The 235778-nt window shown below is 45.1% G+C and overlaps 1 protein-coding gene and 1 long non-coding RNA gene across 5 annotated transcripts; one reads left to right on the top strand and one right to left on the bottom strand.

The window, feature by feature from the left end:
* Window positions 1–50337: 50337 nt before the first annotated feature.
* Window positions 50338–56341, top strand: LOC121824172 (uncharacterized). The gene is made up of 3 exons (XR_006065998.2): window positions 50338–50425; window positions 51909–51975; window positions 56153–56341. It is a non-coding gene; the product is annotated as an uncharacterized LOC121824172 (long non-coding RNA).
* Window positions 56342–71371: 15030 nt separating this feature from the next.
* Window positions 71372–221829, bottom strand: Mapre2 (microtubule associated protein RP/EB family member 2). 4 transcript variants are annotated; one of them, XM_006980114.4, is made up of 8 exons: window positions 221588–221829; window positions 199944–200005; window positions 139258–139385; window positions 112972–113117; window positions 107883–108096; window positions 87793–87932; window positions 81722–81880; window positions 71372–74492 (listed from the first exon to the last, which is right to left on the bottom strand). In XM_006980114.4, the coding sequence occupies exons 3-8, from the start codon at window positions 139376–139378 to the stop codon at window positions 74418–74420; spliced, it is 855 nt and encodes a 284-aa protein (XP_006980176.1). In that variant the 5' UTR covers window positions 139379–139385; window positions 199944–200005; window positions 221588–221829; the 3' UTR covers window positions 71372–74417. The 4 variants fall into 4 exon arrangements, with proteins under 4 accessions (XP_006980176.1, XP_076410948.1, XP_076410947.1 ...); XM_076554833.1 differs by having other exon boundaries at window positions 221579–221675; XM_076554832.1 differs by lacking the exon at window positions 221588–221829 and adding an exon at window positions 220116–220274.
* Between the last annotated feature and the right edge of the window lie 13949 nt (window positions 221830–235778).

Here is a 235778-nt window from a genome sequence, read left to right as displayed (position 1 = left end):
TTAAAATATTTACCTTTATTATTTGTGTGTGTGTGTGTGTTTGTTTATATGGCATGCGTGTGCAGTGCCCACGGAGATCAGAAGAGGGTGTTGGGTCCCTTGAAACTGGAGTTACAGGTAATGTGAGCCCCCATGTGGGCGCTGGGAATGGATCGTGGTTCTCTGGAAGAATAGTAAATGTTCTTAACAGGTCCATTTCTCCAGTCCCAGCTTGTCTCTTTTTAAAGTTAAAGTACTTTACTTTGTGAAATATCTTGTATTTGTTAAGGACGTCAGATATTTTTCACAAATAGTTTTCCATTTATTTGTAACTTTTTAAAAAATGTTAATTAAAAAAAGTGTAACAAGGGTGATAACAGAAATAAATTCTCTTTTGTGAACTAGCACTTAAATCAGATATTTGGAAACAATGTCCATTAGGCTCTAGATCTATTAATAACTCAATAATCATAGATATTGTGAAATAATAGCAATTTTAAAATAGCAAATAGGTAAGTTTGAGCAAAACTTCCCAGAAAGAAGCTATACCTTACATTAACCTTTGCAAGGCTGATTAACTAGAACTTAAGTGACTTGGAGATTTTGGGATGTTGCAAGTCCAGAGCCAAATTATCTAGGCCATCTTTAGCCCTCTTAACAGCCATTTATTACTTCCCTGTGTATCTGACCTAATAGCTCTGTGACCTTAGGTAAATCATTTGGAATGTATTAGTTGTCTATTGAAAAGTATTATTAACTGTTATCAGACAGCATCTGAAGCCTATTGCTGAGATTTCTCCACTGGGCTATCACCTGATTCTGAGGTCTCCACCAATGTATTTAAATTAAAAAGTGTCTTGATGTTCACGACTTTTTTTTTTTTTTTTTTTTTTTTTTTTTTGGTTTTTCGAGACAGGGTTTCTCCGTGTAGCTTTGTGCCTTTCCTGGAACTCTCTTTGTAGACCAGGCTGGCCTCGAACTCACAGAGATCTGCCTGGCTCTGCCTCCCGAGTGCTGGGATTAAAGGCGTACGCCACCACTGCCCGGCCAATGTTCACGACTTTCTTTGTTCTGTTGCTATAAGGATTTCATGAAACTGCTTGCACATTGTGACATCTAATTTGGGATGGCCTAAATCTGTGTTCCCTGGCCGTGACTACTCATATTTGACTCCCAAATAAACTCTTATCCCCTTTGTGTTTTTCTGTCAAAATAATACTCCTTGGTGTTTGTTGTCTATTGTTGGATAACAGACCACTCTAAAGGCTTAGACATTACAGCAAATGTTTTGTTGCTCACAATTCCATGGCAAGGAATTCAACAATGTTTAGCCGAGATTGCCAGGCCTTGCCTTATGAGACGCCAGCTCTGGTGCTTGAGCCAGGGTTGGAAGTTCGAAGTGGCTTCACTTACACTCCTGGTCTTGATGCTTGCTACCTTTCTGCTAGTGCAACCTGCTGTTCCCACTCAGGAATCTCACCACGTATTTAGTCTCATCCATCATTTAGATGGTCAGCATGAACGTTCTTCCACAGTAGCTGGCTTCCATAGAGTGAAAGAGAAAGAAAAACCTAGACTTGGAACCAGCGTTATATCACCTCTGCTGAACTTTGTTGATAGAGAGATACATTCATGGGATGGTTACCAGATTCCTCCTCTGACTTGGAGCAGCAGCTTGAGCATAAGAGGAATGTTTGCCAGTTATTTTTGCTTCAAACTTATTGCGTATTCTTCTACTGAGAAGCTGTTTAGGAATGGAAACAGCTGAAAGGCAAGGCTATGTTATCAGCTGTAAGGCTTTCAGTTGCTGTAATGGAACCTTACTAAGTGTCCTTATGTTAAGTCCCCTCTACGCTTGGCCTAGATAGCTATGTACATGAAGCCATTCCCCAGGGTTGATGGATTTCGTGTCCTGACAATGTCAATAAGTCTCGAGATGTCTGCCTGTTTAAGGTCTGCCATCTATGGACTGGGATGTTCTCTGGCCAGGTTTCCTTTTCTGACCCCCAAGTGGTGCTCACAGGTCCAGGTGACAGATGGTGTCTGAAGCAGGAAAAGGGCACACTGCTTTCTTCTGTTTCAAGGCCAAGGAAACCCTCTCATCAAGCAGATTTTTCTCCTTGTGTCTCATTAAATAAAATTGCTGTAATTGCTTATGCTTAGGCAATGGGTGTAGGGAAGGCCTCTGTGATAGGTTTAAGCCAGTTAAGATTTATACCCCAGCACTGAGGAGGGAGCTGGCCTCTTCTGAAGAACACAGATCTCCTGATAAGGGTCCGTGAAATTCAGATTATGTGTGAAAAGTAGAGGCGTGGGATAAATAGATGGATGTTGTACGGGCAACAGTAACATTCATTTCAATGGGCATCAGATTCCTGAGTATATAAGATGAAACACTAGGAAAAATGTCAGGCTCATATCAAGATGGTACCCAGCCCATCTGTTTCTTGCCCTCTATGTTGTAGGCTCCTCTGCCACGCCTTCCCCACCATGGTGGATTGAACTCTTTGAAACCTGCTCTATTTCTGAGGAGATTCCTGATTCGAAGTATGGAATGTGCTGGAAAACCACAGAAGAGAGCAGTGGCTAAAGTTGCCACTGAACTGGATGTTCTGATGTTCAAGTTGAAGACCCTTTGAATCACTGGCGTGTCCTGCTGGAGTTCAGTGGCGCAAGAGGGAAACTCTTCACACTGTAGGCCCAGGACACAAGAAGGTACCTGGAAAAGAGCAACACAACAAAACTCTGACTCTTTCCCATGGAAATGTCTTCCTGGATTTTCTGACCATTCAACATCCCTTCCAAAGAAAAGTTCCAACTTTCTCTTTTCTACGTCTTTCCCCTTGTGTAGGTCACAAGCATTGTTTGTGAGGTATTATATTCAACTGGGATGAACATCATGTAATAAGAGAAAAAGGCAATGGGTCACATATCTTAAAAATACACAACAATTATTTAGTTGCAAAAGATATAGACTAGTTATTCAGAACCAACATCCAGATTTGGGGTATCAGCTAAATTGACACATGAAGCCTTTTTCAAAAAATTCTCCTTTATATCAACCTCATTTAGTGTTTACTGTTCTCAATTATGCTAGTGCCTTCAAAGGTCCTTCCCCACATCATCTTCCATACACAGGGACTTCGTCAATATGAAATCTTTATCTCATAAACTATTGAACACAGGGTGGGGAATAAAATATAATTCTTTTGGTTTCCAGTATCAGTTACTCTTGTGTCATTGTGACCAAAAACACATGCAGAGACAAGTTAAAGAGGAATTTGTTTGGGCTCATAGCTGTGATGGTTTCCGTCTGCTGTAGTGGGAAAGGCGTGGGGGAGCGGCTTCGTCTGTGGTCATGGTAAGAGCAAGGCGGCGGCAGCTGTTGACATCGCTGTGGGTCAGGAAGCAGAGAATGGCGGGAACTGGGGTCTGGGTTAATAACCTCCAGGGGTCTCCACCCACTGAGTCAGCTCAGCAGCCCACAAGATGACTCCTACTATCAGGTAGTTTGGGAACTGGGATGTGATAGCTAGGGTCGAGACCTCGGGGCCACATGTTTTTACTCGGAAGTTTTCTCTGTTCTCTAGGCAGTGCTGTCTAGATTGTTTAAGTGTTAGGCATAATAGCAGGAACTAAACCTGAAAAAAACCTCTCTCTCCCCCCTTGTCTTCACAGACCTTATCATCTGTTGTAATTCCCACTCTGAATTTCTAGGCATTGAAGCCATGGGCCAGTGCATCGTTCGGGGAGTGGGGGGGTGGGGGTGGGCGCGGGACCAGCCAGGAAGAACCTGTTATTTCCATTGAGTAAAGAATTCAGCACTGGGAAAAATGGCGACTTGGTTGGTGACTTGATGGTGGCAGAGACATTATGTGTGTGGTTCTACATTTCAGTGAGAAATTAAACCCCGTGACCACTCAAAAGCAGCCAGATCTTCTTAAGTTTGGAACATCTGTATTTATTGTCCCATGACTGTTGTCAGGTTTCCTAGGTTGATTTAACATATGCTGTCCAAGTCCCCTTGGAAAGGGAGGATGCTAGAGCATGACATTGAATTTTAGCTTCCTGTGCCCTCCCCCATGACTGAACCCAGGAATATTTCAACTTTCTCATGGCTTTTTTAAAAAGCCAAAAGTACCATTGGAAAATAATTTGTTTCTCTGATGTCACTGGATACCGATAGTATTTGACTGCTGTTTGAACTAAGTTGAAAATGACAGGTGTCATTGACTTCTTAGGTCAAAGCAGGAACTATAACTCATCAGTGTTGTTTGATTTTTGGTAATGAATTAAAGAACACGGGTTTTTATGGTTGATAGAAGAATGCAGTTTAACCTAGTACTTTAAAAGAGATATTAAAACACTGTACTTGTTTTTGGTTTTTTTTTTGAATCAGTGTCTTGCCGTGTCTCCAGATGCCTTACCACTCACTGTATAGTCCAAGCTGGCCTTAAACTTTCTCATGGAAAATTGAACCCATTGGCCAAAGAAAGCTGACCAGATTCCGTTTCCTTCGGACCTTAGCTGGCAGCACAGTCTGCTTGGCACCTTCTCCCTGTCTTTGATTCAGGTGCACAGGCTGGCAGGGAGACCTGGGACTTCTGATCATCTCCTCTCTGCCTTCTGAGCACTGGGGTGACATGTGTGCCTCACCACACCATTCATGTGGTGCTGGTGGCCGAACCCATGGCTTTGTGCATGCCCTCTGCCAACCGAGTGCAGCTTTGCCCCGAGGCTTTAAGTGGCATTTTATCCAGTGCTTATTACCTCTTTAGAAGCCAAAATGACCACATCTTCGCTCCTTCTAAATGTGCTGCACATTTAAAGTCTTTTGAAAAAGAGTGCATTGATGTATTGGATTCCTTTAAGGCTGTGGTTTCACTCCAAAGTATGATTTTTGGAAATGATGGAAGCATGGGGATCAAAATACCTACTTATTTTGCTGTTAGCTTGATGCAGTTCTGTCTCTTCTTCCCTGAACTGAGCACTTGAACACAATGAGTTTTCAATATCGACCTGCCCACTCTGGCATTTCCCCCTAGTGACAGCCATTTGAGGTTCCACGGCACTAGTTTTCTCCACCATGTCCTCTACCCTCTTGCCTCCAGCTAGCTGATCTGTATAGCCTTTTATCTAGGCTTCTGCCAAGTCTGGCTTCAGAATTCTTTTCTCTCCCCATTCCTTCTCTGAAGGAATAACTTTGCTCTTTTACTGATAAATAAATCTCAAATTCATATTTTATCTCTGACTTGTCTACCATGCTACAAATATTTTTGACCTTTTAAATATTTTGTGTGTGTCAGAGTATGTGTGTGTGTGTGTGTGTGTGTGTGTGTGTGTGTGTGTGTGTGTGTGTGTGTGTGCAAGGCAGCCAGGAGAGGGTGCTGGATCCCTTGGAGCTGGAGTTACAGGTGTTTGTGAGTGATATGGGTGCAGGGACCTGAACTTGGGTCCTTAGGACAGAGTAGCAAGTGCCCTTAACTGCTGGCTTTCTCTCCAGTCCTCCAATTTAAAAAAATGTTTTTATTAGCATATATTAATTATATATAATAATGGGATTCATTATGACATTTTCAGAGTAGGTGTAAACTGTTGAGATCACATTTGCCGCCTTCTCCACCTCTCTGCCAACACTTGACTTACATCTGTTTCCCCAGGACCTTCTAAAGCACTTAGAAGAAAGTACTTAGAAACTACTTATGACTTCTAAAAAGCTTTCCTCAAAGGCAAACCTAAATTAAAGGGCGACCTGTGGTTCAGTTAATCACCCCACCCCCCTGGCATTCACATGTCTCTGCAGAGTCCTGCAGGACAGTCTAATAGTGAGAAGGAAACTGCCTTTAGGTACACTTTTGGGGGAAGTATGTTCATGAGGTCGCTCTGAGCTCTTGTGACTTCTACAGCTCTATATAAGGCCCGACACTTGCAGGAACCCTGCTTTAGATACACACAGCTGTAAACCAAAGTTGATTTCTTTTCTCAGGAAAAGAAACTGGGAGGCCATGTGAATCTGTGCACAGTCATTGCTCCTTTGTTCCTGGGCCTCCTAGTTTTAACTTCTGCTGTGCTGGCTGCGGCAGGTTTTAGCAATTATCCTTAAGGGATCATTTTTATTACCATTTCAGTCCCGTTCTTTGGTAAATTTCCTTTGTTCAGCTTATTTGTGCACCAAGTCCATATCTTCCGTCCCATCCTTACATTTACCAAATCTCTAGAGCACACAGAGTACAGAAAGCTTGGCCGAGCAGTTCATCCCTCAATAACTTAGTCAGCTGTGTACTAGTCGGGGAGTGATGCTAAGTGGCTGTGCGTCTGTGGCTGGGTCACTATAGGGCACTGGCTGGGCCTGTGGACAGGGGTATTTCACCAAGGCTTCAGGTTTCGTGTGAGATACCAAACCCAAACCTGGCTTATACTCTATTTATTGCCTGACACATTTCTAAACTTAGGGATCACTACCTTATATTCTCAAATAAGTATCAATAAACTTTCAGCAATTTAGTAACAGAATTGATACGTGATATATTGTTTTCTGTTGATAATAGCCTTGAAGAAAGAAAAATACTAATTTTCTGCATGCAACTACACCCATTAACATAAATACCACTAACTACACTGCAATTCAACAGGTAACGGAGATCTTTGGTCCGTTAATTTCTTCATTCTTTGCTTATTTCACTCTACCCATCCCTTTGCCTTCACTCTGGAGACTGTCTCTAAACCCAGATTGTATTTATTTATTAATTTTTAATGTTTGTATCTCCATGTATATGTGCCATGTGTTCAGGAAACCCTTGAAGGCCAAGAGAGGCATCAGGTCCCCTGGGGCTGGAGTTACAGGTGGTTGAGAGTTGCCTGGTGTGGGTGCTGGGCACTGAACAAATGTCCTCTGGAAGAGCAGTAGGTGCTCTGCACAGTGAGCTGTCCCTCCAGCCCCAAGATGGTCTTTAATAACCTCCCTGCTCTTCCTTACTGAAGACAAGACTAAGCTGACAAGTCATCAGTTTACTTTTGTGTTTTCAATAGTAACTGGTCATTCCGTTTCCTGGGAAGCTGTACAGGAAAGTAAGCACTCAAATGAAAATGGTTTGGAAAGCATGCCAGGAACTCTCGAAGGTTTAATTCAAGGGTGCTGTTACCTAATGGTTTGTAGGTAAGCATGTCAGCCTGGAAGAATAAAACCAATTAGGGAGGTATACATATTAGTACATTTTGCTACTGACCAAACCAAATCCAACCAAATAGACAACTAATTGTATGTCTGTTTTAAAATCTAGTTACCTAAAATTATAGTTTCATTATTCTGAGAAAAGATTACATGTCAGTAGCATAGGTGTGATGCATGGTGTGAGGATATTGTCAGTCTGAACAGAAGGGCCCTTCCCAGGGATGAATTCTTTGGCAAAAATGGAGGATTTACATGTCCACAGGATCAGTAAGTTAACCAACTTAAAATCCCCACTAGTTTTTGTAGCTGTATGATTTCATTACAATCAGTAGTTATCTGTGTTAGCAGGTAACGGGCTAGCCTTGAAAATGGTACAAATACACCAAATGTTAATCATGTGTATTGGCTTGAAAGTTCATGAAGTATGCAGATAATGAGGTTCTAGATTCCTTGAACTTTCTCCTTCCCTCCCGCCCTCCCTTTGTCCCTCCTTCCTTCCTTTTTTCCCTGAGGTCTTCTTCCCTGTTAGCAAAGAGGCGATAATTAGTAACAGTGGATCCAGTTGTCTATTGGTTGAACCCACCCCACGATCCCTGCTGCTTTGAAAACAGTCAGCGGGAGCCAGAAGCTCTTTGTTTACGTACTTTTCAGAGGAGGGAGTTAATGGGGGCGGTTCTGAAAACCGAGAAGGCGGCGCACAGCAATCTGGTGACATTTCGCCGGAGCATGCTGCCACCTCCTGGCCACACAAGGCAGGGCCTCTTCATAAGATGGCAGGTAGCGCCTACAGTGTATGTAGTGTCTCATTTCCACGACATAACATCTTCTGGACACAGAAATTTAGATTTCTTTTGTGTGTCAGATGTCACACAATATTCAAATTAAAAGGGAAAAAGCATATCTCATTCGAAGGCACCAACTCATCTGCAATAATTTCTATACCTTGAACACAGAGATGATGGAAAAAAGTTGACTTTCAAACAAAAACAAAACTAGCCTTGGAGAGCTTCACTATGATGTTACAGTGACACTCTTCTTAAAAATTTTATTGAAAATAAAACCGGGCGGTGATGGCGCACGCCTTTAATCTCAGCACTCGGGAGGCAGAGCCAGGAGGATCTCTGTGAGTTCAAGGCCAGCCTGGTCTACAGAGTAAGATCCAGGACAGGCACCAAGACTACATAGGGAAACCCTCTCTTGAAAACCCCTCCCCCCCCCAAAATAAATCTTGAAAATAGATCCCCCCACGCCAATATATATTCTAACTATGGTTTTCTCTCCCCTTCCCCATTTCTGTCTCTTGTTGGAAAACAAACAGCTGGGGCCCTGGAGAATGGCTCAGCGGTTAATTAAGAACACTGGTAAGAGTACTGGCTGCTCTTTGAGAGGACCCAGGTTCAATTCCCAGCACCCCCACATGGCAGCTCACACCTGTTCCAACACCCTCACACACATACATGTAGGCAAAACACTAATTCACATATAAATAAATAAATAGATGGGTAAATAAATAAAAACCAAACAGCTACCCAAGGGAAAATAATAAAAGGAAATAAAATAAGATAAAACAAAACAAACCGATCAGAATAGTACCAAAGGGGTACGGAAAGGGGCCAAGAAAAAGTAGAAGAAACACATGGCGTTTGCATCCACAGGCGTTCCATTAAACACAAAACCAGAAGCCACAATATATATGCTAAGGACTACAGGGATGCCCTTCCCATTCAGTTTTTCTTACTAGCTTCGTAAACTGACCATTTTTTCCTTCTCTGAGACAGGGTTTCTCTGGGTAGTCCTGACTCCTGGAACTCGATATATGGATCAGGCTGGCCTCGAACTCACAGAGATCCTTCTGCTTCTGCCTCCTGAGTGCTGGCATTAAAGGCGTGCAACACCAGGCCCAGCTTATAAACTGACATTTACTTGACAGAATATACAAAAACAAAATAAATTCAGGCTAAATGAAGCTGTTGGATATCTGAAGAGTCACTGATACATGAAATATGTGCTGTAACTTTTGATTTTTCGGTACTTTATTAAGTTAAAAAAATGTACTCAGCACCAGTGAGCCAGACACACTACTCAGTTCTGTGACATCAGAGTAAATAAAAGACACGGAGCTCTGTCCAGAAAGCCATTAGCAGGTGAGACAGAAGCAGCAACAGAATTCCAATGCACAGGAGAAGGTGCAGTTCCAATGCACAGGAGAAGGTGCAGTTCCAATGCACAGGAGAAGGTGCAGTTCCAATGCACAGGAGAAGGTGCAGTTCCAATGCACAGGAGAAGGTGCAGTTCCAATGCACAGGAGAAGGTGCAGTTCCAATGCACAGGAGAAGGTGCAGTTCCAGTGCACAGGAGAAGGTGCAGTTCCAGTGCACAGGAGAAGGTGCAGTTCCAGTGCACAGGAGAAGGTGCAGTATACAGAGCACTGGGGGACATGAATGAGACACTCGCAACCTGAGATGGGATTATGGAGAATGAAACAGACTGGCCTCTAGCAGACAGAGACTTAAATTTATATATTCTACATATCTGTTATAAAGCTTCCCTCCTTCATCTCTTGAGGAAAAAAAAATCCTCAAATTTAAAGCTGTCTGTGGCTTCTCCCCACATTTCCAATGTTTCAATGTCAGTAGTTTACTATGGAAGCTTAGACAGACGTCAGGAGGTCAGGAGTGGCTCTGAAAACCCCCCTGAAATCAACATTCAGCAAGCATCTTAGCAATGATCACTTTTGATTTTCATAACGGCTCATTATAATCACCCCATTCCTAATCTTATAATTTAGGTTAATGTTCTGTAAAAATAATTGCCTCCTCAAATTGATTTTCATTTTCATGGGCCTATCAAGTTTGGAGAATATAATTCCCTTCTGCCCTTAAATATTTAATCTAAAATGAGAGCCCAAGTTTGCAGCCTGTAAAGAATAAATAAATAAAGGAATGAGCAAATGGGCCAGCACAGCACTCATACAGTACACGTAGGCGCAAGCTGCTGGGATATTTGTGCCGCTGCAGCAACCGGCAGACCCTTGGTCTGTTTTGGTAGGCATCTGTCTCCTGCGGAAGCCACTTGCTCTCCCCTGCCAGCCTTCCACGTCCATTTTCTTAGATCTTGTGTCCCTGTCGTATCGTGGCATTGGCAAGCCTCAGAGTCCCATTGTTCTGGCTGTTCGCAGTCACTCAGTGAGGGGTGATTGAAGCACCTTCTTGTCCTCCTCTGACTCACCTTGGTAGATGTTGACGTTGACGGTCTGCTGGTTGGTCATGAGCTCCTGCCAGCCTTTCCAGTCACAGTGCCCTTGAGGTTGTTGCTGCTCTTAGGCCTCACAGGGTCTGATAGCTGCTTATCATCCAACAATCTTTGTTTTCACAGTCACATGACCGGCTCTCACCTCTTTGGCAGAGAGCTGACCCTATCCCAGCTACCCACACGTCTCTGAAATCTTTGATGGTTACCTCATCGCTAGGGCTTTGTCTGTGGGGTGACAGAGGGGTCTCCTTTCTTGTTAAAACCCACCTTTACCGTGAAGTCTGATACAATGAGCTGCATTAGAAGTAAGAGTAAAGGAAAGGGCCGCAGTGCCCGAGTCATGATTCTCAAGGCAGGGTGGCTTGGGTAGCCGGTCAGCCTGGCCCCCTGCCCTCTTACGCAGTCTACTTGGCTGTCTTGTCCCAGGAGTAAGTCTCTGCTTCTCATCCTCACAGCTTCAACGCTGACATTTCTTCTTATCCCTCATAACCCTTCACACTGTATCATCATGAGCGGATCAATCCAGTTAGGGATTAGTAGCTTAGTGGGTTTCGTGGAGGGGGGACTTGGTTATATATAAGATTGAACTGGCTTTCTTTCTGTTTTCTGGCTTCCATGGCCTGAACAGCCCTCTTCGGCATGCATAGCTGTCATGTTTGTGCCCCCTCTCTGTATGCCTAGGGCAGTATGAACGAGTGACTGTGGACCCTGATCTCTAGAATCATGAACTCAAATGATCGTTCTTCCTCCTCCTCAGGTGTTTGGTCACAGTGATGGAGAGCTAAGTTACCCAGTGAGTATAAAATTTACCGTCACCACCCCATGACTATCCAATTTGTTCTGTACCACTTATCAAATAGTTCATCTTTCCTCTAGTAATTTCAGGTGATACCCTATCCATATACTGCATCCGCGTACACTTGTGTTATTTATTTGTATTTATTTATGCTGGTAGTATTGAGGATTGAGCTTTGGGCCTTATGCATGCTGGGCAAGCACTCTGCTCCTGGGCCATGTCCCCAGCCCTGTGTCCTTTGTTTCTTGGCTTTCTATTCTGTTCTACTCCTTTGGTTTTGCCCAGTTATACACATGCAAACACATGCAAGGCTTCTTAACAGGCATTTTGATTATTAAATATTAATGTGATTTTTTTTTTGTCTGTCTGATGAATAGCAAGGTTGTAAACACCTTGTGCTTTGGAAGTAATATTTTGATTCTCAAGGTAAGGTCAGATTAAAGTGAGATGCCAGGGCTGCCTCTGTCTACCTTGAATATGTTCCATGTCTGTTCTTTTGTGTTCATACTGCAGTCTAGAGTTTTCTTATGTAAGCTTAAAATGTCTTATCAGCTATGTATGCTTGGTCTAGACCACAGAAAGCTACAGATAAAGGTAGGCAGGTGAACATGTGATCCTCCTGCCCCAGTCTCCTGAGTACTTAAAACAGCAACAACAACAAAACCCCTCAAACCAACCAACCAACCAACCAAACAAACAAACAAAAACAACCCTCCCCCCAACCCAAAACAACAACAAAAAACTCTGCCAATATAGTTGATTTTCTTCTCCTCCCCCTTTATTTATTTACTTTTGTTTGGGTTTATGATACTTCTGAGTTGATTCCTTCTTTTCTCCAAGTCTGGTATTTATGGATACACACACACACACACACACACACACACACACACACACACTCACGATTTTAGTTTACTTTGCAGGAAGAATTTGTTTACCTCACCTTGTTCTGAGACCAGAAACTCATGGAGTAGCTTTAATTATGTCATGATGTTTGTGTTCAGATTTAGAAAACAGGGCCTCTAGGAGCTGCCAACTTACAGTGACTTTTTTTTCTTTTCTTTCAAGTGTTCTACAGTTACCACTAGTGGTATTATAATTTTATGTCCTGAAGTCACAAGAAAATGTCAAGGACAAAGATTAAGATATCAGATGCAAAATGTAAATGTATTTCTGGGGAATATAAAGCAACTCCTTTACTCAAAGAGAAAAATAAAAGAGAACATAACAATAAATAGCCTGTAAGTAAGACCAGCTAAGGCCAGTCAGGGCGGTTCACACCTGTAATCAAGGGCACCGGGGAAACCGAAGCAGAAAGATCAGGAGTTCAAGGCCAGCCTGGGCTACATAGAGACCACCCACTGTAGCCACTCTAGGACTGATTCATTTCTGGGAGCTTAATAATAAAATATCCCTTTGTGAAAGGAACAGACCTCACAGTCCATTGGATTGGAGCTTTATTCCAAATTTACACATGCAGAGTTTCAGGGAGACATGCACTCATGGTTCTATCCAAGTTCCATCATGTGTTTTAGTGCGGGCATGACAGCCTGAGTTACAGACTGAGTTACAGCCCGAGCTACGGCTGCCTTTGTTAGTGGGTAAGCAAGTGCCAGACTCCAGCTGTCTCAGAGCTGGCAGAGTGGCAAGGAGACCAAATACAACTAGATTCCTTAAAGAAGGAAGACAAGACATCCCAGCCTGAGCTGTTTTCTGTAAGTTTTAAGCTTCAGTTTAATCCAGGCCAGCCAAAATGATTCTACCCAAGAGTTATGATCACATTCCTCCTTTGGAGAGCAACCGCTACGGGACTGTTGGCATTCACATCAAATCCTCCAGAAAAAAAAAAAAAAAAAAAAAAAAAAAAAAAAAAAAAAAAAAAAAAAAAAACCTTCTTGTGGCCTCCTGCCTCCTAACTCTGACTTCTTTTTCTTGTTGACATATTTATAACATTATTTGGAAAAAGGAGACTAAGTTTTCATTTCTAAATCTCCAATTTAGAATTATTTTTCAGTAAAGATAATGAATCTGAGAAAAGTCATATTTGGTAAAGCCGGAATTTTAGGAGGTTCATCATGGGGAACCATATATATATATTTTAAGCCAGAGAAAGAAAATACAAAACAAAAACAAACCCAATAGATGATGGTAGTACTCTTAGACTGACTTTAAAAACCACCATTTTCTCAGCAAATTGAGGCCAGCCTGAGCTGTACTGGGAGGTCCAGGGCAGTTTGGGTTATATAGTGAGACCGTCTCTCTCAAACAAACAAGCCCAACCCCAAACCAAACAATTCCCAACAACTTTCTATTTATTTAAATAGCTCTTGGGTTGTAACTTCATGAAAAACAGATACATTGAGTAACGCCTTCCCTTTCCACGTGTTTCTCTGTCTAGTTTCCATAGATGTTATGTGAAAGAGACAATATTTAAAGATGTATTTATTCTATCTCATCTGCCTTGTTAGAAACAGCTATTTCTTTTACATCTCTTCCTATTTTATATGCTGGTCTCTTACAACTTAATAAACACTTTGTACAACACTCACATTTAGTATGTGCCTGAATGCTTGGTGTGTGTGTGTGTGTGTGTGTGTGTGTGTGTGTGTGTGTGTGTGTGTGTGTGTGTGTATGCACGCGGTGTGCTTGTGAATGTCAGAGGACAACTTGTCGGAGTCACCAGACAGTTGTCAGTCTTGGCAGCGCTCTGATTTGTGAAGTTTTCTAGAAAGGCTCTCAAAGCTGATTAGGGCAGCGCACGCTGTAAATTGGGAACTACATGAAAAGAACCTCCCATTAGTGCCGGGTGCCCACCTCTGGGTCTGCCCTGAATCTCACATCTGTGGCCATTTAACTTCGACACATTTTTATGAATATTGATTTAAGTCACTCATTGAGAATGATCAAATGAGGAACAGTTGCTTCTGATTTTTTTTTTTCTTTCTTTCTTTTTGATGTGACCTGTGGAAGATGGAAGGGGCTTTTCCTCTTCTGTTCTGCTTTTCTGAGTCCGGAAATAGAGTAAGTTAGCATGCCATCTGAAGGAGTGTGGCTGGCTGCTCTGTGCTTGCCTGCTGTAAACACGAGGCCTTATGAATTATGGAGGCCACTTCTGGTAGGAGGAAAACTTGACTCTGAACAAAATCACTGGGGTCCAGCCATCCAGAGTTCTCTAGGGAACAGCTTAAACTAAAGACCTTCTCTGCTCCGGTCATCAATCTAAATAAAAAACTGTCTGTTCATTAAACAGCAAGGGGCCATCTGCCTGCTGAATCACGTGTCTTTTGCCTTTCGGCTGGTTATCACTGTCTAGACACCTCTTTACTAATTAGAATAAACTTGAATAAATAAAGGTTGGTTAAATAAAGGCTAATTTTATCTGGAGTCGAGTATGGGTTATTCCATTTGGTTAAACAATCTGAGAGGAAATAAGCCAAATTTAGCATTATTTTAAAGTTTACGGGCTATTTAGAATCTGGATTGACATTTGACTTTTGCTGAGAACCTTTGAGCACTCCCAAATGAATTGTTTTATGTTCTTGGCTTGGCTTGGCAGAGGGGATGGGTGTATTCACAATTCACTGTTTAATTTTAGAGTCTGCCAGTATTGCTTCTTTATTAAGGAATATGTGTATGTTGTAAGGGATCCAGCTAGAAGACAGGCTGATGGTTAGGTACCAATGTTAACACTGTTGTACGTGACCAAGTGTGCAGTGGCCTCAAGATTGAAAGGGGACAAAGGCAGCTATAGGAGGATGTGGTGCGACAGGGCGCAGGGACGGGCTGATCTCAAGACAAAACCAGGGGTGCATCACTGTCTGCTTCCCTGGGTCCTGGTAGGACAGACGAAGCAAAGCCAGCCTGCTCCCACCTCCCTCCTTCACAGCGTCAGTTTGTCCTCAAGGCTTAAACTTTAAATTTGGCAAATCAAAATTTTTGACAGCAGAGGTGCAGAAGTAAGGCTACGTATGATTTGGAAGAGGCTTTTTTTTTTCTTTTTTTCTATTTGTTTCTTCTAGTTTTAGGCAGTGGTTCCACCCAGGGAGCTCTATGGAGCCTGAGAATAGGAAGCTGGGTATCATGGCAACCATTCCAACATCTGGGGAGCCTGGAGTGGGACAGTATAAATGGAGGCCTGGGACTGTTCCAAGGTTTAGTCCTCTCAGGCAAGGACCATGTGTGTATCCTGTGGGGACCAAGTCTGCAATCCTTCCATGCTGCCCTATGTGCCCTGACACCCAGGGGGGAGACCGTCTGTGTCCAGAACAGGGCTTAGGCTCACACAGAGAATTCTAAGACCACTGGGACCGGAGCATGTTCTAGGGTGGAGGTGCCTCTCACCCTGAAGAGAACACCTTCACAGTGACAGGAGGAACAGATACAGGGCCCTAGGAAGGCCTCTGCATTTGGTATAGAAACGGGTAATTGGGAAGACTTAACCCAACAGAAGAGAGACTGAGCATGTCCCTTGGATAAGTCATAATTAATGCCTCCACCTGGGAGGCTATAAAGTGGTTTTCAGCCTTCCTAATGCTGGACCCTTTAATACAGTTCTTCATGTTGTGGTGACCCCAACAATAAAATTATTTTCATTACTACTTTATGACTGTAATTTTACTACTGTTATGAATTGTAATGTAAATATCTGTGTTTTCTGATGATCTTAGGTGACCCCTGTGAAGGGTCTTTCTACCCCCAGTTTGAGAACCACTGCTCTAAAGCAATATGGAAATGTTTACTGTGTGCAGCATCTGCCATGAAATAACCAGGCTGCTAAACTGAACAGAAATTTAGGATCCGTGCCAAGGACTTTATCTGCTAATGTTCTGGCATATCTGCACTGAAATGTAACTTCTAGAATGTTGCTGCAGCTTTGTTTACCACAGTAAAAATTATTTGGTATTCTGTAGGGACTGAGTAAATAAATTATAGTATGTTCATGTGTGGAGATACCGCATGCTTGACAGGATGTAATGATACCAGTGCGAGATCCTCCATGAGAAGTACTTTAAGTGAAAAAGAGAAATTTGTATACAATGTATGTCTACTGGATTAAAAAAAATTAAGAACTTTGTAGACACGGAAAACTAAGACTCCCAAGATGGCAAATACTGTAGGACTGCTGCCCACTTCTCACAGCGACACTTCTGAAGTGCCAAGTGTCTGCTCAGATCAGCGTGCCTGTTGACTCCTGTTCTTTTACTTGGATTCTAATACTTTATTTCTTCGGTTTCTTGCTTATAATCACACAGATAAGTTACTACCACAGATGAAAAGGAAATGATCCTAGATTGATTACATTTCACTCCGGGTACAGGCAAGTTGTTTAAATTGTAGCCTCATTAATTAGCATCTAAACTCACTTTTAACTGTGGCTTAACTCCTGAAAATACGATTCACTGAAATTGGAGAAATTCCCTTGATTTATGCGTAGCATTTTCATATGCCCTTTGCAATGCCTTATTCAAATGAGTAAGTAATCAAATTGCCAAGTTATGTTTATATAACTTGGAGTTCTAATTAGTTTAGGATGTAGCTCATTTATGTGACGCTGCATTACAAGCCAAAAGGAGTGTTGTAATTTTTAATTAAATGGTTCAGATCGTAGAGCTACTGAATTTTTTTTACCTTTTTTTTTTTTTTAAATTTGAAATCTCCCTGTTTACTCTAGAGGACCAGATTCTGTACGTCTGTTCCTTGAACTTTGCTATTCCCCCGCCAGCGTTATCTGACTGAAGATGGTGGAAGTTGGATGTGTGTGGAGGAGGGGGGTGGATATTTTGTAGGCAGAGCTCTTGACGGATTTGAAAATTGTTTATCTTTCTCTGTAAAGTTTGGCAAGCTGCAGAGTAGGGTATGAACAACCTGGGCTTTGACGTTAGGCCAGGATTAGAATCTTGATGCACTAATTAGTTACTTTATGTGACTCACTAGGTGTGTCTATTGGAAATTAAACTTTCTAACATGCAGTTGGCTCACCTGTAGAGTAGGGAAACAATAAGAGCAAATACCTCAAGGATTTGGACACTATCTGGCATTGATGTTTTTCCAGTTTGGCCTTTAATGTGGGACTTTACATTGAGTACCCAACACTGTCTGTCACAGTATCATTCAAAAAAATCACATTTCCTAGATAACTTCTTTTCATTATTTGTTGTTGTTTGATACGAGGTCATGCAGCCAAGGCTGGCCTTGAACTTGCTATGTAGCTGAGGATGACTTTAAAGTTCATATCCTCTTGCCTCCACCTCCCTGATGCTGGGATGGCAGGCATGAGCCACCACACCTGGCTCTAGATGACTTCTTAATAACGCGTTCGTGGCCCTGGGGGAAGTGGTGGTAGTTATGATTAATATGCATTGTATCCACGTGTCCTGGCTAGTTTTATGTTAATTTGACATAAGATAGAATCATCTGAAAGGAAGGAGCCTCAACTGAGAAAATGACTCCATAAGAGCCAGCTGTGGGGCATTTTCTGTGGTGCCATTCCTGGGTTGGTGGTCCTGGGTTCTAGAAGAAAGCAAGCTGAAGAAGCCATGAAGAGCAAACCAGTGAGCAGCACCCCTCCATGGTCTCTACTCTGCTCCATCCTCCAGGATCCTGCCCTTTTTGAGTACCTGTCCTGACTTCCTTCAATGATGGACTACAATGTGAAAGTTAACCCTTTCCTCCCCCAACTTGCTTTTGGTTATGATGTTTCATCACAGCAATAGAAATCGTAACTAAGGCAGCATGTATGAAACTTTCAATAAATAAATAAATACATTATAAAATTAAAAGCATAGGTCACAAAATAGTTGACTATAGTAAAGAATATTTTATGATTTGACACTTTCTCTTACTCTACATATCTTTGTCTTAGGGTTTCTATCGCTGTGAAGAGACACCATGGCCATTTCAACTCTTTTTTTTTTTTTTTTTTTTTTTGAGACAGGGTTTCTCTGTGTGGCTTTGCGCCTTTCCTGGAACTCGCTTGGTAGGCCAGGCTGGCCTCAAACTCACAGAGATCCGCCTGCCTCTGCTTCCCGAGTGCTGGGATTAAAGGCATGTGCCACCACTGCCCGGCTCATGTCAAGTCTTATAAAGGACAACATTCAATTGTGGTGGCTCACTTATAGTTCAGATGTTCAGTCAATTATCATCATGGCAGCCTGCAGGCAGACATTGTGCTAGAGAAATAGTTGAGAGTACTACATCTTGCAGGCAACAGGAAGTGGTCTCAGATACTGGGTCGTATCTTGAGTATATGTGAGCCCTCAAAGTCCACCTCCACGGTGACACACTTCCTTCAACAAGGCCACACCTACTCCAAGGCCACACCTCCCAATAGTGCCACTCCCTTTGGGAGCCATTTTCTTTCAAACACCATAATCCATATGCCTACTGTATAGTAATGATGATGTATATTCACTAGTATATCCTAAGCACAAGGATCCTTACACATGATTAAACATAGTATAAGTCATACAATTTTAGCTTTAAGCATTATTATTACTAAAGGTCTTCATTGGTGATGATGATGATGATGATGATGATGATGATGATGATGATGAGTCTGCTATGTGTGGGGATGCACACATGCCATGCCATGGGTGTGGAGGTCAGGGGATGGCTTGGTGCCGCTGGTCCTCCTCTCCCACCTTTACTTGGGTTCAGGAATGGAGCTCAGGTTGTGACGCTTACATGACAAATGCTTTGCCTGCTGAACTGTCTGGCCCAGGATTGTTAGAACTGCTTAAAAGTCAGAAATCCAAAATCACAATAAAAATCTGAAATCCAATTGGTTGGGTTTCCTTCTGGGAACAGGCAAAAGATCTATAGTTTAATCTTTAATCCACCTTCTGGGGGACTCTTCCTTTTGGTGAGGACTTAGCTTAGCTTTCTCCTGCTAACCCTCTCAGCCTTCTCTTCTGACCTATCTCCATTTCTTTCCCAAATCCAATCCCCAGAAACACTTTCCACCAGGGCCCCCAGTGTCACCCTAGGCTGGGACTCAGGGCTCAGTGATCTGTGTGGAAGACAGGCAGAGAGATCGGAAGAGCCAGAGGTGACGGCTGACCCCAAGGAAACGGCGGCTTCCAGACACGACAGGATTGGTGCACATGTGGAGTTACAGAGACCAGCAGCATACACAGGACCTGCACAGCCAAGTCCGACGGGTCCAGAGCTGAGAGGGTGAACTGGACATGAGCTCCTACCCTAACCAAGGCGCTATCTACCACTGACACCTACTTGCAAATCTCCAGGGAAGTCTCACTGGGTATGTATATTAGCCACACTTCAGGGCAGGCCCCATGTTCAGGAGTAGTGAATTGAACTCAGTGGTATTCTTGTAGACTTTTTGTCTCATATTGCTTTGTTTGGACATTTTTTTTTCTCTTATTGGTCTTCTGCTTACATTTTTTGTGGCTGTGTGTGTGTGCGCGCGCGCGCGTGTGTTTTAAAGAGAGAGAAAGGGCATGGAGTTGGATGATTGGGGAGGATCTGGGAAGAGTTGGGGGAGGGGAAAACCATGACCAGAATATATTGTTAATTTTTTTTTCCCTCAGGATCCATCCCTGATGCATGAGCTGGCTTTTTGGAGCCCCCTACCTATGGGGGCACACCTTGCACAGCCTTGATGTAGGGGAGGGACTTGGACCTGCCTCAACTGAATGTACCAGGCTCTGCTGACTCCCCATGGGAGGCCTTACCTTGTTGGAGGAGGGAATGGAGGATGGGTTGTGGGAGGGGGAAAGGCTGGAGGGGTGGGAGGAGGGAAGAGAGGGGGATCTGTGATTGGTATGTAAAATGAAAAAAATTCCTTAATGAAAAAAATTAAAAAAATATTTTCTATAAAAAATCATCTTTAGGAACTGGAGAAATGGTTCAGCAGTTCAAAGGACTGACTGCTCCTCTAGAGGACCTGGGTTCAATTCCTAGAACCTATGTGGCAGCTCATAGCTGTCTGTAACTCCAATTCCAGGGACTCTGACACCCTCACACAGACATATATGTAAGCAAAACACCAATGCACATAAATAAAAATAAATCAGAAATATATATATATATAATTATATATATAATCTTTTAAAAAATCATCTGAAAAAAGAAAACAAAGCTTAGGTTCTTTACTGCCACCGTTTGAGGCTGCTATTCATACCTGGCTTCTTCTAAGTGTTCCCATTATGTCTTTTTGGTCAGCTCCTTTTCTGGAGTGTTTCTATGCTAGGAAAACTGACTGCGCCTTACATTATATAGACATCATGCACAGGTCAAGACTCTTTCAATGCGAGGGAAGTGTGGTGGCGGTAGAAAGGCAGCACCGTCTCTTTGAGGTTGATGGGGAAAGGCCCTCCCTCTCATCCTGACCATCATTGTGGAAGATGGGATCTATAGCATGAAAGTCCACCGTGAGTCATTCCACCACACCACGATGTTTCGTAACTGTCAAAAACACAAGCAAAGGATAAAAGAGGGCTTGTACTCATTTCTACAGAGCGATGGCTAGCAATATTAGTGCGTGGATGAAAAGGCATCCGATTGATCAGGAAAACACCATCTAAGCTGGCAGCATCTACAGTGTTAGACATGCGGCATGTGCATTTTATTTCTTGGTGGCGGGCCCATAGCATTTCATTCCCTGTGGCATCTGCAACCAAAATGATGTAAAGAACCAGTATATCTAAATTTAATATTATGAAAAAGTGATTTTCAAAAGAAGATAAGTTTAAAGAGACAGAGATAGCTTATGAGAATACATCTGTCATTTTGTGCTCAGCTGCTTCATCTTCATGGTGAAGAGCAGTTGACTCATGATCACCACCTTGTCCATTGGTAACTTAATGTCTATGGTTCCAATTCCACTTCTGTGCAGTGGGGATAACAACACAGCACTGCACAGGGTGGCTATGGGGATAATACTAGAAGAATGGAATTATTGGTGTAAAGCATAGATTATCTAAATAGAGCTAACAGTATTACACTTGATTCATGGGTGCTTCTGAGGGATGATAAAGCTTAGTTATGATTTGGATATGAAATACTTCCCTCATGCTTATGTGTTTGAACACTTGGTTCATAGGTGGCGGTGCTGTTTTTGGAGGTTGCAGTGCTGTTTTTGGAGGTTGCAGCACCTTCTGGGTACGAGGCAGGCTGGCAGATGTTGGGGCCAGAGGGTTATAGCTAGCCTTGGTTCCACAGAGTGTGAACAAGCGACCCCAGAACTGCCTCTGCTGTATCTTCCACCCACCATATCTTCTGTCCTACCAGGATCGATCGGATCCTCTCAGACAGAAATAAGTACTTCTCCCATTCAGTTGCTTCTTGTCAGGTAATTAGTCATAGAGATGGGGGGGGGAGGGGAAACTAACACAAGCTTCACATACCTTAAAACTTAAGATAGTGTTAGCTAGGCTGATATCGACAAAAGCAAGGCAATGCCACCGAGAAAACGACAACAAGGGGTAAGTTGGTTTTAAGTGAATTTGCATCAAGACACAAGGCGGAACTGTGAGTATCCAAAACAGCTCTGCAGGCCCGTGGAGGCTTGGTGGAGAAGTGGTGTGGAGGCTGCCCTCTAGGTCCACGGAGGCACAGTGGACCAGGGCTGAGGGACACCTGCAAGAAGTAGCCAGTTCTCCTGCAGAAGCTCTTCAGGAAAAGGAGTCAGATGCCCCCGTGTTTAATTCTCCAAATGACGTCTTCAGGGGCGTCCCTGCTGCTGGCAAAGCCACTTTTTACCATGCCTTACTTACCACAGTAACGAGCACACCTGTGCTGAAAATGCACGAACCTGTGAAGGGGAGGAGCAGGTGGGAAGGAGGGATAACCGAAAATGTTGCGGAGGTCCTGTTGCTCATATGGCAGTCACAGAGAGCACACACAGACGGAAGAGAGAGTCCTTGGCCTCTTTGAAATGAAGTTGTTAGTCAAAAGAAAGGAGGACTTCCCCACTCAAAGTTTTCCAAACAGAGACTACAATGAGAAAGCATTTCAAACAACAGTCTCGAGAACTTGGACCTAGAAATCAATATTAATGAATTAGCTATTTTCTTAGTGAAACAGCTATACTTCCAGCACAGAGCCAAGCACATAATAGGGCCCCCATGTTTCTCTTCTATCTTTTCATGTTTACTCATTCAATAAACACTTCAGAGCTTGCGGCTGGAGACACCACACACTGTGGTCACAACACACAGAGAAATCCGGTTGGTACCGACCAGGAAGCTTCCTCCTTGCTGGTGCTGTGTAGGCACTCTCTCCTCTGTGTGTGTGTGTGTGTGTGTGTGTGTGTGTGTGTGTGTGTGTGTGTTCAACAGTAGTATCTTGCTGTGGGATGGTCTGTATGTCAAATTTCTCTGATTGGTCAATAAATAAAACACTGATTGGCCAGTGGCCAGGCAGGAAGTAGGTGGGACAAGGAGAGAGGAGAATTCTGGGAAGTGGAAGGCTGAGGCAGAGAGACACTGCCAGCCGCCGCCATGACCAGCAGCATGTGAAGACGCCAGTAAGCCACCAGCCACGTGGCAAGGTATAGATTTGTGGAAATGGATTAATTTAAGCTATAAGAACAGTTAGCAAGAAGCCTGCCACGGCCATACAGTTTGTAAGCAATATAAGTCTCTGTGTTTACTTGGTTGGGTCTGAGCAGCTGTGGGACTGACGGGTGACAGAGATTTGTCCTGACTGTGGGCAAGGCAGGAAAACTCTAGCTACAGTATCTAGCTGTGTGAGCCCTGGGAGCTACAATAATGACCGATATGTAAAGATATGGAGTGTGAGTGCAATGGCGGCATGAGGTTATGGGGGCAACAAACCACTTTTACAAATTTGATTGAAGATCCGTATCACAAGAGGGAGTATTACTGTAAATCTGGCCCTAAACCCATGGACCGCTCACCGACCCCAAGGGTGAACCTCCTGCTGCTATTTTGCTGAAAGAGCATAGTACCAAACTGCTCTCTAAATTTGTATCGGTACTGACAGATTGATGCAGCTCTCAATCCTCATTAGGGAAGTTTTCGTTCGTTCGTTTGTTTGTTTTTGGTGCAGTGGATGGTGATTTATGGAGAACTCAAAACTAATCAAAGTCCAGAGAATAATTGTCATTGGTGTGCTCAACTGCAAATGGGACATTCATGTCATACCCTCCCCCCAAGAAGGCTCAGTGACCACTGCAGAAGTGCCAGAAATCAGGGAGGACTAGAGGGAAACAGTATTTTCTGGACATGACAGGGTTGCTGCAGTATGAACTCACATCAGCTGTGATTGCCTGCATAAGACCTACACACGATCGAGCATGGAATGGGAAGAGGCTCATGAGGCTCCACTCCTGAGGAGCTATTGATAGTTGATAACTTCAGGGGTAGGAGAGTAAGTTTTCTTTAAGGGTGTGGTGCTGTGGGATGTTCTGTATGACAAATGTGTTAATAAATAAAACACTGATTGGCCAATAGCCAGGCAAGAAGTATAGGCAGGACTAACAAAGAGGAGAATTGAGGAAACAGGAAAGGAAGGGAAAGACTGCCTGCAGCCACTGCCAGGACAAAGAAGATGTAAGGTACCAGTAAGCCATGAGCCACGTGGCAAAGTATAGATTAATAGAAATGGGCTAAATATAAGAGTAAGAGCTAGATAATGATAGGCCTGAGCTAATGGGTAAGCAGTTTAAATAAAATAAGTGTCTGTATGTTTATTTTATAAATGGGATAAGGGACAGCCAGGGCTTGGTGGGACCCTGAGAGAAAACTCCAGCTACAAATGGTGCCCAATGTGGGGCAAGAGTTTCCACCTAAAACCTAAAAAAAAAAAAAAAAAATTCTAAAACGGAACTAAAAACAGCTTCTTAGTTGTCTCTCTCATTAGCAGTAGCCTGTAGGTTTGAGCTACTATATGGCGGGTTCATGGCATGCGTGTTGTCTTAACCTACACTGTGTTACACAGAGGTGTCTCCAAGCTGCGCACTATGCTGTCTGTTGGATATAGTTTTTGCTAGTTAAAAAAAAAAAAAAAAAAAAAAAGAGGTTTCTGGGCTACATGCTGCTTTGATAGAACTGCTTCTGATCGTTGATGGTACACATTGCTCCAGACCCAGAGCTGGTGGTAAACTGTACTACCGCCATGTTGGGAAGCTGAGGTGGGTGGAGCCACCAGCCACAGTGGCCATTTTGGTCATACAAATGCTACAGTTTAAAACAATAGTTACACAATAAGACAGATTCAGATGAAATAGTTTACAATATATAAAAATGTACGTAGGCTTAAAAGGAAAAAAATATACATAGTTATATAAAAAAATACATAGTTTTTAAAAATAGTCTTTAGAGAAACAGTAAAGGTAGTATAAAAAAATTAGCCATGTAAAAATGGATATTACACAGAGAATCTGGATTGTGTTGTCTTTGAGATTTTTAACTACAAAAAAACATTTGATCATAAAAGCTGTTGAGTTAAACCAATATAGATATTTTAAAGGTACCTTGACTTCAAAATTTGGATGTAAGGATATGTTGCTTTGGAAAGGAGGCTCTGCTTTTGTTTCCACAGAAAGCCAGAGGCTATGGATTTGTTCCAAATTAAGATGCATCAGGTTTGACCACCAAGACCCCCTGAAAGGTCTACGATGACACTAAGGCCCAGATGACCCAACATCCAAAACTGTTTCAAGGCAACTGGCTCAGACAATACACCCTCACAGACTACTCCATAATCCTAAAATTTTCTTTATGTCCCCAGAAGATACAGTGCCCCCCTCCAACAAAAAGTAGTAAGAAAAACTATGCCCAAATTCTCAAGTATACCAAGAGAGGAAATTGACTCACTCCCCCTCTAAACCCAAACATATTGCTAAAAAAAAAAAAAAAGGTTAAGAGATTCTTATGTCCCAAATCAAAAGAGCCCTCTAGTGTGGGACAGAGAAAAACTAATATTTTTATTTAAAACAGGTTGATTATAAATACAATCTCTTTCTAAAAAAAAGGGATAGTTTAGATATGATAGGATAAAAAGATAGAGTAATAAACCTACTTTTAAAGAGTAACAACTTGTTTAAAAATGTTTTACATTGCTATGGATTTTAGTTTATTGATACAAATTTAAACTTAATTTTGTTGTTTTATATATATGTATTTCAATTCTTGTTTGAGGTATTATGTTTATGTAACTCATTTAGATTGTAATGAATAATTAAAAAATACAGATTAATAATTAGTCTTCTATGATAGTCAAACTTATAACATGTTAGTTAAGTTTTCTAGGTATACATAGATGTATTTCAGATAGACAGGTAATCTTCAAACACTTCAAAGGCCTACAAAATATGACATTTAAAATATTTTTAAAAATTTAGGACAGTAAGACATGTCTGGCAGCACCAATTTACTTCAGAGAGAAAGATGGGCATCAAAGACACTCGATATGGAGTTTATCTTCTTCTTGACAAAAATAGCCATTTGGGCAAGAAACTGTTCTTGCCTGGACTGCTTAATCGACTGGACATACAGGACCCACAAAAAGGTGACCACTAAACTTTGCTTGACAAAATGTTCCTTTAGGTTCCTGCTTCACAGAGGAAACTGCCAGACATTCTACAGGACACACACACAAAAAAAATGTGTGGTATTGTATTCCCCCAAATATCTGTGCATGCTAATAAACTTATCTGGAGTCAGAGACAGAACAGCCACAACATTAAACATAAAGGATAGGCAGTGGTAGCACACGCCTTTAACCCTAGCTTTCCAGAGGCAGAAATCCATGTGTTCAAGGATACAGCCAGGCATAGTGACACATGCCTTTAATCCCAGGGAATGAGTCTTTAATCCCAGAGAGTGATGGCAAAAACAGAAAGATATATAAGGCGTGGAGACCAGAAACTAGAAGCATTTTGGCCTGGTTAAGTGTTTGGCTGGTTAAGCTTTCAGGCTTTAGAGCAACACAGTTCAGCTGAGATTCATTCTGGATGAGGACTCAGAGGCTTCCAGTCTGAGGAAAACAGGACCAGCTGAGGAATTGGCAAGGTAAGATAGCTTTGGCTTGTTCTACATCTGATCTACCAGCATTCACCCCAATAACTGGCCTCAGGTTTTATTTTTTTAATAAGAACTTTTAAGATTCATGCTACAAAAATGACTGAAAAATTCTAGCCCTGTGGGCTAAAGACAGATGCCCCAACTTTACAAGAAAACTTTAGATGACTGTCCAGGCTGCCAGCTGTCTCTGTCTACTCTTGCAAGACTCCTGAAAGTTGCTTGCATCCTTCTCCCATTTCTCAGGTAGTATTATATCCTTCTGAGGTCTTTGATGTAGTTAAAGACTAGATAGTTATAATTTTCCTTAGTTATGATAAAAGATAAGTTATATATAAAACCTAAGACTCACAAACCTAAGATAGATAGGATATCTTCTTTAATTTTGCCAGATAAAGTAGTTATTATAAATACACTAGCTATTATAACTGTAATTCTTGCTTGACAATTGTTTTGTTATATGTAATTTTACTATGTAAAAGTTAAAACCTTCCTTTTTTTAAAAAAACAAAAAAGGAAAAATGCTGTGGGATGTTCTGTATGGCAAATGTGTTAATAAATAAAACACTGATTGGCCAATAGCCAGGCCAAAAATATAGGCAGGACTAACAGAGAGGAAAATTAAGAAAACAGAAAGGAAAGGGAAAGACTGCCTGCAGCTGTCGCCAAGACAAAAAAGATGTAAGGTACCAGTAAGCCACCAGCCACATGACAAAGTATAGATTAATAAAAATGGGCTAAATATAAGAGTAAGAGCTAGATAATGATAGGCCTGAGCTAAGGGCCAAACAGTTTAAATAATATAAGCGTCTGTGTGTTTATTTTATAAATGGGCTAAGGGACTGCCAGGGCTTGGCGGGACCCAGAGAAAAATCTCCAACTACAGTGTGGCCCCTGGTAGGTCAACCATGCTCCAGAGGATGGTCCCATATCCATGAGTATATGGACATCACACATTGGATGGGGTGGGTTATGACAAGAGAAGAGTACACCAAGTTAGTCGGGGTTGGGAGATATTAGGGAGGATCTGGAGGTGATAAGGAAAGGAGTGGGGACTAAATATCATCAAGGGACATCATATGAACAATGGATTAATAAAAGTATTATATTTAGACACACACACACACACACACACACACACACACACTAAAAAAAACCGAGTAAGAGAGATTCAAGATGGCGGAGACAAGCAGACGCAGGTAGGCCTGTGGCAGCGGCCCGCAGAGGTAGACGGGTCTGGCGGCAGTGGCCGACAGGGACATTTAGGCCCGGCGGCATCTGGCGGAGACATTCAGGCCCAGCAGCGGCCCACAGAGGTGGACAGGCCCTTCGGCGAAGATAAGCAGACAGAGGTGGACAGGACCGGCGGCGGCGGCGGCCGACAGAGACATTCAGGCCCAGCGATGGCCCACAGAAGTAGACAGGAAGACAGAAATAGAAGGAGACAGGCGGACACAGGTCGGCGACTCGTGGAGGTGGAAGGGCCCGGTGGCAGCGGCCAACAGGGACATACAGGCCCCGTGGCAGTTTGCAGAGGTGGATGGGCCGGACAGCAGTGACAAGCAGAGGGCCCAACTGCTGATCCTGTGAAACCCAACAACTTGGAGGTGTTGATGAGACTACCCTGCTCAGCTGAAACCTATCTGTGAGAGGATTCAGATGCCTACAGTTTGAAGTCTGAAGAAACAAGATCAGCTGAGGAGTTGACAAATGAACAAAACGTGACCTGGGAACACAGAAGAAGGCGCTACCCAGTCACCAAACCAGATCACCAGAATCATAAGTATATAATTCACCGACTGAAATCAGCTGTCCCTGAAGAAACAGCCCAATAGCACCAGTTTAACCAAGAACCCCTACTAAACCAAGACTAAAAATTAGAACAAGAGAGGCACTCTCAGACACAGACACCACCTGCACCGCACAGAGGAAAAGATGAGTAGATGCCAGTGCAAAAATACAGGCAACAACATAGAGACCTATATGGCAACATCAGAACCTAGTGATTCTACACCTGCAAGACCTAAACATACCATGACAGAAGAAACAGAAGAGATCAACCCTAAAAATGACTTTAAGAAGATGATAGAGGCCCTTAAAGAAGAAATAAAACATTCCCTCAATGAGGAAATAAAAACTTTCCTTAAAGAGGAAATGAAAAACTACCTTAAAGAGGAAATAAAAACTTTCCTTAAAGAGGAAATGAAAAACTCTCTTAAAGAGGAAATAAAAACTTTCCTTAAAGAGGAAATGAAAAACTCCATTAAAGAGGAAATAAAAACTCCCTTAAAGAAATGGAAGTAAAAACGAACAAAAAATGGGAAGAAATCAAATCAAGCCAAGAAAAAGCAATTAAACAGATGAAAGAAACATTCCAAGATCTGAAAAATGAATTTGAGACAATAAAGAAAACACATGCTGAGGGAATGCTGGAAATAGAAATCCTGACAAAAAGAACAGGAACTACAGAAACAAGCATAACCAACCGATTGCAAGAGATGGAACAGAGAATCTCTGACACTGAAGACACGATAGAGAAAATAGATTCGTCAGTCAAAGAAAACACTAAAGACAAAAAAGTCGTAACACAAAACATCCAGGAAATTTGGGACACCATGAAAAGACCAAACCTAAGAATAATAGGGATAAAAGGAGGAGAAGAATACCAACTCAAAGGCACAGAAAATATATTCAACAAAATCATAGAAGAAAACTTTCCTAACCTAAAGAAAGAAATACCTATGAAGATACAAGAAGCTTACAGAACACCGAATAGGCTGGATCCAAAAAAAAAGTCCCCTCGCCACATAATAATCAAAACACTAAACACACAGAACAAAGAAAAAATATTAAGAGCCACAAAGGAAAAAGACCAAGTAACATATAAAGGTAAACCCATCAGAATAACACCAGACTACTCAATAGAGACTATGAAAGCTAGAAGATCATGGACAAATCTCATGCAGACACTAAGAGACCATGGATGCCAACCCAGACTATTATACCCAGCAAAACTCTTAATCACCATAGGCAGAGTAAACAAAATATTCCAGGATAAAACCAGATTTAATCAATACCTGTCTACAAACCCAGCCCTACAGAAAGCACTAGAAGGGAAAATTCAACCCAAAGAAGCTAAACACATCCATGAAAAATCAAGCAATAGATAATCCCACACCAACATACACCACAGAAGAAACAAGCTGGTGTAGCTATCCTAATATCTAGAGAAAAAAGATGTTTCAAAAGAGAAGTCTTGTGGCAATGCCTCAGTGGTCCAGGTAACTACCAGAACTCGGAAAAGTTGGTTGAACTTGGGATTGACTGGGAGGCCAAAGATTTAAAAAGCAGAAGATTCTCTCAAGACACAAGTTGTGTGATAATAGTGTGTTTTGTGTGTGTGAATGAGAATTTGTAAATGTTGAATTCTAGGCTTCGACAATCATTGTCAGTGCAGATTAAGCTGCAAGTATTTATGCTTTAAAACTTAAATTATAAAGCTAGTTACATCTTTCTAACAACTAGTTTTAATGTTTATGAGCATATTTTACCTACATTACCTTTTCAGGATGTTGAGAAAGATGCATCACAAGCACAGGCTGGAGGCTGGGGGCTAGATGGTTTTGAGGAAGAGGTCTTGGTGGACTCTTTCATAGAGCAAAGGGAAGCAATGCCTTCTGGGAAATGAGCTAAGTTTTAATCTAGTCTTTAAGATTAGAAGTCAAAAACAAAAAATATTAAGGAAAGGAAAACCTAATTGATCTTTGAAGTATTGTTATGTGGAATTGAGTGGGACTTTTGAGGCCTTTCTTCCAGAAAACAAGGACTTGGTTGTCAGGCCTATATTAGGCCTAAACCTTGGTGCCATGTAGTTGTACTTAAATCATTTCAATGGAAAGTGTCTTAGTGATTGGAACTTCTAGTGCAGTTTGGAGTTCTTCCATTTGAAAAATGTGATATTTGCATGGGATTGTTTGAATCTTGTTTTCTAGTCCCTCCCCATCACCACCCTCATAGTCTGAAGGTAGATTTTTCTCTTGATAAAGGAACAAAAAAGGTGAACATCTTGTTTGTAAATAGGTATCTAGTAACTAGTGGTAAACTTGAAATGGTAGAATTCTTTAAAGCCTAATTCTAGATAGCCTTAAGAAAATGTATCTTAATTACTTTTGAACCTGTATTCACCTTGTTTTTTTCAAATATCTTAAGTTATATTTTCTTTTTCAGAGCTGCTTCTTATTTGGGGCTACTTTTTTTTTAATTGAGGCGTAATTCATAAAAGGGCATATTGTTTTGATGAGACTTTTTACAACTGTGGCTGGATGTCTTTCTTTAGTCTTCCAAGAAGGGCCATTTTACTTTTTTAGAGTTACTTTTAAAAATCATGAGGTCAACAACTTGGACTACTATGCATGTAAGTGCTAATGCAAATTAAAGCCCAAGTTGACCTCCAGCAGCAGTTCATTCTATGTTGACAGTGAGAGAACACTTTGCCTGTTAGGATACTGTTACTCGTGGACTGAAATGCTGAAGAAACCCCTCCCCCTATTTTGTTTTTTTTGCAAAAATCAAGGTATATTCTAGGGTTTCCTGGTTGACCTCAACAGATAAACTGAGATGATAGTCTTAGTTCAGAAATGATCTGAATGTAGATTTACAGTCTACGTGTACAGCTGGCTAAGTGAGATCGCTTTCACAGTTCTGCATGTATCCCATCGGCTCCCCATTAGTCACTGAACTCTTAAAACTGGTATTGTAACATTATCACAATGTTTTGCGCCAATTTTATAAACTTTACAGTGCAATATGTGTTCCTTTTCTGAGGCAAACCAAAGGTATATTTCTCAAGGTTCTGCTGCTATCAGCAGCGTTGATGGAGGATTTTTTATACATTTGTAATAGATAGAAATAAACCAGAAAAAAAGAAGAAAAAAAAGTGGTGGAGGAAAAGGTGAACACTGCAAGAATACTCAAAAGGGCTGAGAGTTGCAAACGCCAAGAATGGCTTCGCATAGTAAATGGAATAGAACAGCTCTGAACTATAGCTTACTTTTCCTGGTTTGGTCTGACAGAATGATTGAATGCTTTTGTACAAAAATCAGAGCCTTAAAAACAAGGATTTGGTGAGATTGTAAAATGGTGTGCCACTTTGGCAAAACAGTTTGGTGGTTGGTCAAAATGCAAAACATTGTTACTCTGTTACTCAACAATTCTACCCTTAGGAATATATCCTCAAACTACTGAAAATGTGCACCTATGAAACATGTACATGAATGTTTACAGCAGTGTGTTGCTAATAGTAAAAAAGTAAAACAACTCAAATAGCTATCAAATACTGGAGAGAAATAAAATGTGGCTTATTCATACAATAGAATATTATTAAGACATAAAAATGAATGAGAAACTGACAGATTAAATGACTTTGGTGAACCTTCATAAAAAAAATTTAAAAAAAAAGTATTATATTTAAAACCCCGTAATCTTCAGAGCTTCTTAGGAACTGAGGTCAAAATACCACTGTGTTGTTGATTTTTTTTCTAGTGAATGACAGAACATGTTTGCATAACACAATATGTTTTGAAATTATTTATTTTTATTTTATGTGTGTGTTTTGCCTGCATGTCTGTCTGTATGCACACTGCACAAGTGCCTGATGCTCATGGGGGAAAAGTGGATGCTGGATCCTCTGGAACTGGAGTTATGGATGGCTATGAGCCACCATGTGGGGGTTGAGAACCTAATGGGTCCTCTGCAGGGGCAGCAAGGGCTCTTAAATCATGAGCCATCTTTGCATCTCTGACAAAATATTTTTTAACCTTGAAGAACATGGTCTGTATAAGCTTTGTGGCATCTTTTAGGGTCAAGTATCCTCTGCTCTCACAGGACATGAAAGTTGAAGCATTCTAACCAATGGAAGACATGTTTTGTCGTTTTTCTTTTCCTGCAGTAAAGGCCACAGAAGAGCTTATGGATTTGCACTTAGGTTTTATGAATGGGATATGAGAACATCCACTTTTCTTTCCCAGAGACTCCCTTTTCCCCCTTTCTTTATTCTCTCATACAATACAACCCAACTGCAGGAAAATGCTCTTCCATTTCCCTTCAGAAAAGAGCAGGGCTTCCCAGAGATATCAACCGAACACGACATAACAAGATGCAATAAGACTAAGAATAAACCCTCATATCAAGGGGGCATGAGGCAACCCAGTAAGAAGAAAAGAGTCCCAAGAGCAGGCAAAAGAGACAGAGATGCCTCCACTTCCATTGCTAGGAGTCCCACAAAAACCCCAAGCTGAACAACCACAGCACGTATGCAGAGGACCTAGGGAAGATTCACGCAAGCTCTGTGATTGCCTCTTCACTCTCTAAAAACCCCTATTAGCCCTGCTTAGTTGATTCTGAGAACCTTGTTTTCCTGGTGTCCTCGACCCTCTGGCTCCTACAATCTTTCCTCCCCTTCTTCAGGGTTCCCGAAGCTCTGCCTAATATTTGGGTGTGGGTCTCTGTATCTGCTTCCATCAGCTGCTGTAGGATGCCTCTCTAATGACGATCGGGCTAGGTACCCATCTATGAGCATTAGGAATCATTTCATTTACTTTTTTTTTTTTTGTCAGTCATGTTTGATTTTACCCTAGGTCTCTGAGTCATCCAGCTTTTGGATCCTGGCCATCCAAGCAGTGTTGGGCATGGGCTCCTCTGTTGACCTGGGCTTCAAATTTCCCCAGGGCATCCTGCAGGAAGGATATGCTATGCATTGTAGGTTTTGTGGCTGGGTTGGTATCCCAGTCCCACCACTAGGAGTCTAGCCTGGTTACAGAAGATGGCTGGTTCAGGCTCCATATCCTCCATTACTGGGAGACCTTGCTAGGGTCACCTTCAATTGCCCCCTAAATGCCTACCTATTCCAGTCTTCTCTCCCAATACTCTTTCCCTCCATCCCTTCCTTCCTGACCTGATCCCTCCTGCTCCCATCCCCACCCACAAAATCTGGTCTATTTCTCCTTCCCAGGGAGTTCCATGGGTCCCTTTAGACCTCTCCTCTTTATCTAATTGTTCTTGGTCTGTGGATTGTACTGTGATTCTTCAGAGAATAATCTCTTTCAGGAAATCATGGAGTTGGTCTGGTCTAGCTGCCTTGAGAGGCATGGGTCATAGGTTTTTCAGGTTAGAGTCCGTGGCTCCATGGCACTGTGTGCCTTTCACAGTTCCTAAGAACCCGAGGCTCTCCCTCAGGCTGTGCAGCATTCCGGGTTCCCTAGAAGTCAGCGAAGCATATAGAAGCTTGACTGGACAATTAGTCTTAGACATTCACCTTGTGGACCCTGTATGGCTTGCACACATCATTGTATCCTGGCAACTATAATTCTATTCTTCCTGGCAATTGCCATGATATTCTGTTTCTGACAAGATATAAGAAGTCTGATTGCGGCCGGGCGGTGGTGGCGCACGCCTTTAATCCCAGCACTCGGGAGGCAGAGCCAGGCGGATCTCTGTGAGTTCGAGGCCAGCCTGGGCTACCAAGTGAGTTCCAGGAAAGGCGCAAAGCTACACAGAGAAGCCCTGTGTCAAAAAACCAAAAAAAAAAAAAAAACAAAAAAAAAAAACAAAAAAAAAGTCTGATTGCTTCCAATAAACTTGTCTCAGCTCAGTCTTGCTGAGATCCCTCCAACCTGGCTTTTGTTCCCACTGACCATCCCAGCAGACCCTGTTCTGGTAAGTAAGTGCTGACACTTACAACCTCTGTTGTAGTTTTACTTTTGTTTTGTCTTTGCACAAAGCTGGTAATTTGTAATCACAGATTTGACTGAATATATAATCTCAATATTCAAGCATTTCAAATTCTCTTTGGCAACTGTAGAAAATATCTTGTGTTTCCAAGGCGAACGATCAGTTTGCTTTCTCCTCTAATTACAAGGTGGCTTTAATCCTGCCAGAGGAGGTAAGTTTTGATCAAAACAAAACTCCAGATGGTATGATGGCATGCATAGCGAGAGAAGCTGAAACCATGCAGAATGTCGAGTGAGTGACAACTTACATACAATTCAACTCCTGCCCCTGGTGCCATGAGAACACCAGTGGTCAGAATGATGCCCTTCAATCTTGGACAAATCCCACAGCTCAGAATGTCCCCCATTCACGGTGGAGAGATCTCCTCTTCCAATCCCTGTGACTCATAATTTTGTAGTATAGAACTTTGGGGAGCTCTTGTGTTTCTTTTTTAGTTCTCAAATGATAAAAATTGTATTTAACAGTCTGGAAGGAAAGTTCAGGGTCAAGGTGGCTGCTGGTTTGGCGTCTGGTGGAGACCACTGTTTGGTTTACCCATGGTACCTAATATGGCTAATAGCCATGTCCTCACACAATGGAAGGTTCTTTATTTTTATCCCCATAGTCATTAATTTCATCCCAAATATAGACTTTCCTATTGTACTCTTGTTTTTAAAAAATAGCACATTTAAGTATCCGAGATACTTCTTTGGGAAAGGTATTGTTAAGATTGGCTGGCCATAGAGCGCTAGGGATCTACTTGTCTCCATGCCACAGCACTGGGGTCACAGGTGTGCACACAGCCAGGTCTGGCTTTTACATGCATGTTGGGGATTTGGGTTTTTTTTTTTTTTTTTTTTTTTTGGTTTTTCTAGACAGGGTTTCTCTGTGTCGCTTTGCTGGAACTCACTCTGTAGCCCAGGCTGGCCTTGAACTCACAGAGATTCACCTGGCTCTGCCTTGCCAGTGCTGGGATTAAAGGCGTGCACCACTACTACCTGGCGCATGTTGGGGATCTTAACTCAGGTTTCAGTGCTTGCACAGTAAGAACTTTACGCATGGAGCCATTGCCTTTGCCCCAGTAAGAATTATTATTTTGATACAGAGTCTCATGTAGCCTGCTGCCCTTGAACCAGCTACGTGACAAGCCTGTCTTGAATTCCTGATGTTCCCAGTTCCTGCCTTTACCTCCTGAGTACTGGGATCACAACCTTATACCACTACATCAGGAATTAAGCAATTTTTTAAGCCTAGAAAGGTCTGGTTTGTATTAGCCATGTGTATATACAAAAGCAGAGCATAGAGAAAGGGAGACCAACACAGTCCAGAGCAATTTGTTTGTTTATGTAGAGTGAATAGCCCACAGGCAAAATCTGGCTGGCCATCCATTTTATTTAAATAAAGTTTTATTAGAACACTGCCAGTGCCTGTCCATTTATGTATTATCTACAGTGATTTTTATGATACAACAGCAAAATTTAGTAGTTGCCCATAAACCTAGACTGTATGGCTTGGAAAATGTGAAATGTTTACTATTTGGTCCCACATAGAAAAGGTTTGCAGGCTCTGAAGTAGTGTTTTTAGCCTTTTACATTCATGGATTTCCTTTGTTCAACAGTGAATGCTTTCACTACAGATCCGGCAGAAGCGCTTCCAGCTATGCTCTCCCTCCCTGAACTCGTGAGAGTCCGTAGGTCGCAAAACTCCCATGAAGCGGCACATTGTACCACCAAGGAAGCCAAAGGGCTGCCCAGTGTCACAGAATGAATTGTGACTGCATCTTTTGTGGTGGCACTGTGGACCATTGAGAGGAACATGAAGATTACCTTCTGAGCATTTACGCAAGATAATTTAATTTTAGAGCTCATAAACAAGTCAGAGTTATGTGGTTTGACAAAAGGTCTCCTTATGTGTACAGACCCTTGCCAAAAGTGTGATGAAATCCTGAGGCACGAGAACCTTAATGTGCACTTCAGATTTACATGTGGTCTGCAGAATCCACTAGTGTGTGTTCATAAATACTGCTGCTGCTGTTAGGAGGCGCTTGGGAAACCCAGACAGTTCTGTTAGAGACAGAAGGACCTCCTCCCATTGTGGGGTCCACATCCTAACAAGTGCACTCATAAAGACCTGCAGGCTGTTTTTCTTTTTAAAAATGTATGTTCTAGAGCAAACATACTCATCTCCTCCCAACATCTCATCTATTTACTTGAACCTTGCTTTGTTCATTAAATGTGTCTGATAGCAGCTCCTGCTTCTGCTTGCTTTACAGCTTCTAAAATTGTGGTAGTGTGCGAAAACAGCGAGGTCTATCCTAATCAGAAACTAAAACATAAATTTGGCTTATTTGCCAAACTTTCCCAGAGACGCTTCAAATGAAAACCAACTGTTTCTTTCAGTGTACTTTGAAAATATCAGGTCAAATCATAGCGGATTTATCAACGGGAGGAAAATTAGTAGAAGAAAAAGTCTGTTCTGCAAGGCACAGATAGTTAGGGTTTGTACTACTAGTTCTGAAGACTGGTGGGATTGGCCACTGGCCAGTTTCACTCAGCGAGTACTTAGAACAGCCTTTTTGCAGAACATGCGTGTGGATCTGCTTCTTATTGGAACGGTACTGGAACCACGGTTCTATGCCTGCTTGTAAGCTTCAATAAAGATGCTGTTTTGGTTACTTTTCTCATAGCTACCTCGAAATGCCAGACAAAAACACCTTAAGGAAAGAGGGTTTATTTTGGCTCACAGTTTAAGGGTACAGTCCCTCCCGGAGGGCAAGGCATGGTGACAAGAGCTTGTGACAGTTGGTTGCAGTACATTCACAGTCTGGAAGCAGAGAGAGATGGATGCTGGCGAACAACTCTTTCTCTTTTTTTATTCACTCTGGGACTCCAGCCTATGGGACGATTCTACCCACAGTTGCGGTAGGTCTTCCCTACTGTCTGGAAACATTCTCACACACACATACAGAGGTTTTTCTCCTGAGAGTCTAGATCCTGTCACATTGGCAAGATTAACCATTATAGACACTTAAAGTTTTTTGACTCATTAATTTAATATCTAGAATGTGGGAATTTAATCACTATAACAAGAATGGCATCTTATTATAATGATACCGCCCATGTTCCACTTTACCTTATAGAACATACACAGTATAAACTTCACTGTGTATATTCTATAATATAGAATTAAAATAAGCAGATTGAAATAAGACAACTTAAGAGTGGCAGATGGGTGAGATGGACAGATTTGATGGCAGCCCATGTGCTGTGTGTGACGGGAAATGACAGCGCTCACTCACTGCTGGAGGAAGCCTCGATCACACAGAGATGTGGGGGACAATTTGACAATGTACATATGAATGCGTTCCTTTGACCCAGCAGTTCTCCGAGTTAATTCTACCAACATACCCAGACATGTACGAAAACGCACATACAGTAGTATTCATTGCAGTATTGTCGTAACAACAAAAAGCTGGAACAACGTAGTCTGTACTGCATCTACTATGGGTTCAACTGTGTCCTCTGAAAGCCACACGTTGACGTCCTCAGCGTATTTACTACGGGTTAGAAAATGCATTTGGAGGCAAGACCTGCAAAGGGGCAATTATGTTAAATAAAGTCATGGGTGTGGGGCCCTAACTCAATGTGGCTCCTGTTTATGATGAATTGGGAGAACAGGAAGAGCACAGGGCCCTGAATGGAGAGTCATGGTGTAAGCGAGTCATTTTCCAGTGAGGTCTCTTTGTTTTGCTTTTGTGACATTGTTGTGGCTTGTTGGATTCTTGATTTTGGAAGGAGGACACAAGGAGCCTTGAACTACATCTTGAATTAAAAGAGTCTACTGGCAAGATGGATGCTGAGTTTGAGCTGAAATTAGGTGGGGGCTGGCACATATGGGCATGCATACACACACGGGCATACACATGCACATGTGTGCCCCTACTGTGTGTCACAGGGAAATCACTTCTGTCCTCAGAATCAGTAGTATTTGGTTAACTAAAAACCTGAGTACAAGCTGGATCTCATCCAGCATGAGAGCACAGATGTGAGAAATCCACTCCAGAGGAGCAGGGGAGAGATTCCTTAACTTCATCGATGTTTTTTGATTGTTTGATGTTCTGTGGTCCAAATGGTCTCCAAATTGAGAACTGATTTTCTTCCAAAAGTCTACTTGTAAGTTAATTGTCAGAACTCAGAACTTATTTCTGTATAAACAATGCTATATTGCTAGTCTATTCCCAGGCTTGCTCTTAAATGCTTTTTTTTTTTTTAACTTAAGTGTACTGAGAAAAGTTGCTATAAACCAAGTTTACTAGTACTTGAAGGCTCTTCAGGGACCTTCAAGTTAGTAAAACCACTAGGCTGTGCAGTGGATCATGGAGGCTAAGTAACTTGGTTAGCGTTATCTAGCATAACCAGGGCTGGGTCTGCAATTCCTGACTTTTATAGGCCAGTCACTTCCTTTTTTTTTTTGAGACAGGGTTTCTCTGTGTAGCTTTGGATCCTGTTCTGGAACTTGCTCTGCTGGCTTCGAACTCACAGAGATCTATCTGCTTTCCTCTACCTCCCGAGTGTTGGATTAAAGACATGCGCTACCACCACCTGGCTCAGGCCAGTCAGTCACTTTCCCTGTATAATATAATTTATAAAATCAGACCACTTCTGACCATGGCATAGCTCTGAAAATGATCACTTCTGAATAAGTAAGTATCACTTTAGGCTTTGGGAAATGCCTTCTTATGTATTTTATGAAGCTCCAACACCTTCATAGCAATCCCATGAAGAGAACAGCAGAGCTCTGGGAGGTTCAGTAAAGTGCCTAGTGCTGCCTAGCAAGTGAGTGGAGAACCTGGGGTCAAAGCTCAGCCGGTCTTGGTTGGAGGCCAGTGGCTGTTCCTCCATGGACTTTGGCTAGGAATGGAGTCCGGAATCTCTGCCAGGGTATCCATGCAGGAAGCACGTAGCTGTGCAGGTGGGAGAAAGGCTGGCTCCATTGTGGAGATGGGTGGCATCTGCTGAGGAAGGCTGCAGTGTTGATTGACAGCCAAGGAGGAGCAGGCCTGGGAACGAGGACCAAGGGCTCTGTGGATTGTAGTTTAGACAGCCAGTGACATGGGGAGGCTGCACTTCTCAGTGACGGCAAGCAGTGGCCACGTGGGCGAGTTGTGCTTGCTGGGATTTTGCTCACAGCACTGCCTGTCCATAGAGTTGATTTTTACTTCAGTAGATTATCTACTGCATGGCTGATGTTTTTATTAGAATCTTGTGTAGTTCAGGTCGCAGGGCCTTGTTAAAAGCATGCCACTTGTTAAATATTTAGCCTGAATCCTTTAATAAAATACTTCTGGGTTTAATAAAATCCTTTAATAAAACACTTCTCTTAAAAACAAGAGCTGTAGGATGACTTTCCTGATTGCCTTTCTTCCTCCCTCCCTTCTTTTTTTCCTTCCCTTCTCATCCCCAGTACCCACCCCTTCTTTTTCCATGTTGAGAATCCAACCCTGTGCCCAAGCAAGCTAGACAAGTGCTTACCCTAAGCTTTAGCCTCAGGCCTACTTTTTTGTTTGTTTGTTTGTTTTCTTTCTGTTTTTAAATTTATCCCCATTTGAGGGACTAATATATTGGTTAAATTTCCCTCAGACATACATACACAGACACATACACACAGACACACAGACACACACACACACATACACACAGACACACACAGAGACACAGGCACACATGCACATGAGCTTTGTTTGTTTTTATGGTGCTGTTGGTTGGACCTGGGCATTAGGTACCCTCAGTAAACGTCTCTCACTCCAGCCATGACTTTGTGGTTCTCAATTTCTACCTTTGAAGAAAGAAATGTTTATCTTCAAAAAGGAGACGAATAAGTGTGGAAGAAGCTATTTCAACTGTAGGCATAGTAAGGGTCTGGCCACTGTGAGTGTGATTTATAAACTCCCTGAATCAGAGGGAGGAGAGTCTTCTGGAACAGCGTGTGGATGCTCATTGCTGTGGATGCTCATTGCTGCGGATGCTCATTGCTGTGGATGCTCATTGCTGTGGATGCTCATTGCTGTGGATGCTCATTGCTGTGGATACTCATTGCTGCGGATACTCATTGCTGTGGATGCATACGGTGGTTGAGCACACTGGTAGGGGTCTGCCTGTGCTCAGGGACGCTTTGCAGAGTTCTCCCTGATGACTCAGGAGCAAAGATGGAGGAAATTCCAATCTACAGCCTGCTGGATGGAGGACGGTAGAAATACACTCTGTAGCAGAGCCTGTGGTGGGGAAGCTCCCTTTGGAATGAAAATGATTTCAGAATGTGGCCCTGTTTCAATGTCGTGTGCCCCATTTTGAAGCATTATGTCATGTGTGAGTATAATTTGCATTCCTCGGAGCTTAATTTTCATTGTGAGGGTCTGTTTGCTCACTGATGCTTTCAATTTATTACGCCGCTATTGCAAAATGTATCACTCAAAGTTGCTGATCCTGTTAGTGTTAGGAAAGGGAGGGAAACCCCACATGGAAGGACATAGAGCTAAGTTGTGAAATGCCTGGAAGGCCTTGCCCGCCTCCTTTTCTGGCATTCAGCTCACCCCGCTAATTGTTTTTGTCTCTCTCTTTTCAGTGATTTTTCCCATCCTCTATTCCTTTTGCTCTCTGTAACACTTTTCTTTATTTCCAGAATCTACCCCATCTTGCTTATTTTTGTGCTTCTCTTCATATAATTAGTCCTGTCCCGACTTCTCCTCTTAGCCCTGTAGGCTTAGCATTCATTCTCTCACGTTCCTCTTCCAAGCTTGCTCAGCTGCCTCCTCCGGACTTTGTCTCTGTTTTCACTTGTTTTTCCATCTTTCCTCACAGTATTTGCTGTATTTGGTCTGTCTCTGTTTCTGTCTGTCTGTGTCTGTTTCTCTCTCTCTCTCTCTCTCTCTCTCTCTCTCTCTCTCTCTGTATATGCTCATGTGGATGTGTGTGGTTGTACATGCATGTGTATGCGTCTGGAGGCCAGAGGTCAGTATCGATGTCTTCCCCTACCTTGCATTTTGAGACAGGGTCTCTCACTGAACCTGGAGTTCACTGATTTGCTATACTACCCTGCCAGTGAGCCCCAAGGATCCCCATGTCTCTGCTTTCCCTGATGTGGTGGTTTGATGGTAATTGGCCCCCATAATCTCACAGGGAGTGGAACTATTAGGATGTGTGGCTTTGTTGGAGTAGGTATGGCCTTGCTGAAGGAAGTGTGTCACTGTAGGCACAGCCTTTGAGGTCTCTTTTGTTTAAGCTTAGTTATCAGTGTCACAGTTGACCACCTGTTGCCTAAAAGATGTGCAACTCTCAGCTACTTCTCCAGCACCATGCCTGCACGCTGCCATGCTCCCCATCATGATGATATGGACTGAACCTCTGAAACTGTAAGCGAGCCACCCCAATTAAGTATTTTCATTTATAAGAGTTGCCATGGTCATGATGTCTCTTTACAGCAATAAAAATTGTGGTGGTATTCTAATTGTACTGAAATGTGATTTTGATTGTATGTTAATAAATAAAGTTGCCCGGGGGTCAGAGCTATTAGAGCCATAGACAGAGTGTGGCGGTGGTGGCACACGCCTTTAATCCCATAGATCTCTGTGTGTTCAGGGATACAGCCAGCATTGGAGACATATGCCTTTAAGACCTAGGGGGCTGTACATTCAGACAATGACGAGGCAGTCACGTGTTTGGGTTTACAACCAATGAGAAGGCAGAACAATAATACTATAAAAAAGACGTACAGACAGGAAGTAGCCCTCTTTCGGGAAGCTGGGACACCATGGGCGGAAGGGTGAGATTTTAGCTCTAAGCTCTGACCTCTCGGGTTTCTCTTTTACATTGTTTCTGTGTTTCTTATTTAATAAGACGGTTGGTTACATCAATTAAAAATCCTAAGACACCTAACTTTTGACCTGGGTGCTGGGGTCTGAAGTCAGGTCTTTATGCTTGGCCAGCAGACACCTTACTTACCGAGTCATCTCCCCAGCCCCTTGGGTATACCGTATTTAACTTAAATTCCTCCTTGGGTTCTGAAAAAAGAGAGGCGCTTCTAAGCTTATAGACTGTATCCTAAAATGCTTCTTGGGAATCAGGGATAACTTTCACAGTAAATACAGACAGCTAAGGAATGCTGAGAACAGGAGAAACAGTCTCCCCTAGGGATGAGCTCCCTAATTGGTGACCAAGTGGTCAGCCCTGAAACCATGTGCAAACAAGTAACACCAAACTGGAGCAAGCAGTTTGTATGTACATATTTATGCATATATGTACACACATGTGTGTGACAATAACCATTAAAGAAACGAGGCCATGGATTTGAAAAGGAGTGAGGAGGGGCACAGCAGGGCTTGGTGGGAGTAAAGAGAAGGGGGGAATTGTACAGCTCTGTTTTAACTGGAAAAAAATTTAGGGAGAAGGTTGCCGGTGAGTCCAAAGTATTTGTCGCGTCGTATCGCTAGCACTGCTGGTGAGAGTCCATTCGGTGATGAGCTACACCTGGGGTGGGTCGTCTCCCTTGGTTACGGGCTCAGAAAGCATTCCCAAACTCTTCCTTTGAGGGAGGCAACGCAACACTGTGGGAAAAAACGTGAACTTTTCAGTCAAACAGATGGGAATACGGGCTGAGACTCTGACCCTAATTAGCACTGTGTTGCGGGGAGACTCTCACCACCAGCTAGCGACTTGTCTTTATTATTCAGTATCGCAGACTTACGGAGAACCACACTGGAACATCTGGTCACCTACTGTTTCTCATCATCAAGCTCACCATTCTGCCATATTGCTATCAGAGTTCTTTTGTTGTGTGAGTTAAAACGTTTTAGACATAATCACTCTGGTTAGGAATTCCTTTGGCTCTGAAATGGGTGTGGTTACACCTGCGTTTTAGGATTAAAACAAATGTAGTGTCTGCCATATGGGAAGTATGTATAAATGCTTTCCTTGCTTCTTTTTATTTTTTCCTTCTTCCGTGCGTGCGTGCGTGCGTGCGTGCGTGTGAGCGCGTGCGCACATGGGGGATTGAGATGGATTTCTGGAATCATCTACCATCGCTCTCACCTTCCTCCTTCTTCACTGAGTCAGGGTCTCTCAGTCAAACCCAGAGCTCACCGATGTGGCTAGTGTTGCTAGGCAGCTTGCTCGGGAGATCTTCTGCCTCTGCTTTCTGAGGTTGGAGTGACGAGACAGGCTGCCCCATCTGCCCTGCTTCTGGGGATCCCAGCACAGATCCTCATTCTTGAGAGGAAATCACTTCAAATGTGGGGCTATCTCCCGGGTCCCTCTTCCGTTCTTCAGCATGACATCATGACCGAATCATTTCAGTGGACTTGGAGAACTTCGATGAGATTTAAAAACCTCACGGAACATAATTTTGATAACTAAAAGATGCTTTTGTTGATTTAGGTAATAAATATGATTTCACACCTACTGTTTTAGTAATATAACCCCAAATTTAACAGTTCTTGAAACTAAATTTAACTAAACTAAATTTCTAGGTCTGAACTTCAAGTCCTAAGTGGTTCCCCTCTGGGTGTGTTTTAAAAATAACATCATCTAGTCACTAAATTTAAAAGGTTGTTTTTTTTCCTAGCACATAAGGTCTGAAATGCTCTCAAAGTGAGATTTCCAGAAGCTGAGATGGGAAGGGCTGCTTCTGGTAGCTACTGTAGCAGCTGCCCTAATACATTGTCCAGGCAACGAATAAAGAGTATCGTAGGTGTGTGTGTGTGTGTGTGTGTGTGTGTGTGTGTGTGTGTGTGTGTGTGTGTGTGTATTGGGGGACTTCAGGGATAGACTACTAGGGAACCCAAGAGAATTGGTGTTCGGATGTCTGGAGCCGTCTGAATCTAGCTAGCAGCTCCCCTTACGCCTGCTACGTCTTCCCTTCCTGTGGGAATCCCCAGCCTTTGAGTCTGGGGGGGGGGAGTGCAGCTTAGGCAAGCCAGCCCTGCTGCCAGTCAGAGTAAGCACCTCAGAACTGAGTTGTGGACAGTGAGACGCTCAGTGGATAGAAGCGTTCATCATCCGAGCCTGACCATTGGAGTTTGATCTCTGGAACACACAACTGAAAGAGAGAACTGACTTCCAGAAGTTGTCCTCTGACCTCCATATGTGTGCTTATATTCATGTGAACTCACACACATACCAACACACACACACACACACACACACACACACACACACACACACACACACATTTATTTTTAAAGTAATTGAATTGGAAAACTGATATTCTTAGTTGTAGATCATAGACCACTACACAGTTCAATAATTAGACCTTTGTTTTCCAATTTCTAAATCCTGTCTGAATCCCTTGTTCTAAACTATTTTATTTTTTTTTTATTTTTGAGACTAGCTCTTTGCTCTCTTTTTGATAGTTCAGGTCAATTCATTAATGCTCAGTTGCTAAGTCTCAGGCACTAGAGGCACCTTGTCAGATACATAGAATAAAATAATTTTTTTAAAAAAGACTAAAGCTCATTCCCTGCTCTGCAGAGTGTTAGTTTGGGAGAACTGGTCATACAGATATGCAGTGGTAGCTCTAGCTGAGCCGATACAATAAGGGCAAAAACCTTGTGTCTAGAGAAAACACAAGCTTGCCTAGTGTCTTAGATAGGGTTCTATTGCTGTGAAGAGATGCCATGACTATGTCAACTCTTAGAAAGGAAAACATTTCATTGGGGCCGGCTTATGGTTCAGAGGTTTAGTCCATTCATCATGGCGGGAAGCATGGCAGCATGCAGGCAGACATGGTGCTGGAGAAGTAGCTGAGAGTTCTACATCTGGATCAGCAGCAGGAACTAAGTGACACTGGGCCTGGCTTAACCTTCTGAAACCTCAAAGCCCACCCCCTATGACACACTTCCTCCAACAAGGCCACACTTCCTCCAACAAGGCCACACCTATTCCAACAAGGCCACACCTCCAATAATGCTACTTTTGTAGGTGTCTATTGGGGTCGTTTTCATTCAAATCATCGCATTTAGGAACAGGATACCAAAACTCAGCCCAGGCCTTACAGCCTCCTATGACAACCTACCGCGAAACTTCCATGCTGGTGGCTGCTGACCTGCCCTTTTCTAGTCTCCATTCTTTCTTGATACTGACCCATAAGTGCCTTTAAATATTGTATATGGAGTTTAGAGACTGTATTTTGTCTGTTGCTTGTACTGCTTTTTTGAAGCTAAATACTTGAATATATCTTTCTTCCATCTCTTTTCTTTTCTGTCCCCTTCAACCTCACTGGAATACACCAGATTCCTACCTGTATTTTGGGCGCAGAATATTAGTGGTCATAAACACAGACAGCTTCAAACATATACTAGAATTTGAAACTACAGTGTTTAGCTCCGGATGCAGAGCCCTTTCTGAGAGTTCCTGATACAGTCAGTCAAACATTTGGAAGGAATATAAGGAGTCAGCGTGAACCATAGTTGTAGTAACTGCCAATCCTGTCACATTCTTTTTTGATAAAGGTGAGTCTAAATCTTTTTGGTTTAGTGTGGGTCACCTATGGGTACTTGATTTTAGTGGTTGAGACTTAAAAGGTAACTTAGAAGATATGACAGAGCTCTTGTCTGGTTCTCTCTTGAGATGAGCCACCGTGTTGGGAGGAAGCCCAAGATGTGCAGAGAAGTCATGTGTAGTGGCCCTTGCCTCCCCACCTGCATCCTCCTCACCTGCATCCTCCCACCTGCATCCTCCCCGCCTGCATCCTCCTCACCTGCATCCCCCCTGCATCCTCCCCTTTGCATCCTCCCCTTTGCATCCTCCCCACCTGCATCCTCCTCACCTGCATCCTCCCCACCTGCACCCTCCTCACTTGCATCCTCCCTGCCTGCATCCTCCCTGCATCCTCCGCCCTGCATCCTCCCCTTTGCATCCTCCCCACCTGCATCCTCCTCACCTGCATCCTCCACACCTGCATCCTCCCCACCTGCATCCTCCCCACCTGTATCCTCTCCCCTTTCATCCTCCCTACCTGCATCCTCCTCACCTGCATCCTCCCCACCTGCATCCTCCTCACTTGCATCCTCCCCACCTGCATCCTCCCCTTTGCATCCTCCTCACCTGCATCCTCCCCATCTGCATCCTCCCCACCCGCATCCTCCCTACCTGCATCCTCCCCACCTGCATCCTCTCCCCCTTCATCCTCCCTACCTGCATCCTCCCCACCTGCATCCTCCCCACCTGCATCATCCCCACCTGCATCCTCCTCACCTGCATCCTCCCCACCTGCATCCTCCCCACCTGCATCCTCCCCTTTGCATCCTTCTCACCTGCATCCTCCCCATCTGCATCCTCCCCACCTGCATCCTCCTCACCTGCATCCTCCCCACCTGCATCCTCCTCACCTGCATCCTTCCCACCTGCATCCTCCTCACCTGCATCCTCCCCCCTGCATCCTCCCTATGCAGCAGCCTGCTGTCTAGTTTCTTCATTAGGGTTTACACATGATGCCTTTTGAACTTGTTCTTTTTTCCCTCTAATTTAAGGTAGGAGCTGAAGTTGTGAGATATTCCTTCTTTCTTTTATAGATTGTTGAAACTATACATTTCATTTTAAATATGACTTTAGTGGTCACTTGTAGTTGGGATGTAGCTCAGCTCCCTTCCCTGTACCATGGCCTGAAAATTCTTTCAAGCCAGTATGATGGGAACATCATGAGGTTCACCTCATTTGTTCCTCATTTATCAGGAATTATTGTTTGTCACCTGATATCCAGTGGTCCTCAAACCATGTTCCATGTATGTCATCTCCCCTACCCCCAGTCTTTCTGGTGTGCAGGTAAATATGGTTTTTATTAATCTATCATACTTGGGAGCAAAAGTTCATAGGCATTTTAAAATAAATAGTCCCATTTGTAGGCAATATTTTCATTATAGTGTGCTTATTATTTGGCATATTTATCCTAAAATGCCTCTTTTTTTCTAATTTTTCAGGCACCAGCCCTGGTATTCTATTCACCATGACTCAGTGTCATGTGGTATTTGGACACTCACTCTTCTCCACGGACTTTTAGTTTACCACCATCATTTACTTATTCATTGTGTTTGTTTGACTTCTGTTCGCTCTCCTCTCTATATGGAGAGCTTGACTGACAGCCAGTTTAGCCAAAATGGAAAGCTCCAGGTTCAGTGAGAGACCCTGCCTCAAAAGATAAGGTAGAGAAATGATTGAGGAAGACATCCTGATATCAACTTCTGGCCATCACATGCTCTCATGGGCTAGTGCACCTGCACACACATAACGTACGCATACACACGCGTGCGCGCACACACACACACACACATACACACACACAGACACACGTACACACACACACACACACACACACACGCACACGCACGCACGAGCATCCCCCCCACACACACATGCACATGCGCAAAGAAAGAAAAGCTAGGAAGCTATGTTTGTTCAGTGTTGCTACCCAGGAGCTGATCATTTTTTTTTTTTTCTTTTTAAGACAAGGTCTTTCACTGCCCTAAAAGTTGCTGATGAGGCTAGGCTGACGGCTGGCGAGCCCCAGTGATCCTCTTTTATGTACCCAGTGCTGGAATTACAAGAATGTATCAGTCACTCTTCTGTACTATGCTAAAACACCATGGCAAGGCAGCTTATGTAAGAAAGAGTTTTGGCTTGTGGTTCCATAGGGATGGGCAGCAGGGGCAGAAGCAGCATGCTCACATCTCAATTGTGAGCATGCCAGCAAGGTAGCTCGCCTGAACCTCTGTAGACAGCACCACTGACTGGAGACCAAGTGTTTAGATGGCTGAGCCTGTAGGGGGCAGTCGCGTTCAAACCGCCACACAGCCACCACGCTCAGCTCTTTACGTGGGGTCTAGCATCAAACCCAAGAGCCTTCAACGCTTGCGTGGCAAACACTCTGCTGACTGAGATATCTCTCCAGCCTCCATTTAGTCATCTTGAATTTCATTTCCCTCTAGTAAACTGCAAGATAACATCTTCCCTGCCTAGGTTTTATAACAATTAGAGATGATATATAGAAAACATCTGGCACTATAGTAGGGTGACCCAGGACCTGCTAGAATTATTGCTGTCATTTTCAGTATCAGTAACATATTTGCATACCTGAATATGTTAATTGTGATTCTTCATTTACTGCAAAGTGGTCACTATCTGACAGGTATGTTTAAGCTTTAATTACTCTTTTAAACCTGTGCATATTGGAGTAATGGGGAAAGTGAATTCTTGACATTTACCTCCAGGAAGAAATGAGGCTGGGTAGATGTCACGGGAACTGAAGGCTCAGCAGACAAGAAAAAAATCTGAAGTTCTTCATGCCTGAATGGAAATCTATTCTCATCCACACGTGTAGGAAAGATCCAGTAACCTGCCTATATCAGCCACCAAGAGAACTGTGCTAGGTTTACAAATAAAATATACATTTTAAAACACTAGCTTGCAGCCAGGCTGTGATGGTGCACGACTTTAATCCAACACTCAGAAGGCAGAGGCAGGCAAATAGATCTCTGTGAGTTTGAGGCCAGCCTGGTCTACAGAGCAAGTTCCAAGAAAGTCACGGTTACACAAAGAAATCTTGTCTCAAAAAAACCAAACCAAACAAACCAAACAAACAAAAAACAGTAACTTGCATTACCCTCCCCTTTTTAAGAACATGATTTGAATGGTGCAGTTGAAGCCAAAAACTCAATTGCTTATTAAATCAAAAAGTAAGGAACTTTAGACAGTTGATCCAGATAGCTCAGTTAAATCCTTCTGGAAACAGCCTCATTAATAGAACCAGATGTGTGCTTCCATAATGATTCTAAATATAGTTAAGCTGAAAATGAAGGTTAACCATTGTGGTATTTTGGATGAGAATGGTACCCCTAGAGTCATATGTTTGAATGCTTGGTCTCCAGTTGGTGGAACTCTTTGGGAAGGATTAGGAGGTGTGGCCTTGTTGGAGGAAGTATGTGACTAGGGGTAGGGTTTGAGGTTTCAAAAGCCCACACCATTCCCAGTCTGTTGCTCAAATCCTAATGGTCTTTGAATAAAAACCCAAAGTGAAAGCTGAAAGATCAGAGAGACAAAGGAACAAGCCACTAGAGAAACTTCTCAACCACTACTGAATCCTCAGGCTGAATGGAAGGTGAGATCCTATCTCTGTAAATACTAGACTGCAAGCCTCTGAGTCCTCAGCTGAAAAGGCTTTAGTTCCTGTCTCCTCAGGCCTTATATACCTTTTCTCCGCCCAGCCATATCACTTCCTTCCTAGTGCTGGGATTAAAGTCGTGTGATTCCTAAGTACTGGGATTGAAGGTTTGTGCCACCACTGCCTGGCTCTTGTTTCTTCCTAGACTGAATCAATCTCATGTAGTCCAGGGTGGCTTTTAACTCACAGAGATCCAGACAGATCTCTGCCTTCTGAGTGCTAGGATTAAAGGTGTGTGCTACCACTGCCTGGCATCTATGTTTAATCCAGTGGCTTGTTCTGTCCTCTGATCCTCAGGCAAGCTTTATTTGATACACAATATACCACCACATCAGTCTCTCTCTCTCTGCTTTGTGCTTTGTGGATCAGATGTAAGATCTCAGATATTGCTCAAGCTCCATGCCTTCCTGCCAGCCTTCTGCCATGGTCTCCACCATGATGTTTATGGACTCCATGAGCCCAAATTAAATGCTTTCTTTCTTTTTTTTTTTTTTTAAAGATTTATTTATTACATATACTGTGTTCTTCCTGCATGTATGTCTCCATGCCAGAAGAGGGCACCAGATCACATTATAGATGGTTGTGAGCCACCATGTGGTTGCTGGGAATGGAACTCAGGACCTCTGGAAGAGCAGCCAGTGCTCTTAACCTCTGAGCCATCTCTCCAACCCTAAATGCTTTCTTTTATAAGTTGCTTTGGTCATGGTGTCTCTTCACAGCAATAGAAAAGTATCTAAGACAACCATCCCACCAGTAAACACAACCACAATGAAATTACTGCCCTTGGAAAGCTTACCTTCGTGTGCATGTGTGCGTGTGTGTGTGCGCGCACACACACACGAGAGTATACATGCAACAGTAGCATGTTACAGAAGCATCCATATAATCAATTACACACAATAGGTTAGTATGACTTCCTTAAAGGCTCAACAAGGAAGAGGTTGTAGGCTTGCCACTGTAGACTCAAGAGCAGCTCCTTGAGTGCATTCTGGCCTTGTGCTTTTTAGTCTTTCCTGTGACAAACTGTTTTCTTTGCTGCTTTGGTCTGAGGGAGGCTTGGGCTTTTTTCTAGAAGCGTGTGTTATGAAAGTAAAGGCCAACTGACCCCCAAAAGAGACTGAAATGATATCTCTAGGGATCTAATTGCGTTGTGAGTATTTTCTGGAGAGGAAGATGTTGGAATTCAGGAACATCTTGGAGAAGGAGAATTGGAGGGGAGCTTCAGCATCTCCCGTGACACGCAGACTCCAGGTGTGTATCCTCTAATGTGGAGAGAGGCTGCTTGACCACAAAGCACAATACTTACCGGGTTTTGTTTGTGTGGCTCTTGGGTAATTGCTGACTGGGTACTTTAGAGAAATGGCTAAGTAGCTTTTGAATCTGGGGTTAAGGACGTTTTTTGGATCTCTTTTCTTTGTCGATTTTTGGATCTAGACTTCCAAGCTGTTTCAGAGCTCCAGCAGGAAATTTAGATTTAATCTCAAGAGTCAGTGTTTTGTCTGGTGTCTCTTCTAATGGAACGCAGATGTTAGGATGGCTTTGTTTGATTTGAACACTCCTTGACTCGGCTCTATTCCTCTCCTCTTTGTAATGGAAACAGTCTAACTCCAGTGCGCACTAAACTCAGAAAATACAAGTTGTAATCTTGAGTATGTACATGGGGAGGGGATAGATTTAGGCTATTTACATAGACGACAAACCCCTAAACTGTTGCAGTGTTCGAGGGAGAAACATCTCCTGGGGGTGGGGGAAGGGACACAGAAAATCAAACAGAAAAACGAAGTGTTCATTGGAAAATGCCCCTCCTAAGTGTCCTTGTTTTGAGTCGTGTCTGTTCATTACCTGGATGGCCTGTAGTGTGGCTGGGACACCACTTTCCAGCACATTCTGTGTTCACGCTGTCTGTACTTTCTCCTTCCAACTGCGCTGTTTGACAAGTTTGCACAGATCATCTCAGTGACCGTCCCAGCATATAACCCTTTCTCATCAGCTTCCCAGAGGAGATTAGCATGTGACCGGGGACTGTGATATACTGAACCCAGTCATATTCTCCTGTTGTTGCTTAAACAACTATCTGGGTTTTTATTTATTTATTTATTTTTATTTTTTTATTTTACAACTATCTGGGTTTTTATTTCAGCTTGGTGACAAGTTTATTTGGGAGGAAAAAGAACTCACTGTATAATGTGGACACAACTGTGAGCCTCTGTATGTGGTTTTTGTATTGTTTCTTTATTGGTCTAGTGACCTGATCTTCCAATAGTCTAAAAAATGCGTCATAAAGTATGCTCCCTTTAGATTTATGTGATCCCAGGCATTTTTGTTTATTTATGTTACTGAGGAAGATAAACACATACATATGTCCTCAAGCACTACAGATATTTTTGCTCTGGCAGTTAAGGCTAACTATGCCATAGTCAGAGCTGTCCAGAGATGGAATGGTGGCTTCTCCCGGGATGTAGTAGCTATTGGTCAAAGCAGCCAGGTGACTGGCATGTGTCCAGGTAACCTCATGTGTTGGGTGAACTTTTCCCGAGGACAAACCAATGTTCACTCACTCTAGGTAGGGCATCGATGACAAATGATCCTACCCAAGTGTAGCTTGGTGAACCAATAAGCCTAATTGGAGTTTGTCACAGGAGGAGCATGGGCAACTTGTGGGCAGGTATACTACTGAGGAAAAAAAACCATCTCTCTCTTCCTTAGCAACCCTTAACTGCCTATATCTCTTCAGGAAGACGTGGTACCTCTGGAGCTTCTCCCTACTAACAACTGTCTAGACATCCTCTGGGACTAGCAAGGTAGGTCTTGTGATCCCCTCCCCTACTCCATAGTGGGAAGTTAATGTGCCCAGACTTCTTCAGGTCTCCTACAAGTAATCACAGCTGCTGAGAGTTCAAGAGGGTAATGACCATGTTATGCACAGAAGACTGCATTCCATGACAGGGATCTAGCCAAGGCAGCTTGGATGGCTGGCTGGTCTATATGACTTCCATGACCCCTTGTAGCACTTAGCTCAGTACTCTCGGCACGTATCTGTGGAACTTGATTATTTAATCAGTTTGAAGAGCTGATCACATCTCCTCTGTTGTGTACCAGTGAACATGCCAATGTTACATGTGGTACGTAGCTGTGGTGTGTAGAATCAGCAATCTGTGCAAAGCAAAATTTAAAATCATTTATGGTTTTGGTGCTGACATTTTCTTTGAAATGTAAAGTTTCTATCATGCTCTTTAGAAATAGGAGGCATCTAGCTTTAAAAAGCTCAAACAACACATATCAGTTGGTACTTCTAAAATAATAAGAGACTATAGTAATGACAACATTTGTTGTGTTAGTGGTGCCACTGTCACTGAGGGCAGCTAATTAGTGTGTCTGGTAAGGAACTTTGTTATTTTAAAATAAGGCAATAGACTATTTCTATAAGTTTTACTTTGGTACAATTTGTAATTGCTTTCTCCCTGTCTCCTGCTTGTCATACACAAAGCTTCTGTGCATCCTTGCATTTAGGCTGGCTCTGCACAGATTTATACAGCAGGATATACCTAACAAGGTAAATAGTATGTATCGATGAGGAAAGGAAATGGCTATTGGTTGAGAACAGCTGGAACTAGAATGCCAGACATGAAACCCACTGGTTGTGCTGCGGCCAGTGAGTCTCCAGCTTTTTAGATTATTTGGAAAAACACTTTGGATCTCTAAAGTACTGCTTTCATAGTCCTCTGCCTTCAGAGGAACATCCCCCCTTTTCTCCATATATATATGGTTTCTCTCTCTGGTTTTTTGAGACAGGGTTTCTCTGTGTGTCCCTGACTGTCCCGGAACTCACTCTGTAGACCAGGCTGTCCTTGAACTCACAGAGATCCACCTGCCTTCTGAGTGCTGGGATAAAGGGGTGCGCCACCACCAGCTGGCTAGAAATATATTTTCTGAGAGGGATGGCTGCTCCCAGCTGGACTCAGGGCATTTGTGGAAAGAGGTGGGAAAGTGGGATAAAGGAAACACCAAATCTTTGGGCCCTCCTTTCTCACATGCACTATGACTTTCACCCTTGTCCAGTGGGTGATGGGATATCAGGGGTGGGAGAGGAAAGAGCAGCAATGCAGGGAGACCAGGATGTGCTCAACACACATGGTTTCCTAAGGTAGGATTTAGCTCAGAGACTTGTGTATCACACTTCTGAGAATTTGTAGGAAATCTGCTGTGTGTGTGTGTGTGTGTGTGTGTGTGTGTGTGTGTGTGTGTGTGTGTGTGTGTGTATGTGTGAGGCTGATCTAAAGAGGACCCTAAAGAGCTTGTATGAAGCTTTGCTCCCTTCAATGCCTCACACCTTCTTGTTTTCTCTCCTTACTGTCTCTGTGGCCTTTTCCCACATGACATGTAGGTCAGGCAACTCAGGGTGTATATTCATATCTGGAATGCTTTCTCTATTGTGAATAAAGGCCACAAGACTTCAGTAGGTCATATTTCTGACAAATGCTCTTCCAAAGTAGTGGTGTGAGTCTTTGAACCAAGATTGCTTGGATCAGCTTGGCCATCTTCAACACTGCATATTTCATAGCTGTCTGTTTTTGGCAACAGCAGGTCGTGCCTCACAGGGCTGGGTAGTTAATGTGTTGTGCTTTCTGGATCTTATTTAAACTTAAAGTTGTATGTATACAGAAGATTGTTATGGTTTCATTGTGAAGCATCCCCCACAGGATCATGTGTTTGCATATCTGGTCCCCAGCAGATGGCACCGTTTTGAGAGCTGAGGACTATTTATGATGGAGGTCCCCGCTGGCAAAAGGAAATCAGTAAGGGAGACCTTTGAGGTTTTTAGCTGGCCCTGCTTCTGGTCCCACTTTCTTCTTCCTGTGGCCACCATGATGTGGCCAGTCACCCTGTACTTCTGCCACATGAACTGAACTGTTCCTTCCAGCATGTTCTTTCTACAATGATGGACTAACATGCCATGAAACTGTGAGCCAAATTAAACCCTTCCTTTCTAAGGTTGCTTCTGTGAAGTCTTTTTGTCACAGTGATGAGAAAAATTTACTAATACAACTCATTACTGAAGTCTTTGGATCTATAGAACTCAAATTATCAGGTGTTTTGACGTTCATACCTGCTAATAATTATAAGGTGTCATGCAAATTTACTTATGGAGGACCTAGCAAAACTCATTCTGTAAAGGATGCCATCAATTAAATTATCCCAGTTTGGCTGACTTTGAGTTTAGTTTGCCTAATCCAAGAGAGGTGTATTTCAAGAGAGGTATATTTCAACCATAGTGTCAAGAGGACATCTGAGTGTGACATTCTTGTCAGGCACTCTGACACCACATGTAGATGTAGGGAAAATCTACTGTATGCCTGGAAGAGAGTAAGTGAACAAGGCAAACACTATCCTGGTATCATCATGAAGATGATTTTGATTCCAAGGACTCTGTGGAGGATTGCTTAAGGATGTCAAAGCTCCTGAGTTGCATTTTGAGAATGACTGGTGTAGAAGATTGCTATGTTTTTCTCACTTGGCCTTTTATTTTTCTTGTTCATGACCTTTGGGTTGTAGTCATGTGGTTTTATATAAGGAAAGTCTATTTAAAACACTACTGTGTAATATTTGTTGGTAGGCTTGATTCAGGTTCTAAGTTTTAGCCTATGATAAAGTGGTAGTTTTTAACAATTGTGATGCTTGCCTTCCATGCCCAGAGTTAGCCATTCTTCATTTCTTCCTCATCTTTCTCATGCAGACCTCTTAGACTGTCGTGTTCTCTAATGTAAATCATGTTTTGTTCTCAGTGTTAATGGATTTACAGCAAATCACACTGATGTGAAATTCGGCTGTGGCCCTTCTCACTTTCCTTTTTATTTAGTAAACCGAGTTTTGATAAATGCTTTATATTGCCAGAGGCTGGGGACATTAAATTTATGGATCAAATGATCTCATCTGAAAACAATACCCCAGTAGGAACAGCTTCAACAGCAGTGGTCACATGGTGGCCTAGCTGCTTCAGGTGAAGTCTGAGCAACATGGTGGGGTGATGCTCTCTTCTTTTTAATACTTTTTATGTTATTTTATTTATTGTTACACATATGTGCATGTGTGCATATGTGTGTGTGTGTGTGTGTGTGGTGTGTGTGATATGTATGATATGTATTAGTGCAGGTGTGGGTATGCCATGGTGCCATACCTGTGGCGATCAGAGGACAGCTTTGAGGAGTCACTTCTTCCACGGTGGGCTATAGTAGAATATTTGAAGGTGTGTTTATGTTGTTTTGTTTATGTTGCATTTGTTTAATTCTGTGAAGCTGTGTTACTGTGCCTGCATGAAACACCTGATGGTCTAATAAAGAACTGAACAGCCAATTACTAGGTGGGAGAAAGGATAGGTGGGGCTGGCAGGCAGAGAGTATATATAGAAGGAGAAAACTGAGAGGAGAGATCCAAGATCTAGCAGCCAGAAGAGGAGGACTCCAGGGTCCAGTCACTCAGCTACACAGCAAGCCATGGAGTAAGAGTAAGATTTACAGAAGTTAGAGAAAAGGAAAAGCCCAGAGACAAAAGATAGATGGGATCAATTAAGTTAAGGAAAGCTGGCTAGAAACTAAGACAAGCTAAAACTGGGCATTTATAATTAAGAATAAGCCTCTGAGCCGGGCGGTGGTGGTGCACGCCTTTAATCCCAGCACTCGGGAGGCAGAGGCAGGCGGATCTCTGTGAGTTCGAGGCCAGCCTGGGCTACCAAGTGAGCTCCAGGAAAGGCGCAAAGCTACACAGAGAAACCCTGTCTCGAAAAACCAAAAAAAAAAAAAAAAAAAAAAGAATAAGCCTCTGTGTGTGATTTATTTGGGAGCTGGGTGGTGGGTCCCCCCCAAAAAGAGTGAAACAAATAACAATAGTGGGCTGCAGAGTTTAAACTCAAATCCCCAGGCTTGTGTGGCAAGTGCTTTTACCTAATAACCCATCCCACCAGCTCCTTTTCTCTCTTCTCAGACAGTAGAAGGTGGTCAGTGATCTCCTGTCCCAGTTGTCTGGACTGGAAACCATTTAGGTAGGATTGAGGATCCAGAGATTCCCTTTGCTCAACACGAAGATCAAAGCTCACCTCTCTTCAGTGCGCCAAGGGAGTCTCTGTTCTTCTGGGAGCTCAGTGTAAGCCAGAAGAGGTGGAGTGTGTGGGAGGTAAGTCAGTGGTCAGGAGGGGTGGCAGTTAGAATAGAAAATGGTGGTGGGAGGGATCTTAAAGGGAGCAGTGGGGTAGGGACCGTCTCCGAATGGCACTCCTTGTCACACCACACTTACATTTAGCTATTGATGGGAGTGTCTTTTTGTAAGCTGTGAAAATATGTTGCTCTGATTGGTTGATAAGTAAAGCTGTTTGGCCAATGGTGAAGCAGAATAGGGTTAGGTGGGACATTCTAACTAGAGAGGAGGAAGCAGAAAGGCAGAACAGTAGACGCAAGCCGCCGCCAGGAGAAGCATGATGTAAAGATACCGGTAAACCACCAGCCACGTGGCCAGGTATAGATTTATAGAAATGGGTTAATTGAAGATGTAAGATCTAGTTAGCAAGAAGCCTGAGCCATTAGGCCATACAGTTTTAATTAATATAAGCCTCTGTGTGTTTATTTGGGTCTGAGTGGCTGTGGGCCCGAGCAGGACTGGAGAAAACAAGTTATGCATGGAGAGAACAGTACCAGTTCCCTATTGCCATCACTAGTTGGTCACAGCTGCTAGTGATCGACGTAGCAAGTACTCACTGCACTGTAAGTGCACTGCTAAACTCTGCAGCCGTTGTTTTATTAAGTTCTCATAACAACGTACACTTGGGTTCTTTTCATTCCCCAGGATTCTGTATTCCTTTATTGTGCCGTTTAACTGTGTGCTAGGTGACAGGGTTGAGATGCTAAGCCAAACAGATGCAGTCTAGATGGGCCTGGAGTTGGGAAGTCAAAAGTTTAATATAATAATTAGAGGTATAATCTCACTAAAAAAATGCACACAACTGTACACTGTGCCTTGAGGGTTTGTGTATATAACTTTTGTTTTTGCTTGTTTGGTTTTGAGATAGGGTCTCTTTGTGCAGCCCAGACTGGGCTGGAACACACTTGGTAGAACAGGCTGGCATGGAATTTACAGAGACTCTCCTACCTTTGCCTCTCAGATACTAGGATTAAAGGTGTGTGCTGCCACACCCAGCTCATGTATCTAACTTTTATGGAGCACTTATTATGAACCAGGCCTTGAGCACACATGAAGGATACTGTTATAATCTCTGTTTCAGATGAGGAGATGCATAAGTCTCAGTGAATAACATGATAAATGATCAGATTGTGGAGATACGGCCTTATCTACTGTACTACCTAAAGGGTCACTGAGAACTTGCAGGGAGTGTCTGAGAGAAAAGCACCCCTGTCTGAGCCTGTCTTTTGTTTTCAGACAACTGGGCATCTCACCAAATTTGGCCTCAGTTGAGAAGTGACCGAGACAGGGCATGTTGCAAAGAGCAGATATTTCTTTTCTTCTTAAAATTATGTGATTACAATGATTGCACATGGATTTTCAACATTCTGCAACCTCACAGGACCCTTATGATGTGTTTTATGTGGAGGTCAGAAGACAGCTTGCAGGAGTTGGTTACCTCTTTCCATGTGGGCCCCAGTGTTTAACTCAGCTTGCCAGGCTTAGCAATAAGCACCTTTACCGTCTCATGGGCCTGGATATTTATTTCTTCTAGCTCTGGAGGCTGGGAAGTCTAAGGATGAGGGAACTGCATCATCTCATGGTTAAAAGACAGTAAACTATTGCATGTACATCTTCAAAGCCTTTCACGGTGGGCATTAAATCACTCATGAAGATGGAGTGCTTAAGACCTCATCACCTCCCACCTGCCATCACTTTTGTGTTGGAGATTGATTTTCTAACACACACTTTTAGGGGACACACCGAACCCATAACAATCACCATATTCCCCACAGTACGTCGTCACAGGTGGCTAAAACAGTGTGCTGTGGGGTCTCACCAAGCTACCGAGGGCCATCAAACTGATGAATGAATCAATGGCTAGCTTCCCTTTCAAATGTGCATAAGTTGGGAGTACAGCGGGGAGCAGGGAGTATGATTTCTGTGTTAAAAGCCAACAGTGTGCCTGGTGAAATACGTGCTTTAAATGAGCCCAAAGCTGTTCCATTGTTTGTTTGTTTGTTTTACAAGACAGGGCTTTTCTGTGTAGCTCTGGCTGTCCCGGAACTCACTCTGTAGATCAGGCTGGCCTTGGACTCACAGAGATCTGCCTGCCTCTGCCTCCCTGAGTGCTGGGATTAAAGGCATACACCACCACCCAGCTCCAGAGCTGTTTTTTAAGTTACAACAAATGAAAGGCGTTTATTCCAAGGACACATTTCCTATTACCTCTTCACTGGACAGAGCCCAGCCCTCAATACAAGGAAGGAGTTTTCTGGAGGAAGCCTGGGGGAGACAGCAGAGCAGGAAGAGGAAGCATTTATAGACAAAGGAGACCTTTAATGAGATTTCTTTAGCCTCTGTGGCCTCCCTACCACTTTGACACATGGTGGCTTAATCATCTGTGCCGAGGGATGTTAGCCAGATGGGTTTGACATCAGAGTCCATCTCTGGTTCAGTTTTTTCCCCCTGGTTCTTCAGTCCTGTAAACCATCATGGAGCCACTGGAAAAGGTGGAGAAAATCAACCCAGAGCATCACTGCTCCAAAAATGGTGTCACAGCGTCGACAGAGTCTACATGGTAAACACGTTTGGTCTTTTCATGTATTTGGGGAGTGGAGGGAAAGGGGCGTGAACGTGTTGGACACAGGTGAGGCTGTCTTCAGGTGGAGGAGGGTACATGAGAGATGAGTGACAGGAAACAGTGACCTGCGGCTTCTGCCGGTGTGGCAGCGCTGGGAGGAAAAACAGGAGCCCCAGTCCTGTTCAGTGTGACCTTGTGTGGAAAACCCTGGGGATTGGGGCAAATGTGTACTGAGAAGAGTGAAGGAATTACACAGAGCTTTAGAGGTTAAAACAAAACTAAACAACTTCACATTGAAAACCCACTTTGGACCATTGGCCTGTGATTTCTATGCCTTCCCTCATTTGCATAGGGAGTGACCTCAGATCAAAGCACTGAGTGAGGAAAATGAATTAAACGATCCATGAAAGTGGACCTCTCAATTCAAACAGTAGTTTTTGAACCTACTACCTTTTGGGAAGCAGCCTACAAAAGTTTTACACACACACACACACACACACACACACACACACACTTCTAGGGAAGGAATACATATCCCAAGGCCATTCTTTTGGTGTATGGCTTATTAGGAATGAGAATTTCTTAGACCTCAGAGGTAACTCAAAGATCAGGTGGTTTAATTCTCTCATTTCACGTTTGTAGTCTGTGAAACCTACTAGCGTGATATGCTTGAGTCATATTTGGTATCTATTACAGCAAACACATTCCTTTTGCATGATGCCTGTACAAGCGTCAAAATAAAATCTGTCCTTCATAATTGCCATGCTCCCACAATTACCTATGGTTACCTAACAAGCCGCCCTAGTCATGACATTTTCTCATGGCCCCATGGCATAGTTAGGCAGTGCCCACTCAGGGTCCCTGCTGAGGATGCTGTCACATGACTGGGTGTTCAGACTCTATTGCAGGCTGGCAGGGGCTTGGCATGGAGCTGGCAGGTGAGCTGACTGCTAGCTAGCGGCTCGGGTGGACTTGGCAGTGGTCTTTCTGAAGGTCCCCCTTGATCCTGAAACTCAGACAAGTTACTCTCTCTCCAGATCTACCTCACCACAAGGTCCTAAGTGGCAAGGGAGAGAACGGCGATTAAGTTACCCCAGCCTCCAGCTCACACATACACACAGCCTCTGGAAAACAGACCGAGTGTTTTAGCTAAAATCCTCCTTGGTTCTTTCCTGAGGGTCTGCTCTTCTGGGTTGGCCATTTTCATCTTTCCATTTCAGAACAACTGTTTATGTTTAACTCCCGATCACCAGTCTTCTCGGGGGTCCCTGTCCTTCCAGCCTTTAGGCTCAAGCTCCCACCTTGAAGGTCCCCCACATCCAGTACACAGAGAGAGGTGAGCTGGAGAGCATCTGATGACTTAGCTCAGAGGGTCAAACCATGTGATTGCTGGGTTCCTGATACCGCTCGTAGGTGAGAGGTCCCTTCAGGATCATGTGACTTACACACATTACCAGAGGCTGTGCTGGCTGCAGGCTGGAACGGTGCTGAAATGTCTGGAACAAGGGTAATATACCGTTGTATATATCAATATATGTAATACATTAGCATCAACATTATATATTATGTCCCTCACAGGACTGTTATTAAAGCCAAGATTACTGAAGACAGCTACCATTTATTATTTACTCCATGAAAAGTATTCTATATCCATCATTTTAGATTATTTTCTAAAACAACTGTGTAAGATAGGTATAATATCTATATGTATATTTATACATATACATATGTGTGTATGTGTGTGTGTATTCAAATGAAGAGGGCCTACCAGATGGCTCAGTGGGTGAAGGTGCTTGCCATCAGGCACAAGGACCTGCCTTTGATCTGTAGGACTCACATGGTGGAAAGAGACAGCAGACTCTTGGGAAGTTGTCCTCTGACCTCTACATGCATACCGTGGCACGCACGCTCCTCCCAGATAAATGAATAAATAAGTGTAATAGAAATTAAAAATGACGAGAGGGAGAATGGGTGGCAATTTACTTAAAATGATACAGCTAGAAGCGGTATATCTGGGAAGAGTCCAGTTTAGACAGTTTTGAAGTCTTCTGCCTCCTCTGCAGGATTACCATGTGTGAAACCATTCTGCACGGTGGAGGGGTTTTCACAGATATGACACGAGTTGCTGTCTCCCTGTCTCCTTTCATATTTAGACTTGGGAAACACACCAGCTGTCAGAGGATTTTCTCCAAGATAGGCTTTTAGATTTAATTTCATTTAACTCTTTGGTGCTGAGGATAGCAATGTGAGAATTTGCACACGCTAAGAAAATGCTCTACCTCTCCAGCAAATTTTTAAAATTTCAAGGAGTAAAAATTAATTATTTTACAGTGAAAAAAAAAAACAAGCAGAAACAAACTCCCAGAAGTCTCACCCTTGCCATGTTTCTGGTAAGCTGTGTCCCTGTGGGACTACCCCTCCCTCGTCCCCAGGAGGGTGAGGTGGCCTGCCTGGCCAAGATCCTCAGCATCATCCTGAGAGCTGCTCCACCCTTAGTTTTGTTGACTGCTGGGAAAGACAGGTCCCTTAATCAGCATCCTTCAGCGTCTGCCCTCTAGTACTAATGGGGCCACGTAAGCCACACCCTGCTACTCAGTGTTTAGCTGAATTGACTGACAGTACAAGCAGGAGGGCTGGTCCTCTCACCCACCCTCGAACACTTCGCCCTTTGTCCTGGGATGCGAGCCAGTTCCCAGGGAGCTGCTACATGCCCAAGTTTGGTCCCTGATGGACCGCGTCCTACGGAACTGCATCTTGTCAGTGTGTCATCAGGTCTAGCTGGGACAGTCACTTTATGTGCTGAGAGACTTGATTTAAAGTCAGGCTCCCTAAGTCGTCTTAGGATGGCACCTAGCAGGAGCTTTGCAGAAATTCCTCAGGCCTAAGCCATCGGTGACCTTACTGATATAGTTTCCTCCCATGGATAATGTGTGTGTGTGTTGGGCGGGGGGCGTGTTGTGGACATTCCTGTAGGGGCCAGAGGACAACAACCTTGGGTGATGGTCCTCAGGAGTCAACCACTTTTCTTTTTGAGACATGGTTTCTCACTGGCCTGGTACTCAACAAATATGCTAGGATGGCTAGCTAGTGGGCTCCAGGGACCTGCCTGTCCCCACCTCCTTGAAATGACAAGCTCATGCCACTATGCCCAAACCTCACTTTGCCAACTGAGCTGTCTCCCCACCCCTGATGGACCCATTAAGTGATGATTTCATCCTTGACTTTGTTGACCGCTTGGAAACTCGAGGGACTGTGTTTCCTTCAGTCCTAGGAGAGTCCAGGAGATGTTAGGGTGGAAATAAAACTACAAACCTCACTTTGGGATTCATCCCTTCCCTCCTTCACCCCGCTCTCTCCCTCCTCTGTGCTTTATTTGTGTATAGCATGCCGCTTTAGAAAACGATGTAAATGCCTTCTTTTCTTTCCTACCTGAGGCAGGTAAGCTCAACTTGGTAAGTCCAGCATCCTCTTCCTGTAGGTACCACCAGGACACGGAGACCAGCAACATGGTTTGAAAAGAAAAGAATTGCTTCTGCCTGCTGGGCTTACTTCATAGTTGGTGCTCAGTTTTCAAGAACAAATTGGAAATCTAGGCATGGTTGCTTATGCTATAATTTCGTGGGCTGAGGCAGGAGGATTGTTGTGAATTCATGGCCAGCCTGGCCTACCTAGTGAGTTTCAGGGCAGCGTGGGTTACAATGTCAGTCTCAGCAAAGCAGAACCAAACAGAACTGAAGGTGGGATTTCCACTTCCTGTGTTTTCTTGGGGAGACTCCTAACCTGTCTCCCATGAGAGTTTAGTCAACACTCAAACTATATGTCTTTTTCCTCCAAGAATTGTGCCCACAAATGAACACTGTATCTGTGCAGCAGCCACCAACTTCTCCTTGGGTCTGTAGGACATAGGCTCTCCAGAGCAGTCACGTGACCAGTGACTGTCACGTGATGGGGAAGGAACTGTTTGCCTCTTTTGTGCAGATGGTGCAGTTCTTTGTGCGATGCTTCCAAGGCCTTCGCTCTCACCCTGGCTCTGTGAACCTTTAATTCCCATGCGGGACTTGGCTTCTCACCTTGCCTGCCCTATGAAGGCCGGCCCAGCCTCTGACTAAGCTCATTTTATGAGGGCTGTTCTTGTTGGGCCCAGTATGGGCCGATAGTAAAACCAGGTACAATGATGGAAGGCCACAGGAGGATTCCGAAAGTATTTTAGAAGAGGGGACTATCTCTTCTCCTGCTGTCACCTTTTCCATTCATTCTTTCAGAAGGTGGTGTGGTGGGGCTCCTGGCAAAGGCGAGTTGCTCCAGGGCACAGCAAATCTCAAGTGTAGCTAGAGTTTTCCTGCCTTGCCCACAGTCAGGACAAATCTTTGTCCCCCGCCAGTCCCACAGCCGCTCAGACCCAACCAAGTAAACACAGAGACTTATATTGCTTACAAACTGTATGGCCGTGGCAGGCTTCTTGCTAACTGTTCTTATAGCTTAAATTAATCCATTTCCATAAATCTATACCTTGCCACGTGGCTGGTGGCTTACCGGCATCTTCACATGCTGCTGGTCATGGCGGCGACTGCAGTGTCTCTCCGCCTCAGCCTTCTGCTTCCCAGAATTCTCCTCTCTCCTTGTCCCACCTACTTCCTGCCTGGCCACTGGCCAACCAGTGTTTTATTTATTGACCAATCAGAGCAATTTGACATATAGACCGTCCCACAGCACTCAAGGATACAGCTTTGAACCCTAGTATAGCTTTCACAAAGTCTGTAGCAAGGTTCATGTTACCAAACACCCTGGTTAGACTTGGGGCTGTTCCTATACATCCATTTACCTCCCCCACTTTTTTTTTTTTTTTTTTTGCTTTGTGGAATGTGACACAGAGGACAGCCACACAAGAATATGACAGGGGAGGCTTTCATAGCATCCTGTAAGCTAGGTGGAGAATACATGTGGTAGTTTGAATGTAATTGTTTCCCGAAATCTCATAGGGAGTGGCATTATTAGGAGGTGTGGCTTTGTTGGAGGAAGTGTGTCACTGTGAGGGCAGGCTTTGAGGTTTGCTCTGCTCAGGATACTGCCTAGTGTCTCATTCCACTTCCTGCTGCCTGCAAGATGTAGGACTCTCAGCTCCGGCACCGCATCTGCCTGCACACTGCCATGCTCACTGTCCTGATGATAATGGACTGAACCTCTGAAACTGTAAGGGAGCCACCCCAATTAAATGTTTTCTTTATAAGAGTTGCCATGGTCATGGCAATAGAAACTCTAAGACAGAAGTTGGTATCAGGGACTGGGCTTGACTATGTTTTGTTTGGAGTAATATGGACTTTGGGAGTTCAGGTTAGGAAAGCAGTGCTGCTTAATGGGCCAGACTGGTAAGAGCCTGCAAGACAGTGGTGCTGAATGTGATTTGAACTGTGGAGATCAAGAGGTTTCAGAGGAGAAGAATGTTAGTATGTGGCCTAGAGATGGGTCTTGTGATATTTTGGTGAAGAAAGAGTCTGTCTGAGGCTAAAGTGAAGAGTTTTGGATTACTTACATTGTCAGAAGAAATCTTAAAACAGCCTAGTATAGACTCTGCCATGTGGTTACTAGTGTTCATGCTTATAAAGCTTTATCATGAAAAGGAGCAAGCTGAGCAGGTTAAATTACAAAATGTAAATTTTGAGGAGTAAATATTACCATCAAGTGGAATGGAGCTAAATCCTGTGTTCAAGGTGATAAACAGTTTAAGAAATGGAATAAAGGAAGTGGTGACCTTAGACAAGCTCCCACCCAGCTAAGTTTCCAACTTGTGGAAAGAAACTAAAGAAAAGCTTAGATCTAGGTGTGGTGGGGCACACCTTTAATCCCAGCACTGGGAAGGCAGAAGCTGGCAGGTCTCTGAGTTTGAGATGAGCCTGGTCTACAGAGCAAGTTTCAGGACAGCCAAGCTTCGGCAGTAAAGGACAGAAAGCTGGTGAAGAAATTATTGAACAAGGGGGCCATGTTCCAGTAAGCATGTAGAACTTGGCAGCTTTGGTCTTATGGTTCTGGATTTAGAGTTAAGGATAGAAGAAACAGGTTATAGAATTTGCTTCTGTGCTTAAAGAAAGGTGTTGAGGCCAGGCATGTGCCAGTGTGTCCCTGAATGGAGGCCTAGTAGAGGAGCCATTGTGTGAAGCTATGAAGTTGAAGCCTGGATTGCCTCGGAGATCCCAAGATGTTAGAGATACCAGAGTCCTGGGATACATGCTGAGGAGAGCTGCTAACAGGGAATGTGAATAGCCCAAGAAAAAGAAGTGTGTTGCAGTCAACAAAGCTGAATGCAGTTGAAGATCTGAAGAATGTTTTGACATCAGACATGAAGATGTAGATTTGGAGTTTGCCCAGCTGGTTTTTGGTCTTGCTTTGGTCCAGTATTTCCTCACTATGCTCCATTCCCTATGTTTTGGAATGGTAATGTATATGCTGTGCCATTATACGTTGGAAGTATGTGATCTGTTTTTTGATTTTGCTTTTTACAGGTGATTGCAGTTAAGAGATTGCATCAGTCTCAGAAGAGACTTTGGACTTTAAAACATTGTTGAGACTGTAATAGACTATGGGACTTTTAAGTTGGACTAGGTACATTTTGTATTATGATATTGTTACAAGCCTTTGGGGGCCAAGGAGTGGAATATGGTAGTTTGAATGTAATTGCCCCCCCACAATCTCATAGGGAGTGACACTATTAGGAGGTGTGGCTTTGTTGGAGTGGGTATGGCCTTGTTGGAGGAAGTGTGTCACTGTGGGGGTGGGATTTGAGGTTTACTATGCTCAGGATACTGTCTAGTGTCTCAGTTGACTTCCTGCTGCCTGTAACATGTAGAACTCTGTTGTGGATAGAATATTTGTTTAGCTATGTAAAGATGTGTTACATTTGTCTATGCTTCATTTGTCTAACTATGTAAAGATGTGTTGCTGTTGGTTTTTTGTTTGTTTGTTTGTTTTGCTCATTGACTCTTTGGGGGACCCACCAATCAGTTCCCAAATAAATCATACATGGAGGCTTATTCTTAGTTATAAATGCCCAGCTTTAGTTTGGCTTGTTTCTTGTCAGTTTTTCTTAACTTTAAATTATCCCATTTATCTTTTGGTTCTGGACTTTTTCCTTTTCTTATTTCTGTATATTTTACTCTTACTTTGTGGCTGGCTGGGTGGCTGGGTGCCTGGGTGGCTGGGTCGCTGGGTGGCTGGGTCGCTGGGTGGCTGGGTCGCTGGGTGGCTGGGTGGCTGGGTGGCTGGGTGGCTGGGTGGCTGGGTGGCTGGGTGGCTGGCCCCTGGTGTCCTCCTCTCCCTGTTTTCTTGCTCCTTCTTTTCCTCCCAGATTTCTCCTTCTATTCATTCTCTCTGCCTGCCGGTCCTGCCTAGCCTTTCTCCTGTCTCTCTATTGGCTGTTCAGCTCTTTATTAGACCATCAGGTGTGTTAGACAGGCACAGTAACCCAGCTTCACAGAGTTAAACAAATGCAAAGTAAACAAAAGTAACATAACTTAAAATAATATTCCACAACAATGTGCTGCATTTGTTTCACCTTGCCTACCTAAGGCGCCTGATTTGTCTAATAAAAAGCTGAAGCTGCTAATAGGGAATGAAAATAGCCAATAGCTAGGCAGAGGAGGGACAGGCAGGGCTGGCAGGCAGAGAGAATAAGGAGGAGGAATCTAAGCTCAAGAGGAGAGAATGAGGGGAAAAAGAGAGGGACATGCTAGGGGCCAGCCACCCAGGCCTCCAGACAGACAGACGACAGGGAAGAAGCAGGCAAGTAGGACATACAGAAGGAAAGAAAGGTAAAAATGATAGGAATTCCCACCATGCCCCATGGTTGTGCACGCCCGGCAGGACACTTAGTCATCTCTGCCTAGCCATTTCCGGGTCATACGTCCTGCGCAACCCATGCCCCATGGTTAACGCGGTCCCGTAGTCGCGTGGACGTGATTGCGTGATCTCTGCGCATGGGCCTGTGTGTGCAGGTACGTCCTGGCCTTTATAAGGCGTCCCCATGTTTCTCTCTCTCTCTCTCTCTCTCTCTCTCTCTCTCTCTCTCTCTCTCTCTCTCTCTCTCTCTCCCTCCCTCCCTCCCTCCCTCCCTCCCTCCCTCCCTCCCTCTCTCTCTCTCTCTCTCTCTCTCTCTCTCTCTCTCTCTCTCTCTCTCGTCCTTCCACAGGCCTGATCACATCTCTCCCTTTCTCTTTGTCTTGATAAAAATCTTGTTAGTGGATTCTGTTGTGTGTTGTGACTTTTCCTTTGGGACTAGAGTGCCGCAAAACAAACAAACAAACAAACAAACAAACAAAACAGAAAACAAAAAACTTTCAAAAAAGTCCGGAGGCAAAACATAGATGAAAAGAAACAGGTCAATTTAAGTTAGAACCAGTCCTACGCTTGGGCTGAGCATCCATAACTAATAAGTGTCTGTGTCTTTATTTGGGAGCTGGGTGGTAGTCCAAAGAGAAAGCCTGCGATAGGACTCTCAGCTACTCCAGCAGCTCCATGCGGGCCAGCAATGCCCCCATGCTCCTCACCATGATGATGATGGACTGAGCCTCTGAACTGTAAGTGAACCCCCTCAGTTGAATGTTTTCCTTATAAGGGTTGCGGTGGACACACAGCAATAAAAACCCTAAGACAATTGCCACAGTGCTTGTTGGCATTCAGGCATGCCTGACGCGCCCCTTGGGGACCTGGCAGAATGCGCTCGCCAGTTCACAGGCAGTACTTTGGCCTGCTCAGGGTCCTGACATCATGTGCTCACTCTCACTGCTGCATAGACTCTGTACACGTGCACTGAGCCTCCTTTGAAAGGCGGGGCCCCCATCCCTCTTTCCCCTCTTCTCATCTCAGCTCTGTCGTCTGCCTTCCCTCGCTTCTTCTCTCCTAGGCTCCTGCCCGCTTTCTCTCTCTCTCTTCCCACTCTGCTTATAAATTATAACACTGCTAGCTTCTTGGCGGCCAATGATGTCATTTCATAATACCATCTGATAAGTGTACTATATAGCTTGTAGTTGAGGTACAATAGTTAAGCTAAACGTAAACTGGCTATAAAGTGACAAAAGTCACGTGTCTTAACTAGGAGTTGCCCGCACTGCAGTCTTTACTTAGTAAAAATCATGCTGCTAGACCACACTGCTTGATTTCCATCACGGTGTTGTCCAATGAGACAGAGCCCTTCAGATCTGCATGGGCTGGAAGCACTTAGCATGTCCTCAGAAGCAAAGCTCAGCCAAACCGAGGATGCTTGGCATCTCAGGTACAGCTGGGCAGCATCCTGTCTCACTTCTGAACTGCTTTCTCAAGAAAACTGAAAAAAAAATGTTCCCAGGACAAATTCCTATTCTCTTCCTCTTCCCCACTCTCTCTTGAGGCTAGTGTGCCTGGATAATGTCTATGACATCTACCTATCTCGACATCATTTAACCCCGAGAAACTAACCAGGAGGCTGGCGAGATGGCTCAGCAGATAAAGGTACTTGCTGGGCAAGCCTGATAGCCTGAATTTGACCCCCAGAACCCAAGGTGGAAAGAGAGAACCTGACTCTTGAGAATTGTCCTCTGGCCTCCACATGTGTGCTGTGATATACAAGCGCCCTGATGAAGAGGATGATATACAGGGCCAGACATGGTGGCAGCACTCAGAAAGCAGAGGCAGGTGGATTTTCATGAATTCAAGGACAGTCTGGTTTACATAGTGAGTTTCAGGCTAGCCAAGGCTACACAGTGAGATCCCGTTTCAATAATAGTAACAATAGCAGTAACAATAAATTTCAAAAAAATTGAAAGAAACTAATATAACTCACTTTCTCTGTTATTGTTTTTTTGTGGAGAGGGTGTCTTCCAAGCTCCTTAAAATTTTCCCATTACAGCCAGGTGGTGGCCATACACACCTTTAATCCCAGTACTCGGGAGGCAGAGGCAGGCGGATCTCTGTGAGTTCGAGGCCAGCCTGGTCTACAGAGTGAGTTCCAAGACAGCCAGGGCTACACAGAGAAACCCTGACTCAGAAAAAAAAAGTTTTCCATTAGTGGGAGGTCACAGTTCATCTAACAACGATACCACACCGGAAGAGAGCACACAAGAAGTAAGCTGTGCTTTTGGTCAAAGTGAAATTCTGCACATGCAAATGTCTAGTATTTTCTAATTCGTATAGGCTCACTCAACAACCTTTTACCAAGAGAAATCTGCTCCTGGGGATTGAATCTGGGTCCTCAGACATTCTAGGTAAATGTTCTAGAGTTGAACTGTCCACTCAGCCTTGGGAACCTACCTTTAAAACCTTTGGTTGTACAGATGACCTTCGAGACCTGAGGCAATGCTATGGTGTGAGGCTATGAGGTTACTTAGGGCTCAAGAGGAAGTGTGCGCTTAGCTTTTCATTCTCTGGAAGAATACACTGGGCTATAGGCTTGGTTCCTACGGCTACTTCATACATTTACAGGTAAATTACTGTGTTGTTACTTTTCAGAAACACAGAATTTACACCCAGGCTTGATAAAGGAGTCCAAAAATATTACAAGAAATGTGATTAAGAGATCAAAATTTGGCAAGCTGAACAGGCTTCACCCTTTCTTTTAGAAGAAATAAAAAGCCAGTCAGTCTGTTGACTTTACTGGGCTTGCCATGCTGCTTATAAGGGTGGGTCAGAGCCTGGGCTTGGGATGCCAGAAGGTCCTCAGGGCATCAGGAGTTTATCTTCCAGTTCAGCTTCCCTTCAGGCACACACTGCAATGCTCACACAACGAAACAGGAAGTAGAGGTCCAGAGAGGCTAGAAGTCAACCCCTGTGCCCTCTGGTGCAGCCTCGGCACCGGAAACAGCATTAGCAATGTTCACTAGTGGCAGCCTTCATGCTCAGAGTGAGGAAGCTGCCTAGAGAATGGTTTTCGTCAAGTTTCTCTGAGAAACAGCTCCGTTTCGCTGCACGCCACCAGAAGTCGTAGGTGTTCCCAGTCTCTGTCATTGGTTTCTCACGTATTCTGACTTTGAGGACTCAGGAACTCCCCTCCCTGCTGGGCCAATTTTCATAATTTCTTTTTCAGCCATTCCAATACCTTTAAGTTCTGTCTTCCACTAATAGCTTATGTTGCTAAATCACTGTTGAGACTCAGTAATCAATGTGACAGAAAACAGATTATACAAAGAACTTATTCCAGTTGGGTCCTTCTAGACAGCCCTCCCTTGAAGGTCAGTGTATCAGAGTTCTCTAGAGGAACAGAACTTACCGAACGAATCTCTCTCTATAGAAAGAGGGTTTATTAGAATGGCTTACAGGCTGTAGTCCAGCTAACCTAACAATGGCTGTCTATAAAGAAGGTCCAAGAATCCAGTAGTTGTTCAGTCCATGAGGCTGGATGTCTCTCTCAGCTTGTCTTCAGTATACTCCAGAATTCTGAAGAAGTAGGCTCTAATGCTAGTGAAGGAATGGACTTGCCTCGAGAGCCAGACCAAGCAGGCGAAAGGAGAGTGCTTCCTTCTTCCATGTTCTTTATATAGGCTGCCAGCAGGTGTGACCCAGATTAGAGGTGGATCTTCCTACCCCAAAGACCCAGATAAGAAGTGGGTCTTCCCACTCCAAATTACGTAGTTAAGAAAGACTCCCTCATACGTGTGCCCAGCCGTTTAGGTTTTAGTGCATCCCAGATGTGGTGAGGCTGACAACCAAGAATGGCCACCACAGTTGGCTTCACCCTGCAGCTCTTTTTCCAGCCCTGTCTTGTCCATGTGGGGCAGGGCTGGAACAGCAGGTGTCAGGCAAGCTATTACTTACAAGAGCAAAGCTTCTTAAGGGAGTATTTTTATCACACATGTACACACATATATTTGGTGTACTTGCTAAGTCGTATGCCAACGCGACACAAGTATTGCCGTCTTAGAAGAAGGAACATCAATTGAGAAAAATGCCTCCTGTAGGCAAGTGTTAGGGTGTTTTCTTATTTAGTGATTGGTGTGGGAGGGCCCCCAGCCCATTGTGGGTGGTACCACCTTGGGCTGGTAGTTCTGGGTTCTATAGCAAAGACTGAGCAAGCTGGTAAGCCACACTCCTCCGCATCAGCTCCTGCCTCCAGGTTCCTGCCTTGTTTGAGTTCCTGCCTTGGCTTTGTTTAAGGGACCGAGACTCAGGATCTGTAAGCCAAATAAACCCTTTCCTCTACAAGTTGCTTTTGGTCATAGTGTTTCATCATAGCAATAGTAACCTCAACTACGACACTTGGTAAAATTGTTTTCTAAGATATTACAGGTGCTACATTTGATTTCAAATAAGCCTGTACTTCCTGCTCCAACATTTATCCATCCACAAACACAAAGACCCCCTCCCCTCCCTGTGTAAGTCACTAACAGAGTGTGGATTGGTCTGTGAATCCACACAGACATCCTGTTACACAGACACATGCTCACTGGAAAGACAACTGTTAGCATAAGAATGTGAGAATCTGTAAGTCCAGGCAGATTTTAACATATATTTTTTTTATTAAATATGTAAAAAGATCAACGCAAGTCAAGTTATTCACAATTCAGAGACAAAAAGCTATCCTACCATGCGACAATAGGTGGGTAATGTAAAATGAATGTGATGCATCTGATAAGACCTCTTCATCTATTATGCCATTACTTATCGATATTTATAATTAACAATACATATGTTTACATTCCTTTCAGTTTACATTTAATATATAACAAAAGCTTTATGGTGTACTATTTAGTAAAAGTAATCTGAATGCATATTAAACCTTAACGGAATAATGGAGACACTCACCAGGGAAGGGAGGGAGTCTTGGTTCCCTTCTAGAGTTTCCTTCTCTCAGTTCAACAGGGTGTTTATCTAACCCCTTTTCCTGCTTTTCTTAGAATGAACATGAGTTTTCTCTTTGTCCCCTGCTTCGATCACTTCCAATCTGACCATGGTAAAGGAAGTGCTTATAATCAGACATCAGTGGGTGTGGGACGACCAAGAAAAAAAAATCAGACTTCCTGAGAGGGAGGAGCAGGGCACACATGCTGGGATGCCATGGACCCAATACGATGTCGTGTGACTGGGATGGGGCTTAGAGGAATGTGTGCCCTGAATGCCAAGATGAGAGAATGAATGTGTCCCACCACCCATCAGTGGTGGGTGCCCAGACACAGGGGCTCTAGCCTAAGAATAATTTGGAAATAGCTGTGAAGGATTTCCCCCCAAGCCTCCATGGCATCATCTGGGACATAGTACTTCAGAAGATATTTAAGATGGGCATGGGAAGAGGACAGACAGCTTTTCTCTAAATGGATGAATGGTCTGGCCTGAGCCCCTGGAAGGAGAACGAAGTATACCACCCGGGGAACATTTATTTCAGGTAAAACATGTGGCCAGTAGGTCTCCAGCTAAGTCGTCCAGGGAGGTGGAGAGGAAGAGTGATTCCAGCAAGAGGAATCGGGGGAGCTTTATGCAAGTTTAACAGCTTCCAGAGGCCTGGGAGAAGACAAGATCCTAACTCCCTGGTATCCATTCACAGGAGTGAATCACCCAGCCCTATGTATTACTGAGATCTCCTGGGCAGGTAAAGCAACCACTCAGATATCCATGAGTAGCTGTTTATTGTACCTCTTTATAATAGCTATTAAAAAAAAAACCCAAACAAAAACAAAGTGAGTGAATAAAACAGGTTCAGAAGAGCAAACAAACCAGTAAGCCTGATGCTGTGTGAAGCACAAGTCACTATCACCACCAGGCCTGGGAGGATGTCACTGCAAGGAGCAAGGCGTTCCAGCCTCAGAGAGATGAGCTGCTGCTGCAGGGCTGAGTGAGCAGGAGAGAGAAGGAAGGGGAACCAGACACCATGGAACATCTGTCCACTTCTGCACAGTGCGTTGTGATCAATTCAAGAATGCAAGCCATCTTCCCACAAAGACCTCAGTACGTACAACTGCTGCAAAGAGTTATTTCGGAAAGCCGCCTCTGGGTGCGAGGCTTCAATGCTAGAATTTAAAGTTAGCATTTCATCAATTAATAAAGAAATTTCAAGGCTTTATGATGCATAATTCAGAAATTTATTTTAAGATTTTTTTTAAGTGGAAGGTGGGGCGGGCACATTTGTTTCTCGTTTTTTTTTTTCTGCACTTGCTGGCCAAAGGACCAGCGACAGTAAACCTAAGGTTAAAACCAAATGAAGGGAGGGAGCTAGAAGGGGTACCATCTGTCAAAAGGGAAGACGGGCAACGGCCAGGAAAGACACTAAGAAAATGTGCAAATATTAGTTAAAAACGAGGAATGCTTTCAATTTATTAATGTTTCCTATTTATGAATTGCCGTGGCCTAGCAAATGTCAACGAGGGAGGGCCCCTGGGTTGCAGAGGTGGGGAGAGTCCTTACTCCGGAAGGGGACGGGAGTCACTGGTGTCCCTGGGTAGAGCCACACTTCTCCCTTGAAACCACGCTACCAATCAAGTCTTCACCCCCAACCTTGCAGCCGGCACCAACACGATGCCGAAGGCTGGCACGTTGGGTACACCCTCAGGCTACCCTTGAGTACGGGTCCCCTGACGGGAACCGCAGGACTTGGATTGAAACACTTCTGAGGAGGAAGAGGGAGGAGGCAGGAAGCGTCTCGCCTTCTGAGACCCCCCCCCCACCTTTGCAACTGCAGACTGCGAGTGACATCTTGCGGGGGAATGGACCCCCACCAAAAGAGGACCCTGAGAAAGAAAATTACGTGAGAACCTGGGGAGTGGGAGCGGGGGCGGGAGGGCGGGGGCGCAAAGCTGGGATGGCGTTGTCCGTGAGTGAAGGTCTGAAAACTAACAACTGTGTGGCTGTCTGTATGCTGCTCTATCAACACTGCTGGGCCCTGAAGTCCTAGTTTTGAATCCATTTTTGTTTTCCCTTTAGTGTTGTGAGTAGAGGGAGAAACTGTGTTTTCCCCACGACACAAGCTCTGTCATATGGCTTTCATATCAAGTATCTGTTTCCCTTTGTTCCAATTACTCATCTGACCAAATTAACGATAGGAGGTTAGACTCGCAAACATCAAAGCACCACGAATGCGTGTGACATCTAGTGACACTGGGTTGAGAAATGCCAATATAAATACCATATATCAAATTACCATTGTTTCACACCAGGATAAAAAGGGGTGGTGGTGGTGGTAGCGGTGGTGGTGATGGTGGTGGTGGTGGTGGTGGTGGTGGTGGTGGTGGGGTGGGAAAGAGTTGTTCTGGACAGAAGTAAGGGAAGAGTAGAACCAATTTCAAGCAGCCAAGTGGTGAAGTTGAAGGTATGTGACCCTATGACCTCGCAGGTAGGTGACGACCAGGACGGCCATCTGCTCATGCATCTTGGCAAAGGAAATGGAAACCAAGTGCAATGGCTGGCGGATGCGATATCGCTGTGGATGGTAACGGCAAAGTTGGGAACAGCTGCTTTCTACTGAGCTCCAGGCCACACACGTTCCAATTCTCCAGAAGAAAAGTCCCCACACACGATGGATGTGTCAAGAGCTGCTGAGATGGTTCAGTACTCTTCCTGCTGCTGGGGCTGTTGGTCATGGGCTTGCTCTTCCGCTTCTGGCTCTTCTGTTTGGCCCTCCTGTGGGGGAGGGGAGAAATTTCAGCCAAACTGATTTACTTTCGGGCCCCGTGAAGTGTCAGGCCTAATCACCATGAATCACCAAAACCCCAGGCTCTGGAGTACACCAGGCTCGGGACAACTCAGCACGCAGCAAATGTTCTTGGCTTCCAGGTGTCAGCCCTAGATACAGGGACACCTTCATGTCCTTGTGCCATCCAAGAAGGACCATTCTGCAAAGCGCAACTATCAAAAAGTGTTGAGGACCTGCCTTCTCTTACAACTGCTTTATAGGAGATCTTCACAGGACACGCCGTGTACTTTCCTACCCTCAGCAAGAGCTGGTCCGTCAGACACAGCGACTCAATAGCCCATAACTGCAAAGAAGCCTAAAACAAGACCCCAGGCCTCTGCAGATGTGTAGGATGGTTGCCCCTCCCTAAGGGCCCATGATGCATTGCTCCTGATCTACTTCCTGGTCCCTCTGATGCTGCCATTCTTCACGCCTGGTAGTATCTGCCTGAAGCAGTCCCTTTCTGTCACCTAATGCCAGGATGGCCAAAATGAGGTGGACTTGAGACACCAGAGAAGCAACTTGTGAGTTTCTGAGGGGAAGGAGAAGGGTGACAGTGGATTTCATGGGCAGCCATAGGCAGAGAGGCCCCTTTCATCACTGGGCTCAGCTCTGGCTCCAGGACCTTGTCACATGTCTTTGGGGTGTGTGAAGCCCTACCTGCTTACCTTCTGCTCACTGACTGGGAAGCAGAGAGCGGCAGCGCTCCTTTACTTGGCTCCACGTGTCCTATTTACTCAGTGAAGCGGATCACAGGCACCATCTCAGCCTCAGCTGCAAATCCTTCCTATTTTTCTTTCTTTTTTTCTTTTTTGATGTCACAAAGAATAATTAGTTCTTTATCATCGAAGCAGAAAGAGTGAAGCAAACTGATAGTAGCTAACTGCCCCTCAGGCATGGCACAGGACTTCAAGATGCAGTGTGGCATGCACATTGGCACATGCAGACACTTGACACACTGACTCCTGGTCTGCCAGGCTCGCACTCTTCCTGCCTGGCCCTGTTTCCTGTAGCTCGGGCACACCTGTCAAGACCCAATTCAGACAGGACTTCACCACCTTCCTGCTCTCTCCTGCATCTGTAAAACTCACTTGGGAATGAGGCTATGTGGTAGACGGCATGCTCAGTGTTCACAGGTTTGAGACCCAGAATTGCACAACAAAAATCAGCCATCTCCCTCAACTTCCCAAACGAAACTCACTTGGAATCTTGCTCATCTGGAGCCTTTTCTATTGGAGCCTGAGGTTCTTGAGATGGGTAGCCTTGTTCAAATGAATCCCATCTCGTTCACTATAGCATTCTACAAGTGCCACATCAAGAAGAAGAAATCAGATTCCAGAATGGATGACCAAGACAGATTACCAGCCAAAACTATATGGCATTTTCTCAGAGATCAAATAACATTACGGTCACGTGCACTGACCATGGAGTTCTCTGCAATTAGTGACCTGTGAGGCTTTGGGCTTACAGTGCAACTGCTGAGCTCGGTTTTCTCAACTGTATAATGGGCAGCAATAGGAATATTCAGGTAGTAGAGTTCATAGTGTTTCACCGATCAATTCAACAATGCACTCATTGTACCCAACAGAGAAACTGGTAGTTAAAACTGGTAACATGCCTTGTTGGATGTTTTTCATAGTCAGTATTTTAAGTGTGAGCTGTGATTATAATTTCTTAGTGAGAGAACACTTTGGAATATATTTCAGATGTGCAAACAATGAATAGAAAGTTGTCCTTTCTACAGCAGGCAGAGTGCAATGTGACATCAAACTGAAGACCCGAGACTAATTCTAGTACCTGTCCTCTACTGGCTCTGGGTCAATGGCCACATAATTCGGTAAAGGTGAGCTCTGACTATGCCTACAACCATCCTGTTTTCACCTCCTACAACCGTCCCATCTTTAGAAGGTGAAGGCAAATACCCTACTCTCTCTCCTCTTTTTCTGATCCCCACTCACACTCCGGGCCCCAGGCTTTGCCAGGGCTGCACTTTCGGCAGCATCCTCTGCCAGCCACTGCCCGCTGCTTGGCATGTATGGCGGTAGCGCTCTCAGCTTGCGGAATCAGGGCCCCAGCTGACCCTGGTACTGTCAGAGCGAACTGGCAATGCGAATACTCACAGATCAGGCAGCAGGTGTGGCCCTGGCCAGAACAGGTGGCTCTCTGCTCTAGGGGAAGGCGGGAGGGCACAGGGTCCACTCCCCACGGGAAAATATACTTCCGGAAGCCTTCCCTCTCTACCTCTACTCTCGTACTAACGGCTCCTCTGGCCAAGCCTCCATCTTTCATTTTCCCTTCTGTGTGTAGTCTACTGGGCAACGACCCAGCTTCCTCTGCAGCCAGGCTCGAGCCCCTGGGGGATGATGACTTACTAATTATCCTAAGTCCTCAGGCCGCTGTGCCGTTTTTTTCATACTGTAGCTAGCCTTCAGCTGCCCGAAGCACACACTAACATGATTGTTTCTGTGTGCCGTCTCAGACACGTGGGTTGTACTGTGCGTTTTTCAGACAGTCTCGTCACCATCGGGGGGTCAACTGTGCGCTAACAGTGTTATTCCAGGACTGGAAGCAGAAGGACTGGACTCCAGGAAGCACGGAGCAGGAAGAAGCTGCTGGTCCTGATTTCTGGCTACTGGAGTCCAGGCCCCCTCTCCTCAGGTCCAGGTCAAGCAAGGAGGTGGATCTACAGCCTATAGCTTGGAGAAGGCAGTTCCCCACATGCACCAGGCTGAAGTGCCAGCCACGGGGAAACTGCTGGTGATGCCACACACCCACAGGGACTGCCGATCTCCAGGACATGCTTATTGGGCAATGCTGGCATGAACAGCCAACATGCCCGTTTAGCTGCTTTGCTAATGCGTGGGCACGAGCTGATTCAGGACTCTCACCATGCTACCATCGGCTCCCTAGAGGTGGCTAGGCAAAAACCTATGCTGAACACGGAACTGATATACTGGTGATTCACCAGATGGATACTAACATTTCCATGGCAACCCATTGCACTTCTCCAAATGCTGAGCTGTGAGCGATGTTGCTATTCTTATTTTTTACTAGAACCCTCAGAAAGAGAAGCAGGTTGGGAGACAGTGTCAAAGGAGGGCCTTGGCCATGGTCGATGGAAAACAAGGTCAAAGGTCACCAGCGGCTGATGTTCCTACTCCCTAAATGGGAGACACTAAGCCTTATCCCCCACTGGGTGCCCGCCACGGTCGGTCGGCTGCTCTTTTCTCTTCCATCCTGGCTCCGTAACTGCTGATGTCCCTAGTCAGTTCAACCTCCAACACAAATGCCACCTTCACAGTGACGTCTGCTGGGTTCTCCAGGCTTATGTGTGCCCCACACAAGTTATTTATGTCTCTGTCATCACACTGATCACAATCTGCCCCATTTCCCAGTCAGCCTTGTCCCTGACTGTCTCCCTTCTCAGGGCTGTGAGTTCTAAGGTCGTGGCTGTGTCTATCTGTGGACACCTAGCATTTCAAGTCCAGTGGAGGGCACAGATTCCCCACTGACAGAAATACAGACTGTTTCTCAAAAGTGCCGAGGAGAAGGAAAGTCTCTAGTTCATTTTAACAGTGGTTCCCATGACAGTCAGTACCTCAGGAAATGAGCAACTCTTTATCAGCTGGTATACCTCTGCTGACAGGATCCACAAGGTAGCAGGCAGCCAACAGTTAAGCTAAGACACCTGTGGCCCAAGTTACACACGAGGGGAAACCATACTGAGAATGATAGAGAGGCACTGTATACCTGGCTGGCCATCTGTTCTGGAACCTTCCACTAGGCTGCTACACTTCAAAACTGAGTAACTTCCTGACTGCGCTGCTCTAGACTAGCATTTTGCCTCCTCTAAGCATCCTGTTCTGGGACTGCTTGACTCTCAAGAGACCAGTCACCAGCAAAAGAAGTTCTGAAGGAAGATCACTTATGGGAAGAGGCCACCCAACAAATTCTCGTCCTGGGAAGTCAGGCCATGTTCACACCGGTTAGCCGAAGAGCACTCAAAACCGTCCAGCCTTTGATTCCTCAGCCCATCTTCCATCTATCTCTGGGAAAGCCAGACAGCCAGACGCCTCTGCCATCTCGGGTGGTTATGTGTACTCATGTTGAGAGCCTCAAACGAAATACAGATGTTCCTTCCTGGGTTCCACACACATCAGACCCACATAGGAGCACACACCTGCTCACCTCTCAGTTGTGGGAATGGCCTGGAAACAGGCCACAGCATCAGGGCAAGCACAGTGTAGGACAAGGAGGATGGGAAGGTTGAGGGTGGTACTGTACCACGACACGGAGGCCACTGAGCGTGTGTTTCCAAGGTGATGCTCTTCAAGGGCAGGCAGCCTCTTCTACCCAGTCCTCTCTAATGCTGGCTGTGCTTCAGGGAGGCCGCCACAGAAGCCTGAGGAGACCCATGCCCCTCAGAGAGGAGGGCGGGCGCCCGAGGTTTCTTGGAAGACTCCTTGAGCTTCTAACAAGGAAGCAGGACAGTGAGCCAGGACAGAGCTGTGCATTGTGTGTGTGTGTGTGTGTGTGTGTGTGTGTGTGTGTGTGTGTGTGTGTGTGCGCACAGCATGGGAGAGACCCACCCAGCATGGTGTGTGCACATAATCTTTCCTGTTCTTACTATAGAAAATGGTCTCGGGTCTTGCCACACTCTAAGCAAGGATTCCTGGTATGCCGTGGATCAAATGCCTTATTCCCGGTGGGAATCTCACTGCAGCCTGATGCCTGTTGGGAATTTTCTGGACACAGAGTTGCAATGTAATGTATCCTGAACTGGATACACTAACCCAGGAACTGCATGTGTAGAAGCCGCTGTAGCAACACACAGGGCTGAAGTCATTTCCCTTCTGGATAATGTCTGCTTCCTCTAACTCTCTTCCTGGCTGTGGGATATGGTTAAGCGGGCATGCTTTTCCTTATCACATTTCTCTTCACTTGATGATAACTCAAGGCTAAGGTGCTGCTCAGTGGTAGAGCACATGCCTGGCATGCACAAGACCGAGTTTACCACACAGTACCAAAGGCCCCCCCCCCCCTCAACACAGAAGGGAGAGCATGGGCTCAGGATTCAGATTCTAGTTGCTTACAAAGTACTGAAGCTTTTTGCTGCCTCAGTTTCTCCCCATCCATGAAACAGGACAGTATGATGAGATGCTCAAGAGAAGTAAAGGTTCTGATAACCTACTGTACATAAAGCACAAGGCCCCACTCCAGTTGTCTGAGAAGGGTCTAGTGACCCCATTCAGCCTCACTCAGTGAAGGAGCTTGAGCGTGAGTGCTCTGTAACCAGGTCCACAGCACGAGACTTGTTCTGTGGTTCTAGGGGGCGGCGGGGTACACCAGGGTCTGGGGGGGGGGACTGGAATGGCAGAATGAACCCGAGTGTGCACATCCAGGCCGGACCTCCTCAAACCACGCCCTGGAGTTCTGGCCTCAGCCAGGAATCCAGTGGTGTCACACAATTCACCAGGTCCTACTCCAGCACCAGGTCTGCCTCTTGGGACCAGTTCTGGCTTCAAAAATAAGGTTTTCCTTCCTGCTCCCAGGGCACAGATGGGAAGATCCAAGCATGCATGCTGGCCTGGCTCCTGCTAGCACCCACGGCCACAGATGGCAGCCCCATGCACTCGGCCTTCCAGGATTTGGAGTGCTCATCTGATGTCATCTCAAGCAAGCTTCAGAGGCAGCCACTGTAACTGACGTGCGCCGGCCAGACCACATTATGTACACCTTCCATGGTCACAGGCACGCTATGAAACCAGCCTCCATGCTGAGAGCCACATTCTGAGACATCATCATGGCCTCGGGGACTTAACTAGATAGAGTCCCAAGGCTGCAAAATCCACTCTTTGAGTTACTAGTCCACAAGAAAGAAGTTACAAAAAAAAAAAAAAAAAAAAAAAAAGAAAGCGGTGGCGGGGAGTTCCCAAACCTGGCACAGTTCCCTGTAGCCGGTGGAAGTTTCAGCGCTCGGATTTTAAACCATATGTGGAGGAAACATCTGCCTCTGGCTGGAAAAGGACAAAATACGCTTCCTGGTGGCTCGCTACGGTCTGTGGAGACACTAACACATGTGACCTCCACCCCAGTTCTCCCTGAGCACCCACAGGCCTCCAGGTCAGAGAGCCAAACTCTTCGCCATTGTTGGCCTAGCCCGGCCCTGGCCTCCTGCCTCCCGCAGCTCAGCTCTGTAGAAGGGGGAAGCTCCGACTTCTGCCTCCGGGCCAAGCTTTGCCCTCTTGGCACACACAGGACTGCGCTGACTCACCACGGTCTCTGTAGTTTATCCTGCCTGTCAACTGCCTGGTCCGTAACGTCCTTCCCTACCCCCAGTGTCCAGGCTCCCCCGCATCAATTCTTTTCTTTTTTGGAGGCAGGGTCTCACTATGTAGCCCTGGCTGGTCTGGAACTTGCTGTGTAGACAAGGCTGGCCTCAAACTCACAAAGATCCACTGGTCTTAGGCTTTTAAGTGCTGGGATTAAAGGCATGTGCCACAATGCCTGGCTCCCATTTTTTTTTTTTTTAAATAGGATATCACGTAGCCCAGGATAGCCCTGGAATCACTGTGTATTCCTGATGCTCCTGCCTCCACCTCCCAAACGACAGGTGTGCTCCACACACCCAGCACATCTCACTACCTTCACAAAGCCACATCCCGGGTCTCCCCTGCACTCTTGCTCAGTGGCAGGTCCTCCCTACAATGAAGTGTTTTCAGTAAAGTCTGTCCCCCAGTCTGGTCTGTCCTGGCAACGAGTCACAAAGGCAGCCAGCTGTGTCATCACGAGAGACAGCAGCGGGGCGCAAAGGGACAGGGAAAAGTTATTTTCTCACTTGACAATTCCCAGACAGCAGACCTTCTTCGTACAACTCTTTCCTGTCGGTTGGCTCAAAGCTGAAAACCTCCTGGGGTCTGGCTGTGTGTTTCAGTTCAAGTCCCCACCTCTACCTGACTCCCCCCAAATTAACTTACGGATGGATGCATGTCCCACAGGCGTGGGGGACAGAGATCTTGGCGACAAGCATACTTACTTCTCTGGGACCATCGAGGCCGCCAGTAAGCTAAGTTGTAACCTCACCAAGACCCCAGGGAAGTATTTAAATGCATGGCCGTGTTGTACTTTGAACGAGTGTCGTTTTAGAACCCAGGGGCTGGCAGCTTCGCACACCCACCTGCTCGTCTGAAGCGTAGAGCACTTCCATGAGTCGCTGCACGAGGTCATCGTTTTCCTGCCCATGTTCTTGGCACAGCAGTTCAATCTCTCTCAACTTCCCGAAGTAGAAATCCCTCTCCTTCTCCACGCCTTCCAGGGCAAGTTTCAATGAATGTACCTGCAGAAGAGCGGGTGAGAAGAAAACCATGAACCAGAGTAAGAAACGTGACCTGCTACGTGACCTGCTATGTCTGTGCACAACGGTGAAAACCACACGGAGCCAGACACGGAAATGAATGGAAGCCCCAGTGTAAGGGAGAAGCCACAGGCCGGGAGACCAATCTCGGGAGCATGCTGCTGTCCGGAATTAATTAACCAGTTAGGATGCTCCATTCACTTGCACAGCTGTGTCTGAGCTTACACAGCCTTCCTTTTCTTGGTAACATGGGCCAGACTACATCTTCTTGCTGTGATCTAGGATGTCTGTGTCTCCCCCGATTCTTATGCTGGAACCCTACAACATGATGGTATCAGGAAGCAGGGCCTTTAGGAGGGGAACAAGATTTGTGTATGAAGCCTAAGGGATCCTTCCGCCTTCTTAACATGAGAAGACCAAGAAGAACCAGTCTTGGCTAAACAACTGATCTGCTGACATCTTGGTATCGGACCTCTCAGGCTCCAGAATGGTAAGAAATAAAATTCTGTTGTTCACAAGCCACCCAGAACAAGCCACCCAGCGTAAGGTGTTTTGTTACAACGTCCCAAACAGACTCAGAACACTCGTTTGTAATCTACTGGGAAGGGAAGTGGGAGAGCTGTGTGTTTTAAATGACCCTTGCTTCAGATCACGGGTGTTAAAAGCCCTCCTCAGATGCCGAGTCAGAGCAGACAAATGCTGTCCTTTGAGGGGGCAGATCCTGGTGCGCACACACAGAACACAGTGTAGGGTGGAAGGCTGGCTGTGCCGATCTGCCTCCATTTGCCCAGTTCTGGCTTTGTGTTCGTTCCTCTCTGGAAGGGCAGGGCGGCCGTGGAGCTGCAGGCAAACATGGCCCCCATCTCCCCCACCCTCCCGGAGGTGGGTTTAGGGAGCTTCTAGAGTCAGAGTGAAGTCTCTAACTTCTAGGTCAGTGCAAGTCATGGGCTGGAGCTAACAACCACGGCAGGACTGTAACACTGACATTCAGGTGTTGTCAGTACTGAAGAGGAGGCCTGCTGACTTTTAAATCTTAGGATACAATTCTCCGACGTGTATAACAACCACACACAGGTCCCGGAGAATTCTCTTTTGTAATACTTCATTTATATTTATGTAGAGCAAGGATTCTAAATGGTAGGTCATGACCCCCCCCCCCACTGGGTTGTGTAACTGAATGTAAGGGGGGAAACAGTAGACATTTGTGGTGTTCAAGAATTAAAGATTAATTAGAAATCAAATGCGCACTGGGCTTGAGGTGTTTGTGGCAGAGCTTTCCTGTGCTGCATCCTGTGACTCCACTGCAGCCTTGGTTCAGAACACCTGACACTTTACATCATGCATGCTGTCATGCCACACACTGCCGACACGGGCTGCCTGAGGCGCCTCAACTCAGCCGGGAGCTTTTCAGTCTTGAATTGTAGTGTTTTCACTGCCCACATTGTTCTTAGAGAAACTGACAGTCTAATTACAGAAAACAAACACTAATGCTTTCCACTATCTCTCCTTAGCAAGCAAGTAGCAAATTAGTTTGCTTGTATGGTACTGTTAGACAAAGACACACCACTTCATTAGTATGCAAATTTGTTTTTTGTTTTGTTTTGTTTTTGAGATGGTCCTATCTGGCCTGGAACCACTGAGATTAACCTATCTGCCTTCTGAGTCCTGAGATTAAAGGTATGTGCCACCATGATGGCTCCAAAAAACTATTTTAAAATAAAATTTCTTTATGATTTATGGCCAGTTCATTTGTTTTGTTTCCCCTTTTTTTTTGTAGTGATATTTATAATCTAAGAAATAAAACTTGCCTGAAGATCAGAGAATAGAGCCAGCCACAGAATTAAACATAGAAGTCAGGTAGTGGTGGCATATACCTTTAATCCTAGCACTCAGAAGGCAGAGATCTGTCTGGATCTCTGTGAGTTCAAAGCCACCCTGGACTACTTGAGATTAATCCAGTTTAAAAGAGACACAGCCAGGTAGCGGTGGCACACACCTTTAATTCCAGCACTTGGGATCACACACCTTTAATCCCAGCACTAGGAAGGTTGAGACAGGAAGTGATATGGCTGGGCGGAGAAAGGAATATAAGGCGGGAGGAGACAGGAACTCAGGCCCTTTCAGCTGAGGACTCAGGGGCATTCAGTCTGAGGATTCGTGGAGACAGGATCTTCCCCTTTCAGCTGGGGAGTTGGTGAGGTGAGAAGTGGCTGTGGCTTGTTTTCTCTGATCTTTCAGCATTTACCCCAATATCTGGCTCCGGGTTTTTATTATAAGACCATTTAGGATTCGTGCAACACCTTTTATAGTCCTATAAACCTGGGGTCACATGAAATTTCTGGAGTAAGAAGAGGATGTGGGTGCAGAAGGCTGAAGAAACCCGGGCACAGCAAACACTGGGGAATAAAAAGTCTTATGGTTTCTTTATGTGAAGTTTGCTTTTCAGTATATTAAAAAAAAAAAGTCCTATACATTATTTTTAGTAATTACTTTTTAGGTATAAAATCTCCTCTTCTTTTTTTTCTTTTTCTTTTCTTTTTTTTTTTTTTTAAATAAGTTGGACCTTTGTTACACGATGCCTGGAATTACCGACATTCAAACCCATACTGGTCCACGTAGCCATTCCTTTACCCCACATCTGACAAACAGATCTATGCTGGGATGGAGCCCTTAGTGCTGATCTCACGGATGCCCTCATGTAAGCACTCGAAAGGTGCGTGTGTGGGCTCAGTTAGCTAACCCTGCATGTTCATTCCTGAGAAGGCTACACATTTGCAAAAACACAAGGCCACCAGCTTCCCTGATCCTGGATCCCAAATCTGAACTCAACCATAGACTCCCTCCCAGCAGGCAGAAGGATCACAACCTGCGGCTTCCCCAAACCAAGCAGGGGCAATACTTTAGCTCCTTCCCACAGATGCGACTCAAGGGAGGGGTTGTGACCCACAGTTCGGGGGTCAGAGGTCACGGTGGCGTGGATGGCATTGCAGAGGGCATGGACCGTGGCACCAGGAGCCAGTAGCAGCTGCTTGTTACATGGTACTGGCCAGGAAGCAGCGACCCAGATGAGAAGCGGATTGAGCTATACACTTCAAGGCCCACCACATTCAGCACCCCACTTCTTCCAGCGAGGCCTCGACTTCTAGTTTCCACAACCTCCCCTAACAGCACTGCGGGCCGGGCTGGGAACCGCGTGTTAAAACACGGGATGGGAGGTGGGGGTGGTATTCAAACCACAGCAGACACAGTTAACCTACACAATCCAGGTTGTGTGCCTATGGATAGTGGTCTAGTCTGCACAGCACACTGAGGCTTTTGTGGAAATACTCTGTCTCAGCTGGGCCAGGCTGGCGTTCCTGACCTGTTAAGAGAAGGGGAATGGGCCTCTCAACACCCGGCCCCCTAAAAACTGACAGCATCTGGGCACGGTGGTATACACCTGTAATTCTGATACTCAAAAGACTGAGGCAGGAGAGTCACTGTAAGCTCAAAACCAGTTTGGGCTACAAAGAAAAAAAAAAAAAAAAAGAATCCTGGCAGTAGCTACTTTAAATGACCCAAGATCAGCTGGCAAACACCATTCCATTCCAGTGGTGCCTCTAAGAGACCAATGGCCAGCCTCATTCCTCACAGGTCACTGCAGACGCCCAAGTGATGGAGGTTGAGAAAGTCAGGCCCCACGGGGAACTTGGCCTTCATAACTTCCCAGCAGTGTCCACAGCCTATGGTCCTCCCAGAGGCTCTGTGACAGCAGTGACTCCAATCCACTTCCTGCTGGCTAACCCGGCGTCCAGAAAGCCTCTAACCATTTCACTAGGCCGTTTCCTCCCTTCACTTCTGATTCATTGCGATCACTGGGACTGTGTGGCGCAGTGTATCATGGGAGACGGCCGGAATAAAGGATCGGGGCCAAGTAAATGAAAATCCTCTAAGTTTATGGTGGCTGCCACTTTCTCTATTACCACCATAATTCACGCTTCTGCCTCTGCATTTCCTCGTGGCTTCTCCTTGTCCCTGTGTTCTCAATTCCAACACGGGGACACTTGTGTGGCCACCCATTAGCCTCGGGGTCTTCCTCCTGGACTCAGGTCACCAGGGAACTGGACTTGGATGAGAGCTTGGTAAACATCTGTGCGGTTTAGGCTGTGCCTCAACTGTCTTCTGAAGGACAGAGAGGAGGCAGGTATGTCCCTCTCAGCGTCAAGGTGGGGAGCAAGGCCTCTCTCGGAAGCCCTTTAGCGAGGATAGCAGGTAGACTATTCCCTCCCCCGCCCATCTGCCCTCTCTTGAGTGGCATTAAGGATCACCAAGCCATTGTGGAACCAGACCCCTCTGCACGTGATTTGAGAACTGAAGGAAACCCAGAACCAGCCTCCTGAAAGGAGGCAGCCGACTAGAGGAGGCCGGAGGCCATGAAAGACTGGGACAGCTGAGGAACTGGGGCTTCCCACGTGGCCAGAATTTGGGCTGCTGGGTTGGAAACTATGTTGGGGTGGAAGGAAAAGGTGGGTGGGGTGGGAGTGGGTGGGTATTGGGGGGGAGGGGGGTGGACAGGATACCTGAGTTGCTAATGATAAAGAAGAAAGTTCGAGCTGCTTTGAGGAAGGGGTATAAATCTCGAGTATGATGAACTCAGGCTTGATTTCACCAGATCCACTCAGGCTGATGTGAACCCTTAAGCTGGTGGCTCGAGGTTCATGGTTGCTGCTTTTTTTTTTTTTTTTTTTTTTTTTTTAAATCTGAGCAGAAGTCATTACTGAAAACCTCCAACAGAAGACCAGCAGGTAACTAGAACATTCCATGATTACCCAATCAGAATCCTGAGAGGGCTTAAGATTTACCTGAAGTGCTAATGGGACCAACTACAAGCCTGTCTGACTCTGTACTGGATTCCTGACTGAAAAGGCACAATTATTTAAGAGAAAACCCTGTTTTCAGACTCTTGCCTTATCAGCAGAACATTAACGACCAGGTCAGGCTCAGCGAGTAGCCGGGCACTGCCTAAGACTCTGCAGTCACAGGCTCCTTCACAGTGGCAGGACCCTGGTGTGGGAAGCAGGTGGCTTCTGCAGTGGGCACCATGCTGTCCAGTGTTTTATTAATCTCATGATGTATTACTGCAGGCAAAGTTAGAGTGAGAAAACACACCTATGCTTTTCATCAAACCCAGGGCCTCCTGCATGCCAGACTGGTGTTCTCCCACAGAGCCACACCCCACCCCATACTTAAGCTTTCCCGTTGGAAATGTCAAGTTGATGTAGCAAGGTTTACCATAATTGTGAGAGGGCTGATAAGTCAGGGGAAATTTTCTATTTATAACACAGCTGTTGCCTTTCAGGGCTCCCATGTAACCTCACTTCTGCCCCTGAGGAGGGGGCTGTTTTTTGGTTTGCTTAGTTTAGTTTTAGTACTGAGTTCTGATGTGCAGCTGCGGTCAACTGGATGTGAGTTGAGGGGACAGCGTCATCCATCCTGCTTTCATTACGGCCCCCAGAATTAAGTAAGCACAGTGTCTGTCACGCAAAACAGGCCCAACCACTAGCTGCTGAGAAAGAAGGGATGGAGAGGGAGCCAGCTGAACCCCAATACAGCCCTAACACTTTTTCGGCTGGCCAGACAACGCCTGGGGTTCAGGGTGGGCACCGAGGAATGGGGAGCTGGGAGGGTGGCCGGCATCCTGGGTCGTCCGCCACATCCTCACGCTTCTCATCAAGCTCCGTGACGACACTGCTCATCATCAGCTGCTGAGTTCTTCTTCCTGAGCAGGTCCTCCTTGTCTCTGGCTGCCTCCTGTCTCGCCTTCTCTCCCTTCCCCCAGGCCTGTGGGTGTGACCTCCTCACCCCTCACACACATCACCGTTCCCAGAGACATGGGTGGAGACAACAGGCGTTACCTGCTCGTTGAGCTGTATGACCTGCGTTTCTAAGTCTTTGTCAGATCTGGATGCGGAGCCGCTGGACGAAGCCCTTTTGGCAGATGAGGGACGGGAAGGTGTGGATCCCGGCTTGGCTGCTGGGCTTGATTTAGCCGCACCTAGAGGCAAGCAGAATGAATATACTGTGGGTACAGCCGACATTAAAAAAGATTGCCAGGTAGGTAGCAAATGCATGATAGAAAACGAGCTTCCTAAAAGCGACAATCCATGTGCTAATCCCTCCTTGACACAGTCAGAACAAACAGAGGCACACCACCAAGCCACACAAAACAACCACAGAACCTCTCCAGAACAGCGGCTCCTCACGTGGAGGAGGTTAACCCCTTTCCCTCCGGGCCTAACATCACAGCTCCAGGGAACCTGAGTAAGAGGAAAGGCTGGGGGCTGGGGAGAAGGCTCGGTGAGTCAGTGCTTACCATACAGGCCTGAGGAGTTCAGATCCTTAGAGCCCGTGAAGCCAGACATGCTAGGCCAGGGCTCCTGCTGGGCCATGGGAGACAAGCATCAAGAGCACTGTCTCAAACAAGGGGGAAGGCAAGGACCGATGCCAAGCTGTACTCTGTCCTCCACCACAGGCATGCATGTATGTCCACACGTGAACATGTGTACACACATCACATGCACATGAATGATTGAAAAGAAATGACAGGAAATGTGCTTCAATCATCACACGTCATCACGGCACGTGCGTTTGTCAGAGCAAAGGCCCCATGACAGGTTCGTAGTTCAGAAGAAACACTGGCATAAGGTAAGTGCTTCCTCTCTCAGTTCACTCTGTAGCCACAGACAGGAGGAACAGGAAGGGAGATAGCTCCACGGCAGTGAGCATCCTGATGTCCCATCTCGGTTTCTAAACGTCCCTCTTCAACAGAAGCGCCTCTGGAGAGGCTGCCGATGCCAGGGACGGCGCGGAACTGGACCGGTAAGCTCACCACAGCTTGTGGCAAGAAGCAGAGACGCACTCAAGGCAAGGGGCACGAGGACCAGCCTGGAAGGGGGGGGGGCAGTCTGCCAGCACTAAGAAGAATGGCCGTGACTTGGGAAATGCCTTGGGTGCATCTCAGTCCATGATGAGGGGAGGGTGTATCAACTGAGCATCAGGGAATGCTGAGGAAACGCTAGAGGAAGCACAGATATGCAGTGCCCCTAATGAAGAGCGGACTCCTTAATGGGTGCGGAGGCATCAGACGGGAGATATGACATGTAAAGGGAAAAGCCTTCATAGTGGGGAGTTCGGGGATCAGCACCGTCACCACAGGATTACCGAGTTTCTAATCATGGCACACTGTTATTTCAGGTAAGCCCTCACCCAGCTGGCACTCAACCCACCGTGGATTTACTGTCTAGAACACAGCACAGACACGAGAATTGCTTCTGGAGCCAAAACAGAAGCGACTAGGTATATCCAGACAAGTTCGTCTGCTTCTGAGTAAGAGCTGGGCCGCTCCTGGGACCCACCCCTTCGCTATTGTTTGGAACACAATCCCAGACAGGCAGGAGTTCCGGTGTCCCTGTCTGCACGCGTCTCCCGTGTGTTCCCTCCACCCAATTAAAATTTCCGCCATAATCTTCCATCCTTCTGGAAGGTTCTTAGAGGGCAAGGAACAGTCTTATTCACGCCAGCCACCCCAGTGCCTTGTAAAATGTCAGGCTAAATAGGTTTGGTAAAGGAACAACTTTAGATAAATAGATAAACAGGCAATTAAAACTTGGCAATGTGCTTTCCAACTTCAGTTTTCCTGACAGAGGCAAGGGATTATAAAGACAGGCATGTAACAGCTGCTGCAGGTTTCAACCAACACCCTAATTACCATGTAGTCATCAGGAAAGGCTGTAAAATTTATATGGTGTGTCTTCAGGTGCCTGGAGACACTGGTTACAGATGGGACGCACCTCTGAGAAGTCTTGCCTTTAAATGACATGCCCCTTTGTTACAACAGGGGAAAAAGAACCTTCTTTAAAAGCACAGGAGAAGGGGGAAGAGACTTGAAATGGTTAGACTGTGAATGACTTAAACCGGTCCGTGTTGGGAAACTCGGTAGCCCCGAAACCTCACTATGCACAGCGCGAACTGGGGGATGCCAGGGAGCTGTGGTTTGCTCGGAATGGGCAAACTGCTGTAAGGACCTTCCTCTCGGTTGAAGACCACACAGAACTCTCCTGGAACCTGACTTCTCAGTTCTACCGCACAGCTTCTTTGGCTGTAAACAGACTATGAAGGAGCAGGCAGGGAACACAAGGACCTTCTTCAGACAGCCACCAGCCTAGTAGCAGGGGAGGCCATCTTGGCAACCATTGAGCCCTTTCTGATTTTTTTTTTTTAAAAAAAGACTGACATTTTAATCGATAGGAAGTCTAGTGGAAAGAACACAAGGAGCAGAGCTTCTTATCTCAAAACCCGCACTGTGTCCACCAGGGCTGGAACAGGGGCTGCTGAAGTGATAAAGACGCAGTCTCTCTCAGACTGACAGTCACCTAAGACTGCCCAGACATGGTACCCTCTTGCCCTTCCTGGGAACAGGCCAGTGTCTGGGATGCCGGGCCTGCCAAGAGTGTATGAGGGGCCATATTTCCTCTGTATGCAGCATTCTCCTCTCCTCTTTGGCCAACCCTGTTTCCTTTTGGTAACTAGGACTTCTAGCCTTCAGGTCTCAGCTTGTGCTGTTGTATCCCCTGGGGGCTGCCGCGCCCTGAGCATTTCCCCAGAGGCTGTACCAAATACATGGGTGATGACACGGGATGCTTCCTCTTGCACTGGACTTAACTTCAGGATGCTGGAGTTGCATTTATTTTGTTTGCCACTGATAAGTGCGGCAAGTACAGCATCTGACCTGGAGGCATTCTGTGCACCCTCAGAAGTAGCTAAGCACCCGGCAGAGGCAGTGATTCAGTGATGACACCCAGGGAAGTCTGAGGCGCCGGTGCCAATGTCAAAGTCACTGGCTGCAAGAGCCAACACGAAAGAAACCATCTGGGTGTCGGCCTCCCAGCTGGGCCCTTCCTGTGTTCCCTTTCCAGCTCCCCTTTGTAGATTATGATGTGGGGCTCCTTCCATGTGGATTCTGGCCAATCCACCGAGGGAGGGAGTGCACTCAGCTGACGTCTGAATGGGTTAAGAGCCAGGTGGTTGGTGCTGGGCTGGGCACATCTCTGCCACTGGCCTCTCCTCACAGAAAGAGGACCACAGAAAGGCCTTCCTAAGAGAGTGCATACACACTCCCCATGCCAGGCAGTTCTTCCTAAGTAGGCCATCAAAAGACGTGGCTGGTGACAGTAACTAAGCTCAGGCCACCAGGCAGTCATGGCCTCACATTCTGACATCAGTTCAAAAGGAAAGGCACACAGGAGAGGCAGAAGGTTGCTGGAGCTTGTCAACACAGAGCTACCGCTCATTATGGCTGCAGGATATTATCCAATGCAATTTCAAACCAATTGAACTGTTAGTAAAAGGGAGAGGGGGCATGGAAAGCCGGTCTGCAGGGGCGTGGAGGCTGAGGTGACATGCTTTACATGGGTCATGAGAGAGAGGCCAGAGCTAGTGGCAGTGTGGCTGCAGCCACTCAGCCTCTCAGCAAAACTGTCTTTTCCTCGTGGAAACGTATCTTTGCTGTGGACGGAGCTCAGCAGACCTCTCTGAGGGTCTGATTCTCCAAGCCCATGGTCTCAGCCTTAAAACAACATTGGTTTCTTGGGTCCTGTAAAGGTCAGTTGGGACCCAGGAACCAGGTCCTTTGTGATGGCCGACATGAGCATCCCTCAGGGATCCCTGACATGAGAAAGAGGAAAGCATGAGAATCAGACGCGCGCGCGCGCGCACACACACACACACACACACACACACACACACACACACACACACACACAGAGGAATAACGGATCAAAAGTACTTTGCCTTTAATGTTTCCAATGTGGGAGGTTTTGCAGTTCTGATTAGGTTGTTTGGAGAGAAGCAGAGAGAGAGAAATCAAAGACAAGTGAGGATGTAGCATCGAAGGAATAAACAGGGAGAAAGTCAAGAATGAGGACATCTTAATCTTAGCGTCTTCCCACACACGTCAGAGCACCACACTGAAAGGTCCTCCTCAGAAGGACGCGGAGTGAGTGCATTAAAGCCGTGGTTGACAGGGACAGGCTGACCCTCACACAAACCACACACCCAGAGAGACGCAGCAGGTAAAGGAAGTGCACAGCAACCTTTGGCTTCCACATTCACCGACATCATTCTTTCTGTTCAGAGGACGGACAGTGGGTAGTCTCTCCAAGCCCTGCACATCCCTAGTCAGCTCAAAATAGTTTCTGTTTATTAGACATGTTTTTTTTTTTCTTTCTTTTTCTTCTTGCTTCAATCAACTACACTCTAAAGTGTATCTAGCTTCTAGGGCCAGGTATTTTTTTTTTTTTTCTCATTTACTGGGACCAAACATCCTAAGGATGTTATCAAGACAATGTAGCTATCAATATCTGTAAAGTTAGTGTTGGCATAATATCTTTATATAAACTACTATTTATTTTCCCATCTTCTCTGGTGACCCAGGTCATGTCTGCAGTCCAATCCTGGCTTTAGAGACGAAGGCCCTCAACGGCTGCCTTCTTAACAGCCCAAGCGCTCACCTCCACCTGTGACTCTGTTTCTGTGTCTTCCCAGATCTCATGCTTCAAGGATATACACATGGAAAGCATTGGCATCATGGCCTTTAAAGGCAATGCACTCACTCTGGCTACAATTCCGACTGAGACTTTTTTCTTAGCGCTACCAAACACTTCCATTTCTTTCAAGCTGCGTGTGATGATGTCCTGAGACCCTAATTAGCAGTAGCCCTCTTTTATACGCAATTGTTCTGCCCTGGAGCTTGTCTCCTCCCCCTTAATTTTCCCTTTCAAAATAAAAAGAGGTTTCAGAAGTAGAGGAAAAGGGACATAAACTCTGCCCAAGTCCCTGTAATTCTCAGAAATTTCCCCACTGGAGATGGACATGATTCACAATGCCTGTCTTTGAGCGGTCCCATCTTAATTAATGCTTTTAGGGTTTGGGGCATAAATATGATTCTAAGATAGTTTAACCATAGTTGTAAAAAGGAGTGAGTGGTCTGATTCAGTGTTTCGGTGAAGTCAGAGCATCACTGGGTCTAATGTCTATAATTAGCAGCTTGCTTGATGTGTATGGAAAATGCTGCATTTTGGAGAGAGGAGGCTGAATAGGTTCAGAGGGGAGAAGCAAATGAAAGCCGTGTAGTCACCTCTGCCCTTCCCAGCCACGACTCTGTGAGACTCTAGAAACTTCTCATAGTTCACTGTACTCCTTCTGCCAAAATCATAAACAGAGGGGAGCTAACTACACAACATCAGTACTCTTGATGAGGACCATGTCCACGTTAACACCCCCACCCCACACCCCATCCCCGCCCCACGCACAAAGCTACGTCTTCCTCACTTGGAGAGACTGGTTCTTTCCTGTTCCACTCCCACAACCCTCATTCATTAATACCACACAGGACAGGGGAAACATGATGGGCAGACAACACACCACTAATGCAATGATCAGTCATTCCTGGATGAATTTGACATCACTTCCTTATCCCCTTTTAATTGTGAGATGAACTTGTTTTAAAATTAAACAAAAGGTCACAGCTGGTGAAAGCAGCTGGGCTGGACTGATGAGGAGCCCCATGGGGGCAAGAAGGCCTTCCTCTGTGATTGACTGACACTAGAGCCATCAACTGCAAGGAGATGGGCCACTGCTGGACAAGGAGCTGGACCACTGCTGGACAAGGAGACAGACCACTGCTGGACAAGGAGACGGACCACTGCTGGACAAGGAGATGGACCACTGCTGGACAAGGAGATGGACCACTGCTGGACAAGGAGATGGGCCACTGCTGGACAAGGAGACGGGCCACTGCTGGACAAGGAGATGGACCACTGCTGGACAAGGAGATGGACCACTGCTGGACAAGGAGATGGATCACTGCTGGACAAGGAGATGGATCACTGCTGGACAAGGAGATGGATCACTGCTGGACAAGGAGACGGATCACTGCTGGACAAGGAGGTGGACCACTGCTGGACAAGGAGACGGACCGCTATTGTATGATACTCATTTCTACAAATTCAAGCAGTGAAGACTTTGCCTTTCCCTTCAAAAAATGGTGCCATCCCTTCACTTTGTAGACTGCCATAATTCTACTCTGAGAGGAGAAAAATCTCAGCACCTCAGTGGTGGCCAGGGTTCAGTCCCAAGGGAACTTTAACGGGGTTCCGGGGCCCTGGCTCACAAGCCCCATTGACAGGCTGGCTCTTTATTTTGCAAGCAGCAATTCAGAACCCTTCTGGCTCTGTCCTCATCAACACAGCCTGTGGCGAAGCCTGACTGCTGTTCCTTACAACTCAATACCAGCCTGCAACAGGGGCAGCATCTCTTGGAGCAGCTCACGGAGCGTGAACCACACGGATCCCGTGGGAACATAGACTGGCACGGCACTGGGCACCCTCAGTCATATTGGGGTGACAGCAGGATGTGGCACTTGCTAGCAGAGCCCTGTGGCCCCAAGGGTTCAAGGAACCCTGGACCTGCTGCTTGCTAACTGGGTGACTCGCCGCCACCTTACCTGTGTTAAGTTCAAGACAGGAAGAGCAGTGACTTTCCCGAGTTGGGAGGAGGACCCGAGAGAAACACAGACCGCCTGGGGATGGAGAGAGCTGGCTCAGCGGTTAGGAGTGCTTGCTGCTCTTGCAGAGGACCAGGCTCCCAGCACTTACACCAAGAGGCTCATGTCCCAGAGGGAGATGATGTCCTCTTTTGGTCCCCAAAGGCACCTGTACGCATGTGGTGTGCTTAAACCCATGCAAACACACAAACAAACATATCTTTAAAATTTGGATTTTTTTTTTTCTTTTCAAGATAGGGCTTCTCTGTGTAGCCCTGGCTGTCCTGAAACTCACTTTGTAGACCAGGCTAGCCTAGAAATCATAGAGTCACCTGTCTCTGCCTCTTAGGTGCTGGGATTAAAGGTGTGTGCCACTACACCTGGCTTAAAACACGGCAAACTCTGACTCCAAAGGCTAGCACACAATGCTCACTCTGTTAGTACTGCCGTTTCTCAGAAAACGAGATCTGACTCGACAGAGCATTCAAAGTAATGGACTCCTATTCCAGACACTAGCGAAACAAAACTGCGGTGCTGAGAAGAGAGAGGCTCCCTTCCATCCACACCTCCACAACCCCCCAGTGAATCCGCGGCACAGGATGCCCCTCCTCTATGTAGTCTCTAACAATACGGAAAACCAGGGGGCTACAGTGCCAGCCTGTCCTTGAACTATCCCCATTCATTCATTCATTCATTCATTCATTCATTCACTCACCCATTCATTCATGTAACCAGTATTTACTGAACCCCTACCATGTAGCTGGCAAGCTAAATAGATACTGGCATCGAATAGTGCAGGGAACACAAAGGATGCCTGTCCGTGTGGAGGTTACGTTCCATCCAGGAGCACGGCAGTGAACAGGAACACAATAAGCTGAGAAGTAACACAACCAACGAGAACATCACTGTTCGGGAAGAAAGCAGAGCAGGGTGGACGAGGCGGCCAGGGCAGGAGTGAGGAGGGTTGGACTGGGTGGCTAAGTGGTGTCACATAGGCCCTTGGTTCGAACTTGGTCGTCTTCAGTTCCAACTCTTCTCTTAGACCTGCAGGATTTCCACAGGCCAGCAGCGCTGAGTCTGCTCAGGACACCTGGTACTCAAGAACTCTGTGCACAAGCAGGGAAGCAAAGGCCATCAGCCGTGTGTGTGTGTGTGTGTGTGTGTGTGTGTGTGTGTGTGTATGTGTGTGTGTGTGCGCGCCAGCGCGCACATGTGTGCGCACTGGGAAAGGCGGGCAGTCACCCTGTGTTAAAAGTTTCACTCCTATGAGGGGATGCGCCTAGTCTTACTGCTTCTTGTTAAGCCATGTTCAGTTGGTATCATACCCTTTATCGAAGGGAAACGGAGGAGTAGATCTGGGGGAGGGGAGGAGTGGGGAGGGTGGGAGGAGTGGAGGGAGAGGAAACTGCAGTCAGGATATAACGTATGAGAGAAGAATTAAAAAAAAAAAGTTTCGCCCCTCACAGAGGCTAATGGCTCTGAGAACTTTCAATTCACAGCATCCGGGACCCCTGCAGAGGACACACAAGAAATGGGAGCCACCCTGTTGTCCTCAAGACCTCAACAAGAGGGTGAGATTTAAACCAAGAGGCGATGGAAGCAAGATGTGGCCATCTGAGCAGGCGGGGAGGGAACGGGCTGGGTGCGGACCTAACGCGGGTGAGTTCTGCCTCACCAGCTCAGGGGCCAGATTAGGATGTTGTGGTAGAGAAGGCACAGGGTAGACAGAGAGACACACTGGAGGGCGGCTGCCCAGTCCTCCCAGGCTTCTGTCAGGATCCAGGACCCTGGGCAGAGGGGCATGTCCTCATGCTGGCTTTCAAAGGTCACCTTTCTGCTCTCAGAACAGACTATGAGGGCAGACCCACAAAGGCCAGTGAGGAGGCCACTGCAGTCGTTTCTCTGGGTCCACGCACCACGGATTTTGTTTTGTTTGGGGTCGTGTTTGAGATGCTGTAGTTTAAAAACCGTATTCTACACCATTTACCACAGCCACCAGACGCCCATTTTATACAATCTGTATTTTGTGTAATGTTAATGTTAACAGGAAAAAAAAAAAGGAAACATTCTTAGATGGATAGCACGTGCTATTGATTCCAAGGGGAGAGCCGAAGGGAAGCTAGGCCGAGGCAGAGCTGGGGTCGGCCGCTCCCAGTCACTGCTCTGGGGACATTCTACAACATGACAAATGGCCCTGCCCTGGCAGAACCAACCAGGGCAGCTCCCCGCAAGGGAGGCATCCTCACTGCTGCCAGGATGCTGCCATGGAAGAGTAAGCAGTGGCTGAGGACCCCTCAGGAACCCCCTCCCCCGGCTGGCCAGTCTGCACAAAGGCAGCCCCTGGGGTGCAGGGAGGGCTGAGCTCACGGAGCATGCCCAAGTGGGAACATTTACATACGGTTACTGCGGCCCTGCTCACGGTCCCTGCTGGCGATGGTGTGCTTTATTTTTAGGCATCATGTGATTCTCCAGTATTTTCCGGGCTCTGCTTGAGTCACTTTGGTTTGAGAGAATTTCTCATAAGAGGAAAAAAAAAAAAGCAAGAAAGTGCTTCATGTCTTGAAAGGGCTTGGGTTTTCAAAATCATAACTTTTAAATAGCTGTTTCAATGTGGAATGTGTATTTTGCAATGAACTGCTGACTTTCCATGCTTCTCACACCTTGGTAGGAGACGAATCCAGCTTTCAAACATATTACATGCCAAATCCAATCACCATCTTAGTTTAAATTTGTTATTTTTCAATTGCCCTCAGAGAAATAAAAACAGTGGGGATCTTTTTACCCCAATAAATGGTCCCCACATCCCATCCCAACACGAATTGACAGCAGCAGCCCTTGCCTGTTTTCCACAGTACCAGGGAAGGGAGTGGCTGATGGAGCCAGCAGACTGAGCCAGCCCACAGAGAATAAAGACACACAGGCGTTGCCATGGCGACACCATCGTGGGCGCCGCTGTACTTCTGGCACGCAGGACTCATTTAAGAAGGAGGCTTACTTATGAAGTAAGCTGGCCGTTTCTGGGGTACCTCCGTCCTTAGTTACTTTAGATATGCTGCCCTTTAGTTTCAGCCCGAGTCCCTTTTGACATAAACCGTCCCTTTTCTGATGGTGGCAAGCCTGTTGGGTTCCAGTAACACAATCTTATCGGGACTTCCCAGAAAAGAGTCAGAGCTCAGGAAGCGAGACCACGGGCAGAGCACACTCCAGCTACCTAGTCGCCTTTATTTATTATTGCATCTGGCTTCTGTACCAGGGTTTGCTGCTCCTACCAACCAACTTCCAAGCCAATCACCCGTGTGCATTAACGGTTAGTTGCCCACACTTCCTTCTCCCTTCACTTCCCATATCCCACTAATCACTGTACTGTGTTGACTACATCTCCCTGAAGTATCGATAGCAAACAGTGCAACCATCTTCTTAGGCTGCTGTTTCCTCTTCTCCACAGTTAGCTAGCGTTGAGGTTGTAAGCTACATGTAAGCATGCCCCTTCTATATATGCTCTCGTATGGCAGAGCAAATACTGCATTAGCCTTCCCATGGCTCCCAACAGACCACATTATAAATTGTGAGCTCTGTAAACCTCTGTGACAAACAGTCTTGAACAGGACACCCATTCAATGATCTCCGTCTGCTGGTGCTTACACATTTGCATAATATTCATCCTAGAACATGGTGGGGGGCGTGGCCAAGAGACTACGGCAAAGGTGATGGGAAGGCATTCCCACCATTCCGTCACTATATTTAGGACTCTTGGTAGCAGACGCACTGGGCAGACTTTCCTCCTGCTCATGGAGAAGTAGCAGCCGCAGAGTAAGCATTTTGTTGGAAAGGCCCACACGGAAGTGGTTCCAGTGACTTCCAACCAAGAGTGGCCTAGGAAGAAGCCAGAGAGACTCAGCCCTATAGATGAAGAAACAATTACAAGTGTCTCTTTTGCCCAGGGAGCCTCCGATGAGATCTTAGCCCCCTGGATACTGGGTTGCTGCCCGTGGGCTCCACATCAGAGAATCCAGCTGAGCTGTGCTGCACTGTAAGACAACACACACGCTGTTTTCAGCTGCCAACTTTGTCATTTCCTTTCCTTTTTTTTTTAAAATAGTAACAGGGGACCTGCTTACCTCTGCAGCCTCATGGCTCAAGACATCCAAACAAAACGACCTGTGCTTCACTGAACCGAACATACTTTCTTGGGACCTCAACATTCTATTCTGTCTGGAATGTTCTTGGCCATGCCTCTCATCTGGCTAACCTTTAAACTCATCCTTAAATCTCAGCTGAGGCTTTCGCTTCCCAGAAAACCTTTGTGGAGGCTGCAAAGCCAGTGCTGGGGGGGGGGGGGGGCGGCTTCCTCCGAACACTCCCTGAGCACACTCTCCTCGTACGTCCATCGGCAGGTTTCCTCAGAAACTCCTCCAAAAACATGGGTCTTGCTCGGATCACTGTGTACCCTCAGAATCCCTTACCGTGCCTCAGCAGTACCTTGGGACCGCATGAACGAATATGATTCAAGCAGGGCTGTCACAAAAAACCGCAGGGGACCAAAGCAATAGGAACTGTTTGTGTTCTAGTATTTTCTGAGCCGCTGTGCAGGCAATGTGCTGTCTTCCAAGCTGCAGTGGGGTAGGTGGCTGCAGGCGATGGAAGCAGCTGGACAGACACCAAAACGTGCCGCGTCTTCCTTGAGCTCAACCAATACTGCGGTGACTCAAGCTGAGCAGACAGATAAGCCTCTCTGTGTCAGCTAGTGGGCAAACAATGACTAAAAGGCAGAAGCGGCTTGTCGTTCAGGCTGTTCCTTCCAAAGAGACGATATAAAGTGCTACACGCTGCTTTTAGGGGCCAGCAAGCCGGGTCAGTGGGTAAAGGCGCTGGCCGCATGAGCCTGATGACCCTAACTGATGATAAGCCGCGGGAAGAGCCAGGTGCAGTGTGTGCATCCGTAACCCAGCATTCCTGCAGAGAGACGGACAAAGAGAGCTGCCTGGAAGCTCACGGGGCAGCTAGGCTGGAGTAGAGGGGCAGACACAGTAAGACCCTGCCTCAAACAAGGTGGAAAGTGAGAGCCCCTAAAAGGTGCACTCTCACCTCTTTATAATGCTGTGGCACACATGTGTACACACAATATATAGATGTTACACACACACACACACACACACACACACACACACACACACACACCGCTTTTTACTTGGCCCATCATACCAAATGACTGAGAAAGACACTTAGAATAAAAACAGGCTCACAGGCACAAGAGTAACTCCAGGAGTGACTGTGACACCATTCTCTTTGAGAACTGATGAGGTTTACTGTCAAGCTGAAGAGCAAAATCCCACCTTACAGTACATGCCTATAGAGACAAGGGCGAGCCCGTGAAGAGGAACACACATTTCACCATATCCAGGGAGTGTCCCTGTGAGAACAACCCACACTGGTTATAAGGGGACCTGATGCTTTGTTAACAGCCAAGACGGCTGCCGGAGGGGCCACCACCAGCCTCTTGGACAGAACTCTATGCCAGTTTTGTTTATGGGGCTTATTCTTTACTTCACTACTCCTCACACCATTTGTTCAGAGATGTATTTGGATGGAAAAAAATCTGGAAATCAGAGATAAACATCCAGGAACTTAACATTTCCTGTATTTATTAATGTGGTACAATACCGTGCCTCTTCCCAACTCAAAACGACTGCAGAGATAAAAAGGGATGCTTTAGAGAGCCACCCCAACAGAGTGAAGCCCAGGGGAGGGCACAGAGCCCAAGGCTGTGTCTGTGAATCCCAGAGAGGAGGTCCAGGGAGGAGCAAGGTTCTGGAATCAGGTCACACCTCAGCTCTCATGTCCGTCACTTAGCCTAAGTGATGCTGGCAAGTTACTGCACCTCTGGTTCCAGTCTCCTAGATGCCATAATGAGGCTTATATTAACACCCATCTGTTAGGGCTGTTGTGACGCTCCACTGAATGGAAGGCTGAGGGCAGGGGTGCTTATTGCGCACTGCGCACATGCCCATGGATATGCATGCTCCTTCTATATTTTAAATACTTCCCTAAAGCTCAAGGAAAAGTTCAATTCATGGTAAACTGAGATTTGAAGAGTTACAGGACAACAGCGCAGGGTTTCCAAAAATCTGGTTTTAAAGAAAACGATGTACACAACTTTGGTCCAAGAAAGCCAGATAATTAAAAAAAAAAAAATAAGTAAATTGAACTCATATCTATCAAAAATGCCATCCTAGCAAACAAACTCGCATAGAAAAGCCAGACGCGCGCGAGGCTCCTGTCTGATACTCCCGAGTCCCTGCCTCTTTGCTTCTTAGGTCTGATAGTCTAAACTCGCGGATATCCTCAGAGTGTGGGCCGGCGGAGTTTTTTGTGACCATTGTATAGGCGCCGTGTTGTAAAACCTTGTTACTCATCCCCACACCCTCGTATGTTTAAACTCACCCTCGATACGACAGTCCTAAGAGCTGAGGCCGCTCAGAGGTGAAGTCATGAGGGCAGAGACCAAAGGAACGGCAGCAGCATTCACAGAAGGAAGGCTCAAGTGAGTTTGCCTTGAGAAGTTCTGCCTCACCTCGGGACGCAGTGCACAGTGGGGGGAATCGTCTATGAAGAATGCTTGTGGGAGGCAGGTCCTTATGGGACACCCAACCTCCTAGCACTCTGCTTTTGGACTTGCTGGCCCTCCTGTTTGCGAGGAATACATTTCTGTTGTTTGTAAGCCAAGTGTACGCCACCTAACTATAGAAACGAACACAGACGGTAGAAAACTACAGGCTTGACTGGTTTTTAAGAAAAGAATCCCGATGCCTGGTGGCATCGCTTATTCATCTCTGACGTGACATTTGTATAATGGAAAGCACACTGCTGATATCCCTTTCTTAACAGAGAGTAGGAATTTAATTAGCTGAGCTGTTAGAGGGCTTCTTTCCATTTTTCTCCAGGCCTTTCCATAGCTAAGGAACAACCACATGCAGCTTAGCGATGTAACAATGTAATACAATGTAACAGTGTCTTCCTAGGAGCAGGCCAGTGGAGCAGAAAGATGGTGAGGGGCGGGAGGGAGCGGAGGGACACACCAACGCTGCTCTATACACAAGGAGCACTGGTAACAGCTATTTGACAAGATGGTTAGGGCGCTTTCGTTGCTTAGAGAGTCAGGAAAGGTGAGGAACTAAAATTCCAGTAGAACCACGGTCAGGCATCACACTTAAAACAAAACCAAAGATAAGGAGAAGAGCCTGGGCACAGGGAGTCACGCACTCCTGTTTAGAGGCCACAGCATCTTTAAAGTACTCGAAGGCATGCTTTGTCTAGTGAAAATACTAGGAATGAATGCACAGTAAAGACCTTTCCAGAAAAAGGAAAGCTAAACAGTATTTTACCACACAGCCTGTCACTATAAGAAGTGTTAAATGTTCTTGAGTTTAAAGACTGTGTGGAACTCAAATGTTCAGAAATGAAAAAAATTGAATATGGTAAAATAAAAAAATAAACTTTTTAGTAACAGGGAAAAACAGGAAACTAATAATAATTTGGTAGCTCTAAATCAAGAAGCCGTTAGTTACACTAAATACAAACGGGTTGGTCACTCTTAAAGACAGAGATTACCAAAATGAGGCAAAAGGCAGGGCCCAATCATACAGTGGTTAAAGGCACACTTTCCATATAAAGACACTGATAGGTGGGTAAAAAGAAAGATACAGCATTCAAACCACCAATATAAGAAAGCAGTGGTGGCTATTTTAAGACAAAGAGTAGTTCCAAAAATGTAAGTCCAGTCAATCGGATGGTTTAATCATACACATGTATACCAGGAAAAGAGCCTTCCAAAACAGAAATCAAAGCCAGAAACAATTAAAGGGGAACAGGCAATCTCCCAATCAATGTAGAAAGACTAAAAATCACTTTGCAACAATTATTTGAGACAGACAAGGCCCCTCCCCTTAAATCACAGATGATCTGAAGCACACTGTCAAACACCTTGGCTTTACGTGTATGCAAAGCACTGTTCAGATGAAGAGTGCACGTTCTTTTCAAAGGCATGTGACACTTTAACCAAAAGGGATACCACGACTGTTGTACTTCACTACCTTTCTTAAGAAACAAACCTAACATAAAACACAGTGAAGGAAAGGCAGCTTTTCTTTCCCCCAAGGTGAGAAGTGGTGTCTATCTAGATTTTAGATGCTCAGCCAATGCTCACACATTGCTAAGGAAATAAGTGGAGAAATACAGTCACATTTTAAGATTGCACCGACAGCCTGGAGTGTTCAATGTTCAACACAGTTTTCAAAAAATACTTTTAGGATTTGCTAAAATCTACATCTATGGATTTAATGAAGATTATTCAGGCACCTCATTGACTCTGCCTAGGTACCTTCTGTTTTGAAATCACTTTTCTAGCATTTCTCCTAACCCGATTTTAAGGCTGAAACACTGGTCTCTAAGGAAGAGAGAAAGCTCAATTCCCATAGCAACTCTAAATCTATCACACTATATTTATATTTGGGAGTCTGATTTAAATATATTAGCGTATGTGAATCTGCAATGTGTCTGAGTTGCTATAGAAACCACAATGTTGAATTTCCTTTTAAGTTTTCTTAAGTCTTCACATATAAAGCCTGCCTCCTCAGACTGCTATTGAATTGCAGGTAGGATCAGGGCAATTGCACTTGGGAACATCATGTTTCAGGATGATTGCACACACTTAACAGACAGCTATGACTATGACATGTGCATTTAAACACATGGCTGTGGGTGGTAGGCCAAAATCTATTGACAACACAATTCCTCAAAATGTAGTCAGAGTGGATATTACCTGGCAGCTATTCACCCTTATATGAAACCTGTTTATATTAAAGTTGATTACAGTAGAGGTAAGTTGCCCAGTTATACAGATACCAACCAAATTTATACTTCTTTGAGTCCTTAGGAGAAAAGTTTTTTATCTGCATTGAAATGGTAGAGAAATCTAGTATGCTCTCAGAAAAAATGCACCAAATGTGTGGGAAGCATCTGTTTAATACAGGAAATACAGGTGCACAGCTACATAGAGCATGGATGCTGTAAAAGCAGGACTTTCTTTCCTTGCTAGCATAGACAGTGTCCTCTCAATTACCATTACGTGGACATTCCACAGCATTTTCCCCCACTCTAATCTGCTTGCTCCCTTTGTCATACAAGATGCATTGAAGCTGCCAGTTAAAGCAGCCTAAGGCATATCTGTGAGGAGACACCCATGCACTGCAAAATAAGTCAAGTATTCCAAAGTGCCGGCCCCCAGCTGTTTCCAACTATACAAGCCATTACTTATTTCCCAGGATAGAGGTGCTTAGGAAGAGATCACGGTTTCAATATGAGATCAGAATAATGTCTGCATGCTACTGATCCAGCACCAGACAGGCCACCACTCACTTCCTCAAGCGCTTCAACTCACCCCGAGTCTGGAACGGGAAAGTCAGACTCGTGGTCCTGGGTGAAGGGCAGCTCCTATCATATGCACTGAGATCACATCACAGAGATTATGGGTCGGTGTTCTGAATGGAGAATTCTAAGAGAACCCTGAAACCCACTACATCACACTCACCCATACACGTGGGACTCGTGTAATAGCCCGATATGAAACACATATCCAGGCTACCACACTCCAGTAAACTTCCCAACTTAAGACTCGGAGCTTTCCCTGCGGTTTGCACTGTGTATCTTGTCCTGGTAGGTCACGTGCTGGGAACTGATATCCTCGTGTTCTACCATATGTACGCCACGATGAAGAGGGCACAGACTCTGGAAAAGTCCCTAGAAACCTTGACCAAAGTGTATGAATTCTATAAATAACCCTTCCAGCACTTCCCTGACTTTCTGGAAACATTTGGCTTGTTTTTTTGGCTATGTTCCCAATATCTGGATGCAGGACTTCAAGAAAGTCAGAGTCTTCTAGGGGTCTTTCTCCCGTGTGGTCTTTAAAAACTATATCCCGCATGTAATGTATGTCTTATGATAATTCTTCTCCAGTAAAATTTTACTGCCCCTCAATGTCTAATATTCAGGACACATTTGATCAAAGAGGAATGATGAATTTTGCCTCCTGAAAAATACCTTTCCTCCCTAAACAAGACCAACAAAATAAACACCATCAAGGCATGGGAGCAGTATCAGAAATCACCGCCTTCTGGAACATCAAAAGAAAATCAAATTTATGAACTGTTGACTTTCATATATTTCCCAGGTTCTGTCACCTGAGAGGCTAAGCTCTGGAAAACACAGATTTCTCATTCGGGCTCACAGCATTCTATCAAAACCCGCACGAGCTCCTCTGTGGCTTTTGTGAGAGGGCTGGCCAGTGTAGCCTCATTCTGGGTGGAAGAGTAGACATGTTAGAAGGTTAAAAAAAAAAAAAAAAAGATAAAATGCATTATGATTGTGGAAGGAAAGTATTCTGAGGTTTATTATCAGAATTCCAAAAAATGCAGTTGGGTTTCAAAGCCAATCTGTTCACCAGTAACAACTACAAAAAATGACACTAAGAAGGGAAACAGCAGCGTGCCCTGGGTTCTCACCCGAGTCCTGTCACTTCACATGCTTCCCAATTCCCAGACCTGCAGACACGCCCATCAACATCAGCCCTACTTCAAACTAAGGCAGTTAGAGGCAGGTGGGAAATCCAAGCAGATACACGGAGAGAAGAAAGGAGAGGAGGGAGAGACACCAGCCACTGCTGAAGGAGCAGCAAGATGCCAGCAGACCGGTAATGCCACGGCCACGTGGCAACATACAGATTATAGAAATGGCTTAAGTTATAAGAGCTGGCTAGCAAGAAGCCTGCCATACGCCATGAAATTGGTTATTAATATTAAGTTATTCAACGATTATTTTATAAGCTGATGAGGGACCATGGGGCCGGCAGGACCAGAGGAACTCGGGACTGCGGGCTGGGTGGGACCTGAGAAAACTGAGGGCGGGCTACATAATTTTGCATTGTCTTCAAAGCAAACACCGAAGAGTGCCATTCTCCTATCACTCTTCAAGCTTCTCTCTCCCTAACAACAACCACATGCTTATTATTTTCCTCAGCTGTATCCTTGACAAAGTTGTTAAGGGTTGGATCTTCCCCACTTCCATACCCTACCTGGCCTTGTTCAATTCCTGTAATCCAGACTCCAGGGCTCAGCATCTCAGGGGACCACTTCTCCAAAGGATTATTAATCACGCCCTAGGAGTCAGCTTCAAGTTTCACTGTACATTATATTTCCACAATTAATATTCATGACCCTCTTTCTAGAAACTTCCTACTGTTTGTTCTGTGAGACACAGATGAGGGAATTCTTAGAAAATGAGGACAAGGCAACATACTGCAGTTCTGTTTGGAAGAGAAGTGTTAGAGCTGAGGCCAAAAAAATTAAGGTCACAGCATGATTGTGGAAGAAAGAAAAATATTCTAGGTCTACGCAGTTTCATACTACTAATGATTTGAGTTCTCTTGACTTTCTTGTCTGTGGTCATCCTTTTAAAAAGGCTCCTTCCCTTCACGTGTGCCTAACTCCCAAAGATCTGTGCTCGGTGCTCTCATCTGCGCGGCTCATTCATTCCAAACCTGGACTTGGACAGTCACTCAGAGTCTTTTATCCAACTCGTTCCTTAATCCACTCCTTGTCTCATCATCCCATGAATGATTTTCAAGCTGAGCAATCCAACAAACGCTTCAGGCTTCATTTGCCTCGACTCCCCGCAGAGGTAGACGCTGGATCATTCTATCTCCCTCCCTGAAGGCCACTCCTTAGTTTCTTCCTGTTTTTCTGGCATCTTCTCTGCATTCCAGGAAAGTTTCTTCTCCTCTACTCAGCCATAACTGTTAGGAATTCCTGAAGGCACCCTCTCCTTATCATTCTGTGTTCACTTTCAGCTTCAGTGTATGGAACACTCACACATGTCTATTTATCCCCTGTCCACACTTTTGAACCCCCCCACCCCCACCCCCACACACGTTATTTAGATTGTCTTTTGGATGTTGCAAAGAAACCCGAAACTCAGTATGTTAAAATAAATACAATTTCTTCTCAAATCCAGCCCTCTCAGGACTTCCTGGATGATAGCCTCACCCTTCCATGGGTGGGAGCCGAGAAGTCACACTCGGCAGCTCGCTCGCTCACTCCAGGATCCACCCGTTACCAAAACCCAATCCTGTTGTTTCCTAAATAGTTCCTAGAGGTATGTATTCTTTTTCTTCTACTATGTTATTCCACATGAAGAAGACCTCCTCTAAAAGACTGGTAAGTATAATGCTGATCTTATTATCTCTAACAATCATTTATTTATTTATTTGGTTTTTCGAGACAGGGTTTTTTGTCTAGCGTTGGAGCTGTCCTGGAACTTACTCTGTAGACCAGGCTGGCCTTGAAACCACAGAGATCCGCCTGCCTCTGTCTCCCAAGTGCTGGGATTAAAGGCGTGCGCCACCACCGCCAGGCCATTTAAAACAAACAAACAAATATTTCAAAAATCTTTGGAAGATGTCAGATTTCCAAGGGATACAGATTGCCTGGGATATAGCTATGAATTCAAAGAGAAAAGATGGAAAATGTTTGTAAGTAGTGAGGAAAAGTATGATCATAAAGCTACCTGTGTCTAGTATTAATCATGCCTAATCCATACTGACTAGAGTAGGCTGGGCAGAAATAAAAACATCTGAAATGATTTGAGCAATGGGCTCGCCTTTGGGATGGAAGAAAGTTTCTGAGAGTTTCACTGCTAATGAACGGTCTAGCACACAACTGGCATTTATAACAGTGACCCCATTTCACAAGAGCATACGTTATCTGGTAAAGTTGGCTGTTTACGGCAAGGATATTCCTAAGATATTTTAGAGAGGTTTTTTTTAATCTACAAAAGTTAAAAAACTCCTAAAAGTTCCAGGCAAACATCCTCAATGGTTTCCTAACATCCTCAATGGTTTCCCTTTTTAGGACAAGGCTGCGTAATAAATGAAGGGCCCATAGTAACATATAAAAATGATCACTAATTTCCTTTGCGTGCCTATTGAAAATGATCCACATGTAACAGCACAAGTCAGTTCATATTATGGTCTGTCTTGCCAGCTATTAGGCAGTAAAAACATTTTAATCAAAATCTAAATAGGCTGCTTAAAAATTTTCAGAAAAATTAGAGAGAAAAAAAAAAAAAAACCTATCTCCAGGGTATTATCTTAACATCCGGAGACACAGCATGTGAGGCTCTGGCTATTTAATATCTGAACTCAAGACTCATGACAAATGGGTCACGGAAAGATCAGCGCGTACACAGACAATACTGAAAACCATGCAAAGGCATGAAAACACCGTCAATTCACGAGCGCAGACTTAAAGCCCAGGAGGGCTGGAACCAATCCCTGCCTGGAGAGCGACGACCTACCTGCCGTGGGGGAGTTCGCGTGGTGAGACTTCTTGGGCAGGTTGAAGATCTGTTCCCCGGGGTCAGGGGGAGGGATGGCATCTTGCCCTTGCCGAGCCTCCACGGGATCATACTCCTTCCCGTCATAGTTAGCGTCGTAGAACTTCTTAAACCACTGGATAAAATCCAGGTTGTCTTGGAAACGCCCTTTCACCAGCTTCTCCACCGGAATTACCTGCAACATCAGGTCACTACATGAGTCACAAAGCCCAGGTTTCTTTAGCGTGTTACACGGTTATATCCCAAGGATTGCGTGCCTGCAGTCCTCTAGTGAACAAAATTTTAAAAACGTATTTATGTGCATGTGTGTGTGCCTGCTTGTCTGTGTGGGCACCGCCACGTGTTTATGGTGCCTGCTGAGGCCAGAAGAGGTCGCTGGATCCCCTGAGAGTGGAGCTGCAGATGGCTGTGAGTCACCGGGTGTCGGGGACCAAAACTGAACCAGAGTCCTCTCTCTGTGGGAGCAGCAGGTGCTCTTGACCACTGAGCCGTCTCTTGGGCCCCACGGCTACAGTTCTTGACCACATGCTTATTATTCTCATGGTCTCAGCGTCTCAGGGGACCACTTCTCCAAAGGATTACTAATCACGCACGCCCTGGGAGTCAGCTTTCCACATATTATTTCCAAGTTTGGGTCTCTTTGGCCCCGGGGCTACAGTTCTTGACCACTGGCTTCTTTCCATACCTGTCTTCTCAGTCGTGTTCTAGAATTAACACAATTTTAACTATTTAAAGAACTGATTAAAAAAAAAAAACAAAAATCAGAGTGAATTGTCCTAGAGAATGTAATACTTCCTGAATGACTAAAAAGGAATATTCTTAGCTGTGAAGAGGGTGTGATCTGCCAGGTCTGGTAGCAGCAAGAGCCTGTGATCCCAGCCCTTGAGAGACCAAGGCAGGATTATGAATTTGAGACCAAACTGAGCTATGCAGTGAGGCCTCGTCTCAGAAAAGCCCACAAACAAAACCAGAAAACAAAATTGGGGACTTCTCTCGTGGACAGGATATTTATAGTTTAACAGTCTCCCCACAAAATATCCAGGCCTGGGATGATGATGTGCTCTTTCAAAGTTGAAGCACTTTCCTGTCTCTCTGTAAACCCTTGGCCCAGCTGTAGTGAGATAAACCCTTATAAGGTTTATGGCTACCAGACAAAGCACACGGCCAGGGGCAGATCAGTGACAACGGGTACTGAGTTCACGGGTCACACGGAGCCGAGCTCATTAAAATGTCGAGCGACAAGCACCCCAGCTAACAAGGTGCAGGGCCCAGGAGCTGAGGCTCTACGAGAGTGCAGAGCAGAGAGAGGGAGTGCTGTGGATATCACTCTATATAAATAAAACACCGATGGCCAGTGACCAGGCAGGAAGTAGGTTGCCAGGCAGGAAGTAGGTGGGACAAGGAGAGAGGAGAATGCTGGGAAGCGGAAGGCTGAGGGGGGAGACACTGCAGCCACCGCCAGGACAAGCAGCATGTAAAGACGCCGGTAAGCCACCAGCCACGTGGCAAGGTATAGATTTATAAAAATGGGTTAATTTAAGATATAAGAACAGTTAGCAAGAAGCCTGCCACGGCCATACAGTTTATAAGTGATATAAGCGTCTGAGTGATTATTTTGTAAGTGGATTGTGGGACTGCGGGGCTTGGGGAACCTGGAGAGAAGCCCTCCAGCAACAAGAGAGAGGCTCCTTAAGGGGGTCATGGGAGCACACAAAGGCGGCTCAGGACATGCACATCAGCTTTAGAGATGCGAAGCTCAGCTTTTCCAGAATAACCTTCCCACTACAACTCAGAGTCAGCCAGGATTCCCTGCTTATTCTCACAGGAACCTTTGGAACTATGACAAAGGAAAAAAGGGGGGGTGGGTGACTTGATTATTTAGCTTATTCAGTGGGCCACTATTTTTTTTTCCATAGGAAAATGGAATTGTATCATCATGCTTCCCACATAGCAGCACAATTACTAGATTTCACTTCTTCAATCACTGGGGACAACTGAATGGGAACTATGAGAGAGCGAGAGAACTAAGTCGTGAGTCAGAATGCGTATGTGTATGCGCAGGATTCAGAGAGGAGGCTAGTGTCCAGGGAACACAGCTCTTAGCTTGACAGCATGAATGGAAACTGAAGGGACTGTCCTGCAGCAAAGCTCTGCCACCTTGGAAACGATATGCCATCGATGGTCATAAGAGCCAACAGGGACACTTTAAAAAGCAAATGGTGGTTGTCGGTTCTTCTCACGATCACTGACTTCACTAGCTCTGAGTAGTCAGTGAGGTTTCCTGCACGAGGCATGATGTTCCTATCGTTGAAAGGGTCTTAAGTCCAATGAGAGAGCTGTTGGCTATCTCCAAAGTATTCGTGCCTCTAGTGCGCTCTCAGGGTCACCAGCCATTCTGGTGTTGGTCGCCTCCCTCCTTTGGTAACTTGCATGGCACTTTCTGGTACAAGGAACAACAGTTACTGGTAAAAAGAAGCCATGAATTTGAAAGAGAACAAGGAAGGGTGAGCACAGGAAGGTTTAGAGGGAAGAAAGGGAAGGGGGAATTGATATACTCTAATCTCAAAAGTCAATGAAACCATTGAAAAAAAGAACAGAAAGCCCTTCAGTATCAACTTCTTCTTGAGAAGAAAAAGTGAGGGGAACACATGGGGCTACGTGTTCAGCTAAGTCATCAGTGACATATTTTCTAAAAACGTTTACATGCAGCTGCAACAGAAACCGATACAGGTGCAGAACAAAATAAAGAGAAGTTTCTGGAAGGGACATTTTTCATCGATCTGCTGCTGGTCCTGGAGGCTCGGGGGCTGCCATGTCTCTCCTCTCACTTCCCCTGAACTCTCGCTGAAAGAATTCCTGCCCCGTTCGAGCTTCATTGACTTGGCTGGATACTTTATTCTGGTTAATGTCTTCTGAGTTTTACTGTTTGCCTTCAGAGAGACTGACTGGTAACTGCTATGTGACTTGGACCACAAGGTCCTTCATGAACAACCGAGCCAACCTGTCTGCTGTGTGAGGAGTTTGCAGGATGGTGGTACAGGCAGCTCTTACTTCTGTTGACTTAATTTGCATTCCTGGTTCCAGGAGTGTGGCTTCAAGTGAGCCCTCTAACACACTGGGAATGACAGATGGGATGGGTACATGACACTGTGTCTCCAAGGGATTTGGGCCATTACGGCATCTTGATGCTCCTGGGGCTGGTAGGCTGGTGAGGCCAAGGCCAGTCTCCTGCCATTCCAAACTTATTTTTCAACATCCTTAGCTCTGCCATTTTCTGTGTGTTCACGTACAGAGTGCTGCACAAAGCTCTCTGACTGATCCGCAGCAAGTTCCAGCCAGAAACCTATGGACAGGTGTTTCATCTCTCTAATGCACAAGCGTGGATTTAAAAGTGGAAGAAAAAAGACTCTCGAACTTTTAAAAGTAAGGAGAGCCTGCCCAGCTGGGTGCCGGGAAAGAGCTACCCAGAGATTAGCCACAGCAAAAGGAATAAAAGTGAAGATTTCTTAGAGAAACACTTTTGAAAAGGGGTCCTCCATGTGTTGTCCAGGATGTTCTTAAACTTCAGGCTTGAGCAATCCTCCTGCCTCAGCCTCAGAAGTAGCTGGGACTATCAAGTGTGCACTGCCACGCCTGGCCAAGACTATACAATAAACATTCCTAGAAAAGGAGAAGCCAGATTTTCTCAACATTCTGGTATGAATGCTTCTTACTCGGGGAAGCATGAACTGTGCTGATTTACTAGACTTTTCTTTCACCTTTATCTCTTATAACCTAGTATCTATTTTTATCCTGTGGCCTATTTATTCTTTTTATTAATACTGTTTTAAGAGTTGTTTCTAGCCTTGGTGCAGTGGGAAGGGGCTTGGACCTGCCTAGGCTCAGTGTGCTGGGCTTTGCTGACTCCCCATGGGAGACCTCGATTTGGGGGATGTGGGGATGCGGGGTGGCTTGGGAAAGAGGGCTGGGGTGGGAGAAGGGAGGGGGGGGTCTGTGGATAGCATGTGGAGTGAGTAGAAAATTTCTTAATAAAGAAAAATGAAAAAAAAAATAGTTGTTTCTCCTCTGCTGGTTTATCTCTCTCCCTCTTGTTTGAAATTCATGTCTTGTCATGCTTACTCATTCTAAGAGACACGGCCAGTCATACTCACTCTAAGATAAATCCCTAAATAATGAACACATATTAGCAAGTGAACATTTGAATAGCAGTCAACATTCATAGAGAGAGACCAGTGATTCTCAGCCCCTTAGTCCCTTACTGGGAGGAAAAAGGATGTGAGGGCCAACATTTCCATTTGTAACACCCTAGATACTTCAAAGGAGAAAGCAGCATTCACAGATGTTGGAATCTGAGGATTGCACCATGCTGGACACTTTTATAGGCACCTCCTCATGGCTGTGTCATAACCATGAGGAAAAGGAGGACCCTAGTCCTCTTTCACAAAGGAGCCAGTTTAGACACCTAGAAAACATGACTTGCTTCAGTTGTGGGACTGAGACTCAAAGCCAGGATGGTTTCCCCTGTTAACAAGTTGTTTTTCCAAAGAACAAAATACCCAAAGAACCCCAGAGGCAACTGGTAAACATAAGCTCCTCATTTGCTACATGGAAAAGCTAACAACCCACCACTGTGACATTCGGGACTCCTGCTAAGAGGTTTCTGTCTAATGGCTACTGGGTTAAGGATTTCTTAAAACTAAAACCTCACAGGCCAATGGGGGAAGTCAGGGCTCTTGTTTATGTATGTACAGACCCCACATGGTGAGATATCTAAGTATATCCCTCATGGATACGTTCTCAGACTTTACTGTAAGTATGCTGGAGATCTGGCTAAGATGTACGCAGTGCTCTTCCCGAGGACCGGAGTTCAATTCCCAGCACCCACACTGGGTAGCTCTCAGTCGCCTGTAACTGGCCCCTGAGGAATCCAATGCCCTCTTACCATGGCCTTTGCAGGCACTGCACTTATGTGTACAAACCCACATGCACGTAATTTAAAAACAATGAAATACTGAAAGCAATTCTGAAGAAAAGAGTACATCTGACTTACCTTATCAACATTCATCCGTTTAAATGATGCTTGCAGAAGTTTAAAATTGTGAATATACTCATGTTCCAACTTTGCCTGGAATTTTACTTTCTTCAAACTAATACAGCCTGGGAAAAGCATGTCCATGAACTGGCAATAGGCTGCTCCTAAAAAAAAAAGACAATGAGAGGCAAGGATGAGTCCAGCTGCACCCAGATGTGATGGAGGTCATGATTGCAGGCACCATGATACACAGCAGAGCCTCCGGCACACACGTCCCTTTTACCCTTGCACTTCCATCTCCTCAGCAGCAGGGGCTGGGTACCAGAAGGAAGAGACCATGCCTCAGCAGTACAGCACCTGTCAGGGCCACTGTGTACCCAGTTCTCAGTACCAACTTGTGGAATCCTCCACTGATGCCAAAGAAGCCATGGTAAGAATCTTGCTGCTTCAGCTGGTTGGTGGTGGCTCACGCCTTTAATCCCAGCACTTTGGAGGCAGAGGCAGGTGGATCTCTGTGAGTTCAAGGCCAGCCTGGTCTACAGAGCGAGTTCCAGGACAGGTACCAAAGCTACACAGAGAAACGTTATCTCGAAAAACAAAACAAAAACCCCAGAATCTTGCTATTTCTATGAGAGGAAAGGGACACATTCTTTCTCCTCTATCTAGCTACTGTCCTGCTTCCTGTCATCAAAGTCAATTTAAGAAGAAAAAGCACAGAACATATAACTATGAGAGCGGTACACAGGTTCTCATGGGATGTGTGGCCCAAAGACATATGCTCATGCTGTTTTATAGCCATCTTGTGAAGTGACTGGGCTGGAAACTGTTATCACTACGCCTTCTAATACCAGAAGCAGCTGTGTGCCTATTCCATTCCAGTCCAAGAGCAACAGACTTCCCTCTTTAGCATAAAGGAGGAAGCCAGGGGTCACCCAAAAAGCATAGGTGCTCAGAGTCATGCTGTTTACAAGCGAGAGAAAAATATGCAGAAATGTCCACTAGGACTCCCCTTGGACAGGAGAGACTGTCTTAGCAAAAAGGTTTTCACTTTTAAACACGAAGAAAGAACTATTGAAACATGCTAATCTCAGCTAGAAAAACCCCAGCAAGATGGCATTTCCTTGGCTCTTATCTGAATGGTAAAGATTAAGGACTTTTAACTCGAGAAACTGTCATGATGAGTCCTGACTCAGAAGAAGAGCAACTGAGTGCCAAGAACGGGAACAAGTGGCCTGACGCTTGCAAACTTTCTTCATTCTCTCCAGATAGCTCGCTCTCTTTCCATGACATGCTATTGATTAGCCTTTCTGGTCCCTGAAGAGCCTCCCTCATCCTTTATCACCGAGGCTTCTGGGAGGCCTTGTCTTTCAAGTGGGAGACTCCCCTTTGGCTTGGACACTGATGTGTCTCATGCCAAATCCTCTACTGAGATGGAGTCCCAGAGAAGGGGACACACAATGCTGGGAAGCTAAAGGCCTTGGAACTGGAAGTGCTGCGCAAACTCATTCTTTGTAGGTAAGGCAGCGAAAGATGAGGCAGAGGCATCTGGCTTCCCTTTAGATGCCAACAGTGTGAATTAGGAGTTTCTTCCTACGCAGATGGCTTCTTTTAAAAGCAAGACAAGGCATAGCAAACCCAAACCCCCAACACTGGGGAGGTAAGAGAAAACATCAGGATTGTGTGTGTGTGTGTGTGTGTGTGTGTGTGTGTGTGTGTGTGTGTGTGTGTGTGTTTGTGTGGTGGGGGCAGTCAATTATCCAGTCCTTTTAAAAGTGTCACCAGATGCAGCAAACTCCAATCCCCTGCAACATAATCACACAGGTGGGCATGTGGAAGCGCTGCCCCCAACCCATTCTGCAAAGCTAGCCTCATTTTTCCAGAGTTTAGCATTGAATTTGCCTCGGAAGACCCAGATGTTACATTCTCATGAACTAACCATCCAAATGTTCTACTTTTCAAATTTAAAAATAAAAACACTTTGGCTGGGGGGCGGGGGTGGGGTCAGTACAGTGAGGAAAGTTAGAAAAAAATCTCTAGTATCTGTCACCCAAGTGGTAGCTAACTCCTGCTTGAATTGTGGCATATACCATCTGCTCTTTTTGGGGTGGGGTTATATACATTTACTTATTTTTACCCAAATGTGACAATACTTTTTAAATGCAATTATTTCTATTTTTATGTACACTTGTTTCGGTGGTGCTGGGAATCAAACCCAGGGCCTTATAAATGCTATTCGAGCAATCTACCACACCTCAGGTCCTTTGGGTCATTTAATATTCTCTCTCAGTGTTTTGATGGCATTCTGGTATTGACATGATGCTTAGCAACTTCCCTCCACCAAGATCATAAATATTCATGCATAGTTTCTGTGAGTGCTTTTATGCTCTCCGTTTTACATTCGAATTCTGGATCCATGTGGAATTTATTTTGGTTTCTGATAGAAAGTATGGTTCTAATTTTAGGCATTCCAAATGTTAGTGGAAATCTGTCATTTTTGACTCCTCTCATTTGGGTGCCTTCTTACTGAGAGGGATGCTACAGGGTCCCACCTCATACTCCAAGAATACAGGTGAGCCTCCTCTTCCTGCCTCCCCACTAAGGAGGCAGGCCCATGACTGAGCTTCACTATGGACATTTCTGTCTCCTTCAAATGGAGGGAATGAGAGAGAGAGAGACAGAGACAGTCTGCCATTGTGACAGCAATGTGTCTGAGGCTCTGTGAAGTGACAGAAGAGTCAGTTCTGTTTGTCACAACATGCAAGATACAAGAAATCTGGGAAAGTCTCATCGCTGTTAATATTAATACTTTTTGTTTAAACACTAAAAATAAGAGTGAATGTTTGACATATCTACATTTTCTTATATATGTGTATTCATACTTGTATTATCATATTGTTAAATGTGTAATTTTTAGATTGTGAATTGTGTCTTTAGATCTGATCCTGTGATAGTCCTATCTTCTTAGTTATCTAAACTCTGTGTTCTGTATTAATAGATCCCATGTTTTACAACTTCTCCTCTTTCGCCAGTGGGTGGTGGTTGTTGTTGTTGTTGTTGTTGTTGTTGTTGTTGTTGTTGTTGGTGGTGGTGGTGGTGGTGCACACCCTTAATCCCAGCTCTTGGGAGGAAGAGGTAGGTGGATCTCTGAGTTTGAGGCCAACCTGGTCTACAGAGCAAGTTCCAGGATTGCCTGTTCTACACAGAGAGACCCTGTCTCAAAAAAACAAAAACCAAGCAACCAAATGAACAATAATTTCCCTTCTCTCAAAGATTAAAAAAATAACTATCATTCATTTACCTTTCTGGCGTAGTTTTGAATTTAAAAGGCATACAGAAAATGGCCTTTAAAAAACATTCAAATGTAACTCATATACGCAGCCTTTTAAAGTGTGATTCAGTCCGTGGGTTTCAATATATTCACAGGACTGTAAATCCAATACTAGGTATCTGATTCTAGAAGATTTTGATCACCACACACAGATTTCACAGGCACTGGCAGCCACTGCTCTCCGTCTCCTCTGCGCTGGCAACTGTTCCTCTTCTGACTTTCTGTCCATCTGCATTTCCCCAGATTTCACATAAAGGGGATCATTCTTTCTGACCATTAAGCTTCGTTCTTTTACTCAGAAAAACCTTTCAAGGTTCACTGGCACTCCGATCCTTTTTAAAGATAATATTCCATTATATAAATACACCATATTTTATCAATCCATCCATCAGTCAGTGGGCATCTGGGCCATTGGGGGACTACTGAGTAAAGCTGCAAGAACATTTGTAAGTTCTTGGGCGACGTATGTTTCATTGGCTGTGAGGTGGGAATCTGGGCTGAGTCATGGGCGGTCTCCACGATAAACATCTTGAAGAATAGTCCATCTGTATTCCAAAGCAGGCACACCATCTTATTCTCCCCCAGCAATGTTCTTCACTCTTGTGTGTTAGTCTGAGCCCAGCTGTGCCCGTGGGTGCAGTGGGTGCCTCATGGGTTTAGGTGGATCTCACTAATCACTAATGGCACCGAGTATCTTCGTAAAGTACTCTTGGGCCAGTTGTATACTGTCTCTGGAGGAATCTCTGCAAATCCTTTGCCTGTTTTTAAACTGAGCTACACTTCTGTTAAATTATAGGAATTCTATGTTCTAGACACAGTTCCCTTATCAGACACGTGATACGCAAATACTCCCCACTCCCCTTGTTCTGTAGATTCTTTCTGACGGGATCACCAGAAGTACATGCTTTAAACTGTGAAATAATCCAATTTAACCTTAAATTGCTCCTGTTGTCACAATTAAGAAACCAGTGATTGCTCCAAGGTGGTGGAGATCCACACCCACACTGTCTAACCCAAGGTCATGGAGATCCACACCCACACTGTCTAACCCAAGACTGTGGAGATCCACACCCACACTGTCTAACCCAAGGTGGTGGAGATCCACACCCACACTGTCTAACCCAAGGTGGTGGAGATCCACACCCACACTGTCTAACCCAAGGTGGTGGAGATCCACACCCACACTGTCTAACCCAAGGTCATGGAGATCCACACCCACACTGTCTAACCCAAGGTGGTGGAGATCCACACCCACACTGTCTAACCCAAGGTGGTGGAGATCCACACCCACACTGTCTAACCCAAGACTGTGGAGATCCACACCCACACTGTTTAACCCAAGGTGATGGAGATCCACACCCACACTGTCTAACCCAAGGTGGTGGAGATCCACACCCACACTGTCTAACCCAAGGTCATGGAGATCCACACCCACACTGTCTAACCCAAGGTGATGGAGATCCACACCCACACTGCCTAACCCAAGACGGTGGAGATCCACATCCACACTGTCTAACCCAAGGTGATGGAGATCCACACCCACACTGCCTAACCCAAGACGGTGGAGATCCACATCCACACTGTCTAACCCAAGGTGATGGAGATCCACACCCACACTGTCTAACCCAAGGTGGTGGAGATCCACACCCACACTGTCTAACCCAAGGTCATGGAGATCCACACCCACACTGTCTAACCCAAGGTGGTGGAGATCCACACCCACACTGTCTAACCCAAGGTCATGGAGATCCACACCCACACTGTCTAACCCAAGGTCATGGAGATCCACACCCACACTGTCTAACCCAAGGTGATGGAGATCCACACCCACACTGTCTAACCCAAGGTGGTGGAGATCCACACCCACACTGTCTAACCCAAGGTGGTGGAGATCCACACCCACACTGTCTAACCCAAGGTGGTGGAGATCCACACCCACACTGTCTAACCCAAGGTCATGGAGATCCACACCCACACTGTCTAACTCAAGGTGGTGGAGATCCACACCCACACTGTCTAACCCAAGGTGGTGGAGATCCACACCCACACTCTCTAACCCAAGGTGGTGGAGATCCACACCCACACTGTCTAACCCAAGACTGTGGAGATCCACACCCACACTGTCTAACCCAAGGTGGTGGAGATCCACACCCACACTGTCTAACCCAAGGTGATGGAGATCCACACCCACACTGTCTAACCCAAGGTGATGGAGATCCACACCCACACTGTCTAACTCAAGGTGGTGGAGATCCACACCCACACTGTCTAACCCAAGACTGTGGAGATCCACACCCACACTGTCTAACCCAAGGTGATGGAGATCCACACCCACACTGTCTAACCCAAGGTGGTGGAGATCCACACCCACACTGAAATGGAGAGCCAGCCACCTTAGGACAGTCAGTGACACCCATTTGATTTCTAGTTCCAATTCCCTGTATGTCCTTCATCACTCTAATCTCAAGGTTGTTTTTCTGTGATGGTGAGGTGCATTTCTTAGAGGGAATAGATGGATCCTGTTCTTAGTTGACTGCTAGTCTGTATGCTGACTGGAGACCATTAACATCAGTTATCTTAAAGGTGTGTATTAATTTCTGCTATCTGATTGGTGCTCCCATAGTCCTCATTTGCTTAGCCACTATTTTAACATGGTCTGTTCTTTCCTGTAACCTCCTAGGTGTGTTCTTTTTCTCTTCAGTGTGTAGGGGATGTTCTGTAGTGCTGAGTCAGCAGCCCAATCAGTTAGTGGGCTAGTGAAATAAGCAGCCAGCTCTCACAAATAAAGTACAAATGGCCAATAAATGTATGAAAAATGTTCAACTTCAATAGCTATCTGAGAAATGCAAATTAAACCACTCTGAGATTCCATCTCATCCCAGTCGGAATATAATCATTAAGTAAACAAATCCTAACAAATGCAGATAAGGGTACCCAGAAGAGAACCTTTATACACTTCTGGTGGGAACGTAACCTTGCAACTCAATCAGAATATACTGTGTCCTACTCAGGTAGTGGTTGCGCATGCCTTTAATCCCAGCACTCAGGAGGCAGAGGCAGGCAGATCTCTGAGTTGAGGTGAGCCTGGTCTATAGAGTGAGTCCCAGAACAGCCAGCTCTACACAGAAAAACCCTATCTCAAGTAAACCAATATCACACACACACACACACACACACACACACACACACACACACACATGTATATATATATATATGTATGTATATATGTATGTATGTATGTATGTATGTATGTATGTATGTATATATAAATGTACTATGTTCTTCCCCCAAGTCTGTTACTGGCCACAGATGTTTAATACTAAGGAAATACTCTTAAATTTTCCTAGTAATTAAGTTCCACTGAATTTTACCAACTACTATTTTTATAAAGAGATAAAAATCTTTTTCCCTTAATTTGCTATGACTAATCATATCCATTGATTTTTCTAGTTCTGAATTCTTTGCATTTCTGGAATAATTCCCCACTTGCTGAGCCTCCCTGCAGTCTGGCTTACATTCACAAACACTCAGGATCTGATGTGCGTATTTACAAGTGAGCTGTCTACAGCCTTGTGTATTACCTTCTTACCACGGTTCCTTTACCCTGGCAAGATAAGTTGAGAAGCATTTCATATTTTGAAAAGCTTGAGACCGAGGCTAAAAAGAAATGGTTCGGGTGGAATCCTGGGTAATTTTACTGCCTGTGCGGCCCGAGCTTTTCACGCCTTCCAATGCACTTCAGCACCACGGGAGCGTCGGGCAGAGGGGTAACTGCTCTGTAGGGACTGATGTCACAGGGGCATGTCACCTGAGCACCTTCGTGCTGCCTGGAAGCTTCGGTGTCACGACACATGTCAGCTTTTCTGAGTCGGAGGAGATCCCAGGCTGGCTTGGGGAGCCGCGCGGAAGTCATGTTGCTATCACAGCTGGGTGTGTACACCTGGTCACCTTCAGGTCTCCGTTCCCCACGTCTTTTAAGGGGCATACCGATAATACATCATGAAAAGGATATCTTGAAGTCAGCTGAGGCCACCAAGAGCAGCATGGAGACAGGAACTTTTACCACGGCATAAGCCAAACAAGGTTCCTCTCAAATGGTAATCTGATCACAAACTTGTGCTCTGGGTCACACCTCATCTTGCCTTCTCACTGAGTGACTCCTGTGACAACCCTCATCCTCTCTTGTCATGAAAAGTCTCCTCTATAAGAGAGCAAGCCTTCAGAAAAATGTAACTATAAGATCAAAGCAATCCTTTGGGAGGGTGCGGGGTCCACACAGAGGCTGGCTAAAAGGTGCTGTCCTGAGAACCCATCGGCTCAAAGTGTTCCTAGAGTTAGGAGAGTCATGAGTCTGGAAATCACTAGAAATAAAGGGAACAACCCTGCTTTTCCCATAGTGCTAGGCTACATCCAAACCTGAAGCCCTCAGAATGGTCTCAGCCGCTACCATCAAAAGTGACATGGGACCGACGGGTTTGGGGACACAAATTTAAAATGGACAGTCATATGCACAAGAGCTGGGAACTTATGATTGGCACTGTTCATCTGTGAGATGACAAGACACATGGCAGCCTCCTGGTCACCAGATCCTGGACTTCAGGAGCAGAACAAGCACCAGAACAAACAGGCACTTTTAGATGGAAATTTTCAGACAAGAGAAAGCAGCATTTAAGAACACAGCTACAGGGCAGATTATACCAGAGACACGAGATACGACACCCGCACTTATATAAAATCTGTTAGTGACTGCACGCGGACTTCCACCACCCTAAAACCTCACAGGACCCTTATGATGGGTTTTTATGATTACGCCATCTTATCAACTTCGGGACAAGCTCAGGGTATTACCAGCTAATCAGCAAAGCAAAAATTAAACTCTGACCTGACCTGTAGGGGTTTTTTGTTTGTTTGTTATAAGTCTTATTTACTTATTTATTTGCTTGTGTGCGTGTGTGCGTGTGTGCGTGTGTGTGTGTGTGTGTGTGTGTGTGTGTGTGTGTGTGTGTGTATGTGACTTCTTAGAAATATCATTTTCAAGTGAAAACTCAAAGATTCAAAGAACTTGGAAGTTTTTCTACATTATGATTCTAAGAGTAATTACAACGGAATACAAAAGAACACACAAACTGCTTTTCTTTAAGACAAGGTCTTGCCATGTAGGCCAGGCTAGCTGAATACCAATCCTCCTGCCTCAGTGTCCACATGCTGAGATTATAGAGGCATGGCACGACATCCAGCAGAGCCTTTCAAGCTGCCGACGGGATGTCAGTTATATGTCTGTGCTGGTTAGTTTTCTGTCAACCTGACACAAGCTGGAATCGTCTGAGAGGAGAGACCCTCGATTGAGAAAATGTCCATAGAAGATTGCCGTAGGCAAGACTATGGGGGCATTTTCTTAATTGATGATGGATGTGAAAGGGCCTGGCCAATTTTGAGTGGTACCACCCTTGCCAGGTGGTCCTGGGGTGTCTAAGAAAGCAGACTGACCAAGCCATAGGGAGCAGGCCAGTAAGAAGCATTCCTCTCCCCCTATTTTGTTTTTTGCAAAAATCAAGGTATATTCTAGGGTTTCCTGGTTGACCTCAACAGATAAACTGAGATGATAGTCTTAGTTCAGAAATGATCTGAATGTAGATTTACAGTCTACGTGTACAGCTGGCTAAGTGAGATCGCTTTCACAGTTCTGCATGTATCCCATCGGCTCCCCATTAGTCACTGAGCTCTTTTTTTTTGTTTGTTTGTTTGTTTTTTTTGTTTTTTTCGAGATAGGGTTTCTCTGTGTAGCTTTGCGCCTTTCCTGGGACTCACTTGGTAGCCCAGGCTGGCCTCGAACTCACAGAGATCCGCCTGCCTCTGCCTCCCAAGTGCTGGGATTAAAGGCGTGCGCCACCACCGCCCGGCTATAGTCACTGAACTCTTAAAACTGGTATTGTAACATTATCACAATGTTTTGCGCCAATTTTATAAGCTTTACAGTGCAATATGTGTTCCTTTTCTGAGGCAAACCAAAGGTATATTTCTCAAGGTTCTGCTGCTATCAGCAGTGTTGATGGAGGATTTTTTATACATTTGTAATAGATAGAAATAAACCAGAAAAAAAAAAAAGAAAAAAAAAGTGGTGGAGGAAAAGGTGAACACTGCAAGAATACTCAAAAGGGCTGAGAGTTGCAAACGCCAAGAATGGCTTTGCATAGTAAATGGAATAGAACAGCTCTGAACTATAGCTTACTTTTCCTGGTTTGGTCTGACAGAATGATTGAATGCTTTTGTACAAAAATCAGAGCCTTAAAAACAAGGATTTGGTGCGATTGTAAAATGGTGTGCCACTTTGGCAAAACAGTTTGGTGGTTGGTCAAAATGCAAAACATTGTTACTCTGTTACTCAACAATTTTACCCTTAGGAATATATCCTCAAACTACTGAAAATGTGCACCTATGAAACATGTACATGAAGGTTTACAGCAGTGTGTTGCTAATAGTAAAAAAGTTAAAACAACTCAAATAGCTATCAAATACTGGAGAGAAATAAAATGTGGCTTATTCATACAATAGAATATTATTAAGACATAAAAATGAATGAGAAACTGACAGATTAAATGACTTTGGTGAACCTTCATAATTTCATTTGTAGATCTTTCCATTTCTAATTTATAAATACATTTGGGGTTATAAATTATAAATGTACTGCCTCCTGTCAACATTGTATACTTCTATTTGATGATTTCTGTGTCAAACATTATATGGAAATGTTTCCAAGTATTTTCTGTATTAACTGTGAATGAATAGAACAAAATAAATTGCCTGTGATGGAAAAAAAAAAAAAAGAAGCATTCCTCCACCATGGTCTCTTCTTGGGAACGTGGACCTGTCTCCAGGTTCCCGATTGAGTTCCTGCCCTGGCTTCCTCAATGATTGACTGTGACGTGGAAATGTAAGCCAAATAAACTCTTTCCTCTCCAAGTTGCTTTTGAGCCTGGTTTTTATCACAGCAATAGAAAGCAAACTAAAGCACCTGCTTCTTATACAGCAGAAGATTAGACTGGACATACTGTAAATCTACTTCAATGTTATAGACTTATAAGCATTCCATCTTAAGTATACATAGTGTGTATATAAGATAAATATCTCATCTCTATATATTCCTATTGTCCTCATATCTTTACTTCTCTTCCCTCACATCTACTGCTGAAAGCAAACCTCACAGCGTATTTCCCGAAATGCAACATGATCTGTAGAGACAACATCAAGCCACAAGCAGCTACCCAAATTGTCCATCCAACTTTCCCAGAGGCCAAGGGACTATTAGGCAGAGGTGCCTAGTCACTGAGGGATTGAGCTACAGCTTTCCCTTAATCTTACTGACGAGGGGAAAAGAATTACAGCCTTTATTAAATGGACATACTGAAGTGATCGCATCTCTCCTTACAGTAATCTTAACAGGTAAACGGACTGTTAAAACAACAACATGTTTTCTTAGGCTTCTATCGGCAAGGATGTAGGCAAGGAGGAGAAGTGGAGAGCTGGCCCTTGGCTCCGAAGCCCTTACCATCCTCAATAGGTTGGGGCATGTCATCATACATGTCTGAGCCAACAATATTCTTATCTGCAAACCGTCAGGGTTGGACAGAGCACTCGGCTCTAAAATTAGATGATTATCTAATTCTCAGGCTGTCATCGACTTCTCTTTTAAAGGCTACTTGAAGTTTCTGCTAATTAGAAGACAGTGACATTTCACCTTCCCATGTCTCAGACACTTGCCAACGCTCTTGCCTCTGGTCTGCCCATCTTTTGTTGTAGTTGATGTCAGAGGGGCCCTCGAGTGCTGCATGCTCCCAGGGGCACTGGCTCCTCTCATCTCTGGTGACTTATTTTCTCACACTGCTCTTTGAGCTCCTGACATTTCATACTTAATGATTCAACTGTTTTCTGTCATCTCAACAGCCACATATTGACAATTAAAATACCTTTCATAATAAAGCATGATCGATTCCGAGACTGTCTGTAGACTACAATCACAGAGGCCTGCTATCTTTTTTGCATTTGGCCTGGTCACTCTCGGAACTGATGCTCCTACAGGATTGCATCTGCCACCAAAGTCCAAATGTCCTACTGGAGGAAGTGTCCCCGTGGGAAATCAGGGCTCACTAAAGAGGAAAGTGATACTGCAAAACACAGGGTTCAGTTTCCAGCAGGTCAGCAGCAACCTCTCCATAGACACAAACCTAAGGTTTAAAAGTTCAGTGACGAGGCTGGGGAGACAGCTCAGTTGGGAAAGTGCCAATCACAAGGCCCAGAGTCTAAACCCATGTGAAAAACAGAATACTGTGGCATGAGATTGTAATCCCAGTGCTGGGGTATGGGAGTCTGTAGGAGACCAGCTCTGACCTCCTCCCACCTATCAAAGGGTTCTTGGAGGACAGAGGAATGAGGAAATATTAGGTAGAAAGATAGAAAGAGGCGATAAGAAAGACAGAGACATAGGATAGCTTCAGGAGGACCCTGGGTCAATATCCAGCTGCCCAGAGCTTTATTCAAAAGGGCTTTTTATAATACGGGAGAGGCAAAAGACCTCCCCCATCAAGATCAAAACACACCATACAGCCAAGTGTGGACCCTTCCAAACACTTGGTACCCACGCCCGTGGTCAAATCATCCCATTATGTAGCCCTGCTGGGTAAAGCAAGCTCAGATTCTTGGACCCTGAGTAAGGTCTCACTAGGAAGCCTCTGTGGGCCACTATACTGGGGAGGCAGTGAGAGGTAGATCTCTGGGCCTCACTGGCCAGCCAGCCTAGCTGAATTGGTTAGTTCCAGTCCCAGTGAGAGACCCTATCTCAAAAAGGGAAGTGGATGGAGCTCATTGGCCAGCCAGCCTAGCCAATCAGTGAGTTCCACGTTCACTAAGAGACCCTGCCTCAACAAGTATCATCAGGAACAAATAGAGAAAGACATTCACTGCTGACCTCTGACCTGCACATGCACATACACAGGAGCGTGCATCCCTGTGTATGCTTGCACACGTCCACACAAACACATACCTACATGCATGCCCACCCCTTCTTCCCTAACACAAAGAGACTTGGGGAGCATCACCAAGAGTGAGCCCAGCTACGGAGTCTGATGGCATGGGAGAATCAGTGAGAGTTCTGAGTGGATTAAAGTGCTGCCCGTGTCATGGAAGACAGAACACATGGTCAGTCTTCCACATGGGAATTTCAGGGCAATAGAAATCAAACTCCTGCCGGGCGGTGGTGGCGCACGCCTCTAATCCCAGCACTCGGGAGGCAGAGCCAGGCGGATCTCTGTGAGTTCGAGGCCAGCCTGGTCTACAAAGTGAGTTCCAGGAAAGGCGCAAAGCTACACAGAGAAACCCTGTCTAGGAAAAAAAAAAAAGAAAAAAAAGAAAAAAAGAAATCAAACTCCTTGTCTGAGATGCAGGATAAATATTTTTATTACCAGGTAAACCACAGACAAACACCTAGAGAGCACAACAGCTGGAGGCTTACAGTTCGGCCAAGGGCTACTGTTTAAGTGTTACTTAGAAAACAACTTCCACAGAGACTCCCCGTTTAAAAAGCGCACTGAAAGCCGGAGCATGCACATCAGACACCCTAGTCCTAGCCTTGGTTTCACTATGTGCAGTGGTTTATCCAACTTCCATAATATCCCACAACTCCTGTGTTTAAACTTGTGTCTTAATATTTTAGGAAAAAATACAGAGCTTCAAGCTTGTCTAATGACACAGAAAAAGATTCTGACAGCTGAAGGGACAAGGACATGGCGGCTGAGGAGCAGGCCTGTTGGTCTGAACATTAGCAGAATTTTTACCTGCTAAGGAGTGAACCCGTCCTAGGTGTCAGTGTCCCGCCATTCCCAACACGCGGTTTCCGTCCAGACAACACTGCTCGTCAAGTCCCACCAGACCATCCTGCCTCATGCAGTGACACTTGGCGTCTACAGTCCAGAAAGGGGGAGGGGCGGGGCTCCGCACACCATGTCACTGGCTTCCACAGAACTCGGCAGCGACGCTGGAAGCCGAGGTCTGAGTCTGAGACCAGAGCTAAAGTTAGAACTGAACATTCTAGACAGAGGGGGAAGGGGAACTTAAAACAAGTCTTTATCACAAATAAAAAACAAGTTAGGAAGGTATACAGGAACCCACTGGGAAGAGATTCAGTTTTCTTATTAGGGTCACGAAGAAAGAAGGTTCTAGGAAGCTATAACGTCAGGGGTACTGTTTGCCCACACGCATTAGGAAGATTTCTTACACACTTGTTTCTGGTATTGCTTCTATACTTTTATAGACAAAGTTTTGTTCTATTGGCCTATTTTTATTTGTTTGTTTGCTTTTAGACTATATAAGTTAGACTGAAATGAAGATAAGCCTGACTTACAGGCAAAAATCTGAAGACAGAAGTGTCCATATCTAACTTTTGTGGTGACAGGTTGCCTCTAAACAAACGCCTGTCTCTATAGGTGGCACTTGGGATTGTCCTTTTGCTTTTTGGTGAATGATAAACTCTAAACTGCTGGGTGTGGTGGTGCACGTCTTTAATCCCAGCACTTGGGAGGCAGAAGCAGGTGGACTTGTGTGAGTTCAAGGCCAGCCTGGTCTACACAATGAGTTCCAGGACAGCCAGGAAAGTGACCTCATTTAAAGGGCCAAGTAACTGAGTCTTAAAAGACTAGAAAAATACTGACATACAAAATTCAGAAAAACACAACAGGAAACCCGGCAGAAACACAGGCCACTCCAATGTAAAATAAACGCAGGGACACAGACACACTAAGGGAGTCAAGGCAAAAGTCTAGCGAGAAATCGTCCATTGGTCAAGTTAAACTCACAGTGTCGCCCTTCAGTCATCAGGGATCTTTGCTGGAGCAAAGGAAGGGAGGAGGAAGGGGGCGTGTGGGAGCCCTCAAAGGACATTTCGAGAGAAGCCAGGGAACAGAGCGAAGGGTGTGCATGGACAGGTGTCAGTCAGAGGCAGGTAAGCAGCAGGCTTTAAATGCCACAAAGTGTCAGTGTGAGTTAATGAGGAAGGCCGCAGAGAATCAATGCTGATTTCTGGCTCTAAGCATCCTCCCAGAAGGGGGCCTAAAAGATGCCATTTTAAAGCTTTGATTTTTCAGAATTAAATATTTTCTAGAGCACATTAAATGAAGGGTAAGAACTCCATTTTCTCACACAATTTCTCCTGAAACAGCCAACACCGTTCTTGGGACAACATGAAGCCAGGTGTGGTGATCCATGGAGAGGCTTTGAACCCATGCAAGATGGAGTGATGTGAATGAACCAGCACAAGGCTGCAGTTCACTTCCGCAGAGCGCACCCTTGCAAGTGGCTCTTCCGGTGACAGAGGTTCCTGTCCCTGGGACTAGGTGCCCTGTCATCCCTCTTCAGATGGAAACGATTTTGCCCTGTGCTCTCAGGTCAGAGCTTCTCACCCTTGCCATTCCTCCCAGTCAAGCTCACCAGCTGTCACACACACCAACAGTGTCCTTAGCAGCCACCTTCGGCAGAAGGATATGCCTTCCCCCACAGCTCCCCAAGAGGGGGCCTAGAGGCTGGAGACAGTTCAGCAGACCCAGTCTGGCATGGAAAGTCACCAGCAGCCACAGAGAACTCCAGAGCAGCTACCCTAGAGTGCCCATGCACACTGTGCTGCGAACAGAAGACTGCTGTATCACGAGCAGATTTATTGCCATTTCCCAGGTTCGTCCCAGGACACTTCCTTATCTAAGCACAATTCCAGGATTAGAAGGAACTCCAGTTAATGTGAAGACTGCACAGTATTTTACTTTAGGGATTTAGTCAGATGACCAAAACAGAAACGAGGGGGGTGGAGCAGGGAGGAGGCAGGAAACTACTTCTTTTTTTTTGTAATGGTGGATCCTAACATATTTACAGTTGACACATGTACTTTCTGTAGAACTTGGATCATTTATTTTTCTAAAGTTCTTCCATGAATTGCCATAACATGTCATCTAGAAGAGACTGAAGTAGAGGCCAACCCTCCTGGCAGTGACTAAAGGGAGACCAGGAAACTCTGCTGGAGCTAATATCCAATCTATGTGCTCCTCACGGCCACAGCACATGGCCAGTATAACTTACGTCGGTTAAAACCCAAGGAAGAACCACACCCCTAGAAAGGAGGCAACGGAGAGAGGTCACATGCTGTCTGTCACAATTACGTAATCGTTTCAGGGTGGGAAGAAACTCTGTCCTGAAGAGCAATGGTTGTTTTAAGCGATTCAACTATTCTGTTCCCAGTATGCAATCCTAAAATGCCCAAACATTTGCATCTCTTTTCTTTTTCTTCTATCACACCTGAAAAACTGTAAATTAAAAATACAATCCGGAGAAAATGAATTGAGGAAATACATTAGTCTAAGAGCAGTGGGATGTGCAGCATTACAACATGCAGAAACTACTGGAGGCAGACCAGCACTTCAGATGTCACCAGGCACGCCCTGCTCTCAGAGCCGGGAACCTTCCGAAGATAAGAAAGGCTAGGCACCTCGTGTCGGCCAGGACCTCGCTCTCCCTCTGCTTCGTTTGTGGATGAGCTGACAAAATGGACTTGAGAGCTCTGGACAGAAATGTGACAGACGAAGTGAAGCGACAGGTCCTAGCTTGGTATGATCTGTGTTGGTTTTGCTGGGTCCTCAGATGCTGGCCACACTGGAAGTACTCCGTCAACCCCTGCTGGCTCCAGGAATAAACAAGAGTGTGGAGAACTGAGAAACGGAACCTCTACTGAAGCCACTGGCTTCCTTTCCTCAGCTTGACCCCTGCCCATGTTCGCAGCAGTCTCATCTGAACAGAAGGAGTTCAATTCCACTTTGTAATATCTACCTCCCAGTCACCAAACCTGCATGGCCACTTGGCCAAGGACCCAAACAAGGCGAAGACACATCTTTCTTTTCCTTGAATACATGGTGCCTGCTACCTGAAGCACAACTGTGCATGTTGCCTCAAGTCCTAATACACTTCCCAGAGATCTCATGTGCACACGTAACCACACTCACTCCCTACACCTTCAACTTTTTTAATCCAAAATATTCCTTTGTAACACTTAGACACAGACACTTCTCATTCTTCAAAGATTAGTGTTGCACGAATCCTAAATGGTCTTATAGTAAAAAAAACCCACAGCCAGATAGTGGGGTAAATGCTGAAATCTCTGAAAGATCAGAGAGACAAAGGAACAAGCCACTAGAGAAACTTCTCCCCACTACCGACTCCTCAGGCCGAGTGGAAGGTGAAATCCTATCTCCACAAACCCTCTGACTGAAAGCCTCTGAGTCCTCAGCCGAAAACGCTTTAGTTCTTGTCTCCCATGCCTTATGTAACTTTCTCCGCCCAGCCATTTCATTTCCCCTCTAGTGCTGGGATTAAAGGCTTGTGACTCCCAAGTACTAGGATTAAAGGTATGTGCCACCACTGCCTGGCTCAGTTTCTCTCCTAGACTGAATCAATCTCATGTAGTCCAGACTGGCTTTGAACTCACAGAGATCCAGATGGATCTCTGCCTCCCCAGTGATAGGATTAAAGGTATGTGCCACCACTGCCTGACTTCTGTCTAATCTAGTGGCTTGTTCTGTTCTCTGATCTTCAGGCAAGTTGTTTTTTTTTGATATACAATTTTTTTACAATATATTTTTTTGATATACAATATATTTTTTTGATATATAATATATTACTACACATTAGTCCAATATCACCTTTCTAGGAAGCTTTTTGTTGTTGTTGTTGCTTTCAATATAAGACTCCCACTGGACTGGCCAAGGGCCCAATGGCAGACTGTTGTGCAGGCTGACTAGTCACTGTGCCTGGATGACATGGGAACAGTTTGTAAGACTGATGCTATCAATTGGAACTGTCCCTTAACAAGGCTCAGTTTCCACGGCAGTGCTGTGGGGAGGTAGCAGAACCTTGGGAAGTGGGTCCTTATAGGAGGTCCTCTGGACACCAGGGACATATCTCTGGTGGGATTATGGGACCCTGGGCCTTTCCTTTTCCTCTCTTTGGCTTCTTGGCTATGAGCTGAATGTATCTGCTGCATCATATACTCTGCCCGTACTATGTTATCTCACCACAGGTCCATAGAAACGAGCCAATCAATTACACACTGGAGTCATCAAAACTGTGAGCCAAAATAATCCTTTTTTAAAAAAACAAGCTGATTATTTCATGTACTCTGGTACAGCGGTGGGAAGCTGATTAACACAACTGGGGATGATGTCTGATTCACTGTTTGGCCATGCCAGCAATGGCTGCATCTCTGGGGCCCCTCTATGGAAGTGGTTTAGATCCTGCAGCCTGATGGAGCTTGTAAGCATTTGGAAATGAAATGGTATCATTTGGACCTTGGATGGCAATCTCTTAAAACACTGAACCAACAGGTTCTTTTATACACAACCAACTTTTCATGTTCAAGAAGGGGCCATAGAGGAACTGAAGGAGCCTCGGCGCAGCCACTCAATATGGGTGGGTGCAGTGGACTGGATCAAACACAAGGAGACAGACATGCCCCAGTGAATAAGTCCTATGTGTGTATGTGTGTGAATTGTGTATCCATGTGTATGTGTGCACATGTGTATGCATGTGTGGGAATGCAGTGTACATGTGTGTATATGTGTCAATGTGCATGTGTGTACATATGTCTTGGGTAAATGCAGGGTATACATGTATATTGTATATGTGTATGTGAATATGTTAAAATGAGGATGTGAAATCCTCTTAGGAATAACTTATTCAACTAGCCAGTGTGGTGATATATTGTGTATTAAATAAAGCTTGCCTGAGGATCAGAGGACAGAGCCAGCCACTAGATTAGACATAGAGGTCAGACAGTGGTAACACACACCTTTAATCTTAGCACTCAGGAGGCAGAGATCCATCTGGATCTCTGAGTTCAAAGCCATCCTAGACTACAAAAAAATCAATCCAGTCTAAAAGAGAAACAGCCAGGCAGTGGTGGCCCACACCTTTAACTCCAGCACTTGGGATCACACACCTTTAATCCCAGCACTAGGAAGGTTGAGACAGGAAGTGATATGGCTGGGCAGAGAAAAGACTATAAGGCGGGAGGAGACAGGAGCTCAGTCTCTTCCAGGCTGAGGAGTTGGTGAGGTGAGAGGTGGTGGCCGTGGCTGCTCTGCTTCGCTGATCTTTCAGCTTTCACCCTGATCTCTGGCTCTGGGTTTTTATTATAAGACCAATTAGGATTCGTGCAACAAGGCAGAGGTGAGGAAAGGACCACAGGCTGGGGTGCAAGTGCATGTGTGTGCACACGTGTGTGCACGTGTGTGCACGTGTGATCTCTGAGAGGGCAGTGTTCTGGTGGTTTTCCCCTGGACTAGAGCTGTTCTGAGAGACTAAAGGGTGTCCTGCAGGAGGCAGGAAATGTCAGTCTTAGCTGGGGAAGAGTTAAGAACAGCAGAGGTTAAGGGAAGTCATGGCAAGGAAGAACCCCAGAGCTGGGGACAAGCGTCTGCCTTCCTGCTCATGGCCTCTTCTTTAGGTGAGAAGGTCTTTCTTTTCTTTATTGTTATTATTTTTAATTTTCTTTTTTGACAGCTCTATTGGGGTATGTGGTCTAGGTATTAGGATAATTACTATCAAGTGTGTATCATTTCTTTGATTAGAACTGAAAGAGAGGATTCTGACTTCTCTTCTGTACATTCCTGGGGAGATGTGTAGGAGACTCACAATAAAGGGACTTGGAACACCCTCACATGGGCACACACATGTGCACGGGCTGTAAGTACAGCCTGTAAGTGCACAGGGAGATCACGTGGAAACACTGGTTTCTTTGAGCTCTTCCCCTCGTGTATAAAAGAGGAACAATGTGGCCGTAAGAATGAAAAGAAGTAGCGCCTCTCCAAGACACACCGAGAGTGGTAGAGAGAGACAAAAGCTGCGGGATATGACGTCATTGTGTCCCTGAGGATGAAAGCCTGTGTTGTCAACCTGGTTACAACACGCAGAGCTCTAAAAATGAATGTGCTTGAGCTGGACTAGTTCAGGCATGGAATATGAAAATGAGTGTCAGATTCAAATGACAGAGTGAGATCTGTGGCTTCTGTCAGGCACAGAACGGGTGTGCACAGGCTTCTGGGTGTGCACAGGCTTCTGGGTGTGCACAGAATGGGTGTGCACACATTCCTAAGACACTGGTTCGCCTGCTGGGAAACATCTCCAGCCTTTAGAAAAACACACAGGTGCTTACACCATAGTAAACACTCTCATAAAAAGAACTGTCTTTCTCCCCAAATCTACATTCTCCAGGTAAGTCTTCAGAGGTTTTAAACCGAGAGGAGAGAAGGAAAAGAAAAAAATGGAAACACGAATTCAAAATAATGTTTCATAAGGAACATATCCATCACATCACATAACTGACACCTTGAGAAAAGGTCCCAAATAACTTCCAGGATGTTGGAACATACTCTTTTCTTGTAAGGATATTGGTTTTAATAGACCCTGGTGAATGATTTCAGAATAGGCAATATCTTCACATGCCTCGGAGGCAAGCACTGCATGCCAAGCTTAGGAGGCAGGCAAGGATGAGAGGATTGAAAGTTCAAGGCCAGCCTGGCCTAGCGAGTGAGATCAGTCTCAACAACACAACAACAAACCACAAACAAACAAACAAACAAGCCAACAAGGCAAAACCCAAACTAGGAAGACAAGACAAAAATAGTACTTTGGGTCATGTGTGGTGATGTACGACCGTAATCGAAGTATCTGGGAGATGACTAAATCCTAATCACTAGATCACCAGGGACACACTTGGAAAGATGAGGCAGGGGGATTGAAAGTTTGAGGCCAGCCTAAGCTAAATAGGGAGGCAGCCTCAAAACAAAATGCAATCAAGTAAAAGTAAGCATGTTACAAAACAGACCAAGTTTGTTTTATAGGGGAGGACTAAGGGTGGCCCTGGTTACGATTACCATCGGGATTATGTGCTCAGCAAGTCTTAAAACCCACAGGTCCTTGGCTCCACCAAGCCTTCTCACACCACTTAAGAAGCTGCCTGGGCCCTGGAGTCAGAGCCCCAGGCCCAAAAGTGAATGGAGTTTATGCCGGGGCTCCCATTAGCTCCAGAACCCACATGGCTCTTTTGATAAGTACACCCTCTTCTCCAAGCATGCTCATACAGTTAGTGGCTTAGGAACAGGGAGGGGGGGGGAGAGGGGGGTGGGGGGGTGGGGGGAGCCTGTCATGGATACAGGACAGTTGTGAATCTGTAAGACAGTCAACCAGAATCATGAAGATTATACACTGAGCACATGTAGCAATTTCCCCATATCAAGAAGTACGGAGATCAAAGTCCAGGGTGCAACCAAGGACACTGCTTTGTATAAATTGCTCAAGCTATTTTTCTGATCTTATTAGTAGTTCACAGTTTATTAGTTTAAGTTTTTAATAATGCCATCATTTTTTATTTATTCCTGTTAGCCATGTGATGTGATTAAGTTCAACATGAATGTGTGTCCTTTGACTTTTCATGATATAAATATATGTATACACCACAGAGAGAGAGAGAGAGAGAGAGAGAGAGAGAGAGAGAGAGAGAGAGAGAGAGAGAGAGAGAACTTTCAATAAAACACACACATGCATCTCAGGCCATCAATTTCACTTAGCTGTTTGTTTTTAATTTGTCTTTATTTATGGAGTCCCATCATGCTGAAGGGATGCCAGCAGAGGCCAAAAATGGGATAGAGGGACAGATGTCAATCAAATAAGAGTCATCTGACACCTGCCCAGTTTTCTGGAACTTCGATGGGTCTGCTTTGTTCCTCCCAAAGAAGTTAGCCCCTCTATGGTTCCCTGAACTATCTCATACATGCACAGTGGCTTCAAACCTGTGCTCACACACTCCTTACTTCATGAATCCAAGGACTGAGCATGATACTGTGCATCCCTGAAGGCCTGGGCACAGGCTGCCCTGGTTTGGGGAGGCTGTCCACTGAGGAAACTCAGCATCCTACACGGGCTCCTACACAACAGTCACCCCACCTGACTCTAGGAGGAGGACAACCCCTCTGGGGCGTTTCTTCAACATCCGCCACTCGGTCACTCGGGAGCACCTGCCACACCCACACAGTCTGAGTGTCTTTTCGGCTGACTCTCTCAGTCCTCATCTCCCTTTATTTAACACTCTCCTTTGTCCACTTCCATCTCCCTTCAGCTACACTCACGGTCAGAACAAGCACAGGGTGAAGATGTGGCGACTGTTTGCAGGATCAAACATGCGAATGTGGGGGAAAAAAATCAGAAATTCCTAGTAGCGGTTTGGTACATCAAGGTGAATGTACACTTCATCCTGCACTGGTATCTGGCATGGCAAAGGCAGGCAAGCATAGTCACAAAAATTCCAGGGCAAAACCCCAAACCAAACCAAACCAACACCCTCCAATCCTACCAATGTATGTTTATCTTCAATAACAAAATATCAAGATAATGGAAATATACAAAATTATAAGGGAGGAAACCCCCTGTTATATTTTATATTCTCTGCTCAAAAGAATGAGCTGTATTTAGCCCGTGCATTGGTGGAGACTCGAGGATGTTACCCACTGCAGCAATTCACCCTCCGGCTGGACCACACCCAGACGTGGTCCACACCACTTGTTACCCCTCTCTTCTCAATTACTTGTTATACTTGAAACCAAGTAAATGGATTTTGAAATTAGCTGGTCAAGTAAAATTAGGGGGGAAAAATATCTAGCCTAGACAAAATCTCTACACAATGCCTCTAAGCACGGATAATATTCCATGAGCACACAATGACCTGACCACAGTCACATTCTGCACGGGCTCACTTTCTCGGAGAAAACAATAAACCTCTGATTTTATAAAGCTCAGTAAACTCCGGGGCCTGCAGACACTGATGGAATATCCTTACTTGGTTCCAATACGAGAGACTCAGTAAGATCAGCCCTACTAAATTTAGCCTCTGAGCTGATTTCATCACTAACCCGTCTTCTCTGCTGACAGAGAGAGAAGGCACAGGGGACCCAGTGCTAGGCTGGAACCAACCTATTTAACAAGCGCAGATCTGTAGCCAAAAATGGTCACAAAGCACTGCTACCTTGCCCAGGAAGGACTACCATGAGGGTAGAGCACAGAGGACTCACCCTCCATGTCCCAAGCTGCCTGATGGCCACACCTGCGAGAAGCCCAGTGCATACTACAAATCATGTTCCTTCTACCAGTTCAGACACCGACATTTGTAAATGCAACCACAATTTCATCAGCCAAATTCAGGAGCTTTCCCAGAATAAGAAACAAACAAAAACCAGAAACTTCATCCAACATAAAGCTTGAACCAATCTGAAGAAACACATAGTAAGTCAAACTTTGATCTTTTTTTTTCCTACCTTTAAAAAAAGTCAATCAAAAAAAATATTTAAAAATTTTCAAAAATGCCTTCATTTAAATGACGTTTTATTTAAATACTCAGATGCTCAGGAAAATAACTGAGCCTTCCACCAGCCAGAGTGCCAGGACGGGGCTGTGTGGCGAAGCTGGCAGCGGTCCCCTCAGTGTGGAATGCCTGCTGTCATCTGCTGTCCGTGCTTCCTGTCCTGTGAGGGGGTGGGAAGGAGACGGGGCCATGCACAGACTTTAGAAAGAGGCCAGCTGGGAAAGCTGGCTTTGCACTTACACCCAGCCTAGGAGAGACGATCCAGACATAGCCACAATGGCGTTGAGGGGCGTAAGGTTAAGTTTCAAAGGAGGCACGGGGCAGCAGGGCCGGGTGAAAGGTAGGGGAGAGATGCAATCCTCTGTCTGATGTCCAGCTTCCTTCCTGTTTCTTTTCCCTCCTCCTTTCCGCACACTTTTTCTTTTCTGTCACCCTCAATAAAGTATCTCGAGCTGAGGAAGCTGACTTAGGAACGTTCAGCACCATACTGACCAACCCTCTCTTCATAACCTTGGAAAACATCTACTAAACTGGTTTGAACTGGAACTCAAACAAAAAAAAAAAAAAAATAGGACATCATCCCCTGACCGCCCCCCCTTAAAAGCCCTCTACATGTCACAAAGCAAATGAATGAAAACAGAAAGATATTTCTAGGCCGGACCAGTGTGACAGCGCTCCTGAACCAGCCTCCCATTCCACGAGGGGAATCAACATGATTAGATTCCAAAGCAGATTTAGGTGGCCAGAAGTACAAAATGGAACAGCCCTCTGCTTTCCTTGAAACAGATTGCTTTTTGCAAGAAATAAATGCAATTTGAATATGCATACAGATCCATGACCCAGATTTAATGTTCAAAGAAGGTGGTCATAAAGTTACATCCTTGGATACGATAATAAGAAATAAGAGCGAATAATTTGCATTATTTTGAAATGTATTACAAGGTATTTCATGTGACTTAACTTTTTATTTACTTATTCTGGTGCTGGGAATTGAATCCAGAGCCTTGTACACATCATGAGACCAATGCTCTCTCACTGGGCTATGACCACCCCGGCCCACTACTCTTATGTTAGAGAGCATTTAAAAATGTTTATGGGGCAGAAAGAGATGTCAGATAAAGGCAGAAAGCTCAGAGCAAATACAACACCAAAGTTGTGTTTCAGCTTTTTGCAAACTAAACAAAAGTTGATGTTCATTTTCTCCACCTTGCTTTATATATCTAAAAAAATTATTAAAACTTATTGTAGCCGGGCGGTGGTGGCGCACGCCTCTAATCCCAGCACTCGGGAGGCAGAGCCAGGCTGATCTCTGTGAGTTCGAGGCCAGCCTGGGCTACCAAGTGAGTCCCAGGAAAGGCGCAAAGCTACACAGAGAAACCCTGTCTCGAAAAACCAAAAAACAAAAACAAAAACAAAACAAAAAAAAACTTATTGTAAAGAGCTTCCAAATAAATACAGACAGACACACGCACACGCACACACACGTCCCACAAGTAACCAGCCCAAAAGTCTATACATCTCAATGAACTTCTGCACACTTAGAATCCCATACATTCTCATTGATGTTTGTTTTAACACTGGCTTTGAGGGGATCTGTTAGCTGGAACTAAAGGAGAGAGTGATACCACAGTGGAGAAAGGCAGAAGGGGACTGCCAGGTGTGGGGTGTAAGTCTTCATGGGGGTGCAGGTGGTGTCAGGAAGGTGCAGAAACATGTGATCTTCGAGTGTCTTCCCAGAGCACATCACTAAAATCAAATACCACAGAAGCTACAAGAAACCAAAATAAATACCCAAGATACATTACACTCCATGAATCAGAGCATCCCTAAGCATGATAAGGACAAATCACTGAGGTCATCGACATTCGGATTTGTTCTTATCCAAGAGACACTGTCCTACCTGCTTCAAAGTCTTCTAGAATGAGACTAGAGAAATGAATTCATAAACAAGTAGAAAGACCACTTCCTCCTGCCAAATGCCATCGCTGAAGACAAACTAAACTAAGAAGATGGAATTGGTGCCGGACAGGTTTGGGAGAACCTACACTTCACTGTTAGTGGTTTGAGGTTTCTCACACAAGCATTGCAAGCTGCAGAGAGAACCCATGCCTGTCTGGGACTCACAGTTTTCCAGTCAGAAATGTGTCTTGAAGCAGAAAGGAAACATTAATCTACTATTGGGAACTTTGCAAATTCTGATGGTACTGCATCAAGTCTTTTTTGCATATGACCTGCTGGAAAGATCGGCCACAGTCCAATACCAACGAATCAGCTGAAACTCAGAACTCTTCCACATCTAAATGCCTTCGCACAAACACACTTCAGTAATGCTATATTCCCTAATACCGTGTTCATGTTAGGGCCACAGGCAAAGAAGACATCTCTTTGTCTATTCGTTTACAAGAAAACATTTACTTGGCAAAGGAGAATACTTTATTTCAATTCACACTCAAAGCTAAAGGCAGAAGATGACTTCAACACACTTGGACTTTATTTTTGGAATTGCATCTTTTTTCAAACAGGTTTAACCCAATATGCATTCCTACAGAACTACTCAGTATCAGGTACAGTGGAGCGTTGGGCATTAGACAACAGTAAACTACAGACCTGTTCTTAAGAACCCCGGTGCCTCCTGGGATTGGGAGTCCGAGGTTATACACAGCATGACAGGTGTTATCCTGGACGGGGGCGGGCGGGGCTCAGGGAACAGTACCAAGCCTGGGAAGTCTTCCCAGAGCTGACAGTAGGTGAGGCAGATTAAACTGTGAACAGGATGTTACCATATACACAAAGAAGAGGAAAGCCTTGGAAGCGTGAGGAAAACTAGGGGGTGGTGCCACAGGGAAGGAGTCTGCAGAGAGCCCAGGGTCTTGTGGAGCTAAGGTTCCAGGAAGAGAGCTCTGCACAATTGAACTGGGAAGGGCAGTATGAAGCCCTGAAGACCCACTGTGGGTTTTGTTGTTTGTCTGTCTGTTCCTACAGACAAGCGCTCTCATCTCTACTTTTAGATGCTTTTATTTTGGAACAAGGTCCCACCAGGTTACCCAGGCTGACCTTGAACGGACTGTGTGGTCCAGGCCGGCCCTGTTCCTGTGACACCCTGGTTCAGCCTCCTGCGCAGCTGGGATTTGCTCCCTGCCTCACCGGGCCAAGCTCTACTGTGCTTGAAGCCACATGCCTGGTGACATGACAACAGGACTATGGAAGGGAGGCTAAGAGCCAGCATTACAGAGGGGCGTGGCCGACAGCAAGCCAGAAGCAGCTCACACCCCCATCTGGATGGCTGTGTGCTTAGATGTTCTCAGACATTTCACCCCCCCCCATGTGTTCTCCAGCTACAGCCAAGTTTCCCCTTTTAATTATGTAGCTATACACACACACACACACACACACACACACATACACACACACACACATATATATATATGTGTATATGTATGTTTTTGTCTTACTCCAAATACGTCACGTGTGGTTCATAAAAATCATATTCAATTGCCAGTAAGCACATCGGGTAAATACTCAAAAGACAATCTCTTACCTGAACAGAGCTGTTCCACTTTTGTGTAGTTCAGAGACACGATGTCATTAACCCATGCAATGATGTCATGCCTGCTCATAGTCTCCTGGGTTATCGAGGTAGAATACACGTTGACCGCCATTCCCCAACTAGGACAAAACAAATGAAAATACGTGTATTTACTCACAAGAAAATAAATTACCTTGGAAATACAAAAGACCCATGATCAAGGAGGACATTCATGGTGCAGCTTTACAACAAAGCTTCTTCACGTGGGTCCTCCTGACCCCACACGGGTGGTCAGGTGGCCCAGGGAGGTGGTGGAAAAATCAGGCAACGGTAAACGGTTTCTGAGCGTGCACTACTACCCAACCATTAGTTCATAATCAGATGTGTTCTGGCTCCACGGTGTTCCTGGCAGTGCTTGACCATGCTGCATCAGGAGTCTTCACTGCAGCCGCAACTCTGAACGCATGCATACCACGTGCACTTGCCCCTGCATGCCGTGACACCTCGACATGCCACTGAGCACTGCCTGAAACCCCCGGCTCAGATCGGAGACTACTGTGTTTTGCTAAGTGCAGTTACTTTTGATGTACATATAGAGCTTGCTGCTCTTACAGGAACATGCTGGCTTAATTATAGAAAACAAGACTTTTAATACTTTCCTGCTGTCAGTCCGGAGCACGTAAGTATCACAACAATGCATTTTTGGACTGTACTGTGCTAAGACCAACAAGCACATCCATCTCTAGTACGCAAATTTGCTTTCATCTCTTTTTTTCTTTCTGTCTTCTTATTTTTTGAGAGAGGGTCTCACTCTGTCTCTGGCTGGCCTGGAACTCGCTATGTGAACCAGGCTGGCCTTGAACTTGCAGTGAACTTCTGCCTGTTTCCCATTGCTAAGATCGCAGGTGTGAGCCGCTGGGCCCAGCTTCGTGGTAAAGTCACACCCATATCAATGGACCGTTTTACAGTTCTTCACGATTGACTGTCATAAATGTCTGATTCGTGTATCTATTTTCCTCACCCACCTAGCTGAGCTCAGGTAAAGATTGCCCCGGTGAAGAGGGGTTTGGAGGAGGAAGTTTCAACAGCCATGCTCTAGAGAGACCAGCAGGCCAAACCTATCCACGGCCCTTTCTCCCCTTAGTTCCCTGTAACTGTTTCTTTGGACCACATTTCATGTAATTTTTTCCTGTGGTACCACTTCACGTTTCTCCCATCTAGACTCTAAAGTTCTTCAGGCTCTGGGATTCTTAATTTATAACAAAATTAAGTCTCACTTTTGACCTTACATGTATGTGGGACATTAAGTTACCAGGCTTACAACACTGTGCACCACAGCAATCTTGTTTCTTTTTAAAAAGATTTTGCAGGGCGATGGTGGTGTACACCTTTAATCCCCGCACTCGGGAGGAAGAGGCAGGTGGATCTCTGTGGGTTCAAGGCTAACCTGGTCTACAGAGTGAGTTCTAGGACATCAAAGGCCATACAGAGAAACCCTGTCTCAAAAAAACAAAACTAAGATTTATTTTTAATCATGTGTATGCATATGTAAGTGTAGTAGCCATGGAGGACAGAAAAGGATGCTGGATTCCCTGGAGCAGGAGTTACAGGTGGTTGTGAGCAGCTCAATGGGGGTGTTGGGAACTAGACTGGATCCCCTGTAAGAGCAGCCAGTGCCCCTAACCACTGAGCATTCCCCTCAGCTGGGCAGTCTTGTAGCTTTACACATTATCTCACAGAACCGTTATTACAAGTACTTGAAGTGCCAGTGTCGGGGGAAGGGGGGGTGTTGAGGGGGGTGCCCCTGCTGACAGCTGTATAGCAGTAAAGGATTCTTTGTAACATTTGGTAAAAAACTTTGCAATTCTATGAATTTCATAGAATGTTTATATAGGGAGATAGACATATTAAATTTTATTTCAGCAACAAATATATGCAAAAAAGAAATGAAACAGAGTAACAAACCAGTTGTGTCTATGTGGTGGTTTGAAAGAAAATGGCTCCCGAAGGGAGGGGCACTAATGGGAGGTGTGGCCTTGTCGGAGTAGGTGCGGCCTTATTGGAGTAGGTGTGGCCTTGTTGGAGTAGGTGTGGCCTTGTCGGAGTAGGTGTGGCCTTGTTGGAGCAGGTGTGGCCTTGTTGGAGGAAGTGGGTCACTGTGGAGGCAGGCTTTGAGGTCTCAAGCATGCTAAAGTGAGACAGTGCCCTTCCCTGTTGCCTTTGGATCAAGATGTAGGATTCTCCAGCACCATGCCCGCCTGCACACTGCCATACTCTTAGCTGCCACACTTCCCACCCTAACTAAAACCGTCTACTTCTTGGATTCATCAATTCTTGACCAAGCTTGTTTTACTTATAGTTCCATCAACTGCCCTTGGCCAATTCCATCTCTGGCCCCACAGGCCATATTATTCTACAGTAAATGCCAAGTATTGAGTCATTTCACTTACAGATATCTCGGTGTGTTTTGGAAAGACAGAGACATTAGAAAACACTAAGCAACAAATACAGCAGTGTTACCACACTGAAATGACCGCTGTTTTTAATATGGAAGTGTTTGGAAGGCTGGTCATTTTGTCTTAATCTGAATAGGAATTCATGTACTGGGCAGACACTGGACTTCCTTGGTGGGCTTGTTCCTTTTCTATTAACTGCAGGCAGTCTTCATTTCTAGTCTTTCACGTAGACTTTGTAATTGCTATTGGAAGAAATACGTTCTTTGGCTGAGTTTCCAAATCTGGATGGGTCCACTCCACCACGCTGGTGTGGTTTGATGTTGCCCTGGTCTTCGCTTTCCTACACCCTGTGATTTGATCTACAGGCTTTGTCTGGTTCAGGCCCTAATCTGGAGAGTGGGGTGAAGAGTCCTTCATGCAGTGTCTGAAATTTCACTAGAAATCCAAGACTGTCTGACTGCTGTTAGGCACTGTGACATTTGCCTAGATCCAACAATGTATTAGTGACTTCACAGTTATTGTCTGTTGGTCATTTCTAACTTATCTGTGATGATCCTACAAAGGGGACTCCCGTTCTGAGACAGCCTGAGGTCAGATCATGGAGACAGCACAGAGCACGTCCTGATTGTTTCTGTACTCTACACTACCACGTAATGGGGTGTCCTGAATATTCTCTGGCCAAGATGATTTTTATTTTTATTTATGCAGTATAACCTTCCTTGTTTTCTATTGTGACAAACTGCTCTAGGCTCAACTGGTAACTTTGCTTCTTCTGACCTGAAACCAGTCATTTCTCCCAGGGCTCCGAACCCCTTTCTGCAACCGACAGTATTTGGTGATACAGAAGTAAATGTTTTAAACACGACTGGACGAAATACCAAAATCTAAAGTTTACAGGCCCTATATGAATGCTCTGTATGTTTACTAAACAATTGTGCTTAGAGTCATTTACTTTCCTGAAATGATGCCAGTCTGCTTCCTGCTTCACGGTATTAAATGGGAGTTTATAGACATGAGAACAGCATCCATACATCCTCTAAATTCTCTTTCCCTGGAGACCTGGGAACAATCTGCCAGCATTGAACCCCAGACAATGTGACCGTGAATATGACTTTTCTACACTTCCACTAAAGGTCCTCTTGGTTTTCAGTGTCTTTCACTGTATTCTTTAATAACCCCTTACTAAGAGAAACCATCTACTTTTACAACGTGATCACCTTTCACCACCTTTAATAAATTACAGAAAACCTTAGGAAGGATAAATAATTCACAATCTAAAGTATTTGGGACTGTGTGATGTGATTTTTATATACTGACATAACTTTTGGCAGTCAGCGTACTTTCCTAATGATTTTTTCATGTGGTAATAAAAAGCCTTCCCATTTCCCAGCAACGGACAGATGGGAGGTGAAGTGTCAAGGCCCGGAACTAGGTGGCATCCAACCCAAGGGAGATGGAAATTCTGCTGCAGGTGATTTAAAATCAAAACTAAACCCAAAGCAGGGGAGGTACAAACAGATCTGTGTTTGACAACATATCCCTCTGAGTAAGAATGGTCTGTAGTTCCATAAGATGAAGAATACCAAATACAATGGGTAGATGAGATTTAAAAAAAAAAAAATGCATGAGAACAACAGAGTGGGCCGCTGCAGCCCAGCCATGAATTACTTCCCTCCAGATCTGAGGTGACAACATTCTCCCAAGGACAACTGTCTTTTCATAACCCACCCCTCATTCCGCCCCAAGTGAGGCACTACATGCGGTCGCAGACTCATGAAGACAATGGGTTGTGCTTTAGAAACCTCTGGGTAACTAGTTGTCAGTCCCACCCTAACTTAATCAACACAGCTGGAAACACTGCTGTGGCGGGCCTGATGAAGTACATTTAGGTTGGCTCCATTTTCTTGCCATGAGTAGAGCAGTGATAAACATGATGAACAAATAAATGTCTCTGTGGTAGGATGTAGAAGCCTTTCCGATTTGAATTCTTTGAGAACTCCCCACACTAATTTTCACGTTTGTGCTAGTTTATACTGGGACCACTAGTGAACGCTGCCTCCCCAATGTTTGCTAACGTTCTCTGTCATCCATCTTCTTGGGGCAGGCATTCTGGCTAGGGTAAAATGGAATCTCAGAGTCTCTGTCAGCAAGACACCTCTGTGTTCACTTCACTTGGTGGTGTCTTTTGTTGGCTGCCCAGTCATGCACGCCAGCTTTCTGCTTTGAGGCCTGACAGCTTTGGCGTGGCTTGCCCTCTGCCCTGAGGGGACGTGCCCTTCTGAACTTTCAGCAAGTCCCAGTGTCTGTGCCCCTCCCCCGTGTGTGTGCATGCCCCTCACTGTGTGCCCGTGTGTGTGTGTGTGTGTGTGTGCGCGCGCGCGCCTCAAGTATGAACGAGTCTACTTCCACACTGATGCCATCTTTTCTCTCCCCAGTCCCATTTTTTTTCTACAGACACAATTTTAATATATTCAATCCGAAATTATCCAGGTGACTAGAAACAGAAAATTTCCCATACTTTTCTAAACACTAGCCTCGGATGAGAATTAAAATAGTCTATACTTTCCACAGATACATTCTGAAATTCATTATAATTTCTTGCTTCTTCACCTCCATGGTAATTTGAAGGTGAAAGCGCCTGTCCCTGCCTGGCAGGAGTGCTGTGTGGTTAGCACAGGGGAGTTTGACATCATCTTAGAGATAAAGCCATTTCAAGCTGCTCCTGGGAGGAAAGCAGGGCAGGCGTCACCGTCCTTCCTCACAAATGACAATGCTACATGCCATTTGAAGCGTCACTGTACCAGCTCACCAGGAGACACAGATTTCAGGACAGTGTGCCTGCCTTTGGACCATCATGGGACACACAAACATTCCAATGGAGAGAGAAAGTACAAGAATTCAAAACGTCGATTTTGTTTTTAATTTTTTTTATTAGTCTTATTCAGTGTGTGTGTGTGTGTGTGTGTGTGTGTGTGTGTGTGTGTGTGTGTGTGTGTGTGTGTGTGTTTGTCTGCAGGAATGTATGTGAACCAGGTGCATGTTTGATGCCCTCAAAGGTCAGAAGAAAATCCTGGAGCCCCTGGAACCAGGGTTCGGAATGTTTGGGAACCTCCATGTGGATGCTGGGAATTGAACCTGGGCCCTCTGTGAGAACCACGGATGCTCGTAACTGCTGAGCCGTCTCTTCAACCCCAAGATACCACTTTTTAACTGAGGAACTGCTGAGATTCTTATCCAGTTAAAAGTCAAACTGTGAGAAGCAAGGTCACATGCGTGCATGGAACAAAGAGCCAATGGCAGCAGAGGGCGGGCGCTCAGAGGGCGGAAGATCCAGAGGTTTGGATCTTCCTCGGGTCTTTCAGATAGAAATGTCAGTTGATTATCAGATGGCCTACCATGTGGCCTCTGGGACAAAATTACTCCCTTTGCCGACCTCACAAACAAATGGTCAAAGCACTACAGACCTGGTTAAATCCAACAGTCTAGAGAGCAGATAAGGGAGGCTGGGGAGATGGCGTGGTTGGTACATGCTTGCCACACAAACATGAGGACCAAATTAGATTCCCAAGACCCACATAAAAAACCAGGTACCGTGACATGCCATGTAAGCCCAGCAGCACGGAGGAGGTGAGGACAGGTATCTACTGACCAGGGATTTATATATTGCTTTTATAAATGTTCTTCTAGGAAGGTGGCAATTTAAAGGAAAACTCCCACAAAAACCAGAAATCCCTTTCTAGTCTCAGAAAGCAAAGTTGCAAGTCTGGCCTCTCTTTGGACAGTGACTTCAGAGAAAGGACAGCCCCAGCCTGAGGCCGAGTGTCCTGCTGATTTATTCTGTTCCCCTTGCGGCTGACATTTGGAGGTTGGGCTGGGTGCAGAGACACAAGCAGCTTATGCTTTGCAGCAATTATTGAACCACATAAAATTAGTCATTGCGTTTCTGCTTACTAAAACAAATGGAATTTTCTGTGAGTCGATGAAACAAACTAGCTTGAATTAGGGCTTGGCAAGCCCCAAACATGGGGAAGAAAAATCAAAATATGAATTCTACCACCTTACTAATCATGGGCCCCCAGACTCAATTATAAAATAATCTGTAGGTTTGTCCAAGAATCAATTTTACAAGGTTTATGAATTATTTTGGGGCATTCTTCAAAATTACACAAATATATAAAATGTCGGTGACAGTACTGTATGCTAAACTGAAATGGTTTCTTAGGTCATTCGGTCTCTTTGCCCTGCCCAATCCCACCAAATGGACCACCACAGCCACACCGTCCCATTTTCTCCTTCACACTCATAGTCAACCCTCTGTCAGGACACCCTATTGTTTCACACACCCCCACTTTGTGGGGTTCATGATAGATCAGGTGTTCCAGGATCCTAGTCTGGTCTTGCCTTGGGATTGTCCACATAAGAAGGGTTTGAGAAATTAATTGGAGGAATGAGGCATGAGGAATCTACTTTGATTCTTTTTTAACAACTAACATCTGAGTTCACAAGTCTTCCCAAGTTTAGACGAGGCCATCTGTAGAAGAACATCCCTCTGTATGCAGCAGACTCTCCTCGGCTGCTCTGCGTGGAGGTCCTGTTCAGCTTACACTCGCCCCAAGCCCACACTGAAGCTAGAACTTTAAAAGTCTTAGGAGGGCTGGAAAGATGGTTCATTGGTTAAGAGTGTTCACCACTGTTGCAGAGGATTCACAACCCCCTCTAACTCCAGTTCCAGGGGATCGGATGTCCTCTTCCTGCACCTGCACGCACATGGTGCACATAAACTCACACGGGCACACGTGTACATGTAGAAACAAACAAATCTTGTTAAACGGCACAAGATTCAATTACCTTCTTAGGCCATTTCCTTAAGGAGTCTATACTCAACTGGAATCTTCTGTTTGCTATAAAAGGTTCAGAAATTTTAGCCAGCCACGCCAACATATTCCATTCACTTATTTTGTGCTGGCAGTATCTGTACCTGTGACTATTTTTCTTCTCTCAAAGCAATCTCTCTTTTTAGCAAGTTTCTCATCACCAGGAGAAGTAATCTACCATCACGAGCCTAAGAAAAATACATTTCTCTCCATTTTACATAAATGAAATGAAGAACAGACTGGAAAAGATATATAAGGGAATGTTATTTGTCTTTCAATGTGAACAACGTATATATTTGAGTTTATGTACAGAATGATTTGTAAGGGCCTTATAAAGGTCTACCAGAATAGCTCAACTACGGTTTGAAAATACCAGTGCTTCACTGATTTAAGTCTAATGGGGGAGACGAGGTGTTAGAACCTACTTGAATGTGACGAGGGAGAGAAGCCCCCGTGGTCCCTGGGCACACCTTTTCTGCTCAACCACTGGACTCACACCCGGCTCACTTAAAGGCCACACTGTCAGATCCCACGCCACAGGCTGTTCTTTGGTTAAAGTTTTTAGGACTGTCAAAGTTAGAACACTCCACAAATGAGGTAAGGAGTGGGGCTGTGTTCCAAATCTGCACCAGAACTCTTTACCCAGAAAGATCTTTAGGGATATCCTAATAAAAGAAGCTCTTTTATGAACACTATTGGTATCCACAAATATGTTTAAAAAGGATTTATCAAGTTGATGACATAATAATGACCCTATGCTTACCAGTTATCGTTTCTAGAATCATGTTAAACATAAATATTTTAAAGGGGAAAAAAGTACATCTATGCCCACAGATTAAGATACTTAGTCATCTGGGCATGGTGGCATACTCCTTTAAGCTCAGCACTTGGAAGCCGAGGTAGGTGGATCTATTGAGTTCTAGGAAAGCCAGGCCAATCAGGGCCTGTCTCAAACAAACAAACAAACAAGCAAGCAAAACAACAAAACAAAACAAAAACCCTCAAACAACAAAAACAAAAAGAGAATGAGGCAAGGGAAGAACCCCCACACTGCACTCGGGAATGAGTCCTACCTTATAGTCTATCATCTGAAGGTGGCGGACGGGAAGCCCTGTGACAGCACACACAGGCCCAGCTCCCCCAGAACAACCCCCTCCCCAGAACATCTCTCATGATGAACTGGGGTTTCCATAGGGAATAAGGGTGTGCATGTGTGCCCTGAACCAGAAATTCCCCAGCTTTTCATCTGTGTATAATGCATGCCCCAAATGAGGAGCTGTGAGAGGCAGGACTGAGGCACTTCACCAGGGAAAGAATACCTCTAGACCATGCCCCATTCATCATTCATTCATTCATTGCTTTCTCTTCATTCATTAATTCATTAATTACTTTCTCTTCATTCATTCATCAGTTTTTCTTCATTCATTCATCATTTTCTATTCATTCATTAATTCATTCATCACTTTCGCTTCATCTATTCATGACCCACATGGCAGGGGAGGAAGGATTTACCCAAGACAGAGATCAGGATTAAGCAGAGGGTCATAAAAGAAAAACCTTGACAAGACATACTCATCCCCAAGAGGGGTTACAAAAACTGGGAAGTTTCATTGAAGACGGTGTATTAAAGTTTCTGCATGCCTTCTGATGTATGATGAGGGAGGAAATTAAAGACATCACATTGTCTCCATGTAGTAATTACACAGCTGTGGGCAGATTCACGCATTTTACTTTCCTGGGTTTTATGGTCCTGTGATGGGATGGGAGAGATGAGGCAAGTCAAACTCCTTGGGAAGAAGGGGAGGCCTCTGGGGTGGCAGAGGTCTGAGTTCACACAAGGATGGAAGTGTCGGGCACAACGCACAATACTAGACCATAGACACTGAAACACAACATTTCCCTCCGTAACTAGACAACTGTGGTTCAAAACCAGCAAAGAAAATCAGTGAAAGGGCTTCCGATGAAGGTGCTTTGAGGACAAACGTTAGAAAGAAACTGAGTTTCAGAAGAGGGCTGGGGTGCCTGCCACACTCCAGGCTTTTCTAGGCGGTTGTGTTATTCTCTGCTGTGTGAGGCTATCAATGCAAGCACAAAGTGATGTTTAGCTTGGCCATCATAACTTGTAACTCCTGCTAGTAAGTGCTACTTCCTGGAGAGAGTGAATAGAAACATAACTGAAGGACGACTGCCCCGTTGATAATTTATCATTACTTTTAACTTGTGTGTGTGTGTGTATGTGTGTGTGTGTGTGTGTGTGTGTGTGTGTGTGTGTGTGTGTGCACTGTATGAACATGTGTGTGTGCCCACAAGCATGTGAAAGCCAAAGGACAGCAGGGACCCTGCTCTACATTTATTACCTTGACACCAGGTCTCTCTCTCATTGGACATGGATCAGCTGGCAGCCAGGAAGTCCCAGTGATGCTCCTGCCTCCATCCCCTACGAAGTCTGGCTTTTTACACAGGTGTTCAGGATTTGAACTCAGGCAGGTCTCTGTGCTTGGGCAGAGAGCACTTTTACCTGCTGAGACCCTTCTCCAGCCCTGCCGCTTTAAAACCGAATAATTTCTGCCACCGTCTGCAAAGCGAGGCCCCCTGGCTTGCCTTGAATAGGCCCCTCTACCTTGGGCAGCTTGCCGCTCCCTGCAGCTTTCTATCGGGTGTCTCCTGTACATGTCCTCTGTTTGGTTCCTGACCAAGAAGAACGAAACCTTCCGATGCCAAATGCTTGTAGGTATTTCTGTTGTTTTGATTTTTAACTCCGATTTACGTTGACATCTATGACCCTGAAATGAACTGAAAACTTGACTCTTACTCAAGAAATAAGAAAATTTTAGAATTCTACAAAAGCTTTTTGTCCAGGGATATGAATGGAAGTCGACGTCACACAGTGAGAAAGTAGCTAAGGTCTCTCTCTCTCTCTCTCTCTCTCTCTCTCTCTCTCTCTCTCTCTCTCTCTCTCTCTCACACACACACACACACACACACACACACACACACACACACACTGTGCACACATCCGGGCACGCACAGCGGACACATGTCTCTTCATATGGTCAGAAATGCAGCTGATTATATTTGCCTAAATATCCATCTGTTCCAAGCAGTGGGTGGCTCTGTCCATGTTCCGAAAATAATTCCAATAACCCAGGGCTTGTTCCCATGCCACAAGACTTGGCTGGTCTCCTCAGGGTACCAACTTTTGCCCGGCGGCCCCGCCTACCCCTCTTGGCTCCCTCCACATCCACTTCTTCTCCTCCATATGCCTTCTGTTTACTTTCCCAGCCCTGCTTGGCCTTGTTCCCTGTCACTCTGACCTTTGCTCTCTCCCAGGATCCCAAGTCATTTTAAGTCAGGGCCCAAGTCGCCCCCACCCAGTGTGGCCCCTGGTCAACCTTTCAGGATGGGCACACTGGGTACCACTGGGTGGTCATGGTCAGCTGTTCACCCACACTGTGTAAAATCAAATGCCTAAGACACGGCAGAAGAGGGTGTGGCCACCGAACGGGGCTCAGGTGTTGCTGCATCTCTGTGTCAGCATCTTTAGTCTGCCTTCTCCAAACCTTCTCCTGATGAGAAACAAGTGATGGACGGCAGCTCCCGGCTAATCCTTCGGGATGACCGGGGCACGGGCTTAGGCCAAGGCAGGGGAGCTCTTTCCAGAACCTGGCACCAACGCCTGCACCTCATGCTTCAGGGCCAGCTTCAACGTCAACTCCTCAGCAAGCCCTCCCGCCCACCCGCTGAAGGGGCCTCCCCAGTTAATCTCCCTTCTGCCCTCCACTCTTGGACATTACGCAATCTGTGATTAGCTCGCTTGTTTATTACCTTCTCACCACCCGCTGCCTCCCAGTGCACGCTCTATGATGGCAGGAACTTCAGAGTGTATGTCTTACTTACTGCCCTATCTCCAGGGTGTGCACAAAACTTCAAGTCCATGCTAAATGAATGAGTGTCTGGGAGAGTTCTGTGGGGAAAAGAAAGTCACAGGATGCTCAAAATCAAACCGCGCAGGCGACTGTTTTGACGTACCCGTGTTATGAGGCAGCTTGCGGGAACAAATGAGGTTGAGCGGACTAATGGACTTTATCTTTCATTGAAAGGAAGGAAGGGAGGAAGGGAGGGAGGGAGGGAGGGAGGGAGAGAGGAAGGGAGAGAGGAAGGAAGGAAGGAAGGAAGGAAGGAAGGAAGGAAGGAAGGAAGGAAGGAAGGAAGGAAGAGAAAAAGCGAGTAATGTGCATTCTTCATGCCATCTATGAAATGTTCACTAGGTGATCTGCAGATTCAGGAGAGCTCTGACCTAGAAGCCGAAGGCACCAGCTTCTAGCCCCCAGAGCTCCCACCAACTGGTGGGTAACCTTGGCCAGCCACCTTCATGCCTCCACAAGAGACTCCCTTTTATTCCCTGGAGAAGCAAGGGGACTGGAAGGGATCATATAGACAGTACTTAGCAACCATCCATGCCTTCTGTTAAGAGTACATCATCAACAGGATTTTGTGCTCCCAACAATGCCTTACAGCTGCTTTTATGCCCTGATGCAGGAAAAGTTACAGTTCTGTGAGGTCACAGCCATCCAGCAGCAGAGCTGGGGTGTAGAGCGGTGGGGTGGGGGGTGGGGGGTGGGGGTGGCTGCTCTCAATGGAAGCCCAGCCCCCACCCCCATCTTAAAGAGTCCAGGACAGTGAGGGAAGACAAGTGAAGATCCAGCTGTGGCCTGTACTGAAGCTGCTGTGGAATTCCATCAGATCCCCATCTTGTACAGGGGATCACACCCAGGGCCTGGGGCACACCAGGCAAGTGCTCTACGTCACCGAGTTCTATCCCCAGCCTTCTCATTTTAACCTGGGACCGGGGCTCAGCTAAATTCCCCAGGACAGCCTTGAACTCCTTCTGTAGCCCAGGCAGGCACTACACCCGGTTTCTCATTCTGGACTTAAACCCCACTGATTTTTAAACATATGTTTCCATGAAGAAAGGCCTGAACAGTGGAGCTCTGGGTGAGATTTCCTCAGTTTATTGCTGGGAACGCTTTCTGGCGAGAGCACCTGGCAGCTGGAACACATAAGCCACGCTAGTATTTTAGGAACTGCCACATTTTACATTTCTAGTTACTATGTATTTTGGAGCCAAGGCTCTCAATTTACTTTTTGTGGTAGATTAGTAAAAAATGGACATTACTGCTTACAATTTTTTTCAAAGCTAATAAAAGACTTTAGATTGGCATCTTGACTATGTGTTTAGAATAACATACCCTTAAAAATATAACCTTGATATCTCCCTCCCAAAGACTAGTGCCTATCCACATGTCTGCACCTCTGCTGTGGTAAAAATGACTTTTAAACACGTGAGGACATTTGGAAATGGAAATGGAAATGAAGTAGCAATAAAGCGGAGACTATTAATGAGATGGTAAAGTGCAGGCTAACATTTAAAGACATTCTAGCAAATTTAAGTCCAAATTGGGTAACAGACGCTCATCCCTGGAGTCCTTCCTGTACCCATTCTCTCTTAATTCTTTCCAAAGTAGGCTGAATCAAAAATGGGAAACTTCAAACCAAGGAACAGAATACTATTAACTCCTCCCTGGAGTGAGAAAGCTTCCCCTTGGCTTCTCTGAGTCACCCTGTCATCTACAGAGTTTAAGATAGACACAAGTGTGCAACCGAGTTACCAAAAGGGGCAGGGGGAAGTTTGAAAAAATAATCCCGTAATATTTTAAGTAAGATTGAAATTTTGCATGGAGCTACATTCTAGCTGCCCCGGGCCATGAGTCACCAGCAGGCAGCAGGCTGAACATCCCTGCGTGATAGTCTACATCAAACCCACCCCACAACCCCGGAGACCACAGTCCACACTGCATACAGGAAAGAAAGAGATCTCTCCTGAACATGCCAACAAGTGGAAATCCGAGTCACTGAGGTAGCTGAGCTGAAGTAAGTGATTTCAGCCAAAGTGCTGTAGCCGTGGGGATGAGAACTCAAGCCAGGGGTGCTACCTCACTGCCTGCCGGTCCACCACAGCCTCTTTCCCCAAGCCACGCTTCCTTTCAGCAGAGGTCTGCTGTGGAGGCTGCAGTCCAGAAGCAGCTGTGCAGGAATGAATACTGGCGCTCAGCTGGCTCTCTGGCGCTCAGCTGGCTCTGTGGCGATCAGCTGGCTCTGTGGCACTCAGCTGGCTCTGTGGCGATCAGCTGGCTCTGTGGCGCTCAGCTGGCTCCGTGGCGCTCAGCTGGCTCCGTGGCGATCAGCTGGCTCCGTGGCGCTCAGCTGGCTCTGTGGCCCTCAGCTGGCTCTGTGGCATTCAGCTGGCTCTGTGGCCCTCAGCTGGCTCCGTGGCACTCAGCGGGCTCTGTGGCGCTCAGCTGGCTCCGCCCTTCCCTTTTAATGCAGTCTGGGGGCCCTGGGATGCTTCTGTCCACATTCAGGATAGGTCTTCCCCCCTCTTCAGACAAACTCTTCTGGGAACACCCCCGCTGATTTCCCCAGAGGTGTGGTTCCTCGGTAATCCTAACTAGTCAAGTTGACAATGAAGAGGAAAGCCACAGAAAATAGTTCTGAGACTCGAACCTAAGGCCTTGTGCATGCCAGACAAGTGCTCTACCACTCAGCTACATCTCAGGCCAGCTTCTTAGTATTCTTGTGTGGGACATCAAATACCATTTTGTATTTCAGAAAAGTTTTTTCTTTTAAGTCAAACTCATTTACCATTACTAGAGCAAAGAGACTAACACTCTTTCTATACCAGAATCGTCTAGGGAACACCAGTTCACCCACACCAGAGGCCAGGAAGGGAGGAAGGGAGGGAGGGAGGGAGAGATTGGCGGTATTTCTTTACTCTCTTCCTTTCAGTCTTGTTACAGGTCAAAATTTACACGTTCTTGCACAAGTAACACACACACACACACACACACACACACACACCCCTTGCGGTATTTCTTGGCTCTCCTCTCTCTTGCTTAACTAGAGGTCGGAATTACAACATTCCCAGCAAGGGGGTATTAGCATTAAAATGCTCAAAAGGAAGGGCTAAAACTGAGCACTGGAGTGCTAGCCACGTTCAAACTGGATCGGGTACAAAAATAATAGACACATGCTAAGACCCTCGGCTTGGGGAAGAGGGAAGGAGGGGAGCTTGAACAAAATAGTCTAACAGAGGCTCCAGTTCAACGTGGACAGTTCATGGTCTCCACTGAACTTAAGTGTGTCTTACTAGACACACGCAGAGCTACACCTGGTGTTTTTACAAGGGGACAGGGGATTCGAACTTGGGTCCCTTACACAAGTGCTCTTACCCACCACACCATCCCTACAGCTCCAAGACGTGGGACTCTTAAAGCCAGAATAACAATTGGTTATTTACTGACTGGCCTGCCCAAAGAATGGTGGTGAGGATAAACTCGGGGTCTAGGGTGTGGCTATGTGTGCTAACTATTGCTCAACCTAGGAGTCAACATGGACTGATAAAATACACCAATCTGGAAGTATTCACATCCTGCCTCCATAGCTAGTTTCTAGATTCCCAGGATTCATCTGGCTTGGAAATCTTAAAATATGCTTTGGAAATTAGTTTTTGAAATTCAACCATTACCTAATAAACTTAACTTTCTTTTGACTTTCAAATTTGAGCCAAAGACCTCATGTCACAGAGGTAGCAGCAAGGTCTCAATGACTATGTTATTTTATATTATTCCACCCTTAGGTACTGTTACAGTCAATATAATATGAAGCACAATAAATACCCAATTCATTAAAACACCAATAAATGTATTCATGTGTTTATGTGTGCACATATTCGCTAAGAAGACTTATTAAATATGTTCAAATAGTTAATCATTTAATAAAGCAAAGGACAAATGACTTTTTAAAACGTCAAAGTGTTTTTTCTTTAATAAAAGATTTTTACGTCAGGCCGGGCGGTGGTGGCGCACGCCTTTAATCCCAGCACTCGGGAGGCAGAGCCAGGTGGATCTCTGTGAGTTCGAGGCCAGCCTGGGCTACCAAGTGAGTCCCAGGAAAGGCGCAAAGCTACACAGAGAAACCCTGTCTCGAAAAACCAAAAAAAAAAAAAAAAAAAAAAAAAAAGATTTTTACGTTAAAAAAAATTGTACATTATTGCACCTTTCCTGGAACTCGCTTTGGAGAACAGGCTGGCTTCAAACTCACAGAGATCCATCTGCCTCTGCCTCCCGAGTGCTGGGATTAAAGGCGTGCGCCGCCACCACCGCCTGGCTTTTTTAGATTTAAAAATTTTTAATATCCATTATTCAGGCTGGGGATTAGCTCAGCATCTACCACATACAAGGTCGAAAGTTTAATTTGCAATATGAAAAAAGAGCCATCATTTCCTGGCTTAGTCATAACCCTTATCTTCCTAAGTTTCTCTTAAGTAGCCAGGCAGGGTGATGCAAACCAGCAGTCCCAGTTCTTGGGAGGCAGAATCAGGATGATCAGGAGTTCAAGGCCACCTCTGACTACATTGTCAATTCACAGTGAACCTGGGCAATAGGAGACTTTGTCTCAAAAACCAAAAAACAATTTTTTGTATGTATAGCAGAACATATGTATGCATTTTCACGTACACACACTTCAAAATGGCTTCACACATAATCAATGCGTACATATAGTCTGCTCACACAGTGGTGAAGACTGTCCCTTCTTCTAAAGTCTCCTAGATCTGTACCCTCAGGATGTGATCTTATTTGCAAATAGGGTCTCTACAAATGAACCAGTTAAGAGGAAAATGGTGGATTAGGGTGGGCCTAATGACTGGTACTTTTATTTATTTACTTCTTATTTATTTATTTTCTTATTCTTTTAGTTTTTTTTTCCAGACAGGGTTTCTCTGTGTAGTTTTGGTTCCTGTTCTGGATCTCACCCTGTAAACCAAGCTGGCCTCGAACTCACAAAGATCCGCTTGACTCTGCCTCCGGAGTGCTGGGATTAAAGGCATGCGCCATCACTGCCCGGCAACTGGTACTTTTAAAAGGTGGCCAAGAAAAACACACAGCTGAAGGAGGCAGGATAATGAAGAGGCAGAGACCGGGTGTTGACACTACACCACAGAACCTGTGGGGCCACCAGAATGGGAAGGGACAGGAAAGACTCCTTCCTGAGGAGCCTGTAATGGCTTGCCTGCAGATCCAGCCTCCCAGCGGGACAGGATAAAGGTCAGAGCAGCCTGTTGTGGAAGCCTTCAGAACCTGAGAAGGCACGGGACACCCAGCCTGGCCCTGTTACCACCTCGTGACCATGTTTCAGACCCTCACAGGTCTACACTATACTCAAGTCTGTAGGGATCTAGACCTACACTATGGAGTCACTAGACCCAATTCCGGAACTCTATATTCATGTTCAATTTAAGGAACTTCTCTGTTTCCCATGCTGTTCAGTTAATTATCCCAAGGCAACAGAAATGGAGGATGGTTAAATCATCACTAGTTCATGTAAAAAGCCACAATGTTTTCTATCTGTGAGTCCAGCGGTGAGCATCTGGGGGGCGTTGTTTGTTGGAGACTCAAAGTGAAAGAGAAATCACCACCCCGGGCTCCCTATTTAACACAGAAGGAAGGAAACGAGACCATCCTAGCATTTAAGTAAAAAGCCTGCCCGCACCATCGTAAACCAGGGGACCACAGGATGTCCTGTCTGATAGCATGCAGCTTCCTCTCACAGAACAGCCCCAATTACAGCAAACGGTGACCCACCTCTCCACTCACCGTTCAGTGGCTGGGGCCCGCTCAGTCCCCACTCCAACAAAGAGAACCTCCTTCTGCACCCTGGGGAGTGAGAGACTGCTGTCCTCAAGGAAGACTGCTGAAATTCAGCCTTAAAGGTTTGGCAGCAAAATGAAAAAGGACTGAGAATATCAGTTATGATCACAAAATCTACTTAGTAGGCCTCGGGCATCAGCGAAGTCACGGTGAACTTCCGGGTTATCGTGGCTTTGGACTTGGGAACAGATTTAGGTATGTAAGTGGGTGTGCGCAGATTCTGAGGTGAAGCATGCTCACCCTCAAGACAGCACCTGCAGATAACCTCTCTGCTTTGTCTCCAGCGGCAACCAGAGGGAGGTTCCCCAGGGGCTTAGGGCTAAACTGAGAGCCGAACAGGCAGCAAAGCTGCCGAATTAAGCCAGACCTGGCGGTGGCACAGGCCTAGAGTTGGAACTACTCAAGAGCCTGATGCAGGAAAGTCCCAAGTTCAAGGCCAGCCTGGGCAACTTTAGTGAGCTCTGGTCTCAAAAACTAAGAACATCAAGCCCGAGTATTTACTCTAAGGACTCTGAGTCGACACATCCCAGGGAGAAATGCACACCAGTGAATCAGCAGCACGGTTCACAACGGCTAAGTGATGGAACCAACCTCGGCGTCCAGCAACAAAAGAACGGATAAAGGAAACGGCTACACACACAGTGGAATTATCTCCAGCCGTAGAGAAGAATGAAGTTACGACGTTTGCAAGAAAATGGATGTATCCACAGACAATCATGTTAAGCGAATTAAGCTGGTCTCAGACAAAAATCGCACGTGCACAGATGATATGACGATAAAGGTCAAACTGTCTAGGGGAAGGGAGACTCCTGGGAAGGGGAGGGAAGGAGGGAAGGGCAGCAGGGGATGGATGGAGGGGACGTGTTTCACGAACATTGTGAATGTGCATGGAAACGGCTCCAACCCGAGCACCACAAAAACAAGCAATCCTTGTCAAATTAGATAGCCTGGGAACGGAGGAAGGGGTGGGTGTCTGCTACAGAATTTTAAATGAGGGGGTGTCCACTGTTTAATACTCCAGGCAAGATTTCGAAAACAGGCAAGTGTTCCTAGTTGGCTGTAAAGAAAATAGAAATGGTTTCCACACACATTTTATTATTAATCTTAATAGCAGAACCTTGATCTAGCACAGGAGGACCCACAACACAAAGAAAAGATTATCTACATAATTACAGTGTTCTCTACAGAAATAAAAGAGCACTTCATGTCTATCAAGACAGTAAAGAAAACCCAGCTCCCAAACTTAACACCTTCACATGACATTTCAAAAGTGGATTTAGTAGTTTTTTTCCACACTATCATAATTATTCTGTTACAGTACCATTTGATGTGCACAGGCTGAGCATCCCTAATCCCTAAATCTGAAATCCAAAATGCTTCAGAATCTGACATTTGGGGAGACTGACAGGATGTCAGAGTCTCAGACTAGGGATGCTCTTAGCAGTGCGCTCTGAAGGCACCCCCAGGTCTGAACACACTGGAAACAGGAAACAGTTCTGCTTTTATGCATTCTGCATAAGGGCATTTTAACCTGCACTTAAAAATGACTACTACGAGCATTACTGCTGTAGACCTGTGGACAGAGGTCTGCAGAAGCATCTTTTTCTCTTGAAGGATTTATGTGCACATTGGACACAGAAGACCCATACACATTAAAATCTAAATTGAGACTATATTAAACCATTTAGAATATACTTTTTACTTTGTTTTGTTTTCAAGACAGGGTTTCTCTGTGTAGCCCTGGCTGTCTTAGAACTCCCTCGGTAGACCGGGGTGGTCTTAAACTCTCCTGAGTGCTGGGATTTAAGGTGGGCGCTACCACCACTCAGCCTAGAATATACTCTTAATGACCCTCTTGTATTAATAACTTTTAAAAATGGGCTAAAGAGTTGGGCATGTCATTAAGAATGTATTTAGTCAATATGCACATGGAAATATTCTCAACTCTAATTTGCAAGCTTAACAAGACACCTCTATACACCTATAAAGGATGTCCAAAATCTGAGAGATGAACAGTACACATTTTTAGGGCTCTGATGAGCAGATGATTTCAAGAGCAGGAGACGGTATAACCACTCTGATGAACTGCTTTCAGGTTCTTCCAAGTTAAACACTGGGGGCTGGGGACTCATTTGGTAAAAAGATTTTGCTGTGCAAGAATGAGCACCAGCGTTCTCAACACCCACACAGAGGGCTAGGCAAGGTGGTATGGCACATGCCTCTAATCCTGGAGAAGCAGAGACAGGTAGATCCCTTGGGCTCACTGGTCAGACTCTGTCTTTAAAAAAAAAAAAAAAAAAAAAAAAAAAAAAAAAAAAAAAAACAAGGTTTGGAAAATACCCCAAGAACACTTGAGGTTGTTCTCGGGTACACACTCTCTCTTCCTCCTCTACCCCACCCCCACAGCACACAGTTACACACAATCATTTCACCCCCAGGCATTTACCCCAGAGAAATGCAAACACGTCCCCACAAAGATTTGCACATGAATATTCACAGATGCTTTATTCTTAACTGCCCCAGACTGGAAATGCTAATGTTTAGCAACTGGTGAGTGGATAAACAAAATATGGCATGCCATATGATGGAATACTACTCAGTGGTTAAGAGTGGGATAGAAAACCATACAACTGTGGATACGGCCAATGTGGATGGATCTGAGACTCACGACACACCGATCAAAACAGCCAGCTGCCGAACAGGGCATTCCATCTGATCCCACTTCAAACGAACTGCTGTGACAGAAAGGGACTCCTGGGGCTCTGGGCAGAGGAAATGCGAGCTGTAAAGGGCACAGGGAGTGTGGGGGCAGGGGTGGAAATGCTCAGGGCCGATCCTACCCAAACCCATTCAAGTGTACACTTAAAATAGATTCAGTTGATCGTTTCTCAATGAATCCTTCATGAAGTCGACAAAGGGATTTTTAAAGAGCATCTGCTATGAGTCACATGTACTGTGCCAGGTATTTAGGACACAAAGATCACAGATGATAAAGGCAGGTAAAAAGTCACAGGAGCTAGCACTCTCTACATGACTTTTATGCCCCAGGCAACAGTGCATGTTCTTCATGCTCCTAGCCCATTCAGAGCACAGAACAACCCTGTGGGGTTGGTGCTTAGGTACAGGAGGAAAATGATGCTCAGAGAGGCAGAAAGCATCTGCCCTGGATCACAAGGTTGGAGTGAGGCTAAGGGAGAGAATGTATGTCTTATGCCAGAACCAAGCTTTGCCCACGGGAGCCCAAGGAGCTCTCTGGCTGGGCATTCTGAACATCCCACCAGACCTCAATGTGCGGTGGGAAGGAGGTGAGAGATCTGGACGGAAAATATACAGGGACGGAGGAAGTAGAAGCGGTCAGTGCTGCTGATGGGGGCATCCTGAAGTCACTGCAGTGGGAATGCTTCGTGCCTTTCAGAAATCCCAGGGAGAGGGATCCAGTCCCCAAAGGCCAGGTACTTGCAGATTTATCGTGAGTTCCAAGCCCCAGTAAGAGATCTGGACGAGGCCCATCTGGTCCCCACTGCCTGGGGCCACACCCAGCCTAGTGCTCACCATTCGCTACTCTAGGATTGCTGGAGGAGTAGATTTACTCTGCCCAGAGTGAAAGACAGACAGACAGAGGTGAGGGAAGCCGGACACACTGACCCCAGACACCCTCATCCTTCTCCACACTTCCCACACATCTGCCTCTGAGAACCCTGCCCTCCTGGGACCCCTGCTTCTGCTTCCTCCTTTGCTAGCAGAGTCCTTCCAGTTACACGCCCCAAGGTCTGTTTATTTCAAGGCTATCGACCGTGGGCAGGTCCATGGTGAGGTTACTGCACGCAAAGCTGTCCTTTGTTTCTTCCTAACTGGCAGTGTCCCTCGGGTGCTCTCAGACTTCATCCAGCCTGCTGGGTGAGGAGGCTGTCTAAGGGAAGCATGCTCCATGTGGATGGCTGGCTGCCTGGCCAGCATCACGGGATCCAGGGGTGACTTTAAGGGCAGATACCGATATTCTCAGTTTCAGTCTCGCTCTGTCTCTCTGTCTCTCTCTCCCTCTCTCTATCTTTCTGTCTCTCTGTCTCTGTCTCTGTCTCTGTCTCTGTCTCTCTGTGTGTGTGTGTGTGTGTGTGTGTGTGTGTGTGTGTGTGTGTGTGTGTGTGTTTAACTGCCCTGAAGTGTGAGGTTTGTTGGGTCACAGGTGAGGGGACTGTGGTCAGAGTGACTGAAAAAACGGCAGTTCCTTGTCTTCCTACAATGTTAGGACCCCCCACCCCACCCCCGCACAGCACCTGACAAACAGCAGGTGCTCAATAAACAGGAAGAAAATGAATCTGCCAAGAGGAGATTGAAAAATAATCCTCGCCGAGGATTACCGTGCAGTTAGGCTAAGATCCACTGAGCATACTAAGCAGGCTGGACACACCACCCAAAGCAGCACAGCGTGCGCTGGAGGAAGCCAAACAAAGTGCGGAGTGTGGGTGGCCCCGAGTGTGAAACCTCACTGCGGATGCTAGAGGAGCACTGCTCCTCTGTGACTTGGGGTGCTCCCAGAACAGTGCTTACAGAGCTGGTGGGAGGGCTCACTTGGGGAAGCGCTTGCTGTGCAAAACCTGGCGGCCTAAGTTCAAGCCCTGGAGCCGGTGTAATGGGGGAAGGAGAGAAGAGGCTATACAAAATTGTCCTCTGACGTCCACAAGTGTGCATGCGTGCGCGTGCGCGCGCACACGCACGCACGCACACACACACACACACACACACACAGAACACATAATGACAAATACAATGTTAGCTGGGCAGTGGTGGCACATGCCTTTAATGCCAGCACTTGGGAGGCAGAGGCAGGCGGATCTCTGGGTTCAAGGCCAGCCTGGTCTACACAGTGAGTTCCAGGACAGTCAAGGCTACACAGAGAAACCCTGTCTCGAAAAACCAAAATCAAAACAAACAAACAAAGGAACAAAAACATTTAAAGTAGTACTTGTAGCTGGTCCTGAACGGAACATGCTTGTATCTCCAGTACTTAGGAAACAGAAGGACAAGGAATTCAAGACCAGCCTTGGATGTATGGCAAATTTCAGGCCAGCCTGGGCTACATAAGACCCTGCTTCAAAATGGGGGAGAGGGAGAGGCAGATACAGCTCTGTTGGTAAAGTGCTTGTCCCGTAGGATAAACACCTGAGTTTAATCCCCAGCACCCACAAAAAGCAGGGTGTGGCAGTGTGTGCCTACACTTTCAGGGCTGAGCACATGGAGACAAGGAGACCCCTGGGGCTTGCTGGCCAGGTCTGGTTGAATCTGGTGAGCCAGTGTCAGCCATACCCAGAATAAAACAGAGAGGTCTGGGGCCACGTGGGGCATCTCCCTGACCAGGACTCTCTCCTTGCCGCTGCCTAGGCTTCTGGCCTCTCTTTCAGTGAGGTGCTGCTGGCATTATTTACCCTTGTATTCCAAGGGCCCCACAAGCAGGGTGGCAATAGACGGAAGCTTGTTTTCTAGAGGGAAAACTGGGCTTCGATATTAACATAATGGCAACTGTGTAAAGCTTGATGATGACAACTTAAAATATCTCACTATTCCCCGGCCGCAAACACGTCTGAGGCACCCTGGAATGACAAGAATGACAGGGCACACAGCAGTGCGGGAGCCCATTTCTGTAGTTGTCTCTTTATTGTGATTAGTGCGGGCTCTTAAGTAAAGGATGCTACCGCTCATATTCAGAGCATCAAGTAAAGGATGCTACCGCTCACGTTCAGAGAATCAAGTAAAGGATGCTACCGCTCATACTCAAGAGTGAGCAGTGAGTCTGCCATGGCTGACGAATTACCTCTCAGAGCTTTGCCAGGGCAGGCTGGCACTAAATAAAGGACAAGGAATTAATGTCTTTAAAGTGAAGCAAAGCAAAGTAAGAGGTGTTTCAGGCGTCCAAGGTGCCTCTCAGGAGATGAACTGTCACCTGGGCTCATACAACAGGAAGCCTTGGCTGGAAGCCTCAAGTCAACTCTGTGCATAATTTTTTTTTTTTTAAAGTTAAGTTCTTGCAATGTTGCCCAGGTTGGCCTCGATTTCAAGATCCTCCTTTCTCAGCATCCCTAGTGCCAAGATTACAGGGTCCACTTCCACACAAGGCTCCCTGTGCACAATCAAAATTCCGATTTCCACAAGTTCTATCCCAAAGAATGTTACAGATGCCAAAATGACTTCAGAAACATTGGTGTTGGTACTGAGCATGCAGACTTTCGCCAATGTGCATGTGCACATATGTGCAGCTCTATGTCCATATGCGTGTGCATACAAATTATTTTCCTCCTTAAATCCCTCACCTGCATCCTTTTCTGTTCCAAAGTCATGGCCAAAATCAGATTTTTGTGGCACAGTCATTTAATCTGATGGAACCAAGCTAGATGTAGACACATTAGGAAGACTGAGTATGAAACCCATTTTCTTAACTAGCTAAGCACTGAAGGGCACTACCACTAAAAGCTGCCACTAACCCCTCCTGCTTCAGAAAGAAGAAAAGGCTTTTTAAGGACATCTGTCCTGGTCCAAGTGAGTAAAATCCTAATTAACATGGGGTGATTTGATATGGAAAATAAATACTGTCTCTGTTTTTAATAATTTATTAAGAAACCATTTTGCATAGGTCTATAAAAGTCTGCTCAGCCTTACCTTACTGATTGTTTTCCTTAAAATAAGCAGTCCATCTTCGGAGATACAACTAACAAAAATTTTGATTCATTAAGCAAAAGTGGCATAACTTTGATTTATTCATAGCATATGTGAAGGGGGGGGGTTCCTATTTGGGAAGAATTCTCTCCAAATAGTAATAAATACCAGGGGCCAAAGACACTAAGATAAAGAGACTCTTCAGATGAGGTGGGAAGTAGGCTCAGAGACCACCGGTGGGAGCTGCATGCACCCGAACAGAGCATTCAATACTGGTTGAACAGAATACAGCCAGTGCACAGTATTAGTATTGCATAATCACATAGCTAAAAGATCACCCGAAACCACTGTCTTCTTTTTCTATGTTGACATAGGGGCTCTCAGAGCACAGGCCAGCCTTTAACTCCTCATCCTCCTGTTCCAGTACTGCGATTCCAGGCATGTGCTGCCACGATATCCAGCTTCTGAAAGTATTCCAACATAATTCATCATGGAAAATACTATCTCTTGAAAATAAAAGGGCTGCAAATCTATTTGTCCTTGAAAGTGAAGTCAACAAAATTTAAGACATGATCCGATGACCCATGGTAAACTTTCGGGTCACTTCTGGGACCTCCATCAAGGTGACGACTCTGGGACTGTTCTAAGTACCTTCCTGGGCCACATCTATCCTACGGTACCCCTGACACACTGACAGACCAGGTACCCTGTTCTGAGCACTGAGGGTCGAGACAGTCCAGGGCTCTACACCAGCCCCTGAATCCGGCTGCTAGCTAGGAAGGTGACCACCGTGCCTGGCCCTTTATGAGGTAAGCTGCATTCACAGCTCCTCCCCTAGGAGATGCCCTGAGCCAGGCAACGGCCATCTCCCTGGTCCTGATCTCTACTGATTATGCGTCTTGAGTTTTCTCATGGTAAACTGAAGGTATCTTTTCTCACGTTGAGTCACTGTGGGCTCAGGAAATGCAAACCACTACTGTTAGCCGACTAAGTGAGATACTGTCAGCCATGAAAATCTGTTACAGGATGAGCTGTTTCTCCCCGTGACTTTGTTAGCACTCAAGATCCTGAAGAGAACGCTGGCCAGAGAAGACCAATCAAATATTTATTGAATTTCCCCATCCAAATGGAATATTTATATCCCTCCCAGTGGTTGCCTCTCCTTGAATCTGAGAGAGTATTCCTTTCACTGACGCACGGTCCCTAAGAACAGAAAAGACGCTGCATCCGGAAAGCAATCCTGAATCCGGAGGGTGAGCTCACACTGCTGCTCCGCTGAGATGCTCTACCACAAATGGACACCACCACAGAGCAGGCCAGCCTCTCCCCAAAGTCACAAGCATCCACCCCCCTTTCATAGAGGCTCTGAGGAAGGTCCTCAAAACAAAAAAAAAAAAGTCTCAAAGTTGAGCGCCTAGCACAGCATTAAGTAACCTCCGGGGTTTTATGAGCCCTAAGTCAAATTCTAAATACAAAACCAGTATTGGTAAAACTCCTTTGACACAATTCCAGATAGATAATGGAGACAGTCGAGGCTAGACCTTTGGTGTGTGTAACTACTATTCTCACGGGGGCGTCATCTGAAATCTACACCCTGAGGGTTGGGAATTTAGCTCAGTGGTAGAGCGCTTGCCTCGCAAGTGCAAGGCCCTGGGTTCGATCCTCAGCTCAAAAAAAAAAAAAAAAAAAGAAAAGAAAAGAAAAGAAAGAAAGAAAAGAAAAGAAATCTACACCCTGGTAATAGTTACTACTGACATGTCACAATCCTCTATTTTCTAGATCTACACATAGGATATTTTTCTATGCTCCTACAAAACAGTTCATTTAAAAACAAAACACAACCGGCAAAAGCTGGATGTTCTAGGTGAGTATTTTGGACTTAGTACTTCGCTTTTGCTTTTCTTTGAAGCTCATTTCCTGGGGCCAAGTCATTTTTTTTCTTACAGTATTCAGACACACGAGCGACTGTAGTTGCATGCTGGAATACCCATTCTGAGACAGTCCTCTCTATATGCTCATTCTCAAGAGCCCGGAGCATGCAAACCAAGATGCCGTGGGCAGAAGGCCAGTTAATAAATCTCATTTCCGACCGGCATCTGTGCAGAGCAGAGCTGTAGGGAGTAACCTCTCCAGGGAGGTCCAGGCCACGACTCATTCGCTCTTTGAATTAAAGAGTGTCACCTCGGATGGCCCTCACCACATTTATTTTGTAAACAGCTCTTAAATGTATATGGATCCCTAACTGCAGTGAGGAAGGTGGGGCTGGAGGCGCTCTCCCGTGCAGTGGGTGTGGAAACGCGTGCAAGTGGTTTAACTGGGCCATTTTGATACGTGACTGCTTCAAGTGCAATTTCCAACACAGAGGTGATTTTTTTTTTTTTAAAGGGAAGCTTGCTGTTCTAATCAAAGTGCACAGGGCTTTTGATAATGATTTGTTACCTGTTCGACTGCAGGCCGTAAAAGTGGACCCTGTTTACAAGCACTGATATCGACTGATGATGTCTAGGCCAGGACCACATCTCATTTTTACTGTGAACAATCTGGTACTTGGCCCAGGGGATGGCTCAGCAGGTAAAGGTGCTAGCCTCCAAGCCCAGTGACCTGAGTGTGATCCCTAGAAGCCACATGGAGGAAGGAGAGCACACACACTCACGCAAGTTTCATCTGTGGCATGTGCACCCACCCACCCTCAATAAATAACAGCATTAGCTAAAAGACAACTGAGTGACTGCTTGCACCTTCGAGGTCCTTGAGGAATGCGCTCATCCTTTCTAGGTGTTCCTGCCTTCTCTTGCCTGCAAGGCCAGCAAGGTAAGGGATACTCCAGGCTAAGGCCCTGGAAGCTCCCTCTTTGGTAACAAAGCATTCTCCCTGTTTACATACCTGCACACCTGCATGTATGCTCTGCTGGGGGTGGAACCCCGTGCCTGATGAGCTAACCTCACATCTCTTTAAGAGTAGAAATATAGGGACTAAAAAGAGACATCTCAGTGGTTAAGAGCACTACTGGCTGCTCTTATAGAGGACCTGGGTTCAGTTCCCTGAACCCACATGGTGCCTCATAACTGTCTACAACTCCAGTTGCAGGGAATATAACACCCTCATCTGGCCTTGGGGGGCACTATATGAATGTGGCTCATAGACATACAGGCAAAACAGACATAAAATGGAAGGCGGAAAACCAAAAAACAAACCCAAAACCCGAAACAAAAAGACAAGGATTACATATCTTTGATTGTAAGAAGCAATGTCAGGAAATAAAACCTGACATAAAGGCTGCTGAACTCTACCTAGGAATCCATGAAACAGTCAGGAACAGAATTGCTTCTGGTGTTGCCAGGGCCCTCAGGACATTCAGGCTCCCTCAGGGGCTGCACAGAAAACTTCCGGGCCTATCTCATTGTTGAAAGTTACCTCGAGCCTACAGCCAAGGTCAAACTTCTACTTGGTTAAATCTCTATTGTGGCTTTCAAATTGCCTTCCAAGTTTCCTCAGCAATCAGATGGCTACATTATTCCAGACTTAGGATGCCAAAAGAAGGATGGAATGCTTCCTGGATTGAAAAATGTGTCACATTTCTTCCCTTCTCTTAGGTCTCTCCAAAACATATGCAGTAGTTATACAGTGTTGCTCATTCCCTTTGAAAGAAAGCAGACCAAGGGGAGCATCCAGTGTGTCTGTTTCCAAATGTGTCCTGCACATCATACAGCATAAAATGGGACCGTGAAGGCAGTTTTCTTCACTGGACCAATGGCATCTCTCACCACAACACCCAGCAGTCCTACTCTATAAAATACAAACACAATGATGTTTCCAGGGAGGCCACTGGTTTACTCAGACCTTTACCAAAATTCAGGTTTCTCTTTTTTTTAATTTCATATAATTTAAGGCGCCAACCTTAAGACATCAAAAAGCAAAACCGAAATCATTTAGTAACTGGAAGGAATAATGAATTAAAAGCACAAATACAATTTCATTCGAAATAAATACTCCCCCCCCCCCAAAAAAGGGCCTATTTGACCTTTGTGTCAAACTGTTTTTCATTACCACTTTGAGCTGGTTCACATGAGTAATAAAACCCAACTAGGCAGCTTCCTCTGGCCCACATGGTCAAATGTGTACTCCATCCCAGAGCAGCAGCTACTGACATGGCAGGGATTAAATCACTTAGGAAATAAGGACTTCAAATGTACTGCCTACAAGAACGGTTCACATAAGTGAGCTTTCAAAGCAACTTGATTTTGTTCATTTTTAAATTCTCCTTTTTAGGCTCACAGAGGAGAAAGGTAGGAAAGAGACTTTCAATCAGAAGGATCCCCAAAAGACAAGTCCTAGAAGTGGAGGATCAACTGTGGCTCACATGAAGAGAGTAACGATCACTTGAAATCTGTAAGGATGCTGTGCCAATTCTATTCATTGGAACCATAAGACATGAGACTTGGTGACCTCATGGGTACAGCCAAAATTAACTTCAAGTATTTATGTAACTGCCAGAGACGTAACAGGGCAAAGGGCTGCTTTTAACCCCCACTCCCCCACCCCCACTCCTTTTGAGGCAACAAATGGTGTCTCTGCTCTAAGAGAAAGGAAGTGGGGTGTCTTGGAGTCTACTTTCCGATGTGCGCATAGAATCTGAACACAGACTATTCTGCCCATAACACAATCTGAGCATTCAGATGGCAGGCTTACTTTTTTAAAAAGAGTTATTTCCTGTTGCTCACTGGCTGAGAGGATACATCCTACAGGTATGTGTGCTCTATTTTAAAGCAGAAAGCATCGTTGGTGGTTATGAAGGTTACATGTAAAAATAACCACCTCAGTACAAAAGAACTTCAGAGGAAATACAACCTAAGCCATCCGTCTCCCTGTGTAAGCCTGGCCTTGGGCTGCCTAAGATCCAAGCTACATTCTGCATCACATTGTTATCCTTATCAAACAATGCAAACAATTTTAATGAGCTTATCTATGGGAACATATTGCCAGATATGTTAATGCAAAAAGGATGCCAACCACACAGGCAACTCATTAATCAAAATGCTCACAATACAACGACCGATAGCATTCTCATCCTCAAATTAGATCTCAGCAAAATATAAGGAATCACCTTTCTATTGTAAATAAGAAGGAAGGCTCCTCCACCCATGCAGAGGCCATAAAACTCTTTAGAAAACGCGTAGGGGCGCCGGGTTTGGGTGGGTTTTTTTGTTGTTGTTTTTTGGGGGCTTCTTTTTAACCCCTAGGTCTGAAACAGTCCACTCTCTTTCTAATCAGCCTAGGCTTCCATGGAGAGATTTTGGTGAATGTCTGACACTGTGACCTCTGCTGTCAATCCTTGCACCAATCAGCGTGCAGAATTCTTACAAAGCTCCATCAATCTGGCGGTTTAACATCACACACTGCAGCTTCATCTAGAGGATTCCATCTTTTCCTGCATGCTCCCCAGGTTAAGCGCAAGCGCGCTCCTCGCCATCCTCCCTTTCTCGCCATTCTCCCGTTTGTTTGCTCCTTTAGTGCCCGCCACCTAATGGTTCCTTTAAATGCTAAAAGGGAAGGGGGAGAGGAAGTGCAGAGCCTGTGTCCCTTCGGGGATGTGGGAAGATGGCATGCAGGGAAGAGATGGAGGGAGACCTCTGGCAGGCAACAAACCTATTCACCCGCAGAAGCCTCCATGCTCACCCCCACCGACACAGGACCCTGCAACCAAGCAATCCCGGCCTCCGCGTTACGTAACGGGACGGACCGTCCGCAGCCACCCGTGCCAGTACCTGTAGGACCGCTCCCCGCGCACTGTGTGCTTCCGGAAAGGAATGATGGTCCCGTTATCCTGGATGATGTCGTTGTTGTTCTCGCCATTTGGGGACAAGGTTTGGGTCGGCCCGGGCATTGGCGCTCTCCCGACAGAGGGAACACACGCGGAGGCTGGCTGGGGCGTAGGGCTGTGTCTCCCCACTGCTTGCTGCTCACTCTGCAGCCGCGCTCTGCTCCTGCTCCGCGCCCGGCCCCGCCCTCCAAAAGCCACGCCCTCAAAGGCCACGCCCTCCACGTCAGGGCGCCTGCAACAGCGGCAGCGGCTGGTCACGTACCCACGGTCGCCATAGCAACCCGCTAACTCGTCGACTAGCCTAGGTTCACGCAGAGCGGCGCAGCGTGAGCGCCCCGGGCTGCAGGCTGCAGAGCAAGGGGCTGGCCGGCATCTGGCATGGACCCGCCCAGAGCCCGACTGAGAACCGGCTCTTCCTCTAGCCGCTTCCTCTCGGACCAAGCTGCCCTTGCAGCTGTACACACAAAAGGATTCATGCCCAGGCCTGGGGTAGCTCCAAGGCCCGGGACAGGAAACGTGGTCAGGCTGCAGGACAAACCCACAAAGACCTGGAGGCTAGCTTCTAGAAAAGGTGGGGGACTAAAAGGGTTAAGCTTTCCCGCGTCCCCTATTCTCCAAAGCAGCCGCCTCCTGCTTCAAAGAAGCAGAAAAATAAAACCTGTGGGGAAGCTACATCTTCCGAGACCATACTGTGAGGACGACCGTTGCAAATTAAATGACTCTGTGCAGAATAATTACCCAAGAGGGATTTTTAAAAAAAAAATAATTTATGTAACCACCAATTTACAATATCACCATTAGAGAAGCCTTTTTTTCCTCTTTCCTTTTTAAAAGCAGGCTCCTGTTAGGTTCAGAGTGGTCTTGAACTTATGATCACCCTGTTCAAATTCCAAAATTCTAGGATTATATATGCCACAAAGCTCAGCTGTCGTCTAATTCTTTACTCTGATTGGTATCACTGATTCTCTGTCCTTTATTAACATGTGTATTAAATAAGTGACCACCTCATTTAATGTTTGGAAGCTCAACGCTCAGGCTGTTTTAGCAGTGCAATTCTTGCTTGCAAATAATTTGCCTGTAAGTCAGGAACCATTATCCCCAATTTAAAAATGAGTAAGCTAGAAGATCACACCGGAAGTGGTGGAGCCGGACTTGCAAATGACACATTTTTACCAGTGTGACCACCCACTAGTGATCTGTGATATTACAAACCTAGGTAAGAAGTGAGTATTTCAAGTACATGTCCAAAATATTATGAAAAGATGGCTGTTTACAGAATTGCAAGTACTATGCAAAGCCTGAGGATCCGCTAATAGACTCTAAACAGCCCCCACATGGGGCGGGTGCTTTCTCTTCCAGAGAGAAGAGGATCTAGATTCTCTACTCATTAGGAGCTCTCTCTGAACATCCGTAGGGTGGAAGAGGAAGCAAATTTGGGGGTGTAAAAGGCACCACGTGAATGAGGATATGGGGCAAAAGTCCTTGGCTACAGCCTTGACTCCACCACTGGCCACTCTGTGGCCTATCATCTTCCCCATTTTGTGATACAGATATTAATAACAAAAATTCTGTCATTCCTGAAAATTCAACAGCATGTGTCCCCAGTTATAAGTTATTTCTGTGTCAAGCTTCTGGGATTGGAATCAAATGTTCCACAGCACAGATGGTAATGATAATCTCAAGCAAGCCCCTCCCCATTTCCTTTCTATTTTATACTCTACTTTGGGCCAGTCATTTTAATAATTTCATTTTTCTGCTTATTCAGTTAGTTCCATGGGACAAAAACTGGTTCCTCCATGTGAATCCATTTTATGATATTTTTCTCATACAATCAGGATCCAATGCTGACATAAGACTTACTAAGGAAAACGAAGAGATGTTTAAGTGTAAGAGGTATACCAGGTTTCATTCCCACCCAGCAGCTAGCTAAAGGGGCCTGGGCCTGGGACCGTGATGCGGCGATTTGATTCACACTTCCTCTTACTGTTTCTGTTACTCGACCCACTTGTTCATTTCTCTGCTGACTTCTTTCCTGTAGTCAGTCTAAGCTTTAAAGATCAAATCCTCTGTTTTCCCACTGTGCCCTCTCAATGGGGATTCTTTCACAGAGCTCATTCTGGCATGATTTCGTATTTAAATATGTTAGACATAATTGGTATTATGGTGAAGATTAATTTGGTCAGAACGTGAATGTACAGTTCATTACAACTTGCAGAGTCAACATTCCGACCCATCCACCCTGTCCAGTTGCTCAAGAGGGTGGGGACAATGGCCAACAATTTAGTTGGTAGGCTGAAAAGGGACGGACACACACACACACACACACACACACACACACACACACACACACACACACACACACACACACACGGACTCTTGTAAATCTTCCTCTATGACCGCTCTGAGCCATGCTACTATTAAGGGACTCGGAGAGCTCCTGAGAGCAACCATTACCCTCTAAGATGCAGGGGTAACAGGGGTAATAATTTGAAAACATTAAACAGATGCCTTTTCATTCCTCTCGCATAAATCAGGTTCCCTGGCAGCCATTCTCCAAGTTAGCCTTGGGGGAAAGAGGAAGGCAAATTCCACTTTGTGGAGAAGATGATACATCATTGGGAACTACAGAAAGGGTGGAAAGAGGCAGAGAGAGCCCATCTTTTCAAGGCCCAATGTAGGTAGGAATGAAGGCTAAAACAAACAGCAACTGGTCTCCCAGGTTGTCTCCTAGAAGAGACATCCAGGAGGCTGAAGGTACAGCCAAAATCTAGGGGGACTTTCTTTTGTCTCATTTCACATTGAAAAACCAGGAAATAGCTCTCCTTGAAAGAATGTCTCACTAATGCTTTCCTTCCCCAAGGGAGGCGCAGCTTCTCCCAGTGAAGACCTCCTTGCTTGACAAGGTCCAGCCCTGCACCACAGTGAAGACCTCTTTCTCTAACAAGCTAGCCCCCATCACAATGAGGACCCCTTTCCTAACAAGGTGTGGCCCATCACAGCTCCCACCACCGTGCAGTCTGATCAGTTGCTTGAGACAAAAGGTCGAGGAGTTTCTGCCTGCCCTCTAGGAAATAAGCTGGAGGTCGGTGGAGGTCCACACTTCAGGGAGCTGAGATTAAGGCAAGGGTGTTATCACAGCAGGTGCAGAGGGGCCTTAAAAGTTCCCAGGAACTCAAATAGCAGAGAGAGCCAGCTGGGAGAAAAGGGACACAGTGCCAGAGCCACCACATCTGTGGGTGCTCCTAAAGAGTTCAGCATAGAACACCAACAGAATGCCTGTGGGTGGCACCAGACCAGAACACCTCAGCAGGACTAGACATTGCAAATCCAAGGACTGGCATGGTGCCAGGAGTCCCACCCCACACACCTTCTGGCTTTCTAAAAGTCCTTCACGTCCGTTCAGTCCCTAGACCGAGGGAAAGGGTAGAGGCTCTTAGAAATTGACTATTTGTCCAAGAGATGGAGCTCAGAGGTACCTCAACTGGAAGACGCTGTAATACGGTGAGCTGGCAAGTTTAAAACTTTCTGGTTCGCCTGGCGGTGGTGGCGCACGCCTTTGATCCCAGCACTCGGGAGGCAGAGCCAGGCAGATCTCTGTGAGTTCAAGGCCAGCCTGGTCTACAGAGCGAGATCCAGGACAGGCACCAAAACTACACAGAGAAACCTTGTCTGGAAACAAACAAACGAAAACAAAACAACAACAACAAAAACCAACAAAACCAAAAAACTTTCTGGCTCCCTAGTTCCCAGCAGGCTAAGGAAAGTCATACAGGTGAAAGGGGGAAACAAATTAACTAAAGTGTCTATGTGTATCTGACCGCGGATAACAGATGTGTTGTGTACCCAGAGGGCTACCTAAAACTGTGTACAGACTACAGTCCTATGGCTCCAGGTGCCCACAGGGGCAAAACACTCCTCTCGCCAAGCAGTTGGGGACTCTGGCGACCGTGGGGGCGGGGCTTGTCTTGGCCACTCACTGCCATGTAATTTTGACAACTCGTTTCACATCTTTAAGATCTTGTTCCCTGGTCTATAAAGCAGCTGTAATAATGCTGGTTTCACAGTGTTGCTGCAGGGTTAAATTACAGAACCCACTGAAAGCATCTGATGGGGAGACAGGCAAAAAAAAAAAAAAAAACAACTCAGGCTCTGCCCTCAAGACACTTCCAGGGCTGAGGGTAATGAGCAGGTACAACGTAGTTACAGTACAAGGGCTAAGATCAGCACCAAACTCCCCGTGGGACTGGGAGGGAGGGTCTGAATTCTCTGGGCAGCTGTCTACCATGCGTGATAACAATATTAACCTGTTTTGATCACTTCCCACGCTACACTTCCCTTAGGGAAGGTCCCTCCACTGCCGCGTTCACTGTGCTGCTAGAGCGGAGCCTGGCAGGCAGTAGGCACTAATTGAACATAATCATTCATTTGTTCAATGAATGTTTTAGGGGAAGAACAATTTGTTAGCGATTGGATAGCCGAGTTTCTTGCCCATCAGCCGAGATGCTTATCCAGGAGACAGTGCTGGCATTAGAAGAGGATTGGAGGGGGAGGAAGGCCGGAGTAGAAAGGTCTTTGACAGAGGCAGGAAAGGGTGCACTCTCTGCAGGACACTGCTGACTGCTTTGTACGAAAGGAAAGCCCAGTGCACAGTGATGGGGCCAACAGGAAGAGAATCTTAGGGCCCTGCTGAAGAGCTTGGCTTGAATCTGAAGTGATCTGCAAGCAGGAAGTGCAGTAAGGATGAAATTTGCGTACCAAATTGTGATGATGATAGCAGTATGCTGCTGTATTGAAGAAGATTAAAACCAGCCCCCAAACCTAAACCAAACAAAACCAAAACAATAAAGATTTAAACCAACAGATCAAAGGACTATAGAAGCAAGCACGCATTTGAAAATTCAAAGAATATAAATGTTGGATTTGGTAGATAACTGGATATGGGCCAGGTGATGGGAATGAGTCGAAGGTAGGAGGTAGTGAAGGAAACAGAAACATCTCAGATAGGTCCCAAGTTTGTGGCTTGGTGACTAAGATAATAATATCATCCAGCAAGCTTAGGAATACAGGTTAAATTGTTCTTTTGGGAGAAAGTCATAGAGAAACCCCTATAGGATATGCTATTAGCAGTCAGTTCGTGCTCTCCGCCTTCAATATTTGTTGAATGTGTGTGGGTCTCGATCTTATCAGCTGCATTTGATGTGGATACCCACTAATTTGTGGATAATTGTCTCCAAAGTCATTGCTGAAGCTGCAGCCCTCTCACGATGCAGCAAGATAAGACCCTTTGGAATTCTTTAAAGGCTGAGTGATAAAAAGAGAAAGGTGCAAAAGGAAGGAGTTTGCCTAGGGCTGCACATCCTAGGAGAGTGCCTCGTGGACTTCACATGCAGGGAGAGGTCTCTAGGGCCAAATGTCACAGAAAGTTTGCATAAGATAAGAACTGAGACAGAAGTATTTACTCCATTCGATAAGCTGTTCTCAAGATATTTTTAAAGGGTAGATTTCAGGCCAGACCCATCAATGATTGCTGAAGAAAAGAAAGACATCTTTCAAGAAGGAGGGAAAGCTGCAATTCTTGCAGAAAACATGAGTTTTCCAATTAAACCAAGAAATTAAGGGAAAGAAAAGGATATTATGTACATAAACTCAGGAGCAGCTAATGGGACTCAGTAAGCATTTGCCTTAAAATGTCCCTTGCAATCTTGGAAGGGACCAATGTAGTAATTAATCAGTATGCCTTATATGCCACACACAGGTAGACTGATACTCCTCCCAAACTCTAATGGAGTCAGTCTCCACACACACACACAAAGCTAAAACAACAAACAAAAATTGAGGTATTTAAAATGTATGTTTGGCAAGCAGGGCTTCTCAGGCAGACCCGGAGGCCAGAGAGGCAGAGGCAGGATAATAATAGCCAAAGGGGAAAAACACCATCAGGTTTCGGCAACCAGACCCACGCAAACATGACTGGATAGGACACCAAGCTAGGAGTTCTCCTAGGACAGGAACATCAGCAACTGCACATTAGCAGAAACATTCTCTCCTCTTCTGGCCTCTCTCTGCATCGCCTTAGATTTGAGAAACAACAACAATAACAACAAAAATCCAAAATATAACATAACCTGACGGATGAACCAGGACTGGATATGAACCTGATTCACCTTCTCGTCATCAAGCCTTTTCTAGTCTGTGTTTATGAATGCTGCTCTTCATCACTGTCAAAGGCATTCACAGCTGTTGACCACCTCTGGTGGGGGCTTATTGGCATCATTATTAACCTCCAAATCCAGATGAGAGATTCCATTTGACAGTCACCTCTGCTGCCCTGAGAAGGCCATTTCTCACATGCATGTATGCTATTATATTTTTAAATGGGAAATGAGAGGTTCTGTTTACCAATGACTTCAAATATGCTACGTACCCCACATTACATCAGTGAATAAGTAAGTGTATTGTCTGTTGGCTAGCAGCGCTGTCCCAGAAATCACATCGGTGATATAGAAGTGAATTTAGATTTGATTAGTGTTTTTCCTGGGCCTGATAAGAATTTTGTGATACATGCATGCCTCCTGGCTTTAGATAATATAATTTATTTAATAAAAGTTGGTAAATGTTTTCTCCCAGGTTTAGAAAGACCTCTTCAGAGCCAGCCTACATGAGTTTGTTCCACCAGAACTGGCATTGTTTGTTTGTTTGTTTGTTTGTTTGTTTTAGACAAATTCTCACTATGTAGCTCTGGCTGTCCTGGAACTCACTATGTAGATCAGGCTGGCCTTGAACTCACAGAGATCTGCCTGCCTCAGCCTCACAAGTGCTGGAGTGCCTTTTTAAAAGACCAAAACAAATTACTAACCTCTTTCTCTGACCAAACTCATGTCCTCTGGAAGAACAGCAAGAACTCTTAACTGCAGAGTAATCTCTTCAGCCCCCAGTACCGACTTTTGAGATTATTGGTCTTTGCATGTAATTTATTAGCCAAGCTGATAGCTTAGAGGATGTATCCAGAAGGCAGGGTTTTGCAGGTCTCCTTCCAGTGTGCCAGCAAAATAGCAAGATTTGCATGATGTTAAAATATAAATTATTCCATCATATTCAGTAAGAGTTCTGTGTTGAGCCTTATCTAATTTACTCTTTCTTAAATTTTTACAAGCTTAGGTTTAGGTTTTTTTTTGGAATAACTTCCAGAACATGATGTGGATACAATTTTCAAACGCTTGCAGAACATTACGATTTTTGCAGTCATTCAATCAAATCTGCAATGTCAGTTTCCAGTCCATTAAATAAAATGCGTTTTTGAACTATAGCATCTGGTTAAATCTCAGAGTGTTAAACACATTTTCCAGAGAAATACAGAGTAATAAACATAGTGAAAATTTTTTTATCACATGAATAGAGAAAACCAAGCAACCTCACTTGCAGAAACCAAGGAAGGCCCACGGTGATGGCAGTGTTTGTCTTAGGGCTTAACCTCTCTTTGGTGAGTGTTTATTGAGGACTTACTATGTGCGAGGCTAACTTAAGCATTGGAGAAACAAATATACAGACAAAATCCCTTGCCCTCATGAACCTACACCTACGTAGAAGAGTGTGCATTTGGTGGGGTAAATAGAGATAATAAACAAGTGTGTCAGATGGTGGTAAATGCTACAGAAAAAAAAAAAATAAAGCCAAGAGAGAGGGTACAGAAAAAAAAAAGATGCTATGGTGATACATTGTGTACCCTAACAAATTTGACTGAAGATCAGAGGACACTGCCAGGCAGTGGTGGCACACACCTTTAATCCTCGCACTCAGGAGACAGAGATCCATCTGGATCTCTGTGAGTTCAAAGCCACCCTGGACTACATGAGATTGATTCAGTGTAGGAGAGAAACAGAGCCAGGCAGTGGTGGTACACACCTTTAATCCCAGCACTGGGAAAGCTGAGACAGGAAATGATATGGGTGGGCAGAGAACGGTATATAAGGCGTGAGGAGACAGAAACTAAAGTATTTTGACTGAGGAAAGCTTTTCAGGCTGAGGAGTCCTAGAGGTAAGAGGTGGCTTGTTCCTTTGTCTCTCTGATCTTTCAGCATTCACCCCAATACCAGGCTCCAGGGTTTTTCGTTTTTTATAAAAAGACCATTTAGCATTTCGTGTTCCAGGAAGCTATAATTTTAAACGGACTGGTCAGGGCAGGCGTTGCTGTATGATGATACTTATCCTGTGATTCGGAAGTGAGGAAGATAGTGCAGACCACAGCTAGTGCAAAGGCCCTGAGGTGGGGGATGACTTAAGGGGCAGGGGGAGGATCAGGTGTGCCTGTAGCAGAGGGGGTGGGCCTGCATGTGTGTTGCAGAGAGCAGGGAGGCAGCTGCTGGAAATGAGGTCAGGAAGACCACAGAGAGGCCAGAATGTGCAGGGCTTTGGCTGAAAGCCAATGTTAGAGACCGCTCATGTGTCGTTGCGTTAGCCATGTGGGCACACACGTGGAATGCTCCCTAATTACAGTCGGAACAGCACCTAATATTTCAGGGCTTTTTATGGCCCCAATGTTAGGCTTTACAATGTGTCAGTATTTTCATCCTCAAAGAAATGTCAAAGAAAGGAACTATTTTATGTCCCATTTGTCAAGGAGGTAACCAGCTAGATGACTTGGCAAGATCAACCGCCAGGATGTGGCAGAGCTGGGCATGAACGTGCCTGTCATACGTCAAAGAGTCATCCTTGGCTTGCTCAGCTCACCTTTCCCTGGGGTCTGCTTAATCTGAGAAGAGGAATGCAGAATGCAGAATCCAGGTCAGCGGGGTGGGGTGGGGGGCGGTTTGGGGAGTTGGGGGGAGTGAAGGGGGATGGAGGGGTGGGGCGTGGAGGCAGGGGGGGGGGGGATGCCTGCAGAAGGTCAGAGACAGCTTAGTAGCAAAGGAACGCAGAAAGCAAGGAATGTAAAGTGAGGGCCAGGTCGAGAGGTAGAGAGACCTGAGGTCAGAGGCTGAGCAGGAGACCAACGTTCACGGGAATGAGGGATTGGCAGAAAGAAGGACAGAAATGAGTTATGGCTGAGAGAAAAGGGGCTAAGGGGTAAGGAGAAGAAGTACTAGGATTTGGGGTTACCAGTCTCTATGACTGAGAGAGAAACAGAAAGAATTTTCTACCCTGATTTACTGCGATCAATGACTTTATTTCTGTGTAAGCCTCAACTAGCAGTGTCCATTTCTTGGATGCCTTCTGGAAGGAGAGGAGACCGCAGGCACTTTTTGGTATTTGTATTCAAAGCTAAAATCTGTTTTCATTTTCACTATGCCAAGATGCTGTAATTCACCCATCCAGCTCTAGACATGGCTATTTGAATGCGTTCCCTAAAATGTGCCTGTGTCTGAATTTATGAAATTCCTTTATTTCCTCCTTATTTCCATGTTAAAACAGGAACATATCTCCATGAAGTGACTGGACAGTACATCGTAAAAGTGGTAGGAGGCATGTAGGGCTCAGTCCAATAGGGAGAGAAATGAAGAGACTCCAAGTACCACTAACAAATCAATAACCTTCCAGAAGATTCCAAGGCTTTCAAGAGAAGATTTCCTCAGGGGTTCTCAAATGTCAGCCAACCCATTGAGCTTTATTTGCTGAATCTGATCCTGCAAAATTGAAACCAAGCAAAGAGACTCCTTAATGCAATCACAAAGCCGGGAGACGTGGGGAACAGCCGCTCTATCAGGTACCAGTCTCTAGACTTCCAGAGCCACTCAGAGCCCAGGGCATGAGACCAGAGGCAGGAGGAGGGAAGGGCTTCGTGAGCCTGGGGCTCCACTGCCAAGCCTGGCATGCACCATGGCAGAGCTCTGACGTCAGGGGTGCCTCCCTTAGAGTGTGTCAAGGGAACAAGGGGCTGGCAGCTGGAATCCCAAGTAATGGGAGAGGAATCCCCCAGTTTCTGACCTCATCCACATAAAATCTGTAAAAAGAAAATTAAAGCATCTTACTTCATTATGGGGGGGAAAAAAAAGGAATGTAACTGGAAATTATGAAGTAAGACTAAATTTCTACCAGAAGTGTTTTAATTAGTGTTCATAGCTTGTTTCATCAGAAATGGCTTTAATTAGATCTTAGAGTACTCGGTGTCTTCATGCTTTCATCTGCATTGACTCAGCATCTACAGAATACAAACATGAATTGTAAGCATGGATGTGAGGGGTCTAATCACAGAGAGTAGCACACAAAAGCAGCCGGCCACCTTCAAGAAGCTTCCATCTAATTTCTATCTAAAGGAATCAGACCTAGAATCCTGAAGGAATCTCAGGACTTTAATTAAAAAAGAATTGTTTTCTTCTGTGTTTGGTCTGTATGTGTGTCTGCACATCATCTGCAGGCCTGGTACCCGAGCAGGTCAAAGAGGGTGCCAGATTCCCTGGAACTGGAGTTACAGATGGTTGTGAGCTGCCAGGTGGGTGCTGGGAACAGAGCCCAGGTCCTCTGGAAGAGCAGCCAGTGCTCTTTACCACTGAGCCATCTCTCCAGCCCAGAATCTCAGGCTTACTCAGTCTTAACCACTTACAGGGAGACACAGTGAATCATCAGTCAGCTGACAGATCTACAATCAGTTCTCGGGATTAACTCTGTTACTCAGCCATCTTCTCAATGCCCTCCAGGCCAAATTCCAGCCTGTTCCAAGTCCTCCCATCAGTGTTCAAGGGCACGAAAGAGTCATCACCAATGGGAAACGGGCCTGGGTGCAGAGAGCACCAACAGTGAATATGATTGTTCCACACTTCTGTGGAATAAATAGCTCTTCAAATCTGCTTGTAGCAGGCTTTCTCTTTGGGCCACCAGCCCCCAAATCATGACACAGAGACTTATTAGTAATGAATGCTTGGCCTTAGTTTAAACTTGTCTCTGGCTAGCTTTTTAAACATAAGTTAACCTGTTTCTTTTCATCTGTGTTTTGCCTCAGGGCTTTTTACCTTTCTTTCATTCTGTATGCCCTACTTTCTGCTTCTTCTGTGTCTGGCTGGCCCCTGGGCATCTCTCTCTCTCTCTCTCTCTCTCTCTCTCTCTCTCTCTCTCTCTCTCTCTCTCTCTCTCTCTCTCTCACACACACACACACACACACACACACACATTCTCTTTGGCGCCTAGATTCCCCCCTCCTACTTATTCTCTCTGCCCTCCAGCCCCACCTCTCTCTCTACTGCCTAGTTATTGGCTGGTCAGCTTTTCAGTAGACCAATCCGGTGTCTTAGGCAGGCAAAGCAACACATCTTTACATTGTTAAACAAATGCAGCATAAAGAAATGTAACACATCTTTGCCTAGTTCAAGTAATATACCACAACATCTGGTAGTTTAGCAGAGCTTGGCTATCAAGGTGGGTTAAGTGATAGACCTATGGCCCAACATATATAGAGCTACATTTTGTGTGTGTGTGTGTGTGTGTGTGTTATTCCTTACTAAAGACAGCACTGTAGAATTAAGAAAATAGTGTAAATGATATCTCTCATATTTCTGATAGAAAGAATAGTGAAGTAAAGAAAATTTATGCTTGGCTTTCAGATTTGCATTTGAATCAAGGTGCTGGTGCTTACAAGTTACACAACCCTGGCCAAACTATTTAACTTCTCTTAGCTTTAGCTTCTTCATTCATAAAATAAGATTTCTAATGAGGCGACATATTGACATATAAGCTTAGGCTCTACTTTGTCCCCTGTGGTCATAATTATTTTTTTTTGCCACTCATCTCCTCAAAAAATTGGACTTATTTCTCATCTCCTTGAGTCTGGGAGGACCTTACACAATTTTGATTAACAGAGTTTTGAGATATAGTTCCAACCTATACTTGGTTTAGACCAAGACCTGGTGGTAGCTTTGTCTTCGGTGTCCTGAAGACATGGAGAAAGGAAGGGGGAGTACCAGGGATCCAAAGATGTGACTGAAAAAGCTCATCTTCAAGGCTAATCTACAGGGACACATGGCTCAGAGACACTCACCTAGCTGTGACCTTCATTAATATCTGATTCGTGAACCACGAGAATAACAAAATGGTTATTTCAAGTCAGCAAGTCTTGAGGTGTTCTCTTATGCAGCACTATCCTGCTGGTTCTCTACTGTAGGACAACTAATCAGCCATGCTTCTACTGGTCCAAGAGAGAACCAGCATTTTGTTGTTGCCCTAAATCTTGATGTGGCCTGGGCTTAGTCAGGAGGTTGTCATGGTTCCTCACAGAGGAATTTTTGTAGTCAAAAGATAACTGACTTCTGAAGCCAGCTAAGGTTTCCTCAGTCTTGTGACTGGTGAGGAGGGATGTCTTTTTGTTAGGAATTTAGCTGTAGTCATGGTTAGAACACCTAGACAAGGCCTTTCTACAAGGTGTGGACTTCCTCACAGCGCAGCAGCTGAGGTCCAAGTGATAAAGAACAGGCAGAACAGCACTCTAGACATCACAGCACATCATTTCGACGAGCTGCTCCGGGCAGCCAGAAAGGTGCACTTGGATCTAAGAGGAAGGTCCTAGACACCCTCAGTTCTCAGGAGGAATGCCATTCGCACACCGTAAGAAAAGCCTGTGTTGAAGGAGACTCTTGTGGCCATCTACGGAAAGAGCATTCTGCTATCCCCCACACACACTGACTTTTAAAGCAGAAATATCAAAGGAGAAAAGAAATCAGCCCTCGAGGGGGGATTGAGTTCTGAGTCTGATGGATAAGCTCAAACCAGACAGAATAACACGCAGAAGACAACGCTGTCAGCCTCAAGAGTCCAACTTTCAAGCATGCAAAGCTTAAAATCGTTAACATTCTTAGACCTGAAATTTCCCAGCGCGAGCCACAGGGCTCCGTGACTGGCTGGAGACTGCCAAGCGTGGTATGTGTCACCGAGGAAGAAGCCTGCTCTGCCTCTCCCTCTCTCCAGCCACACCTCACAGCTTTGGAATCCAAGAGCAGAGAGAAACTGTTTTCTGCTTACATCTGAATGCCAGAGACCTGGGAGGTTGCTGAGTCACCTCAGCATGGGGGTGGTGGTGGGGACACTGGACAGGACGGGACACAAGAGGGCCCAGGTTCAGGTGAAGGGCTGCTGCGGGCAACACCAGCTTTTCTACAGCGTTGCCAAACACTCCGGTGGCAGGGACTGGAAAGTCAGTAGAAGACAGGCCTCTGCTGGCTGTGTGCATTGTCCGAGGGAGGAGCCCGTCACAACAGCACCGGGAAAGTCACGGCTCCCTCTGGCTTCGCAGAGGCACCTTGTAGAAAACATGGACCCATGCTCCAGCAGCTGTGCTCCTAACCATCTCCTCCCACTGACGAAGACAGGGGAGAAGCATGAATTAGCTCAGCAACACTGGTCCCCCCCCCCCCCCCCCCCCCCCCCCCCCCCCCCCCCCCGGCACTGAACAAGGATGCTTCTCCCCTTGGCCATTTCCAGGCTACTCCGCACCCCCTCCTCCTGCAGCTCGTGAGTCCTCCTACCTCACCTCTACCTTCCTTCCCTCCTTCTTAAGAACTCTCCAGGGATCTCCTGTCACTTCAAGATAAACTTTCCAAGTCTTACCTCAGTACTTTTGGCCCTAAGCAACCTATCTTAGAATTTACTCCTCATGCCCAACTACATCAGATGAGAGTGACATCACGTTTGGTGGCCTTTGAATGGGAAGCACTGGATCTCCTTCCGGGTATCAGCACTAGCAAAGGCTCCTGTATTTGAATCTTTCATGACTGCTTGGGTAGAAATTGTTCTTCATTTCTCTAGTGGGCCCTGTCTGCTGAGTACCATTTGGAAAGAACTTTAGCTGCTTTCTGAAGAAGCAAGGGAGACGACACAGGAAATTAGTCAAATGAATTAGAATGATGTGTGCGTCATCATGGTGGCGCACGCCTTTAATGCCAGCAGTCAGGAGGCAGAGGCAGGCAGATCTCTGTGAGTTTGAGGCCAGTCTGGTCTACAGAGTTAGTTCAAGGACAGCCAGGGCTATTACACAGAGAAACCCTGTATCTAAAAACAAAACAAAACAAAACAAAACAAAACAAAACAAAACAAAACAAAACAAAACAAATGATGTACCCACAACAGTATAGCAGTAATTTCCTCCTGAGAGAGGAAGAAAGAGCCGGGACAGTTCAGCCACCACAGCCTCATCTTTACAACTACTTTGTCTGTAACCAGATTACATCATTAAAGGCAGACTCACAATGTTTCCAGCAGCCTAAAACAGCTTTAAAATGCACAGGGAACTATTGGTTGGGAGACACCAGGACTCAAAACATTGCTATTTCCTGCTGATGGCTAGACCACTTAAAGTTCCACAGAGAGCAAACGCCAGGGCTAGATGACAAGTTAAACCAAACCAAACAAAGCAACCAAGTTCTTTGGCTGATGACTTTGGGCAGAAGCAGCGGCACTCAGCGGCCTCACATTCCACATGCAGAGCGCTCCACTCCGGAGAAGCAAGCCCCTGCAGAGCAGGCTCCTCCCACAGTCACATCCCTGGAAAACCGTCCCTGAAGTTTGGACAAGGTGCTGTGGAGGGCAGCCAACTGACTTCACAGCGGTTATGAAACAGCTGCAGATCTGTACTTAAGTCATGCCCTGTGCAAATACCCCACAAAGGACACATTCCTATCAAGAGAAGGAACACGACTTGGCTAGCAGCACCAAGGTGTGAAGCCGAGTGAGCTAATAAGATAGAAAGGCAATTTCCTGGTGTCCCTAACACTCACCACTTTTCTTTTGATTTTTCCCTTCTCTTCTTACAAGCAAAGGAACCATTTATTTCCATCCTTTAATTTTATCCCACAGTCATTTATAACATGAAAAAAAAGACCTAACAAGGAACCAAGCCCAAGAATCAGTCATGGCCAAGGTTGGAAGCACACCTCTGTGATCTCAGGGAAGCCGAAGAAGAGAGCTCTCCTAAGTTCTAGGCTAGCCTGTGCTACAGGGAGACAGGGTCCTGTCCCAAATCACAAGTCAAATCAATGAAAAGTATGTGACTGAGTGCTAGATGCTGCCAGCCTAAAGCACCAAAGCTTTGTTATTTGAAGATTTGGACCAAACAGGATGCTTTAGCAGGGCATGGCAGTACTCTCCTGTAATCCTAGCATTCCAAAGAGTTAGGCAGGTGAGATGTGAATTCAAGGCCAGCCTGGGCTACATAATGAGACTGTCTCCAAAAGAAAAATACATTATTTAACCTAATCTTTTTTATGGCCTACAGTGGATCTTTGGTATGATATGACTAGTATGATATGTAGTAGTGTAATATGTAACACAAGTAAGACACACTTGGGTTATCATAGTTCTATAACAAATATTTAACCATGTTACAAATATTACCTAACAAAATCACTATTGTTTCTATTTTTATTACACATGTATGTGTGTGGAAGGGGGCGTGCACAGGTGTGCACATGTATATGTTGTATATTGTGTGTCTGCTTTATTGTATGCGCACTGTGTGAGTCCAGCACCCAGGAAGGCTAGAGAGGGCATCAGATTTCATGGAACTGAAGTTGTAGGCAGTTATCTGCGACCTGACGTAGGTTGTAGGAACTGAATTCCAGTCCTCTGCCAGAGCAGCGAGTGTTCTTAATCCTCAGGCTTCTCCCCAGCCCTGGGCTCTTCTTATTTCCCTGTAACCTAGGAGCCTTCCATTTTCTGGAACTTTGTCACTTTCTGGTCCCCATCCAGGTTTCCAAAACTATGATGGATGTGCTCCCGCTTCTACTTGATGATTTTGTTGTTGTTTTTTTGAGACAGAGTTTTGGTATGTAGCTATTCTCAAACTCACAATCCTTGTGTCTGTGTCCTTATAACTGGTGTACAACATGATACCCAGTCTCATTATTTTTCAGTAATTGCCTTAATCTTATTAACCTGTACTAGCTGTAACTACTAATATGGTTCAGTGTGGCATTTTCACACATACACACAGTAGTGTGACCAAATCAAACCCAGTGGAAGAGCTACAGAAGGTGGAAGCAAAACCATATTCGAATGGAACGTCTGTGGTTTTGTCTTTCCTTTGGTCTAAGACAGGATCTTACTGTAGATCAGGCCGATTTCAGACTCCCGGGGCTTGGCCTGCTGCTGCACCCCTGAGCCACCATACCTGGTTAGACTGAAGCCAGTTTGACTAGGCGTCTTAGTTAGGGTTTCTATTGCTGTGAAGAGACACCATGACCACAGCAACTCTTATAAAGGAAAACATTTCATTGAGGATGACTCACTTACAGTTCAGGGGTTCAGTCCATTATCATCATGGGGAGTGTGGCAGCATGCAGGCAGACATGGTACTAGAGGAGTAGCTGAGAGTCCTATATCTTGCAGGCAACAGGAAGTCAACTGAGACACTAGGCAGTATCCTAAGCATAGGAAACCTCAAAGCCCGCCCCCACAGTGACACACTTCCTCCAACAAGGCCACACCCACTCCAACAAAGCCACACCTCCTAATAGTGCCACTCCCTGTGAGATTATGGGGGCCGATTACATTCAAACTACCACACTAGGGTACTTGCATTTTGTTTGATATTTACTCCATGTCCTAAAATACAAACTTTAAAACAGTCTGGTGTTTGAGACTCTATACGATTAGACTTGGCCTAGCTTCTCCTTATCTCTCAATCCTGCATGATTGACATGCTTTCCCAACCCCTTTAGATGACTTATGTCTAGACTGTCACTTCTCCCTGTTGTCTGTTAATTTACAAAGGCAGCCAGGGCTCAAAGGCCATTCTCCAGGACCATAATAAAGTAACCCCGATTCCCTAACAGTTAAAAGCATGGTGAAACAGCAGTGAGGCAAGTGATTCCATTGGTGCTAGCAACACCAGTTTTTCCGACCACAATTCTCTTCTCTCCCTTGATAACAGTATAATCCAAAGTAATTTTTCTTAAATAGGTGTAAAATTCAAAAATAATGCTGTAAGTTTTGATATCTTAATACACAATGAAAATATCAGCTTTTGAGGTCATTCTTTTAAATAAATAAGTGTCACTAATTCCAGTAAGTTTTATTTAATAATGTGGGGACTATGTTGCCCTAAGCAGGTTGGATGGTCTTTTCCAAGACACCATGAGCGATATCTATGCTTCCTTGCTGGAAGTAACAATGTCGTAAGCACTCAATTCATATTTTATGGAAACCAAGGGAAGCTTTTCTCCAGACCAAGTGTGGAAAAGGCTGCTAACAGTCCAGTCTAATTTAGAAACCAAAGCAATGAATGCTACATGAGCCTGAGACACACCACTCCCCAGAAGCAAAACTAACACCAGAGACACCAGAATTCCATGAGAGCAATGCTGTCAAGTACATACAGAGTCATAACAGAACAATAAGCCAGCACTCAAAACAGGGCTTTAGAATCCAGCTGCCTGATAGGAAGTCCCGATGACCTAGAATCTAGTCTTTCCGGGAGGCACTCACAGGCTTTTTTTTTAACCTTTACTGTGTAAGTCCTCTAGAGCAGCTGGCTCTTAACCTGACAGTCTGAGACTCTTGTGAAGTACTGTCTTAATACTGAGGCACAGATAATGTCAGAACATAGACAAACGTGTGAATGTGCTCACTTGAAGCTGAGTGATATCTGAGGTTAGGGATGCTGACAGCCCATGTCATCTACAGTACAAGACTCTACAGACCTCAGAAAGCACATACCAAATGCCCAATGTCTGCAGAGTAATTAGGATGTGTCATCTATTGCTGTGGAGAATATTATATTTGCAAAGTAAAAAGAAGGCGTGTGAAGAGTCTTTAAAATCAGAGGTAATATCCAATCAGGAAGTTCATAGTATAATAAAAACTGAGTTCACGGGGGATGTGAGGACGAACAGATCTGAGCCTACTTGGGAGTATTATGTAACTATTTACAACCTATGTTTATAATACATAAAAGTTAACTTTGAAATGGACTCCATGCAGCAAACAGTGTTAGGCTAGTTAAGTGATGGTTTGTGATGCTATAAACTGTGTCTCAGACACTAAAACTACAGTTGTCCATGTTCATAGCAGCACACAGAATCACTCACGGTACAACAGGAAACAACCAGCAAAGTACTAGAATGTGCACAAGGTCTGACAACAGCCGAATGGAATGTGAGTGAGGACTGGAATGAAAAGACAAACATAAAATGAAGGCTGCGAAGTAGATGACACAGGGCGTGGATGGCTGGAGAGATGTGATGTACAACAGTAGCAGACATGGGATGGATGGCCCCAGAGATGTGATGTACAACAGGAGTCCATGGATACAACTGTACGGTGTAGGAGGTCATGCTAACTGACTTTCATGGATATTTTGACAGAGCAATAGATGGCCAATTCTGAGATGATGGACTTGTTCTTTTTTTTTTTTTTAAATCTATTATCATTATTTTATGTATGAGTGAGTGTTTTCCTTGTATATATTTTAATGCATCACATCCATGCCTGGTGTTCCTGGAAGCAAGAAGAGGCTGTCAGATCCTCTGGAACTAGAGTTACAAACAGTTGTGAGCTGCCGTGTGGGTCCTGGGAATAGAACCCAGGTCTTCTGGAAGAGCAACCAGTGCTTTCAACCTCTCAGCCATTTCTTCAGTCCTCCTTTTCTATATTATTATTATTATTATTAATGACTTGTTTATTTTTATTTCATATACATTGGTGTTCTGCTTGCATGTATCTGTGTGAGGGTATCAGATCCCCTAGAACTGGAATTATAGACAGTTGTGAGCTGCCATGTGGGTGCTGGGAATTGAACCTGAGTCCTTTGGAAGAGCAAGTGGTGCTTTTAACCAATGAGTCTTCTCTCCAGCCCTTCAAATTATTTCTATTATGAAAAATTTGAAAACACTATACAAGCAGAAGAAAAAATCTCCTATGTAAGAGACATTGAGAAGGTGTGCAGGAACCAGCAGGTCCTTTGTGACGCTTAATTAAATGGTTACAGATGATTCTATATATTTATTGTAATACATAAGTACATGTAAGCACCTATATATAAACTAAGGTGATGTAGTATGACTTTGTTTCTTGAGTAGTCTTAATAAAACAACCAAATTGTACATCTTCTATACCAACAAGGAAGAGCTAACACATAACAACAAAAGTGGTAAAGAAAGAAGGAAGAGCAGGAGACAGAGAGGAGATGGAGGGAGAGGAGGAGGAAGAGCAGGAGACAGAGAGAGATGGAGGGAGAGGAGGAAGAAGAGAGGGTAGTGAGATTTTCTGTATTACATCTCCCCTACTCTGCTTCAGTCCTAGGCTCGAGATCACATGTCTAAGCATGAGCATCTAGCTGAGGACACCGCCTGCTGGCACCATGTGATACTGAGGTGTGGGTTTGTCTTTGCTTGGGTTCTAATCTTGGTTCTGAATAGGACTTACTATTCAAATGACAAGTCTTGAGCAGCAAAGTCACTAACCCATTTGAAACTCCATTTCCCTAGTTAAAAGGCATTAAAGATTTTTATATAAGATACATAGAGTTAATGAAACAATGGGGCAGCCTACATCCATCTGCTAACGGAATGCTAGGACACAGTAGGCATAAAATAAAATTTGTTCTCCCACACTTAGCCCTTTGTACACAGGACTCTGGCATTCAGGCAGAAAGGAAGGCAAGCCCACCGTGGGGCTACTGCTTCTCAGATCTGTCTCTCTCCCTGACATACACTTTTACACGGAGAGGATCTCCTTGCTCCCACTGTTTTTACTGATGGCAGGACCTGTGTGGCCATCAGTCTGGGGTGAGCTTTCTGGGTTGGCACTATTCACAATCCACATTCAAAATTCCACTTTCTATTTAAGCTTGTTTCTGTGGTTGGGGAGGAAGCTTGGTCAGCAAGTGTCTTACTCTAGAAGTATAAGGACCCGAGTTTGATCCCCAGAACCTATTCAAGCCAGGATGGTAGTGCATGGTTAGGATTTCAGTTCTTAGAGACAGGTGGATCCCTGGGCACTGACCAGCTAGTTTAGCCTATTCAGATAGGCTGAGATAATACCTAAAAAACAAAGAGAAATCTCACACACACACACACACACACACACACACACACACACACACACACACACACACACGCTTCTATAGCTCTGTCTAAAATAGGAGCCACTGGTCACATGTGGATCGCACTGAATCAATCATCATATAATAAAGTCTAAAATGTGATTCCTGGGTTTCACAGCTGCATTGGGCATCCTCAGTGGCCACGCGTGGCTTGTGGCCATCCAGTGGGATAACACAGACTTAGAACATGTTCGCTGTCATGGCAGGCCAGCTCAGCTGCCCCGCTTTGAATTTCCAGGGCATCAGTGGGGAAGACCAACATCACACGGTCAGTGTTTATCATATTTGCTCCTTGCTTCATTTGTTTTTAACCTACTCTTAAACCAGGACAGTAAAATCAGAACACGAGGTAAGATAAAAGGAGACAATTTGTGGCTGGGGCTTTTACAGATGCAGCCACCCGGGCACCAGCTGGTGAGAACCAGTGGCATTCTCTCGGCTACTGCAGCTCCCTAGGGAGGAGAACCCGGATATAAGATACCAATGGCGGTGACTTCAGACTGCTGCTTACCTGGATCCCGGTTCTGCACACAAAGAAAATCTATAGAGGCACATGTGATGTTGAAAGTTTGCTGAGCAGCCGACAGGTTTATTTCTATTTGCAACACAGCAGGTGCCTTTGGGGCCGTCAGTACCCAGCACAGACAGACTTGTGAATGGAGGGCATAGTACCAAACTACTCAGTAAATTATTAAGAAATTGGTTGTAAACCAGGAGGCGGTGGCTCATGCCTTTAATCCCAGCACTTGGGAGGCAGAGGCAGGTGGATCTCTGCAAGTTTGAGGCCAGCCTGTTCTACAAAGAGAGTTCCAGAACAGCCAGTGTTACATAGAGAAACCCTGTCTCAAAAAAAGAAAAAAAAGAAAGAAAGAAAGAAAGAAGTTGCTATTTTGTTTTGCAGTGGTAAGAGTTAAACTCAGGGCCTTGTTCATGCTAGGCATATACTCTACCACTGAGCTACATCACCAGCCCTTGTTTTTAATTTTTTGTGTGTCTCTGTGTGTGCACATTGCACATGTGTGTAGGTACCCAAGAAAGCCAGAAAAGGACATCAGATCTCCTGGAGCTGGAGTTACAGGCAGTTGTGAGCCACCCACGCGAGTGTTGGGCATTAAACTTGGGTCCTTTGCCAAAGCATCAAGCGCTCCTAAACCCTGAGCCATTTCTCCAGGCCCAGTCCTTGGATGTGATGAAATGGGGTGCTATGTGGCTAAGGCTGGCTTCATGGCCCTAATCTTCCTGCCTCGGTTTCTGAGGGCGGGGGTTACACTCATTAGCACGCCTGACTTCAAAGACATGTGAGGATAGTTTTCAATCATCTCTATAGTCAACACAGGACTCAGGTGAATTAGTTCTAATCCCTATTATTAATCTCATCGTAGTCCAAATAATTAGCAACTCTTTAACCCATTAGTTTGCACTTACAAAGTTTTAAAGGAAAAAATAATGAAGTATGAAGCTGCTTTAAATTACATGCATGATCGGAATCCATGTCTCTTCAAGAGGAGCATTTATAAAGTCTGCATCTGCTAGGTGTGTGTATCTCAAGGGTACTGCTGAGCCCAGCTGGATGGAGAAGCACCTGTCCAGAACTGCACAACTGACCTCATGGACTCCAAAGCTTGTGCCTCAGCGCACTGTGTCTCTAGTCAGGGTCCTGTCACTCATCAACCAGACATTTCAGTGTGTTTGAATCTCCTGTCCTTCTCCCTGTACCCAGCTTCTCCCTGTACCCACTTTCTCCTTGTATCCAGCTTCTCCCTGTACCTACCCTCTCCCTGTATCCACCTTCTCCCTGTACCCACATTCTCCCTGTGCCCACCTTGTCCCTGTACCCACCTTGTCCCTGTGCCCACCTTGTCCCTGTACCCACCTTCTCCTTGTATCCAGCTTCTCTCTGTACCCACCTTCTTCCTGTACCCACCCTCTCCTCAGCACATGGCCTTCCTCTGACTTCACAGAGGCTACTCAAGGTACTAGGCCAGCCTGAAGTTTCCAGAAACCTCATTAAGCAACTGTAACACAGGAAGGGCAGCCTTCTTACTGTTTTTTGCTCTTTGTAACAATGACACATTCTCTCATTCATTGCCTCTTGCTCTTGAAGACCCGGTCTGTAACTTTTCAAATGTCTCTTCTACTGACTTTCTGTCATACTTGATTAGCCCAGATCTCTTCCATTTTAAACTGGCTCCTCTCTAAGTGCCCCTCACCATCCTCATCTTTATAATCAAACATCTTAAAGGGTATCTTATGTTGCAGGATATTTTATCACACTGTGTGAAGATGTGTTGCTGTTTTACCTTGCCTGCCTAATGCACCTGATTGGTTTAATAAAAAGCTGAATGGCCAATAACTAGGCAGGAGAGATAGGCGGGGCTTCCAGGGAGAGAGAGGGACTCGGGGTGAATCTAGGTGTGTGGGAGACACCAGTGAGACACTGGGAAGTCAGATGTAAATTGTGGAGGATAGCGAACAAGCCACATGGCAAATGTAGATTAATATAAATGGGTTAATTTAAGTTATAAGAGCTAGTTGGGGACAAGCCCAAGCTAAGGCCGAGCTTTCATACTTAGTAGTAAGTCTCCATGTCATGATTTGGGAGCTGGCAGTCCCAATAAGAAAGATTGACTATAATCTTAACCTACCTTCAGTCACAGTGGTTCTCAACTTGGGGGCTGAATGACCCTTTCACAGGGGTCACCTAAAACCATTGGAAAACACAGAGATTTACAATTCATAACCATAGCAAAATTACAGTTATGATATAGCAACGAAAATAATTTTATGGTTGGGGATCACCACAACATGGAGGAACTGTATTAAAGGGTTGCAGCATTAGGAAGGCTGGGAAGGCTGGGAACCCCTTCTCTCTCTCTCTCTCTCTCTCTCTCTCTCTCTCTCTCTCTCTCTCTCTTAAAGATTTATTTATTATGTATACAGTACTCTGCATGTATCCCTGCAGACCAGAAGAGGGCACAAGATCTCTTTACAGATGGTTGTGAGCCACCATGTGGTTGCTGGGATTTGAACTCAGGACCTCTGGGGAAGAACAGCCAGTGCTTCTAACCTCTGAGCCATATCTCCAGCCCTCTCTCTCTCTTTTTTTTTTAATGAAAAGTTTTTTCATACACTATATTCTGATCCTGACTTCCTCTTCCTCCACTCCTCCTACATACCTCCTGCCTCCCCAGGCATCCAACTCAACACCCTTTCTTTCTCTCTCTCTTTAGAAAGCAAACAAGCAAACAAAAACCAAACAAACCAGGATTAAAAAAGAAAGAAAGAAAGAAAGAAAGAAAGAAAGAAAGAAAGAAAGAAAGAACGAAAGAAAGAAAGAAAACCCCAAAACTCAAGAAACACATACACATCCCATAAAAACACAAGATCTGAGACTATGATACACAGGCAAAAGGCCAGTAAGACAAAATATGCCCAAACAAAGAAATATGAAACAAAAAAATCTACAAAAATATCATTGAATTCATTTGTGTTGGTCATCTACTGCTGGGCAGGGAGCCTGCCCCTAAGTGTCGTTAATGTACTCAGTGAGATTCCATTGGAGAAAAGTACTTCTTCCTTTGCAAGTGGGTGTCAATTAGAGATAGTTTATTGGTTGGGGTGGGAGCCTGTGTCCACTTCTCCATCTCAGGGCTGGGACCTCATATGGCTTGAACTTGGGCAAGGTCCTGTGTGTCAGTCTGTGAGATCACATGTGCATCGATCCTGTTGTGTCTGGAAGATGCTTTCCTTGGTGTCCTCCATCTCCTCTGGCTCTTACAATCTTTCTGCCTCCTCTTGCACAGAATCCTCTGAGTCCTGGGGCCTCTGTATCTTGCTTTCTCCCCTGCTTCTCAATTTCCTGCATCTGGTTTCCACTCTGATCATGGCATTGAAATCACACTTAGCAAAATCTCTTTGTCGCTAAACCAACAAGCGCTTTTAGTCATCACCTTATTTAGCCTCCGAGTACCATTTGGACTTACCCACCCTTTGCTCATTGTTGCAAAATTGCTTTTCCTTGGCTTTTATGATCCAAATTAGGCTCTGGTCTTTCTCTGTTTACAGCTAATATTCATCTGTCAGTCTTTCTTCCTGCCTTATTCTGTCTTTCTCTAAAACTATGTGTATGTGTGTGTACACAGGTGTGTGTGTGTGTGTGTGTGTGTGTGTGTTTATCATAAATCTTTACCATGTTAACCATCGATTAGATAGACAGTTTTGTAATGTTAGGTATACTCACATTGTACAACCATTGTCACCAGGCATCTTTCAAACTTTTTCCTTTGCTGGGCCAGTGAGATGGCTCAGCAGGTAAACACACTTGCAACCAAGACTGATGGCCTGAGTTTGGTCCTTAGAACCCAGAGGGTGGAAGGGATCCAATACCCACAAGTTCTCTGATTTCCACATGGGTGCCATGGTGTGGCCCACACCACTAAACTACATAAATGTAAACCCTTTTTAATTGAAAGAAAATCCATTTGCTGACCATGCAAATGAATCCTTGACTTCTTCCTCGCATAATCCTATTTCGCATCCATTTCCTTCACTCCAGGCAGCCACCGTAGCCAGAGGCTCATTAACTTTTCCCTGGATTTCCGTGTCTATTCTTGTGTTGCTCCATGATCCAGTTTGCTGCAGAGCTGCCCGAGGCGCAGATCTGAGATGGAGAGCGGGCTTCTTAGCTTTCTGTCCCTGCTCTGTCTTCTCAGCTCTGCCCTGCCCACCCCTTCCCACTGCAGCCAGGCTTCATAGTTCTCTTGTTTTCTCCACAGATCCTCTGCTGCTGCTGCTTTTTCTACCAACGTTCCCTTTCTCCAGATGCTCCCCCCCCCCCCCCCCACACACACCTGGATACCTGTCTTTTTCTTTTGGACTGAGGTTAGTTGGATGTCACTGAGTTTGGAAGCCTTGCCAGACCTTCCCATACAGGCTGGGGCTTAGCTGCCTCTGTGCTGAAGATAGGGAGTGTGGGGCTTGGTAAAGGGAACCGTTTTCCAGAGCCCTAGGCATAACTAGCAAATGTAAGAATGTGTCCCAACTTTCTCTTGTTTCCCACAACTCATCTGTTTATTACTCTTTACAGATTTAAATAAAAGCAGGGCAATGGTGGTGGTGCACGCCTTTAATCCCAGCACTCGGAGGCAGAGGCAGGCAGATCTCTGTGAGTTCAAGGCCAACCTGGTCTACAGAGCAAGATCCATGGATCCATGACAGCCAGAGCCACACTGAGAAACCCTGTCTTGAAAAACAACAACAACAAAAAAAAAAAAAAAAAAAAGAAAGAAAAGAAAGAAAGAAAGAAGGAAAGAAAAGAAAAGAGAAACTGAAATAAAATCATTGCTGTTGTAGAAGATGGGAAAAGCATGCATTGATTGCTCAGGTTTATTCTCCTGTAGTTCTACAGATGAGGCAGAGGAATGTTAAAGCTGTGAGTACAGATCAATGAGAATCCAAACCAGCAGGTGCCAACCCTCAGACTCTAGGCAAGTTACTTGAGGGCCATGATCGTAGACATTGCTGGCCCTATGTCTACCTGTGCATTCTTATTAAGGATCTCACTGTCGCCCATGTCAGCTGACTCCAAAGAGTCACAGAGTCCTCATTCCAAAGACCCTCCCCGCCCTTACCCAATCCCACTCATCTTCTACAATACAAGCTAGCCAGCTTCATATGCTTATAGGCTCGCTCACTCTCTGTATGTGTGTGTGAATGTGTGTATGTGTGTGGTGTATGTTTGTGTGGTATGTGTGTCTGGTGTGTGAGTGTAGACTAGAAGACAGTCTTGGAAATAAGGTTTCTCACTGAGCAGAAACAACTCATCAGTTGGGCAGGTTGGCTGGCTGGTACGCCCTAAGAACCCATCTGTCTTCCCGTCTCGAGCAGCGGTTTTAAGTGTGCACTACATGTCCACCTTTTTATGTGGGTGCTGGGGATCAAACTCACGTCCTCACGCTTGCAAGGCAAGTGTTTTATCAACTGAGCTATCTCCCCAGCCCCAGGGTTTTGTTTGTTTGTTTAAGATTCTCTGCTCCACTAAATAGCATGTGCTAAAGTTCTGTTGTTTACCTGTCAGCCCCAGCTGTTCCCACAGAACTTGGAAAACAGCTGGCATCAGTACAGGTTTATGGAATGAATGGGAACAAGCATCATTATCCCTGTGTGTCCAAAACCAACTAATTTAATGGTTCAGTCTGGTCGCCCTTATGCCCTCTCACATGTCCATAGTACTTTAACTAGGTTTCTCCTGTAGTGAGTCTCATTTTCTACATTTTATTATAGTCATTTATGTGTATATTTTTTAGCTTTAGTAAAACTTTAAGACAGAAGCTCCCCCATTTTTGCTAATGATTAAAACTATAATATGTCATTCACATTAGGCACATGAACAATAAGGACATTGCTCACTCATATGTAAATTTTATATATGTTAAAATAGTATTACTAATACATTACTTACTCTTTCTTATAAGACTGCTTTTATAATTTCACATTTTAAAAATGTGAAAATATTAGCCTCTCATTGTGTATGTTTGAAAACTATTCCTTGTGATAAAAATGTAGTAAACTAGATTCAAAATGACAGAAATGGTCAGACTTGGGAATTCCAATGCTAGAATTTTGTCCTTGAGAAATAGATAAAGCTGACAGATAAGACCCAACCTAGGACCTCAAGATGTAGACAAGGACTTTCTGATTGGCATTCTGGTTGCTCAGGAAAGAAGGTTGGAAAATTGACCAATGGGAAATTATGAAATTAGAAAGCTTCTCTGCTACAGGGAAACCCTTAATGGAGTAGAGACAGCTTACAGAGTGGGAAAAAAATCTTCGCCAGTTACATGGATTTTCATTTTCACTTATGTGTGTGGACTTATGTGTGTATATGACTGTATGTGCCTGTATGTGTGTGACTGGAGGCCACAGGTCAACATCAAGGCTTTTCCTCTATTCCTCTCCACCTTAGTTTTCGAGACAGTCTCCCAATGAACCTGGAGCTCCTCACTGATTGGCTAGCCTGGTTGCTCTTGAACCTTGAAACCTAGCATGCGCCTGTCTGCCCACCAACCCAGGATGACAGGTGTGTACTATCATGCCAGCTTTTTATGTGGATACTGGAGATCTGAACCCAGGTCCTCATAGTGTAAGCAAGTACTTTGCCCACTTTCCAGCCCCGCCGTGGGGGGGGGGGGGGCGTCAGCTGCTGGAACATACAAAGAACAGAAAAACTAAACAACAAGAAAGCAAATAACACAATCAATAATGAATTAATAAAATAAGCAGACAGTTGCTATATGATGAAATACAAGTAGCCGATAAACATATGAAAAACTTACTAGCCATCAGAGAAATGCAAATGTAAGTACATCCAGAGTCCATCTCACCCCAGTCGGAATGGAATGGTCACTAACAACACAGATAACAAGTGCTGGTGTGACGCAGCAGTAGTGAACCCTTAGCACACGGCTGGTTGGGTTGTAAACAAATCCACCACTATAGGAGCTTCTCACAACTTAAATCTGCCATTTGACGGAGCTGTTCTTACTCCTGGGCATGTACCGGAAGGACTCAAGTCCACAGACCACAGAGATATTGCCCATTGGTGCTCACTGCCACCGCATCCACAACAGCTGAGCTACGGAACCAAACCAGTCGCTCACTAACAGAGGAACAGATGAAGGAGACGAGGTTCACATACACAGTGGAATTCTTTTAGCCGTAAAGAAAGACAGAGCGGGACCGCACTACAGCTTCCACGCTGAGATTTTTCTTATTTGTTTGTTTGGTTTTTTTTGGCTTGATTTTTACAATTTTGTTTTGGGGGCAGGTTGCAAGGGTACGGGGCAGAACGGAGAAGATGGGGAGGTGAGCAGGCTTGGGATGCATGATGTGAAATCCATAAATAATTGATAAAAAATTTAAAAAAAAAAGAGAAACACAAAGCTATGTAGTTTGCAGGAAAATGGAAGTGACTGGAAGTAATCATATTAAACAAATGAAGTCTGCCTCACAAAAACAAATACCAGGTGTTTCTAACATGGGTGTGCCTTATACTGATACATGAAATAATTTGTGTGCGTATGACATGAAAGCAGAAACAAAACTGTCTAAGGGAAGAAGAATAGCAACAGGAGGGGCCGGAGAGACCAGGGTGCAGGAGAGTGTGCGTGTGTGTGCATGTCGCCTGCATGTGGCGGTCATAGGCCAGCCTTGGATGTTATTCCTCAGAAGCTAAGCGTCTTTGAGACAGGGTCTCTCATTGGCCTAGAGCTGACTGGCTAATGAGTCCTAGGGATCATCTTGTCCATGCCTCCTCAGTGCCGAGCTGACAAGTGTGCACCGCTACACTTGGATTTTTTTTTAAAGGTCAATGAGTTTTTTTTTTTTTTTAATTTTAAAAGCATTTATTTATTTTATGTATGAGTATTTTGCCTGCATGTATGTCTGTGCACCATATATGTGGCTGGTGTCCATGGTCCGTGGGGTTCCAGTGGGGCATTGGATCCCTCGGAACTGGAGTTAGGGATGGTTGTGAGCCACCATGTGGATGCTGGGAACCGACCCTGGATCCTCTGCAAGAACAAGCGCTCTTAGTGCTGAGTCATCACTCCAGTCCACGGCTGGTTGTTTACTTGGGTACTAGGACTCAAGTACTTTCCTGAACGAGCCATCCCACTTGTATGAAAATTAAAGTAGAATTTAAAAAGTATTCGTCCCATAGCTCCAGAGAGAAGATTTATAAAGAGATAGAGCCTAGACAATGGCTCACCTTTTTCTATGACTTCTTCACGCACGCCAGTTGGGATGCAGGGTGATGACGTGATTTACCATCCATGGAGACATCTGAGGGCAGATAGGGGTGCTAGCGGGTCCATACTCAGGGCACTGGAAGTTAATCAGGACTATCCCAGGCGCACCATACAGATCCACCAGTGTGGCCACGATTCACTTCCACAAGTCCCCCGGAACCTTCCCAGGCCAGCTCCCGATGGGTACAGGAAGTTCAGGCAGCTTCTCTTCTCTTCTTGGTCCTTCCTTGTTCTGTTGCTCTGAGCTACCTTTCTACTCTCCGACCCCACTCTCCTCTAAAGCCAGCTGGGGCTGGGACCCTTGGGGTCCAGATATCTGCTTGACCAGGGTGAAAGAGAAAGGCTGAGCTCTGGGAGTCCAGTCGAAGAGAGCGCGGAGGGGCTATATGAGCAAGGAAGGTCAAGGTCACGAAGGGGAAACCTACAGAGACAGCTGACCTGAGCTAGTGGGAGCTCACAGACTCTAGACTGACAGCTAGGGGGCCTGCATGGGACCCACCTAAGCCCTTGCATGTGGGTGACAATTGTATAGCTTGGTCTGTTTGTGACCCCTAGCAGTGGGACCAAAATCTGTTCCTGGCACGAGAGCTGGCATTTTGGAACCTATTCCCTATGGTGATATGCCTCGCTCAGCCTTAATGCAGGGTGGGAGGAGCTTGGTTCTGCCTCAACTTGGTATGCCATGCTTTGTTGAATCCTGTGGGAGGCCTGACCCTGTCTGAGGGGGGGGTGGGGGTGGGAGGTGGGGTAGAAAGGAGGTGGGGAGAGGAAACAGGAGGAGATGAGGGAGGGGAAACTGTGGTTGGTATGGAAAATAAATTATAAAAGATAGAAGAGAAAGGCTTCCTCATTCCCTCTGGTGACCCTTAATCGTCCCAATCCAACACAAATGACAGTTCTGTACGTACATGCACATTTCTCTTGGTTTAATATCAAGGAGACTTCCTAATAAATAACCTGAGTGGGAGGGGGTGGGGCATCGGGTTTCTTTCCTCAAATGAGCCTCTTAACAATGTCCGTCTCCCCTAGAACATTTCTCACAATGGGGCATGAAAGCAAATGTACCATCCTCACAGATTTGAGACTTGAATGTGTACCAATGCCTGCTGGAGAATTATTCACAGACTTGAGCCTTTAACATATACCTTCTAGAGAACTATTTGAAGACAAGGTTTCTAATTTTAGCATTCCAAAAGTGAAAACAACACATACAATCCCATACACATCCTTCTACATCTCTACACTTTTTTTTATTTGCATATTATTGAGGGGAAAAAAAAAACACTTTTGATGAAATCTAGGTAGAACCTGATGCCTGAGACCAGTCACCACACGAACAATTACGACGCACAGCTTTGAAATCTCTCCGAATGGCTTTCCAAATATTGCCATCTGGTGGAGTTTTAGTTAATTGTTCCTTTGTTCTGGAGAGCCCCCGGAGGTGACCATTGAAGGCGTTATCAGGCAGAGGTTTAGGGCACCAGCGGCAAACATCTGAAGATGGAAATGATCCAGTCTCAGGCAAACCAGAAACTGAAGACTTCCTGGGGCTTCCAGGGGCTTCCTGGGGCTCTGCCACTGTGGCGATGTGTGTTTATCACATGATCCCTCCCTCCCTCCCTCCCTCCCCGTTCCTTTCTTCCCCTTCCGTTCATCCCTTCCCTCTTCCCACCCCGGCCTCCCTTCTTCACCCTGCCCTCACTCCTCACAGAGGTTCACCTTATATTCTTAATAATAACAAATACAACTATATTTACTTAAAAATAACTCGAGGAGGTGGAGAGATGGTTCAGAGGTTAAGAGCACTAGCTGCTCTTCCAGAGGACCTGAGTTCATTTCCCAGCACCCCCATGGCAGCTCAAGACTGTCTGTAACTCCAGTTCCACGTGGTCCTACACCCTCACACAGACATACGTGCAAGCAAAACACCAATCCGCATAAAATAAAAATAAATAAATAGAATGAAACCCACCACTTTCCTCTATTAAAAATAACTTTCTAGTTAGAAATGTCCCAAGATTATTGTGACCATATTTTGATATGTCTCCCTCCAATGGCCACTCATAAGGTCTCCCAAATTAAACATTAACTGGCTTGACCATGTTTCAGAGGACTTTCTGTTAGCAGTCTCTAGCTCTTAGCACACCGGGGAAGGGTATCATTTGGAGAGCAGCACTTTGAAGAGTGCATTTATTCAGACACTGTCAGCGGAATTTTAAAACCAGCCGGTCATTCAGCAGTAGCAGCAGGAACCTCAATTTCATTCAGAGACAAGGAATCTACAAGACAGATCATATTGAAACCTTACTTTGAACATCCAGGCACTCTCCCTGGCTGTTGAGATGAATGGTTCCTCTGGGAAACAGGACCCTGGAAGAGGAAAAAAAAATAAGAGAGAAAGTAAGGTCTTGAAAAAAGAATTTAAAGAAAAAACACCCCCCAAATATCTAAAACCAACTGATTTTACTTTGAAAACTTGAACTTTTAGTATAATTGCAGATTTAGAAAAGAATTATTTTTATTTCCCAATCTCCCTAGCATGGTGTGATATGATAAAAGTCCTGCACTACCAGATAGCCCAGAAGCAAGGCCTCTACTGGGGTGTCACGTGCCAACATCAGTTAGAGTTTGGACTTGCTCAAACTCAGCCTAATTTGCAGGGCTTTTTGTTGTTGTTGTTTTTTGTGGGGTTTTTTGTTTTGTTTTGTTTTTTAAATCTAGTATCAATATGGGCTTAATCTAACTAATTTCTAACTAATTTCTTAATCTAACTAATTTCTGACTAATTTAAATAACATAAAAATTATAAACAATGTCAAGCCAGACTTGAAAAGATACATACAACAAACAGAAATGTATTTGCATTCTATGAGTTCACTATTCCCTCCAAAATACTATCTGGCTGAATCATACAATTGACAAAAGATAGACCCAATTCTGGAGGCTGAGAGATGTGGGAGGTCCTGGCTTTGAGGCCCACCATGGGGGCTATAAGGAGACTGCTAATGGTCCCACCAGATATTGCTAAGCGTGACCTGACATGCATGTGTGCACAATCTTACCTGCCTTTCCCATCATCCCCAGCCACAAGTGAGAGATGACCTCTCCCACTTTCCACCTGGATTCTCTCCCTGAACATTCATGTGCTATGTTTTCTGTCTATGACCAACCCCTGAGACAGGGTCTCTCTGTGTAGCCCTGGCTGTCCTAGAACTCACTCTGTAGACCAGGCTGGCCTCGAACTCACAGAGATCTGCCTGCCTCTGCCTTCAGAGTGCTGGGATAAAAGGTGTGTGCCACCACCACCCACCTCTGCTTTGGGTCCTTATCTAGAACCAACCACACACCAAGAATAACACATGTGCAGCAAATCTAACATGATGAACTTCATTCCGGACAAGGCTCTAAAGGTGCTACTGCTGATTTTGAAAAGGTGGGAATAGGGTGAAATTTTACAGTTTTTATGTAAGGGTAGTGAAAAAAGAAAAGAATGAAATGATAAATGCTGAATAAATAGAAGCTCGGCGACAGCTGAATTGTTAATGTTACACATGGGCACATCCCCCAGTCTAGGGGTCTGAAACCCAAAAGTCTCCCAAATCTGAACATCCTTGAATGACAACATGGTGGCACACATGGAGGAAGGATGTCACATTTCGAAAAGGTTTCATGCGCACAACCATTTAAAATATATAAAATGACCTTGGGGCTACATGACCAAGTGTATATGAAGCACAATGAATTTTGTGTTAGTTCTGGGCCCCATCCTTAAGATAATTCATTATGTATATGTAAATATTTAAAAACATCAAACAGTTGAAATTTCATATCTGGTGCCAAGCATTTCAGTTAAGGGAAACTCACCAACAGTGTTCAGAGTTCAGATGAAACTTACATTTCCTAGCTTATTTAAAAGTCAGAAGATTTCTTATTAATGATTTTAAGAATTGAATTCAGGTAAACACTATAATTATATATATTTAATTTTATATTGAACAGATAGAATGAATGCCCTTATTTGTTTTATAACAGAATTTACTTCTGTGGGGGTATTTCATATGTTTCTTTAATTTAGTACTGGTTTAATAAACTAAAATTCAGATTAAAAAACCCAGCTCTCATCAATATTGACTCCCATCCTAAAGTCTTCCAATTTTTCAGAAATCTTAGCTGAGTTAGAATAAAATTTTCATTTGTCTGCTTTATTTAACTAGTCCTCAGTAGCTAAGTTACCACACAAGATGTTGGTTGTCAAGCTCAGAGGCAGGAGTGCAAGTGCCTATAAACCAAACAATTAGCCCTTAGACATTTCTGCCTCATCTATACCCAAGTGAGTTTCCTGTGTTTGTTCAAAGCAGCCAGTTGCTAATTACTCAGTAGCTGCAACAGGCCAGCTTAGAGAATCGAGAGATCACCTATGAAACTCTGTATGTGCCAGACAGAACACAGAGTTTTATCTAATTTAATTATTTATTAGATAAAACCATCTTATCATAAACAAAACAGAGGCTCAGAGTAATGGGGCAACCAGTCAGATGTGTAGCTAGTGGGGACTGTGCCTTATAGACCTTACCCTCTGCTCTCTCTTTCTCTCACACCTTGAATCTTAAAAGCCAGACCTTTGGGGCTGGAGCAATGACTCAGTGGCTAAGAGTAATGGCTGTTTTTGCAGAGGACCCAGGCTCAGGTCTATGCACCCACATGGCAGTTAATAACCGACCCTAGCTCTAGGAGATCCAGTGCCCTCTTCTGGTCCCTGCAGGCACATGGCAATATATACATGCAGGCAAAACATGTATATACATACAATACAAGTAAATCTTTTTTAAAAGCCAGTCCTTTGATACATCTTAGTAACAGCCGGGGGAAAAAAAAGACATAAGCAAACAAGGAGTCTAGTGAAGATTCTTAGCCTTGACATCAAAATTACAATCTGTTAAAAGAAAATGGATAAATTGGTCTTTATCAAAATTAAAAACTTTTGCCTATGTGAAGTAGATATAAATGCAAATTATGAACTAGGAGAGACATTTTATCTATAACTGAGGAAGAGCTAATATCTGGGGTATCAAAACTCAACAGCAAGAAAAAAAAAACAATTAGAAATGGGCACAACAAACACTTGAGGAGGGCAGAGAGCAAAATAGGTACAAGAAATGGTACTCGATGCCCCTGGGCAGCAGGTGGCTGAAGATTAAACCATAAGGATGGGAATAATAGGCTGGCAGAAATGCAAGCTAGCAATAATATACATGAGGGCAAGGAGTCAAACTGGACTGTTTGTATGATATTTGTGAGATTCAGCACAAAAAGGCCCAGCTTTTGATAAAAGCAACCTGGATGAACCTTCCAAGCATTTCCTTGATGGAATAAAGTTTTCTCTGGTATAACCCCCCTCTCCTCCTACATTTGCATTACCAAGTTTTAATTTTATTTTATCTATTTTATTTTATTTTACGTGTCGGAGTGGTTTGCCTGTGTGTGTGTGTGTGTGTGTGTGTGTGTGTGTGTGTGTGTGTGTGTATGTGTGTATGTGTGTGTGTCTGTGCAGCACATGAGTGTCTGGTTGCCGTGAAGGTCAGGAAAAGGTGTTGGATCTCTTGGAACTGGAGTTACAGAGAGTAGTGGGCCACTGTGTGGATGCTGGGGACCTGACTTAGTCCTCTGCAAGAGCAACAAGTGCTCTTAATCTCCAAGCATCTCCCTCTCGGGCCCCCGGACCCCCCCCCCCCCCCCCCCGCCCCGCCTTCCACCTGTCAATTCTTCATCCGAAGGTGAAACACTGATACTAATGCCTACAGTGAAAATAAAGTGAGTTCTAAACACCAGCTTGATGCTTCATGTATTTTCATGAATCTAAATTTGTTGAAGTTCACACCAAAGCAGGAATTCCCCCGAATTCCTCATCTAGCTGCACAGGCATAGAATTTTATTCTTTGTTGGATTTTTGTGGACAAGGTCTATTTCTAAACTGGACTACAACACGCCTCTCATCTTATCAGATCCCACAGATTTTCGGTCTTCTGTCATACTGAGCACCAGGCAACTCTTCAGAAATGAGCAGCAATTAGCTAGCTCTGCTCTCCATGACTTTTTTTTTTTTTTTTATTGAAAAACAAATTTGTTAGGATACACATCATGGTAGGATCAAACAAAGCACATTCTCTACTTCCACAGAAGTATACGCTCCAGAAGTCTCTAATCCTTTTTGCAGCAAACTCAGTGTTCCAGCATCTCACATCCAAGGTATGCCAGCAGAATATCTGTTTTACTTAAGGAAGCTCCCCCCACCCCCGGGCCCAAGTGACTGCTGACTTCATGCCTGGCCATAAAACCTCAAGAACATGAGATAGATCAGGACAAAAACACGGATGTCCAAGTATTTCCAATCATGCATGCCATCGGATAATTTATTGCTCTTTCGTTGCTTTGTAGCCGGGTAATATAGCTTCCAATCCACACAAGGTCAAATCATTCTGTTCTTAGAGGCAGCATCAGACCTTCCCAGCGGCTCCTGGAGTTTTCAAGGAGGTGGTACTGCTGAGCTCTGAGTCTGGGTTTCCGCTCAGGGTTTGACTCTGCTGTCTCGGGGCTTTAGAATGAGTTGTATATCCTGAATTCCAAACTCCCGACTGCACTCTGAGATACGGAATGGCTCCAGCTGTGGATCATATTCTATCCTGTGGGAGGTCCACAGCTTTCTAGGAACAGGGCATCTTATAAACATTAGCAGAGAGGCACATGCTATTAATCCTGAGACTGATCTTGCTTGATACCAACTCCCAGCAAGCACCACATCAATTAGTGGTCTTGGGCTGGGATTGTGGCCTCGCCAGGGGAAGCCTAGGGCCGCCAGGGGCTCACTGCCGGCAAACACAGGGCTCGGCACGCACCAGAGAAACCAGAAACCAGTGGAGGACGGTGTGTGCTGGCAACGGAGGTCAGGTTCCACGGGGCCTTGGATATTAAGTCTGGTATGACTCACTCTCCTTAAGAAAGACAAATTACCAAATAATCCATGCTATGTATTTAAAGACTTTTAAAAAATTGCTCTATGATAAAGGGATTTGGGCGGTATATACTGAGGGTGGTAATGGAGCTATAAACTTCTCGGGGTTACATGATTTGGTTTCCATACACTGAAAGGACAATCCCAAACGATAGCTACGAATGTGCCTTCTTTTCTTTCAAGCACAGCATAACTGTCTTCTCAGAATCCTCATTGATCCATCTGTTGCTTCCCACGTGAACCAGGACAAAAACAATTTTTAAGATTGCCCTTTCTATTTTAGAGTTTTTTTTTTTTTAAAGAATGGTGCTGTGAAAGTAAAAAAATTTTAAAAAGACATGGCAAACTGCATCCATAAGAAATGCTGCATGCACCAGAACCCCACAAAATGCTTTCTATAATTGCACCATTGAAACCAACTGTTTAATCTATTTTTAATCGTTTGCCATTGGAAACATAGTAGATATAGAATAGCCCTTTGCTCTGTGTGTGATTGACAGCAAAACAGGAAAATCACCCAGGGAGCTTCAGTTCCATGTTTTATATTAGAGCTTATAACACAAACAGTGTTTGGGACGCGGTGGGAACTAAAGACACGTTTTCCATGTGTTCCGTCTTTGTGGTCTGTTGTTCCCCTGGCCCACTAAGGAAACAGCATACTAAGGATGTCACAAGGGTAACACTCTGTAGGTTTGTCAGGGTGACTGGCATTAGGACACCCGGGTTGAGGGCTGCCACAATCTCCCTTAAAACACGGAAGATGTTCACTTTTTGCATGGTGCTTTGTGAAAATCTTTTAAAACTCTCCTTTTTTTTTTCCTTGCTATTTTCAGAAAAGTGTGTGGAATGTGTTACTAGGTGAATGGCACTGTGGGGATGTCAGCACAGCCTCTGGACACAAGCTTCCTGTCTAAGCCCACGTGAAGAGCCCAGGACTGCTTTCCTTGCCTCTGCCGTGGGCTTCCTATGTAGAGGAACCTACTCCCAAATGCGTGGGAGTTATATCAGGAACTCAATCCCTTGAGTGGAAGATGCATCCTGAATTCCATCTGACTAGGAGATACTCTAGGATGCGCCAGAGGTGAAGCTCCAGTCCCACTCGAGGGAGAAGGGGCTTTAAGGAGGAAGTTTAACTAAAACGTCCAGTGTGAAAATATGTGCATGTGTGTGTATGCTCACATGTGAGTGCATGTGTATGTGTGTTCACATGTATGTGGAACCTAGATGTCAACCTGAAATATTGCCATGCCTCAAGGGCCACCCCTCTTATTCCTTTGAGAGGGTGTCTCCCTTTACCCTGGAGTTCACCAAGCAGGCTAAGCTAGCCTACCAATGAGCCCCAGAAATTCTCCTGACTCTGCTTCCCAATACTGGGATGAAAAGCTTGAACTTTTTAAGGTGGTGGCTCACACCTTTAATCCCAGCACCCAGGAGGCAGAGGTAGGCAGATCTCTGAGTTCAAGGCCAGCCTGGTCTACAGAACTAGTTCCAGGACAGCCAAAGCTACGCAGAGAAACTCTGTCTCTAAAAAACAAAATCAAAAACAAACAAACAAAAAAAACCCCTGCACATTACTATTCTTGGATTTCTTATGTAGTTTCCAGGGATTGAACTCAGACCCTTACGCTTGCCTAGCGACACTTTATTGACTGAATATCTTATCAGCCTCCTTGAAGTTTTTAAAGAACTTCCTTCCATTATATCTATTGCTGTTTTTCTTTTATAATTTTTCTTTCACATGTATGTGTATGAGTGCTTTGTCTGCACGTATATATACATATCATGTGCATGGCTGTGCCCGCAGAGGTCAGAAGTGAGCATTGGATCCTCTGGAACTGGAGTCAAGGGTGTTGTGAACCACTGTGTGGGTGCCAGAAACCGAACACGGGTCCTCTGCAAGGGCAGCAAGTACCCACTGAGCCACAACTCTAGCCCCCAGTTGCTGTTTTTTTCTTTTGTGAGGTGGGGTCTTGCTGTGTAGCCCATGTTGGCTTGGAGGTCGCTATATAGACCAGGTTGCCGTCAATCTTGTGATCCTCTTGCCTTTGTCTCCTCAATGTTGAGATTATAGGCAAGTACTACCACATCTGGCTACTTCCAAAGTGTGCAACCTTTTTCATGTATACCAATCAGTCCCCAAATCATAACTCATTGCTCCGGTTCCCCCTGGCTGCTTTTTGATTGTTTTTCCTCCTTTATGATGTTCCTGTGGGAACATGCCTGGGCTCTGGCTCGTGGATACAAACCTCTGTCTTAGTGTTATTTCACCTTTCCCCATCATTTTCCCTCTCACTCACCCTGCCCCACCTGCGAGAAGTCCTTTCAGACACTTGTCCTCTGCCATTTCCCCTGCACCCCCAGGACACGGTGCTAAGGGATACAGTTTTGTCTGTTAGGGATGGGTTTTCATTCCCACAGAGAACACATGCTCAAATCCCACTGGACACTTCTGCGCCGTGACCATCTCCTATGAGCCTGGTGCTGCATGAAGAAGTAGGTAGGGGCCAGGCGGTGGTGGCGCACACCTTTAATCCCAGCACTCAGGATTGGCAGAGGCAGGTGGATCTCTGTGAGTTCGAGGCCAGCCTGGGCTACAGAGTGAGTTCCAGGAAAGGTGCAAAGCTACACAGAGAAACCCTATCTCAGAAGAAAAAAAGAAAAAAAAAGAAGTAGGTAGGGATATAAGTATGAGTGAGGTATGACTTCCTACACTTTAGGATACTTCCATTATAGCTCTATGAAATAAGGAGGAGTTAATGGATTTTACTCTTTAGGTAGAGAAACCAGGGCACAGAGAGGTAGCAGCTGGCGTGGATGCAGCTGGGCAGGTTTTCTGACACCTAACCACACATTTCCTGCAAATTCATCCTGACCCTGTCAATCTCTTCCTTTTCTTATGTTACACTTCCTTTGTACGTTATAATTTAAAACTCAGGTTTATATGTGATAGCAGTGACAGAACACAAACTTCTCAGCTTTGAAGTTTTTATACGAGGTTCCTTTTCTTAATTGTATTTTTATTAAGCAGTCACTGAGCACCCACGAGTCAGCGCCACCCACGAACAGCGAGGCTGCAGCAGGGTGCTGCGTTAGCACACTGGCCAGTTTCCTTTCCCAACCCCAGGAGGGGCATGCTGCTCCACGCCTTACAGATGCACGGGCTGAGGAGGTGGCACGTTTGTCAGCCTGGGCAGCTGGAGGTTTGGCTATCGCCATGCACATCTGTCATACGCCAGGTGCTGTGCTACATGAAGATCTGCCCAGTGCCAGCAGCAGACTTACAGACTGGTTAGGTGACAAATTCATAAATGAATAGTCATAATCTGGGGCTGTGAACGCGCTGCTAATGACAGGGAGAGCAGACGCATGGGAGGGAAAGATTTATCACGGCTATTGTCCTGACTAGTGTGCAGAGGGCGAGCCGTTTGTGTTTTTCACTCTGAAAGTGAGCATCTTGCTTCTCAATCTCGGCTAAGGCAGTGTTTTTCAGACTTTGTGATTCACTTGGCAATCTCATTAAAAGACATGTTTTTGAAAAAAAAAAATGCAGATTGTGACTCAGTAAGAATGGGTGGGTGTGGGAGGCTAGTGTCCCCCCTCCCCCTTTAAAAGCTTCCAGGTGACTCTAATGCTGATAGTCTGAGGACTACCCCTTGAACTGCAAGGCACATGACCTCTCCCAAGACTCTTTCCAAAACCTGTTACTATGGCAACCTAACATATTCAGCCAGATGGCCCATTCACTCAGCTGATCCGGATGCAAATGCATCCATTCACAGCTGAACCTTGCAGTGGGGGGGTGGGGGGAGGTGGAATGTCCATCCTTGGGGCATCTCGTCTCCTGTCACTTTCCTTGTCCTTGTACACCTCTAATCCTTCAGGTTAATGGGTTTGTCCGGTGTCTCAGGTCCTTAGGAACAGTCCTCTTCTGTCTAAGGTGATATGGACTCAATTAGTTACTCAATTACTGCAAATGCACTGAGACCGATGATAATAAACTTTTACGATTTGCCTTCTGCTGACCAGAATAGAGAGCTCTGGATCTCATTCTATGAGTACTTTCAGTAAAGTAACTGTTATTTTTCTTGGAGGCCCAGAGGCTGACATGGGTATCTCCTTCAATGTTTCATCTCATTTATTTATTCTTAACACAAGGTTTATTACTGAACTAATTTATCTACCCTGGCTAGCCAATAAGCTCCAGATCCTACACCCCCTTCCCAGTGCTAGGCTTAAAGGTATGTGAGGGTTTTTTGTGTTGTTGTTGTTTGTTTGTTTGTTTGTTTGTTTGTTTGAGACAGGGTTTTACTGTGTAGCCTTGGCTATCCTGGAACTTGCTCTGTAGACCAGGCTGGCCTTGAACTCACAGAGATCTGCCTGCCTCTGCCTGCCAAGTGCTGGGATTAAAGGCTTGTGCCACCACCTGGCCATATATATGTGTGTGTGTGTGTGTGTGTGTGTGTGTGTGTGTGTGTGTGTATATATATATATATATATATATATATATATATATATATATATTAAATAAGGATGTGGAGGATCCAAACTCTGGTCCTAATGCTTGTGAGGCAAGCACTTGCAACTGAGTCATTTCTTTTATTTTTATTTGTGCAGACAATGGCCTTTCTAAACCACCACACAATTATGCAGTGTGTTTGAGAGATGGGAACATGGTGAGGTGACTTGCTGATCTGTCAGAAGCAAACAACGAACTAAAACCTAAAACCTTCGCGTTGTACTGAGGTTGTCCACAGAGCTGCCCTGAGATGATATGCTAGGGCCGCCACTCTTCCCCACAGCCTCTGTTTCCAAATGCCTTCTGAGATGGCCTGTGCTTTCAACCACATTCCCCAACAGCTAATCTTGCCCTCTCTTGATGCGCTGGGAATTTGAAACACAGAAGTGTCTATGAATTCCAGAATGTCAAGGGGCCCCTGTCTCTGGTGGACTGTGACCCCAAACTGTATTTATCGCCTCAGCTTTAAACTGTTATGCCTCTTTCTGAGAGACACATGGTCTTTGGAGGTTGGGCCACTGCTATAGTTCAGTATCTTCGTGGGTTAACAGAACTTCTGAGGAACGCCTTGGGATTTGTAACACCTGTCTGACAGAAGCATCAGAACAGCAGTCAAGATCCCTGGGCACAACATTTTCCCAATGATGTGACTTTGGGCATGCCATTTAAGCTCTGGGCTCTTGTGTTTATGGTTTTATATAAAGTGTGTCTACATAAAGATCGCTACACTGCTGTATATAAAAATTCCTTAGCAACCATAAATGGCTACATAAGTGGAAAAGACAACTTTATGGTCATTATTAAACACTTGACATGCTGGGGTGATAACTCAGTTGGTACAGTACTTGCTGCAGGAACAGGAAGACCTGAGGTCCATCTGCAGAACCCACATAAAAAGCTGGGTGTGCTACTGCACGCCTGTAATCCCAGCACCGAAGGAGTAGAGACAGTCATATCCCCAAGGCTTGCTGGCCACCTGGCCTAGCGTCTAGGCCATCAAGAGAGACCTTGTTTCAAACAAACAAACAAACAAACAAACAAACAAACAAGGTGGATGTCTCTGGAGGAAGGACAGTTGAGATTGTCTTCGGGCCTTCATATAAACTCATATCATAAATGCACCTATACACCTGTGTAGTCGTCCCCCGTCCGTCCCGTCCCGTCCCCCCCCCCACCCGCCAGCCCGCCCCTGAGCACTGGATCAGAATGCTGCAGTCAGAAGTGATAAACAGAATCAACTCCAGGAAATCCCAATAATTAGAACAGATTAAGAGAATTCCTTTAAAATTGTTTCCTTTGGGAGACACTGAACCCAGAATTCTCTGCATGCTAGGGGTTCTAAGTTATTTCTCTGACTCCAGAACAGCCTATCTTAAGAGATCTTAAGATATAGCTTAACAGAAGGGACCCTAATAAATCCCTGGAGCAGGACCCTTACTGGCTTTTTTTAATGTGCCTGGGAGCTAGGGGGTATCTAAGATGGTTTATCAAACACCTACAAAAGCAAGATATGAACTGAAAATGCAAAAAATGTGGCAACTTCCAAGTGATTATAGAAGAAATATTTTCCATGACTGTTTTTATCTGGAGGAAAAGGAGGACACAGGAGATGATCACCCAAGTTGCCTGCAGCTCCCCAGCACTTCCATTTTACCATGAACAATACAGGCTTATGATCCGGAGAGCTGTGCACTGACCCCGAGATTCTCTGCTGAATACCGTGATGATGCTGGTCACCCAGGACAGGTGCAACACAACCGGCTCTGATTGTGCCCAGCAGAAGTAGAAAAATGTCCTGGGCAGTTGTCAGAGTGCAGCAACACTATGGCCCCGGGAAGGGAAGGATCATTTGTCATATGTCCCTGCTGAGCTCCTCTAGACTAACTTTCAGGTCTCTGGACCACAGAAAAGGCAACCATTTATCCCCCTGGTCACAATTATTGATGCGGGACTTGTATATACTGAGGCCAAATCAATCCCAGCTTTCCTTTTTATTAGGCCAAAGGAAATGCTTCATCAAGCTTGGTTTACTCCTGTGTTTAAAGCTTCTTCTTGTCCTTACATGCTCTGGTGCCTTAAGTAGGTGACATGTCAGTGTCTGGGAACTGAGCAGTAACCATGAGACCATGAGATGCAACCTCTCTGGCCTTCTCTGTATACGAAGGGAATACAGCACAATGCTAGACCTGGTCACTAGTTCTGATTTTCCTTATCTTCCCACACCTTCAGCAAGATAATGTAGATGGTGTCTTTATTTCTAGGCCCAGCTGATTGATGAAGGAGGACCTGATAGTAACCATTCATGGGGAACCATTGCACAGGCAGGAATGTGGGAAGAGCTGGGAGGCTTCAAAGAAGATGTTCTGCTTTATTGTTGATTAATTGTTTGTTTGTTTTATAGCAGAGTCCACTTTGTAAACCATACTGGCCTGGAATTCACTATGTTGTTCAGACTGACTTGGAACCCACAATATTCCTTCAACCTCTCCTTCAAGCTGGGGTTACAGGTGTATGCCACCACATCTGGCTGTGAGTGGGTGATTTTAATATCAGTGTATATGCTCTGCCAGAAGTCACAGTACTTTATGGTTTTGAGGAGCTGGCATGGCAGCCTATATATATTACATTACTGCTACTGCTGCCTATTCCAATATAAGAAAATAATTCAGCATGCTAGCAGATTATTAAAGCTGCATGTTTTCCTCGTGCTTAGAAAATAAATCCTGGATCCTTCAAAGGAAAGAATACATTACCCGTTATATTTTATTATAAAAATGAATCACTAACCACCCTGTAGAGCACCGAGATGTTCTGTGGACAGAGGACAGGCAAAGGCATGATGCTCCCATTTCCTGGTAAGACCGGTGCCCACAAAGGTCTGGAGTTGCGCTTTATGCACAGCAGAAACAAGAACCATACCTTCAAACTGCCTTACAGTGACTAAGAAAAACAGAATAGTTATACCTTCAAACAGCCTTACAGTGACTAAGAAAAGCAGAGAGAATAGTTAGTTATACCTTCAAACAGCCTTACAGTGACTAAGGAAAATGGAAAGAATGGTCTTGTCTGACTTGAGTAAGTTTTTAACCAGGATCCTTGTTTAGAGCTACGTTTTGAACAAAGAGGGGGTTAGGGATGGCCATTTTTGACCCTGACCCCTGTTATCTTTAGGACATTCTAGTAGATGATCCTTTGGCCCCTTTGGTAATCATTTCTCTAATTTTCCCTCTCTTCAGCATTGGCTGTTTTAATTTTTAAAATATCTAGTACTTCTGCTTTGATCAACAAACATAATTTTCAGAGAATGAAGGTACAAAGTCTCTCAGGCAAAGGCAGAGTAACAACAGCTTAGAGACAAAACCCAATGTTATTAGGTTTAAAAAGAAACCTTAAAAAATTGAAACATCCACAGAGCTTTAAGATTCCAACAGCAAACTCTAAAACAACACCATCTCCCACAAAGTGGTCAGTTAAGAATTTCTTTCCCTTGGGATGGGCACTTAACCCCATGGGAAAGTATTCAGGTGAGCTCAGCTTGATGTTTCTGGGCATAGAACACAATCATTGTTCTACCCAAGCTGCTGGCACACCTGCATCTGATTGCCCAACATGGCACACTTGAAAGGTGGCAAGATGACTCTTCTCAACTCCACCCAAGGTCCGAGGCCCGAGCAAATTACCCTGAAGAGTATCACCACACACACTGAGAAGACATAGTTGAGGACACAAAGAAAACCAAATGCACTCTTTCCCAAAGGTGGTCAAGATGGACTCAGATGGACAAATGGGCAGCAGCTGGTGTCCATGGTGATGGACACGGACAGCAATAGACTCCAGGAAGGAAAAAAATGGCCACAGATCCTCGAATATAATTATACTCCGGTTAGTCTGTGCAGCTGATTGTGAGTGAAGTTGCTAAGTAGTACCAGGAGGCCCGGGTTCCTTTCAAATAAGATAGACAATAGCTCTATCCAGCAGATGGTTCTTGTTTGGGGCACAACTTGATTCCGAAGCCCTAAGTGGCCCCTCACTACTCAAAACAGGGGCCAAGGGCTGATTCCCCCCCTGGCTCTTTCAAATTGTCTGTCCCTAAATCCACAGAACACTCATTCTACAGCTAAAAACCAAGTTATGTAGTGATCTTTTGTTGTTTAGTATTTTTTTTTGCAAAGTTTACGCTTGTGTGTAAGGGTGCCTGTGTGAGTTTGTGTACCACACATGTAACAAGTGTCTGTAGAGGCTGGAATAAAGCACTGGATCTCCTGGAACTGGAGTTACAGGCGGTTGTGAGCCTGGGAATCTACTGTGGCCCCTCTGCAAGAACAGCAAGTACTCTTAACTGCTGGGCCATTTCTCCAGCCCTGTTGGTTAGAATAATTAATATCTGTTTAGAAACATCAGTGTAAAAGTACTTTTGACAGCCTAGGATGAAGGAGAGGAATCCCCAGGGCGAGGCTCTTTGTCGCAGATGAGAGGCAGAATATGGGAAGAAAGTCACAGCCTGAGATTTTAAAGATATAAAATGTGTAGGGTTTTTGTTTTTTTGTTTTTTCTGAGACAGGGTTTCTCTGTGTATCCCTGGCTGTCCTGGAACTTGCTCTGTAGACTGGGCTGGTCTTGAACTCAGAGATCTGCCGGTCTCTGCTTCCTGAGTGCTGGGGTTAAAGGTGTGCGCCACCACTGCCTGGTTTATGTGTAGGTTTTTTTTTTTAAATAGGGGGAAAGATGCGTATTATGAGTCAAGAAGAAAACAGCCTTGCATCTCTCAGGCATTTACTATGCATCTTTTCCAGCCTCTAGATTCTAGAGTCCAGAAAGTGTTCCTTACCTCCTGTTGGACCACCTGTGTGTGTACATCCCTCCCAAACTTGCCAACTGAAAACATGCCCATCAGCCTAAAATCTGATTCCTCAGAAGTACTGTGACTTAGCAGGCATTGATATTTTAGGTAGAAGGAATATTGTTCCACCAATGGACTTTGAACTCTCGCGTGCCAAACCCCGAGGATGTGCCAGAGTGATGGTGCTGGAGAGACTATCAGGACCTTCAAAGGATCATGAAAGGCATCACAATACAGGCCCTACACTGTTGGGATGGGTGGGTCTGGGTCAGTGTGTGGGGGCACTGATTAGGGCCTAGAAAGTGCTTCTCAGAGCCCAGTTCCATGGAGGTTAGCATCTAATGGACCCCTGGGGATCTTCCTGAAAGGCAGATTCTCAGTTACTTCAGGAGGGCCAGTGGGTAAAGCTGCTTTGAAGTCAGTGATTTGTCCAGCATTACTGTCAGCAATCCTAGAAGGGGTAAATGATTTATGAGTTTGAGTTTTGTTTTTAGAAATCACTTGCCTCATTCAGTCACCCCCAATTTTACAATAACACTTGGTTGAACTTGACGAAGACAGGGACGCTGTTTCCTAAATGGCAGGTGGACAGATCTGGACGGAATAAAGCGGACTCCAGCTATCCATATGGTGCCTCTATTTGAAGTGAAACTCATTTGCAAATTCTTCATCTGTGGCAGTGACAAGCCATCCAACTGAGGAAGTCCCCTGACTGAAGGGAGTCTTATGTCAGGAGGCACATTAAGACGTCAAGACAAGTTCCTATCAATGCAGTTACTCTTTCCAATATGCCTTCTAGAATCCTAATCAGTAGTAATTGGCCCAGCCCTATTAGAGGGACTCATATGAATTCCTGGATCATTATCTATTTTTGAAAAGTCTAAAGCAATTATACACGGCATGATGAAACAACGTAATGTCAGCCTCAGCAGAGTTAGGAACATTATGTAGACAGTGTTTTCTACATTTATTGTTGACTTCAGAAAAGTAGTATCATTTCCCCAAGCTTCCCCCACCACACTTGAAGCATATAAAGTAATAATGAAAATTGTTCATAGCTGAATAAAATCTCAAAATTGTGCCTTCACATGCTGAAACAATAAGTACACACATATCACAGAAAACAAGGTATGGTGGTGCATGCCAGGAATCTCAGCATTGGGAGACAGAGGCCAGACAGTTTTTTCTGCAAATTTGCAGACAGTTTTTTCTGTCGAGCAAATTCTAGGTCAGCCAAGACTACACAGTGAGAAAGGGAAGTCCCAGTACTAAAGGGCTAAATCATGAGATCACCAGCAGACATGTTTTTACATTTTTCTAGAACTCTAGGAACAACGTCAGGTTAAAATTGTTGGGCTTATTTAGGGTTAGAACTTCTGTGTTTTAACTGTATTAATAGGGTCTATGTTATTCAAGAATATGCCATTCTTACAAAAGTAAATATATGCACAAGAAAATATAAAAACAAACTATCTTCTGTCCTTAGTGATCATCTGACCTAGGTTTATGCAAGGATTTGTGTGAACAAGCGCTCATTTAGATTGGAGTAAACTGAGATGGAGTAAACTAGATGTCTGACTGCAAATTTTTTTCTGTTAACATTCAGCAAATGTTCTAGACTTTGGGGACGACACATACAACTCTCCCACTGCGGCAGGGCTGTACAAAAAGTCACTGGAAACATGTAAACAAACAGGTATGAGACAGTCCAATGAAACTTTATTTTGGACCCAAAATTTTAAGTTTTACAGTATTTTCAAAGGCCTCTAAATACTTTTCTTTAGAGGCCTTTCAATTATGAAAAGCTATAAAGATTGCTCTTATAAAAACAGATGGTGGGCCATAGTCTGTGTATCCCTGAATTACATGAAGCTATAAAGATTGCTCTTATAGAAACAGATGGGGGGCCATAGTCTGTGCAGCCTGAATTATATGAAGCCATGAATTTAAGTTCACTTCAATCTCCATGCCAGGGCATAGAGTTGGCCAGCAGGAATTACGTGATTTTTTTCTTTTTAGAAAATTGAATTTATGCTTTGAGAATTTCACAGTATATTTTTATCATATTTATTCCCATCTCCTCCCAGATTCCCCATTCCCTATCCATTCAACTCCTTGTTATCTTTCTCTCTTAAAACAAAACAAAACAAAACAAAACAAAAAACAAAACAAAAAAAAAAACAACAGACAAAAAACAAACAAACAAAACCCCAGCAGGGTGGTGGTGGTGGTGGTGGTGCATGTATTTAATCCTAGCACTCAGTCGGGGGGGGGGGGGGGGAAATCTCTGAGTTCAAGGCCAGCCTGGTCTACAGAGTGGGTCCTAGGACAGCCAGGGCTACAAAGAGAAACCCTATTTCAAAAAAAACAAAAACAAAAAAGAAGAAGAAGAAGAAGGAGAAGAAGAAGAAGAAGAAGAAGAAGAAGAAGAAGAAGAAGAAGAAGAAGAAGAAGAAGAAGAAGAAGAAGAAGAAGAAGAGGAAAAGAAAGAAAAGAACAAAAGCAGCAGCAGGAGAGAGAGAGAGAGAGAGAGAGAGAGAGAGAGAGAGAGAGAGAGAGAGAGAGAGAGAGAGAAAAGTGACTAAAAGCAGGATGGAGTTCATTTTGTGTTGGCCAAACTACTCCTGAGCATGAAGACTGCCCTGGAATATGGTTGATATACCCAGTGTCACTTGAAGAAAATTGATTTATTCCTCTCCCAGCAATGATCATTTTCAAGTAGCTTTTTAGCTAGGGGTCAGATTTTGTACCTGCTTCCTCTCCTTTGTGCTGGGATTTTTGTCTGGCTTCAGTCTGAGCAGGTCTTGAGTGTGCTGTCAATCTCTGTGAGTTCATATGTGTGTCTGCACATCTGGAAAATGCTGTTTAATAGTCCACCACCTCTGGCTCTTATAATCTTTCCACCCTATCTTCTGCATAGATACCTAAGCATTGCAGCCCCTCAATTTCTTATAGCTCCCCAAAAGATGGTCAAAATTTCAGAAAATAAGAATGGATTTTCAGCCTTTGGAAGATCCTATAAGCCTTTACTCGCTTGAGGGGTAGTACCTGTCAAAAAAAACTGAAATTCCTACTTTAAAAGATGTTGAAAAAACTTGTTCTTATGTATATATACTGCCCCTTGACCCCAGGTCCTTGAATATGCTAAACAGTGTTCTACCACTAAGCTACATTCATGTTCTATTTTAAGAAGGTCAGTAGGCCGATGAGAATAAAAGCAGGTTAACTAATTCTGAACCTGCGCCTTGATTAAGGAATTCCTTAAGGCACTCACAGTTGGACATGCTCTTTCCCTAGGAGAGTGAACTTGTGAAATGGCTCTTTGATCCACGAGTGTGATTCCAATGTTGTAGCAATCATTAGTTATGCTCAAAGCACATTGTTACTCCCAGGAAGCTTACAGAACACATCAGCTGTCACTGTATAGCCATTCAATTTGGCTCCCACATATCCAGAATACATATCTTGGAAATCAGTGAAGCTGTACGTACTTAGGAGGCGTTGTTTCCCAGTGATCGCCTCACCTTCTGATAGCCTTGAGAACAAATGAGCAGCGTTTCTATGACAGGGCCCTGTGACCGCACTAGAGGGCCTGTAGTCATTAAGAGAAAACACAGTCCCCAGCAGCGAGCGTACACACAGGTGCTGTCACTCGGGTTCGAGCGAAAGGCAACACCTGACTGTACCGAGTGCCTGCTCGGTGCCAGGTGATGCTGCTCCCCCGAAAGAGAGTGAGAAGGAAATGGGGAAGGAAGGGGAGCATCTGGCCCATGGCATGAGTGACGGTGACATGAGGGGCACCAGGAGGGGGACAGTATGGAAATGAGAGTGACAGCAACAAAAAAGAGGGGAAGTAAGAACATTTTGATGAAATATCTGAGCGCCATCCTTTGGGTACCAGTTCTTATTTCTTTATAGACAGGCCCTTCCTCTAAAGCCTAGGCTTGTCTCAAACTCCACGGCAATCCTCCTGCCTCACTCAGCCTTCAGAGTGCTGGGATTTACAGCTGTGAGCCTGGCTTGTGATTATTCTTGCCAACTTTAAAAAAAAATAGCATATAGGTTTTTTTTTTTTAAATTAAAGTTAGCTTGCAAAATAATGGGTTTCATTATGGCATTTTCATACATAACTCTTTTCTTTTGATCTTCAATCCCATCCCTTCCTTACCCTCCTGTAGCATCCTCCACACTCCCCAGAAAGCTCTCATTTTCATGTCCCATGCAATCCATCGTACTTTTCCCTTCCCCTCGTGAGATATTTTCTTTCTCTCTCACGGTCACCGTTCTAGCTTCATGCCCCTCTCCCCCATATACATACACATATAAAAATTAAAGTCTAGGATTTGTATATGAGAGAAAAATGTAGAACTTGTCTTTTTTGACTTTCTGAGTCTGATTTCTTTAAGTTAAACACCTGCGAGCTCAGGATGCATGTGCCTAGCACATGAGACTCTAGGTTCAATCCCCAGTACGCATAGGTACACTTGAGCAGTACACACACACACACACACACACACACACACACACACACACACACACACACAGGGTTGGTCAATAGCAAACAGAATTTCATATGAAATGTTAGGTACAGCTATTTCTTTTTAAACAGTTCATTGAGTTCAGCCCTGAATGCATCAAATAGTGTATGGCCTTTTTTTTGGGGGGGGGGGTTTCGAGACAGGGTTTCTCTGTAGCTTTGGAGCCTGTCCTGGACTAGCTCTATAGACCAGGCTAGCCTTGAACTCACAGAGATCCACCTGCCTCTGCCTCCCGAGTGCTGGGATTACAGGCGTGCGCCACCACCGCCCGGCCGTGTATGGCCTTTAAAAAATAAAAAATGTACATACTGCAATTTCTTCCTCCTCCTCCTCCTCCTCCTCCTCCTCCTCCTCCTCCTCCTCCTCCTCCTTCTTCTCTCTCTCTCTCTTTCTTTTTTTTTGTTTGTTTTTCGAGACAGGGTTTCTCTGTGTAGCCTTTAGCTGTCCTAGAACTTGTTCTGTAGGCTGGCCTCAAACTCAGAGATCCTCCTGCCTCTGTCTCCAGAGTGCTGGGATTAAAGGCCTGAATCACCGCTGCTCGGCGCTCCTCCTCTCTATTTCTTATAACTGAGATAACGCAAGCCACTTTACACTTTCCCAGAAGCCTTTTAAAATATGCCTTTTCCACAAGCTGTCTAGTTGGCATCGGTTTCCCTGCTGACAGCAGCTAGGATTATTCAAGGCAGGTAGGGATGGACGTAGAAGAGGGAGAGGCTCTGGCAAGCAAACATCCTGATCAGATATTAAGATGTTCTTTCAAAGGAGTGGTGTGTGTGCGTGTCAATAACGACAAGCCATAATTACTTCCTATTCACAGGGCGGGCACTGGAGCACAGCCTGCTGACTCACCCGGCTGCTCACGGTTTATTTCTGATGGGTTTCCCTGCTGCCTGCTTACACGCGTGCGTCATGGCCAGAATGAAAGTTTCTCTCCGTCTCCCTTAACAACAGTGCACACACTAGGCATGGACAGTGAACTTCCAAATATCCAGCAATAACCAGACCCCAGGCAGGGAAGGGGAAAATATTGTGGGGAGATGTCACAACCTGCCAGGCCTCCAGATGACAGTCATCTGCCATACGGTGTGAGTCACTGACACCCCAGTTTCAGTGTCCTCTCTCTTTCTCTCTCACCCACTCAAGTAGTTAAAGGGGCATCTTGTAACACAACCATGTTGCTGTTACCAAAGTGGTTCTCGACCAGCTATGCAGTGGAATCACCTGGAAGTTTTGTTTAATACCAATAATGCTGAGATCTCGCCCCACCCCGCCAACAATCTGACTTAAATGGTTTAGGATGGGATGTAGCTACCAGGAATCCCTAAATCTCCCTCCACAGGTGATTCCACGACGAAGCCAAGTTTGGAAATCAGAGCTCGCGCCGCAAAGGGAGCTTTCCAAAGACCACCCTATTTCAGAGATCAATGGCACAAGACACTTTCCCAGCTGATGTGTTAGCTTGGGAGACAAAAGTGACAGCAAAGCCCGGTGTTAACAAGAGGGACGCTGGCTGGGCGAGCACTTCCCCACCGCCGCCACCACTTTGCCTGGTATCCAAGAGAAGCACCCCGCATTACCTTTCTGATTACCCTTTGCTCTCTGATCTGTTTCATCCTAGCGTCCGGTTCCGCCAAGTGGCACCCCCGAGGTCCTCTCAGATTAGAAGCAGGTCCTGCTCAGACTTCATTCAAGACTGGACTTCTCTTGTACCTAAGCCAGGGCAGTGCCTCCGCCTTGCACCGCGGCCCCGGGGCAGATACTTATGCTAATCAAGAAAGTTCTTGCGACTCCTCTACTCCCTGTGCGCAGGCACGCGCGGGCGTGGGTATTTACTTAACCCTTGATTTTTGCATGGACCCCTGCCCTCTGTGGTGCTTTTGGCAGTCATCTTGTGGGTCTGGATCACTTTATTTAATTTTTCCAGAAAAGGATTGGACATGAGGAAGTAGTGAATACCTGCTGGGAGTTAGGGGGTGTAAAGAGGGACTGCAGGGGTGTCTGGAGCTGAGGTGGAGGGACAGTTAATGTTAGGAATATTAATTATTCAGCGCGCCACTGGCCCAACGAGGACCAGCAGAAGGGGACTGGAGGTTAAGACAAAGGCTCCTGGTCCAATGGCCGCAGCTCCATTCCTCCCAGGCGGCAGCTGCGCCTCTGACACTGGCTTGGCAAAGTGACTCAAAGTGACCAGACCCTCTTGCTCTTTCTGGTTGGAAGTCCTCTTTGCCTAAGGCTCAGATTTAGAGAGGAGGGTCTTTTTTTTTAATCCGCCCCGCTTTCTGAGCCTTTGTGGCCTCACTTTTGGTTCCGGCGCAGCACTTAGTAGGGTAGACTGAAGAATGCCCCTCCAAATCAGAGTGGTGGTCTTCGAGTAGCCCTCTCTCTCTGCGGGTGCTCCCTGCCGAACCCCTCAGGACCAGACTAGCAATCCACTTTCCTTGCCACACACCGGGTCCCCCAAGTCCCGGATCCAGGAGAGATCGGTCCCAGCCGCGTGACCAGTGTCCCCAGACAGGACGCACCGGGGGCGGCAGCAGAGCTTGGGGATCCGGGGATGCACTCCAGACTGTGGGCGCGCGCGCGGCACACTTCTTGGTTTGCTCCAAAGTGCGCAGCTTCTAGGAGCTCCGGGGGCTCTCAGCCCCCGCGTCCCGGTCCTCCAGCAGGAGGGGCCGAGCTCCGAGGGCGCGCACCCACAAGTCCCCCTCTCCTAGGTGGCCTCAGTCTTCACTCTCCGGCCAGTGCACTTTGTGTCTGCCAGCGTGGCAGCTCTGACTCCCTTCCTCTTCTTGGGGTCTACTGCTCTAGCCCCCCACCCACCCAAAGAGAGGGGCGACCCGTAAGAGCGCGGCTGCGTGCACACCCCTGGCTGGATAACTTCTTGATGGGCTCGGAGACCCCGGGATCCGCTTGCTCCGCGATCTGCAGTCAGCAGACCCGGGCGGGGGTGGGGGAGGCGCGGCCAACGCGGGGCCTGGGAGGGACCCACCCAGGGCAAAGGGTGTCGGGGTGCGCCAGGGCTGTACAGCTTTGAACGTACTTGACTCACCTGCTCCGGCGTTGTCGCCTCCTTCCTCTGCTGACAGCTGGGGGCTTTGTTTTCTCCACCCCCTCAGCCGGCCACGCTCCGCCTCCACAGGCTCACGTGACTCGCCGTCTGCCACCATCGGCGTCCACTCCGGAGAGCCCCCCACCCCCGGGCGTCCGCCTCTTCTCCGGGTGCGGGGTGCAGGTGGAGACCCCAGCTGTGGAGGGGACCCCCAGGTTCGAGGTGATTCTCAGGGGAACTCTGGGTCAGACCGGCTGAACTGGTGACCGAGGGAAAAGGGGGCGGGGGAAGAAAGGGAGAGAGCGGATGGCTGCCGCCAGCGGAGCAGGAGGGCGAAGCTTGCCGAAAGGATCCAAAGGCGAAGTCCCACCCTGAATGAAGTACCTGCGCCTAGGATCTCCACTCACTCCTAGGGCCTGCTGGATAATGAGGGGGCATACTTATTGCTTCATGAATATTAATTAAAAGAAGCACCTCTTTGCCCGATGGCGCGATTAATGATTTAGTAACTATGCTGCATTGAGGTTCCAAATCTACCTTTCGATTCTGTTGATGTTTGGGTTCAAGCTGGAAAATAGGTTCCGGACTCGGGAAACTCACTCCGGAAGACGATTTGATGTGGGCACTTGCCCATCTGGAACAGCAGCTTCTTTTTTTTTTTTTTTTTTTTTTTTTTTTTAATGAAATGAACTAAGAAAATGTTCGGGCCTCAAGACCAGGCTCAGTATCTGCTGCTCTTGGAAGTGGTCCCGACCACTGCTGTTCACAATACTCTCCAGTGTCTGAATCCGAAACAGATTGTTGTGGGACTCCTTCCTTTGGTCCCCAGAGAGAAGGGTCAGCCTCATCCTGAGGACCCCACCCTTCCCTGCTAACTAAGGGGAAGAATGCATCTCCTCCAGTGTCCATTAAAAAATCCTTGTAGGGGTTGACTTAGCACAGCATTCACCCAGTTTCTCCTGCAGGTGGATCCCCTGGGGACCTTGTTAGAATCCAATTCGGATGTGAGTAGATCCAGCCTTGAGCTTAGATTCTGTGTGCCTAGTGAACTCCTAAGTGATGTAAGTGCTAGTTTGAATACAAGGCTTAGAGCACACTTTGACACCAGCCAGCCCTTGTTGCATTCTGGCTGCCCGGCTCTCTGGCTGTAAGATGGGACTGGTATTAATTATTCTCCGGGTTGCTATGAGAAAAGGCCAGCAAATGCAGCTCGAGGGAGGAGGGGCCAGTTTTCCATCATGTCAGGGAAGGAATGGCGGCAGGAGTGTGAGGCAGCTGGTGAGACAGCGGAGAGCAAGGAATGCTGTCTCCTTTGTATCCATTCTGAAACCACAGCCTATGGGATGGTGCTACCCACATTTAGGATGGCTCTTCCTACCTGGGTTAATCCAGTCTCAGAGATTTGTCTCCTAGGTGACTCTAGACCCCGCCAATTTGATGATGTTAACCACCACAGCATAAATACCCAGCTCACTACAGGCCCAGGGAGGACAAGCCAGGACCTCCATAGTGCCTGACACACCAACGTTTAGGAAGCGTGAGCTAATTAACTGCTGGGGTCATCAGAGCAGATGGGATGCTCAGCATGCTTGCAGGAGTCTGGTGTAAATGGTGTAGGGATAAGGTAATCGTGCGCCCCACAAACAATGGTCATTCTCACAGCACACCAGACAAGCAGGTGTTTGTGTCATGAATCAAAATTGGCCACAGTGCAGAGCAAATCATATTTGTTCAAAAAGTTCATTTTCTACTTTAAATTGTGACGAATTGGTTCTCAGACACTGAATTAAAAAATCATTTTGCTTTTTATTACAGATAATGCCCAGCTGCCCGGTGGATGGGTAATCTATTTTAATATGGAGTGAGTAAATGGATTGTTAAGGAGCTGTGCATTTTCCCTCCTCATTAAAAAACTTGAAATTTAAATATAAATGGCTTTATTAATGAAGATCTGATATTCTTAGCTGTCAGGATGAATGGGGATGTCATTGTACTTCCCATTCCCTGCTTGCCCTGCTCCCTCTGTGCCCCAAATATAGGTATTTCTAAGATTAATTCTTCCCCTCTCTACCAACTGCCTCACAAATTCAATTTATGTTTTAGTTCAGTTTTCAAGTGTGTGGAGATTACTTCTGAATCCATACCTACATCCTTCACTTCTTCCCAAGTCCCTGTCTACAAAGTGAGCTCCAGGACAGCAAGGACTACACAGAGAAACTGTGTCTCAGAAAAAAGAAAAGGGGTGGTGGTGGTTAGTTATAGCTTTAGCATTCAAGTCTTTAGTTTCTTTTAGTCTGTGCTTATAAAATTAACTTTGGCGGTGGTGTGGTCCTGAGGTTTGAATCTGGGACTTCTTAGGTGTCAGGTAAGCGCTCTGCTACTGTACCAACACTCAGACCATGCCTACCACAATAACTTTGATTTAAACCTGTGCTGTCTTCTAGGGGTATGGATGGGGTGGTATTTTTGAGACAGGATCTCTCTGCCTAGCCCCAGCTGTCCTAGAACTCACTATGTAGACCAGGCTGTAACTCAAACTCACAGATCACACATATTTGCTGTGCATTTCCACTGAAACCCCCAGAAGCCTTTAGTGTGGTCTAAAACTCCTACCTCTCATAACATTGACACTTCTGTGTTATATCAAGCTGGGCGCCTGCATTGAACAACCTTCTACTAGTGATCTAGGGACCTGACGAGCGTGTGGATACACAGTATGATCTATCTCAGCTACCTTCCTGCTGTTCCTTGGTATTTCCTCTAGACTTTGTCTTCAACGCTGTCATCAACTCATATGTGAATGCGACTTACTGGTGTAAGAGCCATGAGCTGTTGCCCAGAGGATGACAGTGTGAACACAACTGGGGAGAGACCGTGTCCTTCAGGATAGGACAGACTTTGCTGCTGTAACAAATGCTACCAAAATCTCAGTGGTTGAATACACAAAAAGGCTCCAGGGAAGCTGTCCTTGATCCTTGTCTTTCCAACCTGCTTCATTCCTTTGACATCTCCCTGAGCATAAAACAGGAAAAGGAGCAGAAGGGATTGCACACCAAACCTGAGAACCTGAGTGCTTTCACTCACAAATGACCCAAGGCTTTTCTCAATTGCATTGCTTAAAGGACGTTATGCTAAGTTCAAACTTTAAGGAACTATATGCTCAAAGGGAACAGGAAGTAGTAAGTTTGTGATAGTGGATAATATCACCCACAGTGATCCATTTAGAGGAAGTTAAGGATAAAATTAAACTAAAGCAGAAATTACAGTTGGGAGACTGTATCACTGTGTGGCATTTGGAGTGGGGACCATTAATGTGGTGCTGTTTTAATACAATATGAACGAGAAAAACACTTGTCTACTCCAGGCCAGTGTACTCCAGCTCAGTCTACTCCAGGTCAGTCTACTTCAGTTCAGTCCACTCCAGCTCATTCTACTCCAGCTCAGTCTACTCCAGGCCAGTCTACTCCAGGCCAGTCTACTCCAGGCCAGTCTACTCCAGGTCAGTCTACTCCAGGCCAATCTACTCCTACTCCAGGCCAGTGTACTCCAGCTCAGGCTACTCCGGCTGAGTCCATTCCAGCTCAGTCTACTCCAGTTGATTCTACTCTAGCTCAGTCTGAAGGGTTCACAACACGCCCCCACGGTCGCATATACCAGGCGGACACTTCCGCCTAGCCAATTCCAGTCAGGATAGGCATTTCCGGGTCAAGGCGTCTCGCATAACCAGGATCCGTGACGTTTCATGGCCACGTAAGCGCACAATGTGACCATGTGATCTACGCACACGCGTGGAGTAGTGACGTGACCTGGCCACGCCCCCAGCCGGTTTTAAAGCGGAGCGCCATGTTCCAGGTTCCCTCTCTCTCTCCTTCTCTTCTTCTCCACGTATGTGTCTCTCCCACAGGCCTGCGCTCTCTCTATCCCTTTATCTCTAATAAACTCTTATAAGCGGATTCTGTCGTGTTTCGTGACACTTCCTTGCTGAGTAAGAACACAATGCAGCTAAATAACTAACACAGTCTACTCCAGCTCAGTCTACTCCAGGCTCTGGTCGTCCAGACTCATCTGTGACATACTGTCTTGGTTCTTCCCCAGGGATCTTATCTACCTTAAATGTGTAAGACTACACTTTTGTTGACAATTATGATATATATTTTTAAGTTTGGATGAATGTATGTGTGTAAAGAATGAAATCTTAAAACAACAATAACAACAAAAAATAGGGGAAAGTCATTAAGATAAAATTATCCTAGGTCATCTGCATGATCATCTGAACTATGCCTTTGACAAAGAATTTTCTGGTCATGTTCACGGGAACATTACATTACAGCCTTTCAAGAGAAAAATAAGCTCACAAATGAGAAAAATTTGCTGATAATAATGTGAGAAAAATAAAATGATTTTCAGAAAGCGTTGAGGTTTTGCTAAAGGGCTAAGATTGTATCAGCTAAATCTGCCACATATATCTTCCCTTACTTCATATATTTGTAAGGGATAAACACTGATGCCTGATGTAAAATCTAGAATGTAGTACAGGTATAAGATATTATATGCTGCAGGGTACTGAGTCATGGTTTTGCTTTCAATCTTGTGTTGTCTCTGAACACATATATCAGTGACTACACTCTATAAAACTGTTCCCCAGTAACTGCTTTTGTAAAACATGATCATTCCCTAAAATTCCGACAGCTTCTACTACACATTTGTACAAACATCCAACGCACAGGACTTTAAAGTTGTGACCTTTTTGCTCAGTCCCTTCTCTGTCTGACTGGCCCCCACCCCCTTGAGTCTTTGCTAAGTTGTGCTATTGCCTTGGATACAATCTGTAACCTCAGGAGATATGCTACAGAGAACCACTTAGAAATATATGGCTAACGGCACCTAAGACTGAGATGAAAGTGCCCATTACCAAGCTCTGACAGTGTTTATTAAGATGGATAGTAAAAGTGCCATCAGATGACAGTGTTCTGAGATCACTGCCTGGTGCTGTCTAAAGCACCTAGTCCCACCAACTCCAAAGTGTGTGTGGATTCCTAGGAGCAAGTATTTTCAGGTTGGCTAAAGTGTGTCTGTCAGGCAGTCCAGTTTAAATGTCTCCCCAGCGTTTAGCTTTAATGGTAGCCGACTCTGATGTCCCCATAAAGAAACCGAATGGAAGAGGAAATAGGCTCATTACACAATGTGCTTAGGAAGCATAGGCTTTGTTTAAAGTATAACGAAGGTTCAAAAGTCATTCTGTGACAGAGTGCTTATCATTTTATGACACACTGGAAATACAATCACATACAAAGAAGTAGGGTGGGTGTATAGTTCTTAATGCTGCTTAGAGAAGGTGGAGCCAAGGCAACAGTTTTTCATGTTTGTTTTTTTCACCTTCCCCGCCCCCACTGTGTTTCTCAGTTCTGGGATAGGCTCAGCACACGCCAGACAAGTGCTCCACACCAGACAAGTGCTCCATCGTGAAACTCCAGCCCCAGGCCTTTTCCTTTTGCCTGTGGTTTTGTTTTGAGATAGGGTCTTGCTCAGTCACTCAGTGTGGCCTTGAACTCAAAACCCTCCTCCCGTGCCTCAGGAGCAGCAGGAGGCCCAGACCATGATGACCAGAACTGTCTTATCACAGTGCACATTGAAGGCAGAGGTCCCGTTAATGCATTACTTTGTCTAGAGGACTGAGGCTTTACCAGTAATTAGCATTGACATTGGCCCCAACTTGAGCTGGTGTGAGATTCGCAGGGATCTATGTACCAAACTCAAGGAATTCTGAGGGGAGGGTTGGAATCGACAGCATGAAAGAGTGTCCTTAATTAATCTCTACTAATTCTTAAAGGAATCTTCCACTTATCAGCTATTTACATGTACTTAAATAGATTTATGTATTACATTATCTAGTTTGACAAACTCAGCCTGTAAAACATGGATAATTTAAAATGACTGAAGACAGCAGAAACAGTATGGACAGCAGTATATTCTCAGAAAAGCCCTTCAAAATCTGTAAGTGCCTTTGAAAATGGAACAATTATAATTTTATCCAATCATATCCTTCACTTGCATGTGCGGCTCCCTGGGAAGCACAGTTAGAGGCTCTCAGAGCCATCACCCTAAACATCAAAATCGACTGCTGTCACTCAGATTTATTAAGTGACCTTATCACACCACAGCTTCTCCAAATTAGCCATGTGTGGTGAAGCTCACATGTCATCCCTGTACTCAGGAGCCCGAGGCTTGGGGATGGCAAGTTGGAAGCCCTGTAAATAATGAATTTGATGTCAGCCTTGACTGCTCAGGGATAGGCTGTCTCAAACAAACAAATAAAAGTTCCGCTGGGGTGGTGGTGGCGCATACCTTTAATCCCAGCAGAGCCAGGTGGATCTCTGTGAGTTCAAAGTCAGCCTGGTCTACAGAGTGTGTTCCAGGACAGGCACTAAAGCTACACAGAGAAACCCTGTCTCAAAAAAAAAAAAAAAAAAAAAAAAAAAAAAAAAAAAACCAAAGAAAAAAGAATTTCCAAAATTATGAAACCTATTTACTCACATTGCTCTCACTAAACAATGTTTAGGTGATAGCAATTGATTTTAACCTCCCATCAGTAAATAGCACACAAAATAGAATTTACTTCATTTTCATTTCAAGGTTCCAATTTTACATTTTGTGATATTTTATGTGTATAATATATGACTACAATACCATGTATGCTTGTATTATTAACATAGAAGTATGAGATGAAAATTTTGCTTAGTATGTAGGCAAAAGGAAACCGAAACAATGTTGGAGAAAAGGCATCTGGGATCTGGCCCACTTTTAGGAAGATGGCTTCAACAATATGGAGTCAGGAAGAGCAAAATCCTTCAAACAGTGTCAGGATGGAGAGCAGAGGTTGTGTGTGTGTGTGTGTGTGTGTGTGTGTGTGTGTGTGTGTGTGTGTGTGTGTGTGTGTTTGTGTGTGTGTGTGTGTGTGTGTTTGTGTGTGTGTGTGTGTGTGTCCGGTCTAAATGGACAGTGGAACTGGAGATGATGAAATGGGATGTATGTTAGATAAACTGAGCAGGATACAGAGCTCAGTTTAGGACATGTTAAATCAGAGGTACCCAAGAGATCCCAGGAAGAAGTCTGGGGAGTGCTATAAATAAAAGTCTGAAAGTCAGATGATCTTTTTTTACAGTAACTTTAATTTCTTGGTCTGCAGTCCTCTCTAAAATGATCTTAAAATATCTTTCCCAATGCCCTGGGAACTCCATCTCTTGGTGCGGACCGGGGTTCCCTGGCTCTAACATCTGTATTTCTCTAGATTTATTTATTTATTTATTTATTTATTTATTTATTTATTTATTTATTTATTTATTTATTAAAGATGTATTTATTTATCATGTGTACAGTGTTGTGCCTGCATGTATGTCTGCACAACAGAAGAGGGCACTAGATCTCATTACAGATGGTTGTGAGCCACCATGTGGTTGCTGGGAATTGAACTCGGGACCTCTGGAAGAGCAGTCAGTGCTGTTAACCTCTGAGCCATCTCTCCAGCCCTCCAGATTTATTCTTTGCCCTAGTGTATCTTGCCCACAGGGACCCCTCCTTCCACCCCACCTCTACTTCCGGGGGACTCCACCACTTGTGCTGACACAGCTCAGGTCTTTTCTGCTGGTCCTTTCAGCCTTCTCCTGTAGCGCATGCCTATTCCTTTGAGTCACCTGGTCATCAGCAGAAACACGTTCTATCAGGGACTCCTAGTGGCCACACTGGCTGGAACTCAGATGATGTTCGTTATCATTCCTGTCCTCCATTATACTCACTCTCAGTCCAGCAGAAGCCTGCTTGCAGGAGAAGCCCCTCCCACTCTACCTCCATTCCCTGGTGGCTCCACCTTTTGGTATGGACACAGGGTCCCCCAGCCTTTTCATCCTGTCTCTCCAGATTTATTCTTTGTCCTTTTGCAGCCTCCTCCTCCTACCCTGCCTCCATCCCCTGTGTTCTCCACCTTTTGGTGTGGACCCTATCTCACTGATACTTTTCTGAAGACTCTCCTAGTCTTTCCTCCTAGCCCATCTTGGTTTCTTTCTGTAACTGGCTGACCTGTAGAAACACTCTCTACCAGGGACTCCACAGCCACCACACTTCTGCAGCAACTAAAGAATGAAACACCCACCCAACAAAGATAAGAAGAGATATTGACACCAAGAAACACCTCAAACATCGTAACTACAAATGACTAGACCCCAGTGTCTTAACACAAACGTGAGCAGCTAAGACAGTATGCCTCCACCAGAAACCAGAAACCCTATTGCAACAAGCCCTGAGAAATGCAGCAGTGCCAGACAATGCAGGGCTTCAAAACAGCAATTATGGATATGTTCAGGACCTTAAGGAGAATATGAATAAATCCCTTAGTGAAGTTCATGAAAACACAAACAGTTGAGTGAAGTAATAAGAACAACTCAAGACATGAAAGTAGAATGTTAACAAAAAAATAGAATCACTAGAGAAAACACAAACTGAAATAAAACTGGTAATGAAAAATTTAGAATGTCAAACAAAAATTTGAGAGGTAAGCTAATAGATTACAAGACACAAAAAAGAGAATCTTGGGCATTTAAAGACAAGGGAGAATAAATGGGTACTTCAGTCAAATAAAATTTTAAATCTAAAAAAATCCAGGCACAAATCACCCAGGGAATATGGGACACTATGAAAAGACCAAATCTACAAATAATAGGGATAGAGGAAGAAGGAAAAATCCAGGTCAAAGGCACAGAAAATATTTTCAACAAAATCATAGAGGAAAATATCTCCAACTTAAAGGAGGAGGTGCCTATCAAGGTATAAGAAGCATAAAGAAAACCAAATAGACTGGAGAAAAGAAATTCCCCTCAGCACATAATAATCAAAATACCAAACATGCAGAACAAAGAAAGAATATTAGAAGCTGTAAGAGAAAAAGACCACGTAACATATAAAGGCAGACCTATTAGAATTATACCTGATTTCTCAGTGGAGACTCCAAGGGCCTGGACGGATGTTCTGCAAACTCTGAGAAACCACAGACGTCAGCCCAGACTATTCTATCAAGCAAAACTCTCAGTTGTTGCGAGGTTAGTCCACTAGAGAACACTTATGGACACTCTTAAAGCTGAATAGAAAGTCTATGATGCCAGCCGGCGGTTACATGGGGGACTTGCACAAATCATGCGGCCCAAGCTTCATCATTCTTTGTCTTTTATGTACAAAACCCACATCCTGGTTGACACACTTCTGTTAATAAGAACAGTTGGGAAGAAGAAAAACTACTGAAGTCAAAAGCAAGGCTAATGCATGTAGGCACTTTCCTGGATCCTGGATCTACAGACCTGGTCTTTGATGGATTAAGTCTTTGTCTCAGTCACTGTTCTACTGCTGTGAAGAGACACCATGACCAAGGCAGCTCATATAAAAGAAAGCATTTAACTGGGGGCTTGCTACAGTTTCAGATGTTTAGTCCATTATCACCATGGCCGGAAGCATGGTGGCATGCAGGCTGACATGGTACTGGAGAAAGAGCTAAAAGTTCTACATCTGGATCCCCAGGCAGCAGGAAGAGAGAGACTCTGGGTTTGACATAGGCTTTTGAAACTTCAAAGCCCACTACCAGTGACACACTTCTGCCAACAAGGCCATACTTTCTAATCCTTTCAATTAGTGCCATTCTCTGGTGGCCAAGCATTCAAATCTACGAGCCTACATGGGCCAGCCTTATTCAAACCACCACAGCCTTGGTTCCCATTTTGGCAGATGTTGTGGTCTACATGCTCGGCTTTAAGGTCAGAATGGTGCCTCCAACATGGTGCCAGATGTCCTAGGGTCTGGGAACCTGTTATACAATCTCAATAGACAGAGAAAGAAACACATTCCACAATAAAACCGAATTCAAGAAATTTCTATCTACCAATACAGCTCCACAGAAACACCAGAAGGAAAACTTCAGTCTGCAGAGGTTAACCATACCCAAGAAAATACAAGGAATAGATAATCCCAGTCCAGAAAATCAAAAGTTGAGGGAAACCCATACTATAACACTATAATAACAGAAATCAATAAACATTGCTTATTGATAACTCTCAGTATCAATGGTATCAATTCCCCAATAAAAAAAACACAGGCTGACAGGTTTAGAAAACCCTAAAATCCCACTTATTTCCTAGGATAGGAGTGAGCAAGCCCACCAATGACACTTGTTCTGGTATTCATTCTTTGCTACCCAAAGATTAACACAGAGCATCTATCCCTTGGATGACAGGATCATCTATTGTTCTAATGAGATGACTCTTGCTGGGCTCCTGGATGGCATAGATGAACAGGAAGACCAAACTATGAATATAAATTGGGATTTTCAGTGACACATCCTCACCTTCAATAACAAGAGAAGTGTTAAGGATTTTGTTAATAAAAGATTATGTCCTCATGTTGGAGCCTACATAAAAATACCTGGACTATGGAGTTCAGAGTTGACCAGCAGATGGCTGAGTACATGGGGATGCTAGCAGGGTGGTGAGCCAGGGAGAGCGGGGGAGCTTCTAGTCCCTTGCTCTGTATTTTGTTCTGTGCCCAGTTTCTGCCTGGCTATTCATCTGCAGGCTTGGCAGTCTCCTCTGCAGTGAACTAGTAACTATTAGCAAACTGTTTTTTCTAAACTCTCTGAGCATTGTAGAAAATAGTCAACCCCACGGTGGAGATGGTGGGAACCCACTTTCCAATTTATGACAGTTGTACAGAGAATCTGGTGTTGTGGAATATTAGTTGAAGATGGGTTACATTCATTCATGCTGTGGAACATTTGTTTGATGATGCCAAGATGTGTTGCATTCTTTTATGTTGCATCTGTTTAACTCTGTGAAGCTGTGTTACTTTGTCTCTCTAAAACACCTGACGGTCTAATAAAGAGCTGAACGGCCAATAGCCAGGCAGGAGAAAGGATAGGTGGGGCTAGCAGGCAGAGAGAATATATAGAAGGATAAATCTGGGAGGAGAAAGAGGAAGGGGCAAGAGAAGGAGGAGGACTCCAGGGGCCAGCCATCCAGCTACACAGCAAGGCATGGCATAAGAAGAAAGGCATATAGACTAGAGAAAGGTAAAAGCCTAGAGGCAAAAGGTAGATAGGATAATTTAAGTTAAGAAAAGCTGGCTGGAAACAAGCCAAGCTAAGGCCGAGCATTCATAAGTAAGAATAAATCTCTGTGTATTTATTTGGGAGCTGGGTGGTTGTTCCCCAAAGAGCAAAGAGCTAAAAAAAAAAAAAAAAAATCCAACTACAATCTGGAGGCCTGGATTTGTGGTTGGGGTCTGAAGTGGGAAGGAGTCTTCTAGGGTGTATCCCTAGTAGGGAGACCTGATGCTACTTCCAAGTGTGTCAGAACAGACTTGATGATAGACATGAGTCAATCTTCCTGGGAATGGCTTGAGGCACAGAAATTCCTCTTATCCCCAAACTTTGCTGAGTAGAAATGTGTGGATGTTGACCATGTAAGGAAAGAAAAGAGTTTGCTGTCCTCATCCACCACCTCCTGCTAACAAGGTACCAGCAGGCAGGTTATCTGCAGGTAGATTTTTTCAGGTTTCATACAATCCAATCCTGTTCCTAACCACTTACCTCATGCAGTTTTGTGATTAATAATGGGAAATGAAATTCTTTAAAATTTGATATTTCAAGCTATAGAGATGGCTCAGCATGAGCTACTCTTCCAGAGGACTGGGGTTCAATTCCCAGCACCCACAGGGTAGCTAACAGCTGTCTGTAGCTCCTTCACACAGACACACATGCAGGCAAAGCACCAATGCACATAAAATAAGTAAATCTTAAAGAAATGAAGTAAAATTTTGTATTTTTTATGTTGTGTATGGCAGCCTGTGCCGTTTACTATTTCAAGCCTTTGTGCTTGCTTTCCTTATTGGAATTTATCTCATGTAGGAGTGATTTTCCACTGGAGTGTAAGGCCAGTAGGGACAAAGGATTCTGTAAGACTGCTCCCTTCCCTATCACTGGAGTGCAGAGCTCTGTCTGAGCATGACAGATGCCAAATAAGTACTTTTTAAAAAAAAAATTATTTATTTTTTATTTTTTAATGCCGAATGTCGTTTATTGAAGGAGGGAGAAGGTCTTAAATACAGGCTTACAGCACAATGGGAGAACCCCGGAGGGCAGAAGTTCGCTACTGATGTGAATAAGTACGTTTGAATAAACAGATGAATCCATAAAAAGGGACACAAATATGTCTGGATTTGAATTATTTTTCTTCCCATGCTTTTTCAATCCAAATCTTCATTGCTATATTTTGTTATTTCTTTGTAACTTAACAGTTGCATTTATTTGTAATGAGTCTTTTTCTGTCCTGCCAGCCAGCTCCCAAATAATGACATGGAGACTTATTAATTGTGAAAGCTCAGCCTATAGCTTAAGCTTGTTCCTAACGAGCTCTTATAACTTAAATTAACATATTTATATTAATCTGCATTCTTTCACGTGGCATTCCTCTCTTCCATCTTGCACCTCCTGTTTCTTCTCTTGTGTTTCCTGTGCACCTAGATTCTTCTCCTCTTCCTTTTTCTCCCTATACCTCCTGCCTAGCTATTGGCCATTCAGTTTCCTATTAAACCAATCAGAAGTCACCTTGGCAAAGACACATCTTCATAGTGTACAAATATTCTGCAAAATTATTTATTAAAAAGACCTTAGTATTGCCATAAGTGTAATTTTCTGTAGGCACATCACACACACACACACACACACACACACACACACACACACACACGCGCGCGCGCGTGCGCGCGCGCACGCAACATTCATGCAGTATGTCACCAAGCATTTTAGTTATCATTATTCCTAAGTAATTTTTTGGTTCGCATACAAAGACACGGTTTCATTGCGACATTTCCATCCCTACATTAGACTTTGTTCATATTTGCCCTTGGCTTTGAGGTTGGGATCTTCAGTCTTCTGAGACTGTGCCCTTAGCCTGTGGGACCTGAAGCTACTTTCAAGTAGTGCCAGAGCTGACTTAAATTGTAGGACACACAGTTGGTGTCTTCTCGATGTACAGACACTCCTCCCACCACCAAAGTTAGCCAGTAGACTATCAGGAGGTTGATGGCGTACAAGTCCCTGCCCCACCCTGTCTGCTTCCATCGAGTATAAACTTCACTATCCCCTCTCCTTCTTCCCTTTACACCTCTTCCTCCTCCCTCACTAACAGCCTTTGAAATAGTCATTTTCTTTGGAAAATGTTTATTTATCATTACTGTTGTTTGTATGCTGGATGTGGGGGTGTGGATGTGTGGGTGTGGCCTGGTGCTCCTGTGAAGCTTAGAGACTGACTTCATGGAGTTAGTTCTCTCCTTCCATCTTTACATGGTCTCAGACATTGAGCTCAGGTCACCAGGATTGCATGACAAGCTCATTACCAGCTGAGTCATCTCGCCTGCTTTTAATATAGTGTTTTTATATAAACACACTTTATTGTTTCAGCTAGTGAACACATTGGCGATCATAGATGCACTACTGTGTGTCTCCTGCAACACTAAGGTAGGAAGATTAAGATTAATCCCCAAATTACAATCCAGAATTGATAAATAACAGTTTTCTTTAGAATATGACACATAAGTGATAAAAGAAGAAATTCAGCATATATGAGAATATCAGAACTGACAGCCTTGAAATAAGCTTCTGGAGGACCACAACTGTTCCAGTGAAATGCTGCTCACACTCTACTTAGAGCATTGCTTATATAGTACATTAAACCACACCCTCAGGTGAATTCTTGTGTTTACTATTACCGTTTTTAAAAAATGTTTGTCTCCATCCAATTCTGAATAGAGTAATTAGAAACAATGCCCTTTGATCTTCTGAGAAATCCAGCTGCTGCGTATGGCTGTGCATTAGCTCTGGGAATTCGGCTCAACTTTCTGAAGTAAAAACAAAGGATGGAGGGCAAGCCCTGCGTGGTGGGAGCCTTGCCTGACATTCCCAAGTGGGTTGCTCTGGAGGTACACCAATGTGGTTGCCTCGCCACCATGTGCTTCCTGTTCTTCAAAACATCTCTACTGTTCATTGCTCATGAGTGCACATGGAGTTTTGTCTCCCAATTAGGACTGGAAAAAAGTGACTGAAGAATGAACCAAGTACGCCCCTGTTGAGATTCCCTGCAGTCTCATTCAGGACTCCTCT

Source organism: Peromyscus maniculatus, chromosome 19 (assembly GCF_049852395.1).
Source record: "Peromyscus maniculatus bairdii isolate BWxNUB_F1_BW_parent chromosome 19, HU_Pman_BW_mat_3.1, whole genome shotgun sequence".
Lineage (NCBI taxonomy): Eukaryota > Metazoa > Chordata > Mammalia > Rodentia > Cricetidae > Peromyscus > Peromyscus maniculatus.
Note: the sequence above shows the minus strand (reverse complement) of the source record. Positions and strands in the feature narration are given on the sequence as shown.

Excerpts from the sequence above, each read along its gene's own strand:
- Mapre2 (XM_006980112.4), bottom strand. The coding sequence starts at position 168,874 with ATGCCCGGGCCGACCCAAACCTTGTCCCCAAATGGCGAGAACAACAAC. Across the intron at positions 108,097-112,971 it reads AACGGATGAATGTTGATAAG|GTAATTCCGGTGGAGAAGCT; the intron begins GTAAGTCAGATG and ends CTGATGTTGCAG. Across the intron at positions 81,881-87,792 it reads TCATACAGCTCAACGAGCAG|GTACATTCATTGAAACTTGC; the intron begins GTAACGCCTGTT and ends GCTCTTCTGCAG.